At 43.3% G+C, this 217,348-nt stretch overlaps 1 protein-coding gene across 1 annotated transcript; it reads right to left on the bottom strand.

The window, feature by feature from the left end:
• Nucleotides 1-20,968: 20,968 nt before the first annotated feature.
• Nucleotides 20,969-211,930, bottom strand: LOC139376418 (thyroid hormone receptor alpha-B-like). Its single transcript, XM_071118995.1, has 11 exons — nt 211,666-211,930; nt 129,143-129,217; nt 66,410-66,660; nt 39,813-39,874; nt 38,894-38,932; nt 31,952-32,052; nt 31,256-31,403; nt 30,868-31,073; nt 26,144-26,290; nt 24,654-24,912; nt 20,969-21,219 (listed from the first exon to the last, which is right to left on the bottom strand). Exons 3-11 carry the CDS (start codon nt 66,463-66,465, stop codon nt 20,969-20,971), a joined length of 1,269 nt encoding a protein of 422 aa, XP_070975096.1. The 5' UTR covers nt 66,466-66,660; nt 129,143-129,217; nt 211,666-211,930.
• Between the last annotated feature and the right edge of the window lie 5,418 nt (nt 211,931-217,348).

Raw genomic sequence — 217,348 nt, 5'->3', positions numbered from 1 at the left:
AATTGGAACGATTACCCACCCGCACCAAGTGTTTATTGCTAGATTTCACCTGCAATCTAGTGCGTGCAATCATCAAACAACAACATGAAAACATGAATAAAACTTAGACAGCACTCAGTCATGGGGGAGAATGCAGTGTGACGTACTGATGGACCAAACAGTGGTAGCAGTCCCTTCCATTCAGTCCCATAGCAATGTGACATGACAGGTTCTGTGTACTCATCATTTGCTACAATTCGTGCATGATGCATTTCCATCCTTGGCTGACTGCAAACGTAAACTGAGCTTAGCAATGGTGCATTTCCAATGAGGATTTACCCCTGTGTTTTACCCAAAAGGCTCCAACTTTTCTGTTTCCATCTACAGTACGCAGGCTGACACCCGTGCATGGCTCCGGCGGACCAGCTCTAACTTAGGACCAAAGCCAGGCCACTGGTACTTTAACTGGCATTGACATCACAATGGCTAACTGTGAACTTTCACACCTTCTCACAAAGCAACAGTCTTGAATGATGCGGAGGTTGTTGCTTCTGCTCGCCGCGAGTCTTGAATGTCACACTTATTGTGGAAACACAATAACACTGGAGGCAACATGAACAAGTGGGGTAAGTCTAACTGGAAAAGTACCACAAATGTACTTTTCCCCCTCAGAACATTTCTGAAAGCCTTGAAGATCAACAAATATAAAAGGGCCGTGCAACTGTATAGTCTGTTTATATGTGTTGTTATCGCAGTGAAAATGTATGGCGTATGGAAATACAAAGATCCCAGAAAGCAAATTGACGTTGGAAATACATATTTTAGATGTCTTTTCCAGACGTTGACGTCAGGCGCATTTTAGGTGCTGAATGAAAGTTGAAGATATTTTTCCGGATGTTGAAAATACATACTTTTCGGACGTTGAAATCAGGAGCATTTTAGGTGCTAAATGAAATATGTAATTTACAGACATTGAAAATACATATTTTTCTGTCATTGATTTTATGGCCAAATTTCAACTGCACTTACAGTACCAGTCAAATGTTTAGGCATTCAAGGGTTTTCCTTTATTTATACTATTTTCTACATTGTAGAATAATAATGAAGACATCAAAATGATGAAATAACACATGTGGAATTATGTAGTAACCAGAAAAGTGTTTAACAAATCTAAATATATTTTATATTTGAGATTCTTCAAAGTAGCCACCCTTTGCCTTGATGACAGCTTTGCACACTCTTGGCATCCCCTCAACCAGCTTCACCTAGAATGATTTTCCAACAGTCTTGAAGGAGTTCCAACACATACTGAGCACTTGTTATTTGCTTTTACTTCACTCTGAGGTCCAACTCATCCCAAACCATCTCAATTGGGTTGAGGTCGGGTGATTTGTGGAGGCCAGGTCATCTGATGCAGCACTCCATCACTCTCCTTGGTCAAATAGCCCTTACACAGCCTGGAGGTGTGTTGGGTTATTGTCTTGTTGAAAAACAAATGATAGTCCCACTAAGCGAAAACCAGATGGGATGGTGTATCGCTGCAGAATGCTGTGGTAGCCATGCTGGTTAAGTGTGCCTTGAATTCTAAATAAATCACTGACAGTGTCACCAGCAAAGCACCCCCACACCATCACAGCTCCTCCATGCTTTACCGTGGGAACCACACATGCGAAGATCATCCGTTCACCTACTCTGCATCTCACAAAAACACGGCGGTTGGAACCAAAAATCTCAAATTTGGACTCCACTTCCACTTCTCTAATATCTATTGCTCGTGTTTCTTGGCCGAAGCAAGTCTCTTCTTATTATTGGTGTCCTTAAGTAGTGTTTCTTTGCAGCAATTCGACCGCAAAGGCCTGATTCACACAGTCTCCTTTGAACAGTTAATGTTTTGTCTTTTACTTGAACTTTGTAAAGCATTTATTTGGGCTGCAATTTCTGAGGCTGGTAACTCTAAGGAACTTATCCTCTGCAGCAGAGGTAGCTCTGGGTCTTCCTTTCCTGGGACGATCCTCATGAGAGCCAGTCTCATCATAGCGCTTGATGGTTTTTGCGACTGCACTTGAAGAAACTTTTAATGTTCTTCTAAACCAAACATAGACCTCTGTAATTGGTTCAGATTTGGTCCAGTTCAAACCAAAAATCTACTTCCTTGGACGTTGAAATCAAGGCCAGTCCGAACAGGACCAAATGATTAGTAGTATAAAAAGACATCCAAAAGATGTCGCTATCGATAAGTGCTTAGCGGGATGACATAATCTGTCTTGGGTTTATATACAGTGGCAAGAAAAAGTATGTGAACCCTTTGGATAATACCTGGATTTCTGCATAAATTCCAGGGTGGGAAAAGTATGTGAACCCTTGGATTTAATAACTGGTTGACCCTACTTTGGCAGCAATAAACTCAACCAAACCTTTTCTGTAGTTGCGGATTAGACCTGCACAACGGTCAGGAGGAATTGTGGATCATTCCTCTTTATAAAACTGTTTCAGTTCAGCAATATTCTTGGGATGTCTGGTGTGAACTGCTCTTTTTAGGTCATGCCACAGCATTTTAAATTGGGTTGAGGTCAGGACTCTGACTGGGCCACTCCAGAAGGCACATTTTCGTTGTTGATTTACTTCTGTGTTTTGGGTTGTCGTCCTGTTGCATCACCCAACTTCTGTTGAGCTTCAATTGGCGGACAGATAGCCTAACATTCTCCTGCAAAATGTATTGATAAACTTGGGAATTACTTTTTTAATCAATGATAGCAAGCTGTCCAGGATCTGAGGCAGCAAAGCAGCCCCAAACCATGATGCTCCCTCCACCATACTTTACAGTTGGGATGAGGTTTTGATGTTGGTGTGCTGTGCCGTTTTTTTCTTCACACATAGTGTTGTGTGTTCCTTCCAAACAACTCAACTTTAGTTTCATCTGTCCACAGAATATGTTGCCAGTAACCCTGTGGAACATCCAGGTGCACTTTGGCAAACTTCAGACTTGCAGCAATGTTTTTTTGGACAGCAGTGGCTTCTTCGGTGGTGTCCTCCCATGATCACCATTCTTGTTTAGTGTTTTAGATATCGTAGACTCGTCAACAGAGATGTTAGCAAGTTACAAAGATTTCTGTAAGTCTTTAGTTGACACTCTAGGATAATTTTTTAACCTCATCGAGCATTCTGCGCTGTGCTCTTGCAGTCATCTTTGCAGGATGGCCACTCCTAGGGAGAGTAGCAACAGTGCTGAACTTTCTCAATTTATAGACAATTTGTCCTACCGTGGACTGATGAACGTCAAGGCTGTTAGAGATGCTTTTGTAACACTTTACAGCTTTATGCAAGTCAACAATTCTTCATCTTAGGTCTTCTGAGATCTCTTTTGTTCAAGGCATGGTTCACATCAGGCAATGCTTCTTGTGATTAGCAAACTCAAGTGAGTTATTTTTTTTATACAGCAAGGCAGCTCTAACCAACATCTCCAATCACGTCTCATTGATTGGACTCAAGGTTTGCTGACTCCTGACTCCCAATTAGCTTTTGGAGAAGTCATTAGCCTAGGCGGTCACATACTTTTTCCAACCTACACTGTGAATGTTTCAATGATGTATTCAACATAGACAAGAAAAATACAATAATTTGTGTGTTATTAGTTTAAGCACACTATGTTTGTCTATTGTTGATGAAGATCAGATCAAATTTGATGACAAATTTATGCAGAAAGCCAGGTAATTCCAAAGGGTTCACATACTTTTTCTTGCCACTGTATGGGTTTCAGTAAAGCAGTGTCAGGAAGGGATGGAGAGAAAGCTTAGGGGTTCTGGTGGGGGGACCCTGCCAAGCACTACCTGCTTTAGTTGCCAGGCTTTTCTTTTTGTGTTAAGACAAACTATCAGTCTGCTCTAGAATTCCCCTGTTTACGTTCCCATGGCGGTGTCTTTTCCTCAGGAGGGTGATGGGGGTCACTGACTGAATGGGGAAAGGAAGACTGTTTCGATTTGTCTATGTCATGTCACCCTCTCCAGGGTTCGGCTACAGCCGTATGCATCCGGGGTTTCAGGGGAAATGGAAAGAGAGCCTGTGATGCAAATTCCACTTTTGGAAGTTAAGAAAGTGACAACATAACTCCTCCTCCACATTTTACTGGATTGGTACAATAGTGCAGAAGAGAACCTCGCCCAATAGTTTTTTTTATTCTCATCCGGACCAGAAAGAAAGAAACACCGCTCAGGCATTTCTTTTACGCCTGCTACGTTAGGTTAATGTCAGGTAAACATGGGTGAAGTCAGTGAAGTCCAGACGCAACCACCCTCCCAGCTTCCCTTCCCAAGCGTTCTTTTATAGTGGTCCGCTATCCACACAATAGGCCTGGCTACACTCAGAAATACTGTATGTCTAGCCGTGCTGCAGTAGGAAACACTGGATCTAAAATTACATTTCCAATGTGAGCTTCACATCTACCCAACTATCACAATTACTAGTCATGAAATAAAATAACAATCAGCAGTTTCTCTCTCCCCCCTATTTATTACCTGCCAGCTACTATTATATAATACCCACTCTGCAATGCACAGGCACAGAAATAGCTCGCTAAGCTGATACAACGTTTTTCTTCTGATATATCCGCTTACCCCAGATATTGGCAGGCTCAGGTAACCAACTGTTAACAAAGGGATGGAGGAGGAGGCAATAACAGACCAGGGAGCGTGGGAATGTAAATTTAGTCACATATTTATTACATAAATATATAGTAAAATAGACCAGCGACAATTACCATAAAAATATCTTCCTTTAAAATCCTGACCATAAACAAAGGTTTGAAAAAAAATCACATACTGACGTTTACAAACACGTTGATTGTCTGGACCTGTCATAAGCAGCCCACCACAAAAACCTGACATCACACCACCCACTGGATTCTTGGAGGAAGAGGGGTTCAGATGCTAGGGCGAGAAGGGGGAATGGGACGAGGGTACAGGTTCAGGAGGAAGGGGGTTGGAAACCCTGCAGTAGCTACATATGAGGACACCGAGGTGTATTTTATTTTTATTTTTTTTAAATGTGGAACTCAGTCGGGGTCTCAATTTACTGATGAATTAGAATAGTACCATTTCAAAACTTTGTTGTGCATTAGCAGTTTCCTCTTGTTATATGTAGCTCACTGTCAGTCAATCAATTAGCCCATGTCAATTAACAATATTTAGATTGGTAAATTAGGGTAGTTAGTCTAGCCAGCTATCTAAACTTGTCTGACCTCTAGGGGGCCCCCATTTCAGATCTCAGATATCATATTAACATGGCATAAGTCATGGCAAAATGTGGGGGTGGGGGGAGGGCCTGGAAGTGCCTGCGACACTCCAGGACCAGGGCTGCCTACTCCTGGTCACTGGTTATGCTGGCAGACCAGCATGGTCAAGCTGGCAGACAAGCCTTTGTTGTGTTTTTGCTGGTGATCAGCCTTGTGACCTGCCTTCGTTGTGTTTTTGCTGGTGATCAGCCTTTGTTGTGTTTTCACTGTTGACCACACTGTAAAACCCATAACTTGTTTCTACAGTAACTTACTGGCAGCCAGTTACCTGGTTTAACAGTGCATTACTGTAAAAAAAAATGAATGTACTGTTAAACCAAGTTTCTTTGGAATTTACAGTAACATACTGTAACTTTTTGCACAGTAACATACAGGTGCCTGGCTGCCAGTAAGTTACCATAAAAACAATTTGACTTTTTTTACAGTGTACTTTTAGTTTATGGTTTTTGCAGCTTTTTATCCATCAGCCAATCGGCATTTCTCAATGTGTTTAAAGGACGTGAATGCTGGTATTTACAACTTCACAACTGGAAAATGTTCTCTTCCCACTTGGTTACAAACGCAACATTACTTTCACAGTACTTTGAAATGTAGGTGGAGACAATGTGCAGGTGAGGGCTCATTAGCATATTTGTGGGCATGGTCTAAAATGTTGTATTTGTCCCAACCATTAGAGGAAGTGTTATACCAGTTTAAGTGGTTTTATTGTTATGTTGTTGAAGGTTGAGCACCTCATTTGTCCACTCCCAGTTCTGTAGTATTTGCAAGAGCTTGTGACAATCAAGAGCTGCATTGTTAAGAGGTGACTGTGCATGTTCCAATGACATAATGGCAGTTGGTTACCGGGAAGTTCGTGTTCAATAACATACTGTCAGCTTGTGGCAAGTAGTTATTGTAAAATTCACAGTAACTGATCTCTGACACAACCAAGAGGCTGAGGCAAGTCTCAAAGCTGGGTCTCAAAGACGGTGTATTGGTTGTCAGCTAATGTTATAAGCTTTCTTGTAATCAGTGAAGGTACTGTGAACTTCTGGCAGCTAGTAAGTTACTGTGCTTTTACAATAACATCTTACTGGCAGTTAAGGCTGCCTGTAGGTTACTGGCAGTTAGTTTCTAACAGTTACTGGCTATTTAGTTCATGTGAATTTGACAATTTTCTGACTGCTGGTTGCCAATTAGGTAATACAAAATTCACAGCAACTTCCAGGCAACTAACTTCCATTAAGTTACTGTGAAATGCACAGTAACCTCTTAACAGTGCAGCTCTTTAATGTCACATGCTCTTTACAAAGATTCCAGAACTGACATTGTTAAAAGAGGTGACAACATAACCATCATCCAATTAAAGTGGTAAAACACTTCTACTGACGGTTGGCACAAATACATGTATTTTAGTTCACACACACAAATATGCTAACCTTTTTGTACCCCAGGGAACACTGTAGCCTAACCGTATCCTAATTTTGAGAGTTTGTGGTTATACAGTGCCTTCGGAAAGTATTGAGACCTATTGATATTTTCCACATTTTGTTACGTTACAACCTAATTCTAAAATGGATTAAATAAAAAGAAAAACTCAGCAATCTATACCTCATTATGACAAAGCGAAAACAGGTTTTTAGAAATTATTGCAAATGTATTAAAAACGAAAAACAGATACCTTATTTACATAAGTATTCAGACCCTTTGCTATAAGACTCCAAAATTGAGCTCAGGTGCATCCTGTTTCCATTGATCATTCTTAAGATGTTTCTACAACTTGGAGTCTACCTGTGGTAAATTCAATTGATTGGACATGATTTGGAAGTTGCCAATGCATGTCAGAGCAAAAACCAAGCTGTGAGGTCGAAGGAATTGTCCGTAGTGTCGTTGTGTCGAGGCACAGCTCTGGGGAAGGGTACCAAAAAATGTCTGCAGCATTGAAGGGGCCCAAGAACAGAGTGGCCTACATCATTCTTAAATGGAAGTAGTTTGGAACCAGCAAGACTCTTCCTAGAGCTGGCCGCCCGGCCAAACTGAGCAATCAGGGGAGAAGGGCCTTGGTCAGGGAGGTGTCCAAAAACCCGATGGTCACTCTGACAGAGTTCCTCTGTGGAGATGGGATAACCTTCCAAAAGGACAACCATCTCTGCAGCACTCCACCAATTAGGCCTTTGTGGTAGAGTAGCCAGACAGAAGCCACTCCTCATTAAAAAGGCACATGATAGCCCGTGTGTAGTTTGCCAAAAGGCACCTAAAGACTTTCAGACCATGAGAAACAAGATTCTCTCGTCTGATGAAACCATGATTGAGCACTTTGGCCTGAATGCCAAGTGTCACGTCTGGAGGAATCCTGGTACCATCCCTACACTGAAGCATGGTGGTGGCAGCATCATGCTGTGGGGCTGTTTTTCAGCGGCAGGGACTGGAAGACTAGTCAGCATTGAGGCAAAGACGAACGGAGCAAAGTACAGAGAGATCCTTGATTAAAACCTACTCCAGAGCACTTAGGACCTCCGACTGGGGCAGGACAATAACCCTAAGCACACAGCCAAGACAATACAGGAGTAGCTTCGGGACAAGTCTCTGAAATGTCTTTGAGTGGCCCAGCCAGAGCCCGGACTTGAACCCGATCGAACATCTCTGGAGAGACCTGAAAATAGCTACGCTCCCCATCCAATAGCAACGCTCCCCATCCAACCTGACAGAGCTTGAGAAGAATGGTAGAAACTCCCCAAATACAGGTGTGCCAAGTTTGTAGCGTCATACCAAAGAAGACTTGAGGCTGTAATCGCTGCCATAGGTGCTTCAACTAAGTATTGAGTAAAGGGTCTGAGTATTTATGTAAATGCAATATTTCATTATTTTTTTTATTTTTTTGTAAATTAGCAAACATGTTTAACCTGTTTTTGCTTTGAAATAATGGGGTATCATTATCGATTGATAAGGGGGGGATATTATTTAATACATTTTAGAGTAAGGCTGTAACCTAACAAAATGTGGAAAAAGTGAAGGGGTCTGAATACTTTCCTAAGGCTCTGTATGTTCTTGGTAATAAAGGTGTACCTTGTGGCACTGCTGAAACATTAATGCACTTCAGCCCAAATGCTTACAAGTTCAAATACCCAAAGCAATTATGCACACTTTACATCAAGTGTCCCTGAGCACTGCTATTTTTAAGTTTGTGTTGTCAGATTATCTGACAATGATTGACCTGATTCTGGGATAACTTTTAGCAATGTGCAGAAATGTTTTCTTGCCATTTAAATCTATGGCCAATCTCTGTCATGCCCACAGACCTGGCAGTGTAGCAGGAAATTCAGGTCATTAGCAACCAAGAGATGGTGAGTTCAAATCCAAGTGTGGTATAGTCTCAGGTAACCAGCATTCAGCAGCATACATTCCTTTTACAGCAATAACGCCTTAATTCAGCTGTAAAACATCTGTAACTTGTTGTCGTTTAGCATACTCTCATTGAAACCAGTAGCCTGTAGTGTACTGTAAAATTACAGGAACTGTTTAACAGTGTAGCATTTTCATTGTATGAAAGGAAAACATGGTGGAGAGGGAAAGAACAGGATGGTTCTTTACAACCATCACAGCAGTAAAGAACCCTTCCTGATATGCCTGTATGCTTTGGTCCAGCATTGTCTAGCTGGCCAAGCTGGTCTGCTAAACCACGCCCATAATAATACCTATTTCCCAGCGTGCTCTATTGCAGTTTTATTTTTTACAATTGTTTGTTTCAATATCTGTGTTTTTGCATGTACATTGATTTATTAATCAATTAACTACACAAAGATAAATAACTTTTTCTAAACTAATCCAATCTGCTAGTTGGATTTATTGCACCCATTACTAAAATGGTTGTTCCAGTTTAGATGGTTTATTTGTCTTTCCAACCCAGGCGGTCATTCTGAATGCAGGTTGTGGGTGAATAAGATAGTGAATTGTTGGCTATCCCCCCTCAGACTGGATTCCAGTTAAGCAATAAGGCACAAGGGGGTGTGGTATATGGCCAGTATACCACAGCTAAGGGCTGTTCTTATATAAGCATGACCCTCAAGGTGCCTTATTATTATTATTATTATTATAATAAACTGGTTACCAACCTAATAGGACAGTAAAAATAAATGTTTTGTCATACCTGTGGTATACAGTCTGATATACCACTGCTGTAAGCCAATCAGCATTCAGGCTTCGACCCACCCAGTTTATAATAGGAATGAGACGTCACCTTGCAGGCCAGCATAATGTGATTTGACGCAGGTTTTGTGGGCGACGAGCATATGCTGGTACGCTGGTGACCAGTTTCCAAAACACAGATAAGGCTGGTCACCAGCAACAACACAGAGAAGGCTGGTCACAAGCAACAACACAGATAAGGCTGGTCACCAGCAACAACACAGAGAAGGCTGGTCACCAGCCTATGCAGTTTTTTTCAGCAGGGTACTGTGTGCTCTCTGGCCACCACCAGTTACGGCAGTCTCAGATTAAGACTACAGCCTTGATAGATTTACATGTACTGCTGCTGGCTGAAGGTTTTGAATTCTGTTTTATCTAACAATAACCACAAATATAATGAGAAGTTAGCTAACGGACTGGTTAAAAAACTTTTTTGAAGAAAAAAAACAATTATCCATAAAAACATATCCATAAAAACAACATCAAGAGACACAAAAATGACTCGAACCAGAGAAAATCCAATCCAACCCAGCCATATCGAGGCTCGCCTCTGCGTCTTTCCATTGGTCAAATTTGGTAAGATTAAAACCCAATAGATTTGAATCAGGTGTCATGTCGAAGTGCACCGTTCAAGACCTTTTCGAATAAAATTGGCACGTGGCCTTTCTCTGGATAGAACAGTGGACTGCAAAAGTGCAGGTGATAGACGTCAACACAAAGAGATCACACACACCTGTACAGCAAAACATCGCCCAGAGTATAGTCCCTATTCCAGGACTGGAGAACAGTGGAGACGGTAAGAAAGGCAGTTTGACATGGACCCTTCTGTCAAGACCAGCTACTGTAGACTGGATTGAGTAGTGGGTATTTGTGAACTATGGAACTCAATTAGACCCGTCTGTTTCTGTGTGGAACTTCTCTGTGAGAACGTTTGATCCCTTTTGCGGCATTATCTTCACTATCTTAACAGAGTATCTCTGGGTGTCCATACAATAAAAGGCTATAGTATAGTATAGTATATAGTATAGGCTATTGGTCGATTGGATTGAGGTTTGATCTGAGCTAGGAGGGTACATGTCAGAGCAGTGCCATGAAAAGAAGACAGGAGACACATTTGATGGACAGCATGAGAAGAGGAGGGGTTTAAGGAAAGCACCCTTTGAGGCCTCACATTCAAACCTGAGCAGTCCCGACCGATCAAACCCGTTTTCAACCTGACAAACTTTGCATATATATTCATGCATATGGTGTGTTAATTCTCTAAATATTTTTTTTCATTATTCATTTCAATAGTGTACATTCCTTGCTGTCTAGGCATAACATTTCCGCCACACCTTTTACAAAAAATATCTCCACAATTTTACAACTTTCAATAGACACATAGGATGTCCAAGCAGCATAAAGCCGACCAACCAACTATAATCACCTGCCTTCAAAAGCTCCTGAAGGCACTACCTAATAGTGCTAATAACTAATTGGAAAAATATGTGAAAAATTTGGCCTAGTAAGTAACAGACTCAATACATCACAATCGGACGAATCGCCAGAGCAATTGCTTTACTCCCATTCAAAGATCTTCACACGTTCTAACTTGCCCAGCTGTCCATGCCTGAGACAGTGAGCAGGCCACAGTGCAGGTCAATGTGCCATAGAAGAGTCATAGTGCTTTTTAATGACTACAGTCATGTGCTCACTCTTACTCAACTTACACAAGCACATCTAGAGGATGGCTTACCGACGCCTAACAGTCACGACTTTGAACAGTCCAAGCACTTCACAACACAAAATATAGTCGCACAGAGCTGCGTGACCTACCTCTTTCTCTATATCACGCATACACACACGCATGGACGCAGGCGCGCACACACACACTAACTCCCTTGTCCCTGTTATTGTTGGCAGGATGAACATGGCAATCTGGTGATTTCATTAGATCCCTCCGATCTCTGAACTCGAAAAATAGTTTTTCTGTTGCATCAGAATTGCCTTCATGGGGGTGTTTGCTCTAGTCATTTCTACTTCTCTGTGACGATATCCTCCTAATGTTATTCTTAGGAGACCGAAGCTGGAAAAATCAAGCAAACATACATATAGGCCTATCTTTCCCCCAAGAGCCCAACTCTATTGTCTGCCTTTTTTTCAAAGAAAACCAATGAAAGTCTACACAAATCATCGATCTCTACATAAAATACTGCAGTACAGTTTCACATGGGAGCAATACAAAACACAATCAATAAGGCAGCCGTTTCAAAACCTGCAATGCCAAAAACAAGAGAACCCAGGACAGAGGTAACACTATCAACAGTCTGGTTTCCATTTGCAAGCATAAAAGTCCATCCAGTTGAGCCCCTTTTTAAAAAGCATTCCTACCAGCTCGCATTCTGCACTTGTGAGTTACAACCCCCCTCACCCACCCCCGAACGGTTCCCAAGCCTTTTGGGCAGCAGGTAGCCTAGCGGTCAGGGTATTGGAACAGTAGTTCAGAATAGTTCAGAACAGCTAGTTCAGAATCCCTGAGCCGAAAAGGTGAAAAATCTGTTGATCTTCCCTTGAGGAAGGCACTTAACCCTAATTGCTCCAGGGTCACCGTCAATAATCTCTGATCCCTGGCTGCGACCCCACTCTTCGAGGGTGCCTCAGGGGGAGTTGAGAAATGCAAAAAAACAAAAACATTTCCACACTCATCCAGGTTACCGACTTGTACATGGAGCAAAAAAGGACAAATATAAGCACCCCTATTTGACCTCTCGAACACGTTATTGGCTACATTCTTCAAGGGAAATAAAAATGTGAGCCTATGGCAAGGCTGTTTTACAGAAATCTGTCTCGTACTGCGGCCTCAAAAGATGCTTAGGGAGTTGGGGAGACCAAAGCGGGTCAGTGGATGTTCAACACACCACAACACACACATACAAACCGACGAAGACGGACACACACACATACACCACAAACAAATTTGAGCCATACCAAGCTTCCAATGCATCACTAAGTATTGGCATTAAGCAGACCTAAATAGAACACGTTTATGGACAGAGGTGCAAAGCTTTTCCTGTGATGGTGAATTGCTGCCATATTGGATGGAAGCCATGCAAGTGGACCGTTCGCTAACTGTGCGTGGGAGCTGAGTATTGCTGCTTTCACTGTAGCTGTAAAAGGGGGAAAGCGCATTGACTGGAATATTAAACAGGAATCCACTGTCCGTGATTGTTACAATCTGTTTTGTACACTGCATGCGTGTCTGTATGTAGTAAGCAAAGGTGAGGCGTGATTCCTTCTGGACCGTAGGGTATAATTATTTTTGTCTGCGGGCAAGGAACTGGCCCAAATACAGAAAAGTCCTGCGTGAGTCAGTGTTTATCACCAAACACACGCACGTACATTCACCCACCGACACACACACACACCGAAGCAGACAGACATTATAAATACAGGCAGACAGAGACGGAAAGACAGATATACTCACAAACCAACACACGCGGGCAGAAGTACCCTCTCATTTAAAACAAAGCTATGAGGATGCGGTGCAGTTTCTTCGTACGAGGAATGGTAAAGGGGGAAGGAACTGGGAAAACCAACGAGAGGGAGCACAGTGCAAACAGTACATAGCATAACATTCTCCATCCATAGGGCAACAAATATGAGCTAACAATTGTGGTTCCTCTAAGGTCTATCATCATTTATCTAGAAAATGTTATTTTATTTTTTTTACCTGAGAGAATCCTTCAATAGCTTTCTTACCCAGTCCGGAGAAACAAAGTGCGTGTCTGTGAGTGTGCATGTTTAGAGTAGGTGTTCTAGCCAACACTCTCATGGGTCATGCATATTCACATTGTCTCACAGTAAATCGCCTAATAGGGTCTGACAAGACTAGTTAAACTACAGCACCACTCGCTCACATAAAGCACTTCATTCAAAACATTTGTAAAAAAAATAAAAACATGTTGTCAACTGCTATGGCTTTGAGGCTACAGCGACACTAATATAACGGTTCAACTAATTCTAAGTAATAGTTCAAATGTTGCAAGCGCTATTTGGTCATTATCGGGTGCAATCAGTCAGTTTAAACGCTTTACGCTGACACAATCATTAACTGTTTTTATATTATTATATTCTCCGGGAAAGACTCTCGAATCGAGACTACTGAAAGTGCGTCTCAACTACGTACATGCTGCTATGTCAGTGTACAGCGGGTTAAAGCTGTCCTGTTAATGTGTGGCAACTTGGTTTGTTCAACGATTGTGCATCAGTGCATTCGCTCGTGTCTCTGAGTGGTCTGGCCTTTGACCTCCATGAGGAGAGGTGAGAGATCATCCGGCCATTGCACAAGTTACTCGCATCTCGCCCACGTACGTCGCTCGACACCCACTGAGCGCCATGACGTCTTGAATGACATTCCTTTGGCCGCTAGATTAAATATTTGAAAGCTCATCTATGCCAGCGTTTTTTTTTCTTTCTTATCCACTCGTCTTTCTAAAAGAACTCTACAAAAATGTAGGGACTCGTCTGAGGCTGCGTGGGCTTTGTTAGGTAGCACCAAATCGATCTGCTGAACCATGAGAGCGTTGTATCATGTAGACAAATACTGTAACACAGATACACACATCACACAACACTGATTCTGGAGCAGTTTACAACCGCACAACCTTTCTATGACAGTGCCCTTCCAACACTTGGCCTTTTGTCATTTCAACAAGTAGACTTGCTGGACCCCAGGGATCAGCCGGTGAGCTGGGTTATGGTTGGAGAACAGAGCCTTTGAGTATCCCGTCAACCCTGGGCCCCACTCATTTGACAGCACTGACCCTCAGCCCGGACAGAGTAGCAAGGGCCTTTGTACCCAGATCAAATAAGGACCCATGGGATTCATGCAGTTGAGTTGGGTCAGGGGAATCCGGACAAGGTTGAAACTGCTTTAATTTAAACATGACTGCCAGTCTGCCTCGCCAGTAAAGGGAGCACGCTTTTGAAGGGGTTGTAACGGATTTGCATAGACATCTTGAGTTCCTTTTTTTGTTTTCACAAAACTACATTTTGACATATGTGGAGCAAACACAGCCCCCCTGCAAAAAAACTTAACATCACAGACATTCTCCTCCCTCTCCCCATGTTTCAGCCTGTTGGACTGAACCATGCTATGACTGCTGATGAAAGGACAGGGGTGTTGGGGGAGTCCATTAAATGGGCTATCCCAAGTTAAGATGTAGAGGGCAGTAGCCAGGCAAGCTGTGGTTTAGGCGTAGCTTTTATATTGGGAATATTGACTGATTTCTCTTTTAGCGAAGTCTTGCCATCCCCCTCCCCTTCTAAACGGCAATATCCATTACACCTTCACATACTCTGTCTACTGTGGCTGCTACCCACTCCCGTCGTTAACCTGGAGAGACCAGTCTGTTGGTGGACACACACTGTATAGCCTTGACTGTATAGCGCTTAGAGTTGTGGCCAGGACATAATGTAGCGATGGCTAGCTATCTCTTTGCAAAGAATAGGAGGCACAGGGATGCGTAATGTCACGGGGCCACTTCTGAATACGGATCGACATGCGCGTGTCAGAGTACACACACAAGCACAAAGATGTACAGTATGAAGCGTTAATATACAGTGCCTTGCGAAAGTATTCGGCCACCTTGAACTTTGCGACCTTTTGCCACATTTCAGGCTTCAAACATAAAGATATAAAACTTTATTTTTTTGTGAAGAATCAACAACAAGTGGGACACAATCATGAAGTGGAACGACATTTATTGGATATTTCAAACTTTTTTAACAAATCAAAAACTGAAAAATTGGGCGTGCAAAATTATTCAGCCCCCTTAAGTTAATACTTTGTAGCGCCACCTAATGCTGCGATTACAGCTGTAAGTCGCTTGGGGTATGTCTCTATCAGTTTTGCACATCGAGAGACTGCCATTTTTTCCCATTCCTCCTTGCAAAACAGCTCGAGCTCAGTGAGGTTGGATGGAGATCATTTGTGAACAGCAGTTTTCAGTTCTTTCCACAGATTCTCGATTGGATTCAGGTCTGGACTTTGACTTGGCCATTCTAACACCTGGATATGTTTATTTTTGAACCATTCCATTGTAGATTTTGCTTTATGTTTTGGATCATTGTCTTGTTGGAAGACAAATCTCCGTCCCAGTCTCAGGTCTTTTGCAGACTCCATCAGGTTTTCTTCCAGAATGGTCCTGTATTTGGCTCCATCCATCTTCCCATCAATTTTAACCATCTTCCCTGTCCCTGCTGAAGAAAAGCAGGCCCAAACCATGATGCTGCCACCACCATGTTTGACAGTGGGGATGGTGTGTTCAGCTGTGTTGCTTTTACGCCAAACATAACGTTTTGCATTGTTGCCAAAAAGTTCAATTTTGGTTTCATCTGACCAGAGCACCTTCTTCCACATGTTTGGTGTGTCTCCCAGGTAGCTTGTGGCAAACTTTAAACGACACTTTTTATGGATATCTTTAAGAAATGGCTTTCTTCTTGCCACTCTTCCATAAAGGCCAGATTTGTGCAATATACGACTGATTGTTGTCCTATGGACAGAGTCTCCCACCTCATCTGTAGATCTCTGCAGTTCATCCAGAGTGATCATGGGCCTCTTGGCTGCATCTCTGATCAGTCTTCTCCTTGTATGAGCTGAAAGTTTAGAGGGACAGCCAGGTCTTGGTAGATTTGCAGTGGTCTGATACTCCTTCCATTTCAATATTATCGCTTGCACAGTGCTCCTTGGGATGTTTAAAGCTTGGGAAATATTTTTGTATCCAAATCCGGCTTTAAACTTCTTCACAACAGTATCTCGGACCTGCCTGGTGTGTTCCTTGTTCTTCATGATGCTCTTTGCGCTTTTGACGGACCTCTGAGACTATCACAGTGCAGGTGCATTTATACGGAGACTTGATTACACACAGGTGGATTGTATTTATCATCATTAGTCATTTAGGTCAACATTGGATCATTCAGAGATCCTCACTGAACTGCTGGAGAGAGTTTGCTGAACTGAAAGTAAAGGGGCTGAATAATTTTGCACGCCCAATTTTTCAGTTTTTGATTTGTTAAAAAAGTTTGAAATATTCAATAAATGTCGTTCCACTTCATGATTGTGTCCCACTTGTTGTTGATTCTTCACAAAAAATACAGTTTTATATCTTTATGTTTGAAGCCTGAAATGTGGCAAAAGGTCGCAAAGTTCAAGGGGGCCGAATACTTTCGCAAGGCACTGTACATAGCATCCCCCCCCCCCGCTTATTTTACAAGATGGTGGGACGCAGGTGCCGGCAAGTTGGTGCTCAAGCCTCAACATCCAGTTTGTGAGTGTTGCATATGTTTTTACATATACTGGTTTTTCATATTTCATTTTTTTGTATTTACATCCTTGGTTGTGGCCAAAATAAAATGAAAAATAATGAAAAATAAAAGTATTTACAAAAAAGACATACTGTATATATTGCACCTTGCAGATGGGCAATATTCTCAGTTTGTTTCCGTGTAACGTCTATGTGACACCACTGTCCATTCTGCTGGTGAGCGGAAGTGAGGTTGTGGGTACCGGGCTCAGATCCAGCCCCATCCTATCAGCTACATTCAATACCATAGAGCACTCAGCCATTACAAAAGACACTCCCCCCTCCTCAAGCTCTGGGCCATTCACATTTGACTTCACTATCTATGGTCGTGGATACACCTGGGAGGGGCCAACTGCCAGCAATCCATTTCAGCACCTGTTGATGATGCGAGACTTTACTTACGTTGGGTCCACAATCTTCCAAGAACCAATTTAATAGGTAGCGAGCGCCAAGGCTTGTGGTTGAGTCTTTTTGTAATCGCTACAGATGCGTACACGCCACAAGCACATATATACCTCAATGTTCTTTAAAAAAAAATGCATTTACGCACTTCCACATGTGCCTGTGAATCATCACTCCTCCCAAGTTCCTTTTTGAGTTTTGTGTTGTGTGAGGTATGAGAAGATTGTGTTTCAGTTTCGGTTGCATTATTTTTCCTGCTTGTGAATTTTTTTTCTTCAAAGTCTTCTTTCATAAAAAAGCAAACATTATATTTATATATATATTTATATATAAAAACAATATTCCTGTTTTTTGTTTGTTGTAAATTCCTCCTGAAAAGGGACGGACAATCAGACAGATGCACAGACAACAGAACAGTTGGCTTATCAACACAAACTATAGGTGATGGAAAATGTCTACGTTACGCTGCACGCGTGGTCAAAAAGTGACTACGGCTGTTCTTTTTTCTCTCTCTTTTACGTAAAGCAGTTTAAGCGTATAAAAAAAAAAATTTACAAACATCACACAAAAAAAAACGTTGAGATACAATGACGGGAAAAAGATCTCCAAGCGTTCGACTTTTGTTCAGGAGTCTTTTTAAAGTCATATATTCCTCATTTCACTTTTCTGGGTACATAATCATTATCATCATATATGTCTTTCTCAATAAAAATTCAACTCAGAAGGTAAAAGCAGCATTTCAACCAACCATTTCACACACACACACCCAATCGGCTCACAGGAACTAAGGACCTTTTTTTTCTGTCACTTCGTTCTTTGTCAACGAAGCTTGGAGTTTCATACCCGCATCCATTGAATGGCGCTTCTGTTTCCGTTGCCGATTGTCTCCATGTGAAAGTTGGTGGCTCGCCTTGATGGAGAGCCGAAGGTGGGGACTCGCTGGGAGTTAAGGGGGAGACCACCTGATCATCTCCCCGTCCTCTGAGTTCATAACGGAGCTTTGACCACGGGCGACGGTCCCCCTCCGACCCACGCCATACGAAGGACGGAAGGAAGGGCTGATGCCCCCACCTTCTTCATGTCCCGCTCCCTTACGCTCTCTCCTTCACTCGCTCCCATTGCTGCTTTGCAGTTCACATTCATTCGGTAACGCCGCTCTAAGTGAGCGGTTATGGCCAGCCTTGTCTCACAAGGGAGAGGCATAGATTCAGTTTGGTGTACATTTTTCAGACCTACCGTTGGCCTCCTACATTGAGTTGGGTGGTTGGGCAGGGGAAGGAGTATGTACTGGGGCTGGATCTGGGTAGACTTGGAGACCAATGCTGAGAGGAGAGTGTATGAGTGACAAACAGACCCCGGACCATCCCTCCCTCACCCAGGGACATCTCCAGCCCAGAGTGGATGAGGGTTGGGGAGGAGGGCTGTTGGTTTAATACTGAAAATGTGACATGGTTAGTTGGGAGCCCTGTTCCAGTGGCCTATGTTATACAGAGTCGGCCAGGACTCTCAGAGGAGGGGACATGCCTGACAGAGGACTTGAAGCTAGGTTTGAGGATTAGGGGTTGTATAGTTGCTGATGAGGGTGGGGAGGGTGGAGAGAGGGGATGGGACTACTGCAGTAGTGTGAGGGGGCTCTGGCTGCTCCACTAGAGTGCTCTGAAGTCTGGTAACAGTCGATTTCGGGTTGATTCTACCTACGGCGGTTGAGGTTGCTGCAGTTAGGCTTGGCCGTCTGCTATGAGTACCCGCCATCCTGGTCCCACTCAACGCTCGGCTCCATGTCCTCACGCGTTCCTCCACATGCTCCCAGAATGCTGAAACGCATCCATCCATTCATCCCTCCCGCCGCCTCGTTCAGTCGTTCACAAACTACTGCTTAGCGTTCAATGAAAATTGTTTGTCTCTTTGAACTTTTTTTTGTTCCCTCAACAGTGCTAAACCGGGCCTGGTAACCTCGGGGTTCTCCGCTTGCTCGCGGTGTATCGCTTCTCCAGCCAATCCTCTTCCAGGGCGACAGCCGGACTGTACATGCAATTTCCTCCGTCGTGTAATTTATTGGCTTCTGTTTCAACTGAAAAAAATAAAAAATAGGGACTCCAAATTTGAATAGTGACACTTGGTCCCACATAACAAAAAAGAGAAAAGCCGAACGTAATGGTTACCATCCCCCGTTCCCCCGAAAAAGAGGAGAGAAGTCAATGAAACCAATGAGGTCCCCATAGGGAAGGGCAGGCCCTCCTGTCTTCAGTGGTATTTCATTTCAACTGAGTGGTAGTACTGAGATTGTGTGTTTGAGGGATTCGTCTTAATGTATGTGTGCTTATGAGTTTCCACCCATGTGTGTTTGTTGAGTATCCTTAAGAGTGTGTGTGTGTGTGTGTGTGTGTGTGTGTGTGTGTGTGTGTGTGTGTGTGTGTGTGTGTGTGTGTGTAGATGGGTGGGTGGGTGAGGAGGCTGGGGGCTGCTGCCCTGTGTCCAGAGGTGAGGTAGAGCCTGTCGGCACAGGAGCGATGGCGGCGCCCCAGCCGTGAAGGTGTGCCCACTTTGAGGTAAATGGCAGACGTCATTGACCTTGCCCTTTCTCAGTGACCGCTACCCTAACTGAGTATGGAAGCTTGGAGGGGCCATACTGAGCTGAGTCACACAGGCACAGACTCTGACTAACTTACCCTGCAGGTCAGGGCTACATCACTGCAATGTGTACAGTCAACATGGCATTTGAGTTTCTGAGGTGAGGATGTGTGTGTGTGTGTGAGAGACATGAGTTGCCTGCCTTGTTCACTGCTATTCAGACAGGGTGTGGGAGTCCATATGGATGCTGTTCAGTCTCCAGCCATTGAGTCTACTTGCCAGTGATTTAACTCTCTCTCTCTCTCTCTCTCTCTCTCTCTCTCTCTCATCCTATTCCTCCCCTCTTCTCTTTCACTCGTACTCCTCTGAGAACTCTCCCCGTCAGTGGGCCCCCTTCCATCTTCCCCTCTTTCCTTCACTGCGATGACTTTCCTTGGAGAGAGAAGGGCTCAATTGTCATTCATAAGAGGGTCTACTGCTGGCACCAGCAGCACAGGCAATGACAAGGCACGTCTGCCCAGTGTGTGTGTGTGTGTGTGTGTGAGTCACAGGAACCGGCCTAATGACAGAACTGAAGGTAGATACGGAGCCATGGTCTGTAGTTTTACACATTTCAGACAATTAAAGGAGACTTATAAACATAGCACCTGACTTGTTTCAAACATGATCACGCTCATGGCTCAGTTGCGTTGGGAGATGATAGTAGGTACTAGTAGCTTTGCTCTACAGTAGGCGCTATACGGCACACGCTCAGGACCTCTGCTTGTGTGTGACAGCGTCACCTGAATTATTGTTTTACACTAATTCTGAGACTGAAATTTGCGGACCAGTTTAAAACATGGTTGCCATCATTTCAAACCGGTGCAAAGCTGTGAAGACCACCATCTAGTGGCGAGTGACAAATGAGGTGCCGCCGATAAGGCTCTGGGAAGGGACCCAGAGTGTGTGTGCATGTGCGTGCGTGCGCCTTGGCAAAGGGATGCAACTCCCACTGGATAAGACTGCTCAGACAGGGAGGGCCGCCAAACTGATTCCCCAAAACAGGTACGAAGAGGTGGTTGGTTAAAAGCAAAAATCATTGTTTGTTTGACCTCTGCTGCTGGTGTGTGGTTGTTGCCTGTTGTTTGTTGTTTACCACGTAAATGTCGGAGAAACACAAGTCCTGCCAAAACCCTCCCCCGCTCCAGAAAAACAGCCATTCCTTCCCAAGTCGCCACGCCACTCACACTTCCTGGTCCTCGAAGACCTCCAGGAAGAGCGGGGGGAAAAGTTCAGTTGGGCACTCCACCTTCATGTGGAGGAAGCGGCTGGCGTGGCACGCCCCGATCATACGCAGGTCCGTCACCTTCATCAGCAGCTTGGGCCAGAAGTGGGGAATGTTGTGTTTGCGGTAGTTGATGTAGTGTTCAAACGCCAGCAGGTAGGTCTCCTGGCACTTCTCGATCTTGTCACTGCTCGTGAGGCCCGAGCGGTCTGTGACCGAGGAAGAGGGTGAGAGGGAGAGAGGGAGGAGAAAAAAATGTGTGTCAGTAAACAGAGAGGCTAGGTGAAATTTTACCCTATCATGGGGAAAGGAGGACAAACGAAAACAAATGTTTGTTTGTTACATACATACATTTGATATACTACCTTCATTGTACTTTTATATACAACATGATTGGACTCCCAATCAAGGCCGGATTGTGATACAGCCTGGATTCGAACCAGGGACTGTAGTGACGTCTCTTGCACTGAGATGCAGTGCCTTATACCATAGATGCCACCTTTCCAACACGTCAGTTTGTCAAATTTCTGCCCTGCTAGAGCTGCCCCGGTCAACTGTAAGTGCTGTTATTGTGAAGTGGAAATGTCTAGGAGCAACAACGGCTCAGCCGCAAAGTGGTAATCCACACAAGCTCACAGAACAGGACCACTGAGTGCTGAAGCACGTAGAGCATAAAAATGGTCTATTCTCAGTTTCAACACTCACTCCCGAGTTTCAAATTGCCTTTGGAAGCAACGTCAGCACAATAACTGTTCGTCGGGAGCTTATTGAAATGGGTTTCCATTGCAGCCGCACACAAGCCTAAGATGTGCAATGCCAAGCGTCGCCTGGAGTGGTGTAAAGTTTGCCGCCATTGGACTAGAGCAGTGGAAATGCGTTCTCTGGAGTGATGAATCACGCTTCACTATCTGGCAGTCCGACAGAAGAATCTGGGTTTGGCGGATGCCAAGAACCCGAATGAATAGTGCTAACTGTAAAGTTTGGTGGAGGAGGAATAATGATCTGGGGCTGTTTTTCATGGTTTGGGCTAAGCCCCTTAGTTCCAGTGAAGGGAAATCTTAACGCTACAGCATACAATGACATTCTAGACGATTCAGTGCTTCCAATTTTGTGGCAACAGTTTGTTGAAGGCCATTTCCTTTTTCAGCATGACAATGCCTCCGTAGAAATGGTTGGTCATGATCGGTGTGGAAGAATTTGACTGGCTTGCACAGAACCCTGACCTCAACCCCATCGAATACCTTTGGGATGAATTGGAACGCCAACTGCAAGCCAGGCCCAATAGCCCAACATCAGTGTCCGACCTCACTAATGCTCTTGCGGCTGAATGGAAGCAAGTTCCCGCAGCAATGTTCCAACGTCTAGGGGAAATCCAGAAGAGTGGAGGCTATTATAGCAGCAAAGGGGGGACCAACTCCATATTAATGCCCATGATTTTAAAATTAGATTTTCGACGAGTAGGTATCAACATACTTTTGGCCACGTAGTGTATATCAATGGATAGATGGACGGCTAGATGTATATACTGAACAAAAATATAAATGCAACAATTTAAAATATTTTATTGAGTTACAGTTCATATAAGGAAATCAGTCAATTTTAAATAAATTAATTCACTAATCTATGGATTTCACAAGGCTTGGCAGGGGCACAACCATTCGGAATGAGTTTTTCCCTACAAAAGGACTTTTACAGACAAATACTTCTCAGACACAGATCTGGGGAAGGGTACCAAAGCATTTCTGCAGCATAGAAGGTTCCCAAGAACACAGTGGCCTCCGTTATTCTTAAATGGAAGAAGTTTGGAAGCACCAAGACTCTTCCTAGAGCTGGCTGCCCGGCCAAACTGAGCAATCAGAGGAGAAGGGCCTTGGTCAGGCAGGTGACCAAGAACCCGATGGTCACTCTGGCAGAGCTCCAGAGTTCCTCTGTGGGATGGGAGAACATTCCAGAAGGACAACCGTCTCTGCGGCACTCCACCAAGCAGGCCTTTATGGTAGAGTGCCAGACGGAAGAAACTCCTCACTAAAAGGCACTGCTTGGAGTTTGCCAAAAGGCACCTAAGGACTCTCAGACCACAAGAAACAAGATTCTCTGGTCTGATGAAACCAAGATTGAACTCATTGACCTAAATGCCAAGCATCACAACTGGAGGAAACCTGACAACATCCCTGCGATGGCAGCACCATGCTGGGGGATGTATTTCAGCAGCATGGACTGGGAGACTAGTCAGGATCGAGGGAAAGATGAACCGTGCAAAGTACAGAGAGCTCCTTGATGAAAACCTGCCCCGGTGCGCTACTGTGCAAGAGGACAAGTACATTGGTGTCTAGTTTGAGAAACAGACGCCTCACAAGTCCTCAAATGGCAAATTGAGACTGGTGTTTTGCGGGTACTATTTAATGAAGCTGCCAGCTGAGGTGTCTGTTTCTCAAACTAGACACTCTAATGTACTTGTCCTCTTGCTCAGTGGTGCACCGGGGCCTCCCACTCCTCTTTCTATTCTGGTTAGAGCCAGTTTGCGCTGTTCTCGTTGTACGAGATCTTCAGTTTCTTGTCAATGTCTCGCATGGAATAGCCTTCATTTCTCTTCCACTTGCCTCCTCCATTTTTGCAGCAATAATGCAATCGGTTGGTTGTGATTTTGGATTGAGCAAACGTTCCCATATATTTTCAATATCTGCATGTGTGACAACTCCACCAATCCTATTCATAATATCATTAATAAATATAATACCATAAAAAAAAAACGGTGTATTTGAATTTAACCATAATATTTGTTCTGTATTTTCTGGAAGATAAAATAGAAATTTGAACCAGCTTTGTACAGCTTGTTTAAGAAAGGGCGATACTTTGAACAAAGTTTCATTTTCATATAATCAAAATTGAGAAGTTGCAATCTGTATAAAGGCAAAAAAAAGGCTTTTTTTTTTATTTTTGAACAAAGGACTCATCTTTCTTAGTAATCTACTGGAGAACCAGTTCGGGTTTAAGCATATCTTGAGTGAGTGAAGCTTTTAGTGAGAGGTGTAATATGTTATAATTTCAGCCCCCACAAAGTCATAGTCATTATTTAAATAAGCATGTTTAATTTTGTCTGGCTTAGTGTTCCAAATAAAGTGTCATTTTTTTCTCCCTCATATGATTTTAAAAAACTAGTTGTCTGGAGTAGGCAGAGCCTTACGTAAGTAAGTCAACTGTGATAGGACTAAAGAGTTAATCAATGTGAGTTTTCCATAAATAGACAGGTATTTACCTATCCATGGTTGCAGAATCTTGCCTATTTTTGCTAACTTTCTTTTGAAATTGGTTGTGGTAAGTTCATTTCTATCTTTAGGGATATGAATACCAATAATGTCTACGTCACCATCAGACCATTTTATTGGTAAACTACAAGATAATGTAAAAATGGTCTTTTTAACGATCCAATATGTAATATGGTACACTTTTCACAATTGGGTTTTAGCCGAGTTACCTTCATCTAATAGTACAGCATCTTTGACTTATTCTTACGTTATAGTTCGTTCAGAGCCACACAAAGTGCCTAGGTGGTAGGGGATGGATTTGGAACGCGTCCTGAATCCTCTCTGACCTGAATGACCTCAATTGACCTCTGTCCACTGACCCTTGACCCGGTCCTCACCTGAGCTCATGAGCAGCACAGCCTGCAGCAGCGCCACCTCCGTGTCGTCCAGATTGAACTGCGCCAGGCTCTTGCCCAGGTCGAAGATGGCGTCCGACACCACGCCCAAGCCGCCGTTCTTCAGCTGCTCCCGCTTGACCGCCATCTCGCCGCTCAGGGTCAGCGTCTCGCTCTCTGCGTCATAGCGCACGGCAGCGCGCAGCGACATGATCTCCATACAGCAGCCTTTTAATAGGATGATCTGGTCCTCACAAGGCAGCTAGAGGGAGGAGGGAAAAGGAGGAGAGTAATAGTAAGAGTTTATTGGTTGCTCGCCGTCATAGACTGAATTTAGATCAATAGACCAATTTACAATCAGACTTTTATCAAATAGTAAGATCCTAAAAAAACACCATCATTCTAATACAATCCTATATGGAAAATACAATACAATAATTCTACAACAACCAATATTCGGAGTGGCAGGTTTAAAAACAACAACAGTTCTAATTTTGAGTTCTTTGGTAGACTTCTCAAAAGCCACTGGGCTATGTGGTGTGTGTGTGCATTGATCAGTTTGGTGAAGATAGGAAAGATCTGCTAGCATCCTGTTTGTGCTATTGGAGTTTTCAGGCCGAGGAAGGGAGGGCGAGAGAGACTGTTACTGAATGTAAACAAAGTGAACTTTAAAGGCACTCTTTCATCCTTCGATTGGAATTTCAAAGTATAGTTACATAAGCCTACATACTTCCCAAATGTAGTGCTGTAGGCTTTGTGTGTAGAGTTCCAAGTCTGTATATAACATTCTGTTATATCAGCTGCACTCTATGACTGAATCCCTAAATCCCCCCCCCATTCCCCTCGGCCCTCTATTTGCGCGAGTCTCAGCCATATGCACAAGTGTCAAATACTCCAGCTATCCAAGTCATAAACAGTTCTCTCTGCTACCGCACGGCAAGTGATACCGATAAGTCTGGAACCAACAGGACCCTGAACAGCTTCTACCCCCAAGCCAAAAGACTGCTAAATAGTTAACCAAATAGCTACCCGGACTATCTGCATTGACCCTTTTTGCGCTAACTCTGTTGACTCATCACATACGCTTCTGCCACTGCTTATTATCTATCCTAGGCTTGAGGCCCTGGGTCTGAACCCCGCCCTGTGCAATTGGGTCCTGGACTTCCTGACGGGCCGCCCCCAGGTGGTGAAGGTAGGAAACAACATCTCCACTTTGCTCAGCACTTGTTGGCTGCTGATCCTGCTAATGACTATAGTAATCATACTGTCATTAGTAGCAACAACACTGCAGCAACGACAGAATCTATACCTAATTAAGTCAACACCAAACACAATGCAGGCTCATTATTGAGGAAAGACTCAGGTCAACAGGCTTCAATTCAAACACACAAACAAAGACACAAGGCAGTATTAAGAACTGATAGAAGGAAGACCGACACATCCCGACACACACACACACCCCACTGCATAAACACACACATGTAGGGCCTTACCCCCGAGAACATGGGAAGTTTTTTGGCAAAGTCGACGACGCGGGTGATGGCAGGGGTGATAATCTTGGTGAACTCACTGAAGGCCTCCAGGTCCACCTTGTCTCCGTCTGACGTGGGGGCCACGGGAGACTGACCTATGTCCTCTGGCTAGGGGACAGGACAGGGGACACATGGACACAACACATGTCAACAGATAGCCAGCAGCTGCGGTCAGGAACACGGTCAAGAGACTTGAGTTAAGTCCTTTGTTATTCCATGAGAGTTAATTCACTTGTTCGCTGGTAAGATGACACATTTAAGCACATCCGACAAAAGTACGGAATTAGACATAGTAGATACATTACAATGACTGAATTGTTTAAAAAAATAAATTAAGTAAGGGTTGACATCATTGAGGAAGATCAGACCATGTGTAGTAAACAACTCCTCAGTGTGCAAAAAGAGAATACACAGAGAGAGATGCATAGCACATGGTCAAATTCGGTATCAGCGGTTGATTTACATGCACGACTAGCAGATGGGATTCTATGGACCTATGGACTTGGGCTCCCGAGTGGCGCAGCGGTCTAAGGCACTGCATCTCAGTGCTTGAGGCAGCACTACAGACACTCTGGTTCGAATCCAGGCTGTATCACAACCGGCCGTGATTGGGAGTCACTTTGGCCCAGCGTTGTCCGGGTTTGGCCGGTGTAGGCCGTTCATTGTAAATAAGAATTTGTTCTTAACTGCCTAGTTAAATAAATAAAAGGCACATCAGAATCAAACTCTTAATGTTGGTCTAGCCAATGTCATTGGGAGTTGAGAAAGGGCTGAAAAGTAACATAACAAAAGGCATTATAGGTGGGATGGGCTGAGGGAAACTGAGGGTTGGGATGTGGAACTGGAGACAAGTGGGAGTGGAGTTGCCTGGCGGGGAGTAGAATGACGGTCAAAGATGAACGTTTTTAAGAAAGTATGTTTGAATGACACTGAGGGTTGACACTGCACTGTTACATCCCATGCCTGTTTGCCTGAGGCAGGTGCTTGCATACACACACACACTCGCTTTAAAACGCACACGCACACATACACACATGTCAAGAGTGTCACATGCACTCAAATGCATGTAGTTGGCCTTGCTGATGAGTTTTTTGCTGTCCTTGATGCCTTTTGTTTTTGCATTGTTTTCCTTTTTTTCTCTTTTGTTCATTTTGTTGTCACATTGGGTGGGTGGTTGTTTTGGTTGGGTTTCGAGGGGGACAGCGACTTGGGGGGGGGGGGGGGCAGTGGAGATGGGGAGGGAGTGGCGGGGGAGGTTTTTCGACTGTGGGGGGGTACAGCTCTATGGGAACTGTCGGGGGGGGGGGTCTTGGATGGTCTTGGTCTAGGAGGGAGATGCAGTGGACTGGACCTTCATTTCATTTACCTTTATTTAACTAGGCAAGTCAGTTAAGAACAAATTCAATGACGGCCTAGGAACAGTGGGTTAACTGCCTTGTTCAGGGGCAGAACGGCAGATTTTTACCTCGTCAGCTCGGGGATTCGATCTTGCAACCTTTCGGTTACTAGGCCAACGCTCTAACCACTAGGCTACCCCATGTTGTCCGGACTAGCCCTGTCAGGATACCCTGTGGTAGTACTGGTAGGCCTATTGATCTGATGTGCTATTCATGGGCCAGGTGGCTCTGGGCACACAGTGGCAGGAGGTTGTAGCTAGGGATTAGGCCTAGCAGGTGCTGAGCTATGAGCTGGGCACTTCACTCACTCACAGCATGGCTGACACTAAGCCTTGGCAAGAAGCAGGGTGCTTTATTAGCAACCTGCCCCATGAACGGGTGATCTACCTGGGAGGAAGATGAGAGGAAATGGGGGTGATCCTGGTGGGGGTTTCCGAGGCTCACTGTGAATGGCAGGTGTGGTAAGAATTGCAAGGAAACTGTGTTCAACAAGTGGTGTGTTATGAGGAGGAGGAAATGGTACGTGTGGTTTGAACACACAAAAACATACACACACACTTCCATATTTTCTCACACTTTCTGTTTTTCTGTCAGGAATTTTAATTGTCTGTATTGTCTACTTGTTGAATGTTTGAAGTCTTGATTCGTGGTTGTTTGTAATGTCTTGTTAATTGGTGTTGGACCCCAGAAAGATTCGCTAGCTTTATGGCGTCAGCTAATGGGGCTCACTCACTCACTCTCACACACACATGATACAATACCGCTCTCATATACCCACATGTGCACACCAGTGTAAGGCCCCAATTCACCCAGAACGGCTCTAAATAGAGAGAATCATCCATACCACAGAATGTTCACCCGCAAAGCCACATTCAATTTGCCCTAACCATTATGAGGTGTGTGAAAGTACTGACAACCCAAAATCAAACTTTGGATTTGAGAAAGCTGCAACTTATACCAGCCAATATGGAAAATAACGCCTTTCAACTGGTGCCAGAAGAAACCAATGAATTCCTTTTAAAACTTCTATAAATAACTTAACCCATGTTACTTTTAAAACATATAGAAACCTTATTGTATAGCCTAGACTAGAGACCTTATAGACAATTTAGGCTTGTACTCGTGTGCGTGACAGGGGCTGTAGCAATGATTTTACTGTGGGGAGTTGTAAGTAAATGCTGATTGCCAGTCGAGATGATGGACGGCACTCAACGTAAATGCTAATGGGACTATTTAGTGTAATTATTAAGTGCAGAAGCCCAATTTATCACAAATGAGCCTAAAATTGACAGCCAGCCAGCAAAACTGAGAACCAAACAAACACTTAGGGAACCAGCCAGCCAGTCAATCAGAAGCTGGCAACATTATCAGCCCTAGTGGGGGCGAGGTGAACGTTGGTCGTCCTTGAAGGCTCTAGAAAAGTCATAGGTCAGAGTTTGGTGCCCCCGCTGGCATTGAATGTAATAAAGGCTTATACATACAGGCGAGGTCAAAGTGATTTGCAATAGACAAATTTAATCCATTCAGAAAGTATTCATACCACTTGACTTTTCCACATTTTGTAGTGTTACAGCCTGAATTTAAAATGGATGAAATTTAGATTTTTTTCCCACTGGCTTACACACAATACCCCATAATGTCAAAGTGGAATTATGTTTTAGAATTTTTTACTAATTAATAAAAAATGACCTTTTATGATGGCAAGTCTAAATAAGTTCAGGAGTAAACTTTGCTTAACAAGTCACATTGAATATCCCTTTGAGCATGGTGACGTTATTAATTACACTTGGGATGATGTATCAATAGACAACAAAAAAAAAAAGTCACTACAAATATAAAGACGTCCTTCTTAACTCAGTTGCCGGTGAGGAAGGAAATTGCTCAGGGATTTCACCATGAGGCCAATGGTGACTATAAAACAGTTTAATGGCTGTGATAGAAGAAAACTGAGGATGAATGAACAACTTTCAAGTTAATCCACCATACTAACCTAATTGACAGAGTGAAAAGGACACCTGTATAGAATAAAAATATTTCCAAACATGCATCCTGTTTGCAACAAGGCACTACAGTAATACTGCAAAAAAAATATCGCAAAGCAATTAACTTTTTGTCCTGAATGCAAAGTGTTATGTTTGGGGCAAATCCAATACAGCATATTACTGAGTACCACTCTCCATATTTTCAAGCATAGTGGTGGCTGCATCATGTTATGGATATGCTTGTAATTGTTAAGGGCTGGGGAGTTTTTCAGGATAAAAAATAAATGGAATGGAGCTAAGCACAGGCAAAATCCTAGAGGAAAACCAGGTTCAGTCTGCTTTTCACCACTAGGCTACCTGCCGCCCCGAAAGATTCACAACTGTAATCGCTACCAAAGGTGCTTCTACAAAGTATTGACTCAGGGGTGTGAATACTTAGGAGATATTTTTACATTTTATGTTCAATGAGATATTTCTGATGAGATATTTCTTTCTTATTTCTTATGAGATATTTCTACATTTTATGTTCAATGAATTAGCAAACATTTCTAAATGTTTTCTCTTTTGTCATTATGGGGTATTGTGTGTAGATGGGTGAGGGGGGAAAAAGTTACATTTAATCCATTTTGAATTTGGGCTGTAACACAACTAAATGTGGAATAAGAGGTATGAATACTTTCGGAAGGCACCGTAGCAATAGTCCACAGTGATTTGGCATTCTCAACATACAGGCTACAAATATTTCTCTGTGTGTTTCGTGTGTAAGCTCAAATGGACAATGAGCAGTGATGTCCAACGGGCCTTTGAAAAACAAAATACTTATCATAGAATATGGGGACATATGGGGAAACGTTTTCAATCTTTTGTAAAAATCCATTGAGTCTAAGTCATGGAGGAGTTTCCTCCCAAGGTCGAGAGAGAAGGCCCTGCTGTACACTCCAGACGCTAACAAGCTACTTGTAGCTGTGGTCTCATGTCTACAACACTGTTGTAAGTTCATCACCTGGAAGCTTAGCCATATCTGGTCTACCGGTTTATTGAAACTCTACAATCAAGCTGTTGTGACATGTTGAATTTGATTACTGTAACCAATTATTGCAAAGCAGATTATGATGCAAAACCAGGTATAAACAGAGATTAACAAGGAAGTAAGGCTTTGAGAAAATCTACTTTAGATTTGTACTAGAGTTTTGTCCCGGGGGGGCCTGGTCATGTCTGCTTGCTTCAACGCCTGTTATGTCTCTGCTTGTCTTTGTCATTAAAACATCTCATAGTCTGGCAGCCAACCTGTCCTTCATCCTCTTACCAGGAACTTGCGTTTCTGTTTCCAGTGGGAGCCCTGTGCATTGGTGTGGCGGTGGGCCTCGGTCAGCATGCGGATCAGCTCCCACTCTGAGCCGGTGGGCTCCGGCCGGTTCTGCAGAGTCTTCACCATCTCCTCCTTCTTCCTCTTCTCCCGGTTCTCCTCGATCAGACGCCGCTTGGCCACCCGCTTAGAGTCATCCAGGACGACTGAGAGAGAGAAAGGAGGAACAAAAAAGGGAGAGAGAAAATGTATTTCAGTTACATCAAGGAGTCACGACTGAGGGCATCCGTATGACTTGTAAAATGTTTGTAAATGTGTTGGATAAATGACATTGTGCACGACACGGTGTGTGTGCGTGCATGCATGTGAGTGCGAGAGAGACACTCACGGTCCATGGCCATGCCCACTGCGATGCACTTCTTGAAGCGGCACAGCTGGCACTGGTTGCGGGTGATCTTGTCGATGATGCAGCAGCCATCGTACTTACAGGAGTAGGCGGGGTGGAGGTTCTTCTGAATTGTCCGCCGAAAGAAACCCTGGGAGAGAGAGCGAGAGGGTGAAGAAAAACAATGGAGGAACAGAAAGGGAAGAAGGAAGAAAGAAGGAGCCAGAGGGTGTGTGTGTGTGTGTGTGTGTGTGTGTGTGTGTGTGTGTGTGTGTGTGTGTGTGTGCGTGTGTGCGAGAGGATTTGACAGGGGTGGCAGACAGACCATGATGCAGAGTTGAAGTGGGGGAGGAGAGAGACAGAGAGAGAGTCAGTCAGAGTCCCTTGGACTAGAGTGAGGATGACAGAACTGACATAGATATGACATACTGTAAATATTGAGGAAGCTGTCACGCTGTGTGTGTGTGTGTGTGTGTGTGTGTGTGTGTGTGTGTGTGTGTGTGCATTAAATTCAGGCAAAAAAACACCTGCCCCGAATTTAATGCATGTGAATATCCTTATTTATGTATGGTTGATGTTGGGATGAACCCTTCCCCCATCTGATCTTTGTTTTTCCTGGCCTTGTCCTAACCTAAACAGTGCAGTCTCCATTCAAAAGTTGTGCTCTGTAGCGTGTGCATGTGGCCCTGTGTGTCTCACCTTGCAGCCCTCACAGGTGATGCAACGGTAGTGGTAGCCAGTGGCCTTGTCTCCACACACCACGCACGGTTCATCCTTCTCCAGGTAGCTGGGGATGTACCCTGCAGCACACAGAGAGAGGTGGAGAAGGAGAGTGGGATGAGAAGGAGTGAGTATGAGGATAAGACCTGAAGTTCACACTATTGCCACACAGTACTGATGCTTTAAAGATAGTCAGTACTACGGACCTCAGAGGTTTCAAGATAGGCGTAATAGATACAGGTAATTGCCAAAATAACGGAAACCCTTGAGTAAATGAGGGCTACAAAGTGCTTCCACACAGGTGTGGTTCCTGAGTTAATTAAGCAATCAACAACCCGTCATGTTTAAGGTCATGTATAAAAAAGCCCTGCTGCCCATTATTTTGGCTACCATGGCTAGAAGAAGAGATCTCAGCGACTTTGAAAGAAGGGTCTTAAAAGGGCATAGGGGGGTTAAAGGGCGCGTGTGTGTATGTGTCAGTCACCAGATCTTAACCCAATTGAACACCGCGTTTTCCACCGACATCAAAGTTGAGGAGAGATTGACTACATCACTATTGGTCTTTGTGCGAAGTATTGATCTGTTGCAGGTACCAAGCAGTTGGCACACAGTTAGGACACTCATCAGTACAAGACATGCAACCAGAGGTCTCTTCACAGTCCCCAGGTCCAGAACAGAGGCTGGGAAACGCACAGTATTAGATAGAGCCATGGCTACATGGAACTCTGTGCCCCCGTAGGTAACTCAAGCTAGCAATAAAGAAAACCCGATAAAAGAACACCTTACTGCACAAAGGGGACTGTGAAGTGACAGCCATTTTATATATATTGTATTGTAATTGGCACTGTATTATGAATTAGACCTAGATATTGTGTGTATGTACTCTGTGTGACGTTTTAAATTGATGTAGTTCAGTCCTTGACTAATAACGTTCTGTACTATGTCATGTTTCATGTGGACCCCAGGAAGAGTAGCTGATGCTTTTACAGAGGCTAATGGGGATCCTAATCAATACCCAAAATAACAAACAAACAAAAAAACAAGAATGGTGTCGCATCGAGTTCCAGACACTTCTAGAATATACGCCAAGGTGCATTGAAGCTGTTCTTTGTGGGCAGAACTGAAAACGCGTGTGCGAGCAAGGAGGCCTACAAACCTGACTCAGTTACACCAGCTCTGTCAGGAGGAATGGGCCGAAATTCACCCAACTTATTGTGATAAGCTTGTGGAAGGCTGCCCAAAACGTTTGACCCAAGTTAAACAATTTAAAGGCAATGCTACCAAATACTAATTGAGAATGTAAACTTCTGACCCACTGGGAATTTGATGAAAGAAATAAAAGCTGAAATAAATCACTCTCTACTATTATTCTGACATTTCCCTTTCTTAAAATAAAGTGGTGATCCTAACTGACCTAAGACGGAATTTTTACTATGATTAAATGTCAGGAATTGTGAAAAACTAAGTTTAAAAGTATTTGGCTAAGGTGTGTAAACTTCCGACTTCAACTGTATTTGTGAGTAGAGTTCAGTGTGTGTGCATAGCGTCAGTGCAACAGAGTTTGTGCAAAAAAAGGAGAAATGAAGGAAGTCCGGGTAGCCACTTGATTAGCTAATTTAGCGGTCTTGTTTAGAAGTCTTATGGTTTGGCGGTAGAAGCTGTTCAGGGTTCTGTTGGTTCCATAATTACTGTGCGGTAGCAGAGAGAACAGTCTGTGGCTTGGGTGGCTGGAGTCTTTGAAAAATTGTTGGTTCTTCCTCTGACACTGCCTGGTATAGAGGTCTTGGATGGCAGGGAGCTCGGCCCCAGTGATGCACTGGGCCGCCCGCAATACTCTCTGTAGCGTCTTGTGGTCGGATGCCGAGCAGTTGCCATACCAATCAAGCTGTGGTGCAGCCAGTCAAGATGCTCTTGATGATGCAGCTGTAGACCTTTCTGAGGATCTGAGGGCCCATGCCAAATCTTTTCAGCCTCTTGAGGGGGAAGAGGTGTTGTCGTTCCCTCTTCACGACTGTGTTGGTGTGATTGGACCATTTCAAATCCTTAGCGATGTGGACACCGAGGAACTTGAAGCTCTCGACCCACTCCACTACAGCCCCAATGATGTGAATGAGGGTGTGCTCGGCCCTCTGTTTCCTGTCGTCCACGATCAGCTCCTATGTCTTACTGATGTTGAGGGAGAGGTTGTTGTCCTAGCACCACACGGCCAGGTCTCTGACAACTTCCCTATAGCCTGTCTCGTCGACATCAGTGATCAGGCTGACCACTGTTGTGTCATGTGTGGTTACACATTCTTGGGTGAACAGGGAGTACAGGAGGTGTGAGTAGCAGTGGGTTGAGTAACACTATGTTGGTGTTTCCTTTATTATGCCAGTTACCTGTATCACCAAATATACTAAATGACCAAAGGTATGTGGACATCTGCTCGTCAAACATCTCATTCCAAAATCACGGGCATTCATTTGGAGTTGCCCCCCCCCCCCCTTTGCTGCTATAACAGCTCAATTTTATACACCTATTAGCAACGGGAGTGGCTGATATATCCTAATCCACTAATCTGAAGGTGTGTGTGTGTGTGTGTGTGTGTGTGTGTGTGTGTGTGTGTGTGTGTGTGTGTGTGTGTGTGTGTGTGTGTGTGTGTGTGTGTGTGTGTGTGTGTGTATATATATATATATAGATAGATGTGTGTGTGTGTGTGTGTGTGTGTGTGTGTGTGTGTGTGTATGTATGTATGTATATATATATATATATATATATATATATATATATATATATATAGATAGATGTGTGTGTGTGTGTGTATGTGTGTGTATATATATATATATATATATAAGTACAAACCAGGGTTGAGGTCAATTCCAGACACTTCAGGAAGTACATGTACAGTGGGGCAAAAAAAATATTTAGTCAGCCACCAATTGTGCAAGTTCTCCCACTTAAAAAGATGAGAGTGGCCTGTAATTTTCATCATAGGTACACTTCAACTATGACAGACAAAATGAGAAAGAAAAAAAATCCAGAAAATCACATTGTAGGATTTTTTATGAATTTATTTGCAAATTATGGTGGAAAATAAGTATTTGGTCACCTACAAACAAGCAAGAGGTCAAAATGGTCAAAATGATCACAAGAACGGTGAGCAAAAATCCCAGAACCACACGGGGGGACCTAGTGAATGACCTGCAGAGAGCTGGGTAACAAAGCCGACCATCAGTAACACACTACGCCGCCAGGGACTCAAATCCTGCAGTGCCAGACGTGTCCCCCTGCTTAAGCCAGTACATGTCCAGGCCCGTCTGAAGTGTGCTAGAGAGCATTTGGATGATCCAGAAAAAGATTGGGAGAATGTCATATGGTCAGATGATACCAAAATATAACTTTTTGGTAAAAACTCAACTCGTCGTGTTTGGAGGACAAAGAATGCTGAGTTGCATCCAAAGAACACCATACCTACTGTGAAGCATGGGGGTGGAAACATCATGCTTTGGGGCTGTTTTTCTGCAAAGGGACCAGGACGACTGATCCGTGTAAAGGAAAGAATGAATGGGGCCATGTATTGTGAGATTTTGAGTGAAAACTTCCTTCCATCAGCAAGGGCATTGAAGATGAAACGTGGCTGGGTCTTTCAGCATGACAATGATCCCAAACACACTGCCCGGGCAACGAAGGAGTGGCTTTGTAAGAAGTATTTCAAGGTCCTGGAGTGGCCTAGCCAGTCTCCAGATCTCAACCCCATAGAACATCTTTGGAGGGAGTTGAAAGTCTGTGTTGCCCAGCAACAGCCCCAAAACATCACTGCTCTAGAGGAGATCTGCATGGAGGAATGGGCCAAAATACCAGCAACAGTGTGTGAAAACCTTGTGAAGACTTACAGAAAACGTTTGACCTCTGTCATTGCCAACAAAGGGTATATAACAAAGTATTGAGATAAACTTTTGTTATTGACCAAATACTTATTTTCCACCATAATTGGCAAATAAATTCATAAAAAATCCTACAATGTGATTTTCTGTATTTTTTTTCTCATTTTGTCTGTCATAGTTGAAGTGTACCTATGATGAAAATTACAGGCCTCTCTCATCTTTTTAAGTGGGAGAACTTGCACAATTGGTGGCTGACTAAATACTTTTTTGCCCCACTGTGTGTGCTTGTGTGTGTGTGTGTTTGTGTGTGTGTGTGTGTGTGTGTGTGTGTGTGTGTGTGTGTGTGTGTGTGTGTGTGTGTGTGTGTGTGTGTGTGTGTGTGTGTGTGTGCGCATATAGATAGATAGATGTGTATGTGTTTGTGTATATATATATATATATATATATATATATATATATATATATATATATATAAAGTACAAACCAGGGTTGAGGTCAATTCCAGACACTTCAGTAAGTACACTGAAATGCACTGGACAGGGAGAAGGCAGGGTAAGGCATGGTAGGGATGCCCAGTCTCAGTCTCAGGCTGATCCCAAGCCAGTCTGTGTGGTTTTTCTTAGGAACCTGAGCCCAAACTCAATAGTGCTGCAGCAGCCCACGCCCACTACTATAGTTGCCCCTACTCCAATATCTCAATTGAAGTACTGTCCCATCTATTCAAATTCCATTTCAATATGCTCCGACCCAAAAGGCTGTATGTAACTGAACTGTACTCTCTGACCCAGTCTGTCCGTATCCATTAATTTCTGTTTAGAAAAGAAAAGTCACATTTAAATCAATTTTCACCGAATACAAAATGGAAGGGGCAATGCTTTCTTCATAGAAAAATACTACACTTAATCTAGATACATTTAGATGAAATAAAGCCTTTCAAAATAAATGTAAGGTAAAATGACATGCTGTTTATTTTAGACAACAGCTAAACCTTGACTCAGTTTTGGTAACGAACCACTTCTCGCATAATTGTTTTTAAGAAACCCATTTCCTTCATGGGTTATTCAGACAAAAAATGTTGAGGGTGCCATGCCATGTGTCAAACAGGGAGTACAGGAGGGGGCTAAGCACACACCCCTGGGGGGCCCCCGTATTGAGGGTTAACGTGGCGGAGCTGTTGTTGCCTACTTTTACCACCTGGAGTCGGCCCGTCAGGAAGTCCATGATCCAGTCGCAGAGGGGAGTGTTCAGTCCCAGGGTCCCGAGCTTGGAGGGCACTTTGGTGTTGAATGCTGAGCTGTAGTCAATGAACAGAATCTTCACGTAGGTATTCCTCTTTTCTAGGTGGGAGCGTGGAGTGCAATTGAGATCTGTTGGGGCGGTATGCAAATTGGAGTGGGTTCAGGGTGTCCAGGATGATGGAGTTGATGTGTGCCATAACCAGCCTTTCAAAGCACTTCATTATCACAGATGTGTGCTACAGAGTGGTGGTCATTGTGGCAGGATGACTTAAGAGTTTTTGGGAACAGGAATGATGGTAGTCAGTTTGAAACATTTGGGGATTACAGACTGGGCGAAGGAGAGGTTAAAAATGTCTGTGAAGATGCCTGCCAGTTGGTCTGGCATACTCTGAGGACACTCCCTGGAATAGTGTCTAGCCAATCAGCCTTACGAGTCTTTACCCATTAAAAAAACGTACGTCAGCCTCGGAGAGAGAGATCACCCGGTCCTCCGGATTAGCGGGGTCCCTCATTCAGGGCTCTGTCTTGTTTTTTTGTTAATGCACACATACAAGGCATTGAGTTCATCTGGTAGAGAGGCATCGTTGGGCAGATCAGGCTTCCTTTGTAGTCTGTAATGTACTGTAGCCCCTGCCACATGCGTCAAGCTTAGGCGCCGGTATAATAGGTTTCCACCTTGTTCCAATATTGTCTTTTTTCCTGTTTGACGGCTCTGTGGAGGTCGTAGTCTGACTTTTTGTACATGTTCGTGTCCTCAGCCGTAGCCCTGGGGTTGGATGCGTTTGCTCTGTGAGCGGTAATTCTGTCCTTTAGCTTACTGCGCACCTCAGAGTTAATCCAGGGCTTTTGATTGAGGAAGCAGCGAACCTTCACTGTGGGGACGATGTCTGCGATGCATTTCCTGATGTGGTTAACTCGTCTAAGCTAATCGTCCGGGAAAATATTCCAGTCAGAGCTAGCAAAGCATTCCTGCAGCACAGCCTCGGCTTCGTCTGACCATTTTTCTACGGAGCGCATCATGGGTACTTCCTGTTTGAGCTTCTGTCTGTAAAGAGGAAGCAGGAGTATAGAGCCGTAATCTGATTTGCCAAAGGGGGGGACGAGGGAAGGCCTTGTATGCTTGCTTGTGGATTGAGTAACAGAGGGTTGAGTAACACTATGTTGGTGTTTCTTTTATTTTGGCAGTTACTTGTATCTCCAAATACATATAAAGTATGAAACAGGGTTGGGGTCAAATCCATTTCAATTTCAGACAATTCAGGAAGTACACGGAAATTCCAATTACCTTCAATTATTTTCACGGAGGAAAATTGGGAATTGGGTTTACTTTCTGAATTGATCGGCATTGAAATGGAATTGAGCCCAACCCTGGCATAAGCAGACATACAATAGAACACAGTCAAACAAAAACTCATGATCTTATCCTAAGATCTTGGCCTGAGGACCCCATCACATGAGAGTCAGGATACAAACCACTAGAGGAAACGACAGTGTGACAATGTGTGTTTGTGTGCACTCGCGCATGCATGTGTGTGTCTCTGTGTTCGCCTGAGAGTGAGGAGGTTAACCAATTCGGGTACTGTCAAGTGGACACTTGACAGGGAGAAGGCAGGGTAGGGATGCCCAGTCTCAGTCTCAGGCTGGTCCCAAGCCAGTCTGTGTGATTTTGTTAGAAACCCGAGCCCAAACTCAATAGTGCCGCTGCAGCCCACACCCACTGCTATAGTCACCCCTACTCCAATATCTCAATTGATGTACTGTCCCATCTATTCAAATTCCAATTCGATATGCTCCGACCCAAAAGGCTGTATGTAACTGACCTGTACTCTCTGACCCAGTCTGTCCGTATCCATTCATTTCTGTTTAGAAAAGAAAAGTCACATTTGAATCTATTTTCACCGAATACAAAATGGAAGGGGCAATGCTTTCTTCATAGAAAAATACTACACAAAATCAATTTCAAGCAAAATGACATATTGTTTATTTTAGGCAACCGTTAAACCGCTACTCAGTTTTGGTAACAAACAACTTCTTCCCCCAAAATATTTTTTTAAGAAACCCATTTCCTTCCTTCTGTGCCACGCCATATGCCAATGACATAACTTATAACACTTAGATAATAAGGACCTGCACTATGCCCCACCACCCCTCAAAACCCAGCTCAGACATATTGTCATAGTTTCCCAGCTGAGATGGACCGTGGAGGGTCACATGATTCAGGTCTAGCTGCCAGAGAGCATGCTAGGTTTTGGGGGCCTACAGGCTTCCTCATTGGTCTGTCTGCCCGGGCGTGTTCAGGAGATGACAAACACAGAGGTTTTATGGCATCTCGGCAGAGGCGACGTGTAGCGTCCTGCAAATTCCTCAAAGTTGTTTTCCTTTCTCTTCACCCTCCGCCCCTCAACTTCCAAGCTGTCAGTCAGTGCATTCTGCCGCGTGAAGAACGAGAGCAGAGCGACAGCCTCCCGTTGAAAGAGATCCCTTTCCCCCCCTTCTCTTTGGTGATAAACACAGACTAAAATGTAAAGAAGGTGACAGTGATTTATGAGCTGAGGCTTCTGGGTCTTCCACACAAGCACACACCGTACAACCCAGGTGACAGGTTGGGAACACAATGCAGGTTTGAGGTTTTTTTCCCCCAGAGTTGAAGAGTCTAAGGCTGGAATTCAATCAAACCCACATTGTGAGCATAGTGTTCTTGTGTGCAAATGGCTGTAAATCTACCGTAACTGTACCTACCAGACATGCTCTTCACAGAACATGAACTGTTCTTTCTTTTCCTTTTCGGGCCATCGATCCACCTGTAGAGAAGGAGAGAATAAAAGATAGTTGGAGACGGGGGGAGAGAGAGAGAGAGGACAGAGACATTAGAGTCTACGTACAATAGGACACACAGGAATTCAAAAACACAGGCGGCGTGAAGGACATGTCTTCTCCTGACAGTTCTCCTGCGGGAGTCTTGCAGGACTGTAGCAGTGCTCGCGCTAAGTGTCTGTGGTCGGGAAAATGGCTGCCCTGCCACTTCAATTTACATTAGAGGGGAAGGCAAGAACAACAACAACAACACACACACATACAACAACGCCGAAACACACATACGCGCACACACACACACACACACACACACACACACACACACACAAACGTACACAGTTGGCAACACTCACACGCATACAAAAACACACCTATGCGCACACACACATCTGAACATAGCTCTGCAACAGGAGAATTGAGGAGACTGTGAGCTCCTTAGGTAGCTCTGGAAGCACACAGCCCAGAAGAGAGTGCACTAACAAGTCATGCTGTAGGATCTATCAGATGTCAACACTAGTAGACTTCCAAGGGTCCCACCTCTGCAACCATCCAGACTCTCCTGAGCACTTCAGCATATCTCACCATATTTTATTTATCCTTTATTTATTTAGGAAAGTATTCTTATTTACAATGATGGCCTAGGAACAGTGGGTTAACTGCCTTGTTCAGGGGCAGAATGACAGATTTGTACCTTGTCAGCTCGAGGATTCGATCTATCAACCTTTCAGTTACTGGCCCAACGCTCTAACCACTAGGTTACCTGCCACTCCTTTTAAAAAATGTTTTAATAAAACATAATATAGTTTACTAAAGTGAATTTGGACACTAGTTTGTCTGGTCTAACTCACCCTCTCCGTTCTCAGTAAATAGCGATCTATTGTTGCCAGGGAAATCCTAAGGACTTAAGTGGCTGTTTCATTGACTCCCTAATTGAGCTGAAATGCCAACTGTGTCTGACCCTGTGTGTATGCCTTCTTGTTGCATTACCGACTGAGTTGTTTCCAATTACAGTAATGTCGGTGCCACAGTGAACCAAATCGAGTCTTAGTGTGTTTTCACATATAGTCCCCTTTAACAGAACCGATCACAGTCCTCTTTAAAGTGAACTCTGTGGTTTAAAAAAAATAATTGCAAAATAACTCGGTTGTCTTTGTATTACACTGTCTTTGCCTTGAATGAGGACAACACTTTTGCCAGTTCACTTCACCCATTTTGTGGTTAAAAGATGATATGATAATTGTAATCAAAATATACTATTAACATGTATATATTATTTGTAACAAAATAAATAACAGGATAATAAATGCAGATTCAATAATGCTATAATTAGGAAATGTACACCCAATGTAGGCTACTGCCCCTTTAAGAGCTAGAAATGATGTTGTACCCTAGGTTGTGATTCTCACCACCAAATATGTTGTCTTCTCACACTATTCAAACCCCACTATCGAATAAACCGTTTATGAAGCTCTCGTATATATCACATATTGCAAACAAATAACCTGACTAAAAACTCCACACAAATTTGGGAATTCCTGTGCATACTTGATCACTATCCAAAACAGCACACGTTTCTTTCGGGTGAATCTGCACATCGTTATCTTCTCTCTTTTAGGCACCAATGGACAGTGGTGGGAAAAAAGTACTAAATTGTCATACTTGAGTAAAAGTAAAGATACGTTAGAAAATAACTCAAGTAGAAGTGAAAGTCTCAACGTAAAATACTACTTGAGTAAAGGTCTAAAAGTATTTGGTTTAAAATATACACTACACAAAAATATAAATGCAACATGCAACAATTTATACGATTTAACAGAGTTACAGTTCATACAAGGAAATCAGTCAAGTGAAATAAATCCATTAGGCCATAATCTATGGATTTCACATGGCTGGGAATAAGGATATGCATATGTTGGTCACAGATACCTTAAGAAAAAAAGTACGGGCATAGATTAGAAAACAAGTCAGTGTCAAGGGGGGGGGGGGGGGGGTGGACCATTTGACTCATGCAAGGAGACACATCTCCTTCACATAGAGTTGATCCGGCTGTTGATTGTGGCCTGAGGATTGTTGACATTATCATGTTGAAACATGAGTTGATTGCAGCGGATGAATGGCACGACAATGGCCATCAGGACCTCTATCTCTGCATTCAAATTTCCATCATTAAAATGAAATTGTGACCGTTTTCCTGTCTTGCTAAGTAATCAAAGTGTGACGAGTACTTTTGGGTGTCAGGGAAAATGTTAAAAAAATGACAGAATTTTCTTTAGGAATGTAGTGGAATAAAAGCAAAAGTTTTCAAAAATAGAAATGCTAAAGTACAGATACACAAAGCAACTACTTAAGCGGTACTTTAAAGTATTACGTACTTTACACCGCTGCCAATGTGAGGATGCACAGAAATCCCAAAATTTGTGTGGAGTTTTTAGTCAGGTTATTTGTTTGCAATATGTGATACATACGAGAGCTTCATAAACTGTTTATTCGAAAGTGGGGTTTGAATAGTGTGAGGAGACAACATATTTGGTGAGAATCACAACATAGGGAATAAAATAAATGATAGCTTTTAAAGGAGCAGTAGCCTACATTGGGTGTACAATTTTGAATTACAGCACTATTTAATTGGCAGTTATTCCGCTGTTGTTTATTTTGTTACTATTAACACGTATATATTATTGGTATCATTCGATTACAATTATCATCTCATCTTTTAACGAAATGCAATATATTAGCTTCCAAAATGTAAGTAGACATATCTAGATGTCTGATAACACGTTCTGATTAAATGGCTTGTCCTGTGCTTTGTAAAAACCCAGAGTGTATTGAGTGAATGTAGGAAAAAGATCGTGGTTCCTTTCTAAACATAGCGATATGAATGCAAAGAGGACTCGGGCCACAAAATGGGTGTAGTGAACTGGCAAAAGATTTGAGTCCTCATTGAAAGGCAAGGGCAGTGTGAATAGAAAGAGAGCTCAGTTATTTACCTTTTTTAACGCCAAAGTTCACTTTAAAACTGAGAGCGCCTTAATTCAATAACTACTAGAATGGCCATGACGGTTATTCTGGCCATTTTTTTATAGTTAAATTGTATAAATATTCCATAATACATTGATAAACGAATGCATTTATTATGTTAAAAGATTATGTTAACCTCAGGTTCACGAAATGACTTAATTGATCCAGAAGCGCATAGACTGTAAATACTAAAATAAGATGATAGTGTATTTTCGACTGTAAGACAAGTCTCCCGCACAGCTGGCCCGTTCAGAATACACCTTAACTATATCGAAACTAATTTCACACACATACTAATACGAATACGAATAATAGTAATAGATGTGGCCTAAAGACAAGATTACATTTACAATAGTCAATGATGGGTGACAATAGTATATATTGTCGAATAGAAAACGAAGAGACTTGATGTCCTGCATTGACAAAGAAGCAAGGCGCTTACCAAATAGCGCTACTTCCATATCATCATATAGAGGTCCATGCAGGCCCAGACATTTTGATTGCTATACCATATCTGAAAGTGCAGATGCCAAGGTTTCTAATTAACCTTTTTTTTTGGCCAAAACTCTGTACAATTGCGCGGATGGTCACTGTTTTAAAATATAACTTTTTTTCTAGAATAACCATGTTTCCATGTATTCCTCATGTGAGTAGGCTACTGGTGACAATCAGCAATAGCCATTTGGGATATTCCATTATATTCTTACTGTAAAATATGTGTGTTGACTGTGGTAGGGCAGGGCCTGTGATGTCTGCTAAACGAACACGTTTATTTAATTGGCATGGCGTAGCCATAGCCTTGACAACTAAGCACAGATAAATACAACTCAAAACATGCTACTCTGTTCTTTTTAAATAAATTGCCTTGTTTCATGTTTTTTTAATGACCTTCCTACATTAAATATTCATGGATTCATTTGTGATTGTGTATATTAGTACTAGAAAGGCAGAACGCATCGCAATGACTGAAAACAAATTGAAATGTTTAATTACTCTGCCATTTTTAAAGTCATGTCCCCCTCGTCCTAGACTTTTCCTAAATAAGTCTATATAACATTTGAATGGTTTCCCCGGCCTTTTCCGCTCCTTCTCCGATAGTTGAATGTGCCATGCCGAGTTGAGAATCGATATTTGCCTCGAAACTGAACCAAAACTATACCGAAACAAATTGTCACACATATAACAACAAGATTAAATAAATTAAGTATATTATGATGGGAGAGGGGGAGAACGAATCATAATTATGTAATCACCAATTGTGAAGGAAGAACAGGCCATTCGGGCCATTCTACCATATATTCTAATTATTCCTAAATCTCAAAACAGTGTATCCTATATATCAGTCCACTGAATCCAAGCAGGTCTATTAGTCTAGTAGGCTAATAAAACTTGGAGTAGGCTACACAGTGAGAGCGTGCATAACTTACAATGGCAAGCCCAAAACGAAAAGGACGCACATGCTGCGTTAGCCTTGCTTTCAAGATCTGAATGAAAACAGACTCAGATGGCGGGGAATAAATGGATCATGAGATCTCTGATGATTATTATTCTGATTCGTGGTGAACGGCTTTCCATATCTGGGAAAGGATCCGTATCGGGCAGCAGGTGAGCGAGAGTCGGATAATGTTTCAGATCAGATGGCATGGTTGTATGAGATGACAGGAGGATGGAGAAACTCGCCGCTGGCCTGTTGCTGTGTTTTACAACATGCTCGATTTGGCTGCTATCGACGCACGTGTTGCTCAAGCAGCGGATGAACAACACCCATGAGCAGGAGGGACTTCATCATGAGTCATACTGTATCGTCTACAGTAACATAAACCAATGAACATGTTATGTTCTTTTAAGTATTTACATTTTATATTCTAGTCTTAGCTAAGACCTTCATAAACGCAAACAAATTACATTGTCACGAAGGGGGGTCCAATTAGCCCAGGCTTTTCTAGTTGAATGGATTTATTGGACTGGTGGCTATTGGTGCTCTTCGAGGCCCGGCTTTCTACTAAATATGCAGTCATGGCGCTTTGAGGATGGCATGCTCAGAACGTTTTTGTCTTTTATGAAATTTGTCCGAAAGTACTGCTAGAGTGTAAAATACACCAATTTAGGAGAAGTCAGGGACAGGTGGGTTCAAGGTTTTTATTGAAATGAAGTTATTGAAATTCCAAAATTGAAAACGGTCAGATTGACCGTCTTGGCGGATCTAGTGTTAAAGAGGACTGAGATGGTTATTTTGAAGAGGACGAAATGTAAAAACACCCTTAAATGTTTAATAGAGAAATGGCTAATTGGGGCAATCCATTTTTTTTCAACTTAAATTCAGTACTTGTAATGAAGCGCATGTGATTTGCGACTCTGCAAACCCAAACAGGAATAAAGTGACTTATTTTACAACAGCATGAGGTCATTTGACACTCAACCAAAAAGGGCCACAATAACAAGTAGACACGTTTATAGGGCTGCAATATACATTTATGACTGCTTTCATGCTAGATATGACAGGATGAGAGACCGGTAAAAAGTTTTCAGACACCACCCGCTAAACCCTCTTTTACGCTACTGCTACTCTCTGTTCATCATATATGCATAGTCACTTTAACCAAATCTAGATGTACATACTACCTCAAGTTCAGACCCCTTCACCTTTCAACATTTTCTTACATTGCAGCCTCGTTCTAAAATTAATTAAATATGATTTTTTTCTCATCAATCTACAAAGGAATACCCCATAATGACAAAGAAAAAACGTAAACATTTTTTTTTGTGCAAATATGTTAAAAATATATGTTCCATTGATCATCCTTGAGATGTTTTGACAACTTGATTGGAGTCCACCTGTGGTAACTTCAATTGATTGGACATGATTTGGAAAGACACACACCTCTCTATATAAGGTCCCACAGTTGACAGTGTCAGAGCAAAAACCAAGCCATGAGGTTCAAGGAATTGTCCGTAGAACTCCGAGACAGGATTTGGGGAAGGGTACCAAAACATTTCTGCAGCATTGAATGTCCCTAAGAAAATGGTGGCCTCCATCATTCTTAAATGGAAGAACCACCAAGACTCTTCCTAGAGCTGGCCAACCAGCCAAACTGAGCTGTCGGGGGAGAAGGGCCTTGGTCAGGGAGGTGACAAGAACCAGATGGTCACTCTGACAAAGCTCCAGAGTTTCTCTGTTGAGATGGGAGAACCTTCTAGACGGACAACCATCTCTGCAGCAATCCACCAATCAGGCCTTTATGGTAGAGTAGCCAGACGGAAGCCACTCCTCAGTAAAAGGCACATGACAGCCCGCTTGGAGTTTGACTCTCAGACCATGAGAAACAAGATTCTCTGGTCTGATGATACCAAGATTGAACTATTTGGCCTGAATGCCAAGCGTCACGTCTGGAGGAAACCAGGCACCGCTCATCACCTGGCCAATACCATCCCTACAGTCATGCATGATGGTGGTAGCATCATGCTGTGGGGATGTTTTCAGCAGCAGGGACTGGGAGACTAGACAGGATTAAAGGAAAGATGAACAGAGCAAAGTACAGAGAGATCCTTGATGAAAACCTGCTCCAGAGTGCTCAGGACCTCACACTTGGGAAAAGGTTCACCTTCCAACAGGACAACGACCCTAAGCACACAGCCAAGACAACGCAGCAGTGGCTTCGGGACAAGTCTCTGAATGTCCTTGAGTGGCCCAGCCAGAGGCTGGACTTGAACCTCGATCAAACATCTCTGGAGAGACCTGAAACTAGCTGTGCAGTGACGCTCCCCATCCAACCTGACAGAGCGTGAGAGGATCTGCAGAGAAGAATGGGAGAAACTCCTCAAAAACAGGTGTGCCAAGCTTGTAGCGTCATACCCAAGAAGACTCCAGGCTGTAATAGCTGCCAAATATGCTTCAACAAAGTACTGAGTAAAGGGTCTGAATAATTATGTAAGTGTAATATTTCAGTTATTTATTTTTAATCCATTTGCTAAAATGTCTAAAAAACTGTTTTTACTTTGTCATTATAGGGTATTATGTGTAGATTGATGAGGGGGAAAAAATGAATCCATTTTAGAATAAGGCTGTGAAGTAACAAAACGTGGAAAACTTTCCAAATGCACTGTAAACCCTGGTTTGCTTATGCTATGTACTGGCCATCGAAAGGCTTTGAAGCTACAGGTCGGCCATATTGGCACTCCCAGTAGGAGCAGTCCTCCATAGGACATAATGGAATTCTACAGTATTTCAAGAAAATGTTTCAAGGATAAAATTACATGTATTTAACTACTTTGTTGTTGTAGTGGGGACAGTATCATAAGTGATCCATCCGGTCATGGCTCACATCAACACCATCTTCCCAGAAACCCTAGACCCACTCCAATTCACATACCACTCTAACAGATCCACAGATGACACAATCTCTGTTACACTCCACACTGCCCTTTCCCACCTGGACAAAAGGAACACCTTCGTGAGAATGCCGCCACCCACCACCCGCCAACCCCTCTTTTACGCTACTGCTACTCTCTGTTCATTGTATATGCATAGTCACTTTAACCATATCTACATGTACATACTACCTCAATCAGCCTGACTAACCGGTGTCTGTATGTAGCCTCACTACTTTTATGGCCTCGCTACTGTATATAGCCTGTCTTTTTACTGTTGTTTTATTTCTTTACTTACCTATTGTTCACCTAATACATTTTTTGCACTATTGGTTAGAGCCTGTAAGTAAGCATTTCACTGTAAGGTCTACTACACCTGTTGTATTCGGCTCACGTGACAAATACACTTAAAAAAAAAAAGTATTCATTGACTACAGCTCAACACCATAGTGCCCTCCAAGCTCATCACTAAGCTAAATACCTTCGGAATGAACACCTAACTCTGCAACTGAATCCTGGACTTCTTGACGGGCCGCCCCAGCTGGTGAGAGTAGGCAACAACACATTCGCCACGGGGGCCCTTGACGGGTGCATACTTAGTCCCCTCCTGTACTCCCCGTTCACCCACGACTGCGTAGCCATGCACAATGGTGGTAGGCCTGATCACCGACAACGATGAGACCGCCTATAGGGAGGAAGTCAGAGACTTGGCAGTGTGGTGCCAGGACAACAACCTCTCCCTCAACGTGGTTAAGACAAAGGAGCTAATCGTGGACTACAGGAAAAGGAGGTTCGAGTACGCAACCATTCACATCATCAGGGCTGTAGTGGAGCAGGTCGAGAGCTTCAAGTTCCTTGGAGTCCACATCACCAACGAACTATCATGGTCCAAACACACCAAGACAATCGTAAAGAGTGTCACACCCTGACCATAGTTTGCTTTGTATGTTTCTATGTTTTGGTTGGTCAGGGTGTGAGCTGGGTGGGCATTCTATGTTACATGTCTAGTTTGTCTAGTTCTATGTTTGGCCTGATATGGTTCTCAATCAGAGACAGGTGTTCGTCATTGTCTCTGATTGGGAACCATATTTAGGTAGCCTGTTTGGTGTTGGGTTTTGTGGGTGATTGTCCCTGTCCTTAGTGTCAGTTTGCACCAGTTTAGGCTGTTTCGGTTTTTTCTCATTACGTTTATTGTTTTGTAGTTTTTGTATTGATTCGTGCTTCAGTTTCATTAAACATGGATCGCAATAGCCACGCCACATTTTGGTCTGACTCTCCTTCTACCGAAGAAAGCCGTGACAAAAAGGGCTCGACAATGACTATTTCCCCTCAGGAGGCTGAAAAGATTTGGCATGTGACCTCAGATCCTCAAAAAGTTCTACAGCTGTACCATCGAGAACATCCTGTCTGGTTGCATCACCGCTTGGTATGGCAACTGCTCGGCATCCGACCACAAGATGCTACAGAGGGTAGTGGGTACATCACTGGGGCCGAGCTTCCTGCCATCCGGGACCTCAATACCAGGCGTTGTCAGAGAAACGCCCTAAAAATGGTCAGACTCCATCCACCCAAGTCATAGACTGTTCTTTCTGCTACCACACGGCAAGCGGTACCGGAGCGCCAAGTCTGGGACCAAAAGGCTCCTTAACAGCTTCTATCCCCAAGCAATTAAACTGTTGAACTGTTAATCAAATGGCCACCCACCAAACTATTTACATCAACCCCCCCCCCCTTTATTTAATTCTTATCTATTAAAATGTTTTGCACTGACTCTCTTGCACAGTCTCGATGTACACTCACAGGACTCTAACCCCACACTCACACTCCAAAACACACACACACATGCATATTGACATTCCTTCACACTCTTCACATACGCTGCTGCTACTCTCTGTTTATTATCTATGCATACATAGTCTCTGTATCCCTACCTACATGTAACCAGTACCCCTGCACATTGACCCGTTGTATATAGCCTCGTCATTGTTGTTTTGTGTTACTATTTTTCCTTTAGTTTATTTGGCAAATTCTTCTTACTTTTTAAAAAACTCTGCATTGTTTTTATTTGCATGTCTAGCTGACATAATACAATTTCAAAGTATGTACGAACGTGTCTGTAATAGAAATCAAATCAAATCAAATTTATTTATATAGCCCTTCGTACATCAGCTGATATCTCAAAGTGCTGTACAGAAACCCAGCCTAAAACCCCAAACAGCAAGCAATGCAGGTGTAGAAGCACGGTGGCTAGGAAAAACTCCCTAGAAAGGCCAAAACCTAGGAAGAAACCTAGAGAGGAACCAGGCTATGTGGGGTGGCCAGTCCTCTTCTGGCTGTGCCGGGTGGAGATTATAACAAAACATGGTCAAGATGTTCAAATGTTCATAAATGACCAGCATGGTCGAATAATAATAAGGCAGAACAGTTGAAACTGGAGCAGCAGCACAGTCAGGTGGACTGGGGACAGCAAGGAGTCATCATGTCAGGTATTCCTGGGGCATGGTCCTAGGGCTCAGGTCCTCCGAGAGAGAGAAAGAAAGAGAGAATTAGAGAGAGCATATGTGGGATGGCCAGTCCTCTTCTGGCTGTGCCGGGTGGAGATTATAACAGAACATGGCCAAGATGTTCAAATGTTCATAAATGACCAGCATGGTCGAATAATAATAAGGCAGAACAGTTGAAACTGGAGCAGCAGCACAGCCAGAATAAGCCTATCAGAAATGTTTGTAGACATTAATAAAGGCATTTCTATAGCATACAAAATAATTTTTACAATGGTGGGGGAGTAACAAGATGGTGGCATGGTGGCTTCAACAAGGCGCCCCCTATCAGTCATCTAGTATGTATATATCAATCATTGAGTGCCACTATGGGATGAACCGATAGAACATGTCCAGCTGTAACAACAATGCAGCAAGTATAGCGTTGTCATTGGGTTATAGCCAACGGTAAATGTCACTCCCAGCTCTGGCTTCCTCATCAAAAGCCATCAGATATGCCGATGCCCTGGGTGATAGCCATCAAATTGTCAACCCACTGACAGTACAGCCTCCCACCCTGTGGCCTTCTGATGCTGCCTGTGTCGCACGACTACACAAGCATGCACAGCACTCACTCACTCACTCACTCACTCACTCACTCACTCACTCACAGACACACACACACACACACACACACAGAGAGAGAACAACACCACTTAGTATCCTGATACATACACACAGAGACAGAAAAAGTTCCGTCCCTGTTTTCCCAACCAGGGTCTTCACATCTGCTACGCACACACGCACCTACTCACGACCCCCATCGCCCACCAACCCCACAAATAAAACTCATCCCACTCCCTAGGGAAGGGGACGGGGCACCCAACGGGGTGGCAGGTAGCCTAGTGGTTAGAGCATTGGACTAATAACCAAAAGGTTGCAAGATCAAATCCCTGAGCTGACAAGGTAAAAATCTGTCGTTCTGCCCCTGAACAAGGCAGCTAACACACTGTCCCTAGACCTAGACCATCATTGAAAATAAGAAGTTGTTCTTAACTGACTTGCCTAGTTAAATAAAGGCTAAAAAGTCAATAAACTTACTCTAGGGATGCCACTGCCACCTTCCAAGCCTCCATTAACAACATCACACCTCAGGTAATCCATTCAGAAATACACAACCTCCATCATCACAGTCAAGCAGACAGAGACTGAGGAGCTTATCACTTTAGCGGACCCCTCAGAAGTAGCTAGCCTATAGCGTCCAGTCCCCTCTTAACGCTTTCTGTTGTGCTCTATCAAAAAAATGCCCTTCAGAGCTTCACAGCTCAAGTCTTCTGCTGAGGCGAGAGAGAGTGAAAAAGAAGGGGGAAAAAATACTGTGCACGGATATTTTACAAAACAAACAAATGATTTCACATTTAAATGGTGAGGCTACACATTTGTACCATTAGGGGGCCAAATGCCTTGTCGGAACCTTTAAAGAACCCTTAAAGTCTTGCTTTCTTTACTCAAGAAGTAAAGCAAGCAACATGACCTATTTCCTATGTACCATCATTCCTGTGCCCAAAACTACAACAACACAGCAGACCCCCAACAACACCAACACGAGACAATTCATCTGCTAAACAAAAGTTGACAGTCCAAAAAAGAAGACAATTTCTGACCTTATGACGCAGTGCGAGTGTAGAATATGCATGGCGAGAAGAGTTGCTGGCCTCAAACAGCGCTGGCAAATACGAGTCACATCTACTGTACACTGACACTGCTGCCAACCTTGCTATGTTTAGCTCTGAAAAGACCTTGGCTCGCTAGCACACACACCCACTCTGCCTCTCTTTTTCACTCTCTCAGTCTCTCTCTCTCTGTATGAATCCCTGCAGACTCTCTCTGGCTGATCTGTTTCTCTGAATCCCTCCTACAATCTCAACGCTGTGCTTTTCACTGTCATTTTCTCACTCTCTCTCGTGTCTGTGGCTCTCACTCTCCTGTTAGACCCACCCATGCTCATGATTGGCTGTGGGCCAGCCTCTCCACCTGAGGGGTTGACAGCAGGTTTGTGGATGATTGAAGGTAGGCTGATATGGCAACAAACAGGTAGCTGTCAGCTCTGACCTCAAAGGCAGGCTCGATGGGTCTATTCTTGTACCTCAGCGACGGAGCCAAAAGCTCAATATCTTGAAATGAGGGCTATTTCGAAACGTAGCTAATTGCCAACAACCCAGTTTTGCGCTTCAAACCAATTTTGAGGCAAGAACAGAGATGGGCAATACTCGAGTGAAGAAACAACAAAGAAATATAATCAAACTTACAAGTAGATTGACTGACGCCTTTAAACTGGCACAGATGTGATTTCGTGTGACTCAAGTTTTCGGGCACTGAAATACTAATACTAAAGGAAACAAGTTGTGGTACTTTCACGGAAGGCTGACTTTAATATACAGACTAAAAAAATATTTAGTCAGCCACCAAATGTGCAAGTTCTCCCACTTTAAAAGATGAGAGAGGCCTGTAATTTTCATCATAGGTACACTTCAACTATGACAGACAAAATGAGATTTTTTTTCTCCAGAAAATCACATTGTAGGATTTCTAATGAATTTATTTGCAAATTATGGTGAAAATAAGTATTGAGAGCAGGTCATACACACATGCACATCTGTCTGTCTGTCTGTCTGTCTGTCTGTCTGTCTGTCTGTCTGTCTAGGACTGGCCTCTTGTGGTGATATGTGTGGATTGGTTTGAAGAGGTTAATCCTTGTCATTACTGACTTGAGAGAGAGAAAAAGAAACAAAGAGAGAGGGAAACAGCAAGCAATTATGATTCTGGTTATGATTGAGGCCCATGCCAAAAGGAAATCGTAACATTGTTTGTCTTACATGTCCAATGAATGCGTAACAAGATAACAATAGGGTACTACAGGCATTGTTGCTTTTCATATTGTTCGTTATCAACCTGAGCATCACATCTACTGCTATTCATTTCCATATGACACAAGGAAGTCATAAAAGCAATATTGAGAGGACAAAGCTCGTATAGCGAAGCCATGGTGGGAAATCCTGACGTCAGCAGGGCAAGGAAAAGCCAATTGGGCCAAAATCTTGTTTATGTCTCCAGTGACTTCAATTGCATTGTTTGGTATGGCAATTGAATTAAACAGGGCCACAGAGGCTGGAGAAGTTCAAGAAGGTCAAATGCAATGTGCTAGATGGCTGTTATCTATTCATAAAAAGGCTTGTTTGAATGGATCTCTCAACTGAAGTCGGTCGTTTTCAGACTGCAAAAATATGTCGAAATACAAATGCTGTTGTCTTGTCTGAATGGAGTGGATGTGTGCGTGCGTGTGTGCGTGCGTGCGTGTGTGTGTGTGTGTGTGTGCGTGTGTGTGTGTGCGTGTGTGTGTGTGTGCGTGTGTGTGCGCGTGTGTGTGCGTGTGTGTGCATTTGATTCCAGCTGTAGAATGATAACCCAGCCCCTCTCCGTATGTCAATGTGCTCTCTACACCTCGTCAATTTCCGCCATCTTATCAGCAACTAAAACAGTACATTGACTTCATTTGCAACATCATTGACAACAGCGTTAAGGAGCTTATAATTGCATAACATTAGATAGGACATTGCCTTTTTTGGCAAGGTTGAAAACCAAAACCAATAAGGAAACAAAAAAAGCTAATGCTAAGCCATTTGCTACCATCAGCACCCACAAAACCACAACACCTAATATTACTATATGCCATTGTTATTATTAAGGGCAATAGTACAAGAGCTACTCTCACCTTAGCAGTGCAGTTAAAGGGATAGATCTGCAAAATGCTAGATTTAAATTTGTGTTGCCTAACTTGAAAAGCAGGAGTGACTGCGGTCCACAGAGGCTAGTTTAACAAAAACCAAAGTGTAGATTGCAGTCACTCCTTGTTCATAGACTGCTTTCAAGGTAAGGAAACAAATGTTGCATACTCATAAGCTCTACCACGTACCTTTTTATTAATAAACAAACAATAATTTAGATCCTGACCTGACGAAGATCCTTGCAGGATCCAAACGTAGTTAAAAAAAAAAAATAATCATTGGAATTTCGTAAAAATATTTGATTGCATTTCCAAAACATACAATATACTTGCAGTGAAGCCGCTCAACAACTGCACCACACCAGTCATCCAACAGACTCCCATTCAGAGCGACACACAGAAGCATCCAGGGTCAATGCCCTGCTCAAGGGCACGTCGGCAGATCTTCCACCAGGCCAAAAAAAACAGGGACCCAAACCCTCCAAGATCCACCCGACAGTTCCCTAATAGCTGTCCCTCAAACTTCCGAGACCCCTCCCACAGTAACCTCCCAAGAAGATTTATTTTTTATTTAAAAAAAAATACAATTAATTCCATTCCCCACCCCCAAGAACCCCCCAATGCACCAACAACGAAGAAAATGAACTAAAGAGAAAAAAGAAAAAGACAAAATAAAACAGCAAACTTAAATGCAATAACAAAAAACAAAGGACATCAAGGACAACTGAAATCATAACAGCAATGCCAATTGTATATATCTGAGTGCATGTCTGGCACTATTACATATGTGTGTGTATGCGTGTATTTGAATGAGAGTGTGTGCATATGCATGTGTACAAACACCTGCAAGGCATCAGCCTCAGCCAAACCGGCATTAGCTGTAAAAACACTGCCCCTCGGTGTCATTCAAACTTAATTTTTATTATGTTTTATTTTGACTTTACTTTTGACTTTTATCTTTGACCATCATTCCATCTCCCGCCCAGCAACTCCACTCCCACTTGTCTCCAATTCCACATCCCAACCCTCAGCTTCCCTCAACCAATCCCACTTATCTCTACTGGCCACCCTCTTCGGAAATTCATGTATCTTTCAACTATGCTGTGATGCTTAACGTACAATCTCAATCTATTGAATAGAATCCACAGATTGCGAGTTGAAGATAAATACTTTCACTAAGAGTATTAGTATATTAGTAATTGACTGACCTGGTCTCTCCAGATCTCCTAACAGTACTATTTCTAGGGTCAATTTCAGATCAACGTTATGCATTTTCAGCCATTCCTGAACCTGAGTCCAGAAACAGGCTACTCGAGGGCAATACCAAAATAAATGGTCTATTGATTCTGTATCCTCACAACAAAATCTGCAGAGTTTAGATGATTTTATGCCCCAAATATTCAACAGTTTGTTGGTGGCAAGAATTCTATATAATAATTTTTAGCTGAACAGCACGAAGTCTTGAATATTGTGTTATTTTATATTTCTCATATATCTCATACAGGGTACAGGTCAAAGATCCTGTACCCTGTACCATGAAATTGGTACATCAAAAATCTCTTCCCAACTATTTTGCAATCTGTATGGCACAGTTGTCAACATCTTGGTCTTCAAATTAAACTGGTATACTTTCCTATTTATGCAATTTTTATTCCTCCGGATTGAGCAGACCTTCCTGTACAATTCTAATAACTTCATGAAAGACATAACTCTACCATTACAATTTACAATATAATTTAAGACCAAAATACCCTTTTCAAACATCTTTCCCATAAATACAGGTAAAGTTGAAGTCGGAAGTTTACATACACTTAGGTTGGAGACTCATTTTTCAACCATTCCACACATTTCTTAACAAGCTATAGTTTTGGCAAGTCGGTTAGGACATCTACTTTGTGCATGACACAAGTAATTTTTCCAACAATTGTTTACAGACAGATTATTTCACTTAGAGTTCACTGCATCACAATTCCAGTGGGTCAAAGTTTACATACACTAAGTTGACTGTGCCTTTAAACAGCTTGGAAAATTCCAGAAAATTATGTCATGGCTTTAAAAGCTTCTGATAGGCTAATTGACATAATTTGAGTCAATTGGCAGTGTACCTGTGGATGTATTTCAAGGCCTACCTTCAAACTCAGTGCCTCTTTGCTTGACATCATGGGAAAATCAAAAGAAATCAGTCTGGTTTATCCTTGGGAGCAATTTCCAAACGCCTGAAGGTACCACCTTCATCTGTACAAACAATAGCAAGCAAGCATAAACACCATGGGATCACGCAACCGTCATACCACTCAGGAAGGAGACGTGTTCTGTCTCCTAGAGATGAACATACTTTGGTGCGAAAAGTGCAAATCAATACCAGAACAACAGCAAAGGACATTGTGAAGATGCTGTAGGAAACAGGTACAAAAGTATCTATATCCACAGTAAAACGAGTCCTAAATCGACATAACCTGAAAGGCCGCTCAACAAGGAAGAAGCCACTGCTCCAAAACCGCCATAAAAAAAGCCAGACTACGATTTGCAACTGCACATGGGGACAAAGATCATACTTTTTGGAGAAATGTCCTCTGGTCTGATGAAACAAAAATAGAACTGTTTGGCCATAATTACCATAGTTATGTTTGGAGGAAAAAGGGGGATGCTTGCAAACCGAAGAACACCATTCCAACTGTGAAGCACGGGGGTGGCTGCATCATGTTGTGGGGGTGCTTTGCTGCAGGAGGGACTGGTGCACTTCACAAAATAGATGGCATCATGAGGAGGAATATTATGTGGATATATTGATGCAACATCTCAAGATGTCTCAGGAAGTTAAAGCTTGGTCAGAAATGGGTCTTCCAAATGAATAATGACCCCAAGCATATTTCCAAAGCTGTAGCAAAATAGCTTAAGGACAACAAAGTCAAGGAATTGGAGTGGCCATCACAAAGCCCTGACCTCAATCCTATAGAAAATGTTGTGGGCAGAACTGAAAAAGCGTGTGCAAGCAAGGAGGCCTACAAACCTGACTCAGTTACACCAGCTCTGGCAGGAGGAATGGGCCAACATGTACTCGAATTGTTCTGGGAAGTGTCACGCCCTGACCTTAGAGATCCTTATTATGCTCTATGTTTGGTTAGGTCAGGGTGTGACTTGGGTGGCAAATTCTATGTTTTCTGTTTCTTTGTTTTTGGCCTAGCGTGGTTCCCAATCAGAGGCAGCTGTCTATCGTTGTCTCTGATTGGCGATCATACTTAGGCAGCCCTTTTTCCCACCATTAAGTTGTGGATCTTGTTTTCTGTTTAGTGTCTTAGCAGGCTGACAGAACTATGCGCTTTCGTTTTCGTTTTTGTTATTTTGTTTGAGTGTTTTTTGAATAAAATAATTATGAACACTTTCCACACTGCGCTTTGGTCTACTCTTCCTACCACCAACGAGAGCCGTTACAGGAAGCTTGTGGAAGGCTACCTGAAACGTTTGACACAAGTTAAACAATTTAAAGGCAATGCTACCAAATACTAGAGTGTATGTAAACTTCTGACCCACTGGGAATGTGATGAAAGAAATAAAAACTGAAAGAAATAATTCTCTCTACTATTATTCGGACATTTCACATTCTTAAAAAAAGTGGTGATCCTAACTGACCTAAGACAGGGAATTAAATGTCAGGAATTGTGAAAAACTGTATTTGGTTAAGGTGTATGTAAACTTACGACTTCAACTCTATATACATATATATTTATTGTCTTCGTATCTAAAAGTCATTGTAATGTGGTTAACCTTAAAAATCTAAATGAAAATTATTGAAATCTAAAAGATGAAATTCAACCAGAGAGTGCCCTTGGTGGGAAAAGGCTGTGGGAAAAGGCCGCACTTGACCGTTTCGCTTGAATTGGAATAATTCTAGTGCAACAGTGAAGTGAGGCTTTTCGAGCTGTCATGTGACCGAATGCTGCAGACAATGCATTCACGGGTCACTAGGAGGAGTTTTGCTTTCTGACTCAAAGAGAATAACCTGCCTTCTCCCTCAGAGCATTAACACTCATGGTACCCTTCACCAGCTCATATCTGTGTGATGCTTGATTCATCAGTGCTCTCGTCTGCATTGAAACCAAATATCGATCCAGTTTGGATGTGAAAGGAGAGATGAGGTGCACACTGTTAACCACGCCCCCTGACGTTGAGTATTTTATCAACCAGCACATATGAGTTCAGCCATAATATTTGTTGTAATATTTGTTCTATCTTTCATTGGGATGAAATTGAAATTGTAGCCAGCTGTGCAATGCTTGTTTGAAAAAGAGCTATACTCAATTAATCGAAAATGAGACATTGCAATGTGCACAAAGGCAAAAAAAGGGCATTTTTAAATGGATGAGCTTTTCTTAGTTATCTACTTGAGAACCATTTAGGGTTGAAGTAAAACTTTTGAATAAGTGAAGCTTTCAGAGAGAGGTTTAGTGCTTTTATATGTAATAATCTCAACCCACCCAATTGATATTCATTATATAGATAGGCATGTTTTATTTTGTCTGGTTTAGCGTCCCAGATAAAGTGAAATATTATTTGCTCATATGATTTGAAAAACGAATCATCAGGAGTAGGCAGCGCCGTAAGTGAGTAAACTGAGATATGACTAAGGACTAAATCAGGGCAATTTTTCCATAAATAGACAGGTATTTACCTCTCCATGGTTGCAGGATCTTGTCTATTTCACAAGTTTTCTATTGAAATTCATTGTGGAGAGCTTATTTATATATTTTGTGATATGAATACCAAGTATATCTACTTCACCATCAGCTCATGTTATAGGTAAACTGCAGGGTAATGTAAAAGTTGTATTTTTTAAAGATCCAATATGTAATATTGTACACTTATCATAATTAGGTTTTAGTCCAGAAAGTACAGAAAAGTTATCTAGAACTTCAATGAGACATTGCAGGGATCTAGCTTGTGGACTTAATACAAAACGTGAGTCATCGGCATACATGGACACCTTTTGTTTTTCAGCCTTGGATTTCTAATCCTCTAATGTTGTTATTGGATCTGATTTTAATAGCTAGCATTTAGATGGCCATAACAAATAGATATGGTGACAGTGGACACCCTTGTTTTAATGCCTCTTGACAATTCAAAACTCTCTGAGAAGTAGCCATTATTTACTATTCTACACGTTGTGAGTGTGCGGGCTCTATTTCTTGTCCCTGCACCCCACTAAAGGGTGTTTTTGTGTGTTTGTGTGCGTTTGATCACACTTGACTAGGAAAACAAATGTCTAAATCTGTCATTTTATTGAACTATCCCTTTAACCCCAATATCACTTCAAAGGTATAGAAGGGCAACACAGTGAAGGAGAGCTTAACCTCTCTAGGGTACGTGGGATGCTAGCGTCCCATCTGGCCAACATCCAGTGAGATTGCAGAGCACCGAATTCAATTACAGAAATGCTCATTATAAAAATTCAGAAAACAAAACATATTTTACATAGGATTAAAGATTAACTTCTTGTTAAACCAACCACAGTGTCATATTTATAAAATGTTTTTCGGCGAAAGCATACCTAGCCCAGAACATACCTAGCCCAGAACATAGCCCAGTTGAGAAATTATTACAAACAGTAACCAGCCAAGTAGAAGCGTTACAAAACTCAGAAATAGAGATAAAATGAATCCCTTACCTTTGATGATATTCATATGGTGCCAATCAGAAGACATTCATTTACTCAATAAATGTTTCTTTTGTTCGATGAAGTCTCTTTATATCCAAAAACCTCTGTTTTGTTTGCGTGTTTTCTTCAGTAATCCACAGGCTCAAACGCAGTCAAAACAATCAGACAAAAAAATCCAAATTGTATCCGTAAAGTTCATAGAAACATGTCAAACTGTGTTTATATTCAATCCTCAGGTAGTTTTTTAGCCTAAATGATCTATAATATTTCAACCGGACAATAACGTCGTCAACATAAAAGGTAAACAAGAAATGCACATGCACATGAAAAAGCTCTGCGACATGGTAGGGTCCACTTGTTCAGACATGTCTTACTCCCTCATTTATAAGAATACAAGCCTGAAACGATTTCTAAAGACTGTTGACATCTAGTGGAAGGCATAGGAACTGCAAATAGAGTCCCAAATCAATGGATACTGTAATGGCATTGAATAGAAAACTACAAAACCAAAGAAAAAACGACTTCCTGAATGGATTTTTCTCAGGTTTTCGCCTGCTAAATCAGTTCTGTTATACTCACAGACACTATTTTAACAGTTTTGGAAACTTTAGAGTGTTTTCTATCCAAATATACCAGTTATATGCATATCATATCTTCTGGGCCCGAGTAGCACACTGTTTAATTTGGGAATGCTTTTCATCCAAAATTCCGAATGCTGCCACCTACCCTAGAGAAGTAAAATTAAATCCACTACAGTAGCAAACCGTTCAATCAACTTCAATGTGATTAGCAAGCTCTTTAATTCCTCGTCTTTAATTAACACAGCAACAGCAGGCTTAATTTAGCCCTGAACGTCCACTATACAAACAGACACATACAAACCCACAGAATCCCAAACACATGTGCACACACACACACATACACACACACCAGCCCAGTTGCTAATCTACCGACAGGTGTCCATCGCGGTTGAGTAATCTAGTCTGGCTTTCCTTTCATTTGCGCCCTGGTAATTTGCCACAGGGATCAGCACCGGGGAATTTGACACAGCATTCCAGGGAGCCAAAGACCCTCTCGATGAGGCCATATGTCACAACCATGACACACACCAGACACAAGCACAAAGGAACAACATACACACGCATACATGCACACACACCCAGGTACACGTGCAAGCACACCCACATGAACAAAAATATTATAGCATACTATGGTATAAATACTATGGTATTCACTGTAGTGTTTTTGCTGACTTTACTGTACTAGTCACTGACTAAAGTCTGCAAAAACACTACAGTGAATAATGTAGTATTTAAAGTTATAGTATAAATACTGTGGTAAAAGAAAATTACCATAGTATATACACTACAGTTAACGTGAGTTTTTGCTGATTGTAGTATACTGTAGTATTTACTGTAGTGTTTTTTAGGACTGTAGTATACTGTAGCATTTACTGTAGTGTTTCTGCGGATATTACTGTGGTATTTATTATAGTGTTTTTGTTTTATTATCTTTGATGGAGAAGTGGGCAGATTAGCATTTTTCATCAAACGCTAATCTGTCGCTGTGTTAATTATTCTGGAGGCAGCTCTGCAGACTGGTCACTAGCTGGCACAGCTACAGTCATAAAATCCTATTTTAAAGCTAACCTTAACCACACTGCTAACCTTAATGCCTACCCCTAACCTTAAACCTAACCTTAAATTAAGACCATCCTGTTTCTATTGATCATGCTTGAGTAGTTTCTACAACTTGATCAGAGTCCACCTGTGGTAAATTCAATTGATTGAACATGATTTAGAAAGGCACACACATGTCTATATATAAGGTCCCATAGTTGACAGTGCATGTCAGAGCAAAAACCAAGCCACGAGGTTGAAGGAATTGTCCGTAGAGCTCTGAGACAGGATTGTGTGAAGGCACATAGTTGGGGAAGGGTACCAGCATTGAAGGTCCCCAAGAACACGGTGGCCTCCATTATTCTTAAAGGGAGTGCTCAGTACCTCAGACTGGGGCAAAGGTTCACCTTCCAACAGGACAACGACCCTAAGCACACAGCTAAGACAACGCAGGAGTGGCTACTGGACAAGTCTCGGAATGTCCTTGAGTGGCCCAGCCAGAGCCCGGACTTGAACCCGATCGAACATCTCTGGTGAGACCTGAAAATATCTGTGCAGCGACACTCCCCATCCAACCTGACAGAGCTTGAGAGGATCTGCAGAGAAGAATGGGAGAAACTCCACAAATACAGGTATGGCAAGCTTGTAGCGTCATACCCAAGAAGACTTGAGGCTGTTATCGCTGCCAAAGGTGATTCAACAAAGTACTGAGTAAAGCGATCTGAATACTTATGTAAATGTAATATTTCAGTTTTTTATTTGTAATACATTTGCAAAAACTTGCAAAAACGTGTTTTTGCTTTGTCATTATAGGGTATTGTGTGTACATAAACACAACAGTAACAGAACACAAACATCATCACTATCAACCATATGAAACTATAGGCTACGTTACCAGAATGTGATATCATTCTAACCTAGCCAGGTGGAGCTGTGCCTCCAATCGCCCCGAGGCATATCAGATTGACTGATAGTTGTGCCCTTTGAGCAAGAGCAGGTTTCTCTTTGATAAAAATCCCCATTCCACTCTGCCACAGCCTGACTGGTTGAGACAGAGGAGCTTCCATTTCACTGATGTTGTGTTTTAATTAATGATGAACAGGGAAACAGCCTATGTCCTTTGCTTCACTGAAACATGGCTCACTGGAGAGACTCTATCCGAAGCGGTGCAGCCAACGGGTTTCTCCATGCATCGCGCTGACAGAAACAAACATCTTTCTGGTAAGAAGAGGGGCGGGGGCGTATGCCTCATGGCCAACGTGACATGGTGTGATGAAAGAAACATACAGGAACTCAAATCCTTCTGTTCACCTGATTTAGAATTCCTCACAATCAAATGTAGACCGCATTATCTACCAAGAGAATTCTCTTCGATTATAATCACAGCCGTATATATCCCCCCCCAAGCAGACACATCGATGGCTCTGAACGAACTTTATTTAACTCTCTGCAAACTGGAAACGATTTATCCGGAGGCTGCATTCATTGTAGCTGGGGATTTTAACAAGGCTAATCTGAAAACAAGACTCCCTAAATTTTATCAGCATATCGATTGCGCAACCAGGGGTGGAAAAACCTTGGATCATTGTTACTCTAACTTCCGCGACGCATATAAGGCCCTGCCCCGCCCCCCTTTCGGAAAAGCTGACCACGACTCCATTTTGTTGATCCCTGCCTACAGACAGAAACTAAAACAAGAGGCTCCCACGCTGAGGTCTGTCCAACGCTGGTCCGACCAAGCTGACTCCACACTCCAAGACTGCTTCCATCACGTGGACTGGGAGATGTTTCGTATTGCGTCAGATAACAACATTGACGAATACACTGATTCGGTGTGCAAGTTCATTAGAACGTGCGTTGAAGATGTCGTTCCCATAGCAACGATTAAAACATTCCCTAACCAGAAACCGTGGATTGATGGCAGCATTCGTGTGAAACTGAAAGCGCGAACCACTGCTTTTAATCAGGGCAAGGTGTCTGGTAACATGACCGAATACAAACAGTGCAGCTATTCCCTCCGCAAGGCTATCAAACAAGCTAAGCGCCAGTACAGAGACAAGGTAGAATCTCAATTCAACGGCTCAGACACAAGAGGCATGTGGCAGGGTCTACAGTCAATCACGGACTACAGGAAGAAATCCAGCCCAGTCACGGACCAGGATGTCTTGCTCCCAGGCAGACTAAATAACTTTTTTGCCCGCTTTGAGGTCAATACAGTGCCACTGACACGGCCTGCAACGAAAACATGCGGTCTCTCCTTCACTGCAGCCGAGGTGAGTAAGACATTTAAACGTGTTAACCCTCGCAAGGCTGCAGGCCCAGACGGCATCCCCAGCCGCGCCCTCAGAGCATGCGCAGACCAGCTGGCCGGTGTGTTTACGGACATATTCAATCAATCCCTATACCAGTCTGCTGTTCCCACATGCTTCAAGAGGGCCACCATTGTTCCTGTTCCCAAGAAAGCTAAGGTAACTGAGCTTTAAGTTCCTCGGCATACACATCACAGACAAACTGAATTGGTCCACTCACACAGACAGCATTGTGAAGAAGGCGCAGCAGCGCCTCTTCAACCTCAGGAGGCTGAAGAAATTCGGCTTGTCACCAAAAGCACTCACAAACTTCTACAGATGCACAATCGAGAGCATCCTGGCGGGCTGTATCACCGCCTGGTACAGCAACTGCTCCGCCCTCAACCGTAAGGCTCTCCAGAGGGTAGTGAGGTCTGCACAACGCATCACCGGGGGCAAACTACCTGCCCTCCAGGACACCTACACCACCCGATGTCACAGGAAGGCCATAAAGATCATCAAGGACATCAACCACCCGAGCCACTGCCTGTTCACCCCGCTATCATCCAGAAGGCGAGGTCAGTACAGGTGCATCAAAGCTGGGACCGAGAGACTGAAAAACAGCTTCTATCTCAAGGCTATCAGACTGTTAAACAGCCACCACTAACATTGAGTGGCTGCTGCCAACACACTGACACTGACTCAACTCCAGCCACTTTAATAATGGGAATTGATGGGAAATGATGTAAATATATCACTAGCCACTTTAAACAATGCTACCTTATATAATGTTACTTACCCTACATTATTCATCTCATATGCATACGTATATACTGTACTCTATATCATTGACTGTATCCTTATGTAATACATGTATCACTAGCCACTTTAACTATGCCACTTTGTTTACATACTCATCTCATATGTATATACTGTACTCGATACCATCTACTGTATCTGCCTATGCTGCTCTGTACCATCACTCATTCATATATCCTTATGTACATATTCTTTATCCCCTCACACTGTGTACAAGACAGTAGTTTTGGAATTGTTAGTTAGATTACTTGTTGGTTATTACTGCATTGTCGGAACTAGAAGCACAAGCATTTCGCTACACTCGCATTAACATCTGCTAACCATGTGTATGTGACAAATAAAATTTGATTTGATTTAAACGACTACCGCCCCGTAGCACTCACATCCGTCATCATGAAGTGCTTTGAGAGACTAGTCAAGGACCATATCACCTCCACCCTACCTGACACCCTAGACCCACTCCAATTTGCTTACCGCCCAAATAGGTCCACAGACGATGCAATCTCAACCACACTGCACACTGCCCTAACCCATCTGGACAAGAGGAATACCTATGTGAGAATGCTGTTCATCGACTACAGCTCGGCATTCAACACCATAGTACCCTCCAAGCTCGTCATCAAGCTCGAGACCCTGGGTCTCGACCCCGCCCTGTGCAACTGGGTACTGGACTTCCTGACGGGCCGCCCCCAGGTGGTGAGGGTAGGCAACAACATCTCCTCCCCGCTGATCCTCAACACTGGGGCCCCACAAGGGTGCGTTCTGAGCCCTCTCCTGTACTCCCTGTTCACCCACGACTGCGTGGCCACGCACGCCTCCAACTCAATCATCAAGTTTGCGGACGACACAACAGTGGTAGGCTTGATTACCAACAACGACGAGACGGCCTACAGGGAGGAGGTGAGGGCCCTCGGAGTGTGGTGTCAGGAAAATAACCTCACACTCAACGTCAACAAAACTAAGGAGATGATTGTGGACTTCAGGAAACAGCAGAGGGAACACCCCCCTATCCACATCGATGGAACAGTAGTGGAGAGGGTAGCAAGTTTTAAGTTCCTCGGCATACACATCACAGACAAACTGAATTGGTCCACTCACACAGACAGCATCGTGAAGAAGGCGCAGCAGCGCCTCTTCAACCTCAGGAGGCTGAAGAAATTCGGCTTGTCACCAAAAGCACTCACAAACTTCTACAGATGCACAATCGAGAGCATCCTGGCGGGCTGTATCACCGCCTGGTATGGCAACTGCACCGCCCTCAACCGTAAGGCTCTCCAGAGGGTAGTGAGGTCTGCACAACGCATCACCGGGGGCAAACTACCTGCCCTCCAGGACATCTACACCACCCAATGTCACAGGAAGGCCATAAAGATCATCAAGAACATCAACCACCCGAGCCACTGCCTGTTCACCCCGCTATCATCCAGAAGGCGAGGTCAGTACAGGTGCATCAAAGCTGGGACCGAGAGACTGAAAAACAGCTTCTATCTCAAGGCCATCAGACTGTTAAACAGCCACCACTAACACTGAGTGGCTGCTGCCAACACACTGACACTGACTCAACTCCAGCCACTTTAATAATGGGAATTGATGGGAAATGATGTAAATATATCACTAGCCACTTTAAACAATGCTACCTTATATAATGTTACTTACCCTACATTATTCATCTCATATGCATACGTATATACTGTACTCTATATCATCAACTGTATCCTTATGTAATACATGTATCACTAGCCACTTTAAACTATGCCACTTTGTTTACATACTCATCTCATTTGTACATACTGTACTCGATACCATCTACTGTATCTTGCCTATGCTGCTCTGTACCATCACTCATTCATATATCCTTATGTACATATTCTTTATCCCCTTACACTGTGTACAAGACAGTAGTTTTGGAATTGTTAGTTAGATTACTTGTTATTACTGCATTGTCGGAACTAGAAGCACAAGCATTTCGCTACACTCGCATTAACATCTGCTAACCATGTGTATGTGACAAATAAAATTTGATTTGATTTGATTTGTTCGTGTCGGGCGGACTGTCTTTGAGCGGTACAGTTTGAAAGTTGCAGTTACACACTCACAAGGGTTCAGGGTTGGGAAGCCTGGAGGCCTAGTTTACAGGTTTCTTAGAAAACAAGATCACTTTTTGGAGCTGTTTCAACTTGCATACAGTAAAGAAAGTGGAAAGAGAGAGAAAGGCAGAGAGAGATGGAAACGGAGAGAAGAAATAGAGGGAGCCCGGAGAGAGGGAAGAGATGGATGAGAGAAAATAAATACTAGCATAGTCGAGAAGCACAGCGAGAGAGAGAAACCGGAGAGCAAACTTTCAAAACAAAAAGGTAAAACACACAGTAATTCTACACTTTCCTCAGACGACCTCTAAAATGATAAGACCATGTGATACCTATTCACGCGTGATGTTAGCGGCAGGGTCATAGCCTGTAGGGTTGAGACTAGGAAGTAGGGGGCGGGACTCACAGTTTCTCTTCTCCCTCTGATAGGTTAGGGTCCTGCTCCTTGGGCATGTGTTCCATTCACCTTAATTCCATCCAGCAGCCAATCATGCGAGACTGAGGCGGGCCCCACCCTCAGATGCTTGCTGGTCATTCGCAGATAGGGGGGTCAGTCAGTGCGACATCACAGGGTCCCGGTCCGGATGGGCTCTGGCCTCCGGAGCGACCCCCCTGTGCTGGCCCTGGGACTGACGAATGGACTGGACTGGACAAGATCTGTCAATGAGAGGGTAGGATACATTTAGTTAGGCACAGTTGACCGATGTGGAGACTTGGTGGGTTCCTCCCTTATTCAACCATTCTGACCACTCCTCCCTCGGTTCTATTCTTCCTCCCTAATCTCTCATTCAATGCCTTTCTAATCACAAACAGAGGGATGGAGGGATTGCGAGCATCAGATTGTTGTTAGTAAATCTGTGGTATAATAGTGGTAACACAGGGGCGGCAGGGTAGCCTAGTGGTTAGAGCGTTGGACTAGTAACCGGAAGGTTGCAAGTTCAAACCCCCGAGCTGACAAGGTACAAATCTGTCGTTCTGCCCCTGAACAGGCAGTTAACCCACTGTTCCTAGGCCGTCATTGAAAATAAGAATTTGTTCTTAACTGACTTGCCTAGTAAAATAAAGGTAAAATAAAAATAAAAAAAAAAAATAGTGTGAGTTGAAAAGCTGTGATTTTAATGGACCACAGGAATACAATTTACTACATTGCTTCATGAAAATCTCCAAGTTTGCAGTGTTCTATTTCATAGCACATTGATTGATTTTAAAGGTGGAAAGTGTTGGCTTTTGATAAGAAAAAGAAACCTACTACGTCTTCACTGTATTCTGTTTTCCTCCAAGAGTGGCTGAATATTTTTCATATATATATATTTTTTAAATATTTCACTTGAAAATGAATTAGTTGGTGTATGGATATTCTCTTATGGTAAATGTACACAAAAATCATTACATTTATTTTACAGTCATGTTAGCATGACTATTTACCAGAGGTGTGGACTCGAGTCACATGACTTGGACTCGAGTCAGACTCGAGTCACAAATATGATGACTTGCAACTCGACTTTGACTTTAACACCAATGACTCGTGACTTGACTTGGACTTGAGCCTTTTGACTCGACCTCACTTGATACCCTCACTTGATACCCTCACCAAGCCCAAATATAAAAAATTATGCTATTAACAAAAGTGTGCAGCGCATCAACTCTTCATTTAACGGATTACATTTTGAATCGGACAGCAGCCAATCAAATTGTGCCAGCTGAGAAAAAGTTGTGCCTGGCAGTGCAGAGGAACGTCGGCGAGTGAATTCAGATGGAGCCCTTGGAAAGATGATACTCCAAATTATTATTTTTGGATATAAAGATGACGCTGTATTAATAAAAAACGGATTGCAACTTGCAAAACATGCGGGAAGAAAACTACAGACGGAGGCGCAACAATTTCCAACTTTGTTCGACATTTGAATCTGCACAAAGAACGGTAAGTCGTGGTTAATATAGCCAACAGCTATAAAATGTATAACTTTGCTAGTGTAGCATGTAGGCTAACGTAACATTAAATTAATGAGCCTCCACATAGTCAGTCAGTGCGGGAATATGATCATTGCACCCAAGATTGAGCTACAACTGGCTAGGCAGTTGGTAGCCTAAATCCTGCCTGATGTTACTGTTGTTCCTAAAACCTTAGCCTACTGTAACCACACAGAGAGTGTGTGTGTGTTAAGGTTGTGCGATTGTGTATAAGCCTACATCGCCCAATTGCACCCCATAGCGATCCTCGATAGTCGATCACTATTGGGGGGGGTGTCTTTCTCATGGCTACCCATGTATTTCCATGGAAATATAACGTTTATTTGGAAAGTAATAAATATTTCGATATTTTTTAAAAGCATTCATGATTTCCTTAAAATGTTATATACTAACTATTACTCTTGTTAAAAATATGAAATGGTATTCCATTTGGTGAAGAGCACATTATGACTTGTTTAGGACTCGAAACTCAAAGTTTAGGACTTGAGACTTGACGGTCTTGACTTGGGACTTGACTTGGGACTTGAGTGCTAAGACTTGAGACTTACTTGTGACTTGTAAAACAATGACTTGGTCCCACCTCTGCTATTTACTATGAACACAAGTGTTTAACTACGGCATCATGGGAGAAAACAAGGTGGTCTCCTACAGTGGTGTCATGACCCTGATAGATAACGCTTAACCATATGCCCCCGTGGACATAATGGCACAATGACCTCATGTTGGATATTTAATATTCTACAGGGAGTTCAAGGGTGTTTCAAGGCACTACAGTATACCATAATCTTGTGCAGTGGTGGGGTAATATTATGGTGAACTGGTATATTTTGTATTAACACGTGCTCAGCTGGCCTATAACCTCACCTCACATAGCATGTGTTTGTTCGGAACTGGTAACACGAGACACACACACACACAGAGAATCCAGAACAGCACATAAGCGATGCATTGTCAAAGAGCCTTCCGCGACCCTACACCACAAATGTGAGGACAAACTGTGGTGTAAAAATGTTTATTTTTTGAAATAAAAACTCGGACAGTAATGACACAGAATCACCAGAAGGCCTATCACATGAAAATTAATAGAGTGGCCTTCAGCCACACATAAACAAACCTCCCTCTCTCTCATCCGATCCATTGACAGAACTATCTCTCGTGCTGCTGCTGCCTGTGGCTGTTGGAACAATTTGTCCTCAGCAATAAAACAGAGAAGAGGATACAGGGACTCATTGTGTTACAGTCAAAGGGAGACAAATAATGTGGCCAGGTTTTGAAGTATAAGAAGTGACGGAATCAGCAAATACGCTCCAACAGATAAGTTTGGCTATAGAAATGGTATTTTGTCTATTTATCATGTGTTATTTTCCCTCTATGTAGGGTGTCAATTTGTTTTCTATCACTAGCTCATCTCTAGTTTCATCAGTGCTGTAACCTTGCCTGCACCCTCTCCAAGCACCCATGCGGATGCAGAGTTCTCCCTATAGCCAAGGTCAACCCCATAAAGCAACAGGCTTTCAAGCAGCTCAGCCCCACTAAAGCTTGTGTTAATATCTGTTCTAGAGAGAGAGAGAGAGAGAGAGAGAGAGAGAGAGAGAGAGAGAGAGAGAGAGAGAGAGATAAGGTGGTTGGGGGAGAGAGAAAGAGAGAGTACAGCATACAGTAATTCTACACTTTCCTCCGAAAATTCAGTAAAAGACAGAGAAGAGGGAGACAAGGAGAAGGGGAGCAAGAAAGAGATAGTAAGATAGAGTTGATGAGAGGTAAGGAGGGAGCTTGAATGAGGTTACTGTTGGTTGACGAGAGGAGAGAAAATGAACTTAGTTATCAGGGCTTACAGACCAATAACAGGAAAAGGGAGTGAACATGCTGAATAACAGATTTAAGGGTTTCAGGTGGCTTATGCACACACCCCCTGACTTGTTGTTGTGTTATTGTGTGTTGTGTTACAAAATGGGATTAAAAGGGATTTAATTGTCTTTTTGTTTGGTCAACGATCTACACAAAATACTCTGTAATGTCAAAGTGGAAGAACATTTTTTTTTAAAGAATGAAAAATAAAACGCTGATATATCTTGATTAGATAAGTATTCAACCCCTCAATTCATGCTAGAATCACCTTTGGCAGCGATTACAGCTGTGAGTCTTTCTAGGTAAGTCTCTAACAGCTTTCTGTCTCTAACAGCTTTCCACACCTGGATTGTGCAACATTTGCCCATTATTATTTTCAAAATTCTTCAAGCTCTGTCAAGTTGGTTGTGTATCATTGCTAGACAACCATTTTCAGGTCTTGCCATAGATCTTTAACAGTTTTGACTTAAATCTGCTTAACTTGGCCCTTCGGGAACATTCACTGTCTTCTTGGTAAGCAACTACAGTGCAGATTTGGCCTTGTGTGAATTAATCTCACAGTGTCAATACATTTAGAAAAATTCCCAAAACATGTATTCACTATGTCATTATAGGGTAGATGGGTGAGACATTTTTCTTTAAAATCCATTTTGAATTCAGGCTGTAACACAACAAAATCTGGAATAAGTCCAGGGGTATGAATACTTTCTGTACACTGTACTCTGTCCATTCCCCTTCCCCATATCCCAATTTGTCCAAGCGTCAGCTATATAAGGTGCATTCGGAAACTATTCAGACCCCTTCACTTCTTTCACATTTTGTTACGTTACAGCCTTATTCTAAAATTGATTCAATAGTTTTTTTCCTCATTGATCTACACACAATACCCCATAATGACAAAGCAAAAATATGTTTTTAGACATTTTTGCATATGATTAAAAATAAGATACAGAAATACCTTATTTACATAAGAATTCAGACCCTTTTCAATGAGAATCGATATTGAGCCCAGGTGAATCCTGTTTCCACTGATCATCCTTGAGATGTTTCTACAACTTGTTTGGAGTCCATCTGTTGTAAATTCAATTGATTGGACATGACTTGGAAAGGCACACACCTGTCTATGTAAGGTCCCACAGTTGAAGGTGCATGTCAGAGAAAAAAAACATGCCACGAGGTCGAATAAATTGTTCGTAGAGCCCCAAGACAGGATTGTGTCGATACACAGATCTCGGGAAGGGTACCAAAAACAGATAATCCTCCCCAAAAAATCTAAAGGAAGTTTGTTCAGAAAGTGTCTGTCCTAAGTATGAGAGATAAGAAATATCAGGATTTTTTTTAACCCCTTCTTTTGGCACTAAACAGTCTCCATATATACTTCCATTCATTTTTTTTTCAACTGGTCCTGTGGTGCATCCTAGAGCAAAACAACCAACATGTTCGTTAGAGTCTCACCTTTCCAGAGGGGTCATATTAGTGTGTAGCCCAAACTGTTCGGACGCTACAGACAGAAGTTGTCAGATTGGCTGTACCGACTTCAGAACAGTCCCAAGTCGCTTGTGGGTGTCATAATAGAGAGGTTAGGCTTGTGTGCGGCTGCTCGGCCATGGAACCCCATTTTATGAAGCTCCCGACAAACAGTTGTTGTGCTGATGTTGCTTTCAGAGGCATTTTGGAACTCGGTAGTGAGCGTTGCAACCGAGGACAGACCATTTCCACGTGCTACACGCTTCAGCACTCGGCGGAAAGGTGGCATTCTATGACGGTGCCACGTTGAAAGTCATTGAGTTCTTCAGGAAGGCCATACCACTGCCAATGTTTGTCAATGGAGATTGCATGGCTGTGTGCTCCATTTTATACACATGTCCGCACCGGGTGTGGCTGAAATAGCCCAATCCACTATTTGAAGAGGTGTCCACATACTGTACTTTTGTATATATATTGTACATAGGTGGGACAACCACATCACAGTCATAGTAAGTACATTTTTCCTCAATAAATTAGCTATCAGAAAGGTCAGAGCTAGTAAGGGAGGGGGGGAATTCAAGTGAGTGTTCTCTTTTTGAGGGGTGGCTACAATGTGCACACTGCTACAGTGGCTACAATGTGGCTACGAACGTCTTGCGCTCGGTAGAATTGAATGCGTTGTCACGTGATGCTGCAGTAACCTACTGGAGAAGTGCTATTTACTAAGGCACGTGCCTTTGAAGGCAGGTAGGAAGCAGGCAGCTGCCTTTGGATTGGTTGAACACTTTAGTTTCCAGTCATACAGTGTCAAAACGATTGCCCCACACTGCTGCTCAGACCACTGCGCTACGGCAGTTCACAATGCTCTAGCAAGCCGTGAGAATACTTGCTACTGGATGGTATGAGGTCGGTTTGCAGAGCCTTCCCCAAACCATATCCTCCTAGGAACGGTACTGTATTGTATAGCCAACAAACACCGCTTCCAGCTGCCCCCTGGAGACGATTCTAAATATTCAATATTCATTTAAATCCTCCTGTTGCAGGATGATTTTCCTCCTGCGACGAAACGGGTCACATTAAGATCCGACATCTGCATCTACGCAATGTGAGCCAAGCGATTTCTCCAGTCACTCTCTCACATGGTCTGGTCTGGTTTACCTTGTTTCCCTCTCCACTGAAATCAACCCTCCAACTTTTAATTGGGGCTCGAGAATCTAGCCTCGGTCCCAGAGCTGCACTCCTTTAATTGGCACACTATGAAATGGCAACTTTAAAACGCATTAAAAAAAGATGATAACCAGTGAACGGAATGATGTTGGCGTGTGGAGCTGCCTGCATATCAATGAAACATCCCTTTTTTTATTTTACTTCCCACCAATATGATTGATGTCTCTCTGTTCTTTATTTGGGGTGGGGGGGGAGAGAAGTTAAGATGAAGGATGTCTGTTGTAAAGTTGATGTGAGAGATCTAGGGCTGTCGCTTTGTTTGGGGGGGGGAGAAGGTAAGATGAAGGATGGCTGAGTTGTAAAGTTGATGTGAGAGATCTAGGGCTGTCGCTTTGTTTGGGGGGGGGGGAGAAGTTAAGATGAAGGATGGCTGAGTTGTAAAGTTGATGTGAGAGATCTAGGGCTGTCGCTTTGTTTGGGGGGGGGGGGAGAAGTTAAGATGAAGGATGGCTGAGTTGTAAAGTTGATGTGAGAGATCTAGGGCTGTCGCTTTGTTTGGGGGGGGGAGAGAAGTTAAGATGAAGGATGGCTGAGTTGTAAAGTTGATGTGAGAGATCTAGGGCTGTCGCTTTGTTTGCACCGCGGAGAACTGCTGTTGCTCGGTCTGCTGCAGTGCGATCAGTGGAAGTCTCCCAAGACTCCTCCTTTCCAAGTGCGTATCTGATTCACCCTGATTCACGTGGCCTTGTTACAGTTGGTGAAGCTAGTGTTAATCAATGCATTGAGCCACCGTTGCTAAAGGCGGTATACTGATACTAGTGTGTAATAATGTACGCGTCTCAGTGTCATCACCACCTTAAGGCAGAGAGAGAAAACCTCTTTGTGTTTGTGTGTGTCAGATATCCATACTCCCACTGGGGATCCTAACAATTATTAATAATTAATATATTTGACCTAGGACCAGTTGTAAATTGTGTGTGTGTGTGTTGTGAGGGCATATGGGATGTGTTGCAGAAGCTCTGCCCTAGGTACAGTATGCAGGGCAGGGTAGGGGCCACTTGGAACCATGTTCAATCGCTCTCTCTCTCGGTCTTTGTTCAGACATATCTATCTCATATTTCATATTTTCTGTAATCAATCAGTCTCCCTCTATCGCTCCCCCTCCCCTCCCCTCCCCTCCTCTCCTCTCCTCTCCTCTCCTCTCCTCTCCTCTCCTCTCCTCTCCCGCTGATCTGTTTTCCTCTTTTATTTGATCCTTTTGAAAAACGATGATGAATAGACAAATAAACGATTTCACCACTCCGTAATACTAGGCGAATTGTTTCACATTTTGAAACAACATTGCAGCAAAGCCCCCGAGGCATAACGGAGCCCCAAATCCCATAGAGTAATAAGGGACCTTTTATCCCTAACAACAGAGGGGCTTGTGGGGGTTAGAGAGAGGACGTGAGGGTATTCTAGGGGTAGATAGAGAATATGATCCAGTTAAAACTAGCTTTTGTGTACAGATCCAGGATCAGCTTATACACGTCCCAAATTCTAACCTTAAACATTAAAGTAACTGTCCACGGTTTCCAGATTTCCTTCTGAAAGTTCTGTGTGTTTTTTCTATTGACTAAAAAAACAATTAGAATAATCGGGAGGCCCAGTTCTGTGTGTTTTGACCAGATTTTTTTTATCAGATTCACAGAAATCCCCAGGTCGCGCACTCTAGCAAAGTGCGCTCTCCACTCTCCTCTGGTATTTATTTAGCAAACATGACACACGTCAAAACTCTATACAGAAATGTTGCAGCAGCCTATTCTTAAACATGAGCGATCTGACATGCTGTATGGGATGAAAAAGATAATATTTTTCCCTCTGATCAACTGTTGGGGAGGCTACTGATAAGCGCAGCTGCATATAGCCTATACGCCTTGTCCCCCTCTGGCCAGGGTAAACAAAATGGCAACGTTACATATTTATAGCCCATTTATTTGTGTTAGGAGAAGAATGTGGATGTGATCAAAGTTTAACGAAACTCGGGATTGCTAGGCTACCTAGACCTTTTTCAATCCAAAATGATGAACTGGAATGAATCCCAATAGTGATGACATAATTAGACAGACTGTGTGGGTAACTTTTTAATTACAGTTGCACAGGCCTTCACGATGCAAACCCACATAAATAAAGCTCAGCCCTGTGGGTTCTATGCTGTTGTTTCTCTACCTGCGTAAAGGAAAAACCCCTCTTGATAGTCTAGTTTAAAATATAATTCATATGAACAAGTACAGGGTTGCTGCAGTTTGATATGATAATGTTTTCATCCTTCGTAGGAGAGGGACGTCTTGTCCATCTTGTCCATCCTCCAAACCACACTCTCTCTCCACGCTCTGAGAAGGCTGTTGTTGTAGCGTTGCGGCCATGAAAATGATCATCTTGCCACCTGTAACCGTGTCAATTTGACTGGTAAACCCGTGGGTACACTGGCAAATGGATGGCAGTCCTGACTTGAACGGGCACGTCCATTGTATGGATTCTATGTCTATGGTTGTATCGGTCTATCGCAACATTTTGAAATACAATCACAGGAAAAAACGTTGTTTGGAAAGCAAATGCCTACTGCTTTAAAAGAGAAGACTAATCTGTCTGTAGAAATTATAAAAATAAAAATGCCCCCTTAGTCACTTTATCCTGGTCCCGGGCCTGTCCCCAGGGCAGGAGTTTTTCCAGGAGTTTTCTAAAAACCCAAGTGACCTGATTAGAAAAACTATGGTCCCATCACAGCCCATATAAAACTTTTTTCAACTGATTAATCTCTGTCAGACCCTATCAGGTTACTAGATCAGGAAAAACTCTTGGCCCCGGAGCAAAAAATCCCCCCACACTCTGGGATCTGTGGTGCCACCTCTGGTATGGCCACGCACCGGTCATTAGAAATATTCATGCAAGTAGTCCATGATTGGTCAGCTCATCTTGCTCAAGAGGATGACATCATCCTCTATGAGGAAATATCAAGCATTTTTTAAATGTTCTGTTAGAGACACAATTTAGAGTTTATAGTTCCAAGCTTTATTAGTCGTATGTACACATGGCATGCTTACTTTCAGGGTATTTCTCGACAATGCCACAATAATAAGAACTAAGAAAAGATAAGAATACGAACATAAAGTAAATGGCTCAGTAGAATAGAATAAACATTTTAGCACAAGTATAATACAGAAATGCACAATTTATAGTCTAATATTTTGGGGAAGGGGGGAGTGTTTAAATTGTGCAGTATTTAGGAATTATAATAAGAGTCTGGTAGTTGTGATGTGTGTGTAGCATGAATGTACAGTACCAGTCAAAAGTTTGGACCTACTCATTCCAGAGTTTTTCTTTATTTTTTACTATTTTCTACATTGTAGATTAATAGTGAAGACACCAAAACAATAAAATGAAAAATGGAATCATGTAGAAACCAAAAAAGTGTTAAACAAATCAAAATAGGTTTTATATTTGAGATTCTTCAAAGTAGCCAGCCTTTGTCTTGATGACAGCTTTGCACACTCCGTGGTACTGTGTGTGTGTGTGTGTGTGTGTGTGTGTGTGTGTGTGTGGTGTGTGTGTGTGCGCGCTAAGGAGTGGGATTTTTTCTTTCTTTTTTTCCCTCCAATTTATGCTTTGGCCAAGAATATGAGCATAGGATGAGTCAACAATATTATTTTGGAATGAGTTAACAGAAAATTAACTTTTAAAAGTGATTTCATTGGACAGTTAGTTTAAAGGAGAGGGAGGGGGGGTTAAACTGACATTATATCAGTAACTAGGACCAACTTTCTCTTACTTGAAAGACAGACAGGGGCAGCTGTCTGAGGGAGATACAGAGAGGGGCACTGGGACTGATATGAAATACTGAGACTGGCAGTTGTGGGGCTTGTTGTGTGTGTGTGTGTGTGTGTGTGTGTGTGTGCAAGTGGAGGGCTTCCGATGGCAGGCAGGAGTGGGTGACGGATAGCAGAGTTGTAGGGTTCAACACACAGGGGTGTAGATACACAGGGGCAGTATGGGGCGATTATAAACAAAGGGGTTTACATAGACAATGGTAGTCAGGGTAGTTGAGTTAAATGCATAGGGCTAAATGGAGTCGATATACAGGGTAGATGGGAGGGGAAAAGAGTGTAAATGCACAGATGTAAACAAGATTATAGGCCTGCCCTAAATCCCCCTTTCTATCCCGCCTTCTCTCTCTCTCCTCATACTCTCTCTCCTCCCTTTCCCCACTCCTCCCTCCCCATTTCAGCCTGTTTTTGGCTTAGACAAATTAAGACCCTGCCAAGAATGTGACTAGTGGTTAGAAAACAAATTCCACCAGTTTTTTTTTCTTCCCTTCCTGCTTTTTTTTTTTTTAAGGTAGATATATCAACACTCGCAAGCCTGGGTACTTCCAAGAGGAAAATAAAACAGATTTGGAATGATACAGGTCTGCATCCCTCTTTCAGGTCGCTTGACTTGATTGAGCACAACATATTTTTCATCCCCAACCCAACCCAACCAACTCCTTGACATAAAGTTAATGTTCCCCCAGCCCACCTTAACGGAAACACACTGTGTGAAAACACACTTTCTGTTCTGAGTTTGTTAATGGTCCGTTTTTACATATATATATATGGCAACTTCCCACCTCTCTAATTCTTCATTTCCGAATGGCAACTGGAAATGTCTAATTGTAGCGAACTACACTCGGGGAATGACTACAAATTTGTACTGCTGCCTAACTTGCCACTGAGAGAGAGAGAGAGAGAGAGAGAGAGAGGGGGGGGGGGGGGGAGCGAGAGAGAGAGAGATAGAGAGACAGAGATAGAGAGAGAGAGGGGGGGGGGAGCGAGAGAGAGAGACAGAGAGACAGAGAGGGGGGGAGTGAGAGAGAGAGACAGAGATAGAGAGAGAGAGAGAGAGAGAGACAGACAAAGAGACAGAGAGAGAGAGAGAGAGAGAGAGAGAGACAGAGATAGAGAGAGAGAGAGGGGGGCGAGAGACTGCACTGTTCCTCTGAAGTTTCAACACAAACAATCCCACTGTCTGGCCGACAACTGTGAGTTTGTTTTAGGGAAGGGCATTTGAAATCATTTCATAGTTAAAATAAAATGAAGAGAAAAAAAACATGCTGGAGATCCAGATACTCAACAAAAAAATACATATATATATTATTGACTTTGTTTAAACTTGGACACTTGCTTGCTGCACAGCCTGCATGACCTCGGGAGAGGGTGCAGCAGGATGGGGGATGGGCAGGGGCCGGTGTGTGTGTGTGTGTGTGTGTGTGTGTGTGTGTGTGTTTGTTTGTGTGTGTGTGTGTGACACTGGAGGGTGAGAGCGAAAAAGTAACCACTGTCTAGTTCAGCGGTTCACAAACTTACCATGTGGAAAAACGAAAATGTAATTAACAGAAAATGTTTGGGGCGATGGCTGTCAATGGCAAGACATTCTAACAGTATTTCTGATTGTCTTCTCAACTCACGATCACATGCTTTTAATGTGGGGCTATGAGAGTCAATTGCAAATCAGACTGACATAATGCCTCCTATCTCAGCATCACTAATGAGATGGGTGTGCTTGACGCATGTCGCATCGGAGATTCTCAAAGTCAGGGTGCGTGGTTAACAGTGGGCACCTCACCTCATCTTCACATCAAACCTGGATCGATATTTGGTTTCAATGCAGACGAGAGCACTGCTGAATCAAGCTTCACACAGATATGAGCTGGCGAAGGGCACCATGAGTGTTAATGCTCTGAGGGAGATGACAGGGTATTCTCTTTGAGTCAGAAAGCAAAAATCCTCCTAGTGACCCGTGAATTGAAAAGCCTCACTTGACTGTTGCACTAGAATCATTCCAATTCAAGCAATTCCAATTTCCCACAGCCTTTTCCCACCAAGGGCACACTGGTTGAATTTCATCTCTTAGATTTCAATAATTTTCATTTAGATTTTTAAGGTTAACCACATTACAATGATTTTGAGATACAAAGACAATATATATATATACATACAGTTGAAGTCGGAAAATAGATGGCATTATGAGGCAGGAAAATGATGTGAATAAATTGAAGCAACATCTCAAGACATCAGTCAGGAAGTTAAAGCTTGGTCGCAAATGGGTCTTGCAAATGGACAATGACCCCAAGCATACTTCCAAAGTTGTGGCAAAATGGCTTAAGGACAACAAAGTCAAGGAATTGGAGTGGCCATCACAAAGCCCTGACCTCAATCCTATAGAAAATTTGTGGGCAGAACTGAAAAATTGTGTGTGAGCAAGGAGGCCTACAAACCTGACTCAGTTACACCAGCTCTGTCAGGAGGAATGGGCCAACATTCACACAACTTATTGTGGGAAGCTTGTGGAAGGGTACCCGAAACGTTTGACCAAGTTAAACAATTTAAAGGCAATGCTACCAAATACTAATTTAGTGTATGTAAACTTCTGACCCACTGGAAATGTGATGAAAGAAATAAAAGCTGAAACAAATCATTCTCTCTACTATTAAAGGCAATGGATTAGCTAACACAACGTGACATTGGAACACAGGAGTGATGGTTGCTGATAATGGGCCTCTGTACACCTACGTAGATATTCCATAAAAAATATGCCGTTTCCAGCTACAATAGTCATTTACAACATTAACAATGTCTACACGGTATTTCTGATCAATTTGATGTTATTTTAATGGACAAAAAATGTGCTTTTCTTTAAAAAACAGGGACATTTCTAACTGACCTGTAACTTTTGAACGGTAAGTTCAAGGACAGCTGCTCTTTCCATGACATAGACTGACCAGGTGAATCCAGGTGAAAGCTATGATCCCTTATTGATGTCACTTATTGAATCCATTTCTATCCGTGTTGATGAGGGGAGGCAGGTTTTTAAGCCTTGAGACAATTGAGACATGGATTGTGTATGTGTGCCATTCAGAGGGTGAACGGGCCAGACAAAAGATTGAAGTGCCTTTGAACAGAGTATGGTGAGAGATGCCAGGCACACCGGTTTGTGTCAAGAACAGCAACGCTGCTGGGTTTTTCACACTCAACAGTTTTCCGTGTGTATCAATAATGTTCCACCACTAAAAAAGGACATCCAGTCAACTTGACACAATTTTGTGAAGCATTGGAGTCAACATCACTGTGGAAAGCTTTCGACACCTTATGGAGTACATGCCCTGACGAAATGAGGCTGTTCTGAGGGCAAAAGGGGAGGTGTTCTTAATGTTTTGTGCACTCAGTCTATATATACAAAAGTATGTGGACACACCTTCAAATTAGTGGATTCTGCTATTTCAGCCACACCCATTGCTAACAGGTATATAAAGTCCTCTCTCAGAGCTTTACGGACAATTCATTCGAACTCATGGCTTTCTATTTGCTCTGACATGTACTGTCAACTGTGGGACCTTATATGGACAGGTGTGTAACTTTACAAATCATGTCCAATTAATTGAATTTACCACATGTGGACTCCAATCAAGTTGTAGAAACATCTCAAGGATGATCGATGGAAACAGGATGTACCTGAACTCAATTTTGAGTCTCACTTTGTCATTATGGGGTACCGTGTGTAGATTGCTGAGGAATGTTTCAAATGTAATCCATTTTAGAATAAGGCAAAATTTGGAAATAGTCAAGGGGTATGAATACTTTCTGAAGGCAAGTATTCAGACCCCTTGACTTTTTCCACATTTTGTTACGTTACAGCCTATTCTGAAATGGATTAAATAAACGTAATAAACATACAAAAATACAGAAATACCATACTTACATATCTATTCAGACCCTTTGTTATGAAACTGGAAATTGAGCTCAGGTGGATCCTGTTTCCATTGATCATCCTTGAGATGTTTCTACAACATGATTGGAGTCCACCTGTGGTAAATTCAATTGATTGGACATGATTTGGAAAGGCACACTCCTGTCTATATAAAGGTCCCACAGTTGACAGAAAAAAAAACAAGCCATGAGGTCAAAGGAATTGTCCATGGAGCTCTGAGACAGGATCTGGGGAATGATACCAAAACATTTCTGCTGCATTGAAGGCCCCCAACAACACAGTGGCCTCATTCATTCTTAATGCAAGAAGTTTAGAACCACCAAGACTCTTCCTAGAGCTGGCCGCCTGGCAAAACTGAGCAGTCGGGGAAGAAGGGCCTTGGTCAGGGAGGTGATGGTCACTCTGAGCTCTAGAGTTCCTCTGTGGAGATGGGAAAACCTTCCAAAAGGACAACCATCTCTGCAGCACTCCACCAATCAGCCCTTTACGGTAGAGTGGCCAGACGAAAGCCACTCCTCAGTAAAAGGCTCATGACAGCCTGCTTGGAGTTTGCCAAAAGAAACCTAAAGACTCTCAGACCATGAGAAACAAGAATCTCTGGTCTGATGAAACCAAGATTGAACTCTTTGGCCTGAATGCCAAGTGTCACGTCTGGAGGAAACCTGGTACCATCCCTACGCTGAAGCATGGTGGTGGCAGCATCATGCTGTGGGGACTGGGAGACTGGGAGACTAGTCAGGATCGAGGCAAAAGTAAATGGAGCAACGTACAGAAAGATCATTGATGAAAACCTGCTCCAGAGTGCTCAGGGCCTCAGACTGGGGTGAAGGATCACCTTCCAACAGGACAACAACCCTAAGCAAACAGCCAAGACAACACAGAAGTGGCTTCGGGACAAGTCTCTGAATGTCCTTGAGTGGCCTAGTCAGAGCCCGGACTTGAACCCGATCAAAAATCTCTGGAGAGACTTGAAAATAGCTCTGCAGCAACGCTCAACATCCAACCTGACAGAGCTTGAGAGGATCTGCAGAGAAGAATGGGAGAAACTCCCCAGATACAGGAGTGCCAAGCTTGTAAAAAAACGATTTAATCCATTTTAGAATAAGGCTGTAAAGTAACAAAATGTGTAAAAAGTCAAGGGGTCTAAATACTTTCCCAGATGCACTACTGTATCTATAAGTCTTTGTTAGGTAAAGCCTCGCCTCATCTCAGCTCACTGGTCACCATAGCAGCGCCCACCCATAGCACGCGCTCCAGCAGGTATATTTCACTGGTCATCCCCAAAGCCAACTCCTTCTTTGACCACCTTTCCTTACAGTTCTCTGCTGCCAATCACTGGAACAAATTGCAAAAATCATCAATTATATCTCCCTCACTGACTTTAAGCATCAACTGTCAGAGCAGCTTACCGATCATTGCTCCTGTACACAGCCCATCTGTAAATAGCCCACCCAACTACCTCATCCCCATATTGTTATCTATTTTTTTTGCTCCTTTGCAGCCCAGTATCTCTACTTGCACATTCATCTTCTGCACATCTATCACTCCAGTGTTAATGCTAGTGTAATTAATTTGCCACTATGGCCTATTTATTGCCTTACCTCCCTAATCTTACTACATTTGCACACACTGTATACAGATTGTTCTATTGTGTTATTGACTGTACATTTGTTTATCCCATGCGTACCTCTGTGTTGTTTGTGTCGCACTGCTTGGCCAGTGTCACGCGGGACTAGGTGGGTGCAGGAATCAGACGCAGAGAGAGAGTAACGGAGTAAAGTGCTTTACTTTTGCACACCAAAATGATAAGCCCAACACAATACAGGGCGCAGGACACTATACCAGACAACCCAAAACCACAGGGTGTCCAGTATAGAAAAGAAAATACACCACGACCTAACATGCACACACGTAACATAAAGACAATCCCGCACAAAACAAGGGCGGGTCAAACTACTACATATAGGGAAGCTAATTAAACCAAAATACACACAGGTGAAACTAATAAGACAAACGAAAAAGGGATCGGTAGCGGCTAGTAAGACGGTGACGACGACCGCCGAGCACCGCCCGAACAGGCAGGGGAGCCAACTTCGGCAGAAGTCGTGACAGCCAGGTCGCTGTTGTAAATGAGAACTTGTTCTCAACTGGCCTACCTGGTTAATTAAAGGTGAAATAAATTAAACAAATATTTTTTTAAATATTTTTTTCTGGATTTTGGAAATTCTCCTGTGACCCCGTTTTCATACCAGGCAATCCCACATGGGGTCACGACCCTTAGTTTGGTAAACGCTGCGCTAGTTAGACAAACTTGTAAATGCCATAGGTTGGCGTAGTGGTCTAAGGCACTGCATCGCAGTGCTAGCTGTGTGACTAGAGATTCTGGGTTAGAGTCCAGGCTCTGTCGCAGCAGGCCACGACCGGGAGACCCATGGTGTGGCGCACAATTGGCCCAGCATCGTCCGGGTTAGGGGAGGGTTTGGCCGGCAGGGATGTCCTTGTCTCATCTTGCACTAGCGACTCCTGTGGCGTTCCGGGCGCAGTGCATGCTGACAAGGTCGCCAGGTGTATGGTGTTTCCTCCGACACATTGGTGCAGCTGGCTTCAGGGTCAAGCGGGCATTGTGTCAAGAACCAGTGCGGCTTGGTTGGATTGTGTTTCGGAGGACGCACGGCTCGCGACCTTCGCCTCTCCCGAGTCCATACGGGAGTTGCAGCGATGAGACAAGACTGTTACTACCAATTGGATACCACAAAATTGGGGAGAAGAAGGGGGTAAAAATGTTTTAAAATATTTAAAAAGTAAATGCCATAGGTTATATATCATCCCATCTGTCAGTTCTGTCTTAACTACATCAAATCGATGTAAAGAAGCTAGCTAAGATAGCCAGCTATGTTAGTGAGCAAGCTAGCTAGGCAAGTTGACGCATTCTTCTGGGCTCCACATTCTTGTCTTCAACAACTACATTCAGATTAAACAATAGCCTACTTGTCGGTTGCTCATTTAGCTAACTTATTTCCTTAATTCTAATTCCATTTTGCATTGATTAGTGATCTCCCACTGTGCCTCTTTTATTGGCCAACAATAACAATAAACTACACACATGAAACGTGTTTAGGCTATGAAGTATATATTTTAACGGGGCGCATGTCATAAATATATTCAAAAGTGTTTTATTAAATTAAGAATTTAAATTCTCATGGTATATCCTTGTGTGTACTAAAGTCACATAGATCATTTTAGTTAATTGAGACAAAGCCTTCAGTATTAAAATAGGCTCTGATTTATTTTTTTAAAACAATTCATACTCTCGCAACTATTCAAATACTAATGATTGTTCTGATATTTTAACTTGTAATAACCGTGCCAATCCCTAGTTTGTTTGTGGTTTGGATTAATCCATTTTCAAATCGCTGAAATATAAAGTATAAATGGCATTAGATGAATAACAAACTAAAAACTTTAAAGCCATCACTGTTGCTGACCCAGTTGGAACAGGTCTTAGTTGTAAGATCATGGGAGATCTGGGAATAAAGGACAATTGTTGCATTTCACATGTCTGTGTGTGTTCAACTGGCATAGTAATGGCGTACGCCTCTCGTTCTATAAATCAAACACACAAATGCATCTATATACCTACATACACGTATTCACACACACACACACACACACACACACACACACACACACACACACACACACACACACACACACACACACACACACACACACACACACACACACACACACACACACACACACACACTATATCCCATATCCTTATAGATGGGAGAAGATGGAACAACTGGAAGTATGAGGGAGGTAAGCACATGTGAACATATGCTTTCCTGTGTGCGTTTGCCATGTGTGTGTCTGTGTTCATTTCATGGTCACAAAGTGGAGACTAGGTGAGCATTGGCAGACGCTCAGATCAGCAGGTACGCTTTTATGAATGGGGCAGCCACGCCACAAAGGGAATTCCCGCCGCCAGTGTGTGTGTGTTTTAGTGATATCATTAACCAGGGCAGCCCTGGGTTGGTGTGTGTGACATTAGCCAGGTTGGGAATATGATTTCCAGGAGCTTGGAGCGGGAGCGGTACTGTCTAGGCAGAAAGCCAAACCAGTGGCACACTCATAAACAGACACGAGACGGTGAGTTACCTCTTCTAACTGTGCCAGCGATCCGGGCAGTCTCTCTCCCTCCCTCCCGCCTCCTTCAAAAGTGATAGCCAGTTGGAGGTAAGGGTTGCCATGTGGACAGCCCAAGGCGGTGACTCAATATAACCCTGGCTGTGTTCTAGGATCTAGGGAAAGTCCTCTGGTCCACAACATGCCAACAAACACTATCTGATATACTAAGCATATGTGAGAAGAGGAAACGAATGAATTAGAGTGTGAAGTGTGCACGTAAAAACATGTTTACAAACGCACTCTGACATTCAAGTAGGGTTTCCACCACTTCCCCAGTTGGCTAGACAAAGTTCCGCCCCCATTACATTTTCAACTGGAGCACGCGGAGCAAGACGCAGGGCTCGTGAACGGCGCGTGAACGGCGCGAACCCAGCAAGCGGAGCAATAGAAAACGTTCAACTCTGCTCTAATTTATGCAAATTGCACACGGACACCGCTGCTGTCAACCAATCAGGTGGGGAGCAGATGTTTGCTTGAAAATGTTGTGTTCATGAAACATCGTTTCGCTGTCATTAGTTCTGGGCAAACAACAACAACAACATTGAGGAAAGCAAATCTTCCCTGTGTCTGGTTTTCCCATTCTATATGATTTTGCTTTGCTAGAATACAGATAGAAATTCATAAGGTCAGTGACATGTAGGAGGATTGTAGAGGTTGTTGGTATTGATGGTGGGTAAATAGAGATTTGCACAACCATGTTTGCTTATGCCACTAGCTAGCTATGAACATCAAGCAATCTAAACCTCAAAACTGTGATCAAAGCCACCATTTGTGATGGTGGTCAGATGGTCAGATGAAGCAGATGCTAAACTACAGGACTGTTTTGCTACCACCGACTGGAACATGTTCTTCCGATGGCATTGAGGAGTACACCACATCAGTCACTGGCTTTATCAATAAGTGCATCGAGGACGTCGTCCCCACAGTGACTGTACGTACATACCCCAACCAGAAGCCATGGATTACAGGCAACATTCGCACTAGGCTAAAGGGTAGAGCTGCCGCTTTCAAGGTGTGGGACTCTAACGCGGAAGCTTATAAGAAATCATGCTATGCTTTGTGATGAACCATCAACCAGGCAAAGCGTCAATACAGGGCTAAGATTGAATCTGTAATACCAACATGTTTCAAGCAGACCACCATAGTCCCTGTGCCCAAGAACATGAAGGCAACCTGCCTAAATGACTACAGACACGTAGCAACACATCTGCCACGCTGATCCTCAACACTGGAGCCCCTCAGGGGTGCGTGCTCAGTCCCCTCCTGTACTCCCTGTTAACCCACGACTGCATGGCCAGGCACGACTCCAATACCATCATTAAGATTGCAGACGACACAACAATGGTAGGCATGATCACCGACAACAACGAGATAGTATTAGGGAGGAAGTCAGAGACCTGGCCGGGTGGTGCCAGAATAACAACCTATCCCTCAACGGAACCAAGACTAAGGAGAGGATTGTGGACTACAGGAAAAAGAGGACCGAGCACGCCCCCATTCTCATCGACAAGGCTGTAGTGGAGTAGGTTGAGAGCTTCAAGTTCCTTGGTGTCCACATCTTCAACAAACTAGAATGGTCCAAACACACCAAGACAGTCGTGAAGAGAGCATGACAAAGCCTATTCCCCCTCAGGAAACTAAAAGGATTTGGCATGTGTCCTCAGATCCTCAAAAGGTTCTACAGCTGCAACATCGAGAGCATCCAGACTGGTTGCATCACTGCCTGGTACGGAAATTGCTCGGCCTCCGACCGCAAGGCACTACAAAGGGTAGTGCGTATGGCCCAGTACATCACTGGGGGTAAGCTGCCTGCCATCCAGGACCTCTACAGCAGGCAGTGTCAGAGGAAGGCCCTAAAAATTGTCAAAGACCCCAGCCACCCCAGTCATAGACTGTTCTCTCTACTACCGCAAGGCAAGCGGTACCGGACTGCCAAGTCTAGGGCAAAAAGGCTTCTCAACAGTTTTTACCCCTAAGCCATAAGACTCCTGAACAGGTAATCAAATGGCTACCTGGACTATTTGCATTGTGTGCCCCCACCAACCCCTCTTTTACGCTGCTGCTACTCTTTGTTTATCATATCTGCAAAGTCACTTTAACTATACATTCATGTACATACTACCTCAATTGGCCCGACCAACCAGTGCCCCCACACATTGGCTAACCGAGCTATCTGCATTGTGTCCCGTCACCCACCACCCGCCAACCCCTCTTTTACACTACTGCTACTCTCTGTTTATCATACAGTGGGGAAAACAAGTATTTAGTCAGCCACCAATTGTGCAAGTTCTCCCACTTAAAAAGATGAGAGAGGTCTGTAATTTTCATCATAGGTACACTTCAACTATGACAGACAAAATGAGGGGAAAAAAATCCAGAAAATCACATTGTAGGATTTTGGCAAATTATGGTGGAAAATAAGTATTTGGTCAATAACAAAAGTTTATCTCAATACTTTGTTATATACTGTATCCTTTGTTGGCAATGACAGAGGTTAAACGTTTCCTGTAAGTCTTCACAAGGTTTTCACACACTGTTGCTGGCATTTTGGCCCATTGCTCCATGCAGATCTCCTCTAGAGCAGTGATGTTTTGGGGCTGTTGCTGGGCAACACGGACTTTCAACTCCCGCCAAAGATTTTCTATGGGGTTGAGATCTGGAGACTGGCTAGGCCACTCCAGGACCTTGAAATGCTTCTTACGAAGCCACTCCTTTGTTGCCCGGGCGGTGTGTTTGGGATCATTGTCATGCTGAAAGACCCAGCCACGTTTCATCTTCAATGCCCTTGCTCATGGAAGGAGGTTTTCACTCAAAATCTCACGATACATGGCCCCATTCATTCTTTCCTTTACACGGATCAGTCGTCCTGGTCCCTTTGCAGAAAAACAGCCCCAAAGCATGATGTTTCCACCCCCATGCTTCACAGTAGGTATGGTGTTCTTTGGATGCAACTCAGCATTTTTTGTCCTCCAAACACGACGAGTTGAGTTTTTACCAAAAAGTTCTATTTTGGTTTCATCTGACCAAATGGCATTCTCCCAATCTTCTTCTGGATCATCCAAATGCTCTCTAGCAAACTTCAGACAGGCCTGGACATGTACTGGCTTAAGCAGGGGGACACGTCTGGCACTGCAGGATTTGAGTCCCTGGCGGCGTAGTGTGTTACTGATGGTAGGCTTTGTTACTTTGGTCCCAGCTCTCTGCAGGTCATTCCCTAGGTCCCCCCGTGTGGTTCTGGGATTTTTGCTCATCGTTCTTGTGATCATTTTGACCCCACGGAGTGAGATCTTGCGTGGAGCCCCAGATCGACGGAGATTATCAGTGGTCTTGTATGTCTTCCATTTCCTAATAATTGCTTCATTGCAGAAGCCATTGCTGTGCTGTCTTGGCTGTGTGCTTAGGGTCGTTGTCCTGTTGGAAGGTGAACCTTCGCTCCAGTCTATGGTCCTGAGCTCTCTCTGTACTCTGCTCCGTTCATCTTTGCCTCGATCCTGAGTAGTCTCCCAGTCCTTGCCGCTGAAAAACATCCCCACAGCATGATGCTGCCACCACCATGCTTCACCGTAGGGATGGTACCAGGTTTCCTCCAGATGTGACACTTGGCATTCAGGCCAAAGAGTTTCATCTTGGTTTCATAAGACCAGAGAATCTTGTTTCTCATGGTCTGAGAGTCTTTAGTTGCCCTTTGGCAAACTCCAAGCCGGCTGTCATGTGCCTTTTACTGAGGAGTGGCTTCTGTCTGGCCATTCTACCATAAAGGCCTGATTGGTAGAGTGCTGCAGAGATGGTTGTCCTGTTCTCCCATCTCCACAGAGGAACTTCTGTAGCTCTATCACAGTGACCATCGTGTTCTTGGTCATCTCCCTTCTCCACCGATTACTCAGTTTGTCTGGGCGGTGAGCTCTAGGAAAAGTCTTGGTGGTTCCAAAATACTTCCATTTAAGAATGATGGAGACCACTGTGTTTTTGGGGACCTTCAATACTGCAGACATTTTTTGGTACCCTTCCCCAGATCTGTGCCTGGACACAATCCTGTCTAAAAGCTCACGGACAATCCCTCCGATCTCATGGCTTGGTATTTGCTCTGATTTGCACTGTCAACTGTGGGACCTTTGCTAGAGAGGTGTATGTCTTTCCAAATCATGTCTAATCAATTGAATGTACCACAGGTGGACTCCAATCAAGCTGTAGAAACATCTCAAGGATGATCAATGGAAACAGGATGCACCTGAGCTCAATTTGAGTCTCATAGCAAAGGGTCTGAATACTTATGGAAATAAGGTATATCAGTTTTTTATTTCTAAAAACCTGTTTTTGCTTTGTCATTATGGGGTATTGTGTGTAGATAGATGAGGAACATTTAAAAAAAAATCTATTTTAGAATAAGGCTGTAACGTAACAAAATGTGGAAAAATTCTAGGGGTCTGAATACTTTCCGAATGCACTGTTCATGTACACACACTCTCACAGACATACAATTTCACATATATGCAGACATGCAACCGCCTACTCACCCAACCACAAAAAAAATAATAACAGCCTTGTACCCCACCCACCCACACACACACACACACACACACACACACACACACACACACACACACACACACACACACACACACACACACACACACACACACACACACACACACACACACACACACACACACTTACCACAGCTCCTGTCACCTTTCAATATAAAAAGAGGCCCTTCATTGAATCCCCATCTCAGCCACCTCTATAATGAGCAATAACAAAAGGTATAGTAATAGTGCTAGTGGGAGGGAAAAATCCAGACACGCACACACACACATACACAGCTGTAAGCACACTGCCCCAGGGCCGGTCCCGACGCGGTCTATAGAGGCCTAAAGGGAACCGAGGTTGGTGTGTGTGTGTTTGTGTGGGTGTCTGCCTCGGCCCCTTCCCCTCTGAAGCGGATCCTGGTGACAGGAGAAGGTGGTGGGCTTGGCAGGCGCCGGCGGTTGGAAGGTGATTTTCTTGGCAAGACTTGTGGACCAGGCCCGGGGCAGACCGCTCTCTCTCAGGCGCCTGTGTGGTCCTGGATCAGATTAGCGCCCAGGCCCACTCAAACACACACACGTGGACGCACACGTAGACGCACACGTAGACGCGCACACACACACACACACACACACGTATACACACAAATATACGCACACTCATGTACACACACACACACATCGATACACACACTCAGAAACACAAAAGTAGACACGCACGCACTGATAAACATTATCCACTCCCACACAAACTCACTCAGACAAATCCCCTGTTCACATACAGTCAAGCTCAGCCAGCCAGCCAGACAGATAAGACATAGTGGCGAAAAGAAAACAGATAACCAAGAAAAAAGCAGAAGGGCCAGGGAGGTTGGAATGAAGAGCGAGTTTTTTTGGCAAAGTGCCCTGGGGTATAACATGAAACAGTTACTTAATCGTATTTTCTCATGCACACACACACACACACACACACACACACACACACACACACACACACACACACACACACACACACACACACACACACACACACACACACACACACACATAGACTGTATCGAATTAAGGCTAGAGGGATCTAACGGATGAAAGTCAGTTTGTGTGTGTAGGTACCAGCATGTGTGTGTGGTTCTGTGTCCATATGTGTTTCTGAGTCGACACATGTATACTGTCCGTTATTTTCTCTGCCCGTGTTCTCCTGTGTAGCAGTATTAGTGTGTCTTTTTCCTGTCTATGACGATGATGATCACGATGATGATGATGGTGTGTGTTTAATGGTTGTCTTCTTGTTTGTTTGTGCATGGCTATTTGCTTAGAAAGCCCTGAGGGCGATGTGTAGCGATGGGCGGTGGGCTATTTATACTATGTTCAGGCCTAATTAATGTGGATGTTTAGGGCTGTGTGTCAAGGCATGTACAACTCTGTGTGGGGAGTATGGGTCTATTTATTGATATGTAAACACATCTCTTTAATTTTCTCTCTTTCTCCCGCTCTTTCCCTCTCCGTGTGGCTATTGAACTGCATTGATTTTGAACTGCTGCTACACCTCAGAGTGTGTTTGTGTTACAGTTTCCTTTCCCAGCGCACCAACACAGCTTGACAGAAGGTGTGGTCCCGGTGGTTGGCTAACGAGCGCTCGCTAATGACAGGAGGAGCCATTGTTATGACATCAGTGGATTCTGATTGAAGGCATATGGATGGGAGGGGAAGGGATAGGAGTGGATTCCCTCAAGACTTGCGGTGAGACAGAGAGCACACGCTTTACAGCCAGTAACTCTCGGTGTATGTGTGTGTGTGTGTGTGTGTGTGTGTGTGTGTGTGTGTGTGTGTGTGTGTGCGTGTGCGTACGTCAGTGGAGGCTCCTTATCAGAGGAAGGGGAGGACAATCCTCCTGAGTGAATTTCATAAAAATGTCAATAGTGAAACTTTCAAAAAGCTATCCTTTTTAGATAAAACTATACTAAATATACGTCACCAAATAATGAAGGTAATGAAGGTCTACAGTAGCCTCTCTGGGTACACTGACTTCAATACAAACCCTAGGAAGCTCATGGTACTCACCCCCTTCCATAGACTTACACACTAATTATGACAACCTCCGGAGGATGTTCTCCAACCTATCAGAGCTCTTGCAGCATGAACTGACATGTTGTCCACCCAATCAGAGGATCAGTGAATGAATCTAGTAGTGAAAGCATAAGCTACAGCTAGCTAGCACAACAGTGCATAAAATGTGGTGCATAGTTGACTCAGAGAGAAAATGACAATAATTGAACAGCGTTGAACAAATACATTTCTTCAAAAATGAAGGAGAAGCAGGAGAGAGGGAGAGAAAGAAAGAGATAGAGAGCTAGCTATAGTTTGTTGTATTTTTTTCACATTCTCTTACTTGTATTTTTTTCACTTTCCCTTACTTAGCTAGCGAATGCAGCTAGCTAGTTTAGCCTACTCAAACACCCGGCTCAAACAGAGAAGGATGCTATGTTAGCTAGCTGGCTATGGCTATCCAACACTGGAACTCTTCCAAGTCAAGGTAAGCTTTTGGTTTTATTAATTTATTGCCACTGAAGTCCACAAGCGAAGGGAAAAGGTGAAAGGAGGAGAGTGAGTAGATGCGAGAAGGAATTATACAATGAGCAAAGTGATCGTGCTGTTTGTGGCTGCTATGAAAGTGAACTGTGTGTGCGGGTGATCAGAGGTTTATTCATTCCGCCGATTCTGTTGAAAACGTTTCTTAAACGGAGTCAAACGGAACGAAATGGGGATAAACATACCTGAATTTGTCCAATAGAAACTCTTGTTTGTAACTGTTTGGACAAATGATTACACCCTAAAACTGCTAAATTCAGGCAAGAGTGTACAAGGCGGTATTGAATGTGTCACTATCTGTCACCTTGATTACTCTCATTTTTCTCTCGACCTGTGCACCTATGTTGTAAACTTTCATTCGTAGGCTAGGTTGTAGCAACGTCATAATGGGTATAGGGAAAATTTTAGTATCATGTAATAGCCTAAACCTATCAATGTTACCTTGAGCTGGGTGAATGGAATATTAATGACAGTCATCCCATATGCTGTAAAAGAATAAGCCCATGCTCATAACACAAATGTCCGTCCTCCCTAATCTTAAACGGCACAGACCGCCACTGGTGTGCGTGAAAAAGTATTTACAAATTATTTCATATAAAAAGCCCACTATTTGAAAATATTTTCAAATACTTATTTCTAAATACATTATTTTTAAAAAGAAACAGATCTGGGTTCAATGCACTGGAGTATTTATTTGTATTTGAGTATCTTCAAATACATGCCAATACTTTCCAAGTGTATTTCAAAATACATTCCAATATTCAACTACATGTGTTTTCCCCCTACAATGATCAAAATACTTACTTCCAAATGACTGAAAGTTATTGAAATACCCTGAATAGTATTTCAACCCATGTCTGTGACAGAGGAGAAAGGAAAAAGAGATGTTGGGGAGAGATGCAGCAGTGCCTAAAACATGACCGTACACACGCGCAGCACACACACACACGCACAGACACACACACTTTGACAAACACCCTTTGCCATTCACATTACCCCCAAAATGCAAATACAGCTATGCCCTTGAAAGCCATTGCTGTGTGAAGCATTGGCATTGCAGATCCCTCCATTCTATTCCATGCTGTGGAGACTAAATAAGGACACTCCCTATAGACAGCTAGGCCATGAACTTGCCTATACTTATTTGATCGTACTTGATCGATTGAACAAACTCACTGAACCCCATGTATCAATATAGAGTGGTGCGGCTTTCTATGTAAATTGCTTTTTTAATTGAACAAGATTTTGGAACAGGTACGAACACAATTCCCCAGAAGAGCGATTCATTTTAAGTGGGTTGTGGGAATGCACTCGGGCTCCCGAGTGGTGCAGCAGTCTAAGGCTCTGCATCTCAGTGCTAGAGGCGTCACTACAGACCCTGGTTTGAATCCAGACTGTATCACAACCAGTCGTGATTGGGAGTCCCATAGGGCGGCGCACAATTGGCCCAGTGTCGTGTTGGCCGTCATTGTAAATAAGAATTTGTTCTTAACGGATATATATATATATATATATAAAACTTTTTTTAGTAGCAGAGCTGGGGTGCCACAGTGTAGTACCCTAACCTGACCTATAGGGGGCAATGTGAGGCAAGAGGAGGGGCGACCGTACCCTTTCTCCACCACTGTAATATTGATTTAACTGTTGCAGCCCTGGGCAGTAGCCTGAGGACATACTACCTACCCAAATCCTCACATATCTACAGGATGACTAGGGTGTAGGGGCTAGGGGTCGATATGGAACGCAGTAAAATAAGTGGCTAGACAGAGTGACTAAAGCAGTTACTCTATAGCATCTATTCGATAAGTATATCTCACCTCTGCATTATGTGTCCCTAGTATACCTCTTTCGGTGAATCTAGCATAGATTAGGCTCAGACCTAAGCCCTGCTTATACAAATGTATGAAGTAAGATGATATTATGTAGTCGTAGGCTGTTGGATCATTATACAGTACTTTGGGATCTATCTTCTTCCCGAGCCAGCACAGAGATTGTACACAGCCTAAGCTCGTTATTAAAAGGAGATTTGTCTTCAATAATCTTTGCCATACAGCTTATCCATGTGGGAGGAGATGGGGATGGAGGGAGGGAAGTAGGGAGGGATGGAGAGAGAAGGTGGAGGAGGTTTGGTTGGCTCGCTGGGGGCAGAAGAGCAGCATGCATGTGTGATATCGAGCAGGGAGAAGTGGTGGGGAGAATACTGTCGCAATCGCAAGTTGACATCGCAGGAGATTCGCGCACACGATCACGAGCACACGCACATAAAGAAACATACACACACAGGGGTGGAAGGGGAGTGTGGGCGGGAGCGCGGAGATCCTCACAAGACACATAAACATTGCGCACACACACAAACACACACAGACACACACAAAAAACATGAGAGATCGCACAGAGACACTGATGCTATACATATTGTATCAGCACCTAAGTATCATGATAATATCGTATTGTGATGTTCCTGGCAATTCCCAGCCCTAGTGTTAACAGTGGTGAGGATTCACTCTCAAAGCCCTCCTCCCTCCCTCCAACTGGACACATATATCAATTCAACGTCCATAATATGTTGGTTCAATGTAAATTCATTGAAATGACGTGGAAACAATGTAGATTCAACCAGTGTGTGCCCCTCCTTCTCTCTCTTTCTCTCTCTGTCCCCTGTCAGCTGCTTTTCCAAGCAGTATAAATCATATCCCCATCTCACATTCAATACTCCATCAATGCCTGATCCCATCTAGTGTTGTGCTAAATTGCTGCTGCTCTCTGCAGTAGAAAGAAGAGTTGCCTCAGCATCGAAATAGAGAAATCTCTCTATACTCTTGCCCAGTTTCCCAACGCCTGCACACGTGTTACACACACAGCGCCAGGAAGCAGCCTCTGGACAGACCTGGGGAGCGAGACATTCTGGATCACACAGCTAGCCAGGCATCTGTAAACATCATCCATCTCTCATCCTGTACGACTCCCTCTCTCTCTATCTCCCTCTCTCTCTCTCTCTCTCTCCCTCTCTCTCTATCTATCTCCCTATCTATCTCCCTCTCTCTCTCTCCCTCTCTCTCTATCTATCTCCCTATCTATCTCCCTCTCTCTCTCCATCTCCCTCTCTGTACCGTGTTTTCTTGCCTTGATGTGAAGCCGCAATACTGTACAGTATTATGCACCTTGTCCAATAGCGGAAGTTCATAAAAATGGTGGGCCCCATCCACTTACCACAAATGCCTTGTTTGTTTGAAAATCCTCTTTGCCATTGAGCTATAGGCAGCGCTAGGAGAGCTTGCCCTAAAAGGCAGAGGACTCACCATAGCCATAACCCCACAAACTCTTTACACCCCCTGGAAGGAAGAGAAGAGACACTGAGAGGTAGCCATCTGGAAAGTGTCAGGTTTAGTTCAAGTAACTTAGTGTCGAAGGTTTCTCACTCGTCTCTACTGTAGACGATCAACATTAGCAACCCCACGTCCAAATCCTAAATAAAGACCTATCAAGACAAGTCTGGCAAGGGGACGTTGCTCCGTTTAACGAGCACGACATGCAGCCATAACAGAACTGCAAAGCAAATAGAACTCCCTACAACTCCCATACATCTTCAATGTGTCCTGTCCCACAAGGGGAAAAAAAAATAGTGCTTTTTGATCTCTCTCTCTCTCTCCTACTACAGGGAAAGAAGACTTGTGTAGAGAGACAAGAGGAGAGTCTCCCGTAGGTCAGGTGCTCAGCAGGTGGGCTCTATGTTTCCTAAGCAACGGCATATTTCCCTGTGGTACCTCTAAGCCAGAGAATGTTACTCGTAAAATGATTATAAACTGGTTGAATAAAACACCATAGGAGAACAGTGAGACAGCCAGGTTGGGGGGTGTTAGCTACAGTAGGTGTGTGTGTTTGTGCATCTCTGTCACACACGCAGGTGATCTTCTTCTTGCCTTTTCACGTTACTGCCGCAGAAAGGTGAGTGCGGCTCTGACAGGGTGAGAAAGCCGAGATAGGACAGAGTGCTCACACCCGTACGCTATCTACGTGGCGAGACACACACCACTGAGTGTACAGAACAACAGTTTGTGTCAAGAACTGCAACGCTGCTGGGTTTTTCCACACTCAGCAGTTTCCCGTGTGTATTAAGAATGGTCCACCACCCAAAGGCCATGGGCCAGCATCCCTGTGGAACGCTTTTCGACACCTTGTAGAGTCCATAGCAATGTTGCCTCTAAGCTGCATACGTGCGGCCGCAAACCTCCTCCAGGACTACCATGCAAAAGAAATGCCAGTGACGCGTGAGATTTAACTTCGACCCAATAGTTCGCACTATATAGATCAATGTTTTTTTCTGTGATCTAATCAACATTATATCAGTCCCCTTTTCAATGCAACAAACCAAAACAAATCTAACTTTGCAAGATTAAGTCTGTGATTTTGTTATAGGCAGAGCCAGGAGTGCAACGGAGTAGAATTCTATTGGCTGGGGTAGCCCACGAGTGGTCTTTCAAACACCCATGAGTGAATGCACGTTTCAGATCAGTTCAGATCAGAGTCGCACATTTGTTGATACAGTATGTGTTGATATTCTTAGCTAGTTAGCGAGTTATTAGCCCAGTTATAGGTAAGTATAGGTCAGCAAAGGGGAGTTTCTGCTTCCTTTAAGAGCACAAAACTTGTAGGTTACATTTCAAGCTGGTTTGAAAAGCCAGTCAGGTAGCTTATGTGTTTAAAGGGGCAGTGTTGTATTTTGACACAGGCTTGAATATGAAAGTATGCCAATAGGCAGAGGAGTAAGCCTACATTGTCTAAGTCTCTGTATGGTAATAATAATGTGTTTTATTTTGTAAAGTGGTTTGTTGCATGATTCAAAACAATACAATGCAATTTACAGTCACCTATTTGGCCCATGGTGTTACAGACCAAGTAAAAAATCATGAATTAATGTCAAGCCCATCATAATGCCATTTTGCGCCATTGGATTTGTTGGTAGGCCTCTCTGGGAGGCCTACATTATGGTCTAATAGCCACAATGTCCTATTGGCTACTGCCTAAAACTGTAAGGGTACAGCCTCAGTATTCACTGTAAACACACGCCAGGAGTTGCACAACATTGTTTAAAATTGCTCAGTGCCACAAAAAATGTGAGGGAACATTGGTCCATGCCCCAAAAAATTGTCTGTTCTGGGGGGGACGCAATATTAGGAAAGTGTTCTTAATGTTTACGTCAACTTGGGAAGTTAGGGATGGTTAGGGGCGGGCAATAGGTTTATTTCACACTAGAGTGAGGGAACACTTTGAGATGCAATGTGAGTAGGACATCTATAGGACAATCTATACTTACACTCTTAGAAAAAACGGTGCTATCTAGAACCTTAAAGGGTTTTCCGGGCTGTCCCCATAGGAGAACCCTTTGAAGAACCCTTTTGGAACTATTTTTTTTTCTAATAAGAGTGTGTATTATATAGGTTTATTGTCTGGACATATGAAATGGGACGGGCGCCGTATGATACATCTAAAATATAGCGGGATGATGTGTCCCTTGGTGCCTTCTCTTGCCTATGACTTCATACTGGGCTGTATAATATCCTCCATCTATAACGCTGACTGGTGTGACCGCTGAAATGGCTTATCCATCATACGCTACTTTGGTCAAGGGCAAACATCATAAACGTCAACCAGCACGTCAATTAGTGCCCTTAAGTGCTTCCTTAACACTCGAGTGCTGTGTGTCGCCCCTGTATCTTCTGCGGCTTAGTGCCACTTGTAACACACACTCTGACAGCATTCTCAAGGGGCCCCTCTCGAGTGGGGAGTTGACGACGTGCCTACTGTGTCCCGACTCCACCCCGACCTACCAGACCTATAGTATACTAATGACTATTTTGAGAGGAGATGGCATATAGGGTGATATATCATCTAACTGTACTTTGTTATTTGTCTATATGCCCTATAGCCTACGGTACAGTGTGTTATTTGCACAGCTTGCAGTCGTCACGGTATCAGCTGCAGATTTCTCACATGGAAACACATTGTATACCGAGTCAAATGTGTAAAACATTTGAATAATTAACGAATCGCCTGAGGGAGCATACATTTTTTTTTTTTTTACTTTATCTTACCCATACGTTCAATCATACACCTAAACAGACAAAGGCCCTTTGTACTGTAGCTTGTTCTCTTGCCCACGAAAACAAGTAGAGGAGCTCTATGGAGAGCGATAATAAGTCAACGCATAGCATTGATAACAACTTCATGCTGCTCACCACATACATGTGATTTGGTCTGTGGGGGTCTCACCCCTTCTCTACGGGATAAAAGTGGATATAGAGTCCTTTGAACCTTTGTTTTTCCATTGGCTCTTTGTTCTTATGAACTTGATCTTTTGAACATACTCCTCCTATGGGTTATTTTAGTTATTTAGTGGGCTTGGAACAACCATCGTTATCTTACCGTAACTGTGAGTTTGTAAGCTCAGTTTCAGCCTTGGATCATTCACAGAAGCAGCCATCATAACCTTCACTTCCATTTTTTGTTTTCAATCCAGAACCTCAAACAACCGCAATACAGTACTTCAGATGCTTCAGCCTGCGAAGGGGTCCAATCCGGCCCGCGGGTGGTTTTTAGTAAAAAATAACTAAAACAATAATAATAGTAATATATATATTACACAGGTCTATATATAAAAAGTGTACGTGTGGGAGTGGTTTACAAACTCAATATACTTTAAAATGACGAAAACCAAATGGAAACTATGTAGACATGATTATGTACCTGCATTCATACAGTATTTTGACTGTGTCCAGCTCGCTAAGCTTCCCAAAAATGAAAGCTAAACAGTCAGGGAGCATCGAAAACTCCCAAAACAATGGATAGAGGAATATTTTTTCCTCATTTTGACGGCAAGGCAATACCTTGTTAAAGTCTGAATGTGCCCGGTGTGGTCGGTGTAAGAGTGGGTCGCTTTAGCTTTAATTCCTGGAAAAACATCTAAATATGAAGCTTGACGTTGCCATGTTGTGTACACTAAATCCCTAATCCAGTCACAGTGAATGCTGGTCATTGTGAGAGTTACTTCCTCGCGTCTGTCTAATTCTTAGAAAAACATTAAAGTACATTATCAAGTTGCCATGTTGTATACACTAATAACGCCTCTCTATTTGAGTGGGTTGTTCTATGACTAGGTCAGTACCTAAAAGGAGCAGAGGCAGAGGGCTGATCACTCCAGTAGAGGCTGGTGTCACTTTAAAGAGCACCTCCTCGGATTTTGCCACCCACCAGCCTCCACTGGTTCGCTCCCATCCGAACTCTGTGTCTCTCTAATGACTCACCCACCCGGCATAGCCTCTCCCTGTACAGACTAAAGACATACCTCCACCTCGTCTGCCTTGTGTACACTTCCAGAGACATAGAGACGAGAGAAAGAGAGAGCATGCGAGGTCACATGAGGGCTTGTTGGATATTATGCTAATGAATCCAGGCATGCATTGTGGATGGATGGATTAGCATTAGCGGCGCGGTCCCTTGGGGAACAACCGCACATTGGAACATTTGAGCCTTCCTGGCTTTCATCGCTAAAGGTCCATTAGCACCGCTGCGGCGCGCTAGCTGGCCTCTCTCCGACCCTAGTGTCTGCATGATAAAGCTAATCACATTGTCCTGGTATATGTAATTATGTAGCTCATTAAGCTAAAGCCCAGAGATTAACTCGTGTGCATAACTGTTTGCTACACCAGGCACACATCCATCACACCTCTATAGCTAATTAATATGACTCCAATGGTTCTATTAGTACCCGTTAGCCGTGCATTAGCGGCGCATAACCCGGTGCCACTGACGTGGCCCACTACCAAGGACTGTGGGCTCTCCTTCTCCATGGCCGATGTGAGAAAAACATTTAAACATGTTAATCCTCGCAAGACTGCCGGCCCAGACGGCATCCCTAGCCGCGTCCTCAGAGCATGCGCAAACCAGCTGGCTGGTGTGTGTACGGGCATATTCAATCTCTCCCTATCTGAGTCTGCTGTCTTCACATGCTTCAAGATGGCCACCATTGTTCCTGTACCCAAGAAGGCAAAGGTAACTGAACATAATGACTATTGCCCTGTAGCACTCACCTCTGTCATCATAAAGTGCTTTGAGAGACTAGTCAAGGATCATATCACATCTACCTTACCTGCCACCCTAGACCTACTTCAATTTGCTTACCGCCCCAATAGATCCACAGATGATGCAATCGCCATCACCCTACACACTGCCCTATCCCATCTGGACAAGAAGAATACCTACAGTTGAAGTTGGAAGTTTACATACACTTAGGTTGGAGTCATTAAAACTCGTTTTTCAACCACTCCACAAATTCCATGTTAACAAACCATAGTTTTGGCAAGTCGGTTAGGACATCTACTTTGTGCATGACACAAGCAATTTTTCCAACAATTGTTTACAGACAGATTATTTCACATATAATTCACTGCATCACAATTCCAGTGGGTCAAAAGTTTACATACACTAAGTTGACTGTGCCTTTTCTGGAAAATTCCAGAAAATTATGTCATGGCATTAGAAGCTTCTGATAGGCTAATTGACATCATTTGAGTAAATTGGAGGTGTACCTGTGGATGTATTTCAAGGCCTACCTTCAAACTCAGTGCCTCATCATCTGTACAAACAATAGTACGCAAGTATAAACACCATGGGACCACGCAGCTGTCATACCGCTCAGGAAGGAGACGTGTTCTGTCTCCTAGAGATTAACGTACTTTGGTGAGAAAAGTGCAAATCAATCCCAGAACAACAGCAAAGGACCTTGTGAAGTTGCTGGAGGAAACAGGTACAAAAGTATCTATATCCACAGTAAAACGAGTCCTATATCGACATAACCTGAAAGGCCTCTCAGCAAGGAAGAAGCCACTGCACAAAAACCACCATAAAAAAGCCAGACTACAGTTTGCAACTGCACATGGGGACAAAGATCATACTTTTTGGAGAAATGTCTTTTGGTCTGATGAAACAAAAATAGAACTGTTTGTCCATAATGACCATCGTTATGTTTTGAGGAAAAAGGGTGTGGCTTGCAAACCGAAGAACACCATCCCAACAGTGAAGCACAGGGGTGGCAGCATCATGTTGTGGGGGAGCTTTGTTGCAGGAGGGCCTGGTGCACTTCATGGCACCATGAGGATGGAAAATTGTGGATATATTGAAGCAACATGTCAAAACATCAGTCAGGAAGGTAAAGCCTGGTCGCAAATGGGTCTTCCAAATGGACAATGACCCCAAGCATACTACCAAATTTGTGGCAAAATGGCTTATGGACAACAAAGTCAAGGAATTGGAGTGACCATCACAAAGCCCTGACCTCAATCCTATAGAAAATGTGTGGGCAGAACTGAAAAAGCGTGTGCGAGCAAGGAGGCCTACAAACCTGACTCAGTTACACCAGTTTTGTCAGGAGGAATGTGCCAAAATTCCCCCAACTTATTGTGGGAAGCTTGTGGAAGGATACCCAAAACGTTTGACCAAAGTTAAACAATTTAATGTCAATGCTACCAAATACTAATTGAGTGTATATAAACTTCTGACCCACTGGGAATGTGATGAAAGAAATAAAAGCTGAAATAAACCATTCTCTCTACTATTATTCTGACATTTCACATTCTGAAAATAAAGTGGTGATCCCAACTGACCTAAGACTTTCTTTTTACTAGGATTAAATGTTAGGAATACTAGGATTAAATGTCAGGAATTGTGAAAAACTGAGTTTAAATGTATTTGGCTAAGGTGTATGAAAACTTCCAACTTCAACTGTATGTAAGAAGGCTGTTTATTTAGTTCAGCATTCAACAACATAGTACCCATCCAAACACCCCCCCTATCTACACCGACGGAACCGCAGTGAAGAAGGTGTAAAGCTTTAAGTTCCTTGGAGTACACATCACTGGCAAACTGAAATGGACCACCCACAAAGACAGTGTGGTGAAAAAGGTGCAACAGCCTCTTCAACCTCAGGAGGCTAAAGAAATTTGGCTTGTCACCTAAAACGCTCACAAACTTTTACAGATGCATAATTGAAAGCATACTGTCGGGCTGTATCACCACCGCCTGGTATGGCAACTGCACCGCCTGCAACCGCAAGAGGGTGGTGTGGTCCGCCCAAAGCATTACCGAAGACAAACTACCCACCCTCCAGGACACCTTCAGCACCCGATGTCACATGAAGGCCAAAAAGATCCTCAAGGACATCAACCACCCGAGCCACTGCCTGTTAACCCCGCTAACATCCAGAAGGCGAGGTCAGTACAGGTGCATCAAAGCTGGGACCGAGAGACTGAAAAACAGCTTCTATCTCATACAGTCTTATTTCATTCCTACTTAGATTTGTGTATATTGGGTATATGTTGTGTAATTTGTTAGATATTACTTGTTAGATACTACTGCACTGTCGGGCTGGAAGCACAAGCATTTCGCTACACCCGCAATAACATCTGCTAATCACGTGTATGTGACCAATCAAATTTGATTTGAGTTGGGGAACAACCCCAACTAGGAATAGGAACATTTGAGCCTTCCTGGCTTTCGTCTCTAAAGGTCGATTAGCACCGCCGCGGCGCGCTAGCTGGCCTTTCTCTGACCCTAGTGTCTGCATGCTAAAGCTAATCACATTGTACTGGTATATGTAATTATGTAGCTCATTAAGCTAAAGCCCAGCGATTATCCCTATTAACTCGTGAGCATAACTGTTTGCTATACCAGGCACACATCCACCACACTTCTATGGCTAATTAATATGACTCCAATGGTTCCATTAGTACCCGTTAGCCGTGTCAGTCTGCGATTGTGCCTCTGCCTCTTCGACAATGTAATACATTCGAGGTTGTTTGTGCGACCAGAGGCGAGCTACTGTAACCACCCGGCAGGTTTTGTCAGGAACAAACTGATATGCTAATGAGCCATTAAGAGCTATCTGGGTGCAGCACACGATCACCTCGTGTCCGCTGTGTGTTTCGGGTTAAAGAGAAGCTTTAGATATCAACAGAGGCACTGTAAACAGCCAGTAGAGTGTAACGTGTATGTGGGTTTGGGTTTGGTGTGTTGGGGCCGAGTCCAGCATCTCTATATGGCTGTGAAGACGAGCGAGTCTACAAAACCACAAATAGGCCTACATTAGGTTAATCTGTATCAGAATCACCTTTATTCGCCAAACACATTTGCAAACAGGAATTTAACTCGGTGAAATGGTGCTGCCACAATGAACAGAATATACAGACATACAGCGTGTGTTCATACGCAGGCTTGACACAAATCCACATGCAGAATGTACACCGTTTGCTAAGAACTACAGGCTACACTATAACCACTAAACTTCATTAGAAATAATGTATTAAAAAATGACAGGAGGAAATGTACAAATGAAAAGGTACCTAATGAGGATGTGCAGTTCAAGCATGGTAGTGCAGGGTGCATAGACCGTACACAGACACGCCCTCAACACCAACACACACCACCAACACATACACCAGCACATACACCACCAACACATACACCAACAAATACACTACCAACACATACACCAGCACATGCACCACCAACACATACACCACCAACACATACACCACCAACACATACACCACCACATACAGCACCAACACATACACCAACACATACACCACCAACACATACACCACCAACACATACACCAGCACATGCACCACCAACACATACACCAACACATACACCACCAACACATACACCAGCACATGCACCACCAACACACACACCAACACATACACCACCAACACATACACCACCACATACAGCACCAACACATACACCAACACATACACCACCAACACATACACCACCAACACCAACCAATACACCCACAAAGAAACAGCACCACCTACACATCTGACAGGAGGACTGATTTCCAGTATGGAGGAACCCCTGGTCTGCTGCCCAGGCCAACACGGGAACAATAACATCAGCACACGTAACATACCAAGCAGCCCACTGGTCTCTCTGTACCCTTCTTTAGCAAGGACCACTGCCCAAACACACTGACTGTAAACTCCGCCAATGAGGGCAAACGTGACATGTGGATAGGTACTCCAACATTGTAGGTGGAGAAAATGACTCATAAAAGGTCTTTGAGTGTGCGAAAAACGTGCTACACTGTCAATTCAAATCATGAATCAATGGAATTGCTGGCCGGTACAGTGCCATGACAAAATGTCCAATTAGTTACATACTGTATATTTAGGTTGTTGCTGGAAAGGGCACACCCTTCATTTTAGAAAGCTTTAGCAGAACTGATATGCGTGTCTTAATGGAGTTGAACAGTAAGGCCTGGGCTCTGGGTGTACGCTCACTTTTCTATTGATTGTCTGTGGCTCCCTATTACCAGAGATCTGAGACCCTCCTGTCTCTCTCCATGATATCTGTAGCACAAAGACAGAGATATATATATTTTTAGCGAGAGAGAGATCGAGGAGAGAGAAATGGAGATGGAGAGAGAGAGTCCCTCCGTACGGATGTCGCCTTTTGAGCCACTAAATCAAACCCATTAAATCAATTTCCTCTAGTCTGGGAAAAAGCCGGCCCCGAGCAGGAAATGCCAGGCTCGGCGCAGGGCCCCGGAGAAAAGGAGCCATTGTGCCTGTATGCAAAGCACAAGCTGAGGAAGATCTGATTAGCCAAGTGCCCTGCTCTGTTGGGTGAGTGTGCCTGCCGCTGACAAGCAAGCCAGGCCTTCTCTCCTCTTCCCACGTGCCACTCATCAACACACTCACAGAGTCAAACACACACACCCGTCAGCGCGGCACAGGCCGACCACCAGCTGCCCAAGCTGTGCCATGCCAGGCAAATGCCCAGGCCAAACCAATAACGGATACCATGTGCAGGTGATATGCCCAACCATACACCCACCTCCACATGGAGGGCTGCTCACAATAAGGCTGTGCACCTGATGGAGGCTGTTTCAGGCAAAAAAAACATTGTTTATCGAATACAGATGATTGAATAAAGCCCTTGGGGGGGGCGCACGGTTTACCACGTGTGGGCTTTTCTTTCATGATTCTCAGCTGATGTGTCTCATGCTAGAGCGATGCATGTACATTACAGGCGAATGACACGCACAGGGTTGTATGTACCCGTCATTAAATCTTCCTCTGTTGCTATGTTCTATTGTCACGGCCTGACCATAGTTCCTTTTTTATGTCTCTATTTTATTGTGGTCAGGGCGTGAGTTGGGGTGGGCATTCTGTGTTTTGTATTTCTGCTTTTGGCCTAGTATGGTTCCCAATCAGAGGCAGCTGTGATAACATGCGTCTTGGTGAGAGGTGTAGGAGTCAGGCGCAGGAGAGCAGGGATGTCTGAGAAGCGTGTTTAATAATATAGTCCACCAAATACAAAACGGCACAGACAAAAATCCCAAAACTACGCTCTCGAATACTCAGAAACTCGTGCAAACGGACGGAGGAACAAACACAGTTCCGACACTTTACATACACGTGCGTAATAGCGAAAAAACAACAAACATCAAATACAATCGAGCGCAATACACACAAATTTAATCCTGCACGAATTACGGCAGGTAACAGGTGCCCTATATACCCACAGAAATCAAAGCAATTGGAAACCAGGTGTGAAAAGGAACACAGACAAAACAACCAGAAAAAGAAAAAGGGATCGGTAGTGGCTAGTAGACCGGCGACGCAGAGCGCCGAGCGCCGCCAGAACAGGGAGAGGAGTTACCTTCGGTAGAAGTCGTGACAGCAGCTGTCAATCGTTGTCTCTGATTGAGAACCATACTTAGGTAGCCTGTGTTCCCACTATGATTGGTGGGTAGTTGTTTTCTGTTGTGTGTCTGCACCAGCCAGAACTGTTTCGGTCGTTCACTTTGTTATTTTTGTTATTGCTGTGTTCATTAAATAAATATGGACACATACCACGCTGCACCTTGGTCCTCTCCTTCCAACAGCCGTTACAGCTATGATGTCTTTGTGACTTTGTATGACTGTCTAGGAGAAATAATGACTACAGAGATAATATTCTCTGGTTGTCCATGAATGGATAGTAGAAAGAGTGCTGTGTGGTGGTCCCCATAAGGAAAAGGGCTATTTTAGAATCGGGGTTAGGTTTACAATTAGGGTTAAGATTAGGGTTTAGGTTTAGGAGTGAGGTTAAGATTAGGGGTTTGGGGTTAGGGTTAAGGGTCAAGGGTTATAGTTAGGGCTTAGGAAAATAGGATTTTGAACGGGAATCAATTGTTTGGTCCCCACGAGGATAGCAAAACAAACGTGTGTTTGTGTGTGTCTGTCTATTTAAATGCACGGGGCACTTCACACACAATCACACAATAGGCCTATTATATTCTATTACATGATTTCGACTGTGTGCCATATGTAACTCTTTGACAATGCAATGGTTGCGGCACCATTCAAGTGGAACTGAAATGAACTGAATGGTATAAAATAGTGCAGAAGCAGGACCTGGCAAAGAATAGCCTTACTGTATGTTCTGCCGACCAGCTGCTGCTCCTGCTTGATTTCTTTGTTGCTGAAACACGTGCGCCACAAGACAACTTCCTGTTCAAGAACACATCTTGATTGGTCAAGAAGGGTACTTACCACCGCCATGCCCACATTTCACTGTTTGTTGTGGCTTCTGGCATCAGTCCCCTAGTTTTATCGGCATGGCAATTACAGTTCAGGTTTGCATGGTTCGTATCTGCTGCACACAGCCGTGGCGCCATAGCAACAGCCATGGTGTATTAGGCCCGACTGTCTGATCATCAGATCCAGGACGCGTCAAAAGAGGCTATCTGCCAAGAGTGGTCATCCGAGTCAAAACATCATCACATGCTCTGCCCTTCCTGACCCCCTGTACTTCGCAGCAACCATGTGTAATGTCTGGCGTATGGATTATTCCCATACTGTGTATCTTTGTATTTGTTGAAATGTCTGTTGTTACTTATGATTTTGAAGCAAAAGTGATTTCCACCTGGGGGGGGGGCGATAAAAGCTCTCTACTGACGACTGGTGTTTCTGGGCAGACTGAAAAATCTGAAATGAGGTCATAGTGTCCATGACAAGCAGATTGTCAAAGGAAGGATACGACCGAATAGTTCCGCAGATGCCAAGGGAGAAAATGAAGGACCTCAGTTTTAATGGACAAAAAAAATGAATATGAATATCCCCATGTCCATATTTTGTGGCATCTTCTACGAGTTCACGCTGTACCCACTGTGTTATCCCTATAGAGGGGATGTAACAGGTGGACTCATCGTTAAGCGTTATCCATCTTTACACCACACCTCGCCTCCGTAACGGGCTTAGAAGCGGTCCATAGGTCCAGAGTATGTGGCTTTTTCTCTGTGGTCGCTGCTTAGCTGCCGTTTACATACGCAGAAACGATTTTGCGGAAATGTAAAGCTCATTTAATAAAAAAGAAAAAAAATTATACACACAGTGCGCAAACATGTAAGAACTTAGCACATCCGGGGGAATTCGCAATTCAACAACTTCAGCAAACTGAATCGAGGTTAAGTCGTGAGCCTACGACAGCATGTTCTCTCAAAGTTCTGGAATATTACTTCATAAAAAAAGAATACAAAATAATACATTTAGAGAAAACGGGGTGGCTGGATCCTGAAATGCATGTGATGTATGCTTTGGCTCGGCAACCGACCTACCTCTGCATCCAGATTGCCCCTTTTGAGGAAACAACATGCGGGAAACCCATTTATGACACGGTTGTTTGTTTTCCTACTCTTTGGGTATTAGCTGTAGGTTCAAGTTTAAGGCTATAATGCACTGGGTTGGAATGTCAGCTCCACTTGCCATGTAATGACCTTAATCCTTTCCGAGCAGGAACTGCTCCTATGCAAAAAAATGGTCATTTGTTTCCTCGGGGTCAGGGGGGGGGGGGGCTTGACACACACTAGCCAGAAGCATAGGAAAACAGTGCCACGGCAGCCATCGATTATGCTAAAAGAGGGGGAAATGTGTTTCTTTTTTCAAAGAGTGTCGGAAGAGCAGCGAAGGAGAAAGAGAAAGCTGTGAACGATCTGGGAGACAAGGCAAGAAGGGCCTTCTATGCCATCAAAAGGAACATAGAATTCGACATACCAATTAGGATCTGGCTAAAAAAATACTTATAGTTATAGTTATAGAAACCATTGCCCTTTATGGTTGTGAGGTCTGGGGTCCGCTCACCAACCAAGAATCCACAAAATGGGACAAACACCAAATTTAGATAGATATCCTCCTTGTACAGAGTAAAACACCAAATAATGCATGCAAAGCAGAAATAGGCCGATACCTGCTAATTATCAAAATCTAGAAAAGAGCTGTTAAGCGATTCCCAAACCTTCCATAACAAAGCCATCACCTACAGAAAGATTAACCTGGAGAAGAGTCCTCTAAGCAAGCTTGTCCTGGGGCTCTGTTCACAAACACAAACAGACCACACAGAGCCCCAAGACAGCAGCACAATTAGACCAAACTTAGACCAAACAAAAATATAATTGCTTGACACATTGGAAATAATTTACCAGAAAATGTAGCAAACTGGAATGTTATTTTGCCCTAAACAGAGAGTACACAGTGGCAGAATACCTAACCACTGTGACTGACTCAAAATTAAGGAAAGCTTTAACTATGTACTGACTCAGTGAGCATAGCCTTGCTATTGAGAAAGGCCGCCGTAGGCAAACCTGGTTCTAAAGAGAAGACAGGCTATGTGCACACAAAATGAGCTGGAAACTGAACTGCACATCCTAACCTCCTACCAAATGTATGACCATAGAGACACATATTTCCCTCAGATTACACAGAACCACAAAGAATTAGAAAACAAATCCAATTTTGATAAACTCCCATATCTATTGGGTGAAATACCACAGTGTGACATCACAGCAGCAAGATTTGACCTGTTGCCGCAAGAAAAGGTAAACCAGTGAAGAACAAACACCATTGTAAACACATAAAGATGTTTATTTATTTATTTTCTCTTTGGTACTTTAACTATTTGCACATCATTATATGACGTGTGAAAAGTCTTTATTCTTTTGGAACTTTTGTGAGTGTAATGTTTACTGTGATTTTATTTAGGAATGAACAGTAACAGTAAACGTTTGTTTATTATTTACTTCACTTGCTTTGGCAATGTACATTTTTCCCCCATGCTAATAAAACTCCATAAATTGAAATGGAATTGAATTGATAGGACAAAATGTGAGGGGAAGAGAAAACATAAAGTGGGGGGGGCTGAGATAGTAAAAGATAGTCAGAGAGAATAAGGGAAAGGGGAAAGAGGAAGAGGGGGTTGAGAAGAAATGTGCCTCTCTCCATGTAGGTCTATCTCTGGGGCACAGTGTAGAATCAGGGTAATTAGCCTATCAAACAGATAGACGGGACCGGCCCTGATACAGTCACCCAGCACTAATCCTCATCATCATGGGAGGCTCAGCTTAGCACAGACCCTGGGTCCGTTTCCTGTAGTCACTTTGGATGCTTTGGGTTGTGGTTGTGCCTGCTGAGAACTGATTGTAGACCTGTGTTTGTGGACAACGTCTCATTACAGTGTAAAAAATGCCTTATGATGAATGTGCCTTCAAGGGCATGGTGAAAACAGCATCTACACAACACAACACAACACAACATACTAACCAAGTCCCATTCAACATCTTGGGCTAACCATTATCTGTTTGTCTCTGTTGTTTTCTCTGAATGAACCATTACCGTATGAAGTGACTAACCAAGCAGTCCATTCCCTTGATTAATATATGAATTTCAACTAGCAGATCTCAGAGCCTAGCAAAGAAAATGTATTGGTGCACCAATCTGTCCTATGTATCGGGCTATCGGCACAGTACAGAGAAGAGAGATCTGGCTCTCCAGTATTAGAGAAACTCAGCATACGCCTTAAGTTCGTTCTACACTATTCCACATCTCACCTCGGACATTTCCAACCTCGACGATATGACAATGGCCAGACTACAGTCCCATTCAAGAGCAGTTTGATAGAAAATCAATGAATTGGAATAACCACTCAGCATGTGTGAGAGTGATTTCATCAACACTTGCCAGTCACCCAGGTGAATACTGTCACGCAGCTGGGCCATCTGGTTTGAAAACGCAGACCCTGCAAAATAAATAATAATCCGTATTCCTTCTTCGTATGGATGGAGACATGTTTTGGCTGTGTAACAAACATTTCATTATTTCCCTTAAAGGTACATTTCTTCAAAAGGTTGGTATTAACAAGCAAAGTAGGAATATTGACAGTCTTTCATATTTAATGTTGTAACAGGCTGTTGGGGGAAAAAACACACGTGTGTGTGAATGGACGCTCCCTCAAATACGCGCACACACGCACACACACACACACACACACAATAGGTGTTTTTGGTCCGGTTCCAGAACCAGCTTTCTCAATAAACAGGAATTTAACAGCAGGAAAGCCGTGTTTTGTTAATGAAGTGAGATGATGGTGGCCATGTGTGAAGGAGTGATGGATGGAGGGAAGGAGCAGAAGGAGGCGAGATGGGAAGGCATTAACCTTCCTGCTATCAGAGAGAGGGGGAGTTTAGAAGACAATTATCTCAGATGGAATGATCTATTTGCCTTTGGAAATGCAAACTCAGGCCTCTCTATATCTCGGGACTACCATGGGATATAGTACTTTGTTTGCGACATGTACAGTGTAATACCTGGGACCGTCTCTATTTTGGTGGCTTCAAAAACATTAAAGTGGCAATCAGCAGCAGAAATAATAGCAAAGCTGAGGGATGAGGCTGGAGAAATGTAACCACTCAAATTCATTAGACAGAGCTACGGTTGCAAGGACTGACCACCCATGATATCAACATTTTAGTTTTAACCTATAGTGTTTGTTTACATGTTATTTTTTTACCAAAGTTGGAGCTAAACAAGCTTATATTTTGGGGTTCTGATGGGGTACGACAGTTGAACTAAGCTCATGAGACATTTCTAAGTGATATTCTTCAAGAATCAATGGGGTACATATCATTAATGTATAAGTCAAATAACGGGTGTAGCAACTGCTGATTGCCCCTTTGATGCTAGAACCCCTGGCCTTTCATCCAATAAGTACCCGCTAGAGAACGTTGCCGGGCGCCCCTTTCAGTATATGTATCGAATGCATATCAACCCGCAAGGTGGGCAAACATAAGCACCGACGCTTGATAAATAGTGCGGAAACTAGTGTAAAGGATTCATTGCATGAAGAAATATTTGTGGAAATAAACCAATAGAAAATCAAAATGCTTATTTGTTTTGAGTCAAGGATGTTTTGTATAATTCTACAAAGTCCTAGAAAAAAAAGTAGGCCTATTGCCTATTTTTATTTCCTTTACAATAAAAACATTACAGTGTATTCCCTTCTATCAACTTTATTTGTAGATTCGATTAGTAATAGAGTAATATTAATTAATAAAGTCCATTTACAGTTTATTTTGACAAAGTAGAAACGAAAAAGATAATAATAATATAACCGGCCACCAGTGTATGAATAAAATGTCAAGGATGAATTGTGTAAATAAATATTTTTGGAAATATATTCATGACAAGATATAGAAAACAGTCATTTGTTAATTGTATCAGAGACTCTATTGTGCCCTTATACACATGCCTTTACACAATTTTCACCCATTCATCCATTTGTCATTCATTCAGTGAGGAGAGAGCGACGCATTAGTGTCTGGCTGGGTACCAACGTCCTACAGCACATTGTCTTGGCAGGTTAAATTGGGAATTGGTGTGGAAAACAACTGGTAAAATGGCTTTATTAAATACTCTTCTGTTTGTGATTTCAAAAGTTCTGACAAATGAACAGTGTAAAATACATTTAGGGAAAAGTCAGGGAAGGAGCAGGACATAGCTTTTATGGGGGGCTGATGTGACTAATTTACTATATCGAACGTTAGTGGCCGTGAGCCTATGGTAGTTCTAGTGTTAAGGCTACATGACACGTTATAGCGCAGAACCATGTCAATGAGAACATCATGTAAAAATAGGTACAGTACGGTACTGTAGAATGTTTCTACTGTACATGTGAATGCTATAGGTTAGTCTATAGGTTAGACTTTACCACCCCAACAACCACCTTGTTGACATACACCGTTATCGAGAGGAATGATTACCTACCACCTTTGTCGCTACGACTACACATCATCAATATGATCCGGACCGTGAATAGAAAGCAAATAGGCCAAAATAAGCGTCTCTGGGGATTTTTACATTCTAAAATAGGTCGCGTTCACAGGGTTATGGCAGGCACAGCTAAATGCTTTTGTTCCTAGTTCCTATCAATCAATGAAGTTAATGTCAAGAAGCACACAATAATTCTAACATTTAAACAATAATCCCACCTTTTGTACAGCAGTAGATGTATAAATAGTATGTAAACATCATTAAAGTGACCAGTGTTCAATGACTATGTACATAGTGCAGCAGTCTCTAAGGTGCAGGGTAGAGTGCCTGGTGGTAGCCGGCTGATGACAGTGACTCAGGGGCAGAGTAGAGTGCTGGGCAGCTTTTGTGCACATGTACTGTCTCCATCTTAGATGGTAGTGGGGTGAACTGGCCGTAGCTCGGTGGCTGATGTCCTAGATGATCTTCTTGGCCTTCCTGTGACAACGGGTGCTGTAGATGTCCTGGACGGTAGGCAGTGTGCCCTCGATGGTGCCTTGGGCTGACCGCACCACCCTCTGGAGAGCACTGCGGTTGCAGTTGCTGTACCTGGTGGTGATACAGCCCAACAGGATGCTCTTAGTGGTGCATGTGTAGAAGTTTGTGAGGGACTAACATGCTGACCAGACAACATGCGCGCATGCACCCGCGTGCGCCATCGCGAGGCAAATTGATTTTGTCCACCCACACCAGACGCAATCAGGACACGCAGGTTGAAATATCAAAACAAACTCTGAACCAATTATACTAATTTGGGGACAGGTCGAATATCATTAAACATGTATGGCAATTCAGCTAGCTATCTTGCTGTTGCTAGCTAATTTGTCCTGGGATATAAACATTGGGTTTATATCCGACAATTAATCCACAGATAAAAGGGTAAAAGTTTGTTTTTTTAGTAATCTCTCCTCCTTCGGGCTTCTTCTTCTTTGTACATGGCGGTTTGTAGCCAACTTTAAGGTGCATTACCACCAACAACAGGACTGGAGTGTGGACCACAGTTCATCTTTCAATCACCCACGTGGATATATGCTCCTAAAAACCAATGAGGAGATGGCACGTGGGTATATGCTTCTAAAAACCAATGAGGATATGGCACATGGATATATGCTCCTAAAAACTAATGAGGAGATGGCACGTGGGTATATTCTCCTAAAAATCAATGAGGAGATGGGAGAGCCAGGACTTCCATCGCGTCGAGCGTCACAAATAGAACCAAGTTCAATGTCAGCGCATGGCTACGCAGATGCTCGTTGATGTGCGCGAGCAGTGTGGGTGCAATAATTGAATAACATGTACAGTTGAAGTCGGAGGTTTACATACACCTTAGCCAAATACATTTCAACTCAGTTTTTCACAATTCCTGACATTTAATCAGAGTAAAAATTCATCACATTCCCAGTGGGTCAGAAGTTTACATACACTCAATTAGTATTTGGTAATATTGCCTTTAAATTGTTTAACTTTGGTCAAACGTTTCAGGTAGCTTTCCACAAACTTCGCACAATAGTTGGGTGAATTTTGGCACATTCCTCCGGACAGAGCTGGTGTAACTGAGTCAGGTTTGTAGGCCTCCTTGCTCACACATGCTTTTTCAGTTCTGCCCACACATTTCTATAGGATTGAGGTCAGGGCTTTGTGATGGCCACTCCAATACCTTGACTTTGTTGTCCTTAAGCAATTTTGCCACAGCTTTGGAAGTATGCTTGGGGTCATTATCTATTTGGAAGACCAATTTGCAACCAAGCTTTAACTTCCTGACTGATGTTTTGAGATGTTGCTTCAACATATCCACATAATTTCCCGCCTCATGATACCATCTATTTTGTGAAGTGCACCAGTCCCTCCTGCAGCAAAGCACCCCCACAACATGATGCTACCACTCTCATGCTTCACGGTTGGGATGGTGTTCTTCGGCTTGCAAGCCTCCCCCTTTTTCCTCCTAACATAACGATGGTCATTATGGCCAAACAGTTCTATTTTTGTTTCATCAGACCAGAGGACATTTCTCCAAAATGTACGATCTTTGTCCCCATGTGCAGTTCCAAACCGTAGTCTGGCTTTTTTATGGTGGTTTTGGAGCAGAAGCTTTTTCCTTGCTGAGAGGCCTTTCAGGTTATGTCGATATAGGACTCGTTTTACTGTGGATATAGATACTTTTGTACCTGTTTCCTCCAGCATCTTCACAAGGTCCTTTGCTGTTGTTCTGGGATTGATTTGCACTTTTGGTATCAAACTACGTTCATCTCTAGGAGACAGAACACGCCTCCTTCCTGAGCGGTATGACGGCTGTGTGGTTCCATTGTGTTAATACTTGCGTACTATTGTTTGTACAGAAGAACGTGGTACCTTCAGGCGTTTGGAAATTGCTCCCAATAATGAACCAGACTTGTGGAGGTCTACAATTGTTTTTCTGGGGTCTGATTTCTTTTGATTTTCCCATGATGTCAAGCAAAGAGGCACTGAGTTTGAAGGTAGGCCTTGAAATACATCCACAGGTACACCTCCAATTGACTCAAACGATGCCAATTAGCCTATCAGAAGCTTCTAAAGCAAATCATTTTTTGGAATTTAAGTTGTTTAAATACACAGTCAACTTAGTGTATGTAAACTTCTGACCCACTAGAATTGTAATACAGTGAATTATATGTGAAATAATCTGTCTGTAAACTGTTGGAAAAATTATTGTGTCATGCACAAAGTAGACTTGCCAAAACTATAGTTTGTTAACAAGAAATTTGTGGAGTGATTGAAAAACGCGTTTTAATGACTCAACAGTATGTGTACATTTATTTTGCATCGCTCGTGCACGTGACACGAGCGGTATGATCAGCATGTTAAGGGGCCAAGGCAAATTTCTGTTGCGCCTTCTTCACCACACTGTCGGCGCGATGGAACCATTCCAGGTCCTCAGCGCCGTCGATGTGGATGGGGGCGTGCTCTCTCTGCTGTCTCCTGACATCTACGATCAGCTCCTTAGTTTTGTTGACGTTGAGGGAGAAGTTATTTTCCTGGCTCCACTCTGCCAAGGCGCTCACCTCCTTCCTCGTCGTTGCTGGTAATCAGGCCTACCACTGTTGTGTCGTGAGCAAACTAGAGATCAAATCCTGAGGGGAAATGACTGGGTTTGGGTTGAACCAAAGACAGCAGGAAAACTGGGCCCGCTTGTGCGTGCCGCAGCTAGTAAAACCCAAATGTCCGCGCAAGCGCACACATTCAGTATAATCACACACACACGCACGCACGAACCCAAACACGTACACATACACACACACACACAAATACAGTAGCAATAGTGTGGTGGCGGGTCGTCAACAGTTTGTATTTTTCCCCCTAATGTATTCAATCTCCCGTATTAGCGGTGCAAGGGTAAAAAGCTTGCTTACTTGACTTAAGGTGTGGACTAAATTCTCATAGCTAGGACACGTCTTTACAGTCCACACTCTATACTGCCAGTTTTAGTCTGTTTACCAGGAAACCATTTCTTAGTGGAGAGTGGCATATCGCACAGGGAGGGTACAATCAATGAGCTGTGAAAGGTAGACGCTAACCGCTAGCCCGTTAGGCACTAATGCTATACACTCCCTGCTGGAGGTTAGACTCAGTGCTGTATAGGGGGCATTAGTCAGGCAGCCACAGCCCCTGTATATACACACTTGCACAAACACACACGCGTGCGTGTGTGTGTGTGCGCGTGTGTGTGGGAGTCTGTAAGAGTGTTCGCCCGGGATGGGTTTGGTGGCTTTGGCCTGCCATTACTGTGCAAGTCTTCACAGGCAAGTGTGTGTTCTGCATGGGCATGTGAAAGGTGGAGAAGGGAGGGGTATGGCTGGGATAACTCTGACATAATGTACTCTGAAACCGGGGGAAGGAGAAGAACGTGGCAGGGGGCCAGGGCGCACAGTATGTGTCTGTGTGTCTTTGTGTGTATATAAGTTGCTATAGACAACAGAGTTTCTCTCAGATCCAAAAACAGGTAATCAAAAACATTGAAGTGAATAAGGGAGGAGGGATCACACGGACAATCTCTGTCAGCCACTGAACAGGGACCTGCCAAACACATCTAGCAGAGCTGATTTCACAATCACACAAATCACTGGTGATCTGCCTGAGCTAAAATTGGGGAAATGATGTCTGTCTGTCTGTCTGTCTTCCTTACAATAACAAAAAACAACTGTAAAAAGTGGCAGACAGAGTCCACTGGGGAGGAAATTGCTGCACATACTATAGCCCTTCTGGCCCCAGGAGTCCTACTGTGATCTATTTTCTTAACCTTTATTTAACTAGGCAAGTTGGTTAAGATGAAGTGAAATAATTCTCACTAAATAGCTCACTAAGAGCCTTTGCCATGGGGTGTGTAGGTGCTGTTTTTGTGTATGTCTATGTTAATTTGTATGTGTGTGTGTGTGTGTGTGTGTGTGTGTGTGTGTGTGTGTGTGTGTGTGTGTGGCAAGCTGGCTGGTGGCTGGTGAGAACAAGGCCTAGATAAGGAGCCGAGTGTTGAGGATCTCCAGTAGCCAGCTGTGGAACAGAGGGGTGAGTCGAGCATTGGCAGTGCCCACATCCTGGCATCTGTCAATGATAAGGGCATGAGGCCTGTGTCAACATGCAGGTGACAGTTCTATTGCTGTCCAGGGGAATAGACAGATCAACATGATCACTAGAAATGGATTTTGGACATTTGAAAAAATCCTGAGAACGTTTTTGTATGCCATAAATCGGCGCTCACAACAACAACAAAAAATCAACGATTGCCCGGCACTGGCGGCAAAGTCATGATGCTCGGAGCCAAAGCGCGCACAGACCATGGCGCATTATTCTGTATTATTTTGTTTTAAGCCTTCCCCAAACCATAGCCCTAACCTTAACCACTTGGAATGAATGCCTTGAACTTTTGAGTTGTTTCTGTTTTAACCCTGTAACCATGCGAGGTTAATCATGTAACCACGCTGAATTCATGTGTACAAAAATACGTTTATCCATAATACGTCGAATTGTGAAGGGAAACTATGAGAACTTGTTGCAGCGATGCCCAAAACCCTATCTATAACCTAGATCTATAGACGGATGTCATGACTTCCGCTGAAGTTGGTGCTTCTCCTTGTTCGTGCGGCGTCCGGCGGTCGACGTCACCGGCTTTTCTAGCTGCCACCTATCTACGTTTCTTTTTTTCATTTGTTTTGTCTTGATTGTACACACCTGGTTTCCATTCCGTTATAATTCATTCCCTATTTAACTCTGGTTCCCACATGGTTTTGTGCGTGTTAGTTTTTTGTTAAGTGGTCAATCTTTTGTGCCAAGCTGGAATATTTTTCCCTGTATGGAATTAGTTTGTGATTTATTCGAGTAAAGTACGTTTTTACTCAGTTCTGTGTCCTGCGCCTGACTCCCATCCTACCCGCTGCACACTGACACTTGACAACGGGTTGATTGTTTAGCGACAAAATCGACGAGTGCGCCACTATGGGGCAAAACAGACGGGGCTGGCTTAGATTGTGTCTATGTAAGCTATATTTCGTCTCCAATGTTTATTTTTTCTTTATCAAATCTTTATATATTTTTGTAAAAAATGAATTGTTTATTGAAAACATAAATACATTTGCACAATGAGCACTTGTCACTCAAATACATTGTTACAGTTCTTGATTAGCTAACTAGCAAATTTGATCCATATTAGCATAGACATCAGTGACATCAGTCAAAACACCTCAAAACAAGACACAGTATCAGGGTCTCCCGGGTGGCGCCGTGGTCTAAGGAACTGCATCACTGCGCCACCAGAGACTCTGGGTTCGAGCCCAGGCTCCGTCGCAGCCGGCCGCGACTGGGAGGTCCATGGAGCGACGCACAATTGGCCTAGCGTCGTCCGGGTTAGGGAGGGTTTGGCCGATTGGGATAGCGTTGTCTCATCGCGCACTAGCCACTCAGCTGCACGCTGACCAGGTCGCTAGGGCTGGCTTCCGGCTGGCTTCCGGGTTGGATGCGCACTGTGTTAAGAAGCAGTGCGGCTTGGTTGTGTTGTGTTTCGGCGAACGCATGGCACCTCGACCTTCGTCTCTCCCGAGCCTGTACGGGAGTTGTAGTGATGAGACAGTAACTACTAACAATTGGATACCATAAAAAGGGGGTAAACAAGACACGGTATCAATAACAAGATAAAACCAACTGAAACGAGCCAGCTACGATTCACCACATGTGGCAGGCTGGAGATCCTGCTCTGTTCTAACACACCTGGTTCAGCTAATCAAGCAAAAGCCTGCACAGACACAAGCACACACACACCAGAGGAGGCTGGTGAGGTGACCTATAGGAGGACGGGCACATTGTAATGGCTGGAACGGGCAGCACTCCTATAGCTCCTCCCACCAGCCTCCTCTGATCCGCCACTGGAAGGCCAGTGTACACACAGTAAACCACAGAGGAACCCAAAGCCAAACACGCAGGGGAACTAGTTGGACAGATAAATGTTTGTAGACAAACATCCCCGGCTATACAGCAGTTCACTGAGGTCATATGTATTACACTCCAGCACTAACACACTGTAGCATACGAGGCAGAAGAAGAACTGGCTGTAGCCTACCTACAACACAAGTCATCCAATTACTTTTCACACCGCATTGCCATGGTGATATTTGCTGGTTAGGAGCAGAAGCTCAACCAATTTGTAAATAAAATGCAGCGTTTCACAGTGACCTACCATACGATATTTCAGGTATATTAAAGCCTTGTTCAAGTCCACCTGCTGTTTCAACACTTTTCTATAACATGGGGTCACTGTGGAGCAGTGCAGAACGACAAGATGGCAGGGTCTCTATCAGCTAACGGCCTTGATCTACAGTGCCTCAGTGCCAGCTGCCATGGGCCCTGTATAGGTCTGCGCGTTCGCACATACAGTCCCACGGGTGACTCTATAGCAATGAGGCTGTCGCTGCCAAGTCAACAGTAAAATGCCACTTGTTCAACACCAGGCCTTTGTGGTGTTTCGTCTTCCCCGGTTGGAATGCTCTCCAATGTCTTTACGGAAAAAGTCAGCTGCTTGCCTTAATACCAGGCCTGACGCATAAATCAGTAGGAGTATTTCCCTTTGCCCAAATACTGTACACATAGACAGTTCTAAGTCATATAAAGTATAGGCTATAGTTCATCATGTAGATTAAATCACACATCCAGTCTGCCTGCCTGTCTGCCTGTCTGTGTCACGATTCCTACCGAAGGTGGCTCCCCTTCCTGTTCGGGTGGTGCTCAGCGGTTGTCGTTGTTTACCAGTAGGCCCGCCTGCTCTTTGTGCGGGATTGTTTTGTGTAACTTGTGTGCACGTCTGTGGGTTACGTGTTTCCCATTTCGTGGGGTTGGCTTATGTTTGCCGTTTTGTGCATTAAATATAGCACTACCCTGAACTCTCTGCTTCCTGCGCCTGACTTTTCACCCACTACACCCAGTACGTTACAGAATCCCGCACCTTGTAATGGAGTCAGCAGGAGCAGGAGCAGCTGCCAACCCCCTTCCAGAGGAACGCGTCCTCAATCAAACCACCGTCCTCCAGCGGATAGGATCGGCGATGGATCAGATGATGAAGAGAATGGACCGATGGGAGAGGAGTGGTCTCCTCTCTTCACCTCCGGTTCCTCCGACAAATCCACCTTCTCCTCCCTCCGCATCCGGCGGTCTCCGTCTTGCGCTCTCGAGGGATTATGATGGAGCGGCTGCTGGTTGCCAGGAGTTTTTGCTCCAACTTGAACTGTACCTGGCTACCGTGAGGCCAACTCCCTCGGGGGAGGAGAGTGTGAGTGTCCTCGTCTCCTGCCTGACGGGTGGACTCTGGAGTGGGCCAACGACGTCTGGAATGGCCCAGACTCGGCGAAGGAGCACTACCCAGAATTGAGCGACTGTTCCATCTTAGGAAGGAGAAGAGGAGCGTGCAGGATTTCACGTTGGAGTTCCGAACCTTGGCCGCTGGGGCTGGGTGGAACGACAGGGCCCTGATAGACCACTACCGGTGTAGTCTCCGGGAGGACGTCCGCAGGGAGCTAGCGTGTCGGGACGCCGCTCTCTCCCTTGACGAACTAATAGACATGTCTATCCGGCTGGACAATCTGCTGGCTAGGAGTTAGGGGGGGCCGTGCCGAGAGGTACCGGAGGAGGAGGCTCCTCCTGCACCAGCTGTGGTCGGAGAGGACACACGGTCGATCGGTGCTGGGGGAGCCCGTCTGGGAGTCGAGAGGGCAGGCGGAACACTTATCGGTCACCCCAGGTGCGTCAGCACCAAACTCACCCAGAACCCCCTGTTGGTCACATGTTTGTATCGATTTTGTTTCTTGACTTTTCTCACTCTTCCCAGCATAAGGCGCTAGTCGATTCAGGCGCAGCTGGGAACTTTATGGATCGTGGACTCGCCATCAAGCTGGGTATTCCGCTAGTGCCGATAGACCCACCGTTCCCCGTGCACTCCCTTGATAGCCGGCCATTAGGGTCAGGGTTGGTCAGGGAGGCCACGGTTCCACTGGACATGGTAACGCATGGGAATCATAAGGAGCGGATTAGTCTCTTCATTATCGATTCACCTGCGTTTCCAGTGGTGCTGGGGGTTCCCTGGCTGGCTAGTCACAATCCTAGGATTTCGTGGAGACAGGGGCTTCTCCAGGGGTGGTCAGAGGAGTGTTCATGGAGGTGTATGGGAGTTTCCATCTGTGCCACGTTGGTGGAGTGTCCAGACCAGGTTTCCACTGTGCGCATTCCTCCTGAATATGCCGATTTGGCTATCGCTTTCTGTAAGAAGAGGGCGACTAAATTACCACCTCATCGACAGGTGGATTGTGCGATAAATCTCCAGGTAAACGCTGCGCTTCCCAAGAGTCACGTGTACCCATTGTCGCAGGAGGAGACGTTGCCTACCGAGACATACGTCACGGAATCTCTGGGACAGGGGTACATTCGGCCCTCTATTTCACCCGTCTCCTCAAGGTTATTTTTTGTGAAGAAAAAGGAGGGTGGTCTGCATCCGTGCATTGATTATAGAGGTCTAAATGCCATCACGGTGGGGTTTAGTTACCCATTACCTCTCATCGTTACAGCGGTGGAATCATTTCACGGAGCACGGTTTTTCACAAAACTGGACCTCAGGAGCGCGTATAATCTGGTGTGTATTCGGGATGGAGATGAGTGGAAAACCGCGTTTAGTACCACATCGGGTCATTATGAGTACCTCGTCATGTCGTATGGGTTAAAGAATGCTCCAGCCGTCTTTCAATCCTTTGTAGACAAGATTCTCAGGGACCTTCACGGGCAGGGCGTGGTTGTCTATATCGATGATATTCTGATCTATTCCGCCACCCGCGCCGCGCATGTGTCTCTGGTGCGCAAGGTGCTTGGTAGACAGCTGGAGCATGACCTATATGTCAAGGCTGAGAAGTGTGTGTTCTCCAAACGAGCTGTCTCCTCCTGGGTTATCGCATTTCCACCTCGGGGGTGGTGATGGAGTGGGACCGCATTAAGGCTGTGCGTAATTGGCTGACTCCAACTACGGTGAAGGAGGTGCAGCGGTTCTTAGGGTTTGCAAATTACTACCGGAGGTTTATCCGGGGTTTTGGCCAGGTAGCGGCCCTAATTACCTCACTGCTGAAGGGGGGGGTGGTGCGTTTGCTGACAGAGCCTTCAATAGGTTGAAGGCGCTGTTCACAGATGCACCCGTGTTGGCGCACCCGGACCCCTCTTTAGCATTCATAGTGGAGGTGGACACGTCCGAGGCTGGGGTGGGTGCCGTGCTATCACAGCGCTCGGGTACACCACCAAAACTCCGCCCCTGCACGTTCTTTTCAAGGAAGCTCAGTCCGGCGGAGCGTAACTATGATGTGGGGGACCGGGAGCTGTTAGCAGTGGTAAAGGCCCTGAGGGTGTGGAGACACCGGCTTGAGGGGGCTTGGCACCCTTTTCTCATCTGGACCGACCACCAGAATCTGGAGTATATCCGGGCAGCTAGGAGACTGAATCCGCGTCAGGCAAGGTGGGCCATGTTCTTCACCCGATTCAGGTTCACTTTGTCTTTAGACCAGGCTCCCTGAACACGAAGGCCGACGCACTGTCCCGTCTCTATGACACGGAGGATCGGCCCACCGATCCTACTCCCATCCTTCCAGCCCCTAGGCTGGTGGCACCAGTGGTATGGGAGGTGAACTCTGACATCGAGCGGGCATTACGGGCGGAACCTGCGCCTCCTCAGTGTCCGGCTGGTCGTAAGTACGTGCCACTTGGTGTTCATGACCAACTGATTCGGTGGGCTCACACACTACCCTCTTCGGATCATCCTGGTGTGGCGAGGACAGTGCGGGGTCTCAGGGGGAAGTAGTGGTGGTCCACCTTGGCTAGGGACGTTAGGTTTTATGTCTCTTCCTGTTCGGTGTGCGCCCAGAGTAAGGCTCCTAGGCACCTTCCTAAAGGGAAGTTACAGCCCCTCCCCGTTCCACAACGGCCATGGTCTCACTTGTCAGTGGATTTTCTGACCGATCTCCCCCTGTCTCAGGGGAACACTACGGTCTTGGTTGTTGTGGATCGGTTTTCTGAGTCCTGCCGTCTCCTCCCGTTGCCCGGTCTCCCTACAGCCCTACAGACTGTGGAGGTGCTATTTGGGCTGATTAGTCTGGCTTTATTTACCAGTAGGCCCGCCTGCTCTTTGTGCGGGATTGTTTTGTGTAACTTGTGTGCACGTCTGTGGGTTACGTGTTTCCTATTTCGTGGGTTTTGCTGGACAGTCGTGGGTTTTGCTGGACAGTTTAAGTCCCCGTGTTTGGGGCACTTGTTTTGCTGTGCGCCCTGTGTTTTCGTGGGGTTGGCTTATGTTCGCCATTTTGTGCATTACATATATACATATACATATATACCCTGAACTCCCTGCTTCCTGCGCCTGACTTCTCACCCACTACACCCAGTACGTTACATTCTGTTATAACAGAATTCCTTATTTTGTGGATGTCTTATTCGCCCGGCACCTGCATACATTTTGGAATTGACTTTGTTTGAATAATAAATCCTAACAGATGATCTATCAAAGAATGATCTCAATCGTTTACATTTTGCACCAATCCTGCTGCTGACAGAGTTCACATCCCGTCAGCACTCAAGGAGAGTGTGCGTGTCTGTGCGACGCGACGGTGTGTGTGTGCGATGCGTGTGGACGAGTGTAGGCCTAAGCGGGTGTGCACGACACACGCGTGCAATGAATGTGAATGAATGTAAGTGTGCGTGTGTGCAAACACTGCAGACTGTGTCGGCAGAAGCCTTGCTGCACCAGGCAAGATTCACGAGGTGTTAGCCAGTAACCCAGCAATGGGACTCTGGGGGCTGAAGCCTGCGCCTCAACCTAACACCCCCCTCCCAACCCCAAACACACACCACACCGTTCACTAAACCCGTTAACCCCAAAGCGTGAGCTCATGATGTCTGTAACACCAATATAGCCCCCCCCTGTCCTCTACCCTCATCCTTCAGGCAAAACACACCTTCTAAAATATCCTCCAGCTCTCTGTTTTCTCTCTCAAATTACCAAGTAGCTCCTCCTACAGGGCAGTGGATAATGCATCTTGCTTTCGACGCCTTCGGTTTACTTTTCGGAAGAAATTCTCATCGAGGCTTTTCGAAGAGGCCGATATTCACCCCTAAGTCTAATGTAACGGAGTCACCCGAAATTGTAGAAAACAGTTCAAGATATACAAAGAGTTATTTTAGTGGCGTCCACCACATCCATCAAACAGGCAGATTGCATTTACACGTACATTGTAGTCACTTAGCAGACGCTCTTATCCAGAGCGATTTACAGTTGGTGCAGTCATCTTAAGATAGCTAGGTGGGACAACCACATATCTCAGTCATAGTAAGTACATTTTTACCTAATAAAGTAGCTATAAGCAAAGTCAGTGCTAGTAGGGGAGAAAAAAGTCAAGTGCAAGTGTTAGTTCACAAAAGGCTTTAAAACATATATATATATTATGACCTTACTTCAAATGGCCAAACCCATCTGTAGGTGCAGTATTACTGTAAGTGCAGAGGTAAACACGAGGCGCCAGTTTAAAGCAGACTAAAAAGCAAACCATTCACCTTTAGCCCCACAGCCATCTCTGACCAAAATGGCCATTCTAATGCTTTCCATGCCAAAACTGACTCAATGTCTCAACCACAGCTGCCTCCTCCCCTCCCCACTGACTTCACCATCCCTCCTAGATGTGGACAAACAGAGTTTGCTGAAAGCTTTTCTGTACTACGCCGTTCCAGTCATTGTGAGGTATTTCCCTCCCAACATCTGTCCAACAACCCTCAGCTCAGTGTTTCGCTTGGGCGGCATTCTCTTTTTCTGTTGTTTCCTAATGCGTTCAGATTTAGGCAAGGATTACCCTGGGATTAAAAACTTCCATCCATTTCTCCCTCTCTCTCCCATTCACCCAGCTGGAGAGGACAGGATATTAAAAGGAGAGCAATATAAATTCAAATCACGGAGAGAAAAGTACACATAACAGGAATGTCCAACGTCTATTTATGAACTGAACCCCAGCATACATTATACTCCTAAACTGTCCTGCCTGATTTTTTTTGCCACGATGCCACCACCTACAGTATTGGGACACACACTGAAAGTCTTAAATCCAACGAGAGCTAAAAGAAACATACATACAGTGCCTACAGAAAGTCTAAACACCCAAAATGTTCACCTTTTGTTGCCTTATAGCCTGGATATAAAATGCATTAACATTGTTATTTTTCCCCATTGATTTACACATCCTACCCCACAACTTCGAAGTGAAAATGTTTTATTTTTTTATTTATCTATAAAAATATTCAAATTAAATAGCTTGGTTAGATAAGCGTCCACCCCCCCCCCCCCCCCCCCCCCCCCCCCCCTCTTGTATAGTGATCCTATATTAGCTCAGGTGCAACCAATCACCTTCAAAAATCACACACCAAGTTAATTGGCCTCCACCTGTGTTAAATTGCAGTGATTCACATGATGTCAAGATACATTCAGCAATTCCTGTAGGTTACTTCTGCTGGGTAGTGAATTGCAAAGCAAACACTCAACCATGAGCACCAAAGATATTTATTTTTTAAACACTCCAGGACAAAGTTGTGAGAAGGCACAAGTCTGGCATGTATTGTAGGGTGGCAAGAAGGAAGCCATTACTCAAGAAAGCCCACCTTGAATGTGAATATGCAAAAAAACAAACACTGTAGCCATGTGGCCAATAGTGTTGTGGAACTTTTTGGCCTAAATGCAAAGTGTTATGTTTGGTGCAAACCCAACACACCATCCCTACTGTGAAACATGGCGGTGGTGGCAGCATCATGTTATGGGGATGTTTCAGTTATATTTCACTTATCAGGATAGAAAGGAATATGAATGGAGAAATGTACAGAAAAGTCCTTGAGGAAAACCTGCTGCCCTCTGCAAGAAACTAGAACGGAAGATCAAATTTCAGCATGACAACGACCCGAAGCACACAGCCAAATCTACATTGAAATGGCTAAGGAATAAAAAGATACATGTCCTGAACAAAAATATAAACGCAACATGCAACAATTTCAAATATTGTTACAGTTCATAAGGAAATCAGTCAAATGAAATGAATGAATTAGTCCCTAATCTAAGCCATAGGTGGGCCTGGGAGGGCAAAGGCCTAGCCACTTGGGAGCCAGGCCCAGCCTATCAGAATAAGTTATTCCCGGTAAAAGGGCTTTATTACAGATAGAAATATGCCTCAGCACATTTCGAAAACAAAACGTTTATTCTTTCAGTGAAATACTCTAAGTCTAAATATTGCTGTTACATTGCACAACCTTCAATGTTATGTCATAATTATGTCAAATTCTGTCAAATTAATGATGGTCTTTGTTAGGAAGAAATGGTGTTTGCAATGAGCCCAAACTGCTGCATATACCCTGACTCTGCTTGCACTGAACGCAAGAGAAGTGACACAATTTCCTGCTAACATTAATTTATTTTAACTACATATGCAGGTTTAAAAATATATACTTGTGTATTGCATTTAAGAAAGGAATTGATGTTTATGGTTAGGTACATTTGTGCAACGATTGAGCTTTTTTTCACGAATGCACTTTTGATAATAGGGATCGGCATTCCGTTAACGGGACAGTTGTAAATCAAGCAGCGCGTTATGTCAAGATCACATTTTTTATCAAAACAACAAATGCCTGTACATATGTGACTTATATCGACTGAAAACTTAAATTATTTTTAATATAACTGCACTGTCCAATTTACAGTAGATGTTACTGTGAAAAAAATGCCATGCATTTGAGGAGAGCTCCGAACAACAAAACACTTTTTTTCACAGCGATAGGTTTGATAAATTCACCTCTGAAGGTGAAATGTGTACTTACATTCTGAAATCTTGCTCTGATTTATCATCCAAAGGGTCCCAGAGATAATGTGAAGTGTCGTTTAGTTAGATAAAATATCCTTTTTCATATCCTAAAAAGGTCCATATAGCACGCACGATCGATTTTGTATTTCCACTCGTTGTTTGAACGAGTCAAATCACGTTCGTATGTATTCCTCAGACATCCTAGAAGGTAACAAGACTTCACTATTTCATTAGGGGTGTAGTATATCCTATAGGACACCATATTGGATCAGAGAGCGACGCCTTCATGGCACACCGATGACGCGGGCGGCCATCACTTGAAGGACTGCATCTTTGTCAAATAAGCACCAATTGGGGTCAAACAAAGCTAGCTAGATAGCCAAAGAGTTGGCTTTACGGGAGTATCCAGAAACCCCATCTCGGTCGCAAAATGTAGGCGCTAACCTTTTGCGACAGCATGCCTTTTCCTTTTGGACACAAGAATATTCAGAGTTATCAAGTTATGAAAACTGGTTGTTTTGCAAATGTTGAACTTATAATATGGATACTAATACTTGGAAAGCTAAATCAAAGTCCAAGAATACAGATTTGACGATATTCTTGCAGAAAAATGGAATATGAATGAGAATGTCTCCTTCACGATTTGCCCAAATGTATCTGGGGACTTCACACTAAAAGTATTGTTTTTCACTCATTTTTAAAGTTAACCATCTGAAACTTTGCACATACACTGCTGACGTCTTGTGGACACTATCGGAATTACAACCAGAGTGATGGCTATAACTATGACCTTTCTCTTGCATTTCAAAGATGGTGGTAGAAAAAGACTGGTTAGTTTTTTCTTTGTATTTTCTTCTACCAGATCTATTGTGTTATATTCTCCTACATTCAATTCACAGTTCTACAAAGTTCAAAGTGATTATATGCAACGCAGAACAAGCTAGTTAACCTAGTAATATCATCAACCATGTGTAGTTAGCTAGTGATTATGTGAAGATTGATTGAAATCGGCCCTAATTAATCGGCCATGCCGATTAATCGGACGACCTCTACACAAAACTGCACATTTTAGAGTGGCCTTTTATTGTCCCCCAGCACAAGGTGCACCTGTGTAATGATCATGTTGTTTAACCTCTTACTTCTACCCCTTCCTTTTTCGAAAATTATGTTAAAAATCGCGCAACTTTTCAGCGTCCTGCTACTCATGCCAGGAATATAGTATATGCATATGATTAGTATGTGTGGATAGAAAACACTCTGAAGTTTATAAAACTGGTTAAATCATGGCTGTGACTATAACAGATCGTGTGTTTCATTGAAAAACGCAAGAAAAACTGCTCTCTGAAAGCAAAAAATAATTTCCATAAGTCACTTCCACCAGTTGTTAAAAGAGAACAGAATTTAATGGCAATCTGCCTGCAATTCATACAAATTGTCCTAATTTTCAATTGAATTAATTGTTGGAAAATCCTTCTATCTGAACTCCATTTTCCCAGTCTTCACCCGGATGCAGTTGAGGGAGATATCAGATGGCATTGTTTTTGAAGTGAAGACCTATTGAAGAGACATCGCCCTGTAATCATTTTGATAGATTATAAACGTTTACTAATACCTAAAGTTGGATTACAAAAGGATTTCGAAGTGTTTTGTGAAAGTTTATCGTCGACTTTTTTAATTTTAAAAAATTACGCAGCGTTTAAAAACGATGATTTTTTCTGAATGACACAACTTCCATACAAAGCTATTTTGGGTATATATGGACCGATTTAAACGAAAAAAAGACCCAATAGTGATGTTTATGGGGCATATAGGAGTGCCAAGAAAGAAGCTCGTCTAAGGTAATGAATGTTTTATATTTTATTTCTGCGTTTTGGGTAGCGTCGGCTATCGCAAAATCTGTTGTTTACGTGTCGAGCTGGCATTTTGGGGGGTGCATGCTATCAGATAATAGCTTCTGATGCTTTCGCCGAAAAGCATTTTAAAAATCTGACTTGCTGGCTAGGTTCACAACGAGTGTAGCTTTAATTCAATACCCTGCTTGTGAATTTTGATCAAAGATTGAGTTGTAACGAGTACATTTAGCATTTAGCGTAGCGCATTTGCATTTCCAGGGGCATACTTGAGACGTCTGCGTCTCAAGTATGGTCAAGAAGTTAATCAGGTTCTTGAAATGCCACACCTGTCAGGTGGATGGATTACCTTGGCAAAAGGAGAAATGCTCGTTTGCAGAGATGTAAACAAATTTGTGCACCAAAATTTTTGAGAACTAAGCTTTTTGTGCTGGGGTCTTTTATTCCAGCTCATTAAAACATGCAACCCACACTTTTCATTTTTGTTCAGTGTGTTTTTTTTCAATTAAAAAAAATGTCCCCTTAAAACTGTGGAGTATGGTGTGTAGATAAGTGGGGGGGAAATCCTTATATAAATACATTAAACTCTAAGGCACTGACACAATGTGAAAAAAGGGGGGTGTAGACTTTTTATTGGCACTATTGGCTAACCTAGACAGGGTATTTAGACTTATGTATCCATGAACACCACAGTATCATATTATTCCACAAAATGTTCCATATTCCAGTGAGTGGGAGAAAGGGGGTCTGAGCTGAGCAGACACACAAGGCCCCCGGCTTAGGGAAACACCATGGAATGTGCCTCTTGGATTTCCTACATTGGACTGGCGGGAGGCAGGAAATGTTACCGTTAATATCAGGACCCAGACTTTAACGCCACTCTGCAAACACACATCATTTTGGAGAGAGAGAGAGAGAGAGAGAGAGATGGATGGAGGAGAAATCTGACAAGGAGCGCATCCATATTTCCACAGTAGGACGAAGGCAGCATAAAAACCCTATTTGGGAATTCTTGGCATCTGATCAGTGGGAGTCGATACATCACCCTGCAGACGGGACTATAAGTTACCCTGCCTGAGTGAGTGAGATAGAGAAAGGAGAGAGAGAATGTGTGTGCATATATGTGTGTGTGCATACAGTCCACAGACATGCTACATTTAGCTAGCTATAAGGAGAGAGAAGCAGGCAGCAGAACCTACCAGTGTCCTGTTGTATGTGGTGGCTAATGACTTCCCCAGGCCTTTAGTATGTTCTGTGGGATGATGGCTTCTGCCCTGTGAGAAAAAAACAGGAGATTGTTCAGAGGTGGGGCGAGGAGGAGAGGAGGCACAGTAAAGTTGTAAGGGGGAAAATAGAAGCATATGGAAAACAAACAGTGCAAGGCAGTACAAAGACCATCAGCAATAGCACCACCCACCAACGCTACCCTCCCTCTCTTTAGGTGGTGGACAAGCCTTGCTAGTGAGCTAGCTAGCCGGGGGCCTGGGGTCTCAGATCTGGATTCTGTACATGTCTGGGACTGAATCTGATGACGTAGTCAGCTCTTGTAGACCCCTGGCTTCTGTTATTGTAGACCCCTGGCTCTCACGGCATCGTTTGCGTTACTCTTAATTGGGCTACATGGGTCTCTGAGAGGAGGAAGGAGGGGGAAAAAGAGAGGAGAAGAAGAAATGGGTACAAAGTGGAAACTGTTCCAAGGTTCACCGGAAGAAGCTGTTAATGTCATTACGGTCCAATCGGAAGGGAAGCGCCGGAGGAGGGCGTGTGTGCCGATGTATGTGTGTATGAGTGGGTGTGTGTGTGTGTGTGGAGAAAAGGGTCAAGATGCCGCTACAAGCCCATAAAATTGTGGGGAGTAGATACAGCAAGCAGAAAGCTGGCCCTGTGGAGATGTGATGGAGGGGGTGGGGGGGGGGGGGGGGGGGTCTGTTCTCGGCATGCCTAATTTGTGCCTGATTAGACAGGGTCAGGGGTCGGGAGCTATGTTTGCGCAGAGGACCTCATGGGCTTGGAAACAGAGACCCAGGGGCAGGTGGAGGGTGGTTTGTGTATCTGTGTGTGTGGGTGTGGTTGGTGGTGGTGGGGGTGTAGTTAAGGAATAGGTATCAGACATTCCGTGAAGAGAGACTCGCTGAGAATAACCCCACTATGTGCTCATGACGAGGCGAGTGAGCAAGCAGTACATGGGAACAGGGTGTGAGAGAAGGCTGGGTCAAATACTTTTACCCCTCTGTGGGGTATCCATCCCAGCAGTCATGTTACAACAACTGACGGATGGAGTAGGCCAGGGAGGAAACACATGGGGGAAAGGCAAAGCAGGCCGAAAAGGAGGAAAAGCTGGAGGGCAGAGTCGAGGTCGAGGACTGCTTGAATTCTGGTAAAAAAAACAGGCTTCAAAAGTCAAGTCTCGGGTGCTTTACCTTCAGAGTGAGATGCCCGGTGCCAACTCCACTATTCTCGCCCCAGCCCCACAAAAGGATTGTCGTTGTCAGAATGAACTTCCACTAATCATTAATAATCCATTTAAAAGCGCGTCTTGGCAGAAATACACAGTGCATTCGGAAAGTATTCAGACCACTTGACTTGTTCCACATTTTTGCTACGTTACAGCCTAATTCTAAAATGGATTAAATACATTTTTAAAAATCCTCCGCAATCAACACACAATACCCCACAATAAAAGTGTGAACATGTTTTTAGAAATGTTTGCAAATGAAATTCAAAATTTAAAAAATACATAAGTATTCAGACCCTTACTATGAGACTGAGCACATCTGCATCCTGTTTCCATTGATCATTCTTGAGAGGTTTCCTGAACTTGATGGGAATCCACCTGTGTTAAATTAAATTGATTGGACATGATTTGGAAAGGCACACACCTGTCTATGTAAGGTCCCACAGTTGACAGTGCATGTCAGAGCAAAAACCAAGCCATGAGGTCAAAGGAATTGTCCGTAGAGCTCTGAGACAGGATTGTGTCGAGGAAAAGGTCTGGTGAGGCATACCAAAACATTTCTGCAGCATTGAAGGTCCCCAAGAACACAGTGGCTTCCATCATTCTTAAATGAAAGATGTTTTCCTAGAACTGTCAACCTGGCCAAACTGAGCAATCGGAGAAGCGACTTGGTCAGGGAGGTGACCAAGAACCTGATGGTCACTCTGACAGAGCTCCAGAGTTCCTCTGTGGAGATGGGAGAACCTTCCAGAAGGACAACCATCTCTACAGCACTCCACCAATCAGGCCTTTATGGTAGAGTGACCAGATGGAAGCCACTCCTCAGTAAAAGGCATATGACAGCCCACTTGGAGTTTGCCAAAAGGCACCTAAAGGACTCTCAGACCATGAGAAACATTCTCTGGTCTGATGAAACCAAGATTGAACTCTTTGGCCTAAATGCCAAGCGTCACGTCTGGAGGAAAATATGCACCATCGGTGAAGCATGGTGGTAGCAGCATCAAGCTGTGGGGATGTTTATCAGCGGCAGGGGCTGGGAGACTAGCCAGGATCGAGGGAAAGATGAACGGAGCAAAGTACAGGGAGATCCTTGATGAAAACTTGCTCCAGAGAGTTCAGGACCTCAGACTTGGGCGAAGGTTCACCTTCCAACAGGACAACGACCCTAAGCACAAAGCCAAGACAACACAGAAGTGGCTTTGGGACAAGTCTTTGAATGTCATTGAGTGGCACAGCTAGAGCCCAGACTTGAACATGAATGAACATCTCTGGAGATGAAAATAGCTGTTCAGTGAAACTCCCCATCCAACCTGACAGAGCTTGAGAGGATCTGCAGAGAAGAATGGGAGAAACTCCCCAAATACAGCTGTGCCAAGCTTGTAGCGTCATACCCAAGAATTCTCTAGGCTGTATTTGCTGCTAAAGGTGCTTCAACAAAGTACTGAGTAAATGGTCTGAATACTTATGTCGTTATGGGGTTTTGTGTTTAGCTTGATAAGGGGGGGGGGGGGAAACGATTAGATCCATTTAAGAATAAGGCTGTAATGTGACAACATGGAAAAAGTCAAGGGGTCTGAATACTTTCCGAATGCACTGTACATAGTAGTAGTAGTGCCATTTGGGAATCTGATAGTATTTCTTATTGTCTTAACTCACTACCACTGTGGAGCTTCTCAAAGCAATTCTCTTCACCTGTCTGATTTTACATCCATTGAATGACAATAGTTCCTCAACATAGCCTATATAAAAAAAATCTCTCCAGCTCTCTTTCGATAACCACCACTCAGCCTGAAAGGGGGAAAAATGTCATGTTCTGATCCAGTGGAATTGTCATAAAATAGGCCTACCTGATTACTTCTTATTCCTTGTGCGAATAGCCTACAGCTATGTCTGTCCGGAGCTCACTTGTGCAGGAAACTCTGAGGGCCCAGAATATTTTATATAATTTTGCAAGTTTGCTAGAGAGATCTTCAGGCCTCAACCATACAATGTTTCAAGTTCTTTGAAGACGGGCCATGTGTAGCCAATGTGATTTATAGGATATTTATTTTTATCAGGACTTTTTTCTACATGCAGACTGAAATGTTTTTATTTGTTGGCTTTATGTAGGCTATTTTTTACATAGTTGGCAATGGCAACAGAGGTTACTTTTAGAATTTTGATTAACCATATGATACTGATTTTGAGATACGAAGACTTTGTTATAAATGAAAGGAAACGGTTCCACAAAAAAGTACATATGAAAATCATAACTGCCACACAGATCGATAGAAATAGAAAGATAAATTGGCACTCCAAATGGAAAAGGTTGCAGACCCTTGGTGTAACCTATTACCTACCAACAACTTCAGGAGGGTAACAGCAAAATCTGCAAAGGCCAACAGCAGCGGGAAGAAGTGGGTCGGGAACAGGTTCTGGTTAGGCTATCTCTGGTTCCCTCGTGAGTCATTTGTGTGTCTTAATTATTTGATTACATTGTTTTTAAAGCGTCAGAAAAGCTCAGTAGCTTTACATATAGTTGATTTTTATTAAAACACGTAGGGAATGCCTATATAGGGAAAAATACACGTTTTAACATTTTGACCAATTGATTGGTCGAAAGAACAGATGACTCTAGGTTAACCAGTATTTTTGCTATTGTTGAGGGCAGCCCTAAATCTATCTGACTTAAGACAAGCCTAGGGGATCGAGGTCAAGCCCTGCCTGCCAACAGCCCTTCATAATCGTTATACTCCACATTTACTATGGGAAGCTGTTAAACGCTCCATATAAAAACAGTCTACTCCTTTCAAAGTGATCTGTGACTGGTCCTCTCAATCAATTTTCTTGGTCATGACACGATCTAACACAAAGCAGACCTTTAAAAAAAGTAAGCCTTGATAGATAGTCTGTCCGCAACTTCATCTTGAATCTGAGAACCTTTTAATCAAATCCAAATAAAAAGGGTCCCTTTCTGCTAGTGTGAATGAGATAGCAACAGTAACTCTGCAGCCTTTCCGAGCAGCTCGCTCGGCACGCACAACAATCAATCCCAAGTGCAAGTCAAGCTGCATTTTAACACGTGCATGTCTCCAGGGTGTAGGTTACGAGATTCCTGGTTAGAAGGCGACTATACTTTTTGTGGGGATCACCTCGCTACTGACTAAGGAAGGTGTTGGGTTGTGTGAAAAATCACACCCCGGCCAAGATAAGCACACCAGAGAAACTCTTCTACAGCGATTCAAGGCAGGATAAGGTATAAAGTGTGTCTGTTTCAACTGAAAACACCTTGGGGGGCTAGATTCAGTGGGCCCCAAGTTTTCCGCACCTGAAAAGGCCCCCTTCTCTAGTGGCCAGGGAAGGGCTTTGATGTTGTAGGGCTAATTCACTGCTATGTCACAGGTTCAGTGACTGAAACATGGCAAGACATATTAAGATATCCAGCAGTGGGGTTACTGTAAGTCGCCTATGCAGCAATGACCCAGTTACGGCTATTGAGTACTTTTGCAAGTGCGGTAATCAGACATCAAGGGTTGCGGAGAAATTTAATTCATTTTACTTTCAAGTGGCTACCTTTTTCCTGATTTCATAGGTGAAGTAAACCAGAAGAGATGAAAAATGTAATAAGCTTGCATTTCTTTCTTGACTAGCCAGCACATGGGTCCGGGGAGCTTGTATTGTTTCATTAGATATGCACTTTGAATCTCAAGCATCCTTCGTCTTCCATATGAAACCAGAGGGTCTGTTGCATCATGGGAGCTTCGGCAATTGGCGGCTACTCTCTGGGATCAGATTCAGCTAGGGAGCACCGATGGATGGCGTGTGCATCCCTGCTAGAGCCTGTGCCATTGGCTTTGGAGTGTTACCATGGTTACTGGACTGATTATGTGGCGGCCCACGTTCCCATGACGTTGAACTCTGACCTCCATAACCACCTAAAAACAAACACACTAACCTTTGAATATCTTTATAATCACGTGAGACAATTAAGAAGACACAACTGCAAGAAAAATCCCAGGCAGGCAGAGAGTAGGTTAGGTTATGAATGGGAAATTTTATCAGGAAACAATGGCAATGCTCAATTTTCATACCAGCAGCCTGGGGGTCGAATGGCTTTTCAAGAGTAGGCAGGGGAGCGATGGCGGGAAAGCATCCATTGTCAATAAAAGACACAGAGGGGTTCTGTACATTGATGAAACTCTAGTCACTGCCCTTCCCACACATGGTCTCTGTTTTTGTGTTTGTGTTTGTGTGTGCAAAATCAGGGGGTTGAAAGGGGACCCATGCCAGGGCATGGAATGGACACCCGGGTTGAGTCCGTAGGGCAGGGCAATGCCAGTCGCCTCCATGTTCAGTGCTTGTTCTACACTGTGCCACTGGTATCGCACATCCTAGCACCACAGCAGAGTTGCTCATGCATGATGGTGTGAGAGACAGGCACACACACATGCAAGCACCTATTGTGGCATTTGTACATTTGGCTTCGATAGAGATTCAGGTAATTACTGTACATACAGTGCCTTCAGAAAGTATTCCTTTACATAAGTATTCACACTCCTTTGCTATGGCACTCCAAACTTGATCGGAGTTCACCTGAGGCCAATTAAATTGTGAAATTATTTAGAAAGAAACACACCTGTCTATATAAGGTCCCATAGTTGACAGTGCATGTCAGAGCAGAAACTCTTATCATGAAGTCAAAGGAACTGTCCGTAGATCTCCGAGAGAGAATTGTGAGGAGGCATATATCTGGGGAAGGGTATAAAACCCGTTCTAGAATGTTGAAAGTTTCCAAGAGCACAGTGGTCTCCATCATTGAGAAATTTAACAAATATGTAACTACCCAGACGCTGCCTAGAGCTGGCCGTCCGACCAAACTGAGCAATCGGAAAAGATTATCTTGGTCACGGAGGTGAGAAGGATCACAATCTATCTAGCGCTTCACCAATCTGGGCTTTATGGTAGAGTGGCCAGACGGAAGCACCTCCTGAGAAAAAGGCAAATGATAGTCTGGAGTTTGCAAAAAGGCATGTGAAAGGCTCTGAGAGCATAAGGCAAAAGATTCTGTGGTCTGATGAGGCAAAAATCTAACACTTTGGTTTGAATGCAAAGACCTATGTCTGGAGAAAACCAGGCACAGCTCATCACCCGTCTAACACCATCTCTACGGTGAAGCATGGAGGCGGCAGCATCATGTTATGGGGATGCTTTTCAGAAGAAGGGACTGGTAGACTGGTAAGGATAGAGGGAACAATGAATGGAGCCAAATACCGGCAAATCCTTGATGAGAACCTGCTTCACAGTGCAAATGACCTTAGACTGGGGGGGTGAAGACTTTACGTTCCAACAGGACAATGACCACAAGCATACAGCCAAAGCAACGCTGGAATGGCTTCAGAACAATAATGTGAAAGTACTTGAGTGGACCCAGCCAAAGCCCAGTCTTGAATCCCATTAAATCTGTGGAAAGACTGGAAGACTGCTGTTCAACTCCGCTCCCCATCTAACTTAACAGAACTTGAGAAAATCTGCAAGGAAGCAAAGCTGATACAGGCACACCCAAGACGACTCAAAGCTGTAATCGCCGCCAAAGTGCATCTACAAAGTATTGACTCAGGGGTGTGAAAACTTGTGTAAATGAGATATTTCGGTATTTACTTTTCAATAAATGTGCAAAGAAAATCGAAAAACACGTTTTTACTTTGTCATTATGGGATATTGTGTGTGTGCGTGTGTGTGTGTGTGTGTGTGTGTGTGTGTGTGTGTGTGTAGATGAGTGAAAGAAAAACTAAATTTTTAATCCATTTTCTATTTAGGCTGTAACACAACAAAGTGTGGAATAAGTCAAGGGATATACATACTTTCTGAAGGCACTGTGTAACCAATTCTAGCAGTCGTCTGATCTTATACATGTCTTATGGCATTGTTTCAAAAAGCAACACGATAACCATGCCCGCCATATCAGATGATCACTCTTGCATGACTCCACCCTTGTGCAGCCCTTTCAATGATTTATATCCCATGTTCTTTACCTAGGACAAAACATTTACATTTCAGTCGTTTATCAGATGCTCTTATCCAGAGCGACTTGCATAGATTTTCATTCTTCAATTTCATTTCGTACTGGTCCCCATGGGGATCGAACTCACAACCTTGGCGTTGCAAGCGCAATGCCCTACCAAACTGAACCACAACAAACATGGTACAAGTCATGCACTTCTCAAGAGAACACTTACACTTTAGCAGACGCTCTTATCCAGAGTGATTTACAGGAGCAACTAGGATTAAGCATCTTGCTCAAGGGTACATTGACAGATTTATTACCTAGTTGGCTTGGGGATTCAAACCAGCGACCTTTCGGTTACTGGGCCAGCGTGCTTAAGCTTAACCGCTAGGATACCTGCTACTCCCTGACCACACACACACACACCCACGGACATTACACTAAATTACATTGCAGTCCATCTGTGTGTCCAAACTAGCCAAATCATTTTAAAAACACAACATGTTTATAGTGTCATTCCAAGGGCGGCTGTTTAGAACCACTAAAATTATACATTCACATTGTGGGTAGCCGTATAATGCACAGCACTCAAAGAGGAGGGTACATTGACAGAAGAGATAGAGAGAGCAGGAGGGAAAGAGTGATAAAGAAAAACAAGGCCACGTTGACAAGAAGCTTCATGGCTGGGCAACTCCCAGAAAAGGGGTGAGAGGGAGGGGGAAGACAATGCAGATGGGTTTGTCAAAACTCAAATACATTGCTGGTCAAGCAGCGAACAGCAGTTTGCCCCAGTTAATTTGCATGGATGGGTCAGGAAGGATGGGTCAGGATGTGGGGAAGGAGGGAAAGCGCCAGGGAGCTGCTATTGGGCCGTTGTGTATAAATGCACTGTGCTTAACCTCATGAAAGAACGAATATACAGAAATACATATCCTATTCTCGGCTCTCTGAGGGGAAATACATATCCCTTGAAGGAAAATGCTATGGAATTGGGTTAGGCCTATGTCTAATTCAGATTACACTCATGGTTGAATAAGTGCAAACTGTTTAAGTAAGGTGCACACTTAAGGCTCTATTTTCGTCTGGCGTTAAAGCGGCGCTAGTGTCAAACCCGTTAGACTGCAATTTCGTCATCTAAAAACTGCCGCACTGGCATTTTCCAGCCCTAATGCCAGGTTCGGCAATTTGCATGTCTTGTATCAGCTCGCTTGCGCTCAGATGGGAGAGGTGGACATTTTTGAGGTGCCCTTAAAAACTAGATCCAAAGTGCTCATTTCAGAGAGCGCTGATAGGGTATTTTTAAGACAAACCAAAAGTTGGTTTTAGCAGTAACACAGTTGGTTATGGTATGAATTTTGACAGCGGAAACGCAGCCTATACAGCCGTGACAAACACTAGTCACTACCCATAGTCGTATGGAACAAGAGTAGCCTAATTTGGTTTTGGTGTCTGTATACTTCGTATTTACAAACATAAAAAATGTATGTTTTTCCCATTTCATTTAATTTGGTTAAAAACCAAGCATAAAAATAAAAGAGAGCCGCACACTCTAGGAGCTCAGATGCAAAAATGTAATACCAACGTTTCGACAACCAAGCATACCCTCCCATCCTCGCAATAAACATTTTTTCCCTGCCCAATGCAATCGCGAAGTAGTCAAGACAGTCGACAAAGGGCCTAGCTCCTGAGACCGCTTGTAAATAAATTATTTAAATATAACGTTTGATAGGAGTAAAACAGTGAGCTGACATTCCCTTTTTATCTATGCATTGTAGGCAAACCCACATTATTTTAGACATGCAGGTCCCGTTTTGGATGTGCTTAAAACCCCTTCCATGATGTACGCTACGTGTCTATGGCCATCATGAAATGATGAGATGAGAACCTCGGTGAATACTGGTGAACCTCATATTTAGAAGTTATCTATAACCTGTAACAATTGCTTGTTTTACATTTCATATATTCAAAAACCCAAGTCCTCCCTACTATAACGATTTTATGATATTACATTTTGCATTTAATTATTGTTGTTGTTGTAGTAAAAAAAAAAAAAAAAGAGCAGATTTCTGGTTTTCATTACATTTTATCACAACAAATCGTATTAGAATGATTCACCTTCCTGGTTTTATGGTTACAATGTCTGTGGCACTCACGCAATGCAACTTGTGGAGATGTGTAGTTCTGGGCTGATCCCTCACCTTCCTCATGATCATTGATGCCCCACGAGGTGAGATCTTGCATGGAGCCCCAGACCAAGGGTGATTGACCGTCATCTTGAACTTCTTCCATTTTCTACTAATTGCGCCTTTTCACCAAGCTGCTTGCCTATTGTCCTGTAGCCCATCCCAGCCTTGTGCAGGTCTACAATTTTATCCCTGATGTCCTTACACAGCTCCCTGGTTTTGGCCATTGTGGAGAGGTTGGAGTCTGTTTGATTAAGTGTGTGGAGAGGTGTCTTTTATACAGGTAACGAGTTCAAACAGGTGCAGTTAATACAGGTAATGAGTGGAGAACAGGAGGGCTTCTTAAAGAAAAACGAACAGGTCTGTGAGAGACGGAATTCTTACTGGTTGGTAGGTGATCAAATACTTATGTCATGCAATAAAATGCAAATTAATTACTTCAAAATCATACAATGTGATTTTCTGGATTTTTGTTTTAGATTCCGTCTCTCACAGTTGAAGTGTACCTATGATAGAAATGACAGACCTCTACATGCTTTGTAAGTAGGGAAAACCAATGATGTGTATCAAATACTTGTTCTCCCCACTGTATATGGCCACGGGATAAATTATGGTGCCTGTAAGTTTGACATAGCCTATTTAAAACAAGCTGTAGTTTAGTTTAGAATTTCATTCAAATTATTTGTTCTCTTTTTAGGCATTATCAATAATGAATTTAATCTTGCTTATTGACCATGTTTGACATGTCCATACTCAACCATATTGCAATTTACAGTAGGCCTAGACCCTATATCAATGTGAATGCTATTGAAGCTATACAATTACTTAGAACAATGTGGACTGCAAATGGGTTCAACTTAACATATTTAGAAAAGATAAATCTACAATTTATTTGTATTTTTCTGTAACACATTTAATAAACTATAACGGACTACCATTGACATTGGAGTTGATTCCAAGGCAATACATAAGAGACCAGAAATACACAACTTGAAGCAACCACATATTTCGCCATGAAGCACGTTCTGATTGGCCAGTGAGGGGCCAAGGCTCGACACAACCACAACTTGTTTATTCATCAAATCCCAGCCAAGAGTGAAAATAGCAAAAATATTTCTGACACACCCCTGAACCTATAGCGCTACCGCCTGGACTTAGATTTACCATTGTGTAAGGTTTGTTATTAATTAAAATAGAGCCCTTAGTGATGGATAATTAAACCAATTAAACAATCTGGACTGGAAAGCATTGGCTAGGCCTGGTGATACACATGTCAAAGGACCCACATTGGTTTCTAGGAACACTGTGTCCCGTCTAAGCCTCTCTTACCAGTTAGGTCAGGTCCTGTGAATGCGAGAACGCTTTAAGCCCTATTCACCCTGTCCTGCCATGTTAGGAACCTTTTATTGGGATGGGCAGCCCACCCTCATGACAACCATCTCTGTGCCCTTCCCAATATTCACCACTGTGCCCCCCACGTCAAGCCCAATCACAGCTCGCTGGGTGTGAGGCATACAAGGCTTACTGTACCCAAGCCGTTATAGTTACAGTTGAACACATATATCAAGACCCAGTCACTTCCCAGTCCACTGTCCATCTCGCGTGTCTCTTTCAACATGGTGCATTAGTGAATGCCTATGTCGCTGTCTATCTCGTGTGCCTCTTTCAACATGGTGCATCTCATTCAACATGGTTTCAATATGGTTTCAACATGGGGGGTGGGCAACAGGTGCCTGGAAACAGCTGGGATGTGATACAGGCCGTACAGCGTCCATTCACATTGTAACACCAGAGACCAGGGACAAAGAGCTAGCATCGGGGGCTGAACGCGATTAGTGCCTGGCGCCCATCCTGGCCCATTCAGCGCTGCTTAGGGGACGTAACACATACAATTCAGGGGATTACTCCGTGCAGGACAGGGGAGGAAATCAAGGGGCTGTATGAAGTCGGTGTTGAAAAGAAGAGAGGAAAGGAGGAGCATCAAAATGGGAAAGGAAAGGGAACGAGCAGTGAGGCCAAGCTATCACTCTTCCATAATTAAAGAAGACAGCTGCTATGTGCTGCCATGTCATTAAAACATGGGCCCTCCGAGTTCACAGTCACAGCATAAAAGCTGGAAGACAAGTCGGAATACCACAACTTTGATCTTTGATTCCACCGCATGAATAGTTCAAGACTCGAAAAATCCATTCATTCCATTGGAGAGCTTGGTTTGAAACGGAGATAAACACGAGACAATACTTCAATGTTCTGTCGCACATTGTCCGTGTGAGGTCATATTGATAGACAGACATGTCGTAGCATCCATCAACAGCTAAAAGAGGTGATAACACGACCAACATTCTATTAATAGAGTTAGCATCGGAAATAGCACAACAGCTTTGTTGGAATAGATTTTTTTTGTTGGTCTATTTATACGAGCACACATACACCTGACACACATACAACACACAGACAGCCAATGTCTCCCTAGAGAGCTGGCGCTCGTCAAGACCGTCTGGTTCCACTGATGTCCCGTTCAGAGATATTGATTGGCCCCATTTAAAACAACAGTGACATAAGAGGAAACAACAACAGTGATTTAGAACACACCCTTAGAGAGGAGAGAGAGTGAGAGAGAGCACATCCCCAAATGCCCAGCATACCCTCCTCCTCACACAATCACATCTGATTCCCACTGACAGGCCCAGGCAGATGGGCTCACACACACACACACACACACACACACAAATCCATTGAGGCGCAAAGAGGATTTGGGAGCTGTTTGTGAGTGGGAGATGTAATAAAAAAGAGACTGTGTGTCTGCTTGGACAAAGCTCAATGTGCTCCTCTCCATGGATTTGTCCGTGTGTGTCTTTCTGTATGTGCAAGGGTGTACGTTTTAGTACTGAGTGAGCAGCAGTGCTGTAGGTATGTGTGCTGTCTCTCTCTCTTTCTGGCCTTGCCATGTGCAGTGGCATGCCCTCTGCAGACACTCAGAGGGAGAGAAGGGGAACGGGTCAGATGGGGAAGGAGAAAGAGGAAAAGAGAGTGAGCGCTGACCCAGCCTGAAGAAATCAGAACAAAGAGAGAGACAGAGAGAGATGAAGTGCGAGAGAGAGAGGTAAAGAGGGAGAAAGAGATGGAGAAAGAAAGGAAGAAAACTAGGGGAAAGAAATAGGAAAATAAGGTATAGCTCAGTTTTGGAGGGTGGGGAGTCCATACCCTATAGCAGGGTTCCCATTTGCCGGTAATAGACGTTTTTTGGCAAAAATAAATAAAATTCAAAGCTGTTAAATAAAATTGGCGCCGGCCAATTATCCAGGAGAAAAAAACATTCCCATAGCAAAATAATGGATTTAAGCCTATTCATTGATTCAAATACCAGTCGCTGTAGCGTGAGAGCTGCCGATACAGCTCAAACAGCTGTTTGTTGCTGCTGGAGGGAAACGTGCTTTAATAAGCCCAATCATTGCGCAAAAATTATAAAGGAAATCGTGTGTGTAAAAAAAAAAAAAACAATGGCCACAATTAAAAAGAGCTTCTATTTTTACTTCTCAGCTGGTAAATGAAGCACGCTTTCCATTCGCCATTCAAGTGCATAGGCAACTAGGCAGGCTTGAGCAAGACACACCACTTTGCAATGAGCTGGAGGCAGTATGCGTTTTGAAACCGTTTACTTAATTGTTTGAAGCCAGAACGTTTTACTACATATTATGAGGCATGTCTTACCTTGCTTCAAAGTAGCCTCGGCAAAATCCAACCAAACGGGCAGGCAATTATTTTATAAAGACTTCCATATGCCATTGAAACAGTAGTCTTTCTCTCTCATGTTCTATTGGTTTTCTAATCAACTTTCATTCATTGTCCAGTAACCAAAGGCCCCATCCTTGTCATATTAGCAACCCATGCTAGTTGTTGCATCTTTAGATCTCCCCTCTTTCTAAATTTCTAACTGATATTTTCATCTCTCACAATGGGGTTTTCCCGCTAATTGCATGGAATGAACATTTGCAAGTAGCCTACTGCCTTGTGCGCATTGCTGCACTTATAAAGTGTGGAAATAATAGCTTATCATCATTTTATGCTAAACGTTCTGATCTGTTGCACAAGCCTCATTGCTTTTTAACGTTTTTTGGGGGATGTAGCTTAGGCTGGTTGTATGAATTTGGGATCTATCATCCCACAACTGTCTCAGAGTGTTTGGAATAGGATATTTCTTTCTCACACAGAACTACAAGCTAGCCAATAGAATATGTACACTTTTCTACTATGGGGGATTGGAGATTGACATACTACACTTTATACGAATGGAGATATTAGCAGAATAATTATTAATACAACGACAATTACAGGGTAGCCTACTCTGCTGACACTGGCAAACAGATCAATATATTACGAAAAGGGGAGACACAAATACAATATGACGTCCCATCTAACCTGGAGGAGGAAATGATTGTCCAAAAAACAAACAAAAGCGTCACGGAGCCAATGATAAAGACAGTGAATATGCACACTCAGTGGGAATTGGATTTCATAGGGCCGATGTTCTCCGCTTGGTGCCAATAAGATCGCTCAATTAAGTCGAGAATTTTTATAGCAAAAAAAGAGACTGGAGTCTCTTCATTGTCTTTTCTTTACATCAATAACCATTTGTCTTCTAAATTGTTTTTCCAGCGATTGTATTTTTAAATATTGCCATATGACTGGCTGGGTCTCCTCTGCTTTTCACTGACAGTCGCAACTCAACAATCATCTATTTGGTACAGTATTTGCCACGGGCTCTGCCCAAATTGCGAGCTCTTCCGACAGCAGGTTAAGCTAATGATCATCAGTGGCCGAATCACGCTTTCTGGTTTAGTAGCCTATTTTGAAGGATTTATTTCTGTATAGACCGGAGTAAGCTAATTAGGCTATTTCATTATGGCAACTTAATTCAATTTACTTTGGGGAAAGCTTAGCTTCCCCTAGCCTTACGGACATCTTCAAATTGCTCATCGGAATTCGGGTAAGAATGACGCACGCCACTGCGTTCTGAGTTGCATGCTCTGTTAAGATGAATTACCATAAACTAAATCTGATTTCTGTCACTTCTGTCCTTCTGAGAACCGTGGGTGGACGCCCTAATCAGGTTACACAACCACTGCATAAATGAAAATACTGCCGGTCAAGTGTCAGGCGCCACATTAACAGAAACCCTGCCCCGTAGACACAGACGTTCTGTTCTTCATAGTTAGGGTGAGGGCCTGTCGCTCCTGCTGAGCTATATTCTCTGTATTCATTATATTAAGGCCGCATAGCAAAATTAGCTGACATGCTTGATGATTAATTCTCCCATTAAGATGACATGTAATAATAGTATACTTTCCTTCCAGAACCATCGGAGAAAAGACATGGACACACCCTTATTTGTCTTAGCTCAGCTCCAATCCCGCTGCTAGCCACCCTGTGTGTGTGTGTGTGTGTGTGTGCTGTGTAAGAGCATCAGTGAGCGCGTGTGTACGTTTATCTACTAATCTGAGCGTATGAGTGGTATGTGTGAGTGTTTGCGTGTAATGTACACGATTTACTTACCATGACATGGTACTGCAGTACATTGCCAGGCCCTGGGGTAATGCGTCTCTCTTTGGCAGGCCTGTCTGCCTGCCATGCTGTTTGTTTCTCTGGCCCAGACCCAGGCCACTAGAAGGGGAGAACGGCCGCTGCCTATGTGCTCTAATGTTTAAAGGCATTGTCCTTGTGGAGAGGCGACACCAATGGATCTCTACCATGAACAGAGGGAGCTTTATCGGTTAAAGTCACAAGCCTGCCTTTGTCTTTCAGATCGTTGGTGGGGTTATGGCCTCCTTTAGCCTTTAGCATGTGTGATAGGGAGAAGGAGTTGAGGGAGTAGGGGGCGTTGAAAGAGAGCCAACATTCGGAGCGTTGGTAGCAGGCAGGGCCATGAGACTGAAACATTGTCTGTTGACAGACCCCCCCCAGAGCCAATAACATCTCATGTATGAGGAGTTCAAGGCTAATCCAGCTCGAGGGCTAAAAGAACATACTAGGTTAATGACCGCTCTCGACAAATAGGGTACATCATAAAGAAAAGCTGAGGTGGCTAAAGGGTCACTGGTGATCCCTAAAAGGTAAAGGTCATCTAGGTATTCCTAGAAGCCACAAAACGACTCGCTACAATTACGCTACATTACAGAGCTAGACCTAGCATAGGTTAACCTAGCCTAGCCCCCTGTCTTTCTCCGTGTTTTAATAATTATTTAGCCGGAAGGCTCAGCTGAAGGGAGTCAGACCTATAAAGTATACAGGCTTACACTGCCTTCACAAGACTTGATTACATATACCTTTATGCTCACCAGGCAGCAGCTAATAAATGATAGTGGGATAGAGCTAGAGTACAGTGGAATACTGCACCTGTCCTCATGTGAACCTGCCATTGAGCAGCCATTGGTTCTAAAAAATAGGCTGTACTGCACCCAGTGACTGACTGGGAAGGCAATGCTCTTTCCAAACGTGTAAAATCCCAGTAATAAACTATAGCACGGTGAGAGCTGGAGCCTAATCCTCTAAGAGAGATGTTATTAAATGAATGGGGTTTTGACTGAGTCAAGTGTTGTTTTGGGAATTGGTAAATATATACTAACTGCCTTCTTGGCAATGGGCAGGTGTGCGTTGTTAAAATATAGATTTACTACCAACGCACTTCAAATGAGCCGTCTTTGTCTACTGAAAGCAGAACAAAAAGAAAACATTTACTAGAGATAACAATTATGTAGATATGCAGGTACACCAGCATGGATATTGATTGAGATAGATATTCAACTGGAGAAGCAGCGGCTGAGTGAATCATTTCTACACTATCTGTACTGGTCAGTCCTGGCGAAGGCACGGTAGCCAAAATTCCCCAGCTGATCTCGCCTGAGTTCATCATTAAGTCAAGCTAATTTCTCTTCCCTCTCTTCCTCTTTCCCTCCACACCGGATAACCACAACAACAATCAAGTAGTGCTGGCAGGGGAACAAGCACGCGGATGACGGCACAGCGTTCACATTGGCAGTCTCCCCAAACCGTGGTTCCCTTAGTAACTGTCCCAAAACAAGGCATGGAGTGGGTTAGGGGAGGGAGTGCTGTGTGGGATAATGGATCCTGTGACAGGTTCTGTTAAACTCCCGCCGCTGGCAGCTCGCCAATGTAGCCGATCGTACAGACCAAACAACACAAGGAGGGAGCCACTCCGCACAGGCAGAGTGTCTCTTTACAGTCACCTCCATGCGAACGCAGAGCCGCAAGAGCCAAGATGGTCCCTGACACTCAGGCCTGTAGCCATAGACTGTACATTATTTATGGCGAAACACATGAGCTACAGTGTAGCAGGAGATCAGGTGTCTCCAACAACAGAACAATCTGTGAGTCGGGTATTTAGGAGGCACTCCTTGGGGAGTAATTGTATGCTGCCTTTTGTGCCACTTTGAATCGGAGAGGTGGCATGTATACGAGAGCGGCGATGAAATCAATGATAAAGTGGTTACACTTTCCGTGACCTCTCGATGAAGCCTTCTCGATGATGCCTGCTTTGTTCCGGTGTAACGCATGGCCTGATGAGTCGTGTCAAGTTATAGACTAACAGGAATGTCCAACTGTAAAAACGCAACAGTGATAAGTTTAGGCCAAACTGATATGAGACAGTAGCAGTTTAAAACAGGCCTAGTTTCTTGGCTGGGAGACATTTCATAATCAACCATTTGTCAACAGACGCAGTAATGTGTGTTAAGATATGTTTTGTTTTTAGCTTACACGATAAGACTTTATGACACAGAGCATTAGGTAGAGATGGGAAGATGGACATCCCGAAGATATATGTGATCCCAAAAAGCAGGTCCAAAAGGACACACAATAAATAGTAACTGTGAGACATAAAAAGACCCACGTGGTATGACCATCTGATGCAATACCATCCAAGGCAGTGTAATATAATTATATCATTTACATTCCAATGCCAGGTCCTCTTTTGACCTCCCCCGTTCCCGTCCCCTCCCACTCACAAGGCAGGCAATGCACTCATCTTTACTAGATGGTGTTCGCCTACTAATCTCAGCGCACCTCCGGAGATGGTGAACAGAATGAGCAACAGAATGAGCCTTTCTTGTCCTCCTCCCTCGCTGCTGACGACTTTGTCAACCACTTTGAAAATAAGGTCGACAGCCGCTCCTCATTCCCTCAGCCTATTGAGTTCACTGGTCCCACTCACACAGAGCCAACCTACGCCTTGACCTCTTTCTCCCCTCTCCCTCCATAAGAAATCCTGTGACTAGTAGTGTCTGGCCACCCAACAACCTGCCCCCTCTACCCCATCCCTCCTCCCTTCTCCAGGAAATCTCTGGAGACCTTCTCTCATTTCTCACTTCCCTCATCAACTCATCCCTGATCACTGGCTGCGTCCCCTCTGACTTCAAAACTGCCAGAGTTGCTCCCCTCCTCAAGGAACCAACACTTGACCCCTCTGACGTCCAAAACTACAGACCGGTATCCCTTCTTTTTTTTCATCTTTTTTAAACACTTGAGCATGTTGTCTCTGACCAACTCTCTCATTATCTCTCTCAGAATGATCTTCTTGACCCTAACCAGATGGGTCACTTAACCGAGACCACTCTCCTCTGTGTCTCAGAGGCTCTGTGCTCTGGCAAAGCTGACTTTCTCCTGTGTTTTCCTCCTCCTGCCTTTGACACCGTGAATCATCAGATCCTCCTCTCCACCCTCTCAGGGCTGGGCGTCTCAGGCTCTGCACACTCTTGGATTGCATCCTACCTGGCAGGCCGCTCCTTCCAGATGGCGTGGAGAGGATCTGTGTCTGCACTACATGCCGTCACTACTGGTGTCCCCCAGGGCTCGGTTCTAAGCTCTCTCATCTTCTCTCTATACGCCAAGTCACTCGGCTCCATCATATCCTCACATGGTCTCTCCTATCATTGCTATGCAGATGAAACTCAAATACTTTTCTCCTTCCCCCCTTCTGACACCCAGGTGGTGACACGCATCTCTGAGTGCCTGGCAGATATCTCAGCTTGGATGTCAGCACACTCCACAGCACACGCCACTGGCTTCCAGTAGAAGCTCGCATCTACTACAATACCATAGTACAGTCGTGGCCAAAGGTTTTGAGAATGACACAAATATTAATTTTCAAAAAGTCTGCTGCCTCAGTTTGTATGATGGCAATTTGCATATACTCCAGAATGTTATGAATTGCAATTAATAGCAAAGTCAGGAAAATCCCCAGACCTTAATCTGATTGAGAACTTGTGGTCAATCCTCAAGAGGCGAGTGGACAAACAAAAACCCACAAATTCGGACAAACTCCAAGCATTGATTATGCAATAATGGGCTGCCATCAGTCAGGATGTGGCCCAGAAGTTAATTGACAGCATGCCAGGGCGGATTGCAGAGGTCTTGAAAAAGAAGGGTCAACACTGCAAATATTGACTCTTTGCATCAACTTCATGTAATTGTCGATAAAAGCCTTTGACACTTATGAAATGCTTGTAATTATACTTCAGTATTCCATAGTAACATCTGACAAAAATATCTAAAGACACTGAATCAGAAAACTTTTGGCCACGACTGTACTTGCCTAAGGAGCAGCAAGAGGAACCACCCCTCCCTACATTCAGGCTAGGCTCAAACCCTACACCCCAACCCGAGTACTCCGTTCTGCCACCTCTGGTCTCTTGGCCCTTCCACCCCTACATAAGGGTAGCTCAACCCAGTCAAATCTCTTCTCTGTCCTGGCATCCCAATGGTGGAACCAGCTTGCCCCAGACACTAGGACAGCAGAGTCCCTGCCCATCTTCTAAAAACATCTGAAACCCTACCTCTTCAAAGATTATCTAAATTAATCCCATAGCAACCCTCCTCCCCTGCACCCCCTCCTCATTACAAACTAACACTCGCACACCCCCCCACCCACTAGCACCGAGTTTGCTGATTGGAACTATGACTGAGATTTTTGGTTGTCCCACCTAGCTATCTTAAGATGAATGCACTCACTAAATTGCTCTGGATAAGAGCATCTGCTAAATGACTCAAATGTAAAGTGTGAATGTATACACCGTCCAACGAAATGCTTATTTGCAGGTTCCTTCTTGATAATGCAACAACAATAAGAAATAATGAAAGATAAGAATATGAACATAAAGTAAATGGCTCAGTAGATTAGAATGAACATTTTAGTATAATACAAGAAGACAATTTACAGTATAATATTTACACATGTATCAGGGGGACAAGTGTCTAAATTGCGCAGTATTAGCAATAGTAAATTAGAGTCTGGTAGCAGCAGTTGTGATTGTGTGTATGTGTGTGTCTGTGTGGATGTGTAGGTGAGTGAATGTGTGCTAAGCTGCGGAGAGTCAGTGCAGGCGGTCTGTCCGGTTCAAGTGTTCAGCAGTCTAATGTTTTGTGGATTGAAACTGTCTCTGAGCCTGTTGGTATCACATTTTTTGAAATACTACAGTTTACTATAGAATAGAGGTCGACCGATTAATCGGAATGGCTGATTAATTAGGGCCGATTTCAAGTTTTCATAACAATCGGAAATCGGTATTTTTGGACACCGATTTTGCCGATTAAAAAAATATATATTTTTTTTACACCTTTATTTAACTAGGCAAGTCAGTTAAGAACACATTCTTATTTTCAATGACGGCCTAGGAACGGTGGTTTAACTGCCTTGTTCAGGGGCAAAAGGACAGATTTGAACCTTGTCAGCTCAGGGGATTCAATCTTGCAAATTTACAGTTAACTAGTCCAACGCTCTAACCACCTGCCTCTCATTGCACTCCACGAGGAGCCTGCCTGTTACGCAAATCCAGTAAAAGCCAAGGTAAGTTGCTAGCTAGCATTAAACTTATCTTATAAAAAACAATCAATCAATCAATCATAATAACTAGTTAACTACACATGGTTGATGATATTACTAGTTTATCTAACATGTCCTGCATTGCATATAATCGATGCAACGCAGGGGGATGATTTAACAAAAGCGCATTTGCGAAAAAAGCACAATGGTTGCACGACTACCTAACCATAAACACCAATGCCTTTCTTAAAATCAAAACACAGAAGTATATATTTTTAAACCTGCATATTTAGCTAACAGAAATCCAGGTTAGCAGGTAATATTAACCTGGTGAAATTGTCACTTCTCTTGCGTTCATTGCACGCAGAGTCAGGGTATATGCAACAGTTTGGGCAGCCTGGCTCATTGCGAACTAATTTGCCAGAATTTTACGTAATTATGACATAACATTGAAGGTTGTACAATGTAACAGGAATATTTAGACTTAGGGATGCCACCCGTTAGATAAAATACAGAACGGTTCCGTATTTCACTGAAATAATAAACGTTTTGTTTTCGAAATGATAGTTTCCGGATTTGACCATATTAATGACCAAAGGCTCGTATTTCTGTGTGTTATTATGTTATAACTAAGTCTATGATTTGATAGAGCAGTCTGACTGAGCAAACAGCAATTTGTGCATTTTGCCAGCAGCTCTTCGCAAGCAAAGCTCTGTTTATGACTTCAAACCTATCAGCCTAATGGCTGGTGTAACCGATGTGAAATGGCTAGCTAGTTTGCGGGATACGCGCTAATAGCGTTTCAAACATCACTCGCTCTGAAACTTGGTGTAGTTATTCCCCTTGCTCTGCATGGGTAACACTGCTTCGAGGGTGGCTGTTGTGGATGTGTTCCTGGTTCGAGCCCAGGTAGGAGCGAGGAGAGGGATGGAAGCTTTACTGTTACACTGGCAATACTAAAATGCCTATAAGAACATCCAATAGTTAAAGGTATATGAAATACAAATGGTATAGAGATAAATAGTCCTATAAATACTATATTAACTACAACCTAAAACCTCTTACCTTGGAATATTGATGTTAAAAGGAACCACCAACTTTCATATGTTCTCATGTTCTGAGCAAGGAACTCAAACGTTAGCTTTTTTACATGGCACATATTGCACTTTTACTTTCTTCTCCAACACTTTGTTTTTGCATTTTTTAAACCAAATTGAACATGTTTCATTATTTATTTGAGGCTAAATAGATTTTTATTGATGTATTATATTAAGTTAAAATAAGTGTTCATTCAGTATTGTTGTAATTGTCATTATTACAAATAAATAAATAAAAATCGGACGATTAATCGGTATCGGCTCTTTTCGGTCCTCCAATAATCGGTATCGGCGTTGAAAAATCATAATCGGTCGACCTCTACTATAGAATACTACAGTACTTAATATAGAATGTTGTTGTATACTGCAGAATTCTATACTACACACTGTAGTTAGTATACTATAGTAAATACTACAGTATTTTCCAGCAAAAAAAATACTACCGAAATGTCTGCAAAAACACTATTTTTTAATTATAGTAAATACTACAGTATTTAATTTGCATTTATCCTGCCCATTCCCCTCCCCCATATCCCAATTTGTGGCACCCGTAACTGAGAAACCAACATGCCAAGTATAGACCATATATTGTGTTTGCTCCAGGTTATATAAAAGAGCAGAACTTTCTGTCCAAACTGTCTGTTCAGATTCCAGTCCTACCTACCTACAGGTTATGGAAAGTGCTCTTTTATTATTTAGGTTTACTCAAGGAGACCCCCCTGCCCCCCCTTCTATGTCAAAGATAATAAAACAAAAATACTTTAGTAAATACTACAGTATACTACAGTCTGCAAAAGCACTACAGTAATGACTATAGTATATTTTATTTTACTACAGTATTTATACTAAGGTAAACTGTAAATACTACAGTATTCTACAGTGATTCTACAGTATTCCTACCTATCAGCCTAATATATACATTTTTAATGTGGGTGTCACGTTCTGACCTTAGTTCCTTTATTATGTCTGTGTGTTAGTTTGGTTGGGGTGGGTATTCTATGTTCTTTTTTCTATGTTTGGCCTGGTATGGTTCTCAATCAGAGGCAGCTGTCGATCGTTATCTCTGATTGAGAATCATAATTAGGTAGACTGTTTTCCCCATTTCCACACGGAACTGTTTCGTTTTCATTTTGTGTAGTGTTCAGTTTTAATTAAAAACATGACGAACACTTACCACGCTGCATATTGGTCCGATCCTTCCTACTCCTCCTCAGAAGAGGAAGACGAAAATCGCTACAGTGGGAGACCTCATGCTCCAATACCTTTATCCCCAATTTCGTGGTATCCAATTGGTAGTTACAGTCTTGTCTCATCGCTGCAACTCCCGTACGGACTCGGGAGAAGCGAAGGTCGAGAGCCATGCATCCTCCAAAACACAACACAACCCAACCAAGCCGCACTGCTTCTTGACAAAGTGCCCACTTAACTCGGAAGCCAGCCGCACCAATGTGTCGGCGGAAACACCATACACCTGGCGACCGTTTCAGCATGTACTGAGCCCGGCCAGCCACAGGAGTCACTAGTGCGCGAAGGGACAAGGACATCCCTGCCAGCCAAACCCTCCACTAACCCGGACGACGCAGGGCCATGGGTCTCCCGATTGCGGCCGGCTGTGACAGAGCCTGGACTCGAACCCAGAATCTCTAGTGGCACAGCTAGCACTGCGATGCCAGTGCCTTAGATCACTTTCATGCTCCGATACCATCCTCCCAAAGGTAAGGGAGCGGACAGCTCGTGGCTGGGGTGTGTGGGGTCCTTGTTGATGCTGCGAGACTTCCTCAGGAACCAATTCAAGTAGATGTCCTGGATGGGTGGGAACACGGCCCCAGTGATGTATTGGGCCACCTGGAGGGCCTTGCTCTCGATTGATCAGCGGTAGTATTTGGAAAGGACCCGGTCTGGCATGCCGAATTTCCTCCGCCACCTTAGGAAGTAGTGGCGCTGTGGCACCCTCTTGACAAGAGTGGTGATCTTGTTGGTCCAAGTCGCAGAGGAACTTAAAACTGCTGACTCTCTCTACTGCAGTCCTGTGGATCGGGACATGTTGCTTCCTGAACGTCAGCAATCAACTGCTTCGTTTTGCTGACGTTCAGGGAGAGGTTGTTGTCCTGGCACCACAATGACAGTACACTTACCTCCTCCCTATAGGCTGACTCGTCATTGTTGGTTATCAGGCCTACAACCATGCTGTCATCAGCAAACTTGATGATGGAGTTGGTGTCATGCATGGAGCCCAAAATGGTTCACCCAAGCCATGCAGTCGTGGGTGAACAGAACACACTTCTGGAGGGCACCTGTGTTATTAAGAGTCCGTGTGAAGGAGAGGTTGTTGACACTCCCTCCCGGCCTGTGGTCTGCATTTCAGAAAGTCCAGGATCAAGTGGCAGAGGGTAGTGTCCAGACCTAGGGCTCTGACCTTGACGACGGGCTTGGAGGGAACAATAGTGTTGAATGCTGAACTGTAGTCAATGAACAGCACTTACATACACTCTTAGGAAAAAGGATTCCAAAAAGGTTATTCAGCTGTCCCCATAAGATAACCATTTTTGTTTCTAGGCAGAACCATTTTGGGCTCCGCGTAGAACCCTCTGTGGAAAGGGTTCTGCCTGGAACCAAAAAGGATTCTCCTACTGTCTGCTCAGAATCCAGTCCTAATGGTTCTCCACACGGACTCTACCTACGGGTTATGGAAAATGTGCTATTTTAGTATTTCTCCAGGAGGTTTCCTCAAGGAGACCCCCCACCCCCCGCTATGTCAAAGGTAATAAAACAAAAACTGTAGTAAATACTACAGTAAATACTACTGTATACTACAGTCTGCAAAACCACTACAGTAATGACTACTCTTTTTTCTTTTACTACAGTATTTATACTAAAGTAAACTTTAAAAACTAATTCAAAAGAACAAATTACTGGTAGCAGACACTTAGAAAGAGAAACAGAAAGAGAGATAGATAGAGAGAGGGGGGAGAGAGAGAGAGATAGTGAGAGACAGAGAGGAAAGGGTTGGACGGAAGGGTCATGCGGAGGTAGAGGATAAAAATAGAAGCAGACAGGCCAGGGAGAAGAGGAGGAGTGTGATTCTCTGTTCAACAAAAGCATTGCTCCTCATCGTCTGTATAACACATTTTCCCACTCTGATTTGTCTTTTTTCTCCCTCTCTTTCTCTCTCATCTCCAGTGCAAGAGAGAGCAGGATGCAGAGACAAGACCAGAGGCAGGGCAGCTAGAGGGGAGTGGAACAGAGAGGGGTACTGTACTACAGGAAGCCTCCACACAAACAGATGCGCACACACCAACAATCCCCAGCCCACCCCGTGAATGTCAACGCTTCCGCAGAAAAGACACACACACACACACACACACACACACACACACACACACACACACACACACACACACACACACACACACACACACACACACACACACACACACACACACACACACACACACACAAACTCACAGGACACCAGACACGGGTGAGCTCACCAGTGCACAGATAGAAAGAATAGTAGAGGGAGGTGGGGGTTAGAGGGGGGGGGGGGGGGGCAGATCAAAAGTGGCCACTTGGATATCGATGGAGGGTAAGAAAGACAGCCTTCGCTGCTGCCATTATGCTCCTGAAGTTGGCAATAGGCTCCACCAGTGGTCGACAACCTTTTCCATTTGGAGTGCCAAGTTATCCTACCACTTCTACTGATCTGTGTGCCAGTTGTGATTCTCATATGCACATTTTTATGGAACAGTTTCATTTCATTTCTATTTAAGTCTTTGTGTCTCAAAATCAATGTCGTGGTTACAGTTTTTTTCGATTGCTAAACGACAGTGGACACAACTGGAGTCACATGTGCAAAACTCTAACTACAGTCTGCACAGCAGCAGTTCATGTGGACCAAACTCTAGTTCGTTTTTCATTGCTTGAACACAGTTTTCAAAACTCTACACACTTATCCCATGACTTTAACCACAACCTGCACAACACTGTGGATTTACAGCACTTTGTTCAAATGCTAACACACTGCTGTCAAAACTGTGAACCACACATTCAAAACGGAATAGATTTCAGCCTTGTGCCTTTCAAACACTGCTGATTGCAATTTCAGCTGAAAGGCTAAGCAGGTGTCTTGTTTTAGACTTGTTAGTGAACACACACACATATTACAGTATATATAGGTAGAGCTCAGAAAGATTCATTTTGGAAATGGAACAAGGAAGATGGGTTCGTGGAGGGAGAAGGGTGGCAGGGAGAGGGCGGATGCGTGGAGGAAGACAAAGAAGACAAAGAGCTGTTATTTCAGATGAAATAAGGGCTACACTTATAGACCATGTCGTGAACCATGGTCTCTCATTGAGAGAGGCAGGGTTGAGGGTGCAACCCAATCTGCAAAGATCCACAGTGGCATCTGTAATGCAAATTTTCCATCATGCAAACAGGTGAGAGTTACATCCTTACAGTAAATGAAAACATTACAGGAATCTATTTTGTATTGCAATTATAGAATATTTACACAGATATATATTACAGTAAGTTTGACTGTAAAATATATTTTTACAACAGGACCCAAAGGCTGCCCCCAACAGGGGGAAGAGGAAAAATATTTTCAGATGCGCAGGAAAATGCTATTGTTGACATGGTTGTTGTCAACAATGCAATAAAACTGCGGGAGATTCAAGATAGAGTGCTGGCTGATAATGATATATTTGAAAATGTTAATTCTGTCAGCACAACAACTATTGCTCGAGTCCTAAAGAAACACCAAGTTACAATGAAACAGTTATACACTGTACCGTTCGAGAGAAACAGTGAACGGGTAAAAGAGCAAAGATACCAATATGTCCAGGTAAGACGTCTGAGGTTACGTACACAGCTATACAAAATATTTACAGTAAAAAAAAACACTAGCATTTCTACAGTAAAACTGTGCACTTACTGTTTTTCAGAGAGTAATGGAGGTGGAAGCACTGGAAAGACCACATTCATTTGTATTTATCGATGAAGCTGGATTTAACCTTGCCAAAACACGGCGCAGAGGAAGGAATGTTTTAGGTCAAAGGGCCACTGTGGAGGTTCCAGGCCAAAGGGGGGGAAATATCACCATGTGTGCTGCAATGGCCAATGATGGTTTGCTTCTCAACACACCACTCATTGGCCAATACAACACAGAAATGCTTATAGCTTTCCTAGAACAGCTCTATGCTCAGCTAGTGCCAGCAGAACAGGGGGAGCCAGTAAGAAACGCCCAAGTTTTTGTCATAGTTTGCGATAACGTTGCTTTTCACCACTCTGCAGCTGTCACAGATTGGTTTGCAGCACATCACAGATTTATGGTTTTGTACCTGCCTGCATATTCACCCTTCCTCAACCCAATAGAGGAGTTTTTCTCTGCCTGGGGGTGGAAAGTGTTTGGTCACCACCCACATGACCAAATGTCTCTTTTGGAAGCCATGCGTGCCGGATGTGAGGACACGAGTCCAGAGGACTGCCAGGGATGGATAAGGCACTCCAGAAGGTTCTTCCCCAGGTGCATGGCAAGAGAAAACATTAGATGTGGTGTTGAAGAAAACCTGTGGCCTGATGCTAGAGAGAGGCAGGATTAGCCCCTCAATTATTTGTTCGAATTACAGTATGTACTTTTAGTTTCTACCTTTTTTTCTCATTACTGTAATTCCGTAAATTACTACAGACTATTGAAGCAAACTGCTAATTTTCATTTACCTTAAAGAATTGTTATGTTCTAAAATTTTTAATAAATCATGTGAAAGAATGTCACTCTTTTCTTTGAAGAAAATATTACTTTGTATGAAGTCACTGAAATTGTTCAAACTGTAAAGATGAATTGTTTGTATTTTCTGTATTGGTGTTTGATGCTAGTGTTTTTACTCTCAGTGTGTTCTGAGTGACAGTGTGTGTTATCTCAGTGAGGGTTGTGCATAGTGTTTGGCTGCACTGAGCGTGTTTTGAGCCATGTGTTAAGAGTTGTGTTGCTTGGAATGAGTTTTGCAGGTGATGTGAACTGTTTAGCTCAGGTGACTGTTGGTAGTGCAGACTGTAGTTAGAGTTTTGCACATGTGACTCCAGTTGTGCCCACTGTCGTTTAGCAATCGAAAAAAACTGTAATCCAAATTCTAAATGATTCTAAATGAAATTCTAAAATCTAAAAGTAACTTATATTGCCATTGCCAGTATGTAAAAATAGCCTACATCAAGCCAACAAATAAAAACAGACACATCTGTAGGTTATTTTGCGCAAGGGATAAGAAGTAAACAGGCAGGCCTATTTTATGACGTTTCCACTGGATCAGAGCATGACATTTTTTCCCTTTCATGCTGACTGATAAGCAATTGGGAGAGAGCTGGAAAGATTTTTCCAATAGGCTCCGTCGAGGAACTATTGTCATTCTCAATGGGTGTAAGAACAGACCTTGTGTACTTGCTGTTTGAGGCAGAGAGAAAAAAAATGACTTTGAGAAGCTCCACAGTGATTTTGACTTCAGACAGTCAGAAATAGTATCAGATCACAAGAGGGACAGAGTTATAGGCAGGCTTACATTTGCACGCAGGCCAGGTAGACTAATCCTATTTCTTTATGCTTAATCAGGGGCGTGTCCTTGAGATTTACAGGAGCGCGCCAAACAAAACACAATTCATAAATTGTTTGTTTTTTAAAAACTTGGAAATGGAATGAAATAAACCCAAACTCTTTTCTCACAAGTGTAGCTTAGGTTGTGCGCTCCACAAACAACGTGTCCACTCCTGCAATGACAACTGTAAGACTGGAATAATAATATATTGAATGCATTAACAGAAATGGCCATAACCAAACAAACATTGTAGATTAGAAATGATGGGAATTAACGGTAAATGTACTACTGGGTGATACTGGTGTGCCCCCCCTGCAGCCTCCGCAATTGGTTAGTCCCCTCAGACAGGTGTCTTAGACTGATGGACTGTGCCATCCCCCACGTAATGGGTTAGTCCCCTCAGATAGGCGTGAATCAGACAGGTGTCTCGTGTACCCTATTTTTGTTGTTGACATACAGTGCCTTGCGAAAGTATTCGGCCCCCTTGAACTTTGCGACCTTTTGCCACATTTCAGGCTTCAAACATAAAGATATAAAACTGTATTTTTTTGGTGAAGAATCAACAACAAGTGGGACACAATCATGAAGTGGAACGACATTTATTGGATATTTCTAACTTTTTTAACAAATCAAAAACTGAAAAATTGGGCGTGCAAAATTATTCAGCCCCCTTAAATTAATACTTTGTAGCACCACCTTTTGCTGCGATTACAGCTGTAAGTCGCTTGGTGTATGTCTCTATCAGTTTTGCACATCGAGAGACTGAATTTTTTTCCCATTCCTCCTTGCAAAACAGCTCGAGCTCAGTGAGGTTGGATGGAGAGCATTTGTGAACAGCAGTTTTCAGGTCTTTCCACAGATTCTCGATTGGATTCAGGTCTGGACTTTGACTTGGCCATTCTAACACCTGGATATGTTTATTTTTGAACCATTCCATTGTAGATTTTGCTTTATGTTTTGGATCATTGTCTTGTTGGAAGACAAATCTCCGTCCCAGTCTCAGGTCTTTTGCAGACTCCATCAGGTTTTCTTCCAGAATGGTCCTGTATTTGGCTCCATCCATCTTCCCATCAATTTTAACCATCTTCCCTGTCCCTGCTGAAGAAAAGCAGGCCCAAACCATGATGCTGCCAATACCATGTTTGACAGTGGGGATGATGTGTTCAGCTGTGTTGCTTTTACGCCAAACATAACGTTTTGCATTGTTGCCAAAAAGTTCAATTTTGGTTTCATCTGACCAGAGCACCTTCTTCCACATGTTTGGTGTGTCTCCCAGGTGGCTTGTGGCAAACTTTAAACAACACTTTTTATGGATATCTTTAAGAAATGGCTTTCTTGCCACTCTTCCATAAAGGCCAGATTTGCGCAATATACGACTGATTGTTGTCCTATGGACAGAGTCTCCCACCTCAGCTGTAGATCTCTGCAGTTCATCCAGAGTGACCATGGGCCTCTTGGCTGCATCTCTGATCAGTCTTCTCCTTGTATGAGCAGAAAGTTTAGAGGGACGGCCAGGTCTTGGTAGATTTGCAGTGGTCTGATACTCATTCCATTTCAATATTATCGCTTGCACAGTGCTCCTTGGGATGTTTAAAGCTTGGGAAATCTTTTTGTATCCAAATCCGGCTTTAAACTTCTTCACAACAGTATCTCGGACCTGCCTGGTGTGTTTCTTGTTCTTCATGATGCTCTCTGTGCTTTTAATGGACCTCTGAGACTATCACAGTGCAGGTGCATTTATACGGAGACTTGATTACACACAGGTGGATTGTATTTATCATCATTAGTCATTTAGGTCAACATTGGATCATTCAGAGATCCTCACTGAACTTCTGGAGAGAGTTTGCTGCACTGAAAGTAAAGGGGCTGAATAATTTTGCACGCCCAATTTTTCAGTTTTTGATTTGTTAAAAAAGTTTGAAATATCCAATAAATGTCGTTCCACTTCATGATTGTGTCCCACTTGTTGTTGATTCTTCACAAAAAAATACAGTTTTATATCTTTATGTTTGAAGCCTGAAATGTGGCAAAAGGTCGCAAAGTTCAAGGGGGCCGAATACTTTCGCAAGGCACTGTATTTGCCACTGCTCGACAAAATAAAATCTTGGTCGACCGACAGCCTATCGACCAAGCAATCAACCAGTCGACTAAACTGGGTCAGACCTAGCGCACGCACAGAGACATACACACACACACACAAAAGCACTCAAGATGCATGCAAACCTCCTCATTGGGACCTCTAGTATATATAACCACGGTGTAAACAGATAATAATGAATCAATTAGGGCTTTGTTAATTGACATGTACAGTATAACGACAGCTGATTTTAAGGGCTCTTAAAATCAGAGAGAGAGAGAGAGAGAGAGAGAATCAGACGGAAGGGTCATGTGGAGGTAGAGGATAAAAATAGAAGCAGACAGGCCAGGGGGAAGAGGAGGAGGAGTGTGATCCTCTGTTCAACAAAAGCATTGATCCACAGACAACATCTGTATAACACATTTTTCCACTCTGTCGTTTTTCTTCCTCTCTCTCGTCTCCAGTGGAAGACAGAGCAGGATGCAGGGACAAGGCCAGAGGCAGGGCAGTTAGAGAGGGGAGCGGAAAAGAGTGGGTTACTGTACCAGAGGAAGCCTCCAAATCACACACACATGCAGACGCACATACCAACATTCCCCAGCCCACCCCATAAATGTAAACCCTTCCGCAGAAAAGACACACACACACACACACACACACACACACACACACACACACACACACACACACACACACACACACACACACACACACACACACACACACACACACACACACACACACAGGACACGGGTGAGCTCACCAGTACATCACTAGAAGGAATAGTAGAGGATGACTCATAGGGATGTGGGGGTTAGGGGAGGGCGACAGAGTCACGGGGAAATTGATGGGGGTAAGAAAGGGATGGGGGAAAGTGTGTCAAAGAAGCTTTGCCAGAAGCTATCTAGATTGGCATGCAATAGAGTGGGGAAAGGTTGTGCCGAGGCCTCAGGACAGGTTGTCTTAATCTACACACAATACACCATAATACACCGTAATCTACACACAACACCATAATGACAAAGTAAAAATAGGTTTTTAGAAATGTTTGAAAATGTATTAAAAATAAAAAATGGACATATTACATTTACATAAGTTTTCAGACACTTTGTTCAATCACCTTGAGCAGCGATTACAGCCTCGAGTCTTCTTGGGTATGATGCTACAAGCTTGGCACACCTGTATTTGGGGAGTTTCTCCCATTCTTCTCTGCAGATCCTCTCAAGCTCTGTCAGGTTGGAAGGGGAGAGTCGCTGCACAGGTATTTTCAGGTCTTTCCAGAGATTTTCGTTCGGGTTAAAGTCCGGGCTCTGGCTGGGTCACTCAAGGACATTCAGAGACTTGTCCTGAAGCCACTCCTGTGTTGCCTTAGCTGTGTGCTTAGGGTCGTTGTTCTGTTGGAAGGTGAACATTCAACCCAGTCTGAGGACCAAAGCACTCTGGATCAGGTTTTAATCAATGGTCTCTCTGTACTTTGCTCCGTTCATCTTTCCCTCAATCTTGACTAGTCTCCCAGTCCCTGCCGCTGAAAGACATCCCCACAGCATGATGCTTCCATCACCATACTTCACCGTAGGGATGGTGCCAGGTTTCCTACAGATGTGACACTTGGCATTCAGGACAAAGAGTTCAATCTTGGTTTCATATTGTTTCTTATAGTCTGAGTCCAATCACGTTCTCGAAAAACATAATCAATGTTTTGATGATCAATGGAAACAGGATGCACCTGAGATCAATTTCGAGTCTCATACCAAAGGATCTGAATACTTATGTCAATAAGGTATTTCAGTTGTATATTTTTAATACATTTGCAAACATTTCTAAAAACCTGTTTTTGCTTTGTCATTATAGGGTATTGTGTGTAGATGTTAGGGTTTCAATTAGGTTTAGCGTTCCAATTAGGTTTAGAGGTTAGGTTTAGGGGTTTGAGGATAGGGAAAATTGGATTTTAAACAAGAATCAATTGGTTGGTCCTCACAAGGATAGTAAAAGAAAAGTGTGTGTGTGTGTGTGTGTGTGTGTGTGTATATACTGCAAGTCTCTACCCGTATGCATAGTGTATGTCTTTGTATGAGTGTGTTTGAGTGTGTGTGTAACGTCTACCATGGAGAGCACAGTACATGACGTGACTGTTTGTGTGGAGGGGTGGATTGAATGTGGAGTAACGACAGAGTCTGGGAAGGACAGACTTCCACTCTGGCGCATTGGGAGTACAATACATTGAATAAGCCAAATGGAAAGGCCAACACAATATCTCAAGGCAAAAGAGAGCCAGAGAGAGAGAAGGAGAGGAAAAGAGAAAAAGGCGAGAGAGCAGGGAAGGAAGGAAAAGTGAGTGAGAGGGAAAGAGAGTGAGTGAGGGGAGAGAGAGATAAAAAAAGAGAAGAAAACAAGATCATAAAATGATACTACAGTGCAGTTAAAGGAGGCTGGGTGTCAGCCAAGGGTCTGGCCCTTCCCAGCAGCAAACGTGCAGGGGTGGAAAGAGCTACTCAAACTGGACTGGGAAATCAAGGAGTTACGAGGCCCACAGGCCCACTGAAAAGGAAGATGAGACTCAAAGCCGAAGGGTGGATGAGATCAGATACAGAGGGATGAGAACCAATTCCACCCAGTTCAAATCAAATTACATTTTATTTGTCACATGCGCTGAATACAACAGGTGTCGACCTTACCGTGAAATGCTTACTTACAAGCCCTTAACCAACAAAGCAGACCTTTTTTTAAAGTGAGAAGTATGAAAACATGTGCTAAATAAAAGGAAAAATAGTAACATAATAACGAGGCTATATACAAGGGGTACCGGTACCGAGTACGGGTTAAGTCAAGGTAATTGAGGTAATACGTGCATGTAGGTGGGGGTAAAATGACACACATAATAAACAGAGAGTAGCAGCAGCATACAGTGGGGGGAAAAAGTATTTAGTCAGCCACTAATTGGCTGACTAAATACTTTTTTGCCCCACTGTCTGTGAAGAGTGAGAAGGAATGTGTGTGTTTGTGAGACGTCAATATTCATATGTGTTTGTTTGTGTGTGTGTGTGTGTGTGTGTGTGTGTGTGTGTGTGTGTGTGTGTGTGTGTGTGTGTGTGTGTGTGTGTGTGTGTGTGTGAGTGTGTGTGTGTGTATGTGTGTGTGTGTGTGTGTGTGTATGTGTGTGTGTGTGTGTGTGAGTGTGTGTGTGTGTAAGAGTGTGTAAGAGTGTCAGTGAAGAACACTACGGTTCAAAAGTTTGGGGTCACTGAGAAATGTCCTTGATTTTGAAAGGAAAGCACATTTTTCGTCCATTAAAATATCATCAAATTGATCAGACATACAGTGTAGACATTGTTAATGTTGTAATTAGCCTTTTAAAATGATAAACTTGGACGTGCCATTGGAACACAGGAGTGATGGTTGCTGATAATGGGCCCCTATACGCCTATGTAGATATTCCATTAAAAATCTGCCGTTTCCAGCTACAATAGTCATTTACAACATTAACAATGTCTACACTGTTTTTCTGATCAATTTGATTTTATGTTAATTAACAATTTTTTAAAATTTCCCTTCAAAAACAAGGTTAGGGTTAGTGACCCCAAACCTTTGAACCGTAGTTTATGTTTGATGTATTTATGCAAAGCTCATCTGTAAAAGAGACCATAGTCTCAGTATGACATCCCTGTCAAAATCTAAAATACTTAAAGAAAAAACACATCCTCAATCAGCAGCAACGGTATGCTCTCTAACAAACACACAAACGACTACACACACACACACGCATACACACAGACATTCAGGGCTGTGGCACACTTTGCGCCTGGCTAACCTTAGCAGCCTTGGCAGAGGTTCAATGAGGCACTTTGTTGGACTGCGGGCTTTATGCAATGATGATAACTCCAGAGACATGCATTGGGAAAAAAAGGAGGGAAAGAGCAAGGAAGAGAGAGGCTTGGCAATCAGCAGAGGGTCCCCATGACTTAACGCCATTATCCATGGTCCTCCTTTATAGTAGGCTCTGGTAGGAAGGTACACTGTACAGTATAAAGGACCGTGGATGAAGGATATTATACCAGTGGGAACTAGGCCCACAGTGACATTGGCCACTTTGATTGAAATGGGTGTAGAACATACAGGCAACTGCCAAAATAAAGGAAATGGCAATATAAAGTGTCTTAAAAGGGCGTTGGGCATTAGATTATATTAGATTATATGTAGATTAAGTGTCTGGAACTCTATTGGAGGGATGCGACACCATTCTTCCATGAGAAATTCCATAATTTGGTGTTTTGCTGATGGTGGTGGAAAACGGCGTCTCGGAATCTCCAGAATCTCCCAGAAGTGTTCACTTGGGTTGAGATCTGGTGACTGAGACGGCCATGGCGTATGGTTTACATAGTTTTCATGCTCATCAAACCATTCAGTGACCACTCGTGCCCTGTGTATGAGTGCCTTGTCATCCCATGGGGGCATAGCCATGGTATCCAAAATAATGGCCTGCCCAGCGTTTTTATACATGACCCTAAGCATGATGGGATGTCAATTGCTTAATTAACTCAGGAACCACACCTGTGTGGAAGCACCTGCTTTCAATATACTTTGTATCTCTTTGTTTCCATTATTTTGGCAGTTACCTGTAGCTCACTGATCTGGAACTCTTCCAAATACCAAAGTTATGTTATGCATTGCTCTCCCCCTTGTAATTTCCACTTTGAAATGTCACACTTTCCCTAAAAAACTAATTATAATCCACATAATAATTCACATTTCCTGTTGTTGCAGGATTATTTTCCTGCTGTAGCAAACTGCCTCAAATTAAGATCCTACATCTGCATGTGTTGTGCATGTGGCTTAATTAATCCACTGTGCCAAATAACTGGTTTCCTTGCTTTTCCCTCCCTTTGATAGGGTGTATAAAGAGACAGAAACTCTATCCCACATGCTCGAAAAAAACCTCCAACCAGAAACTATTAATTGCCGGAGTTGGAGCCCTGTGTGTGTACAATACAGGTTACTGGATATGTGAGTGACCCTGTGTGTTAGTGATGCCCCTCTCTCTCGTTCCACCCTCTGTCTGTGAATAAATGTGCTACCCTCTCTTCTCCTTGCGGCGCTTTGACCTATAGCAAACCCGTTCATTAATCTTCCACAGTGCAGCTCATTTGTGTGGTGAGCATGTAGCAGAGAGGCTAAGTAAAGCAGAATACTTTTGGGTGGCAACAAAAAAAGACACGGAATGCCAGTTAACACTGCCCACCGCTACCATCCTGTTGCCCCATTCGTCCCCTCTTATCTCTCTCCTCCCACTCACTCTTGTTCCCTCTCGCACACTGCTACAGATGTACCCAAGAGAGCATTCTGTCGGGCTGCATCACCGCCTGGTACGGCAACTACACCACCCTCAACCGCACGGCCCTCCAGATGGTGGTGCGGTCAGCCCAACGTATCACCGGGGGCACGCTGCCTGCCCTCCGGGACATTTACAGCACTCAGTGTCAGAGGAAGGCCAAGAAGATCATCAAGGACCTCAGCCGAGCCACGGTCTGTTCACTCTGCTACCATCTAGCAGACAGAGACGGTACAGGTGCATCAGAGCCGCGACAGAGAGACTGAGGAAACAGCTTCTATCACCAGGCCATCTGTTGAACAGCCGTAACTAGCTGGCTACCTGCCCGGTACTCTTCCCTGAACCTTGAGACTGTGCCCCATGTATAGTATATAGAGTCACAGAAAGCTAGTCATCTCATATTCAGTTTATATACTATTGTTTACTCACTGTGTATGTATATACTGTATTCTTGACATAGCTCACCCTAATATACCTACTACTGTACATACCATTTTCTTTCCAAATGATATACTGTCTATACACACACACCACATATTTTCATATTCTGGATATACTGTATTCTGGAATCTCACTATAATATATCTACTCTGGATTGTTAATTGGACTTATTCTGTCATTTGTTGATTTCTTGTATTGTATTTACGTGACATTCTACTGCACTGTTGGAACTAGTAACATAAGCATTTCTCTGCACCTGCAAATCTGTATACGTGACCAATACACTTTGATTCGATTTTCGTGCTTTGTTCCCGCTTTCTCTCGACTTGGATACTGGTCTGGTCTTGATTACAGAGGTGTATACTGTATATAAAGCTTTGTGACTCTGTTAATTTCAGTTTGGATGCAATGAACACAGTCATTATGGGCACCCTAGCTGTTCCGAATAGCCCAAAGTGCCCCGGACCACAATGTGTATTTTCTTGGTACTTTCAAGCTTTGAAATCAACACCAGCTCTTTGCACCATCACTGCACCTTTCATTATTGCTCAAGCAAGGAACAAAATGTTTCACCAAGCCCTCAACCCCTTACCCACACACACACACATACAGACACACACAGTACACACAGACACACACACACACACACAGACACACACAGTACACACACACACACACACAGACACACACAGTACACACACTCACACACGTACACACACACACACGTACACACACTCACACACGTACACACACACACGTACACACACACACACACACACACACACACAATACACACATACACAGTACACACATACACAGTGTGCCAGCATGTTCTTACAGGTACTTTCTCAGAGTAAAATTGCCCATTATTTCCAGACATAGTGTACTACTTATCTACAGAGAATGTTACTTATAAAGCTTTGCTGTGAAGCAGCAACAACCCTGTTTCTGTCCTCAGCTACACAACATAAGTACTTATCCATGCAAATCATTTAGGCTATGATATCCTTATCGCTGAGCACACACACAGTTAAAAGCAAACACACATCACTATAAAGAGTCAGGACACTGAGATCAGAGTGGTCCAACCCGGTCCCGCTCTCCAAACAGTTCCTTTTATTCTGTTCAAAAGGCAAGATTCAGGTCTAGACGGATTGATTGTATAGCGTGGTCGCCCAAATGTTTGAGCAGGGTCTCAAGTTCATTACACTCCCTCCCGGCTGCACCAGATTTTTACTTCATCTGACACCGCCGGAGGGAAAGAGAGGGAAATTGAGAGCGAGAAAGAGAATACAGAGAGAGAGAGAGAGACAGAGACAGAGATAGTAAGAGACACAGAGAGAGAGAGAGAGAGAGACAGAGACAGAGATAGTAAGAGACACAGAGAGAGAGACAGAGACAGATAGTAAGAGAGAGAGAGAGAGAGACAGAGACAGAGACAGAGAAAGTAAGAGACAGAGAGAGAAACAGAGAGAGAGAGAGCGAGAGAGAGACAGAGAGAGAAAGGAAGAGAGAGAGAGACAGAGAGAGCGAGAGAGAGAGAGAGAGAGAGAGAGAAAGTAAGAGACAGAGAGAGAGACAGAGAGAGAAAGGAAGAGAGAGACAGAGAGAGAGACAGAGAGAGCGAGAGAGAGAGAGAGAGAGAGAGAGAGAAAGTAAGAGACAGAGAGAGAGGGACAGAGACAGAGACAGAGAAAGTAAGAGACAGAGAGAGAGAGAGAGAGACAGAGAGAGAAAGGAAGAGAGAGAGAGACAGAGAGAGCGAGAGAGAGAGAGAGAGAAAGTAAGAGACAGAGAGAAAGAGACAGAGACAGAGACAGAGAAAGTAAGAGACAGAGAGAGAGAGAGAGAGAGAGAGAGAGAGACAGACAGAGTAAGAGAAAACATTCCCATACATTCACGCAGAGCAGCTTTTTTGCCATCAGTTCTTATTGAATCAAAAGGAGAACATTTGGCAGAATGGCTGGAATGTGAAAAATATGACAAATTCAATGTATACAATTATGAAACAAAGACGGATTTATGGTTGTAACTAGTAACGAGATCATTCGAATTAGTCCCTGTTTCAACAAAAAAAATCCCCATGCCCTGATCAACAACCACGAGATAAGACTGTGGTCTTGATTAGCATCACAAACCATTTTATAGGTTTCTCCAGCATATCTTTCAGGTACACTACTTCCTTTTGTACAGTGCCAGAAGGCAAATTTCAAGGTTGTGTTTTCTCATTTCTTCTTACTTTGCCTGAACAAAGGCACAGACAGAGCCAAACTTAAAATGCGACCATTGTTTATGTTTTATGACTGGAACTATTCGTCTTTCAAAGAGATATTAATAATGATCTTTTGGAAATGTTCGACATTGCAAAGAATTAGCGATTGGTGATAAACTACATGGTTTAATGTTGCTAAAGCTCTGACCAGAAGAATGTTGTTTGGACAGCTAGCATATTGTTTGAATGTTCACACCCCTTCCACAATAGGAAAGTGGCGAGTGTGTGGAAATTCTCACTGGTTTGGAAAAGATTTGCAATAAAAAATTAAACACTAATGCCTAATTTGTCAATGAAAAGGATTATTTATCAATTTTCATAAGCCATTTAATGACACCAGTTCCGCAAAAAACACACAGTACATGCCTGTATGCCTATTTATAATATCTTTTTAATGCCAATTATTTGTAGGGCTACAGCCTATCTGAAAGCAGTCAGGATATAATGCTGTGGGAAATTGACAGCAGAAGACTGTCAATGAGTGTAATTAGTACATGAACTTGGCTTGGAGGCTACAGACTCCAAACCCCCCACAGCCTACCCACCATTCACCAGCCTACGTGAGGGTCAGCAGGGGTCAATCCAACAATGCAAAATGACATGCCACTGGTGGACAACTCCAACCTGTTAGAGAATTGCACTGACCTGAACCCGTAGTCTGTCACCTGGGTATAGGAGTGCCTGCAGTAACTGTGCATGGGTAAAATCACTGGAGAAGCCCTTTTCTTGTTGATGGGGCAAGACCCTTCACAGTTGAGCTCGACGGAGCCCAGATGCTCGCTGCCTTCTCTTGCTGTCAATGCTAGCCGGGGTAAACACTGTCATACTTGGTTTGGACCAGACAGCATCAGATAGATGGTCTACCTGTAGAGAAACAGAGGGGCTCTGTTTCACTCGCTAGGTGGCTTTCTCCTGTGAGATACATTCAGGCTCTTACAAATTGAAGGAAAATGATGAAACACAGAGAGAGACAAAATATGAATTATTATATGTTATTAAATTTGTTCATTGGTCCGTTTTTTTGGAGAAGCCTGGCTTCCCGTGGTATTCATGAAAACACGCCACTGCTTCCCAGTGAAAAAAATGGTGTTCTGATATTTCCCATAGCAGAGCCAAGCTCTTATTTCACTTGGAAGGCTGCTGTTGTTTGGCTTTTTCTGGCCTAGTCTAGTCAAAACAGTAAGTTGTGGCGGTAACGTAGGTTCAGTTTGAGATCAACAACTGTGCAGTGTCTGAGCAAACTGTTTGTTCACCGAATCAACCAACACCTGTATGACCCATGTCACATGGCCTACTCTGCAACCACAGGAAGTGGAAACATGTAACCTGGATGTAAGCAGCGAAGATAGAAAGTGTCATCTGTCATTATGTCAAAGCACTGTAGCCTATGTACTGTGTCAACATGAAGTAACAGATTAGGTTCAATTGACATGATACAATACCTCCACTGAGTTTGTAGACTAAACAAAGCAGTTGTTGTCCTTCCTTCACCTCTCTGTGGACACCCCCCCCCCCAATCCCCAGACGTAACCCACAACAAAATGATCTTGAACTAACTCTGACCATCCCAGCCGGTCAGCTGAGGTTACAATAGAAATAGAGCCATGAAAGAAATATTATCATAACCCCATTTTTTATGTAAACAGTCCCTTCACAAACCAACTCTTCATCTCGGGCTCTCTGGTTGACCCAAAAACAATAACTGCTCTAATACTTTTGTTGATATAAAGCTGAAGGTCAATAAAATACAACAAATAGTATCACTGAAGAGAAAGCAGTTCGAGGACATTGTGTTTTCTAGACTTCTGACTGTGAGGAGAGATCGACAAGCCACTTCCCTCCACTCAATGACGGAGCCGTCAAAGAAACCACAACACTGATTACCAGCACACACTGCTTCGCCTCACTGCATCCTAACATTACAGAAGAGGATGCTGGTGGGAGGAGCTATAGGAGGACAGGCGCTGTTTGACTCCGTTCCATCTATACCATTCCATCCATTACAATGAGCCCGTCCTCTTATAGCTACTCTAACCAGCCTCCACTACATTACAGCATGGCACCGTTGACCCTACACTGTAACCTAACATTATAGCATCGCACTGTTGATCCAGCACTGCTATCAAAACCTGCAGCCTTGTAACCACTTGCTCTGCCTGCACAGAACTGGTTCCGGGAACAGAACAGAAAACCGCAAAATAATGACATTTTCCAAGGAACAGAAACTAAACCGGGAATGTAAGTGATCCATACTGTTTCGGAACAGAACCGTTATTTTAAAAGCATGGGAATCGGTTAATAAAGTTATTTGACGGTCCTGGCATTTTTTTCTAGTACCACAACAAAACGCAACAAAGGGCCTATGCAAAGTCCTCCCTCTGTCACTCAGAAACATATTACAGTGTCTACCTGCAAGCTGAAAATATTTGCCTGTGCGTGTGTGTGTTTAGGCTACCTGCCCCTCTACCAGTGCTTAATCTGTAAATCGGGAGGTGTCGGAACCAAAAAGTGGGTGGGGGAGCATGCATATCATCGTGTTTGCGTAGTGGCATAGAGCAGTAGAGTTGAGGCACTTACAGAAGTTGCACACATGGGGGAACATTTTCAGTAGCCTTAGGTTCCGGGAAAAATGTGGCCTTTTTATAGTCGCTTTTCCTGCAATTTTACGTAATTTTACATGACTGGAGACTTTCGCATAATCTTTTGTAATACCGCAGAAATGATCGCAGGCTACTTTGACACTGACAAATGGAGAATCGGAGATCAATAAAAACGACCTTGTCTTGAATCCATCAATAGCCTAGGCCTAGGTGTGTGGAGACACATATTGCAGGCTACAATTATGAGGAGGAAATTATAGTCCTACAAATGCTTTCCAGTTTCACTGACTCACCCAATGATGCCCAGCTCACTTGCTGGTGATGGCCGATGCGCTCGTGCCAAAAGCCTCTCTCTGTCTTGTTTTACCTTGTAAAACAATATTTGGAAGGTGATCAAATATTTTGGTAGCCTACAGCACAGTGTTCTCTTTTCGCGCAGCTGTGATTCTATAACAAAAATAAATGATGAATTGCAACGCTGGAGAGGATGAGAATTGCAGGCTCATGTCTACCAGAGCAGAGAGGGAGAGAGATCATAGAAAGTGAATCTTGTGAGAGATACAGGCACGCTTCTACAGGCACGCTCAAGCCACGGCCACCCATTGGTCTCACACATACATTAGGTTACAATGTTGAGCAAACCACAAACCGGGGCCGTCCCAATCCGAATCAACTCTTAGAATATTAGGCTCGGGCTGAAAATCTCCTTTCTCACATTACGTTTTTTTGGTCGTCTGTATTCAAATTTTGACATTGAAAAAAGTGAAACATATTTTTCATGCCACGAGAGTTACCGGATCCGGCCAAATAAGTTCCGGAACAAAACAGTCCAAACGGAGAGGTGCCGGATCCGGCTCAAATGAACCTACTGTACTGGTGTTACAAGCTTGATTCAGAAGAAAGGGAGAGATGTTTTATTAGTAAGAGAAGAAGGGATTCACTTTTTCAATGCTAGTTAAGGATACTATAGGCCTAGTTATCACATTTCACTTTGGATTTGTTGACTACAAAAAGGTAAGACGTGTTTTTAATTCTGGTGCCGCTCTGCACACACAAGCTTGTTAGCTAGCTAGCTCAAAGGACATTCAATTTCTACATAGAAGCCACTCCTCCTAGGTATAATTCTGGTGCCGCTCTGCACACACAAGCTTGTTAGCTAGCTAGCTCAAAGGACATTCCATTTCTACATAGAAGCCACTCCTCCTAGGTATAATTCTGGTGCAGCTCTGCACACACACGCTTGTTAGCTAGCTAGCTCAAAGGACATTCCATTTCTACACAGAAGCCACTCCTCCTAGGTATAATTCTGGTGCAGCTCTGCACACACAAGCTTGTTAGCTAGCTAGCTCAAAGGACATTCCATTTCTACATAGAAGCTACTCCTCCTAGGTATAATTCTGGTGCCGCTCTGCACACACAAGCTTGTTAGCTAGCTAGCTCAAAGGACATTCCATTTCTACATAGAAGCCACTCCTCCTAGGTATAATTATGGTGCAGCTCTGCACACACAAGCTTGTTAGCTAGCTAGCTCAAAGGACATTCAATTTCTACATAGAAGCCACTCCTCCTAGGTATAATTCTGGTGCCGCTCTGCACACACAAGCTTGTTAGCTAGCTAGCTCAAAGGACATTCAATTTCTACATAGAAGCCACTCCTCCTAGGTATAATTCTGGTGCAGCTCTGCACACACAAGCTTGTTAGCTAGCTAGCTCAAAGGACATTCAATTTCTACATAGAAGCCACTCCTCCTAGGTATAATTCTGGTGCCGCTCTGCACACACAAGCTTGTTAGCTAGCTAGCTCAAAGGACATTCCATTTCTACATAGAAGCCACTCCTCCTAGGTATAATTCTGGTGCAGCTCTGCACACACAAGCTTGTTAGCTAGCTAGCTCAAAGGACATTCAATTTCTACATAGAAGCCACTCCTCCTAGGTATAATTCTGGTGCAGCTCTGCACACACAAGCTTGTTAGCTAGCTAGCTCAAAGGACATTCCATTTCTACATAGAAGCCACTCCTCCTAGGTATAATTCTGGTGCAGCTCTGCACACACAAGCTTGTTAGCTAGCTAGCTCAAAGGACATTCAATTTCTACATAGAAGCCACTCTTCCTAGGTATAATTCTGTGCACCTAATTCAGGTAATGCATGTCTTAACAAGATACCTAATACTTCAAGCCTCCTCCTCACCCCTCTCTCGCTCTCTTCCCACCTGCAAAATTTCAGTCGCATCTTGTGCCATAGGCTACACCTGTCTGTCCTTTACACATGTAAACAACTAGCTTTCCTGCTCTGTCCACACCTTCAGGCTGTCTAACGGTTATTTGTCCAAGAGAGAGAGTGATGGAGTGCTGCATCAGATGACCTGGCCTCCACAGTCACCTGACCTCAACCCAATTGAGATGGTTTGGGATGAGTTGGACCGCAGAGTGAAGGGAAAGCAGCAACCAGTCCTGTGGGAACTCCTTCAAGACTGTTGGAAAAACATTCCAGGTGAAGCTGTTGGAGAAAATGCCAAGAGTGTGCAAAGCTGTCATCAAGGCAAAGGGTGGCTACTTTGTATAATCTCAAATATTAAATATATTTTGATTTGTTTAACACTTTTTTGGTTACTACATGATTCCATGTGTTATTTCATGGGGTTGACGTCTTCACTATTAATCTACAATGTAAAGAATTGTAAAAAATAAAAATACTGGAATTAGTAGGTGTGTCCAAACTTTTGACTGGCTTTCTGTGGATATAATGGCTTTGATTTAAATTTCACAGTCTCTAAGCATTGTAATGCAGCAGGGAACAATGAGCGTGTTTCCAGTAAAGTATAGGCGTAAATGCCCACCTGAACAATTAAATTCTCTCAAATGTAGAGTCAAGGTTCAGAACACATCCGGTCCAAACATGTGGACTGGGATTACACTGAGCCAGGTTGTGAATCATACTGTTGGGAGATGCAGGCAACTAAAAGACTGGCCTAAATCCCACACTGTATGCTAAATGCATCCCAACCCAGCTCTACAGAAAAGAGGAAGAACTGAAAACATAGCTTGCTTTCTCCATTGTCTCTACTGTGGGAATAGGTGTGTGTACAGAGAGAGAAAAGGACTGAGTGATGCTAACCTAACTGCTCCAACAGCGACAGATGGGCAGAGAGGGGAAATACACTCTCACTCTTTCCACCTGAGAGGCACGAGTGAGGGATCTGTGTCACCACTTTTCCATCCCTCCGTGCCTCTTCTCTCAGATTCTCTGGCAAATCTTGCACTGTCAACACACATTCACTTTGAACTGCTTCCTGACTCGCACTCTTCTTCTTCTACTGAAAACACCACATCAAGCTGGTTCTTACAAACTATAACAGCTAGCTGTTCGCTAACACGTTCCTGCATACACTGCACACACAACATGCTAACCGTTACATATCGCCCGATGGCTTCATACTATCACACTATGTTCAAAATGTAAAGAATGCTCTCTTTCCATCAAATGATACATCACAATGTTGCCCATAGAACTTACTGCACAAACTATTCAACATGAAAGCTAGACAATCCCCAAATTGATGACAGCCTCACATTGACAGGCTCCTAATTCCTTAAACATACAGCAGTGGCTGTGGTCATTCATGGACATTAAACACGTGGAAATATCTGTAGCATGCATAGTGCCAATGAAAGAAAAATGAATTGCTCCATCATCAGCTTATGACTCTTTAAGACTGCTGTTGTGAACCACTAATCTAACTCTGGGTTGGGGAAGTCCTTCTGGAGGTGGGGGGGGGGGGGGGGGTCTTCTTTTTCGCTAACTAATCAGTGCACATAAAACTACAGGCTCCCTCACGTGATCCAACAATGCATATTGACAGGAGGCAGTGTTGACCGAGTGGGAAAAAGTGCCAGTTCGGTATTGTGCAAGACATATTCATTCTCCTGAAGTGCTGACTGCACAAAACCTGAGGACAGTGCCATGCAGCTGGATCCATGCCAGTCAGCCAGCTGTAAAAAAAATAAAAAGAAGAAAAAAGGCCCTTCACCTGTTACGGCATCACGCTAATTCCAGTGTGTCCGTTTACTGCCCCGCCCGGCCCGGCCCGTCAGCGTGAGTGATCTAATCCAACAGGAATCCGCATGAACAACGGGTACGTGATTCATGTGAAAACTGACTGGACATTAGCTGAACGTAAAAAGGGGGAGAAGGGGGAGGTGGGGGAGCAAGAGCAGACAAGGTGACCCATGGCCATGGCCAAAGATAGCTCCTTGTACTGTATGTACATCTGTGTGCGAGGCAGACATGTCAATGAGCTCATACAAGAAGCAAAGCTCCCCATAAACCTACTCCACCCCCCTCCTCCCTATTCCCAACCACCAAAACCTGATATTTGCACTTGTGGTCATAAACAATGCACTAGAACAGGGGGGGAATAAAACCCTCCCCTCCCTCCTATTCTACCGTTAAGTGTCTACTGTACTAACATATCTCACAGATATTGCAAGTAGTTCTCTTCAGCAAAAGTATTAATGACCTCCAGAAACTCATTGAACGACAACTTTCGACGAATCCACACCATTAAACAACTCAATAGGGCTGAGGGACGGTCCGAAAGGTAAAGAGTCCTTATAACACGGTACTTTAGAAAAAGACAAATGTTAGCTAAAAAAAGACTTGATTAAAAAAAAAACTAATCTTTTGGATTGGTGATCCATGTGTGTTCTGGCTAGCCAGGATGGGGCAACAAGTAGTTAAATGTTCAGGAGGGGTGGGAACCAGAGGGGGCTGTAAAGGGTTTGAAGGGGGGGGTCAATTCAAAACTCTACGGTATATTTCATGTGACCAGCTTACCTCTAAAAGGCTTACCATCGTAATCCTCCAGCCAAATGAGGTGTCTTACCTAAGGCTTACGCTTGTCAGGGGAATCAAAGGCAATATACAGTGCATTTGGAAATGATTCAGACCCTTTGACTTTTTCCACATTTTGTTACATTACAGCCTTATTCTAAAATGGATTCAGTTGTTTTATTCCCTTATCAATCTACACACAATACCCCATAATGCTCCTGAGTGGTGCTAGAGGCGTCACTATAGACCCTTGTTCGATCCCGGGCTGTATCACAACCAGCAGTGATTGGGTGTTCCGTAGGGCGGCCACAATTGGCCCAGCGTCGTGGATTTGACATTCAGAGACTTGTCCCGAAGCCACTCCACTGGAAGCCACTCCTGCATTGTCTTGGCTGTGTGCTTAGGGTTGTTGTCCTGTTGGAAGGTAAACCTTTACCCTATTCTGAGGTCCTGAGCGCTCCAGAGCAGGTTTTCATCAAGGATGTCTCTGTATTCATCTCCGTTCATCTTTCCATCGATCCTTGCTAGTCTCCCAGTCCCTGCCACTGAAAAACATTCCCACCGCATGATGCTGCCACCAACATGCTTCACCACAGGGATGGTGCAGGTTTCCTCCAGACGTGACGCTTGGCATTCAGGCCAAAGAGTTTCATTTTGGTTTCATCAGACCAGAGGATCTTGTTTCTCATGGTCTGAGAGTCTTTAGGTGCCTTTTGGCAAACTCCAAGTGTTCTGTCTTTTACTGAGGAGTGGCTTCCGTCTGGCCACTCTACCTTAAAGGCCTGATTGGTGGAGTGCTTATGGAAGGTTCTCCCATCCCCACAGAGGAACTGGAGCTTTGTCAGGGTGACCATCGGGTTCTTGGTCACCTCCTTGACCAAGGCCCTTCTCCCCCGATTGCTCAGTTTAGCCGGGCAGCCAGCTCTAGGAAGAGTCTTGGTGGTTCCAAACTTCTTCCATTTAAGAATGATGGAGGCCACTGTGTTCTTGGGGACCTTCAAAGCTATAGAAATGTTTTGGTACCCTTCCCCAGATCTGTGCCACAACACAATTATTTAGACTTCATGGCTTGGTTTTTGCTCTGATGTGCATGTCAACTGTGTTACCTTATATAGACAGGTGTATGCCTTTCCAAATTAGGTCCAATCAATTGAACTTACCACAGCTGGACTCCAATAAAGTTGTAGAAACATCTCAAGGATGATCAATAGAAACAGGATGCACCTGAGCTCAATTTTGCGTCTCTGAATAAGTGTCTGAATACTTATGTAAACAAGGTATTTCTGTTTTTTATTTTTAATACATTTGCAAACATTTCTAAAAAACAGTTTTTGCTTTGACATTATGGGGTATTGTGTTGTGTAGATTGATGAGGGCTATTGAATCCATTTTAGAATATGGCTGTAACGTAACACAGTGTGGAAAAAGGGAAGCTGTCTGAATATTTTCCGAATGCACTGTATGATGTACAGTAAACCTTGCTTATAACTCTTTACATGGGTCGTCTTAGGAACATTTGTTCAGGAATGTGGGCGGCTGGTGCAGTGTGCAAAGGATTTATGTTCTATATGATATTCTCTAATCATCTCTCAGTCCACCGCTCACTGCTACTATAACTTTATATCTCCCTGCGACTACTGGATCATTGAGAGCTGCAAACATATACAGTACCAGTCAAAAGTTTGGACATAGCTACTCATTGAACGTTTTTTCTTTATTTTTACTATTTTCTACATTGTATAATAATAGTGAAGACATAAACTATGAAATAACACATATGGAATCATGTGGTAACCAAAAAAGTGTTAAACAAATCAAAATATATATTATATTTGAGATTCTATAAAGTAGCCACCCTTTGCCTTGATGACAGCTTTGCACACTCTTGGCATTCTCTCAACATAATGTAATTTACCCAGGACAGTAGAGTACACGCCCCTTAAACAAATGTGTTACCCTTTGTGCAGGCATCTGTCTTCTTAATTTGTCAAAACCCCCTTTGTGTCATTGGCACAGTGTGTACCTTTTGGGTTTGAACATCAGATGCTAAGTCCCATCTTTAAAGACTGCGAAAGCTCTTTTAGACATGATGACGGGGGACAAAAGGGATTTTAAAGTGTTTTTGATTTGAAACTTTCAGTAAGTGAGTGTACATTTGGAGGGTTTTCAGGGACTAATTTTAAACCCGTAGGGGTCGTACTTGTAAACTTTTGCTTAGACCATGGTTTAAAAACCATTGGTCTAAAATGGCTAGCTGCTAGCTTTTCTCATAGGGAAACCTGGCTAATTAGCCATGATGCTGAAGATGGCCAGCTGAGCAGATAATTATATCCGATAACAAAATAACTAATCAACCTATCAGAGACCTCAAACAGTAGAGCCACCATCCAATCGCAACAGTTCAATTTGGCCACCAGAGGCAGATTGTTAAATCATCCAATTGCTTGGTTTAACTTGTTACTCATGGTCTACTTGGAGTGTGCCAATATATTTTTGCATGATGGATCCTTGACTATGCTACTGACGTCATACACAATTCAAAAGGATTTTCGCATATATGACCAAACTCCACGTTTTTGCTCATCCAATTAACATACATACATGTACTTTGACTGAAAAAGCGGCGGCTATGGCTGTTTGTTGTGGCCTTGAATTTGATTCTTATGCTAATCCCAATGCTAAACCAGGGCAGTTGCCTCTCAGAGAAGGATAAATATGCACCGGCACAGGCTGGCCAGATAATAAGGCCAGCTGCGGGCAGGCAGGGTTAAAACTGTCAGCGGCCCGGGCCTCCCGTGTCCTTCATTTTACACAAACAGGAGGACAGTGGGAAGTAGCTAAAAGTTCACGGTCTAATAACATTCCAACCCCACATTCAGGGGCATCCAGGCCTCTCATCAGCGTGCGTAGGGGAGGTTAACTAGCAGAGATATATAAGGCCCCTGGTCGCCTGTCACACCTTTAGCAGGCCAGCTCTCCCTGGCGCTTCCTGTGGCTCGCCTTGTGCCTGTTTGTACAGTATGTGTGAGTTAGCAGGGCAATATGAAGGTGCAGGACAGCGTGTCTCAGAAGCCAAGTCAACATCATTGTATCCCTAATTTGTTTAGGAAAAGAAAAACGGTGAGCAAAGAGCAGTTAGCAGAATTTGGTGGCTTTGTGTGAACCAAGAGGGTTGAGGGACAAAAAGAGAGAGCTGAAGCCTCTATCAGGGTATGTTTCTGACACACGATGGGGAACTGGGAGAGGGAGGACTCAATCTGACCCCTCTTCATTAAAATTCCTGCTCCTGTATGCTGGTGGGGACTACATAGTTCAGAACATGTGGCACATGACAGGACAAATGGAGAGAGGGAGAGAAATGAGATAAATATACACTGAGTATGCAAAACAAAGCTCTTTCAATGACAGACTGATCAGGTGAATCCAGGTAAAAGCTATGATCCCTCATTGATGTCACTTGTTAAATCAGTGTAGATGTTTTATTTATTTAACTTCTTATGGCTGCACGGGCAGTATTGAGTAGCTTGGATGAAAGGTGCACAGAGTTGCCCAAAGTAAACGGCCTGCTCCTCAATCCCAGTTACTAATATATGCATATTATTAGTAGTATTGCATAGAAAACACTCTGAAGTTTCTGAAACTGTTTAAATGATGTCTGTGAGTATAACAGAACTCATATGGCAGGCAAGAACCTGAGAAGAAATCCAAACAGGAAGTGAGAAATCTGAGGTTGGTATATTTTCAAACAATTCCCTATTGAAATCCCATTGCGATATGAATGAAGATTCACTTCCTAGGGCTTAGAAATCTATATAAATTTGAATGAGGCTCCTACTGTGTTGTGGGACTGAATAAGAGGGGAATGAATCAGACTACTGTCAGAGTTCCAGGTCAAGCGCATGCCGCATGATATCTTCCTGCGTTCCTTTTCAAGACACAAAGGAATTTTCCGGTTGGAACTTAATTTAAGATTCATGATAAAAACATCCTAATGATTGATTCTGTACTTAGTTTGAAATGTTTCTTCGACCTGTAATATAACTTTTTGAAGATTTTGTCCGAAAAAATGGTCGACCAGCACCATCGTTTGGATAGGTGTACCAAACGCGCTAACAAAAGTGGCTAATTGGACATAAATAACAGACATTTTCAAACAAATCAAGCATTTATTGTGGACCTGGGATTCCTGGGAGTGCATTCTGATGAAGATCAGAATATTTAGCATGTAATTTATGGTTTATGTTGACTCCAACATGGTGGCTAATTTGACTATTGTTCTGAGCTCCGTCTCAGATTATTGCATGGTTTGCTTTTTCCATAAAGTTGTTTTGAAATCTGACACAGCGGTTGCATTAAGGAGAGGTATATCTAAAATTCCATGTGTATAACTTGTATTAACATCTACATTTATGATGAGTATTTCTGTTGAATCGATGTGGCTATGCAAAATCACTGGATGTTTTTGGAACTAGTGAATGTAACGCACCAATGTAAACTCAGATTTTTTTATATAAATATGAACTTTATCAAACAAAACATACATGTATTTTGTAACATGAAGTCCTATGAGTGTCATCTGATGAAGATCATCAAAGGTTAGTGATTAATTTGATCTCTATTTGTGCTTTTTGTGACTCCTCTCTTTGGCTGTAATAATGGCTGTTTTTATTGTGGTTTGGTGGTGACCTAACATAATAATTTGTGGTGCTTTCGCTGAAAAGCATATTTGAAATCGGACACTGTGGTGGGATTAACAACACGACTACCTTTAACACAGTATAAAATACATGTATGTTTGAGGAATTTTAATTATGAGATTCCTGATGTTTTGAATTTGGCACCCTGCACTTTCACTGGCTGTTGTCATATCATCCCGTTAATGGGATTGCAGCCCAAAGAGGTTTTAACCTTTATTTAACTAGGCAAGTCAGTTAAGAACAATGACGGCCTACCCCGGCCAAACCTGGACGACGCTGGGTCAATTGTGCACCGCCCTATTGGACTCCCAATCACGGCCGGTTGTGATACAGCCTGGAATTGAATCAAGGTCTGTTGTGATGCCACTAGCACTGAGATGCAGTGCTTTAGACAACTGTGCCACTTGGGAGCCCCTAGATGAAGGGGAGAAGACAGGTTAAAGAAGGATTTTTAAGCCTTGAGACAATTGAGGCATGTGTTGTGGAAATTCTACACTGGGACACCCGAAGTCAATCTTAAATGAATCATCGTTTATCATCAGTGCGCTGGAGCGATTCCAACCAACTCAATACACCAAGTACACATGTCGATCAGGAGCTCCACCCGGGGCAGACCTGTTAGTTCTCTTATATACAGACACGTTATATTTGCATGATTTAGCTTATTCATCATGCATAATTAGCATAATTAGCTCAAACCGCACTTCACCTACTACCATACCCTGTTCAAAGGCACTTAAATATTTTGTCTTGCCCATTCACTCTCTGAATGGCACACATACACAAATCCTTTTTAAGCCTTGAAACAATTGACACATGGATTGTGTATTTGTGCCATTCAGAGAGTGAATGGGCAAGACAAAAGTTTTAAGTGCCTTTGAACAGGGTATGGTAGTAGGTGCCCGGCGCACCAGTTTGAGTGTGTCAAAAACTGCAACTCTGTTGTGTTTTTCATGCTCAACAGTTTCCCGTGTGTATCAAAAATAGTCCACCACATCCAATCTACTTGACACAACTGGGGGAAGCATTGGAGTCAACATGGGCCAGCATCCCTGTGGAATGATTTTGACATCTTGTAAAGTCCATGCCCCAATCAATTGAGGCTGTTCAACAAGTTTCTCTGGTCTGATGAAACCAAGACTAATATTGAAATGGAAGGAGTATCAGACCACTGCAAATCTACCAAGACCTGGCCGTCCCTCTAAACTTTCAGCTCATACAAGGAGAAGACTGATCAGAGATGCAGCCAAGAGGCCCATGATCACTCTGGATGAACTGCAGAGATCTACAGCTGAGGTGGGAGACTCTGTCCATAGGACAACAATCAGTCGTATATTGCACAAATCTGGCCTTTATGGAAGAGTGGCAAGAAGAAAGCCATTTCTTAAAGATATCCATAAAAAGTGTCGTTTAAAGTTTGCCACAAGCCACCTGGGAGACACACCAAACATGTGGAAGAAGGTGCTCTGGACAGATGAAACCAAAATTGAACTTTTTGGCAACAATGCAAAACGTTATGTTTGGCGTAAAAGCAACACAGCTCATCACCCTGAACACACCATGCCCACTGTCAAACATGGTGGTGGCAGCATCATGGTTTGGGCATGCTTTTCTTCAGCAGGGACAGGGAAGATGGTTAAAATTGATGGGGAGATGGATGGAGCCAAATACAGGACCATTCTGGAAGAACACCTGAAGAAAACCTGTCTGCAAAAGACCTGAGACTGGGACGGAGATTTGTCTTCCAACAAGACAATGATCCAAAACATAAAGCAAAATCTACAATGGAATGGTTCAAAAATAAACATATCCAGGTGTTAGAATGGCCAAGTCAAAGTCCAGACCTGAATCCAATCGAGAATCTGTGGAAAGAACTGAAAACTGCTGTTCACAAATGCTCTCCATCCAACCTCACTGAGCTCGAGCTGTTTTGCAAGGAGGAATGGGAAAAAATGTCAGTCTCTCGATGTGCAAAACTGATAGAGACATACCCCAAGCGACTTACAGCTGTAATCGCAGCAAAAGGTGGCGTTACAAAGTATTACCTTAAGGGGGCTGAATAATTTTGCACGCCCAATTTTTCAGTTTTTGATTTGTTAAAAAAGTTTGAAATATCCAATAAATGTCGTTCCACTTCATGATTGTGTCCCACTTGTTGTTGATTCTTCACAAAAAAATACAGTTTTATATCTTTATGTTTGAAGCCTGAAATGTGGCAAAAGGTCGCAAAGTTCAAGGGGGCCGAATACTTTCGCAAGGCACTGTATATATATAGAAAGAGAGAGCAAATGAGAGAAAGAAAGAAAGAAAGAAAGAAAGAAAGAAAGAAAGAAAGAAAGGAAAAAAGCGAGCGAAAGACGAAGCCAGCCTGGTAAGATCGGATAGCATTTTGACACCCTTTGCAGAAAAATAAATGCCTGACCTATTCCCCTGCCTTTTCCCATTCCCTCTCAGTTCTGTTCTACAGAGGAGAGAGTTTCTGGCTGTGATAGGCGGGCATTGCAGAGATTGACGAGGTGTAGAGCTGTGTTCCCCAACTTTATGCACACTCTTACAAAATAACTAATCAACCAATCAGAGAACTTAAACGGTAGAACCACCATTCAATCGCATTTGTTCAACAGGTCAATTTCGCCACCAGAGGCAGAGGCAGATTGGCAGAGGCAGATTGGTAAATCATCCAATTGCGTGGTTTAACTTGTTACTCATGATCTATATTTTTACATGGTGCATCCTTGACTATGCTACTGACGTCATACAAAATTCAAAAAGGTTTTCGAATATATGACCAAACGAATTTGGCCTTTGGGTGATTTTATTTGGGATCCAAGTTTTCCGAGCAAAAACAAAACAAAAAATATTTTATTTGACATAAAATACTGTAAAAAAAAACAACAGAAAATCAGCTCCAAAGTAATCCCAAGTGTAATAGAGTGATACTGTAGATGTGATCGTAAAGAAATTATTATGTTTCAATCAAATGCTATATCTGTTTGGGCTTCTTGCGGTCAATTTGCAGTCTACAAGTAATTTGTAATTATGTTCAGTCCCCCTGACCATCAGCTCAAGAAAATAATGGTCCCGCGGCTGAATCTAGTTGATGATTACTGGTTTATAGAAGCACACAACACATGTGTTTATTGTGTCCCTTACTGGAAATGCAAACAGCTGATGACACCGGTATGTTGTGGCGATATCTCCAGAATTGCCCATGCCTGAATTGTGTACATGCGTGTTAGGGTTTCACAGCAGGTACTGGGTTACCAAGACTTACAGACGTTTCTCACCCAAACCCACTTCCGTTTCCCAGGATAAATAACTGCGAGAAACTGGTCAATTATAATACATTATTTCTATGAACACAATGACGTGAAATGGTACTGTTAAATTATGTGCAACTCCACGACCTTCTCTGCTCTGTTATGTGCATGATCAATCATCAACGCTCAGGGTGGGGACAGACAGTGCATCTCAGTATTAAGTGTGATTCACAATACATGTATCAATGCTGATAGCTTTTTAGGTACATTTCCTGCAGCATAGCCTATGCTACAGTAATATTAGGACTAATATATCTGAATGTGCGTCTAATTTACACATCTCCATCTGGCTTTCAGGGGTCACCTTGTTTTTTTACTGTGAAGATTACTATTTCATTTAATTACCTGCAGCTGCTGAGTTTTAAAACAGCCTATCACTCGAAAATTGTTGTTTCAAATCAGTGCCCATGTGAGCACGGTCTTTCTCTCTCATCAATCCCATTACCAATTGCATCCAAAATAGATCATCCTTTTCCAGACTAATTTATATATGGATGTCGTAGCCTACCTCTTTTAGGTAACACAGTCAACGCAGTATTAGTCTTGCATTTAGCTCATTAATGATGGGTTAATATACATAAGCTTCTAACTTATAGCCTCTTGTTTTCACGATGTTGTCTTGTGCAATACCCACCTGCTCTTCGCTGGCCTCTCTCCTTATCAGCTCTTGTGGAGTCCCGGGAAAAGCTCAACTAGAATAGCTTGTTGGATTTTTTGGGCGTGCATTTGTTTTACTAATAGACTTTTTTGAAGTGGCGTGCAATCTGTCTCTTGTTTGCTGAATGTTAAATACAGTTACCCAAGAAGAAAAGTTGCTCATTTTCAGGATGTAACGTTTGTAAAATATCTGCACATTTTCAAAGCCGGTTCTCTCTCTCTCGCACGCACGCACGCACACGCACACACACACACACACTGCACTTAGGACTGTGTGTCAAATTTGTGTGCCTGTCTGTGTGCACTGGGTATGCTCTTGTGTATGTATGTATGTAGGTATGTATGTATGCATGCATGTATGTGTGTGTGCATGCATTTGGGTGTATGTACTCCATCGCCAGCCAGTGAATCTATCGCTCTAAAACTCGCGGAGGGCTGCCACTGGTAAATCGTTGCCGCTGCTTAATCGCCGCTGCCACTCCAATTCAGTGTAAACTTAGTATAACGACACAGGGTGAGACCCAGATGCAGACGCAGGAGGCAGATGGTTTGAGTCTCTGATATTTATTACAATACAAGGGGCAGGCAATAGGCAGGTCGAAGACTGGCAGAAGTTCATTAACCAGGTCAGAGTCCGAAAGGTACAGGGCGGCAGGCAGGCAGGCAGGCTCGAGGTCAGGGAAGGCAGAACAGTGAGGCAGGCGGGCTCAGTGTCAGGGAGGGAAGAAAAGGTCGGAACCGGGACGGCTAGAAAACAGAGACTTGGAAAAACAGGAGCACAGAAAAACACGCTGGTAGGCTTGACGAGACAAGACGAACTGGCAACAGACAAACAAAGAACACAGGTATAAATGCCCTGGGGATAATGGGGAAGATGGGTGACACCTGGAGGAGGGTGGAGACAAGCACAAAGACAGGTGAAACATCATGGTTGGAGTCAACATGGCAGTCCACGCCCTGACCAATTTAGTTTGTTCTGAGGGGAAACGGGGGTGTTCCTAATGTTTTGTACACTCAGTGTATATTTATATTCTGGACTCTGACATTGCTCGCTATGATATTTCTACATTCCTTTATTTTTATGTTGGGGATTTGTGTGTATTGTTTTGTATTGTTAGGTATTACTACACTGTTGGAGCCAGAAACATCATAAGCCTTTCACTGCACCTGTGATAGCATGTGCAAAATAAGTGTACGCGACCAATCAAATGTAATTTTATTTGATTGGACACCCTACACCACGCTACCGCGAGTGGCAACTTCTCAGGCACTCGAGCGGAAGTTAACATGTTCACACAGCACACACGAGCTGTCCTGAGCAAAAATAAGCTGCCATCGAACTACTTGCTGAGCTTATTTATTTTAGGGAAAGTTATTTACCAAAGTAAACCTTCAATAGTGAACATACTAGCAATATGCTGGCTACTGTTGAAAGGCTGCAAAAAGAAAGCTACAGTACCAAAAGACACATTATCATTTGTCTTGGCTAGTCTACTGTAGCCAAGACAATATATCTCTTTTGGAACGCAACTGTCTTAAAGATGCACTATGCAGAAATCTCTCCGTCATTTCTTGGTTGCAGAAATTCTAATAGTTTGCCTAATTTCAGTATGACAAAACATCCAAGTATAGTGTAGAGCAGGTATTCCCCCAGGGGTACGCGCAATGCCATCGGGGGTACGCCAAATAAAAATGTGACTCACATTTTTTTTTTTATATATAATTATAATAATGACATTTTTAAACAGTCCATTTAGTAAGGCCCGTGTCCATAGAGACACATACCAGCTCTACTGGTAGTAATGCTACTACCAGCAGCACTACACATGCAACTGTCGACAACGCAAGTTTACATCTGTATACATCTGGCCCTTCTTGGGACACTGTGCTAACAAACCTCCAAACGAGCTTCAATGCCATAGAACACTCCTTCCGTTGCTTCCAACTGCTTTTAAATGCTAGTAAAACTAAGTGCATGCTCTACCACCGATTGCTGCCCGCACCCGCCCGCCCGACTAGCATTACTACTCTGGACGGTTCTGACTTGTGGACAACTATAAATACCTAGGTGTCTGGATAAACTGTAAACTCTCCTTCTAGACTCACATTAAGCATCTCCAATCCAAAATGAAATCTAGAATCGACTTCCTATTTCGCAGCAAAGCCTCCTTCACTCATGCTGCCAAACATACCCTCGTGAAACTACCGATCCTTGACTTCGGCGATGTCATTTACAAAATAGCCTCCAACACTCTACTCAGCAAACTGGATGTAGTCTATCACAGTGCCATCCATTTTGTCACCAAAGCCCCTTATACTACCCACCACTGCAACCTGTATGCTCTCGTTAGCTGGCCCTCACTACATATTCGTCGCCAAACCCACTGGCTCCAGGTCATCCAGGTATTTGCTAGGTAAAGCCCCACCGTATCTCAGGTCACTGATCACCACAGCAACACCCACCTGTAGCACGCGCTCCAGCAGGTATATTTCTCTGGTCATCCCCAAAGCCAACACTTCCTTTGGCAGCCTTTCCTTCCAGTTCTCTGCTGCCAATCACTGGAACGAATTGCAAAAATCACTGAAGCTGGAGTCTTATATCTCCCTCTCTAACTTTAAGCATCAGCTGTCATCAGCTTACCGATCACTGCACCTGTACACAGACAATCTGTAAATAGCACACCAAACTCTCTCATCTCCATATTGTTACTTATCCTCTTGCTCTTTTACACCCCAGTATCTCTACTTGCACATCATCATCTGCACATCTATCACTCCAGTGTTAATGCTAAATTGTAATTATTTTGCCTCTATGGCCTATTTATTGCCTTACCTCCCTATTCTTCTACATTTGCACACACTGTACAAAGATTTTTCTATTGTGTTATTGACTGTACGTTTGTTTATGTGTGTTGTTGTTTTAGTTGTACTGCTTTGCTTTATCTTGGCCAAGGTCGCAGTTGTAAATGAGAACCTGTTGTAAATAAAAGCGTTGTTCTGCTTCCACGAGCACATCCAATGCTAGCATCAGTAATTTTGCATTTGTTGTTAGCCCAGCTAGCACGGACACTGACAATTGTGAATCTGATGCAGCCGAAGAGCTACTGTCCCCTTACCCGGGAAAGCACCGAACAACAGACAAGGACGTTGAACCATCGAAGAGACGCAAATATGATGAGAACTACATTGATTTGGGGTTCACTTATATTGTGAGTAGTGCCTTTCCTCAGCCACAGTGTGTTATATGTATAAAAACTATACAGTCAATGCCTTCATCAAACAATACTGTTTCACGACGCATCAGTGATATGGCAGCAGATGTTTTGAAACAATTGCTGCTTCGCATACAAGCAAGTTAATTCTATGCGTTACAGCTGGATGAGTCAACAGACATATGGTGGGTTTGGCTGGTAAATCCTGGTAAATGTCCGTTACGTTTATGGGGAGTCAATTAAGGAAGACATCCTCTTCTGCAAACCACTGGAAACCAGGACAACAGGAGAGGACATTTTAAAGTACTGGACAGCTTTGTGATATCAATTGGACTTTGGTGGTCAAGATGTGTTGGTACCTGTACTGATGGCACAAAAGCCATGACAGGGAGACATAGTGAAGTGGTAACGCGCGTGCAAGCAGTTGCTCCCGATGCCACTTAGGTACAATGCAGCATCCACCGAGAGGCTCTTGCTGCCAAGGGAATGTCTGACAGCTTGAAAGACGTTTTGGACACTACAGTGAAAATGGTAACTTCGTTAAAGCAAGGCCTGAACTCTCGTGTATTTTCTGCACTATGCAATGATATGGGCAGCAACCATGTAACACTTTTACAACATACAGAAGTGTGCTGGTTATCAAGGGGCAAAGTATTGACGCGTTTTTCTTTTTTATTGAGAGACGAGTTTAACGTTTTCTTTACTGACCATAATTTTCCCTTGTCTTGCATGATGACGAGTTTCTCACACGACTGGCCTATCTGGGTGTTTTTTTCTCGCCTGAATGATCTGAATCTAGGATTACAGAGACTCTCCGCAACTATATTCGATGTGCGGGACAAAATTGAGGCTATGATTAACAAGTTGGAGCTCTTTCTCTGTCTGCATTAACAAGGACAACACACAGGTCTTTACATCATTGTATGATTTTGTGTGTGCAAATGAACTCAAGCTACGAACAATGCCAAATGTGATATAACGAAGCACCTGAGTGAGTTGTGTGCACAATTACACAGGTACTTTCCCAAAATGGATGACACAAACAACTGGAATAGTTATCACTTTCATGCCCTGCCTCCAGTCCACTTACTGATATCTGAAGAGCCTCATCAAAATTGAATTTAATCAGAAGACACTGCCAGATTTCTATATTGGGCTGCGCTCAGAGTATCCTGCCTTGGCAAATCTTGCACAATTGGTGGCTGACTAAATATTTTTTTTGCCCCACTGTATGTGCATCCTTTCAAGCACACCTTTCTCATTAACCTGTGGAGAGTTATTCACCATTTTTCGATGAACAAATAAGGTTTTATATGTAAGATGGTTAAATAAAGAGCAAAATTATTGATTATTATTATTTGTGCCTGGTCCTAAAAGAGCTCTTTGTCACTTCCCACGAGCCGGGTTGTGACAAAAATTCACACTCATTCTAATGTTTAATAAATGTATCGTATAGTGAGTGTGTGGCTTACAATGACGGCAAAAAAAACAACATTTGAGAGTGCGCTGACCCTGGTGTTAGAGGGGGTAAGCAGCTGGTGGTTGAATGTTTGAAGTGGTACGGGACTATAAAAAGTTTGGGAACCACTGGTGTAGAGAATCATTGTACCATCTAAACCACTGTGAAATATATTTTCCATAACCCCAAAAATATTGTAAGCATAGAAATAGCGCACATAGAACAGATCTACCGCTTCTTAGACTTGCTTTCAATGAGAATGACAGATCTATAAGCAACATTTATATATGAATGTGGTCGGGTCACCCAAAAAGTTACTTATTGCAGCTTTAAAATAGCAGCGACTATTTCGAGATGTACACATTTTCTCTCTCGAAATGATATACTTTAGAAACATAAATGAATGCAATTAATACAATGCAGTTCTGAAGATTAGAGTAATGACTTACATTGCTAAATTAGATTACACAGCTTTTTAATATACACTGCTCAAAAAAATAAAGGGAACACTAAAATAACACATCCTAGGTCTGAATGAATGAAATATTCTTATTAAATACTTTTTTCTTTACATAGTTGAATGTGCTGACAACAAAATCACATAAAAATTATCAATGGAAATCAAATGTATCAACCCATGGAGGTCTGGATTTGGAGTCACACTCAAAATGAAAGTGGAAAACCACACTACAGGCTGATCCAAATTTGATGTAATGTCCTTAAAACAAGTCAAAATGAGGCTCAGTAGTGTGTGTGGCCTCCACGTGCCTGTATGACCTCCCTACAATGCCTGGGCATGCTCCTGATGAGGTGGCGGATGGTCTCCTGAGGGATCTCCTCCCAGACCTGAACTAAAGCATCCGCCAACTCCTGGACAGTCTGTTGGTGGATGGAGCGAGACATGATGTCTAATATGTGCTCAATTGGATTCAGGTCTGGGGAACGGGCGGGCCAGTCTATAGCATCAATTCCTTCCTCTTGCAGGAACTGTTGACACACTCCAGCCACATGAGGTCTAGCATTGTCTTGCATTAGGAGGAACCCAGGGCCAACCGCACCAGCATATGGTCTCACAAGGGGTCTGAGGATCTCATCTCGGTACCTAATGGCAGTCAGGCTACCTCTGGCGAGCACATGGAGGGCTGTGCGGCCCCCCAAAGAAATGCCACCCCACACCATGACTGACCCACCGCCAAACCGGTCGTGCTGGAGGATGTTGTAGGCAGCAGAACGTTCTCCACAGCGTCTCCAGACTGTCACGTCTGTGCTCAGTGTGAACCTGCTTTCATCTGTGAAGAGCACAGGGCGCCAGTGGCGAATTTTCCAATCTTGGTGTTCTCTGGCAAATGCCAAACGTCCTGCACAGTGTTGGGCTGTAAGCACAACCCCCACCTGTGGACGTCGGGCCCTCATACCACCCTCATGGAGTCTGTTTCTGACCGTTTGAGCAGACACATGCACATTTGTGGCCTGCTGGAGGTCATTTTGCAGGGCTCTGGCAGTGCTCCTCCTGCTCCTCCTTGCACAAAGGCGGAGGTAGCGGTCCTGCTGCTAGGTTGTTGCCCTCCTACGGCCTCCTCCACATCTCCTGATGTACTGGCCTGTCTCCTGGTAGCGCCTCCATGCTCTGGACATTACGCTGACAGACACAGCAAACCTTCTTGCCACAGCTCGCATTGATGTGCCATCCTGGATGAGCTGCACTACCTGAGCCACTTGTGTGGATTGTAGACTCCGTCTCATGCTACCACTAGAGTGAAAGCACCGCCAGCATTCAAAAGTGACCAAAACATCAGCCAGGAAGCATAGGAACTGAGAAGTGGTCTGTGGTCACCACCTGCAGAACCACTCCTTTATTGGGGGTGTCTTGCTAATTGCCTATAATTTCCACCTGTTGTCTATTCCATTTGCACAACAGCATGTGAAATGTATTGTCAATCAGTGTTGCTTCCTAAGTGGACAGTTTGTGTGATTGACTTGGAGTTACATTGTGTTGTTTAAGTGTTCCCTTTATTTTTTTGAGCAGTGTATAACCAAATATAACCAAATATAGCCTCTTATTAGCGAAATACAGAGAGAAAGCATGCCAACCTGCATGACCGCAATGCATTTAAAAACTACACATGTCCAGACCAGTAGAAATTCTGTTAGTGCTAGTAGATTTTTGGTCAATGGCCCATGACAAAATGTGTAGAATTGCTGGAAACTTGTTTTAAAACTGTAAAACATTTCACTCTGCCCCACGATAAAAAAAATCCTAGGGGAAACACTGAAAACTGCAGTAATCACAGTGCAGTAACCACAATGCAGTAATCACAGATCCATTGCATCATGTCTTTGAGGACATTTCCTCACATCGAGGGCAACTATAGTGAGAGATGCATATTATCTGCCCTTTCATATAAGAACATAAACACCTACACAGCACCTGAAACTTATATCAAAATCTTAAATCCATATTGTACATGCATAACCCAGTCCAAATGCACACGTACATGCTCATACAGGCCATACAGTGAATTGAATGGAACAGTATGTCACTGTCGCTCGGCAGACTCCTGAATTTCATGTTAGATCAATAGTTGACCTTAACACACATTTTTGGCATTATTCCCTTTTTCTTTAGTCCAGACCACTTGGCAAATGATGCAAACAGGTAGGGATTGAAAACACCCCAAACACAAGCACAAAACTTAACTTCCGGCGCCGACAGAGATGGCCGCCTCGCTTCGCGTTCCTAGGAAACTATGCAGTTTTTTGTTTTTTTACGTGTTATTTCTTACATTAGTACCCCAGGTCATCTTAGGTTTCATTACATACAGTCAAGAAGAACTACTGAATATAAGATCAGCGTCAACTCACCATCAGTACGACCAAGAATATGTTTTTCGCGACGCGGATCCTGTGTTCTGCCTTACAAACAGGACAACGGAGTGGATCCCATGCAGCGACCCAAAAAAAACGACTCCGAAAAAGAGGGAAACGAGGCGGTCTTCTGGTCAGACTCCGGAGACGGGCACACCGTGCACCACTCCCTAGCATTCTTCTTGCCAATGTCCAGTCTCTTGACAACAAGGTTAATGAAATCCGAGCAAGGGTAGCATTCCAGAGGGACATCAGAGACTGTAACGTTCTTTGCTTCACGGAAACATGGCTCACTGGAGAGACGCTATCCGAGGCGGTGCAGCCAACGGGTTTCTCCACGCATCGCGCCGACAGAAACAAACATCTTTCTGGTAAGAAGAGGGGCGGGGGCGTATGCCTTATGGCTAACGAGACATGGTGTGATGAAAGAAACATACAGGAACTCAAATCCTTCTGTTCACCTGATTTAGAATTCCTCACAATCAAATGTAGACCGCATTATCTACCAAGAGAATTCTCTTCGATTATAATCACAGCCGTATATATCCCCCCCCAAGCAGACACACCGATGGCTCTGAACGAACTTTATTTAACTCTTTGCAAACTGGAAACCATTCATCCGGAGGCTGCATTCATTGTAGCTGGGAATTTTAACAAGGCTAATCTGAAAACTAGACTCCCTAAATTTTATCAGCATATCGATTGCGCAACCAGGGGTGGAAAGACCTTGGACCATTGTTACTCTAACTTCCGCAACGCATATAAGGCCCTGCCCCGCCCCCCTTTCGGAAAAGCTGACCACGACTCCATTTTGTTGATCCCTGCCTACAGACAGAAACTAAAACAAGAGGCTCCCACGCTGAGGTCTGTCCAACGCTGGTCCGACCAAGCTGACTCCACACTCCAAGACTGCTTCCATCACGTGGACTGGGATATGTTTCGTATTGCGTCAGATAACAATATTGACGAATACGCTGATTCGGTGTGCGAGTTCATTAGAACGTTCGTTGAAGATGTCGTTCCCATAGCAACGATTAAAACATTCCCTAACCAGAAACCGTGGATTGATGGCAGCATTCGCGTGAAACTGAAAGCGCGAACCACTGCTTTTAATCAGGGCAAGGTGTCTGGTAACATGACCGAATACAAACAGTGCAGCTATTCCCTCCGCAAGGCTATCAAACAAGCTAAGCGTCAGTACAGAGACAAAGTAGAATCTCAATTCAACGGCTCAGACACAAGAGGCATGTGGCAGGGTCTACAGTCAATCACGGACTACAGGAAGAAATCCAGCCCAGTCACGGACCAGGATGTCTTGCTCCCAGGCAGACTAAATAACTTTTTTGCCCGCTTTGAGGACAATACAGTGCCACTGACACGGCCTGCAACGAAAACATGCGGTCTCTCCTTCACTGCAGCCGAGGTGAGTAAGACATTTAAACGTGTTAACCCTCGCAAGGCTGCAGGCCCAGACGGCATCCCCAGCCGCGCCCTCAGAGCATGCGCAGACCAGCTGGCCGGTGTGTTTACGGACATATTCAATCAATCCCTATACCAGTCTGCTATTCCCACATGCTTCAAGAGGGCCACCATTGTTCCTGTTCCCAAGAAAGCTAAGGTAACTGAGCTAAACGACTACCGCCCCGTAGCACTCACTTCCGTCATCATGAAGTGCTTTGAGAGACTAGTCAAGGACCATATCACCTCCACCCTACCTGACACCCTAGACCCACTCCAATTTGCTTACCGCCCAAATAGGTCCACAGACGATGCAATCTCAACCACACTGCACACTGCCCTAACCCATCTGGACAAGAGGAATACCTATGTGAGAATGCTGTTCATCGACTACAGCTCGGCATTCAACACCATAGTACCCTCCAAGCTCGTCATCAAGCTTGAGACCCTGGGACTCGACCCCGCCCTGTGCAACTGGGTACTAGACTTCCTGACGGGCCGCCCCCAGGTGGTGAGGGTAGGCAACAACATCTCCTCCCCACTGATCCTCAACACTGGGGCCCCACAAGGGTGCGTTCTGAGCCCTCTCCTGTACTCCCTGTTCACCCACGACTGCGTGGCCACGCACGCCTCCAACTCAATCATCAAGTTTGCGGACGACACAACAGTGGTAGGCTTGATTACCAACAACGACGAGACGGCCTACAGGGAGGAGGTGAGGGCCCTCGGAGTGTGGTGTCAGGAAAATAACCTCACACTCAACGTCAACAAAACTAAGGAGATGATTGTGGACTTCAGGAAACAGCAGAGGGAACACCCCCCTATCCACATCGATGGAACAGTAGTGGAGAGGGTAGCAAGTTTTAAGTTCCTCGGCATACACATCACAGACAAACTGAATTGGTCCACTCACACAGACAGCATCGTGAAGAAGGCGCAGCAGCGCCTCTTCAACCTCAGGAGGCTGAAGAAATTTGGCTTGTCACCAAAAGCACTCACAAACTTCTACAGATGCACAATCGAGAGCATCCTGGCGGGCTGTATCACCGCCTGGTACGGCAACTGCTCCGCCCTCAACCGTAAGGCTCTCCAGAGGGTAGTGAGGTCTGCACAACGCATCACCGGGGGCAAACTACCTGCCCTCCAGGACACCTACACCACCCGATGTTACAGGAAGGCCATAAAGATCATCAAGGACATCAACCACCCGAGCCACTGCCTGTTCACCCCGCTATCATCCAGAAGGCGAGGTCAGTACAGGTGCATCAAAGCTGGGACCGAGAGACTGAAAAACAGCTTCTATCTCAAGGCCATCAGACTGTTAAACAGCCACCACTAACATTGAGTGGCTGCTGCCAACACACTGACACTGACACTGACTCAACTCCAGCCACTTTAATAATGGGAATTGATGGGAAATTATGTAAATATATCACTAGCCACTTTAAACAATGCTACCTTATATAATGTTACTTACCCTACATTATTAATCTCATATGCATACGTATATACTGTACTCTATATCATCGACTGCATCCTTATGTAATACATGTATCACTAGCCACTTTAACTATGCCACTTTGTTTACATACTCATCTCATATGTATATACTGTACTCGATACCATCTACTGTATCTTGCCTATGCTGCTCTGTACCATCACTCATTCATACAGTGCCTTGCGAAAGTATTCGGCCCCCTTGAACTTTGCGACCTTTTGCCACATTTCAGGCTTCAAACATAAAGATATAAAACTGTATTTTTTTGTGAAGAATCAACAACAAGTGGGACACAATCATGAAGTGGAACGACATTTATTGGATATTTCAAACTTTTTTAACAAATCAAAAACTGAAAAATTGGGCGTGCAAAATTATTCAGCCCCTTTACTTTCAGTGCAGCAAACTCTCTCCAGAAGTTCAGTGAGGATCTCTGAATGATCCAATGTTGACCTAAATGACTAATGATGATAAATACAATCCACCTGTGTGTAATCAAGTCTCCGTATAAATGCACCTGCACTGTGATAGTCTCAGAGGTCCGTTAAAAGCGCAGAGAGCATCATGAAGAACACGGAACACACCAGGCAGGTCCGAGATACTGTTGTGAAGAAGTTTAAAGCCGGATTTGGATACAAAAAGATTTCCCAAGCTTTAAACATCCCAAGGAGCACTGTGCAAGCGATAATATTGAAATGGAAGGAGTATCAGACCACTGCAAATCTACCAAGACCTGGCCGTCCCTCTAAACTTTCAGCTCATAAAAGGAGAAGACTGATCAGAGATGCAGCAAAAGACCTGAGACTGGGACGGAGATTTGTCTTCCAACAAGACAATGATCCAAAACATAAAGCAAAATCTACAATGGAATGGTTCAAAAATAAACATATCCAGGTGTTAGAATGGCCAAGTCAAAGTCCAGACCTGAATCCAATCGAGAATCTGTGGAAAGAACAGAAAACTGCTGTTCACAAATGCTCTCCATCCAACCTCACTGAGCTCGAGCTGTTTTGCAAGGAGGAATGGGAAAAAATGTCAGTCTCTCGATGTGCAAAACTGATGGAGACATACCCCAAGCGACTTACAGCAGTAATCGCAGCAAAAGGTGGCGCTACAAAGTATTAACTTAAGGGGGCTGAATAATTTTGCACGCCCAATTTTTCAGTTTTTGATTTGTTAAAAAAGTTTGAAATATCCAATAAATGTCGTTCCACTTCATGATTGTGTCCCACTTGTTGTTGATTCTTCACAAAAAAATACAGTTTTATATCTTTATGTTTGAAGCCTGAAATGTTGCAAAAGGTCGCAAAGTTCAAGGGGGCCGAATACTTTCGCAAGGCACTGTATATCCTTATGTACATATTCTTTATCCCCTTACACTGTGTATAATACAGTAGTTTTGGAATTGTTAGTTAGATTACTTGTTGGTTATTACTGCATTGTCGGAACTAGAAGCACAAGCATTTCGCTACACTCGCATTAACATCTGCTAACCATGTGTATGTGACAAATAAAATTTGATTTGATTTGAAAACATATTGGTTTCTTGCCCAGCCTACTCTACTGTACTTAATCTCCATGGATCATTCCCAAATTAATCCTAGCCTCAGGTGAGACGCCTTTCCAAAGCCTTGGTTAAACAGCATTTCTGTCAATCTGACACCGAAGCCTGCATTCGGGAAATATGATGAAAACTCAGCAACGATGATTCCGGTGCATGCATGCCCTACATTGCTCGAAACTGGTAGCGCAAGTTGTTGTGCCTTAATTGGGTTGTAAATAACTTATTGGTGTTGTACAGAGGTCTTTTTCATGCAATGACACAGCACCAGGGCCTAAAATTAACACCCGCCAAATGCGGGTGGTCACTGCTCCACAGTGCAAGCATTTCAGTCGCATTTGGGAATAAAAAGGTCCAGTATGATCACATGTATAGCAAAATAAATGCTGCAGTAGCTGTTTTCAAAGTATTTCTGCCTCGCGCTGCAGCACTACATGGCTGGGGGCTGTGAGCGCTTGAAGACAAGAGTGGCAGATTAATTTTTCGAAGCGCTGCGCACAGGCATAAAAGTAGATCTAATTTACTTGAAACTAAAGTCTACTGAAGTGAGACTTTGTAGTTGTATTTCTTGGCTATTTGCATAGTCTTTTTTTCACAAGCTAGGTTGTTCTTCAATGTTTGCGTTTCAACTAAAAGGGAAGAGAAACAACGCAGGTACTTGTCAGACTATCTATAGGCACAAACGTGACTGGAGTCGCGTTACCAAGGCAACCTCCCGCCCTTAAAGGGGCAAGTGAAACATTTCGTCTCATCTGTGATATTTTGGTTAAAAGCCTCAGCACACAAAAAATAAAATAAAAAATAAAACAATATACCACATTACTTCTTAATTTTATCATAAAAAAAAATATTTTGTCTGGTAAAAAATCTGAATGTATTAAAAAAGTACATTTTAGTCAACAGTTATTGTGTGTCACAGTCAAAGACATGGCCGTTGACTTTTTTACTTGTTGGTAATGGTATATTAGCTAACAACAATCACCACTAATGGTATGCAAATTATATGTGCTCTATATCTGCACAGGAAATGTAAATGTGTATTAATCACACATTTAATAAAATAGTGTGACTCGCTTTGTTAATTGTTTTAATGCATCCACTCACCCATGAGGATACAATGAGAATTCAACCGACACACACACACACACACACACACGCACACACACACACACACACACCACAACCCAAATAAATTGCAATGTTGCCTTTATCAAGTCACCTTAAACTACCACTCTCTCCCGACGCGCGCACACACACACACACACACACACACACACACACACACACACACACCACAACCCAAATAAATTGCAATGTTGCCTTTATCAAGTCACCTTAAACTACCACTCTCTCCCGACACGCACGCACACACACACACACACACACACACACACACCACAACCCAAATAAATTGCAATGTTGCCTTTATCAAGTCACCTTAAACTACCACTCTCTCCCGACACGCACGCACACACACACACACACACACACACACACACACACAGTCCCACAACAGAAAATCAAGATGCCTTCTAATGGCCAAGCTACCTCATGCATGAAGGAACAGGTGTGCCAGGACTAGAGGGGCAGAGAGGGAAGGAAGGAAGGGGGTTACGTTTTTGTGTAGTGGAGAGCCTTTAGCGGTTGGGTTTCCAGCATGGGAGAGATCTCCTGCAACCCTCATTACAGAATCTTACCTTGGCTGGCAACCCAGACCCAGCCCTGCTATCCATCCCTCATCTATCTATCCATCAACATAATTAACACAGAGTAAATTGGTTGCACATTCTCTGCATACTGTACATGGAGGACCTCACTGTGTTTTCTTCATTTGACTACAATAGATCACTGTAAATGATCTGCATCTTGTACAGTACATTACTGTATCATGTTCTGTTCATGTGTTGCATTAATTAGTATCAATACTCATATGATAATAATATCAGTGGTAGTGATCAATTACTGTAGGTGTTCAACTAATTACTGTGGTTTACAAGGTCATTTCACCACAGGCAGTGGCGTGTCCAGGACATTTTGAATAGGGCAGCCAAAGTGGGGCACAGACCCAGTTTAGGGGTACCATAACATTTTGAACCTAAATCGATGCAAGGTGGATTTTTTCAAAATATATAATTAGAATGGTTCAATGCGGTAAAGGCGTCAACTTTTAGGTTTGGCTTCCCTGTTCAAATATATCATAAATCAATTTCAAAAGTCGTGTTACAGTGTTTGCATTAAAGGTCAGTATTTTATATAAGGATATTAGCATACAGCAGTAAATTCACTTGAAAAGGCCATCCAGAGTGTGAATTATACAGTGACATTCAGGGGTCTCAATTTTTTTAACAGGACCTTCTGTGTGTAAAACGCGCTTGGCTTGTTTGTATTCATGAATGCCAAGGGAAGCCAGGCTTCCCCACAGATGTTTACAATAAAACAGTTAACGTTCCTTCAATTCGCAAGAGGCTAAATCTATTTCACCAGAGAAATCATCCAAGCGAGGCAAACAGCGCCCCTCTGTCTTTGTAGCTGTAGCCCATGTGTCTGATGCTGTCTAGCCAAAAAGAGTATGACATGTCATATTCATTTTGGCCAAACAGCATCAGATACATGGGCTACAAATACTCAGGCAGAGGGGCGCTGTATCGCTTGCTCGGGTGCTTTCTCCGGTGAGATGAATGAGTCTTGCTGTCGGTGAACGTCATGGTCAAAATGATCAATATATTCAGACGACCTATCAGATCTCAGAATCTTGAGGGGGGGATCAAAACAAAATCTGTGTCACAGGCATGGATAACTGTTACATATAACTTAGTTGGAGTGTAATCATGTGCAGCTGAACAATACGATGATGCAGGAACATTTGGGAATGGGATTGAGGCCCACTGGGCAAAGGGTCATGTCCTGTTAAAAAAAAAAAAAGTGATGGAGGGACAACATCAGCACTTTCAGTTACTCTCTCTGTGGCCAAATGAATATCTTATACACATCTCTCTGTTCATCGCCCCTGGGGAAACCCGACGTGGGACTGAGGGAGAGAGCCAGAAATGTGACCCAAAAACTGGAGCGCTCTCCAACTGAAGCAGCTTCCAGTAAGCTGTGTAGTGGCAGTCAAAAGGAGGCAGGCTGTCATTACCCAGTGTACTAAAAGCTTAACAAGGCATTAAAACTTTTTACCAGATTTGAAGATCAATTGTCTGAAATCCACTCTATTGCCACTCAATGAGGCTGCAAGTCGACCAGTCTCCCTGGTTTTATCCCTTTATCTCAGTAGTTCAGAATTTCAAATATCTTGGTGTTGAAATCCTTCCCACCTTAAATGTTATTGCTAAGAGAAACTACACAGACACAATCGATTAGGTTACTTGTCATCTAGACATATGGTCTAGCTTTCCAAATTCCCTTCGAGCTCGCATTGCTATTAGTAAAATGAATGTGTTCATTTTGTCAGCTCAATGTTGACAAAATCCCCTGTGGGATTCAGTTATCTCAGTTATCTCTTAACCTCAGTTATCTCCAAGTTCATTTGGAAAGGCAAACACCTGCGTATAAAATTCTCAACAATACAAAGATGGAGGTTTTCCTCTTCCGAATGTTTTATTATATTACCGGTCTTTTAGCTTACGCCCTCTAGTCACTTGGTTTGATTCTTCTTCTACCGTGTCATGGCGTGATTTGGAGGAAGGTTTGGTGCACCCTTGGCGATTCCAAGATCTCCTATTTTCGAATATTTCCATCAAACAATTGAAGCTACGTTTTGGTTCCACAGCTGGTTACTACCTGGCGCACTGCAGAAAAATCCTTTAATATCTAACATAAATGGCACGCGGGGGGGGTCCCCTATTTTTAACAACTCAGATCTTTTACTTGGTCATCGACCAATACGTTTTCCTCAATGGAAGGATAGGGGAATTCATGTACTGGGTGATATCTACGGGGATGATAGACTTTGTTCATTTCAAGATCCTCATAAGATGTTAAGTGAATGGCTCAACATCAATTGCTTTATACTCCCTAAAGCGCTGGTTGTCTTGATTCATATGCACTATTGCAAGCGCAGCTGTGAGGCAGGGTTCAACACTAACTTTTTCCACTGGTGGCACTGGTGCTACAAACTTTTTCAGTTAGTGGCACCAGCACATGATTTGGCCATACCAATTTATTTTTATATATATATTCTTAAATAATTGATAATGACCTGGTTTGTGTCCCATAATGTGCCTGCATTCCATACAGAGCCAGGCTAATGAATGTGTGTGCCCTTGTTCTTACGTCCATTTGGATAGATTTACTGTAACAGCAAAGAAAAGAAAATGTTAAAATGAAGTGCAAAATCCTCTAGAGGGCAATTTAAAAAATAATCATACTTGATACAAAACCATAACCACGACCCAAAAAATAAAAACGGGTAGAAGTTTTTTCATGTTTGCACTCTCAAAATCCCACTTTTTCTTATAGAAAAACAACAAGACTGGATTTTCTATGTCCACAACAATGCTTAAACCACATCAGGGGACAATTGTTGAGGTCTTGGAAAAATCTGAGAAATGTAAGATTTTTTAAATTATGGTGCTCACCAGCCAGATAGTTGTGTTTAGCTAGTGGTGTTTCTGTAGTGCACTTGTGATGGAGTTTTCAAAACAAATGGCTGCGGGATTGATGCAAATAATCATGATTCTGCTAGGTTGCATAGGCTACTTTGTAGTTACCTTTTAATTGCCTTTCCATCTACTGGAAGCCGGTTAGGCTATCATTAACATCGCTAACGGCAACACAAAGTGGCATCTTTCATTTGAAGGCTGTGCAAGCAGCCTATACAAGGTTCATACAGACATTGGCAAGTTAAATTCAAGGACTTTCAAGCACTTTTTAAAGCACTTAATCGTAATGTTCAAGGACCTACATTTCAGATGTAATTGTTGTAATAGCCTATAGAAAAAAATCCCCCCAAAATGTATGCAAAAAGTATGCATTACCACTTTAAGATGTCTGTCTATGTGGTAGCTAGTCAGTCTTGCCATTTGAGATGTTGAAAAGTTATCGAGGGGTTACTGTATCATGTTTTAAAATGAGAAAGTGACCAAAATCTGGGTTCCCTTTGTAATGGAACGCTTTGTATGGAAGACCAACGTAAAGCCCACATCTCCCATAAAAGCTGATCAGAAATGAAATCACAGAATATTTTGGGGGGAGAAGTATAACTTCTAAATCGGCTACCAAGGAGCCTAGAGGAAATGTCTGATTTTCAAGGTAGGCTAATTCCACGATGACTGAACTGTGCATTGCAAATATTGAACCAAGATTTATCCATTCTTGTTTTAGCATTTAGGCCTACTGGTCGATATCATAACTTGGAAAATCTTTCCTACACTTTCATGCTTCTACCGCTGTCAGTCTTCGCTCCACGCAACAACCAGCTGTTTGAGAGCTACACACTCTCTGCCCGTACACCCCTACTAATTTAGTGGATTCGGCTATTTCAGCCAGACAGGTGTATAAAATCGAGCACAAAGCCATGCAATCTCTACAGACAAACATTGGCAGTAGAATGGCCGTACTGAAGAGCTCAGTGACTTTCAACTTGGCACCGTCATTGGATGCCACCTTTCCAACAAGTCAATTCGTCAAATTTCTGCCCTGCTAGAGCTGTCCCGGTCGACTGCAAGTGCTTTTATTGTGAAGTGGAAATTTCCCGGAGCAACAATGGCAGTGGCAACGCGTTCTCTGGAGTGATGAATCACGCTTCACAATCTGGCAGTCCAATGGACGAATCTGGGTTTGGAGGATGCCAGAGAGAACGGTACCTGCCCCAATGCATAGTGACAACTGTAAAGTTTGGTGGAAGAGGAATAATAGTCTGGGGCTGTATTTCATGGTTTGGGCTAGGCCCCCAGTGAAGGGAAACCTTAACCATACAGCATTAACCACACAATGACATTCTAGACGATTCTGTGCTTCCAACTTTGTGGCAAGTTTGGGGAAGGCCCTTTCATGTTTCAACATGTCCCCATGTACAAAGCGAGGTCCATACAGAAATGGTTTGTTTTGATTGGTGTGGAAGAACTTGAATGGCCTGCACAAAGCCCTGACCTAAACCCCATCGAAGACCTTTGGGATGAATTGGAACGCCAACTAAGAGCCAGGCCTAATTACCCAACATCAGTGTCCAACCTCACTAATATGCTTGTGGCTGAATGGAAGCAGGGCCCCTTAGAAATGTTCCAACATGTAGTGGAAAGCCTTCCCAGAAGAGTGGAGTCTGTTATAGCAGCAAAGGGGGTACCAACGCCATGTTAATGCCTGTGATTTTGGAATGAGCTGTTCAACGAGAAGGTGTCCACATACTTTTGGCTATGTAGTGTATGTCGACCTCTGACACACACAGACAGCCTATTTAAATAAATCAGGATCATAAAAAAGAAGCAAATTGTGGACCAGAAACGAACGTGACCAGGTTTTTAAAAAATGGCACAGACACCCTTGCAACCAATACAAAATGTGTGTCACACTGCCAAGTCAAACATTGGCAAATGCGACTGTTTTGGTCGCAGTATCGAACCCTGCTGTGAGGATCACAGACACAGGAAATCGTATATTTGAATAGGGAGCGACACGTGACATTTTCTGGCCTATCCAGACAAAGGAGCGATTTCCTGTGCCTGTGAACCTCGTGGCTGTGCTTGCATATGGAACGAAAGTCTGGCGGATGCAACAATAGCAGTTCCATCTCGCTGTGATGTTCTCAATGGATGGATCAACAGGAAAAAAATACAAAAATAATTCTCATAGCATTTAAACCAGACCACTATCTATTGGTCACAGATATGACTTTGTACTTAAAGCTGAAGTTTTAACGAGTCTGCACATATTTGAATGGTGTCTGCGTCGCTCAGTGGACGTTTGGCAGAGAAGTCTGCCCTTAGTTATATGAAACGGTGCCAATATTGTACTATCGCTAAGTATGATCACATTTATTTGACCGTTATAAGAAAGGTGAAATCTTATAGCAAGTCGTTTATAATTTGATTGTTACTATATTTAGAAATATTGCAGTCATTTCAAGCCCTATTGTCTCACCTTTGTAATATCATCCATTTGAAACACAACCAAAACAAACGGCAAATGCATAGAGTCACAAGCTTAATGTCGTCATTGCGTGCTATGAATATGGGCCCAAATACTTCATCAATACAAACATAAGTGAATTTGTTGCCCTAAAATGGGGGGATTTTATACAAAAGGGTTTATCATCCCTCACCTGACATACAAACATTAGGAACACCTGCTCTTTCTATGACATTACACATTTTAGCAGATGCTCTTATCCAGAGCGACTTTCAGTAGTGAGTGCATGTTGTTGTACTGGTCCCCCGTGGGAATCAACCCCACAACCCTGGTGTTTGTGGGTTCCACTTCAATCAGTGTAGATGAAGGGGAAGAGACAGGTTAAAGACTAAATATTTAAGTGCCTTTGAATGGGGTATGGTAGTAGGTGCCAGGCTCACTGGTTTGAGTGTGTCAAGAACTATAATGCTGCTGGGTCTTTCACACAACAGTTTCCTGCGTGTATCAAAAATGGTCCAACTTGACACAACCGTGGGAAGCATTGGAGTCAACATGGGCCAAGCATCCCTGTGGAATGCTTTCGACACCTTGTAGAGTCCATGTCCCGAGGCTGTTCTGAGGGGAAAAGGGGGTGCAACTCAACATTAGAAAGGTGTTCATTTTGTGATATATTGAGTTTTTATTTTTATTTCCTTCTTTTTTTCCCCATGTATGTTTATTTAGTTTGATCCCTTAGTTCTTCGGGCGGGATGCGATTGGGATGGGGGAGGGGGGTGTAACTACCTTTTGTATGCACACATTATCCCTAGGTCCATTCACTCCATGTTTGTAATTGGCTTTAATGAAAAGCTGCATGTTTCAATTTTAAGGGCCGACTCTGCAACAAGGAGTTCTTATTTGGCCTTGTCTGTGCAGCCATTTAGCGTTACAAAAATAGGACCCTAGTGTAAGAAGTGGCCTTAAAATCAAAAGGTGCAATAAAAGGGAAATTATCAAGAGGTGGAGGGAGTGCCCCTGGAATAAGTCCATGCGAATTTCCTGAAGCACGAAAGAATAGAAAAAAAAACTGGGCAATAAAAAGCTAGTGTTTCTTCGCCATAGCCACCCATTATTTTTCCCACCCTGATTGGGAGTTCTTTAAGTAATGGAGAGCTAAGATCGTGGTCATCTTATGTAAACGGTGGTGCTACTTCGTCGATTCCTACCCGGTTTACTGCAGTTTGATTAATCTTATAAGGCAAAATGCAGACTAAGAATGCTAACTGAGTAAGTGTTTGTTGACAAAGTTAAAATACTGGGTGAGAAGAAGAAAAAGATTTAAAACGTACAGTACAATTCAGGAGGTACAATACAAAGCTGATGGATGGTAATAAAAAAAAATTAGCAATTCACTATTCATTCAAGCACCTTTGATACAGTAATGCAACGATGACCGATTTACAAACTGCAAGATACAAAGGCTCGGGGACCCCTAATTATGGTCCTGGGGACCCAAAGGCTCGGGGATCCCTAATTATGGTCCTGGGGACCCAAAGGCTCGGGGATCCCTAATTATGGTCCTGGGGACCCAAAGGCTCGGGGATCCCTAATTATGGTCCTGGGGACCCAAAGGCTCGGGGATCCCTAATCATGGTCCTGGGGACCCAAAGGCTCGGGGATCCCTAATCATGGTCCTGGGGACCCAAAGGGGTGGACATATTTGTTTTCACTCTAGCACTACACACCTCATTCCACTAATCACTGGTTTGATGATGAGTTGATTATTGGAATCGGGTGTAGTACTAGGGCAACAAACAAAAAAAGTTGCAGTCATTTGGGTCCCCAGGAGCAGGAAACTGCAATAGCTGATTAGTCATGGCAAAGAACTTGGTCCACTGACAACATTCTAATCATCCCATTTTATAAGGACCTAGAGTTACTAGAGTCGGCATTGATCTTTGCACTTTTGTTTCAGTATTTGCTGATTAGTGAGAAAACCCATAATAATATCATCATTCAAATTATGAAAATACACAACACATTTGGATGGGAACAGGAAGACATTCCTTGAAAAGATAGTAAAGATTACACTACTACCGGTGTCTTTAATTATGATGTTGATATTCTGGGTAGACTAAACTAGTTGTACTCAGGAGACATTTTTTATACTGCATTATGCTACGCCAGTCAGTCAACCAACCAACTTTATGATCTTCCCCACTCTTGCCCGTGACATCTCCGGCAAATCTGTCGCAACTTCATTTCTCTCCCGGTGCGTGAACATAAACAGAGTGGCTACTAGGCTCGTGCCAGCCAGTGTAAGTTGGACTCCCACTCGTAAAGCCACCGCCCTGGCAAAAAAATAAAGCGCCCGTGCCGCACACCAAGGCTTCCTGCTCATGAAAGGGGCTGTGGAGCTGGTGGGAGCAAGCAGTCATAGTCAGAGCCAGGACCAGAGCCAGAACCAGGGCCAGAGCCAGGGCCAGGGCCAGGGCCAGAGCCAGGGCCAGGGCCAGGGCCAGGGCCAGAGCCAGAGCCAGAGCCAGGGCCAGGGCCAGAGCCAGAACCAGAGCCAGAGCCAGAGCCAGAGCCAGAGCCAGAGCCAGAGCCAGAGCCAGAGCCAGAGCCAGGGCCAGGGCCAGGACCAGGACCAGAGCCAGGGCCAGGACCAGAGCCAGGACCAGAGCCGCATGACTGCTGTTCATAATAGAAAGGTGTAGCTGTGTAAAACAGCCTCTCAACTCTCCCCGTCCAATAAAAGGATGTTTTATGTGTAATTATTTTCCCCCTGTGAGCTGAGGTTGGCTGCAGAAAAAGGCACACAGAGAGAGAGAGAGAGAGAGAGAGAAAGAGGGGGAGAGGGCTCGTGAGAGTCTCGCAGTCATGATTATACCAGGAGAGGGAGGAAGAAGGAAGAGGGGAGGAGGGCGCTCTCTGGCAGCCGTCTGCATGGAAACTCCGGGCCGAGGAGAAGCAAGCGAATAAAGAGGAGCAGAAACAGAAGAGCTATAGGGACCCTGCCTGCTAGGAAATGAAGAGAGGAGGCTTAGCTCGGCTTGGCTGGAGCGAGGCGTTGAGTGACCTTTGGAAAGCCACGTTTGGCTTTGAAAGCAAAACGCAGATGGTTTGCTGGTGGTGGTGTGTTTATGTGTGAGTGGGGTGGTCTGTGGTCGTGTGTTATCTCGAAGACAGCGAGACACGCGACCGCCATCGCAGCAAGCACTGATCAACTCTGTGATGTTCAACGAAGGTATGCTCCTCAGTAGTGTGGGGCTGCGTTGCACTCTGCACAGGCTAAAAGAGGCCTGTCAAAGCTTTGTTTGTACTGTATGGACGTCACCATAAAGGAATTCAACCGCCAGTTCACTCACGTTCACGCTGAGATGTTAACAGGTACACCACACTGCAGGTGTATTGTAACAGGTACCTACAATGAGGTTCATTGTATGTGGGATGAAAATGTTTGGGGCCCTGTATCAATCACTGCATCCAAGGAGAAAGGCAACAGACAAGTTGCTAGATGGAGAAAATGCTAATTATGCTTATTGTGAGGTAGAAGGGGTGCTATTTGGATGCAAGTCCTCTTCTTGGGTAATTAAGAAATACTTTAACATAGCACTCCTGGTTAACCCTTTAGAATCCATCATTATGTTGTACAAGACAAAAGCCATCTGACCAACACATTTCCACCTTCCTCAGGGTCATTTCATTGTGAAGATGCTAACATGGCCACAGAGGGGAGGAATGTCAGAGCAACTTAAGCCTTGTTCACATAAATAATGCATATACGATTCAAATCTGTTATTTTTCCTGCAGTCTTAACAGCCAAAAAGCACATGGAATTGGATATTTCAAGCCACCTTCGTAGATTATTTGAAGTCAAATACAAATCTGATTCCTTCCAATGTGACTTGTGTCTGAACGGTCAAATCTGATTTACTGGTCCTCAAGTAGTTTTTAGACTGTTATTTGTCATATCTTGTTGCTTGCTAGCTACTCTGTTGACGGCTTGACAAGAACATGTGGTAGCTAATTAGCTTTTTCATTGACCCCATTTAGTCGTCTGGTTGATTGTTTGGTCAATAGGCTGTTGGTCGACTGAGATTTTTTGTTGTCAAGCTGTCCTGGGATGGTACAGTCCATCATTATAAGACAGGCATCTCCAAAGTAAGGCACACATTCCGCGAGGGTATTTGCCTTCAAATCAAATCAAATATATTTATAAAGATCTTCTTACATCAGCTGATATCTCAAAGTGCTGTACAGAAACCCTGCCTAAAACCCCAAACAGCAAGCAATGCAGGTGTAGGCACGCCAAGCAATTTGAGAAAATGTTGAAATAAGTGTAATTGCAATGGTTTTCCATAAATTGCTACTGCTTGGAACCTGAAACCATTTGTGAGTATTCCTTACAGTATGTGTGAAGATCATGTGTCTTGGGTATAATTAAAAATCTTGAGTTTAGTAGGGGAGTCTGGCTTAGACGCTTAGGAGCGTCTCGCTCCGGAATGTGCTCTTTCCCGCCAATTTGTGCACATTCAATGTCTCCTTTTGGGCTCTCGAGTGGCGCAGCGGTGTAAGGCACTGCGTCTCAGTGCTAGAGGAGTCACTACAGACCCTGGTTTGATTCCAGGCTGTATCACAACCGTCTGTGATTGGGAGTCCCATAGGGCGGCGCACAATTGGCCCAGTGTCGTCCGGGTTAGGGTCTGGCCGGGGTAAATAAGAATTTGTTCCTAACTGCCATGCCTAGTTAAATAAAGGTTAAATTAAAATAAATACATTTTAAAAAACTTCATTGTGTAAATTGTTTTCCTTTTGATTGTTAGTGTCTATCAATTCACTATTACATACAGTACCAGTTAAAACTTGGACACACAAACACATACAAGGGTTTTTCTTTATTTTTACTACATTGTAGAATAATAACACATCAAAACTATGAAATAACACATACGGAATCATGTAGTAACCAAACTTGTTAAACAAAATATATTTTATATTCAAAGTAGCCACCCTTCGCCTTGAGAGCTTTGAACACTCTTGGAATGCTTTTCCAACAGTCGTGAAGGAGTTCCCACATATGCTGAGCACTTGTTGGCTGCTTTTCCTTCATTCTGCGGTCCAACTCATCCCAAACCATCTGTCACGTAAAGAGAGCAGGGGTTGAGGGAATAGGGAATGTTTTTCCTAAACAAATGAGGGATTTCGGTAACAGAACTTTTCAGTCAGAATTGGCTGCAATTATGTTGCATCTTCAGCAACACGGACAGCATGATAAACACTGTTAATGTTCTGTGGTCATTGCTGCATCAGGGAGGAGAGAGAGACAATGGGTGCGAGTCACAGTCACTTGCTGTCATTTCTTTAACACAGCACAGCAAGTCTGAGCCCAGCCCCTCACAGTCAAATCAATTGCGGTCTGACTCCCTCTAATCATTTGTGTCTTAATTATTTAATCAAACAGTGCCCTTAAAGCATTAGACAACCTCAGTGCATATAGTTGATTTGATTAAAACACATAGGATGTGTCTATATATGGCCAAAAAAAATTGATCAATTGACTGGTCGAAAGAACAGATGACTCTCGGTCGACCATGATTTTTTTTTTAGTCGGGAACAGTCTTAGACCCTGTAATCTTTGGCTACATTAAATGTTTCTTCATGTAGCCAATGCTTCACCTATTCCTCTTTGATTTAGAAGATATTGTTGCACAAACAAGTGCTGATTTAGGCCTACACCCACACTGGTATCAGGCTAGCTAGTCAGCTTACTAGCGATTAGCATTAGCGGCTAAAACAATTTAGCTAAAACTTGCTAAGAAAAGACAAACTAGCTGTAATAGTGTAATTATAGAGTGCTTGTGGATTTATATTAAGAAGCAAAATGGAAACAACATGTTGCATGTGGTGCATTGACCATGCAGACTGAACGCAAGTGTCTTGTGGTCAAGCAGCAATAAATGTGCTCCTTGAGTGACAGGGGGCGGAGCTACGTCTGTGTGGAAAGTGGCATGGAGAGAGAGCGAGGGAAAGTAGCGGTGTAAACGATAAAAATCGACGTTACACGCGGCATATCACATTTAACAAACCAAACATTCAAATACCATTATAGAATGTAAAGTCAAAACCCAAACCGGTCTGTGCATCAATACCGGTATATATTCAAATACAGATTACCGCCTAGCCCTAGCTGTAGCACAACAAAATGTGGAATAAGTCAAGGTGTATGAATACTTTCTGAAGGCACTGATTGTCAGGACAGACAATGCTAACTATTGTTTGTATATTGTTGTATTTTAAGTTTGTGAAACTCTTCTTGTCTATCAGTGTATCCGTGTTTTGTTACCTGTCACGTTTTGTGTTTTTTTTGTGGAACCCAGGAAGAAAAGCTATTGGGGAACCGAATAAACCAATCAAGTTTGATTCCAGGCTGTATCACAACCGGCCGTGATTGGGAGTCCTCTAAGGCGGCGCACAATTGGCCCAGCGTCGTCCGGATTAGGGTTTGGCTGGGGTAGGCCTTCATTGTAAATAAGAATTTGTTATTCTTAACTGACTAGCCTCGTTAAATTTAAATTTAAAAAAAACAATAACCAGTCAAACGATCAGAAATGTTATCCGCTCACATCTATGGGACCATTTCTCCCTTCATCTCAAGCCAACAATCAAATGGACTTTGATATAGGTTTATCCAGCTTAGAATGTTGTCTTGACATTAAAAAAGACAACGTGCCCCAAATACTGTCAATGTTCCCAGCAGAGCAAAAACATGCAGATCAGCTGATGGCATTGTGTGCTTTACTGCCTGCGCTTTTCTGAACGGAGACTGTGAGAGCAACCTGTGAGCGCATGGCATATGGGGTGATATAATCGAATTAATCATAGACATGAGCAGAGACAATTGCGCAAGAGTGCTTCGGGGGCATGTGTTGTATGACTTACTCTGCTGCACTGTATTCAAGTCAAGTCAGCCAACATTAAAACCATTCACTGTCAACGCTAAGAACATTGGAACCAAATACATCATTCTCATAGACAGTACATTGTCCAGTCTCTGTCAATATTGTATAAGTAAGACACTAATGAAAATCTGGTTGAATTCCAGTCTGGCCCTATTGTCCACTCTCAGTCAAGCCCTAGAGTGTTCAGGAAAGGGTTCGACATGTTTGACTACCCAGCATGCCCCTGCCTCTCTCTAGGCTCCTCTGCTCTGCTCTTTTCTGCTCTCTCTTACATCATAATACAGTGGATTCAGATCAGGACATCGGCTGCACTGCATAGCCTGCTTATATAACTGAACCTTTTCTAAGCTTTCAGCACCACTGCCCCATACAGAGAGAGAGACAGAGAGACAGAGAGAGAGAAACCAAAAGAGAGAGAGACAGAGAGACAGAGAGACAGAGAGAGAGAAACCAAAAGAGAGAGAGACAGAGAAACAGAGAAACAGAGAGAGAGAAACCAAAAGAGAGAGAGACAGAGACATATACAGTACTGTAGACAAAAATAAGCTGGGAGAGGCTGAAGAAGGTCACCTCAGCACCCCTGAAGAGGGCCAGCCTGCCAGCCATCTCAAATACACACACACACACACAGAGGGGAGCAGGTCACATAGGGCTACGGAATGACTGCTCCACTCCTCCTTCTCTCTTATTCATTCCTTATGCTTACTGATATTCCCCCATGCCAAACATAAACAGTATGCACTAATACACATGTAATAGACCATGTATTGTAGACATTAGTGCATTCATTTGTTTGTGATGGAACTCAAAATGTAGGAGGCTGAGTTACTGTACACAAGTGCTAAAATGTGATTACAGATGCTTTCCAAAGCTCACAATTGGGTTTATTTGTAAGAGTATGCTTTCAGAAAAATGTTTATGGTGTAATGTCTGATTTGACCAAGGCTAATAATCAACAGAGGCAAAGAACACGTTTTTTTTAAACAAGTAGGTAATGATTAATGTACTGTATAGGTGGAAATCTGGATGAAAGCCAAGGGCTCGCTGTATTAGACTTTATCGTGAAGCTAGGAACAAAATATCTTCCTCACGAATGAAAACAGTTATCAGTAGGCTATCCCCGAGAAAAACGACTTGGGAGGTCATCTTGCTTGCATACTGACAATGTCAAAAGAAAGGGCATTCTATCTTCGAGTTGTCAATTTGAATCAGCACAAAAACAAAAAAGCCTTCCATCGGTAATTGAAGTCTGTGAAGATCAAGAACTTCAACATTCTACGCAGAGAGAGGACGTGCGCTGAATGTGCTTTGAATATGGAAACCTGAGCCATTGTAATATAGCTGTCAGAATTGAAATATGGGTCCATAGTATGACAGATGTAAAAGTGCTATGGGAAGATAGAGGAGAAATTCCTTTCAAGAACATTTAAGGGTCATTACTGTTTGACAGGGCGGAGAAAAAAGACGAACAACACATTTATTACAATAGAATAGTAAGTAACATTGTACCAAGCTATTAATATTACACAGTAACTCGTGAATTTCCTAAACAAGGCTAAATGATATGGCTGTGCATAACTGTCATGTGTCCCATTATATTTTTCAGGACAATATTGTATTATTATGCACTATGAGAGTCAGAAGGAAAATGGTATTATCGTATCAATATTAATGTTGTTATAGGCCTATAATTATCACTTTCATTCAGCAGTATCATAGCAAATGTGATGTGACATTTGTACTGTAACCCTTGGAAGTTGTCAGAGTCAATATAAGTTATCTCAAGTATTTTCTGCAAATGTGTTGCAAACATACCCACAACAGCTTTGAACAATATGACATTTACTGTCTAATTTTATGCCAAAATAATATTTGAACCTCCTACACAAAAATACACACCACATAGCTTACACACTAATAGACAAAGGCGCACATACGCGCGCGTGTGTATGTGTGTGTGTGTGTGTGTGTGTGTGCGCGTGCTTGTGTGCAGTATCATAAATCCAAATTAGGCCCTTCAATGGACTATCTGAACACATTGCACACTGACTATCTGCACTGACACAACTGCATCCACAATGAAAACACTAACAACAACAGGAGCCTAATTGCGGCGGATTATATTTTAGCAACCAAACTTTAGGAGGCCAAACTGAAGCTATACTGTAGCCTACATGGTGCTGCTTATCTGTCAAACCATGCAGCTACAGTGGCTAGCTTGGACAGATGAATACGCACAAATGCAACATGCAAGGTGGGTAGTACACGTTTGGAAGCAAGTATGTGTCAATGAGACTCACCCGTCAGGTTCTTCAGCAGATTTAGACGAGAATACGGTTGTTTTGAGACAGAAACTGGGATGAAAAAAGTCAAAGCCTCCCCATATCCAGCGCAAGTGAAGTGGTAGGGAATGCAACTGCACAACACTGGGTTTTTATTTCTAAATCCCTCCGCAACGCACCGTGTACGGGCAAACTGTCTCGTGCAGTTCCTCTATTGCACTTAAACAAAGTCGCTAGGTGCTCGTTATTTGGGATTTTCCTTTAGGTATGTGCAAAAAAAGTGCTCCAGTATCGTTTCGACAGTGAAATTGAATCAAGAGAACTGCTAGGATTTCTCTTCCCTCCGCTTATGTATACAGTATGGGGTGAGCATAAAACCATTTTTTAGAAAACTATCTACCGCTCTCTACAGGAATACCACTGTAAATTACAAACACATCTGCCTTCTTTGATAAAAACGACAATAAAAAAAGAGCAATACTTGTTTTGAATATGAGGCCATCAGACTGAATAGAAATGAATACAGTTTCTGAGATGTTGAGCATCTCTTAGCATCCACACGTATCTGGCGCGGCGGGTTATCCTCGTCCTTATAAAGGTCTGCTGAAGATGCGCTCCACCTCCTCCCTTCGGAATTAGAAAGACCTCTATCTTGTGTTACCTGAAGATGAGGTGAGTTGAGGATCAGGAGCTTTTTCTCTATAATACAACATAACATTTTCCAAACATACAATTAAATACACTATAATACATTAAGCATACGAGAGGAAAACATGAATACAACAATTCTTACTATAGGCTATGCTTATGATTATTATGTTAGACCTTCAACAGTGGTGTAAAGTACTTAGGAAAAATACTTTAAAAGTGCTACTTGTGTTTTTTGAGGTATCTGTACTTTACTTTACTATCTATATTTTTGCCAACTTTTACTTTTACTTCACTACATTCCTAAAGAAAATAATGTACTTTTTACTCCATACATTTTCCCTGACACCCTAAAGTACTGTTACATGTTGAATGCTTAGCAGGACAGGAAAATTGTCAAATTCACTCACTTATCAAGAGAACATCACTGGTCATCCTTACTGCCTCTGATCTGGCGGACTCACTAAACACACATGCTTTGTTTGTAAAGATGTCTGAGTGATGGAGTGTGCCCCTGACTATACTTTCTTTTTTTTTAACTAGAAAATAAAGCTGTCTGGTTTGCTTAATATAAGATTTTTAATATGATTTATACTTTTACTTTAACTTTTGATACTTAAGTATATTTTAGCAATTGCATTTACCTTTGATACTTAATTAAATTTAAAAGCAACTACTTTTAGACTTTCTCTCAAGCAGTATTTTACTGGGTGACTTTTACTTGAGTCATTTTCTATGAAGGTATCTTTACTTTTACTGAAGTATGACAAGTGGGTTGTTTTTCCACCACTGACCTTCAATGTATTCTATAGCTTACAGCAGTTTGGTATCCACCCTGGAAACCTACACATCTAAGATAGGCCTACCTACTCTATTATGCCTATAGACTGAAAATATTTTGGACTGAAAACTGAAGGAGACTTGGATACAGGGCTCAACAATTAGTCAATGTTAATACTCTGCAGATAGCGAGTTTATTTTTGCAAATTAATAATGTGAGAATGCCTGTCTGCAAAGCAGAAGTTTGGTTCATATCCAAGAGCAATATGGGAGTGGATTGCATTCTCTGTCATATGGTATCAGTAAGAAGAAGTCGAAATGTTACAAACTATCTTAAACAAGGATTTTATTTAATAACCTCAAATGTGCATTTTACCATGACCCCAATGAGGAAAACTCCAACCTGTCCCTTGCTTCATTCTAAGGTGACGTGGTAAAACACAAGTCTCGCTTCCATTCGGTCTGAATCACCCTCTAGCACACTAACATTCCTATCATGGCTGACTGCAGATATTTCCATCAGTAGCCTACTAGACCCTTTCCAAGGTGTTAAGAACTCATATAGAGTAAACATTATGATATTTCTGCTATTTGTCACGCCCTGACCTTAGAGATCCTTTTTCTTCTCTATTTTGGTTAGGTCAGGGTGTGACTAGGGTGGGCAATCTAGTTTTCCAATTTTTTTGTTTGGCCTGGTATGGTTCCCAATCAGAGGCAGCTGTCTATCGTTGTCTCTGATTGGGGATCATACTTAGGCAGCCTTTTTTCCCACCTTAGTTTGTGGGATCTTGATTTTGTATAGTTGCTGTGTAGCCTGCAGAACTTTACGTTTGTTTTGTATTTTGTTGTTTTTCAAATGTTCATTTTTATAAAAGTAAGATGTTCCCCTACCACCTTGCACCTTGGTCTCCTCATTCAAACGATGAGCGTAACACTATTAGAGATAACTCACCCATTAAATTACGCTGGGTTTGAGAAATCATGATGCATGATGATAAGCTGTATGCTGCCAAGGCATTAACGATGATTCAGGCCATTTTATCCATTTCCATCTCATCTAACCGCTGCATGGACTTGGCTGAGAAAATGTATGCTTACTAGCCCAACATCAGACACATCCATCTAATCTTCTGTACCAATATGTATAGAGAAAAGCACAGTGTAAAGTGTATTGAGATGTGTTTTCTAAACATTTAATGCTAGAACATGTGAACTCTATATTGGACGGAGTCAACTACCGATTCAAATCAACTGGGGAAGGAAATTAAGGTTGTTGGTTGTTGCTTTTGTGCAAATACATGTACTACTGTGCCAGTCAGATTAAAGATCTTTCCCTTCTTTACTAAACCCTCGTCAACATAGTTTGTGCCTGACTGATGTACAAAAGATAGGATCTGTGAGGTTTGATATGGGTACCCACTGGGCACAGACGTCAATTCAACGTCTATTCCACATTGCTTGAACGTAATTTCATTGAAACCAGTGTGTGCCCAGTGGGTAGTTGCTACCATTTGATTTGGCGGTGGCTCTCTTTGATGACAGCATCCTCCATTTCATCACACTGAGCAACATAACTTTTTCCCGGAACAAAGCAGTGTGTGTGTGTGTGTGTGTGTGTGTGTGTGTGTGTGTGTGTGTGTGTGTGTGTGTGTGTGTGTGTGTGTGTGTGTGTGTGTGTGTGTGTGTGTGTGTGTGTGTGTGTGTGTGTGTGTGTGTGTGTGTGTGTGTGTGTGTGTGTGTGTGTGTGTGCGCCTTGACCAAATCAGAAATTATGCCACAAAACATCTTCTGAAAGCATACTCTTAAAAATAAACCAATTGTGGGCTTCAGTTAAATTGGTGATAATTATGATAAATGAAAAAGTATACCAGTTTCATAGATTGTAAAATTGTTTCCATGTACCAATTCCATGGCACATGGTTAATGAACTGATACGCAAAACGACGCCGGATTCAACATTTTTAGTTAAAATTATTTGACAAAATTCTTGCAACCAATACAATGTCAAATATAATGTGTCTGTAAAATGTATATAGGTTCAGAACTTTTGGGAAACAGCACAGTTAAAAATATATGGAAAATATAAATCAAATTGGATGATCTTCAGAGATAGATGGGGGGGGAGTGGTAGTCATCTGGAATACATTTCAATTAACAGGTGTGCCTTATTAAAAGTTAATTTGTGGAATTTCTTCCCTTCTTATTGCATTTGAGCCAATCAGTTGTGTTGTGACATGGTAGGGGTGGTATACAGAAAATAGCCCTTTTTGGTAAAAGACCAAGTCCATATTATGCCAAGAACAGCTCATAAGCAAAGAGAAATGACAGTCCGTCATTACTTTAAACCATGAAGGTCAGTCAATTCCAAAAATGTCAAGAACTTTGAAAGTTTCTTCAAGTACAGTCACAAAAACCATTAAGTGCTATGAGGAAACTGGCTCCCATGAGGACCGCCACAGAAAAGGAAGACCCAGAGTTACCTCTGCTGCAGAGGATAAGTTCATTAGAGATTCATCAGCCTCAGAAATTGCAGCCCAAATAAATGCTTCACAGAGTTCAAGTAACAGATGCATCTCAACATCAACTGTTCAGAGGAGACTGTGGGAAACAGGCCTTCATGGTTGAATTGCTGCGAAGAAACCACTACTAAAGGTCACCAATAATAAGAAGAGACTTTCTTGGGCCAAGAAACACGAGCAATGGACATAAGACCAGTGGAAATCTGTCATTTGGTCTGATGAGTCCAAATTTGAGACTTTTGGTTCCAACGGCCATGTCTTTGTGAGACTCAGAATAGGTGAAAGGATGATCTCTGATTTGTGGTTCATGGAGGAGGAGGTGTGATGGTGTGGGGGTGCTTTGCTGGTGACACTGCCATTGATTTATTTAGAATTCAAGGCACACTTAACCAGCATGGCTACCACAGCATTCTATAGCAATACACCATCCCATCTGGTTTGGACTTAGTAGGACTAGCATTTGTTTTTCAACAGGACAATGACTGGTGGAAAATCATTCCAGGTGAAGCTGGTTGAGAGAATACCAAGAGTGTGCAAAGCTGTCATCAAGGCAAAGGGTCTCAAATATGCAGAATCTCAAATATGCAATTGATTTTGATTTGTTTAACACTTTTTTGGTTACTACATTATTCCATATGTATTATGTCATAGTTTTGAGCAGTATAGGCCGGTAGAGCAGTCATTCTGTAACACAATGTGACCTGCTCCCCTTTGCGTGTCTGTGTGTGGGCGGCATATGTGTGTGTAGGTGATTGAATGGGCCGCACTGGCCTTGGAGTATTTTCTGTTTGGAGGACTAGAGTGCTGAAAGAGCTGATTAGTCATTCGGTTTGGAAGAAGTCAGTCGGTCTAAACAGTGTTCCTCGAGCAGCACACTGTTGTTCAATCCCCCTTCTAAATGGGAATCCTTTCATTTCAAGTTATTAAGTATAATTTGAACCCAGCCACTGCACAATGTCATGCATATACACTACATTACAAAAAGTATGTGGTTAGAGCCAGTTTGGGCTGTTCTGTGAAGGGAGTAGTCCACAGTGTTGTACGAGATCTTCAGTTTCTTGGCAATTTCTCGCATGGAATTGCCTTCATTTCTCAGAACAAGAATAGACTGATGAGTTTCAGAAGAAAGTTCTTTGTTTCTGGCCATTTTGAGCCTGTAATCGAACCCACAAATGCTGATGCTCCAGATACTCAATTAGTCTAAAGAAGGCCAGTTTTATTGCTTCTTTGAGCAGAACAACAGTTTTCAGCTGTGCTAACATAATTGCAAAAGGGTTTTCTAATGATCAATTAGCCTTTTAAAACGATTAACTTGGATTAGCTAACACAACGTGCCATTGGAACACATGAGTGATGGTTGCTGATAATGGGCCTCTGTACTGTTAATATTCCATAAAAAATATGCAGTTTCCAGCTACAATAGTCATTTACAACATTAACAATGTCTACACTGTATTTCTGATCAATTTGATGTTATTTTAATGGACAAAAAATGTGATTTTATTTAAATATACGTATATACACTCACAGTCAGTTTTAAATACTATAACCCAATTACAAATGTCCACTTTTAGATTATTTTTATTTATGTCACACAATAATTGTTTTACTATCCTTGTGGGGACCAAACAATTGATTCCCATTCAAAATCCAATTTTCCCTAACCCCTTACCCTAACCCTTAACCTAACCCTAACCTTAACCCTAAACCTAACCCCTAACCCTAATTGTAACCCTTAACCTAACCCCTAAACC

Source organism: Oncorhynchus clarkii, chromosome 20, assembly GCF_045791955.1.
Source record: "Oncorhynchus clarkii lewisi isolate Uvic-CL-2024 chromosome 20, UVic_Ocla_1.0, whole genome shotgun sequence".
Lineage (NCBI taxonomy): Eukaryota > Metazoa > Chordata > Actinopteri > Salmoniformes > Salmonidae > Oncorhynchus > Oncorhynchus clarkii.
The sequence above is the reverse complement of the archived record's forward strand: the minus strand, read 5'-3'. Positions and strand labels throughout refer to the sequence as shown.

Excerpts from the sequence above, each read along its gene's own strand:
- LOC139376418 (XM_071118995.1), bottom strand. The coding sequence starts at position 66,465 with ATGGAACACATGCCCAAGGAGCAGGACCCTAACCTATCAGAGGGAGAA. Across the intron at positions 38,933-39,812 it reads TTCTGTGAAGAGCATGTCTG|AAATGAATGGATACGGACAG; the intron begins GTAGGTACAGTT and ends TTTTCTAAACAG. Across the intron at positions 31,404-31,951 it reads TCACCTGTGAGGGCTGCAAG|GGTTTCTTTCGGCGGACAAT; the intron begins GTGAGACACACA and ends TCTCTCTCCCAG.